This window comes from Mustela nivalis (assembly GCF_964662115.1).
Source record: "Mustela nivalis genome assembly, chromosome: 14".
NCBI classification, from domain to species: domain Eukaryota; kingdom Metazoa; phylum Chordata; class Mammalia; order Carnivora; family Mustelidae; genus Mustela; species Mustela nivalis.
The window spans coordinates 32,283,306-32,570,675 of NC_139033.1; the positions used below are offsets into that span (position 1 = coordinate 32,283,306).

The window sequence follows — 287,370 nt, forward strand, 5'->3', positions numbered from 1 at the left end:
TGGAATCAAATAATTCTAGACTTATTCTAAAGTGATAGCGCATTCACCATACCTCATGAGTTCTTTATGGACAGATAAGTGCTTACAATGTTCAGGCTCTGTCTGAACTTGAACAATTACGAAACTGGGGTAGATGGTTTCTGAGGCTTCTGACATGAGCTGGGTGTTGAAGAACATTTTTTTTCTCAGCCTGGAATGTATATTTGATTATTAATGGGAAGTACCATTCAGACACTTGTCACCGGCATAGCCAAGAAATTGAGGCCCACCTCTGTAATGTTGTAGCCATAGATGTCGCTTGACACTGTCGTAAATGAAGCAAAAGCAAGTGCCCAGCATGGATACTGCCTTTCCCTCACCTTTCTGAGCTCTGGTAGATGTACTTTCATGCCTCCATTCCTTCCTTTACGTCCTTCTGTTACTCCACTACAGTGTCGCGTCTTCTCTGCTAGTCCCAATCCCATTATTTCCCTGAGTACCTAGCTCATGACCTATATTCTCTCTGCCGGGAAGAATTCCTAAACTAATCCCACTCCTACCTTGGGGTTCTAGTAATAAATTAGTACTAAGTTGTTAATTAGTAATAAATTGCTACTACTATCGTAAGATTTTTATCCCAATTTGAAGCCCATTCTTTTACTCTTGTTGAGATCATTTGGACTGTAAGCTCATCAGAGAGCTACATTTTGACTTGCAGCTAGCACCGTGCTACACGCTGTTTATTAGGTACTTAATAAAGACTTGAGAAATAAGGGAGTTAATGTCCTTTTACTGACTTACTGGATTATCTATGAGACTTCTTATAAAATAGGTCATTTGAAGTGGCTTTGTTCTTGCTGGTCTAGTGAAATGGTAAATTTCAGTCTTGGTTACTGGGGATAGAATCGGGTAGCCCAGAGCCGGCTCCTGCTGGCTTACGAGAACCAGTACCCATGTCTTCCTACCTATGAAATCCTTGAGCTCATACTACTGGCAGCTTGAATCGGCTCTGGTGGGAGGATTCACGCTGCAGAAATCAAGTTGCAGTTAACATGGTGTCACATAAAATGGAGTCAGTCTGTAGTTGAAAAATTAATGTTTATTGCATTTATCAAAGTAATGTACAGAAGTTACATTTTTAGAGTCATAAAAAGCATTTGTTAAAATCCAGTACCCAGTTATGATTTTTTTATTTTTTTATTTTTTTAAGAAAAACCCTACAAGCTAGGAATAGAAGGGAGCAAATAAAGGGCATCTACAAAAAGGGGAAAAAAGCAGTACTGTAGGAAGCATCACACTTAATTGTGAATTTTAGAAAACTTTACTCTCCTGCTATCACCACTTCTTTTCAACTTTAGACAGGAATTTCTAAGTTTAGAGATTGAAAAGGAAACAAAATTATTTTCAGATAACATTGTATATGTAGCAAATCCAAATTAATCTTAGAATTTGAATTTAATAAGGTTACAGCATGCAAAGTTAATCAAATCATGGTGTATATCTGAGCAACAATTAGGAATTGAAATTATGAAAACAATACCAATTATAATTGCATCAGATATCTCAAGTCTGAAAGATGTGCAGACCTTCACATAGAAAACTAGGATATATTACAAAGGAAAACCTGAGTAAATAGAGAAATGGGCCTTGTTCATGAGTCAGAAGATGGTTGAAGTATCAGTTCTAACTGAGTTGAATCTAGACTTAATATAATCTCAAATCTGATATGTAGATCTCTGCACATCTACGTGTATGTTCTCTAATCCCCGGACACAAAAAAGATGCTTAAAAAATTGATGATTGAAAAGAAAAAATATTTTAAAGTTTGCATCCATTTTTATAATAGTATGTTTCTCCTAGCTGTATGTTTCTGTTTGTATACATAGAAAGGTAACAAATTTTTTTTCACCTCATGTTCATTTTGTCATTTGTGGTTAGTGAGATTTTGGTTGATTTTTTTTTTTTTTTTAATTTTCTCTCCCCCTTTTATCTTCAGGTATATTTTCAGATGTCACCTTTTCAGTGAGAGATTCCCTGGTCGTCCTATTTAAAATCGCAGTCCCTGGGGCGCCTGGGTGGCTCAGTGGGTTAAGCCGCTGCCTTCGGCTCAGGTCATGATCTCGGGGTCCTGGGATCGAGTCCCGCATCGGGCTCTCTGCTCGGAAGGGAGCCTGCTTCCTCCTCTCTCTCTGTCTGCCTCTCTGCCTACTTGTGATCTCTGTCAAATAAATAAATAAAATCTTTAAAAAAAATAAAAATAAAAAAATAAAATCGCAGTCCCTCCGGACGCTCCTTATACCCATTCCCTGCTTTAGTTTCCTATGCAGCACTTACCATGTAACATGCTGTGTAGTTCCCTGTTTTTCTCACTTGTAGTTTTTTCTGCTAACATGTATGTTCTGTGAGAGCTTGGATTTTCTGGTCTTTCGTTCCTCTCTCTCTGCTGTATCTCAGTATCCAGAACAGTGCCTGGTGCCTGATGGGTGCTCAATAAATATTTATTGAGTGAATGAATCTGTAATTTTTTCTCAGTCTGAATACTTTACAATAAGTATGTATTATTTTTGCCCCCCTCCAACCTGTCCCACACATTTTTACTTTAAATTAGGAATGAAAGCAAATACATCAAGAAATTAACAGTGGCTAAATCTGTGTGGTAGCAGTATGGATGTTTGCTAAGTTTTCCTTTTTTTTTTTTTTTTTTAATAATTTTTTTAAAAATTTTTTTGTAATTTATTATTTATTTGACTGACAGAGATCACAAGCAGGCAGAGAGAGAGGAAGGGAAGCAAGCTCCCTGCGGAGCAGAGAGCCCAATGTGGGGCTCAATCCCAGGACCCTGGGATCATGACCTGAGCTGAAGGCAGAGGCTTAAACCCACTGAGCCACCCAGGCGCCCCAAGTTTTCCTTTGTTTTTATCTTTAAATATTTTAATTTCCCAAAATAAGCAAAAGTTTTTAGGGAAGAATTACAATTGGGCCAAGAGCTGATCACAGGAGTTTGTGCCCCCCTCTGGAGCTCTATAATAATAGGAAAGCTTTTAAGAAGAGAGTAAAAAACAGAACAGCATAGACAAGTCATCAAACAAATGTACTTGGGAAGCATGCTGTTCCCCCAAACTGCCCTTCTGCTTTTGGGAATGCCCCTAGCCTCCCGCTACTGGAACCAAAGTGGGGACATCCTGTTTTTCTCCATCACAAGGCAACCCTCATGGGCACCCGACCAGCCATGGTGCATCAGGTGCTGCCATCCAGGTCCATCTGTCTTGAGCACCACAAAGATGGCAGGACGTTAAAAACAGAATCCGCATCACTAGTATCTGACCCGATGGGAATCTGGTAGCTCATGGTGAGACAGCTAATTACACAATGGTCTGTGGTCCCACGGAATGAAGTGCCCAGTGAGGACAAGACACGGGAACTCCTTCCTAGCTACTATAGAACAAAATGAAGGCAAAGACTGCTGTTTTGAGGTTAGGGCAGGGAGAGAAACCCAGAGATCTATGACTATAAACATTCCTCACATTCACAGTATCAAAAAATTCAAGTGAAACTTAGTATTTGTGCAGTTACCAAGTGATAGTTAAATTCAGATTCAACAAGTTTTGTGGAGTTTATTGGTTTTTTAATGTGAAGGTAAGGAAATTTGGGAGGCAAAGAGCAGGGTGCATAGTACTGGGATGTGTATATTTATAAGGATTTGAAGGATTCTGAGCCTCGGGACATACCTGGAGCACTCTGGGTGGGAATGGAGTATTTTGGTGATCAGTCAAGAAAAGGAGAGCCGAGTTTCAGAAATGATCAAGACTTAATGATACGGGTTCAATCAACAGACTGAATTTAGAATTTCAGTTTGAGCTGCTGGGAGTGGTTTTAATTGCTTCGGTGGTTGAAGAAACAACTCGACAATCGAATCGGAACTCCATTAATACATAATGCAGAAGGAAGAACCCAGTATCTTTAGGAAATAGAAACGCTGGCATGGATTCATCTTTTGAGAACCTTCCCAAGGCTTCACTGTTCCCAGGGGAGATCCATGACCCAGCCCCGTAACCGAGCCTTTGATAGGTGAAAGGCAGGCATTCCCAGTTATTTCACTGGTTCTTTGATTTCGTCAGAGCTGAAAAGATCCTTTGGTTGCAGAAGCCATGTCATGTCAATTAACCATTACAAGCCAAGTGGATTTGTCAGCATATGAGGCAATTAGAACGTGCATGTGTGACAATTAGAATGATCTTCCCCACGGAGTTCATAAGCAATAATTCAGTGATGCTGGGATCCTTGGGACCAGAGTAAATGAAGGTGCTACTTTCTTAGTATGACCAAAAAACCAAGCCTGGCCTCCAAGAGGCCTGACCATCATGGCTTAAAGCACCATTTTCTCTCTTGATTGCTGTGGATCAGGAGCTCACGGGGTCTAGCTGGGAACCATGTGCACAGATGTGGTCACAGAGCGGCTGGGGCTGGCATGGCAGAGCAATGAAACTCCGTGGGCAGTAGGGGCAGCTCCATGAAGCCTCCCCAGGCAATGTCTACGTGGGGCTTCCGCCAGGTGATCAGGACGAAGGCTTCGAGATCCAAGTATTCCAGAGAGGCAGAAAACTTTGGCAGTCTCTGTAGCAGTCTCAGAAGTCACACTGCGTCCCCACTGCTGTACTGTATTGGTTGGAACAGTCACAAAGGCCCTCCAGTTTCTAGGGGAGAGGATATAGATCCCACCTGTCACTGGGAGACAAGGCAACACTGTGAAAAAGGCATTTGAGTTGAAAGATATTGTGGCCATTAAAAAAGAGAGAGAGAGAGACGTACAAGAACCAAACCTAAAAAACCGAAAGTGCTTACTCCTGGTGGAGTTGGGGTTTGCGGGTCAGGAACTGCTGATTTCTATTACCAGCCCACTCTACTGTGGCCAATACTCTTTTCATCAAAAAATGAAATGAAAAAACATCAAAATCACCCAAAGATAAAGCAGTGTCATGGTTAAAAATATCAGATATTATCTAAACCATGTAAGATAATATGCACGAAGAAAAAAAGTAGGAGTATGATAGAAATCTAGGTTCGCGTAGAACTGAGACATACTTGGCTTTGCCCCTAATGTGCCTGCCTTCAAGAAACAGAGTTCAGTTCAACAGACAAATGACTCAGCGGTTAGAGCGCAATGCTTTGAGTTCATGGACAGGTCTGTGTGGAGACCCAGGGGACTGGAGGACAAGCACTGAAGGAAGACTAGAAGTAGAGGGTGGAGAACCCTATTTGCCATCCTTGGGGAGTGACTGACTCTTCACCTTTCTGTTCTGAAAACTAATCATGGGAAAGATGAAGCATTTACCCTCCATCCTCAGGAGGAACAGCCATTTACACCAAGTTGACAGAAAACTGGTGCTTTTTCTCTCCCCCTCTTCTCTCTGCCCCTTCTCTTTCTCTCTCTCTCTCTCTGCTGTAGAGAGAACAGCAAAATTTAAACTCTCCTGTGGCAACCCCAATGAAATAATTGACCCAGGCAAATATTAATGGATGCTAAAACTATCGCATGAAACAGAATATTTATATGGGATTTGTTTCCTATGTTGCCTGAATGACAAACCACTCAAAATCCATGTTGGCCTAAAATACCATTTATTTTTTTGTCATGGCTGCAAGTTAAGCAGAGCTCCATGGACAGGGCTTGCCTCTGACCACGTGGTGTTGGCTGGGATAGCTTGACCTGGGCTGAAGAATTCAAGATGGCTTCACTCCTATCTCTGATGCCTCCAGCTGGACTGGGGGGACCTCTCTCCTCTTCATGCTCTATTACGATTCAGTAGTCCAGCCCGAGTTTCTTTACTGGGCAGCCTGAACCCAAGAGGGCAAAAAGAGAAGCTTTAAGGCATCTTAAGGCCTAGGCCCCAAAATAAGGATATACCACTTCTACCACATTATAATTACTTAAACTGTTACAAGGCCAGTCCAGAATAGGGATGAAAAAGATTTCTACCTCTTGATGGGAGGAGCAGAACATGCTAACAGAAATGGGAGGAATTATTGGTGACAATCTGCCTACATTTCATGGTGTCACTCCCAGGTGACCTGCTGTTTACAGAGGGGAATATGATCTTTACAATGGAGAGAGACACTCGTCACCACCTTACCCAAGAAGTCCAATTAAATTGAGCATCACTTACAGTAGACAAATTGACATGTGCTGCTGGGTAGGAAGAGATACAAAATATGCTTATCCTACCAAAAATGTGGGATCTGAATCTCCTCTTGAAACAAAAATGTTAGCCATACACCTAACAGCTGGGTTTCAGAAAATTCAAGGGAGAGAGACATAACATTGGGAAGAACCAATCAGTCAAATGAGAATATAGGGCATCTACTAGATAACCAGCCTGGTCTCCACGAAGTGGAGACCCTTAAATGAAATAAAAGGTTAAGAGACTCTTCTAGATTAAAAGAAACTAAAGACAAAACCCAATAACCCAATGGCTGTCATGCCAAGACATTTGGATGTAGCCAATCCTTGATATAGGAATAGTTGTGTCTTAGAAAGTTGCCAGACCTCCAAGACTTCTATCTTCTTTTCCCAAAGAAGACTTCTAAATAATTGTCAATAGATTCATAACAGGAGGTAAATGTCCAGTGTACCAAGTAAGTCTGTTACTGGTGTTCTTATTGCTTATGTCCAGAGACGTTCCTTAGCTCTCCTCTTCCACGCCAGGAATACAATAGAAGAATCTTTGCAGAAGGCTGGACACCTCAGTGCCATCCTATCTGAGGATTGGCCACTGGTGTGTGTCCATGGGTCCAACCCTTAGAACTTGTGATGTGAGAGATTCTGTCCCCATTCCTTCTTGGAGCCTACAAATTCTCTTTTCTCCTCTTGCTCTCAAAGGTCTTTCACTTAATCTCTTCAGTGACAAGAGAAATTAGGATTTGTTAGGGGGAGTCAGCCAATATGAAAACATTTTGCGGGCCAAGATGCTTTTGTCTGTGTACACTGTGCAAGTGAAGCCTGATATCCTCACATAACACAGGAAGAGAAAAGCCAGAGAGGAAAAAAACGCATGTCTTAATGATGCTGCCACACGTTGTGAGGTCATCCCAAGATGTTCTATGAAAGGTCTGAAGCCAGCTATCTCTCTGGGTGATAGCACGAGTAATAATTTAAAATTTACTCTTTATTTTCTTATTTGTTTAACTTTATGAGGTGAGCATTTGTCATTTTTACTGTAAAAAATACATGACATAAAATTTACCATATTTTCTATTTTTATATGCCCAATTCAGTGGCATTAAATACATTTACACTGTGTGGAACCATCACCACCACCCATTTCCAGAATTTTCATCAACCTGAGTGGAAACTATTAAATAATAGCTTCCCACCCCATCCCCCCAGTCCCTGGCGACCACTATTCTACCATCTTCCTCTATGAATTTGCCTATTTTACGTACCTCATATAAATGGACTCAAACACCATGTGTCCTTCCGCATGTGGCTTATTTCACTTGGCACAGTCTTTTCAAGGTCCATCCATGCTGTGGCATGTTATTAGAACTTCATTTGTTCAAGCTGAATAATATCCCATTGTATGTACATATAAGCCACATTTTGTTTATTCATTTATCTGCCAGTGAATATTTTTCTTGTTTCCACCTTTGGCTATTGTGATTAATGCCGCTAAAGACATGGGTATTCAAGGATCTGTTTGGGTATATACCCAAGAATTGAGGCCCTTTTGGCTGTATACATAGGAGTGGAACTGCTAGGTATGTAAAATCATCATATGCTGAATCATCACATGGTCATTCCATGTTTAACGTTTTGAGAAACCACTACAGTAATGACACCATTCGGTATCCCCATCACCAATGCATTTTGCCACATCTTCACCAACACTGGTTATTGTTCATTTTTGTTTAGTTTAGTTTTTTTATAATAGTCATCATAATGGATGTGAAGTATATTTGTTATTTTTCAAATCAGAAAAAAATGTCATCAACAATTTATGAGGACCTAGAATGAGGTGCTTTGGGGTGATGACCGCAGGTATGTAACCCCATCACAAACCTCTGCTATTCATTCAGTCAGTCATGTGAAGATGATCTCAATAACAATTTTGATATTTTTAAATCATGGATATTTTTTGCATTAATTTTTTAATATCATCTTAAAATGCCATTTATGTTGATGACTGATTATTTTGCAATCCCACCAAACTTTGTTCCTGAGTCAAGTGCCTCAGTTGCTTCCCCATTCTCTTGTCCTACCATGTTTGTAGACTGTAAGTATGGTTGAAGGTACTAGAAGTAATGTCAAATGCAGTTGACTAGGACTTTTCTTTGCTAAACCTTTTAAGTGAACAGTCACATGTGTTCTGCACTAGCTTTTGAGAAAAGAGCTCCTGCTCAAGCATCATTTATAAAGTACTACATGTAGCAAGTAACAAAGAAAAGCATTTGGAATTTCCTAAATAACTTACACTGAATGTAAGCTTTTTTGTAGTTGGGTCTAAATTCTGACCAGGTTTATTTAACATTTTGGGTAATTCAAATGCTAGAATTTTCTAGCATTTCTAATACCAAAGAAGGGAAGTTGCCAGGTTAAGGGCTGGGTATTATGTGTTGTCACAAGTTGAGTTCTCCAGAAGCCAACAAGAGGAGTTTGGGGGGCAAGATGTTTGCTACAGATGATCCCCTGTGAAGAGAAGGAGGAGGAAGCAAACTAGGCAAAAAAAGAAGTCAAATTCTACAATTTGGGTAGGACTCAGTGTGGATGGTTCATCTCTGCTGGTGAGGTGTCACTCACTCAGAGGGCAAGTTGGTGTTCATGATGCTATGGCAGCCATCTTTGGAAAATAGAGTTTCCTATGAAAATACTTCTCCAGACGAACCACTGTTATACTTTTAACAAAGAACTTAATAGTTTTGTCATTCTTTTTCTCAATATTATTATATTCATTATTTTTAAGTCTCTGGACTCTAACAGCCAATGATTAGAGCTTGCATTTGCATGTGTTTGCTTTGGTTAGGTGTCATCATTCTCCTGACTGGGTTGCCACAGAAAGGAAATAAAAAAGGACACTGGGCATTCAACACAGTTTGAGGAGCATTGCTGAATGCACTGATCTCAGCCACCGATCTCAGCCGAGATGGAGAAGGGCAGTGCTGCCTGCGGGGTGCCAGCCAGCCCTTCATTACACAGAACAACCCGGATGTACCAAGAGCTGTGGTAGCAGAAGACAATGTGATCCCGTCAGTCAGGAGTGTTCATTTCCCTCTTTGTTTCTTCAGGCTGTCATTAGAGAAGTTGATGTTGTCTTATTTGCCTCTATAATGACACCTCATTTGGCCCCATATCCTCTACTTCCTTTGATAACGTCTTAGCCCTTTCCCATAACAGCAATAAAATATGCATCCTTCCCCTTCCTTCCCAACTCACCTGATTTGAGTCAATATTTCTTCATGCTTACCTTCGTGGTGTTAAATGTTCATACTTGTATGACTTGATTTGTCAGCTTGAAACGATTCCTTTGGATTTCAGTTATAAATGACAGCATTCATGAAGTCACTCCCACCTTCCACATCCTCCTTCTCCTCCTAAAATGCATTTCTTTTATTATTTTTCCATTGTTAAGGTATATACCAATTACATAGCATTCTGTTCCCTAGCTCCTACATTTGTTTTAGTTCTTGTTCTACTGTTAAATATATTTCATTTCTGAAATTCTCAAAAAACAGTATCATACTTTTCCGGTTATCTTTCAGCTGGCTACATGCTGAATATTTGTGTCCTCCAAAATTCATATGTGAAATCCCAGTGCCCAACAGGACGGCAAGTGGAGGTGGGCCTTGGAGAGGTGATTTTGGTCCATGAACGGGATTAGTGCTCTTCTAAAAGCCCAGAGAGTTCCCTTCCCCCTTCTGCCACATTAGGTCACAGTGAAAAGACACTGTCTATGAACAAGGAAGTGGGCCCTTACCAAACACCGCACCTGCCAGCGCCTTGATTTTGGACTTCCCAGCTTCCAGAACTGGCAGAAATAAATCTCTGCTGCTGATAAGCCAATGAATCTGTGGTATTGTTTTATAGCAACCCAAAGGGACTAAGAGCTCCATACTTGCCTCAAGAAACACTCATGGGAAAAACATTTCCTTACTTACTGCATGCTCAGTGGGTGAAGTACAGATTAGCTGGGTAAGAAACCTTGGCTCAACATTCTTTCCTAAAGGATCTTATAGATGTATCTTTGTTCTCTTGTGTTGAATGTCACCATGGAGAAATCTAAAACTAGTCTGATCTCTTTTATAAATAAGCGACCCGGATTTTTTTTTTCCCTGACTGAACAAAAATCGCCATTCTTTGAAAATCCAGTGTTTTTTCTAATGGTTTTATAGTTTTACATTTATGTCCATGATTCCTTCTGCATTAGTCAGGGCTCTCCAGAAACAGAACCAATAAAAGATGGACTGATTAACTGACTGATTATACGGAATTGGCTTATGTGATTATGAGGGCTGTGAAGTTCCAAGATCTACAGGTGAGTTGACAAGCTGCAGGCCTGGGAAGAGCCAAGATTTCAACTCAAGTCCAAAGGCAAAAAAAAAAAAAAAAAAAAAAAAGCTGATGTTCTAGTTCAAAGGCCAGCAGGCAGGAATAATTTTCTGTTACTTGGTGGAGGGTAAGCTTCAGGTTCTATGTCAGCCTTCAACAGATTGGATGGGACCCATCTACACTGGGAAGGCCCATCTGCTTTACTCACTCTACTGATTTAAATGCTTATATCACTATATGCACTCTTGGTGAAAAACCCAGAATACTGTTTGACCACATATCTGGACACTCCAGGGTTTAGTCACAGTTACATAAAATTAACTATTGGGCCATCTGAATTAATTTTTGTGGAAGATGGAATGTCCAGGTTGAGGTTTATTTATTTATTTATTTATTTGGTCTATAGGTGCCCAATTGTCCCAGCACCATTTATTAAAAAGGCTACCTTTCCCTCCATTAAAGAGAGGAGAGGTCAGAAGGAGAAGCAGACTCCCCGCTGAGCAGGGAGCCCGATGCAGGAGTGGATCCCTGGGCTCCAGGATCATGACCTGAGCCTCAGGCAGTTGCTTGGCCAACTAAGCCACCCAAGTGCCTATTCTTTTCAAAATAAAGTCTTAGCTATTCTTGTTTCTTCACTTTTACATACAAATTTTAGAATACTCCTGCCTCTATCTACAAAAAATCTAGCTGGGATTTTGATAAAAACATATTAAACAGTATATTCACTTGGAAATGTTGATTGTGATCAAATACACATCACATGAAATCTACAATCTTAATCATTTTTTAAAGTCAACAGCTCCGTAGCATTGAGTATATTCATACTGTTGTGCAAACATCTTGACCTTGGTCTCCAGAATTCTCTTCATCTTGCAAAATGGAACCTCTGTTCCCATTAAACACTTACTCTCCATGCTACCTTCCTCCCAGCCTCTGGAAACTGATATTCTACTTTCATTTTTCCTTCTTACTTCATTCTTTCTCTCTTTCTGTTTCTCTCTCTTTCTTTCTCCCTTCCTTCCTTCCCTCCTTCTTTCCTTCTATAATCTTCTCATTCCCACCAAGCCCGAGCCTCCAGTAACCAGCATTTTCTTCTCTGTTCCTATGTGTTCTGCTTTTTTTTTGTTTTAACGATCTCACATATAAGCAAGATTATGAAATATCTATCTGTATTTCTGTGAAATCTTTCTATAGTCACTTAGCATAATATCCCTAGGTTCCTTCATGTTATCACAAAGGGCAGGATTTCCTTATTTTTAAAGGCCAACTAATATTTCATTGTGTATATATTGTCTTTATTCATTCATCCACTGATGGACATTCCGATAGTTCTCCCTATTGGTGAAGTCCTAACAGGGACTATAGTTGGGCTGGGCGGATACAGAGCTGCAGTGGTTGATGGGATTAGGTGAAAGTCTGGATGAAATGCAGAACCTCTGAACTGCCTCTGTGTGAAGTACCTGTGTCTCCTTTATGTGATTGTACTATGGGAATGGATTTTGTGTCTGATGGGGGAGAATTTCCTCTACCTAGTACTGTAAAACACAAGGCAGGCAAATCTGACCTCCAGGCAAGATTGCCTGACCCTCTTAAATAGGACCTGATAACATTGCCCAAGCCCACATACATTGTTTTTAACAGTATGGGTTACCTGGTAGATAAGAGCTGCAGTAAGACCAGTGTCTAGTTGGCTTCTTTGGATTCTGAAGGGTGCATATTCCACATCTGGAAATACTACTAGATCGTACCTGTAACACCACTAGAAGGAAGTCCTAGAATACTTACTCACACTGAGGCTTATGGCAAAAGGCTGTGAGCATCCCCTATCAATGACTACCGTGACTTCAGACAGAGAATTTCCATCTCAGAGTCAATTACTAGCTTGCCACGGGACATTAACTGAAACTGCCCCGTTGACTGAAGGACATTAAATAATCTGGAAACCTGAAATACATAAAATGTCTCAGGTGATGTCAGAGAAACAGTCTCATGGAAAAAGCAATGTCTAGATGAGTTCCATGATACAGTGGAGCTGGTTTTGCAGGAACATGGTACCAGGGGACGAGGAGGTGCATGTGTGTTCGCAAGCAGGTAGAATCTTTTCCCCTAAGGCTGACTTTGGAACCACCTGAGAAATTGCTAGACCTGTAGGCCCTTGGGCAGTGCCCTACAAACAGCTCTCTATGGACCAAAAAAGAACTGCTTGGTTTACAGAGGTCAGTCTCAAGGTGCATAGATCACACGATGTTTGGAGGCCGCTGCTCTAATAGAAGATGAGAACAGATCAGTCCAATGAGCTGATTTATGTGGTGTGACCCGTATGTTTGGGTTTTGAACCAACTCATGGGCAATGGCTAATGTCTTGGCCATGTGGTTAAGTAAAAGAGCAATGGAAAACTTGCCTCTGTTCAAGGGATGCTGTAGGGGGCACTGCCCCTATGGAAATCACTATGGCCATCAAGGGGAATATCAAAGGAGGGCATGTCACTGTTCATTAGAAGAACCTTCTTTTAGGACTGAGAGGTGATTGGAACCAGCTGGTGAATATCCTGTTGTGCTTACTTGGGTTGGCCACCTGGGTCCATAGCATGAATGGATATGGGAATGGGGTGGGGAGTGGCGCAGCAACACAGAGATGGGATGAATCTAGACATTGTCCTCTTGTACCCTCTGGAGATGCCAATGAGACCCTTTTTGTGGGCCACCCAAACTGACAGAGGCTGCAGATGGCTGCGGAACAGATTCCCTGGGGAAACACAGAGCTGGTACCTGGACAGATGCTGGGAGCCCTGGAAGGTTACAGATGTGGTTTGACAGGAAGAGACACACTCTGGACTGGATTTTGCAGGCCTAGAGTTAGGAGCAAATGATCAAAATATGATAAAAGGACTGGACTAGATGATATCATAACAACTTGGACCACCACTTCCATGTCTTCGGACCAAGGAACGCACTTTTCAGCACACAATGTCCAGTCACGGGCAAAGAGATAACATCAGGCGAAAGAATCATGTTGCATATCATCTTGAGTAAAGGTCTGACAGAGAATTGGAACAGGCAATTGAAATATTTATTGTCTGAAATGGGGGAGGGAGGGGCGCCTGGGTGGCAAAGTTAGTTAATCGTCTGAATCTAGGTTTCTGCTCAGGTCATGATCTCAGAGTCATGAGGTCAAGCCCCGTATTGGGCTCCACACTTAGAGAAAATCTGCTTAAGTTTCTCTCTTCCTCTGTCCCCACCCCCACCCCCATGCGCTCTCCCTCTCTGGAATGAATAAATAAATGTTAAAGAAAAGAGAGGAAAAGGAAAGGAAAGGAAAGAAAAGAAAAAAGAAAAGAAAATGGGGAGGAAGAAATAAAGGCATGAAGGGCTGACGTCTACGTCTTCCTGAACGTGTTGCCCATTCTGGTAGACTTCTCCACTCTTCTGGGGAATCGGGAGACGGTGAGGGAGAATGCTGGTGCAACTGCGCAGTTCTTCCCATGGAGAGAAGATGGTATGACCATACTTTTGGGTTTGTTTTTTTTCTCCACATTGCCTCAACTTTCTTCTTTTTCTCCCCGATACAGTGATCTCAAGGGCTAGGGCTTCAAATTCAGGTGGTAGAATCAAGGATAATCCCCAAGCAAGAAACTCTAACTCTATTTTTAAACCTTTATACTAGACTTCCAAGATATTAATGGGGGTGATGGTTACGCCTTCCCTCCATCTGATGAAATTGGGGTTGATAGCGAATGCAGATGTGTTGTGTGGTGGTTGCCTGAGAAAGCCCACAGGTTGTGCACCTCTGTCACCTTCCCCCATATGAATGGGAATGGATGGCAGGGGAGGCAGTTGCTCAATTAGTAGCAGTGCTAGGAGTCTGGAACAGCCTAGAACTAGGCTGAACCTAGCCTTCCTTCCATTGGGAGAAAGTCTGGGTAAAAATAAGTCACAAATAGACAGAAGGAGAACTAGTAGATGAGGGTAAAAGAACAAATAAATGGGCTATGTGACAAACATAATCCAGTGTTACATCAACACCTTGAAGGAGGCTCACAACAAGAGATGATATTGTCTCCTATGAAAGCTCAATTATACCGGATGTCTTAGGGGATAGAGAGCACCCCTGTTTCTAGAAACTGATAGAGTTGAATGGAAACCTGCAAATCTGGATGGGATGACTTTCGGAGACATGTGACGTGATGATGAGCTGGACCAGTTGTTGATGACTGAGTGACATTCCAGTGACAGGCCACTATCTTTTGGCTCTTATTTTTCAGGTTATGTCTACAGCCCATCTTGTGATACGGTGTAACACCCGCACTGTCTTTAGGATTGAAGGTAGGAAGATTGCACTACTGATATTATTGATCAAATCTATTGGGAAATTGAGTTAAGAGCCTCCTACTCTACCCTACCTCCTCCAAATGTTAGGGCATGTGTTTGTTTTGCTGTAGGAGAGCTTTGGATAAAGGCCAGGGAGTGGCCTGTGTAGTCAAGAATCTGGGCTTGCCGGAAGTTCTAGTCTTTGTCTTTGGCTTCTTGGAGGTAAGCTGTGCCATAGCTAATAGAAGTGCCTTTGTTTAGATGAGGTAGGCCAGTCTGGACTTTGAGGTGGGGGCTGATCATGCCAGAAAAACCAACCATGTGATTTAGGTGGAAGGTCATATCATCAGTTGACCTTCTAAGACTGAGTTCAGCCACATGTGCAATCAGTCAATTGTACTTACACACTGGAAACACCAATAAACACTCTGGACACCAAATGGGCCTCCCTGGTTTGCAGTATTGGGTGCTATTATCACACACCCATGCTGGGAGGGTTACCTGTCCTGACTCCACGGGAAGTGGCAACAGGAAGGCCTCCATACTTTGACCTCCGTACTTCTTCGCTTAGCTGACTTTGTCATGAACCACAACCACGAGAATAACAGCTCTCTGTGCGTTCTGTGAGGCGTTCCAGAGGATTATCAAAAGTGAAGGTGGTTTGGGAACCCCCAAATTTGTTTCTTTAATTTTTACTTTTTTCATTTTGAGGGAAACCCCCAAATTCATAATTGGTGTCAGGAGTCTTGGGGACTATGTCCTCAAGCCTTGTCATTTGCCTAACTCTGCGCAATAAATTAAGAAAGAAGAAAAAATGAGATCAATTTGCCCCTGAGTTCTTGCATGTTTCTAAAAACAACAACAGAAGGCAAAAGCAAGCAGGCAAACAAACAGATGTTCCTCATGCAAATCAAAACCAGAAGGAAACGTCACACCCCCTAGGAAGGCTATAATGAAAAAGACAGATGGTAACAAGTGTTGGTGGGGATGTGGAGAAACCGGAACCCTCATACGCTGTGGGCGAGAATAGAAAGGGCTGGCAGCTCTGGTTAAACACAGTTACCCTAGATCCAGCCATTCTGCTCTTAGGTGTAGATCCAAGAGAAATGAAAGCATAAGTCCACCCGAAATCTTGTACATGAATGTTCACAGCAGTAGAAATCCTAATAGCCCTCAAATGGAAAGAGCCTCTCTCTGTCCATCCGTCAGTGAACATAATATGTGGTATACTCATACCAGGGAATACAAGTTGGTGATAAAAAGAATGAAGGGCCGTTGCATTGTACAACATGGGTGAACCTCGAAAATAATATAAGTGAAATAAGTCTGACAGAAAAGGCCTATATTGCGGAATTCCATTTCTATGAAATACCCAGCTTAGGCAAACCTAGAGACAGAAAGACGGGTGGCAAGTAGCCTAGGACTGGGCAGGGGCTTGGGAGGAACCAGGGAGTGGGGGCTGCTGGATGCAAGGTATTTGGGGGGTGTGTGGGGGGGTGTAACTAAATGTTCTAAAATTGATTGTGGTAGTGGTTACAGGAGTCTGTGACCGTACTAAAAACTGTTTATTGTGCGCTTTAAATCGGTGAATTGTGTGGGATGTGAATTAGATCTCAATAAAGCTGTGCTTTGTTTTATTTTGAACGCAGCCTTGGGGAAGGGGATGGAGTCTTAAGCTCAAGGAAATTCGATCCACGGTAAGGCTTTCCCGGTCCTCTGAAACGCGATCGTGGGCTGTGACCACGGTTCGGAGTACGCCTAGAAGGCCTGACATGGAGCCGGGAGGTCGGCTTGATCTCAGGGTTCCCCGCTGCGACAGGGTCTGCCGGGCCCTGGCCGCGGCTTCGAGCGCCCGGGATCGTGTTCCCCGGCTCCGGCGACCGCCCGGCGCGAGCGCGGAACCGGGGCCCGAGCGGCTCCCACCCCCAGACTCGGCTTGGGGAGGCCTGGAAACCGGCCTCCGCGGTCCTAAGAGGCACCCCGACCCCACCCCTGAGCGTCGCCCGGGCCCTTCGGGAGGCGCTGGCAGGTGGCGCCGCCGTGGGCCCGCCGCCCCCGCGCTCGGGGACACCCCGTCCGCCGGGAGGTCGCGGGCGGGGTCCCGCAGCTCTATCCTAGGCCCCCCAGCCTCGCGGCCCCGGCCCCGGCCCCCGCCTCCGGGAAGCGCCGCCCCGCCGCGGTCGCGCCCTCGGCCGGCTCCGCCTCTTCCCCTCCGGCCGCCGCCCCGCCCCGCGCCGGCCGCGAACCCAAACAGCGGCTCCTGCTGCGCGCGGCCGCGCGTGATCGCCGCGCCGCCGAGCCCCGCGCGCCCGCCCTCCCGGCCCGGCCCGGCCCCGCCGAGCGATGCTGCTGCTGGCCGCCGCCTTCCTCGTGGCGTTCGTGCTGCTGCTCTACATGGTGTCACCGCTCATCAGCCCCAAGCCCCTCGCCCTGCCCGGGGCGCATGTGGTGGTGAGTGGCCTCCTGTTGCTGCGCCGCCGCCGCCGCCGCCGCCGCCCGGCCCGCTCGGCCGCCCCGAGCCCGCCCCCTGGCGCGCCGGCCCGCGACCGAGGCCCAGCCGCCCGCGTCCCTTTCTCCGCCGAGGGCCACCTGCCGCCGCGCGGCCCGGCCCCGTCCCTGCGGGGGACGGCGGGGCCCCGCCCTCCGCCGCAGCTGGCCCTCCCCGGGGCGGGAGAGCGGGGCGCCGGGGGCTCGGGAGCCGCTCGCTAATCCCCGGGGCACCCGTGGGGCGTGGATACTGCTGCGCTCGGTTTTCCCGAGGAGTCCACGGAGGGGCGGAAAGGCTGAGAAACTTTGCCAAGGACACCGCGGTCGGTGGCCGCGCAGGGCGAGGCGCGCGGTCCCGGCCGGGTCGCGGGGAGGCGGGCGGCGGGGAAGGGGTCCCAGCCGCCGGGACCCGCCGAGGCAGCTCGGAACGGGCCGACGGCCTGGGCGAGCGGCAGAAAGAGCAGCTGCCAGAGGAATCCAGGAAGTGACTCACCTTGGGGGGGAAACCGCCCCGAGCCCGGGGGGCTGGCGGTCCCGGCTCGACGGTGTCGGGACGCTTCTGGCCCGTCTACACCGCTGGCCTGTCGGAGCTCAGCCCCCGGGGAGGCCATCGTTCCGGAGTCCGCGGACGAGCTCACCGACCTGCTCGTGCGGGAGGGATGCGGGAGGTGCGGGTGGGTTTGGGTCCTTCCCTACCGGAAGCGAGTGTCTTCAGAGATCCCTTTTCTGCAGGTGTCGGCACCTTCCTTCTCACCTGCGCGCGGCCCTTGGCCACTTGCTGTGGCTTTCGCATGGGTTTTCTTATTCGGATCTCACCAGCCCCAGGCACCCCGAGGTGGGCGGTGATTGAATAAGGAGAGTTAGTTACTGAGCGGGCGGCAGGAATCCTGCCAGAGGGGACGCGTGCGAGCCGGTGCCGGTCGAGACGGAGCCTCCCCACCGAGCTGACCAGGCTGGACTGGTCATTCATTTTAGAGTGCTTTAGAGCTGGACGAACGTTTGTGAATGAGAACACGTATTTTTTTTTTTTTTTTACACGGTCCTTTGTAAAAATATTCGTATATTCCCAGCTCCTGCTGTTGCTGGTGTGCAGCGCGGATGAGGTTAGTGTAAATTCATTTCGAAAGGGAGCGAGAGAAGCCAAACTTTCCACGGAGGCCAAATTCTGAAAGTGTCACATCTCCAAGAGAACTTCTGCCTCAGAAGCATGGCTTTCAAAGTTGAAATCTTGCAGAAGTTATGCTTGCAGAATGTAACTTGGGAAAAAAAAAAATGTAAAGCCAAAAGCAAGAGTGAACATTTCGATTCAATATTTATAAGGGAGTTTCACTTAACCTTGACTCCAGTCCTTCTCGCTTCATTGTGCCGCAGGCCCTGAGTAAGATAATGAGTCTGTTGGGGTAAACTAAGAAGAATTTCTTATTTTCACCATCCCATTTTAATACGCCACTATAAATAATGTGAGGATGACATGAATAATTCACATGATGTCACCATCTGTCTTCTTTTTTAATGTCACAAGACGAGGGAAAGCGCCATTCTTTTTCTTGAGAGTTGTTAGGACCGGACCAGGTGGTGTTAGGAAAGGGAGCTAACATTCCGAATGTCTCCTTATGTGAAAGCATGAACAGACTTAGGTCACAATTACTGCTTTCTATTTAGAACAGTTCGTATATACTAGTGTTATCTCCCTAATGACAGCGGTGATACTGCAGGAGTCTTACAGGGTATGTACTTGTGTATAAAAACCTGTTTAATCGACTTGGGGAGAACTGGAAAATCAGGTCCTTCCTTTTTTGGAGATGGCTGGGAGCAGTTCTTGCTGCAAACCACCCTGTTTCTTGTCCTCAATAAGAGGTGTATGCTGTGATGAAAGAGATAGAAACATTTAAATGATATTTTGCATTGAATCCTAAGAGGATTCAATGGAAAGAAATTAGGAAGAATAAGGAAAGAAATTAGGCTGTTATCTTTCACACCTGGGCCCAGTTTACCAGTTGTCAGGCAACTCCATCCGTGTTTCCCACTTTTCTCAGCCCTTTGGAAAATCTCTTCCATGTTGTTCTGCCATTCAGAATAGCACAGCCTAGACTTGGCTGATGTATACTCTTACGTAGTCTTAGATGCTTAAGCATTAGCTTAATTAGAAGGTTAGTTTTCTCACGAGGTAGGAATGAAATATCGAAGCCATACCCTTGCTCTTAAGGAAAAGACTTAGAAGTGATCAGGTTGAACAGTCTCTCATCTGTGCAGTGCGTGGGCCCAGCCAGCTTACATAGCACGGTCTAGAAAAAGGACAGCAATCACAGCAGTAGCACTTTAGAGAATGTAGGTTTTCTCAATAACCTTATCACTTTAGCTTCCATTAATTTATCGAATAACAGATAGGGAAACTTTACTTCCAATTTTTTTGGCATTTTCTATTTCAGAGAAACAGTACCCTTGCACCACTCTTGGAAATGAATGTTGGCTGAGTGCTCATTTCGCAACGGCTTATGCCAGGTTCTGTGCTCAGAGTACGGGGGGATAGATTGGACTCAGTGCTTGTCCTCAAGGAGCTTACAGTTTGGTCACGGAGCTAAGATGTGTACACAAAGTGGAAAGGGACAGGTAAAGGAGAGGACTGAGTGACTGAGTCAGAAAGGAGTCCTGGAGGACTAGGATAGGGTAGGTAGGATTTGGATAGGTAGGTATGCAGGGGATGTTGGGTGGAGGGACATCGAGGCAGCAGTAACACCATCATACTATGGCCGGGGGCATATTAATTGCTGTGGAATTGGAATGTCTGGTGAAATTTCAAAAGCCAAAGCCACCCGTGAAATATCTCAGCAGCTGGGCGCCTGGGTGGCTCAGTGGTTAAAGCCTCTGCCTTAGGCTCAGGTCCTGATCTCAGGGTCCTGGGATCTACTCCCGCATCAGGCTCTCTGATGTCGGCAGGGAGGCTGCCTCCTCCTCCTCTCTCTCTCTGCCTGCCTCTCTGCCTACTTGTGATATGTCTGTCAAATAAATTTTAAAAAGTCTTTAAAAAAAAAATAAAAAGAAATATCTCAGCAGCAAAGAGCTCCTCAGAGGCAACTGTTGGCTAGGGCAGCAGGTAGATTTTTACAGTAACCTTCTGGAGATAATTGGTTAATTACCTGCCAAGGAGGTCTCTTCAGTGGTGAGGACTTGAGGCCAAAGAGAACTAGGGGACCCTCAGCATCCATGGAGACTGGTACTTTGTATAGAAGTGGCTTTGTGATAATTTTAAAATCATTGAGATGGGGTCAAGGATGTTCATTACAGCATGATTTATATCTAACAGTAAAACATTTGAAATAATCCGAATGTCTGTTAGAGGGAAATCGTCAACTAAGTTTTAGTACCTCTCCTTGATGTAATATAGTGAAGCCTTTTAGTTTTTTGACATAAAACATTTTGATATGTATTTTTTATTCTATTCTATCCTATTCTGTTTATTTTTAAAGATTTTATTTATTTGTCAGAGAGAGAGAGAGAGCACACAAACAGGGGGAGCAGCAGGCAGAGGGAGATTCAAGGTCCCCGCTGAGTGAGGAGCCCAATGTGGGACTTGATTCCAGGTCCCTGGGATCATGACCTGAGCCAAAGGCAGACGCCTAACCAGCTGAGCCACCCAGGTGCCCCGATATATGTATTTTTAAAGTAGGATATGATACCATGTAAGGTCAGATACCTCTCTCATTACTTTCCCACTCCCTTCACCGGACGGACAACCCTGGGCCCCCATTCTCTTCCCCTATAATATATAATTTCAAAGGAAAAATGACTAGAAAGATAATACTGCATTTGTCTTATGAAGTTAAATGTATATCAAGCCCTTCCTATTTGCCAGGCACTGTCCTCTTAAGTGCTAGGGATATAGTGGGAGCAGAAATGGAGATGGTATTTTTCTGGCATTAATGAGGCAGTGATAGGAGAAGTGGCCGTGAATCAAATAATCACACAAATAAATGCACGGCTGTTTGAGTATGTAAGTGCCATAAAGGAAAAAGGATGCAGTGCTAGAAGGTGGGTTGTAGTTAGGGAAGGGGCAGTCAGTCAAGGTTTTCCTGAGGAGGTGATGTTTGAGCTGAGATTTTTTTTTTAAAGATTTATTTTATTTTATTTTATTAAGATTTTATTTATTTATTTGACAGAAATCACAAGTAGACGGAGAGGCAGGCAGAGAGAGAGGAAGGGAAGCAGGCTCCCCGCTGAGCAGAGAGCCCGATGCGGGACTCGATCCCATGACCCCGAGATCATGACCTGAGCCGAAGGCAGTGGCCTAACCCACTGAGCCACCCAGGTGCCCAAAGATTTATTTTTTTGATGGGGTTGGGGGGACATGCAGAGAGAAAGAATCCCAAGCACACTGCCTGCTAAGCACCAAGCCCGGCAAAGCAGGGCTGGATCCCAGGACCCATGAGATCATGGTCTGAGCCAGAACCGTGCTCACCCTACCTAGCCACCCAGGTGCCCCTGCGCTGAGATTTAATGGGTGAATGGGAGCCAGCTGGATGAAAAGAGGGGAGAAGAGCCTTTCTGGCAGGGAAGTAGAATGTGCAAAGGCCCTGTGGTTGGAGGGGGCATGGAACTCAAAGACAGCCAGTAGGGCTGAGCTAGATTGTGAGGAGCAGAATAGTACAAGAAGGAAGATTTTACCTTTTAATATTTCCAAAACCATATTTTTTTTATAATAAGCAATCATGTAAAATATTAGATGATCTGTCCAGGTGGCTCTTCTTTGCATCTCTTTTGAAGATAGTCATAACAGAAGATATGCAGTAAGAAAATAAGATTCGTTTGAATTTGGACCCAGAGGTAGACTAATGTATTTTTTATTAGCTCAGTTTATAAGGCACTCTCCTTCCAGTGAATGCAGAAAAACATAGGTGTGCAGTTAATAGTTTAGTACTGAAAACAGTCAGGAGCAGGACCCGCTAACAGGGACATCTTCCATATTTGCCCTTCTTTCGTGAAGTCTGGGATGAAGAAACTACGATCACTAAAAGTCTGGTTCTCGTAGATTGGGTTTTTGAGCCCATTGTCATTTTAAATGAACTTCCCGGAGAAGGGAAATTTCGAGAGCTAAGAAGATTATTATTTTTGCTTTTAGGTTACAGGGGGCTCCAGTGGTATTGGAAAGTGTATCGCTATCGAGTGCTATAAGCAAGGAGCGTTCATAACTCTGGTGGCACGGAATGAGGTAAGTCTTCTGGGTATGTCGTTACCCACTAAATTATTCGGCTTTAGATTTACGGGAGAGGCGGTGCCCGTGTCCTGGGATTTGGATTTCTGGTTCCAGGTGTGATTTTTGAACCACTGGTTGTTTCTCATATTCGGGGCAAAGACTTCTCAGTTGAAGCCAGGCCAGCTTCACAAATATTTATTTAGTTTCACCGACTGTTAGGCAACATGGGAGGCTCTGCGCTTTTGGGTGGGAGAGGCCTCAGGGAGCCAGGGAGGGCGTCCGCCTGCCGGGAGGAGGCGGCAGGGCCGATCACAGGGCTGATAGCCGCGTCCTGAGGACGGGCAGGTGTCTCTCTGGAATTTGCTTATTATCCAGATGATGTCCATCTCTAATGAAACCCACACTCCACCAGGGACTCTTGTTGCTCCCCAGCACTGCAGCAAAACGTGTGTTTTTCTGTGTCAAGTCAACACAAGGTCTGTTTTTCTTTTCTTTCTTTCTTTCTTTTTTATCCCCCCAGGGTCTGTTATTCTTGCCAAAGTTGTTTCCACAGCCAAAGCAATGACACTGTGTTCACATGAACAGTTGTGGAGTCCTCTCGCTCCGGGGAGGCGGGGGGAGGCGCGGTGGGGGAGGCGACCATGGCTGTGTTGTCAGCCACCTGCCATTGTTCCGTGGCTGGCGCCATGCGTGGCTCCTGGCGGGTGCTCAAAACAGAGCTGTGGGATGGAGACATGCAGGGAGGCTGGTGGAAGGGGTGGGGACGCCTGTGTGGCATCTTTGCCGGGGGACTTCGGATTCTCATATGCCAAAGGAGGGCAACAGTGGGGTGACCGACCACTGAGGTGGGGGTACACAGCTACCTAGGAGCACCTCGGGAAGGGGGGGAATGTTTCAATATTGGCACAGAATTAGGCTTCAATGTTCATAATTTCTTCTTAAAATCAAGAAAGGCAGAATTGCTACTTCCCGTTTGTCCTGATATCTCTAACAGTGAATTTGCTTTGGCATTAAAGCCACTTTATGGGAAGGAAAATATCACTTTATTTTATGTTATTAATGACTTTGTTTATTTACTTTTGAGAGAGAGATTGAGAGAGCACGAGTGAAGAAGAGGGGCAGAGGGAGAAGCAGGCTTCCGGCCAAGCAGGGAGCCTGATGCGGGGCTCGATCCCAGGACCCTGGGATCATGACCTGAGCCCAAGGCAGACGCTTAGCCAATTGAGCCACCAAGGCACCCAGAAAACATAACTTTAATAAAATGGCATTATTTGAGATGTAAACAATGTTGATATTTGATACAAGACCGATGAAAAGGAAGCAGGGGTGGCCCCAAGTTTCAGGTGCTCAAAGGCTCTTTCTGTGGGTCCTTGCATTGCTAGACATGAATGAGCAGATGAGACTTCTGGCTTCCAGAAATTCTTTGTTTTCTAATATAATTGTTTATTCTAATTGTGACAAAGGCAAGTTGTATCTATCTTTATTAATAGAATATTATTTTACTATAGACACATCCATGTTCAGAAGCCCACGTGTCTTTCTGGAGGATTCCCCTCCTCTCTTCTTCTCTAGCTGTCTTGATTTTTTTTTTTTTTAAGATTTTATTTGTTTGTTTGACAGAAGAGAGAAATCATAAGCAGCCCCTGAGCAGAGAGCCCAATGCAGGACTCGATCCCAGAACCCTGAGATCGTGACCTGAGCCGAAAGCAGTGGCTTAACCCACTGAGCCACCCAGGCGCCCCTGATGTTTTTAAATCACAACTTTTAGAACAAATTGTGAACTGCCAACTGATATATCTCTCTTCTTGAAAAATGAGCCAGACAAGCAAAATTGAGACCTTGGAAGAATCTCTCAGTTACAGGATGGCTTTTCTTGTTCAAGATTATTCTCGGAAAGTAGCCAGGATTAGGTTTCCTCAATCTATCTAAAAGAGTGATTTTTTTTAGTATATTTGCTTTTATGGGACAGGAGGAAGATATCGGACACTCTCACAAAAGCACGCTTGACGTGGGATCACAGGATATAGCAGGGCCATGTGGGGGTTCTTGGTTTATGTCACACTCACTGATGTCAGATCCAAACATTTATTAGCATTGAGATGGTGCCCGTCAGCAATTAGTACTGTTAATTGGGATTTTGCAGTTCATTTATTTTTCTGTTATCTTTCAGAAAACCCTTGCTATCACTTAATCATAGCCGAACATAACTTTATAGCTCCTTTCTTTCATACCCTGTGGCCCATAGCTGTACAGTACAGAGGCTGTCTTGAGAGTTTTCTGAACTGCAATAAATACTTACACAAATAATTGCTTTTTCGCCTCATTTAAACAAACAAGCAGACAAATAGACAATCACCAGAACTAATTGTTGTCTGTTGCTTTCAGGACAAGTTGCTGCAGGCAAAGAAAGAAATTGAAAAGCACTCTATTAATGATAAACAGGTATGATCCGTCTTCGGGATACATTTTCTGAACTAGTCAGCGCAGCTGTGTAGAGGGAAGAAAAGTGTTGTTTGAACTGCAAATAGTTCATGTAAAGCACGTAGGATTTTCCTAGTTAAGATACGTATTAGACAGTTTTTTAAAAAGCGAAGTCTTTTGAGTTATCTTCGAGTTCAGGTTGTTACCAAAAACAATAGACTTTGACTTACATGCACCAATGATCAAATAATGTTTTTCTAGAAAGTGATTTTATTTCAGTTATTTATTTAAGGTAACTTTATATAAACACTTAAGGGGAAAGGGGCACTACATTTATTTTTTTGGTTATGGTATTTTTTAATGAATAAAATGGTGTGTATGTATATATATAAAACAGAATAACAGGTTACTGTGGCACTTATCACCCAGCTTAAGAAATGAGATGTACTGGGCCCCGGGAGCGCCCTCTGGGAGCCCATGTCAGCTGCCCATATCCTCTGGTCTCATTTCTGGAGGCAGCCCCTGATTTATATGTTGATGCATCCTTTGCTCTTTTCATAATTTCACTAGAGGGTGCACATAATCCTAAATAAGATACTGTTTATTTCTGCTTCTCTTTGAACTTGATGGCACCATTCTTATTTTTTTTGTCAGACTTTTTGAGGCATACCTCACATACCATTGAGTTCACCGGTTCAAGTGTACGATTCAGCGCCTACCTGCAGAGTTGCACCACCTGCGCCAGAATCGCTTTAGAGCTTTCCTGTCACCCCGTAAAGAAAGTCGGGACCTTGTCACCCCCATTCCTCCCAGCCCCCCAGCCCCAGGCAATTCCTAATCTGCTTTCTGCCTCTGTAGATTTGTAGGATGTCATTCTCTAGGTATTTTTGTGCAACTTGATTTCTTCCCTAGAGACTGCTTTAGAGATATTTCTGCATTGTTGCATAAAGTCTTAGTTTATCCATTTTTTACTGCTATGTAACATTTTCCTGGATATATTTAGAAGACCTGTTGTTCATCAGTTCTACTGTTGGTGGATATTTTGTTTCCAGCTTTTTGGTTAGTTTTACATCTTGCTGTTACTGAAGTTTTTCTCCATGTCTCTGTGCATGTGTGCAAGGATATCTGTGTCTGGAAATGGAATTGTGGAGGTACAGTTACAGCGCACACGCATCTTCCGCTTCAGCGGAGTGGGCGCACGCCCACCCGTAGTGCTCCAGGCCTCCTGTTGCCTCACATCCTTGCCAACACTTGGTATTGGCAGGCTTACTAATTTTTGCCTTTCGGATGGGTTTTAAATGGTATTTCACTGTATTTTTTTGAAAATTTTAAATTATTTTTTAAAAAATACTTAATTAATTTGAGAGAAAGAGTGTGTGAGCTCAGGGGGCGGAGCAGAGGGGGAGGGAGAGGGAAAGACTCTCAAGCAGACTCCACATAGAGTGAATGCAGAGCCCGGTGTAGGGCTCGATCCCACCACCCGACACTCCGAGATCCTGACCTGAGCCGAAAGCAAGGGTCAGACGCCTAACCTACTGAGCCACCCGTGCCCCACACTGTAGTTTTAGTATTCCAAATACCGTATTCCAAAATACGTGAGAGCTCTTTCTACATCAAGAAAAATAAATCAGCCTCGCCTTTTGTAACTGCTGTAGCGGTCTAGGGACCCACTGGTCCGCAGTCGTCCCCCAGGCCGTGCTGCCGCCGTGTCCTCTGCTTTGGCGCCCTGGGCCGCAGGTAGAGGTCATCGTCTTCTCCTCGTGTCCATGTGCGGCGTCTTCCCCAGTACCTTGGCTTCTGTGTCCCCTCCCCTGGAGCCCGAGAGCTTCGGAAAGCTGCCATCTCAGCAAATCTCCCCGTTTTCTTTTATTCCATAGTCATGTGAGTGCTGATCGAGGAAGACGTCTCCTGTCCAAGCGCGGCGCTCGCGTGCTCCTGGCTGAAGGCCAGGCCTGCTGTCCGCAGCCTCGCCCTGCCCTGGCCGCGTTCGCCCCGACTCCCGCCCCCGCCTCAGCCATCAGAAGGCTTGAGGTCATGTGGCAAGTTCCTGGCGCCTCCGTCAGGGAAAGGGAGGACGGGCTGGGCCGGGCCAGAAGGCCTTCGCTGCACAGCTTAGCACAAGCAGAGCCGCGGGGACACGTTTTTCCTGGTGATTTGTGAACCCCCCCCCCTTTTTTTAAATTTTGCTTATCTGTGGGTTAGCTTTTATTTATAGTAAATGATCTAATACTATATAAAAAGCCTCGTATAAAAATCCTGGTTACAGGAATAAAACCCAAGGGCAGCTCCTCTGGAATATTCCAGGTCACATTTGCGAAGGGGGCCGTTTCCGTTCCTTAGGGATTTAGCTCCTGTGGACGGCGCTCCTTCCTGCATCAGATTCGACTTCCTGCCCGCCGCATCAGGTTGTCGGGCAGCCCCCTCGTGTCATGGCTTTAGTCCTTGCGTCGTGTCTTTTCAGAGCTGGAAGGGAGCTTTGTGGTCACTGGCTTCTGACACCCTGGCCAGAGCCGGTGAGGCCGGCGCCGCCTCCTCGGGTCCCGCCCAGCTAGTGGGCGAAGGGGCAGGACTGGAACCCAGGCCTGCCAGGCCTGCGCCTGCGCCAGCCCCTTCTCCCGCCCCGCACGCCCTTCAACTAGCAGCCACGCACGGGCGCGTGAGTGGAAGTGGACGTGTGGACGTGCCCTCCTGTGCACAGTCCTTCTGTCTGTCCCCCAGCTCGGCGGCCAGTCTCCACCCAGAACTCACGGAAAGACTGAGAAGTGGAGAAATGCCTTTCTGCTCCTCTCCGCAACCCCCCCTTGGAGCACAGAACATTCCGATGTCAGAGGCTAAGCTCTGGATTTGAAAACGTTATCCAAAAAGGGAAATTAAAACAATAGCTCATTGTTAGTCCTCATTAGTATTTTGAACTGCTATTCTATCAATTTTTGTCCAAGTAAGCACGGAAATCAGTGCTTTTTTTCCTCCCCCTTCCTTCTTCCCTTCCTTCCCTTCTTCCTTTCCAGAGACTGAACGGAACTGTTTTCCGTGGCCAGCCTGGGCTGGGCTCTTCCTGGCGTCTGTCGGCCCTGGAACCCCTGTGCGTGGCCCCATTCGGACTGGGTGGGCTCTGGGAGTTGATTGGTGACCCCTGGGAGTGGGCGGCTCGTCCAAAATCAGGCACCTCAAGCTCCCACAAGCCCCGAGGGACCCTTGGCCTTGAAAGATAAAAGTCTGGGCTCAGACTCAAACTAAGGTGGCTTTTGCGAGTAGGTGGTGTTTGCTTGTCTCTATTCCCCCTGACAAAGCGGAGCCCCAGCAGGGCCATCAGAGCTTGGGGACTGCTCCAAGGGGAGTATTTTTTTGAGCTTATTTATTAGATTTATTGTTTTTATTTTTAATGACCTTAGATGTTAACAACTTGAGATGCAATTCATATACACTTTATTTATTCTTTATGTAATTTATGTGTTCTTTTTAACGGCCAGAGCTGTAATTGATGTCCAGTAAACCACATCCATGTGAAAAGTACAGTGTGATGGCTTTTGACAGATGTATACATGTGTAAAAGTGGCGCTGAAATCCAGACACGGAACATGTCCCTGCCCGCAGGGTTCCACTTACCTCCTCGTGGCCCAGGCCTCCCTCCACGTCGGGCCGCAGCTGGTCTCAGAGCTGCTGTCAGTCACCACTGCAGATCAGAGGCATGCCCAGAGGAGATTTTTACATTTCTTTTCCTTTCTGTTTCCGGGTGAAACTGATGAAAATTGTATGCACTTAAGGGGCACAGTGTGACGACTTGATGCAGGTTGGCGTCGTGAAATGCTTGCCCCTTGAAGTTGATTCACACACCCGTCACCTCACACGGTTCCTTCGCGTGTGTGTCGAGAGCACCTAAGAGCTGCTCTTCTGGGGATCTCACATACACACTAGAGTCGTTCCTGTTGGTAGCCAGTGTTCTGTACATGAGACCCCCGGAACTTATTTATCTTACACCCGAAAGCATGTACTTTGACCCACATTTCTTAAGACATGTTTTTGAGTTTGCGCAAGAGAGTTTTCTGTGAAAACTGCCAAGAAAATTAGGCTCCACAGTTGCGCTGTCAGCAGATTTCCAACAGTGCAATCTGTGCCTACAGAGTCAGACTTCCCAGCTATTGGAAAGAATTGCCTTTACTTTAAAAAAATTCTTTAAAAATTCCTTTCAGACACCTGCGTGGCTTTGATCATTTTTTTTTTCTCTTCCTAACAGGTGGTGCTTTGTATATCCGTTGACGTTTCTCAAGACTACAGCCAAGTAGAGAACGTCATAAAACAAGTAAGAGGCTGGGCTAGCTGGAACTCATTCACTTGCCTTTCAGTTGGTTCTTCCCATTCTGGTGTGTGGCTGGGAACTGACAAGTCATCTCTGTCACTTTGATAGTTGTTGTCATTGATTTGCTACAAAGTGATTCTTCTCTTGTTTTACTTCTTGCCTGCTCTCATAAATTTTTCCAGGCACAGGAGAAACTGGGCCCAGTAGACATGCTTGTGAACTGTGCAGGAATGTCACTTTCGGGAAAATTTGAAGATCTTGAAGTTAGTACTTTTGAGGTAAGTAGCCATTTGCTTTTTTTTTTTTTTTTTTAAGTTTTCTTTATTTGACAGAAAGAGATCACAAGCAGGCAGAGAGGCAGTCAGAGAGAGAGAGGAGGAAGCAGGCTCCCCACTGAGCAGAGAGCCTGATGCGGGGCTCGATCCCAGGACCCTGAGATCATGACCCGAGCCGAAGGCAGAGGCTTGAATCCACTGAGCCACCCAGGTGGCCCGCCATTTGCTTTTTGCTCATCGAGCAACTCATACGCTCCAAGCAGAGCAGGGCCACAGGGGAAGGCTTTGCAACTGAAACAGATAAAATGCATTCAAATTTTCTAGAAGCTTTAGAAGGCTGGGGGAAGGTTGGACAAGGTTTTGGTCCCAGTGCCATGACCATCCAAACTTAAGAGCTTTGATGTGTCTCTGGACCTTGGTCCGCCCGGCTGTACGACCCCCAGCCTGACATGCATCACGGTGACCATTCACCGCGAGCCTCTCTGCAAGAGACTCTCTGTGAGCCGAGAGATGCTGGATTCTCAGCCATCGGGGTTTGGAACAGCGGTAAGCCAGCAAAGTTTAAGAGCAGACTCTTTGGGGTTGCGAAGTCAAGACGAAAAGATAACCCATCCTATTTTGGTTTGTATTTTTAAACAGATTTGCCAGGGACCGTCTCTTAGTAATCTCTGTCAGCTCTCAGTAAGTGGACAGCAGTTGTGCAGTCCTTCTAGAGTCCAGGACAGTTTTTTAGTGGACATTGCCTCCACTGTCTTTTCCTTAATGACCCGCCCTAGTGGATTTGGATGTTTTACTCCGCGAAGGTCACGTTTGCCGGGAGCTGGGAGCAGAGGGCCGCCTTCTCTGGGGCCCGAGTGTCGGCCGGCCCCTTTATCAACTCGGCATGAAAGGCGGTGGTCGGGGCTGCTCGCCTTGACCGCAGGTTATCGGGGAGAGGTGGGGGCCAGTTCCCGCAGCTGGGTGCAGTCCGCTGGGGAAGACGGCAGAGACTGTGGAGGTGGCCCGCGCAGTCGGGTGTGTGGGAGTGTGTGTGGACGGTGTGAGTGTGAGTGAGTGTGTGTGCATGAAGGAGTGTGTGCTTGTGTGTGTGTATGAGACAGAGAGAGAGAGCAGCTAACGGAGGGGGAATCCGCAGACTCACCCTGACCGAGTGTGGGCGATGAGCTCACCAGGAGGCCAGTATGGGGGGGGGCGCGGAGGCTGAGGAGGTCTGGGGGGTGAGGGGTCAGCTTCTGGAGCATGGTGGGGTGGAGCAGGGGCCAGGAGGCCTGGGCCCTTGAAGGCCACCACAGGGAATTTGGCTTTTAGTCCAAAACCCTTGAAGAGGCCTGAGCCCTGCCAGGCATGGTGTGTTCCGGTGTTGAGAGGCTCTTTGTGCCTGCTGTGGCAGGGCGCTGGGTAGATGGTGTCAGAGGCCGGGCAGGGGGTGGTGACGTGGGGGCATTTGGGGGTAAACTCGGAATGAGGGGGCGGGGGGTGGAGAGGGGCACACGAGGGGCTGTTGGAAGTGGTCCTGCCCCAGCGAGACCCAGACTTTGGTAACCCAAAGCCTGTGGCCTCTGTCCCAGTGACAAGGCCTCTTCCCAACTGCCCTGAACGCAGGCATCAGGCCACTGTACTTGGGGCGTCCCTCTGTCTGGCCCACACCTGCCCCCCCCCTTGCTCTCCCCCTGTATGTCTCGGTCTGCAGCGTTTTGGTCAAGGCTCCTCGTCCAGAAGTCCTGCCGGAACCCACACTGCCAGGTCTGATGCGTTTTCTGGAGACAAGAGTTCCATGTTCATGTAACATGAATTCTCTCTTCTTTTTTTACTTGATTGTGTTGTTTTGGTTGCTTATCTCGTTTGAACTTGACTAAGGCTCACAGGGTCCCCAGCACAAGGGTTCCCTGCACAGGCTGGTTGACTGTGGGGTCACAGCTCACAGCTGGGGGACCTCAGCACGTGCCGCGTGGCTCCCTGGGGAGAGGCCTCTTGGAAACTTGTGCCTGCTTCCTCTGGACTCTGACCCTGGTGCCTCTTGCCCTTGCTGATTGTGCTTCGTGCCCTCTGGCTGCCATAAATCTGAGTCATGGGTACGCCGAGGTGTGGCGTCCGGGAGGCCGCCCTGGGAGTCACTCAAACTGGAGATGGTCTTGGGGAGCACCAGGGCACCTCTCTTAATTTTCCCGTTTAATAGTTTTCTTTGTGGATTCTTAGAGCAATATCCTGTTTTATCTCCCTGTGGTTGTTAGTGATAATTATTTTCACTTTTTGATTGGGATGACATTGCCTCTATGAATCCACGTGGGGAGAGCTGATTCTTAACAATATCAAGCCTTTTAACCTCCGAACGTGGTATATGTCTCCATTTACCTAAATTTTCTTTAATTTCTCTCAGCAGTCTTCTGTGGTTTTCAGAGTATGGGTCTTGCACCTCATTTTTCTATATTTCCCATTTTCTGATGCCATTAGAAATGGTATTTTTTTTTTAAGATTTTATTTATTTATTTGACAGAGAGAGATCACAAGTAGGCAGAGAGGCAGGCAGAGAGAGAGGAGGCAGCAGGCTCCCTGCTGAGCAGAGAGCCCGATGCGGGGCTCGATCCCAGGACCCTGAGATCATGACCTGAGCGGAAGGCAGCGGCTTAACCCACTGAGCCACTCAGGTGCCCCTAGAAATGGTATTTTTGATGTTCGTTTCTGAGTGTTCATTGCTAATGTAGAGAAATTCAATTGATTTTTGTGTGTTGATCTTGCAGACTTGCTAAAGTCCATTATTAATTCTAGTGCTCACATTAATTCTGGTCTAGATTTTCTGCATTTAAGATCGTGTCATGTGCGTTAGTTTTACTTTTTCTGTTCCCATCTGGGCACCCTTGTTGTACCAGCGACAGCGTCCAGCACAGAGTAGAAGTGGTGAGAGCAGACATGCTTGTGGTGTTCCTGATCTTGGGAGAAAACATCTTTTTTGCCATTAAGTATGATGTTTTGTAGTTCTGTTCTCTTTTGTTGTGTTTGGCCCAATGCCCTGTACCAAGTTGAGAAACTTCAATTCCAAGTTTGCTGAGAGCTTTTTGGTTTTTGGTTGTGTTTTTTGTTTGTGTGTTTTTGAGAGAGAACATGCACAAGTCGGGGGTGGGGAGGGGCAGAGAGAGAGGGAGAGGGAGAGAATCTTAAGCACATTCCACACCCAGTGCAGGGCCCAACACGGGGCCGGATCCCAGGACCCTGAGATCATGACCTGAGCCAAAATCAAGAGTTGGATGCTTAACTGACTAAGCCACCCAGGTGCCCCTGCTGAGAGAATTTATATAAGGAACGGAGGTTGAATTTTGTCAGGTCCTTTTTCTATTGGGATGATCACAGAGTTCTTTTTTTAGTTGATATGGTGAATTATACTGATTAATTTCCAATGTTAAACCAGCCTTGCATTCCTGGGCTCGACCCCAGTTGGCTATTAATCCCTTTTATGTTCTTGAGGGATATTAGTTGGAGTTTTCTTTTCTTGTATTGTTATTTTCTGATAATTGTGTAAAGGTAATGCTTGCATCTTGCATAAGTAGGAAAGTAGTCCCTCCTCTTCAGTTTTCTGGAAGGATTTGTATAGAATTGATGCTATCCTTCCTTAAATGTTTGCTAGAATTTACTAGAATTTGCTAGAATTTAGTGAAGCCTTATCTTACCTTATCTCTATGGAAAGTTTTCTAACTGTAATTCAATGTCTTTAATAGATGTAGGGCTACATTTGTATCTTTTTTTTTTTTAAGATTTTAAATACTTATTTGAATGAGAGAGAGAGAGAGAGAAGGAGTGGGAGAAGGGGAAGAGGGAGAGAATATCCAAGAAGACTCCTGCTGAGGGCAGAACCCGATGTGGGGCTGGATCTCATGATCTGAGAGTCAGACTCTTAACAGACTGAGCCACCCAGGTGCCTCTGCAATTTTATCTTCCTTTCTGTTTCTTTCTTGAGTGACCTTTGGTAGCTTGTGGCTTTCAAGGAATTTGTCCATTTCATCCAGGTCATTGAATTGATAGGCACCAAGCTGTTCATCATATTCTCTTCTCATCCCCTTAATATCTAGAGTTTGTAGTGATAGCACTGCTCCCATTTTGGTTTTTTTATTAAGATTTTATTTATTTATTTGAGATACAGAGAGACAATTAGGCAGAGCGTTAGGCAGAGGGAAAGGGAGAAACAGGCTCCCCACCAAGCAGAGGGCCCAATCCCAGGACTCTGGGATCATGACCTGAGCCGAAGGCAGACGCCTAACTGACTGAGCCGCCCAGTTGCCCCACCTCTCTGGTTCTTGATATTGATAGTTTGTGTCTTTTATCTTTCCCAACCAGCAGGACTTGATATTTATTAATTTTATGGATCTTCTCAATAAACAGCTTTTGGTTGTATTAATTTTCTGTTGTCTTTCTCTTTTCTATTTCTTTTATTCCCTCTCTTATTTTTGTGATTTCCTTTTTTCGGCTTACTTTTGTTTTAATTTGCTCTTCTTTTTATAGTTTTTTAGGTGGAAGCTGAGGTCATGCATTTGAGGCCCCTTCCCTCTTCAAATGCAGTGACCCATGCTACAGATTTCCAGCTCAGTGATGCTAAGGCAGCGTCCCACACATTCTCATATGTTGTGTTTTCACGTCAGTTCAGTTACAGATACTTTATCATTTTTCATTTTTGCTTTGACCCTCAGATGGTCTAAAAGTGTGTTATTTAGTTCCTGAATATTTGGGAGATTTTCCAGAAATCACTTCCTTGCTGATTCCTGATTTAATTCCATTGTGGCTAGTGGACATACTTGTGTGACTTGACTCCTTTAAGATTTGTTGAGACTTGCTTTTGGCCCAACATGCAGCCTCTGCTGTGGCCGTGCACGTGGGAAGACCATGTATCTGCTGTTTCTCGGGTGGAGTGTTCTAGCAGTGTCTTTTGGGTCTGGTTGGCTGAAATGTTGTTCAGGCCTTCCATGTCCTCACTGGTTTTGTGTCCCCTTATTCTTACAGTTACTGAAGGAGGGGTATTGAAATCTTGGATTATAATTGTGGATTTGTCTGACTATGTTTTAAATAGACTTTTAGGGGCGTCTGGGTGGCTCAGTTGGTTAAGCATTCCACTCTTGCTATAGGCTCCGGTCACAATCTCAGGGTTTTGAGATCAAGCCCCGGGTCGGGCTCTGAGCTGGGTGTGGAGTCTGCTTGAGAGTCTCTCTTTCTCCCTCTGCCCCTCCCCCACTCCACTCATGTAGGCCCGCATGCTCTCTCTTTCTCTCAGAAGAAAATAATAAAAACAAATAAATAAGTAAACAGATTTTTAGCTGATACACCTGGGTTTTAGCCCCATGCCTCGCCTCCTGCCCCCAGAGGTGCTTCTGGTGCTGCTCAGGCCTGTGGGGCTTCTCTGTGCCGGCCCGCTCTCAGTTCCTCTGTTCCTTGCTTAGCATTCGGCTGTCTGCTACGCGCGTTGTCGCCCACCATTCTCTTTTTTTCAGCTTCCAAAATGTTCCCGCTGTTCTTTCTTTTCCTGTTGTCTATGCTTCTGTGGGTTGTTGGCGTTTAAAAAATTTGTTATCTTTTCACCAAGATTTTAGTGGGGTCTCTGAAGGGAGCGGAGGTTAATGACACTTGGGTTCAGCGTGCCTTCTTTTTTCAGTACTTTTTTAGAGCATTTTTATTATGAGAATAATGTGATGATATCAAAACACATTTTGGGAAAGATGGGAAATCCCAGCATCCTAACACAATCACTTACAAATTTCCTTTATTGATTTATTTATTAGAGAGAGAGAGAGAGAGGAGAGAGAAAGCGTGCACATGAGTTCGGGGAGGGGTAGAGGGAGACTGAAAGAGAGAATCTCCAGCAGACTCCCTACTGAGCCCAGAGTCTGTCTTGAGGCTGAGATCAGGACCCACGAGATCATGACCTGGGCCAAAATCAAGAGTCAGACTCTCAACCGCCTACACCTCCCAGGCACCCCGCAATCACCTACCGTTTTCTGTACTTCCTGTGTTTGGTACCTGTGTGCACGTACTTTTATTTAATATTTGAATTGGCTACAGTCCCAGTGTAAATACAGTATTGTATGCCCTCCGCTTTTGTAAACTTGTGAAATAACTATTTCCCCATCCTCCTGCTGTTTCTGGTCACCATCTCTAAAAGCCACGTAACTTCTGTAGAGTTAACGTTCCGTGCTTGACTCGGAGTTCCACAATATTTGGTTACACAGGCTGATAGATCTAGTATTTTTCCAGGACTTTTAATATAGAGTCATTTTGATGCAAGTACTTTTAGACTTCCAAGTTAAAATGTAAGGTTTTTAAGAGTTCCTAGGACAAAGGAAAATAGACTCTTGGTACCTACGTGTGCTCTTAGCCACGATAGCCTAAGAGCCAGTGCTGGTCACGTGCTCACTGCAGCCCCGGGGCTGTGCTCTCCTTGACTTGTGTTTCCTCATCCAGTTCTCGCAACAGCCCTCTGAGCTAGTACGAGCGTGAGGCCTGGGTTCAGCTGCAGAACTAAGTAGCATGTCTGACTTTCTTCATCACCAAATAGGTAGAAAACGGTCGAGCCAAGGCTTCAAACCCGTCAGTGCTGTTAATCACTCTCCTAGTCTCTTTGTGATCTTTCTGTGATCTTCTAGTAGGATAGGAAACATTCCTAAGACTGTCTTTCAAAAAGTATTACCCTCAAGACATAGTGTACTTTGGATAAGGAGAAAACTACTCCTGACCGGTTTTCAGCAAAGACATCCCTGCGGTCATGGTGAGAATAGCGGACTAGACTGAGACAGGCTTCCGAGGGCAGGTCACGGGCATCCCGGCTCATTTACAGGCTCACGGCTTCCTCCCTTCCCCTCGCACATCCACCGGCTCCCAGTCACTCCGGCTCCGCTGCGGAACTCAGAGCGGGAGAGCGGATAGAATCCCCATGAAGCGCAGCCTTGAGGCTTGGCCCTTGCTCACCTGCTGCGCGGCTCTTTGTTCCTTGCAGCGACTCATGAGCGTCAACTACCTAGGCAGCGTGTACCCCAGCCGCGCCGTGATCACCACCATGAAGGAGCGCCGCGTGGGCAGGATCGTCTTCGTCTCCTCCCAGGCGGGACAGCTGGGGTTATTCGGCTTCACCGCCTACTCGTCCTCCAAGTTTGCCATCAGGGGATTGGCTGAAGCTTTGCAGATGGAGGTAAGCGCTGTGCTCAGTTTCCCGTGTCTGTCTCCCAGCTCAGCGGCGCGTGGTCCCCTTCGGTTTGTAGTCGCTTTACACATGCCGTTGCCTCGACTCAGACATTTGTAGACTTGACGTCAGTGAAGGGCAGTCGGCCCAACCCTTGCATTCTGCAGGTAACGTTTTTCATCACATGAGGATAATGATAGAAGCAAAGTGGGCGTGTGGTGTTTCACTTGCTTCATTTAATACACAAAGTACTACTGTTTACAGAGTATTTTTGGCCTCATTCCGTGTGAATATGCATCAGGTTAACCAGATACTTTATTCTCTGGCGGTGTTTCTGTAACAAAAAGATGTGTCCTTAATGACTGAATAATGAACGTAGCATGTGTTTGAGGGAGAAGCTTAAATCAGCTACAGTCTAGCTCTCAGCATTTAGACAAATCATTTAACTTGGTCTGCTTCCTTTTCTGAAAGACAAGAGAGTTGGAGTAAAAATATCATTTGGCTCTCTCTCTCTTACATCTTACTGTCTTAAAGAAATACTGATGAGAGCGAGTGCTTTTTATTTTCCCAGTTAATAGAGCATGTTGTGAAAGAGGCTTAACATCCAAATAAGTGCTTGTCATCATGTGACAACCTTCACACAACCTCGCTTGTGTGAGACAGACATCTGCATTGTTGTCAAGTGGGGACGCTTGGGGACACATACCCGTCCCAAATTACACGCTGAAAGGCAAGGTAAAATTCTCTTGTGAGATAGGTTAAAATAACGCCACATCGTGTTAAGAGCCCAGAAGAGAATTCATTGTGATCAACCTTCTTGCATTAAGAGTGTGATTTGGGGATTGTGTTTACTGATTTATATTAGGAGTTAGCAAATTTTTTTCTATCAGGGCCAGCTTATAAGTATTTTAGCCTTTGAGGGGTAGATGGTGTCTTTTGCAACCCCTCCAGCCCACTGTGAGAGCAGGAAAGCAGCCATGTGTGATATGTGAATGTACAGTTATGGCTGTGTGCCAATAAAACTTTATTTTTAAAAACAAGTGGAGGGCCAGATTTGTCCCACAGGCCATAGTTTCCTGACACCTGATTTAGAAAATCCCCAGGAGAGTCCTTGATGGTATGTGACAGACCACACTGCCCAGCTGTGGGACAAACGTTGCAGTACAGATGAGCTGTCCAGTCAGTGACACAATCCTGATGTGCCTCTTAGGGACTGATAAACTCTGCCGTGGTCATCAAAGCGGAACCAGCCCCCAATTTCCTTTTTATTAAATGGCTTAATACTCTTAATCAATAATAGGGCATTATAATGTTTAGCTAATGAGGCCTGTGTGGTTGTGAAATTTCAAAACAAGAATATCAGTATTTCTTTTGAAATGTTTACTTTGAAAATCCTTTTGCAAATAACCACTTGATTTCTAGAACGGTTTGTGAGGTATATGGGCAGACGTGGTTACGTCACCTTATAGATACAGGAACGTGGAATCTTCAGTAGTTCATGGAATTGCTCAAAGTGGCATCGTTATTTTGCAATAAAAATAGTAACAAATTCCTTGCCTCCCCGAAGTCCTCTGCCTGTCTGCCATGGTAGCTGATGTGTCTATACTTCAGGTCAGAAGTTGCCGGATTCATCTGGCTAGTAGTCTCAGCCGTTCACTTTGGTCTCAGACACCTGCTAAGGAAATGGCTATTTTAGAAATGAAAAATCTGCTTATTAAGGCATTTTGTTCCTAAGTCTTGTCTTGCAGAGCTTCTCTAGGATTTGCTCATTGAGGGCAAAGTGTGTAATCTAGGTGGCCTGGTTTCACTTCGGGTAGAATGGGATGTTCCTAAAGAAGAGGGAAAGGAAGTGAGTTGCTAGTAGAGTCCCCAAAGCCTCTTTGGGATAAGTGTGATTCACACGCTGCTCGTAGCTAGTTTGAACTTGAAGGCTGCTTGACTTTGGTCCATATTTAGACTCCATGAAAAATGTCCCCGTGTAAACACAAAATTAACATGTACCACGAGGGAAATAAATTCAATAATCAAAATCCAGTTTTATTTATAGCAGACTTGCATCAAAACCATTGTTTCCCTACAAACGTACGGTGCTGGTTTGGGAAACCTGGCTAATTCCATTGACTTTGCCCGGGTGGTTGTGTTTTCTGGGCATGAAACAGACCTTATCTAGAATTGCTCAGGCTCTAAGTACTTTTTGATAATCCTTTCTGGTTTAATTAACTCTTAAGCCTTCCTGTCAACCCCATCCTTTGCCCACAAACTGAAGTAGGACCCTAGAAATGTTTTGTGTACAATGAGTAAGTTTGAAAGAATGCTTTTTTGTATTTTTTGGTCTTTCTTTTTTTTCTTTAACTCAGTCTTTCAGGTATAAATGTAGGATTTAAAGATTCTAAAAGGTAATTTTTTTGGAAAGCAGATTTTTTTTTTAAAGATTTATTTATTTGAGAGAGAGAGAGACAGCACAGAGGTAGAGGGAAAGGCAGGCTCCCCACTGAGCAGGGAGCCTGAGGTGGGACTTGATCCCAGGACCCTGGAATCATGACCTGAGCTGAAGGCAGATGATTAGCAGACTGAGCCACCCAGGTGCCCCTGACTTGGGTCACAGCCAAAGATGTAGTGGCAGAGACCAGGTAAAAGCTTCCCTCCAAGGCCATCTTTCCCACAGTGTGAAAAGGAAGCTGAAGCTGACCTTCTGGAACTTTCCCTCCACAGCTCCGCTCCTCTCTCCAGCACCCCCCGCCCCCCCACCTTCGTTTCGCTGGAATTAGGAACTACACATTGTAGGTGGGATTATTTTGATGATAAATTGGTTCTCGAGCAGAGGGTTGGCCTTCTGGTTGAAATGGAGACCAGGGAGGAGGAAGAAACCGATAAAGGGACAGTAGGGGCGGAGTGGGAGGACAGAGAGCGGTCAGCAGGAGTGAGGACAAACGCACAGTGGTGAGGTAAGCGGGGGAATCAGCCAGTGAGGGCCCAGCCTATTAATTCTTAGAGAAAGTGGTGATCTCTGGGAGTCAGCATTGTCTTAGCAAGAACATGTGAAGCCAAATTAATCGCCTTTCCTTTTCTGCTGGGGTTATGGGGTTAGTTGATTAAAGGAAAGTGATGATATAGTTTGGTGGATTTTGATTTTTACCAATTATTTGACCCAGAGTTTTGGGTCAAATAAGTCAAATAAGTAAGCTCCACGAGGGCGGAGACTCTGTCTGAGTTGCTGACATCGTATCCTCATTCATAAGCCAATACTGGCACACAGTAGGTGCTCCATACGTGTGTGTTGGATGGAGAAATAAAATGATTGGGTGATTAGCCACTGGAGGTATTCAGCCATGGGTGGAGAGAGTCATTGTGCTTCATGATGGTAGGGATGTCAGCAGCTCCCGGAAAGGGGAGGGACTGGTTTCTCCCAGCCCTGACATCTGTGCCCACCCCGGGATGAAGCTGTTCTGGAGGGCCGTGTCAGCCCTTCGGCAGCTCAGCTGTAACCTTGAATCTGAGAAACACGGTTCTGATGAACTGTCTCCTATTAGCTTAGGCCATAGTCCTTATGTGTCGCAGGAGGAAGGGGCACAGAAGCAGCGGAGAAACGACCGTGTCCCAGCAGAGTCGGCCTCAGGCTTCCTAGGGGCTGGTTACCGCCTCTTGGCTTTTGGGGGGTATTTTTGTCTGGTCTGTGCACCACAGAGGGCAAGGCCGTGGGAGACAGATTTTAAAGTCACTGTCTCAAAAACAAGTGGAAGAGAAAACGCTTGCTCATCAACCTCACAGCCTGGCCTGGATCCAGAGCTATTTAGGAGCATAGCTGGGCCTTGAAGCCGCAAGCCCCATCCGTGCTGAGCGAACGAGCTCTCGCACGGCCCCGGTGCGCTGGAGCTCGGCCAGCAGAGACATCACCCTCGGCCTGTGTGCCCATCAGGGTGGCCGGCTGGGATCTGCTGCCTGCATGCTTCTCCCGACCCTTCCAGCAGCTCCCGCAGGCTTAGAACGCCGCCTCACAGAGGAACCCCAGGAGAAAAAGGCCCGTGTGAAAAGATGGGGCCCCGGGATGCTCTGAGAGGCTGTTGTGTGAGGAAGCGGTCTTGTCACTCCTCAGCCCCCGTGAGGTACGTGGGGGCCTCCGCACCACCAGCTGCCTGTCCACTCTTAGCTCCCCTCAGTGTCGTCCTGGGGCCGAACAGTGAGCCAGCAGCGAGTCCACGGGCAGCAGTTGTGATGGTATGAACTGTCGCCCTTCGAGCCGTTAAGAATCAGGGCCAGATGAGAGTGTGGAGCAGGGCCGCTGACGGGCAGGATCTTTGGGAGGGTGTGTCCTGGCTGACTAGTGGGAGAATCTTCTGGAGTCTTCTTGTTCGGGGCGTGTTGATGAGTAGAGAATTTCAGTGGAGGCCTGGTGGTGAGGTAAACAAGCCTAAGAGCCCGCGTTAAGCTGGGGAAGGAGTTTCTGCATCTAAGTAAGGATGAGGTGGCCTTGGGAGAGGTGCTTGGCCTGTCTGGCCCAGGACTCACCAGGGGGAGAATCCTGTTGGCTGGTTCTGCGGTGGAGGGCAGAGTAACTTCTGATGCCCTCGGGGGCGGAGGCTGGTTGCCTGGGGAGTTCTTGATCAGGCCAACGTCTCAGGGATCCATCTGCTTCTCAGCTGGGGTCTGGGGGGCACAAGAAGGGCCTAGGGAGAGGGTTTTGAGTGATCTTCATGTATTTTGTCGATGAAATCAGTAAGAGTTTCAGAGGCAGCCGTTGAGGAAGCCAAATTTGCAGTCTGATGGCGGAGGAGCAGACCCGTCCCACTGGCTGGCATGCAAGGCCCGAGTGCTGTTGGGGTCGGGGAGGGGCACGGATAGACTGCCTTTCAGCCGCCGGCCTTCCTCCTGGTCCTCCTTCCCCCAGGGCCTCACCTGGCCCGTGGGGTGGGCAAAACTTAGAAGGAGGTGAATCTCTGTACCTCGGGGCCAGCCGCCTTCTGAAGCAGAAGTTATTGGGGCGGGCTTTTTGCCTTTCTTCCTAGATGATCTTCGTGGAGCGGAGTTTTCGGATCCCATGAGGGCTGGTTCTCCACCTGCAGAATCACCCTGCTGGTCTTGCCAGCTTCTGAGAGAGTCAGGGAGGTCATCTGTCGCATGTGCCCCCGGCAGTCAGTGCAGGAAGATAAGGGAAGATCTTAGCGAGATCATACTTTGTTTACTGAAGGGACACGTGTCGTTTCTGAAATGCAGGTGAAGCCATACAACGTCTATGTCACAGTTGCCTACCCGCCAGACACAGACACCCCTGGGTTCGCAGAAGAAAACAAAACCAAGGTAAGTGTTTGCCGGTGTCTGTTTTGATGTTGTAAACCCCTTTCCCAATTTTCTGACTTTCCGAGCATCAGCCTGGAGTCATTTTCATCAGTCAGAAAACTGACTGATTTTCAACTAATGTGCTAGGTAGACGTGTCTGGACTTTGTGGACCTTCCATGTGGGGTCTTAGAGAACACAGCCTGTATTTCCCAAGGCCATGACTTTTGCTAATAATCTTCAAGGGCTTACTTAATTAATAAGGTATTTTCTTGGTGAGGTTGAGTATGGCCTGTATTTTTAACTAACGAGATGATGTTCCTTAACAATGATATTCTCTCCTCTGAACTTAAACACCTGATTGCCGATCCTGACTTAGCATTTCAGAAACGGATCTTAGGATTCCCTCATTCTCCCTCATTAACTTCTCAGCTTTTTGCCTGGTGCCCAGCGTCTGCCCAGTGCTCAGGCCAGTAACGGAGAAGCCAGCCTTGGTCCTTCTCCCACACCACTCACCCGCTGGACCACACATCCTCTTGGCTCTCCTCTCCCAACTTATCCTGAATTGGACCTTTTTTAAAAGCAAAGCAAAACAAAACAAAACTGCGATTATCAGGACTAGCCTCACACCGCCTCTTCACACGGGGGCCTGTAATCCTTTTAAAGAGTAAGTCAGGTCTTGTCACTGCCCTGTTCAAACCCCTCTTGTGCAAAAACAAAAACAAAAAGACCCTTCTTGTGCAGCACAGTCTAATAGAATTCTCTAGAATGGAAATGTTCTGTGTCTGCACTCTCCAATATGGTAGTCACATTGTGGCTCTTAAACACTTGAAATGTGGCTAGTGGGACTCCCCATCATAAATCTGAATTTTTTAAAAAGGTTTTATTTATTTTTTTGACAGAGACACAGCGAGAAAGGGAACAGAGCAGGGGGAGTGCGAGAGGGAGAAGCAGGCTTCAGGCTCCCTGCTCAGCATGTGGGTCTTGATCCCAGGACCCCAGGATCATAACCTGAGCCGAAGTGGATGCTTAATGACTGAGCCACCAGGGAGTCCCCCTTGCTTCTTTCTGTCTCTGTACAGACTTCACCCTGAGAGGCCTTCCCTGACCCTCTGTATCTCAAAGGTCACTCCCTTGGAATATTCACCTTCCTGTCCTCTGGCTTTATTTTTCTTTATAATGCTTATTGCCACTGGACATTTACATTATAGCAAGGACAGTCCTGCTGAGCTGAATGCAAACTTCGTGCTTTGTTCAAAGGAGCCTCTTCTTTAGCCTCGATGTGCTGTAGGCACCCTGCCAGCAGAGGACGTGAGTGGAGAAGGGAATGGATCAGAACTTGCTGCCTTGAATGGGCGCGGATTGGTTTTCCTCTCCTTTATACCAGTGCTTAGTAAGTGTGAGGCTCTGCGGCATAAAAATTGGCACTTATGCACCATAGACTGTCTATTTGCAAAGAAATGTCTACGATTTAGAAGTTTTTTTTCCCTTTTCATTTCTCTTTGGCTCTGCCTCTTAAGATTACAACTATTTCAAAGAAGTAAATTTAAGCCAAATGCCCTGTGTTAGAATAAGCAGGGGTCTGCTAAGCAGATTTGCAACATTTGGTAACAGTCTTTTCGTTGGAAGCCAAAGCTGACAAGGAGTGGTGATTTCCCTGTGAAGATTGGATTTTGATGTTAAGTTGGGTTTTTTCCCTCTAGCAATAGTGTTGAGCCTACTTCTTGGGATAAATCAAACCGTGTGTTGGTGTGTAAGCCCTGTAGGGGGCGCCATAGTGCTTTAAAATCTAATGCGTGTGTGGCCGGGTTGTGCCAGACTGGTCTGGAAGAAGGGACAGGCCCTTTCAGAAGAGTTCTTCTTTGAATTGAGGTTCATCAAGACATATTTGACTTTTATGAAGTGCTATGCTTTTCTAATTTAAGAAAATACATCCTGTGCCTTTATTTTAATATTCTCAAGCCTACATGGTAAATAAAAGTTACAGTTTCCTGCCATTTAAGACTTTAGTTTTCAAATGTCTAATTGAAATTCCCTTTTAAAGAATTTCTGAGCACATGTTCATGTCACTGTAAAGAAGATTTTACAAAGAAAAAAAAAAAGAAAAGAAAAGAAAGACCTTGTCCACAAGGAACTTAGGAGGCAAAGTGCAGATACACTTGTAGCTGTAATATCTATTAAGGCAGAAATATGCAGAGATGAGAGGACAACGAATTCAGGTATGAATTCGGGAAAGGCTTTTGAACTAGGTGGCTGCCTTTCACCACCTCGGATTTGGGGTTCTTTTTTTTTTTTTTTTTTTTTAAGATTTTATTTATTTGTCAGAGAGAGGGAGAGAAAGCGAGCACAGGCAGACAGAATGGCAGGCAGAGGTAGAGGGAGAAGCAGGCTCCCTGCCGAGCAAGGAGCCCGATGTGGGACTCGATCCCAGGATGTTGGGATCATGACCTGAGCCGAAGGCAGCTGCTTAACCAACTGAGCCACGCAGGCGTCCCCGGATTTGGGGTTCTGATACAGCCGTCCGATCATGAATCCCCCAGCCATGCCCGAGGGCCCTCGGTGTTTTCTGTCCCATCCCCTTGTTACCTCCTCTGCGGGTCTTTTAAGACACAGCTGTGTTGTTGAGCAGGGGCTGGGCTGGGGCTCGCTCTGCCCAGGGCCTCAGCTCCGTCCACATGTCAGTCCTTTGCTGGCCTGGAATGTGGTTGCAACGGTGATGCTGGTCATAAGGCAGACTTGCTGAGGGTGCGTGGTCCAGGCTCTGTGTGAACACTGGCGCTCAGGTGTCTGCCTGGGAGTTGAGGATGCCCCTGGCCTTGCAGCAGTGACATGGTCTCATGCCAGCTTTGCTGGTCATCGCTGGAGCCGAGACCACACATTGCCCCACGGAGAGTGGCAAGGGCCCCTTGTTTCACTCCAGCCACCGGGGTGAATTTTATGCAGTGACCAGGCAGAAACTGGTAGAATCCAGACGGACCTGCTTTCTGATTTGAGTAGGAATCTGCTCAAAGGTAGAAAGCTGGAATTCTTTATGAAGTAGGGGAGAGACGGTTGTAAGAATGATTTGTTCTTGAATTTAATGGGTGATAATGGGATTGATAAGCCTGTTCTTTTTTCCCCGTTTAGCCTTTGGAGACTCGCCTGATTTCAGAGACCGTATCTGTTTGCAAACCAGAGCAAGTGGCCAAACAAATTGTTAAAGACGCCATAGTAAGTACAATTCTTGTTTTCTTTCTTAATGGTTGTAGCACTAGATTTCTGAAAAGAAATAGTGTGTTTGTCCCAAAGCTTATTTCACAACATAAATTACTGTGTCTTTCTGGTCTGCTTCATATAATGTTGGACTCTGGTCTTCCCTGAGATACTTTATTGATTCCATGTTGATTCGGAGGCTCCTAGAAACTAATTATACATTTAACCTTAGGAACGGATTGATGACTAAGGATGCCGGGGAACTACGGTTCTCTCAGAAGAACACAAGACTTCCTGTGCGTGTAAATGGTGTGTCCTAGATCCTGTCAGGGGCCTGCTGCCTTCTTGTGGTTTTCCCACAGCACTTGACGTTAGAGATTGGTTTTAGGCACTTTATTAAATGCTGGACTTGTTGATGAAGGATTTTTTTCTTTGACCTTCCTGCTTCCCGGGATCATTTTTGCAAATGTTCACTGACAAGGCTGTGTGCCCAGGCCCACTGGGGCACCATCCTGTCCCCCACTTATGAGCATCCAGGCTATGAGTTTATCTGGAGTCAAAAGTGGTATCTGTGGAAACCACGTGCCTGCCATTTTGTGGAACCCACGAACAAGCCCCACAGCCTTCTGATGACATGCTGTGAACCTGCCCCCAGCACAACATGCACTAATGAGGGGTGTCGGTGAGCGTTAGGTCTACACTGCAGGTAGGAAGTTTGAGGACCCTCGGAATGAGGTGTCAGTGAGCCATGCAGCTGCCGTGAGGCCCGCACGTGCTGCTTCGCTCGGGCGAGGACTGAGTGGGATTCAGGAGACCCCGGCTGTGGGGAGATACACACACTCGCTGGAGGCACCGGGCGCCGCCTGTGTTCAGAGGCCTAGAAAGACGGTCCTGGAGGGTGAGGGTTGTGTTTCCTGATTCCCCCAGATCAGAACAAACACACTCAGGGTTTTCAGTGATCCGAAGTCGCTGTTTGTATCTCGGTAGGATTCGTCTAGTCAGGGGTTTTCAAACTTCATTTCTTGACCACTTTACACACGAAACTGGTGACAGGCCCAGAGATGTCTTTCCACGTGTGTGTTTATCCATGGTGGCCATGTGAGAAGTTGAAACTGCATAATCTTTTTTTTTTAAGATTTTATATATATATTTGAGGGAGAGAGAGAGCACAAGGACGGGGAGCAACAGGCAGAGGCAGAGGGAGAAGCAGGCTCCCCAGTGAGCAGGGAGTCCGATGCGGAACTTGATCCCAGGACCCCAGGATCATGACCTGAGCCAAAGGCAGATGCTCAACCAACTGAGCCACGTTGGTGCCCCAAAACTGCATGATCTAAAAAAATATTTACTTATTAATCCATTTAAAATAGCCACAGTACGGGGCGCCTGGGTGGCTCAGTGGGTTAAGCCGCTGCCTTCGGCTCAGGTCATGATCTCAGGGTCCTGGGATCGAGTCCCACATCAGGCTCTCTGCTCAGCAGGGAGCCTGCTTCCTCCTCTCTCTCTGCCTGCCTCTCTGCCTACTTGTGATCTCTCTCTGTCAAATAAATAAATAAAATCTTTTAAAAAAATAAAATAAAATAGCCACAGTAAACGTATTACACTTTAATGGGGTCTTTCTACAATAGTAATTTTCCAAGACAAAACTTCATTGAGAAGAGTGCCTTTGTATTACATTTCACCAGTCTCTTTAATGTTTGTGTTAATTGAAGACAGCTGGATTCCCATTGCTGCTCCCACATTCAGTCGGCTGTCATCTGTTTTTTGGAGTGAAGGATATAAAGAAAATCTGCCCTTAGACAGATAAGTAGTTAGGAAAGGGAGGGATATTTAATGGACTTTTCAGATAACTGTGGACGTTCTTCTTTGATATTAAACCCAAACTGGGTGAATAATAGTTTCTTAAAGGTTAATTACCGTGTGGAATTGGAAACTACATTAATGAACTGTTTTGTTCTCTGTTACATTAAATTCCATTGGTCTTTGCACTCTGCATGTTTTGTACCCATTCATGATTTTGTAACATTATGCATTAGTCATTTGGAAAATATGGGTTCACTGAGTTATCAGAAAAATTGTATCCATTCATATTATTGCTGGTCTGATCATGAAAGTCTACATATTACAAAGCTGACAATCTCACAGTGGCAGATAGGTTTTCACAAGTCTTAATTTTTTCCTTGAAAGCTCAGATTTTTAACACTGACTATAAAGGCTGCCAATTCTCCTTGAAGTGACAGGCTCATTTTATTCATTTTCCACAAAATGTCTTCCAAATACCCAAGTCTGAATAACCGTAGATTAAGTTTCATAACTTAAACAGTGGGAGGAGGGCCTTTCTGCAGGGCAGCTGTCCGCCTTGGGGACGGAGCCCAGTACAAGGCACTGGGTGTGTATTCTCTCTCTGACACCCAGAGTATTAAGAAGACTTGCCCATTAAGAGTGGAGATTTAATAAAATGATTAATTTTATTGCTCTATCAAGAACACTTTAAAGCAAAACTGACCTTTTAAAATCTTTGAAAGATTTTTTAAAAATTCCCTTTACTTATCGCTGCAAGTGTGTGTGGCCATGGTGGGGTGCTGCTCCTGTGATTGGTGCTAATGAGGCAGCCGTTTTGCCCATCAGTGCAAATGTCAGTGCAAAGGCAGTTAAGGTCTTAGTATTATTACGACAGTCATTTTGTCCTCCTGGGTCCCCTGAAAGGGTCTCAGGACCCCCAGCCGTTCTTGGACCTACATTTTGAGAATGCCCTGCGTAGCCATTCTGGCCCATCGGCTGAGGCCACATTCGTTTACAAGCTTTGACATAGCTTGTTACCCTCTCATGCTGCCTAAAGTGGACACGCTTCATTGTTTCTGCTTTTTTAATTTAATTTAATTTAATTTAATTTAATTTAATTAATTTATTTATTTTTTGAGAGAGAGTGTGCAGGTGTGCTCTGATGTGAGCAAGCAGGGGTGAGGCAGAGGGAGAGGGAGAGAGAGAACCTTAAGCGGGTTCGTCTCCCAGTGTGTCGCCCCACGCGGGGCATAAGCTCACGACCCTGAGATCCTGACCTGAGCTCAGATCGGAAGTTGGATGCCCAACTGCCTGAGCCACTCAGGCGCCCCGCACACTTCATGGTCTCTGATGTGCTGATTCCTTTCTTGGTTATGACTGTTGCCTCTTTTCTCCTCCTCCTGTTTCAGCAAGGGAATTTTAACAGCTCCATTGGCTCCGACGGGTACATGCTGTCATCCCTGACCTGTGGAATGGCTCCGGTAACTTCTATTACTGAAGGGCTCCAGCAGGTGAGCTGTGCTTGTAACCAGGCAGACGGACAGACAGACACACAGTGCCTCTCGTTAAAACCCAGTGAGCAAAGGCTAACAGAAGACTTGGCCACTTTATCTGCGGGTGTGCAGTTGATTCTCTTGCTGTGGCCGCGATGAGAAAGTAGGACATAGTGAAGGGCAGCAGCTGAGGGGTTCAGAGAGGGGAGAAGTGTCCTGTGCTCTGGCCCCGCGGAGGTAGAGGGGTACGCCGTCTCTGCTCTCGGGGCGTTCACTCGGGCTCTCTTGTGAGAACCGCAGGTGTTTGCGGTAGAGTGAGGTAGGGGACCGGGCATCAGAGCAGAACCCCCCTTCCAGGGGAGTCAGGTCACAGGCAGCCATGCTCAGGGAGGTACAAGTCAAGGGTTCACCGCAGACCGGCCTCTCACCCACGCTCTGGCTCATCCAGCCACCGAGAAGTGAGCCGCTCGTCGGTGCGCCCGGTGCCGTGTCGGCTGCTGCAGCCTCCGCAGCCTCCGGGCTCACGGTCTAGTGGGAGCGACGGGCAGAGGTGATGCGCATGCAGCGTGACAGGACCGGAGCCGTCCCCGAGGGCTGGCGGAGCGCAGGCGGAGGGCCGGGAGGCTGCCTGGAGGCGCGCTGCCCGCACTGTTGGGCAGTTTATCACCAAGTCCTGAGCTTTGTGTGGTCGGCCGTGTCCAGACTGGACAGCCGGAGGACTTGGGTGTGGGCTTGCTCCACTCTTCTGTTCCATGACTTTGTTGACTCTCTCTTAGAGGTAGACAATGTGTTCCGTGTAAGCTCTCCGAGGGCAGCCCCTTACAGCCCGTGCCTGGCACACAGCGGGGGCCTCAGGTCAGCACGTTCTGTGTGGCCATCTCGTCCCCTCTCCTACTTCCACATGCGTGACGCCCGACAGAAGACTTTAGCCCGTAGCTGTTTCGTCCGCTGCAGTTCTGTATAAATTTCCCTGAGGTGTTTTCCCTGGGCTGCGACCTCCCATCCCCACTTCCACATGCCTGGAATGAAGCTGTGTTCCCCAGCATGCCGCCCCCACCTCCCCATCACCGAGCCTGTGCTGCCTCTGTGATCGGGGTCCATGTTCATGTCCACTCAAGGCTTGACAAGGAAGCGGTGTCATCCTGGACCCCGTCCTGCCCCTCATGTGAGGGGTCAGTTCTGTCTCTCCTCTGACTCCCCAGCTTTCCCAGCCCCGCTGCTGCTCCCCTGGGTCAGGCCTGGGACACTGCGGTCACCTTTCCGCTTGGGTCTCATGCTCTGAGTCAGACGGTCACCTGGGAGCGTATGGGCCCGTCAAATGTTTCGTGTGGTTCATCTGGTATATAAGTGTGCAGGTTGACATGAAATGGTTTTAAAATTAGATGTCCGTGAAAAGTCAGATGTTTCATGGAAAATCAGAAGGCCCGACAGCACACGGTCCGCATTCTCCCCTGACAGTAATCACGGGGACAGGTGGCATCCACTCCTGTTATACGGGACATGGCCCCTCTCCCCGTGGCCTTACAGCACCCTGTCCCAGGTCCGGGTGCATCCGAGAGCCCTCACATTTCCATGCCCCTTTTTCCAAACCGTATAACCCACCCTGCAGGGCAGCCCTTGGCAGCTCCCGAGGCGCACTGACGTAAAGCTTCCGCTCCATCACATGGCACAGCCCTCTGACCTTCGACCTTGCTCACCTTCCTACCCCTCCTCCTCTTCCCATGACTTCATGTCTGCCTCCATCCCCAGCCTTCCTCTGTCTGACCGACTTCTAGTCTTCCTTCAGGTCTCACCTTAAGCGTTGCTTTTCCCAGAAAACTCCAAAACTGTTCAATTCCTTAGACTTAACTATTTTAGCATTTTGGTGTGCTGTGTTCTCATTGCTTTTTCTTGATTTTGTTCCTTTCTTTTTTTCTTTTTTTTTTTAATAATAGACTTTATTTTTCAGGGCAGTTTTATGTTGATAGGAAATTTGAGTTGAAATATGGAGTTCCCATACACCCGCCTCTTCCTGAGCCCACAGACTCCCCCGTTACTAGCACCTTGCATTGGCGTGGCACGTCGGCACAGGTGATGAGCCGGTAGGCAGACGTCATTATTAATGGAAGTCCATGGTTTACATTAGGGTTTACTCTTGGTGTCACATGACCTTCTTGCGGGTTTTGACAAGTGTACACTGCCATGGACGTCTGGTGCCACATGTCACCGTCCCCCTGTATAGCATGTCATTCCCCAGCCCACACATTCACCCGTGCTCCTCCTGGTCATCCTTCCCTCCTCCTCCTGAACCCCTGGCAATCACTGAGCTCGTCACTGTCCCTGTCGTTCTGCCTTTTTCCAGCTTCCCTTTGGTTCTTTCATTTTTCAAAGTTATCCTTACATACCCTTCAGAGGACCGGTGTCTTCAAGGCTCTGTGCGAACAACAGTGGCCCCCCTTTGGCCTTCTCGGACGTAGCCACACTGTTCTGTGGCCTGGGCCTCCACGTGTCCATCTAGAGTGTAAACTTACGTGGCCGCCTCCACGTCTCCCTCCAGAGCATGTCCAGAGTGTAGACTTACGTGGCCGCCTCCACGGATTTCTCAGCTTGGGGTCAGGCATGGGCTTCCACCAAGAAAGAGGAGGATTCAGCTCTTCCTCACGCCCTCTCCCTTCTGTCTACAGCCGCCTCTCCTCCGTTCCCGCCCTCCCTTTTTACTTACATTATGATTCTGGTCAGATCTGTATTTGAGATTATCACTGTTACAGCTACGTCAGTGCTCTTCACAGCTGAACTCCGTATTATACATAATTAATTTTCCTTTCTTGTATAACCTTTTGTTTTCCCTGAAACTGTTATTGGCTTTTTTCTATGTATTAATAATGACAGTCTTCATTTCCTTTCAGAAATATCAGACATTCTATCAGTTTTCCCTTCTGGAAGCAATCCTTCCTGGAGCCTTCTGAGCTACCCGTCAGGACACACTGTCCCATGTCTGGGGTCCCCTCTGCCTGTCATCTGCTTTGGGGGTCCCCTGCCTCCTGTGTCACACGATGTTCCCTTTCTTCATTGACCCCTTAATGTGACTTTTTTAGTCTTCTAGTGCTTTTCTGAAAAAGGGCCCACGGGAGGCAGCATTTGAGAACTAGTGTATTTGAAAATGGTTTTCTTTGTAGTTCTGTGTCTGGAAAAAAATTCCAGTCAGAGGTGTTGCCGTGAGAGTGTGTGGACAAGAATCCTGGTGGTTAATGGACATCCCCTGTCTCCGCCTAATGCAGTCATTGTCCTCCCCCAGTTGGTCGTCTTTCTAATTATCGAAGAAGCTTGTGGAAGGCAGGCCCTGTGTCTTTCTGCTATGGTGGTAGCACTTAGAATAGGGTCTGACTTTTCTGTTCAGAACATAAGTCTTTTTTTTTTTTTTTAAAGATTTTATTTATTTGACAGACAGAGATCGCAAGTAGACAGAGAAGCAGGCAGAGAGAGAGTGGGGGAAACGGGCTCTCTGCTCAGCAGAGATGTGGGGCTCGATCCCAGGACCCTGGGATCATGACCTGAGCCAAAGGCAGAGGCTTTAACCCACTGAGCCACCCAGGTGCCCCTAGGATATAAGTCTTAAACCAGAAAGCCTTGATGACAGTTTGGGTATTGGGGATGCCAGAGTGGATATTCTCTAGCTATTAGAACCCAAGGACTGCTAAGAATACCTAATTTGCTTTTTGTATAATACCTAATTTGCTTTTTGTTTAATTTGAATTGGGCAAACATTCGGCTGTTCTAACTCTGACAGCCACATGCTGTCCAGGGGCGCAAAATGAACAGCTTCTGTCCTCTGTGCTGTCCTGATGCTTACAGAGTTATTTTATTTTATTTTAAAGATTTTATTTATTTGAGAGAAAAAGAAGAGAGAGAGCAGGGAGGAGGGGCCGTGGGAGAGGGAGAAACAGACTCCCGGCTGAGAGGGAGTCCGACTCGGGGGACGTGGGACTCGATCCCAGGACCCTGAGATATGACCTGAGCCAAAGGCAGACATGTAACCCACGGAGCCACCCAGACGCCCCAGTTCGGGAGTTTTCATCATCCTTGGAGCAGATTAGAAGACATGTCTTCGAAACTCTTTATGGGAGAGGACCTTGAAAGCTGCTGAGGTGAGGTGCGGCCCTGTGCTGTGGGACGAGCTCGGGGTCTCTCTGTGTCTCGCAGGTGGTCACCATGGGCCTCTTCCGCACCATCGCGCTGTTTTACCTCGGAAGCTTCGACAGCATCGTGCGTCGCTGCATGATGCAGAGAGCAAAATCGGAAATTGCAGACAAAACTGACTAATCCGTATCCCTGGGGAAAAGACTGTTTCTAAATAACTGAACAGCTTGCTGCTAAAAGGGACCCGGTTTTTGGCCTACAGACACGTATGTATCGCTTTTGAATATGTGAGATGGGACCAGTGCTCTTCCGAAACCTGGCTGCGGGCGAGGGGAGAGGCGTGCGGCGCGGGTGATGTTATTAACACTATGCAAATACGGAGCAGGAGACCTGTGGTTCTCGGGGGCGGGAGGTGATGACCCTGTGGGAACGAACAGCATGTGAGCAGGGTGAAGACCGTGATTCCAGAATGATCATTTACATGTGTCTGTTTATTCTTTTTTTTCCCCCTCTATTGAGATTAAGTCCAGAAATGTACCTTATGATATATAAGATGCAGCCTTGGGCACTTTTTTTAACCTTCCACGATAGGCAATTTATGGGTTTCTGGGGCTACCCCCCCCACCTTTGGTCTTTTTAACATGGTGTATTTTACTCAAGAGGAGTTTTACACATTGCGGGCAAGTCTGAGTGTGTGATGATGTCCCTGACTCAGTCTTCTGGTGGCCGCTCGGGGCTTCTCTCTCTCTTTGATCCCATAACAATACAGGGGGATGAGGGAGGGCAGTGCAGGGGAAGGGCAGGGGAGAGCGATTTTCCTGTAGGAAAAATAGTGATTTCTTGTCTTCTTTAGACTCGAATGCGTAGAGCACTTTTTGTTTTTCATTCACGGGGAAAGGCAGCCTCCTAAAATGTTTTCTGAAGAGAAATAAAATCTTAGAAGCTTAAAAGTTTACAATTTCTTCAACAGCCACGAGGACGCGGAGCTCACCCATCCCATTAGAGTGTCTTGTCATTCTTCCCGTCTCTCCCTCCTGTTTTCCTGATACTGCTATAATATTTTTATATATAAAAAAAAGACTAGTTGAAGTTTTTTGACTTGACTTTTTAAATTAACTCATGAATTAATTAAAACAGGTGAAAAAAATTAAAAAGCGTGACATTCTTCTGGTAGCATATATGTAGCTTTTACAAAAGGCTGATGATCGTATATTTACATTTTCCTCGTTAAGAGAAAGAAGATAGGACAAGGCCAATTTTGAAGATACTCATTTTCGAAAGAAAATGATCACCCATTCTCTCTGTGACTCCCATTTAATCGGAAAACCGTCTCTGCACACCACGTTAAGGAAGCCCAGTCATCACTCCCACAGCATAAGCCCTGGGATCCTCTCGGCCCCGTGAATGTTGTTTTCACATCACAGGCTCTGTTGCTCAGTTAGTGGATTTCCACAATAAGTGCCTCTCATGGGTTTTGGCCAACATTCCCTGCTTCATCCTGTCACTGTGTGTGCTCTCTACTTAGGAACAGTCCCCTTCATCATAATGCTACGCCTCCTCCTTCTGCACACACCGTGTGCATATACTGTGCATACAAAAGATTAAAGGCCTAAAAATTACAGCGAACCTTTTTTTGCTCTTGAGTTTTTGAACCTCTTGACTTTAAGATGACTTAATTTTTTTAAAGTGAGATATTTAATGGCTTTAATCCTTGGCATCCTTTTAATGAGGATCTGAGAATGGCATATTTTAACACTGACAAAGATCGAAGAAATTATTTAATATAGAAGTTGCGTGGAATGACTTCATTGCAGTTTGTGGGGGTGGGTGGATGCCATAAGAGCTTCATGAATCTCCCTGTCTTCTGTAGCCCTCGTTTGCAAACTACATTAGGTCATACCTCGCAGCCTCTTCAGATAGAATAATGGCTCCGTTTCCCTAATTCGCAGAAAACAGTTACACATTAATGCCTGGCTATTTCTCACTTTTATTTTTTCTGGTGAATGTTCCTTGTTGGCACCTCCAACTGCTGGTCCAGATGAAAATCTAGCCCAAGATGGTGTCTCGTTTAGTATGATTATTGGACCACAGTTACTTCCGTAGACGTTGTCCGTGCTTCCTCGTAATCTGTACTGTCACCTCCAGGTAATCTGCTCCCTGAACAAATTTAAGAGCCCCCATTCTGTGGTGGGAGATCCTTTCCTCAAACCTGTTGTAGCTCGGGCATGCGAGCAGATTTTGTTCAAGGAATGGGCTTTTTTGTCAGATGAGTTAAAGGGCCAAAGCTCCGTATCCAAAAAACTTTGAAAACTAAGTTGTTGGGGTTTTTTCCCCCTCTTTTCCTAAATTGGTGCCATTCTTCATTTGATAGTAAAACCTGACTTGAACTGATGTGTTAGAGTTTTGATTTATCCATTTTATGGACTCTTCATTAATTTTTCCCAAAGAAACAATGAGTTTGATTCTAGGTATTGCCCTAGATTCTACAGACACGTTTTGTAATATCCGGCATATGCCCCATATCACCTTTTTACAAATCTAAAAAATTAAGAATTCTGAAATGAGTCTGGCCCGAACAGTTTGGATAAAGGATTATAGGCATTTAGCGTCACACAAAGATCTGACTTCATCCAAAACATGAAAATATTACAAAGGAAAATTCTATTTTTAATCTTTTTTGGCTCAGTTTTTGTACATTTTTTATACTGACTTGTCTTTTTTTTTTTTTTTTTTTGCTTGCTCAGGGGAATTAAAAACAACAACAATAACAACGCACATACACACAAAACCCCCTGAAGTCAGATTGTTCAGGAAACTGTTGCCATTTCTTTTTTTTTTTTTAAAGGGGTCATTGATTCAATACTTTGTACTGTACCCAGAAGTGGGTGTGTCCTACCTGTGGCAGGAGTTTGATTACAATTCTGTTGAAGTGTTGGCTTTCTATTTGTGACCAACTACTGTTTATTGTGTGTGTTGGTTCCGAAGTGGTTGCCTCTGCTGGGCTTGGTTTTACTGTTTTATTATAGTGTATTTGTGAGTATATTTATTTATAAAACATATTGAATGTCGTTCATCCATAGAAATTCCAAAATATGTTCAAGGACCCTCTATAATTAAAAAGATATAAGATATAACCCCCATTTCTTTTTACAAAAACAAAGTCCAGGAAATTGTTCTTTTCTGTTATTTTTTAAAATTTAATTTTCACAACTGAAAAGAGAAAAAATGAAAAATACTGTCAATAATGGCTTCTTTGCATTAATACTTACATGTGTTCAGTTAGAAATCTGCTGGTTAAACCATATATCACTGATTCTTAGAAGCGAACTTTGGGAGTGCATTTCTAATATTTAGATGATAAAAGCATTTTGGAAATAGTAGCTTCAATTCGAAGAATTGTATGTCTTTGTCTTTCTGGAAGAAGGCAATACCATGATAATTTTTTTTTTTACTGAGTTTTATCATCAACAGATATAATTTTATTACCTCATGTTCTAATTTAAACATGTCTCACTCACATGAGGACACTTTTAAATATTCATAGTTTTTGACATACGATGCTTTGTATCTTTCTCATGTCCTTAGTTCTTAGTAACTCAGCTTTAAAAAGTACACTAACCATAACCTTCCATACTCTGGACTCAATCTTGTTTAGTTCAGCGCAGTGACGGCAGATTTGATATTTTGAAGAGGAGATAATAGCTATTATATTTTACACTTGCTTGATGGGACAACTCTAAAGACATTTTTAAACTGTAAGAATGCATTTGGCTATTTTGATATATATTAGAACTTGTGTTTGCTACTTTAGATGCTTTTGTGGCAAAATTGTAACCTAATTTTCATATCTTGTATTTCTGAATCACAACAAAAAATAAATGGGGAACAAGCTTTACAGATTTGAAAATGTATTTTTTTTTGAAATTTGTGTTTAAGAGTCATTTAAGCAAAACACAAATCTCTTTCATAATATTATTCTAACCTTGCCTCCTAAACATTGACAGGGTTTGATTTTGATCATTTTTTAGGAACTAATATTTTCAGAGTAAGTTACTTGGCATTCAGAGCGCCTATTCCAAATATGTTCTGTGTTTGTGTGACTCAGATATTGAGTAAAACATGAGTAAAAGGTGGTAGAAAAGAAAAGTGGTAGTAATATTTCTTAATTTAATACATTTCATATAAAAACAAATAGATTTCCCACACTTTAAACCTGCATATACTAACAATGCAATATTTCTTAGGTTCTGAAGAACACAGAAGACTGATATATAAAATAACACACCTTAATAGCCCTGTCTTTAAATGGGAAAATTTGGTTTCCATCGTGGAGAGATTCCTTGGACATCTTGGTTTACAAACTTGAGCATTCTCTAAATTTGAGCATTGTATATACCATAAGCAGCATATGATATCCCTTCTATAATTTTGTATTTGGATGTTTAAAAAGGAGAAAAATATATATTATGTTCCACTCCTGATTTTACGCCCTCGATTTCCCTCATTCAACATATACTTACTGAGCACGGCAGCCGGGCCCCTGGGGAACCTGCTCTGCGTAAATAGTCGGTCCCTCCCAGGTGGTGAGTACGTTGCTTCTTTCTTCCCTCCCCACTTTCATCTCTCTGAAGGCCCTTACAAGTCTTCCTGGACTTCTTTCTTCAGCTTGGAACCTCTGGATTTTATGCCACAAATGTTTGAGTGTCGGACAGTATTCTAGGCTGGGAAAGATACAGTCCCTGTCCTCCAACAAAACTAGCCCATGGCGGTCACTGTCGTGAGCGCATCACATTGAATTCATTTCAATCATGTGCTGCCCCTCCAGCGGTACGCTTCATAGCCGCCTTACGCGGAGGCACAGGCACAGAGAGGTTAAGTTACTAGTCCACGGTAGCAACTACTAAGCTATGGAGCCCTTATTCAGTTTTCTGCCTATACCCTGTCCTAACCCTCTTCCAGTGGCACGAGGGGGCTCTGAGGACTGAGCAGGGAGGTCAGGCATGGTCTCATGGGTGGGTGGGGGGGTTGTCTGAAGATGAAACTGGAGGAATGAGGATGAATTCCTTCTGAGAAGGTTCGGTGTGTTTCAGGTAGAAGAGCAGATGTGCAAAGGCAAAAGGCACGAGAGATCTTGGTGTATTCCAGAAAGCACAGAGTTAATATGGCTGCAAGAAGGGAACGCATAAGGAAAGGGGGGGTACCCGGGGGTAGATTTGCACCAGATCAAGCCATGTAGAGGAGTTGCAATGTTAGCCTCCGAAGAACTTTGGGCAGAAATATAAAATGGCCAGATTTGAGTTTTAAAAAGATTATGGTGCCCCTTGAAATTCAGGGGTTGCTGAACCCTGAGCCTTGAGTAAAACCATTGTCGTTAGTTTGGAAGATCCCATATTAGACACATATTATTACGGGGTGAGTTGTGCACCCTCAAAAGATGTCATCAGTGTCTTAACCCCCAGTGCCCGTAAATGTGATCTTACTTGGAAATAGGGTCTTTACCAATATAACTGAGTTAAGATGAGGTTATTCGGTTCCTAACCCAATATGGTTGGCAACCTTACAAGAAGAGAACCCAGAGAGACATGGAAAAGGCCAAGTGACAACAGAGGCAGATCAGAGTCAGGCAGGTACATGCCCAGGCCCCCCAAGGACTGCCAGACACCACCAGAAGCTAGGAAGGGCGAGGAAAGATCTCCCCCTAGAGCCTTCACAGGGAGCCTGGCCCAGCTGCACCTTGATTTTAGACTTCACACTTCCTGAACTGTGGGAAAATAAATTTGTTTCAAGCCACCTGGCTTGTGGTACTTTGTTATGGAAGCTCTAGGAGATAAAAACAGTCACCTCCGTTTCTCTAAACATGTTCATCAATAAGTAATAACCGGGAGACACTGCTCTGTGCCAAATCACGTACGAAAATAAAAGTCATTGCATAGAAGAATGCCTATTTCCCCTAACACAATGGTGTTATCCCGTTGTTTGGGTCTGTGTCTGCATTTTGACCCAGTGAGGGCAGTAGCCGTTTGAAAAATGTAACTCCCTGTGCTTATTTCATTTCACTTATAATGCCAAGTCATGGATTTGAAGGGAAAAGTATTGCCAGGAGTATATTTCCTGCCCTTGCCTTTGTGAACCAGAAGGAAACAGGACTTGCCTGCTATCAAATTCACACAGCAGAATGATTCACCTGCAGTTTTGGCTTGGCTGCAAAGGTTGTTGCTTAATTGTTTCAAATATTTTTTGAGGTTTAGGGCCCACCCTACATGAGTTAAGTAGGTTTGTCAGTTAAACCAAAGCCTCTTGGTTTAGATTTGGTGAAAGTGTTTCCTTGTGATGACAAGGATGGTTTGAGAGCACATAGTGGACAAATCGTTTGCAATCAGTCCTATAGCAGAAGACAGGCTCTGGGGCATTAATGCACTGAGAACAGTGTTACTGTTAGTACCGAATGCTAATTGGGAATTAGGATTATAATATTATCCTATAATAATGACCAACAACAGATGCAACCCATCTGAACGCACATGACACTGTTTAGTGTCAAGAGTTCATAATATCTGAGCTGTGTGGATTATATCGCAATAAAGCTGAAAATGATAATTTAGAAGACATTTGAAACTGGAAATTAGTATTTTGCATTGCTTGTCTGGGAGATGTTTTTTAAGCAGTTCCTTTTTATGCAGCTATGTGACCTCTTTGTTCTTACCCTCTCTGGTCAGTTCATTTCTTTTATGGATGCATTCCACTTTAGTTTGTCTAAATGGCTTGGGGTCGTGTTTTATATTTTTAACTCACCTTATCTATTAGTCATCAGTTCCCTCTCAGTTAATGAATGGGGTTTTTGTATCCCCATTTTAAATAAAAAGTTTAATAGTAAGACTTACTACATGCCTATATATAAAACATGTATGCCCAGATGGGAATAATGTTCTTTTTGAATTTCATAACCCTTGGAAGTGTTTCTATTCGTGATGGACGAAGAGAACTTTCTGAAAGATACTGTTAAACATCAACCAGTAGGTGGCGAAAATTGGCAATAAAAAGCTTTTTGTTTGGCAGACGGGAGAAGAAAGGAAAACACGGGCCTTTCAGGCTCTTGATACAATCTCCCTTCCTTGCATCTTGTTCTTTTCTCTCCCTGGTGCTACCCTACTCCGAGAATCCAGCCAGGCAAAGCTGCCAGTGGGGTAGTCCATTGGCTCTGAAAGGTAGAAGTTGTCTTGCCAAGTGAAAAGTCTGTAATAGTGCCTCCAGGTGGGAGGGTGTTGGAAGGTCTCTGGCAAGGATCTGGGATTCAAACCCAGGACTCCTGGCTGTGGTCAGGTCTCCCTCTACTCCCTCCCCAATACCCAGAGACAGTTACTCCACACACTTCCTACAATACCTGCCCTCACACTTGAGGGTGTAAGCTAATAACCCAATCTGAATGGAGGAATGGTTTCACTCTTTCGATATGAAGAGAATTCAGAACATTCCTGGGGAATATATGATCTTAGTCCAGAACTACAACGCAGCCCTGTCCTGAGAACGGCTGGGGATGGCCAAGATGCCCATCCCTGAAGGGGTAAGTCTGAGAAAATCTGTCAAGTGAGGCTCTCTGGGAGCAAAGGAGAGGAAAAAAAAATAAGGAGGCTTTTCTTTCTCTGGGGATGGGGAATCCCGTTTCCTTCTGGGGACCCCTTTGCAGAAGTACAATCTCTTTTCCAGCTCTGTCCTCTCGTTTCCTCACTCCCATGCTGGCTCACAGAAGCACGAAGGTTTTCAATTCCTCTAAGTAATTTTGGAGGCCCAAGACAAGCTTCTGAGAAGATTCTTAAACTTCATGCTGAGGCATTAGTATGGGTCTCTACTCTTTCTGTGAGGACATACACCCCAGGTCAGTCTATACTCAATGTTCATCTCCAGGCCAGACCCTGCATCACCACCGCCCACCCCAGCCCCACCATCACCCAGTGCCATGTCTCATGAAAAAGCAGGAAGGAGCATCTTCCTTCGTTCCTTCTTGGTGGGATAAGTTTATACGAGGCACCCATTCCTACTTGCAAGAGGTTGGCATGTTGTTTGGTTGCCTATGATAAATGGGATGGAAATAATTTATGCTTATTTTGCTCAAGAGCACATGCTTTGATTTGAGGCTAGGAACGAGACAAAATAAATGGTGTTGGAACACGTTTGTACATGTTGCCACGCTCATTTGTCACGTTTCTGTGAGCGCTCTAGCCCAGCATCCCTCTCTATCTGTATTTGAGCCCTATCAGGTAAGCTGCTGGGCTTTTAGTATACATTTGTTTTCTTGGCGCTTTATTTGCCAAAGACTTTCTGAGATGATTAAGAAAAAAAGTTAAACAAGCACAACTTGTTTGCCCTCTTGTGCTTTTCTCCTAGGGGCTGTGCAGGCTGGTGAATGAAAAGTCTGTGGGCTTGCGTGTGTAATATATTTATGTGTGTGATAGTGTGTGTGTGTACACGCGCGTTCAGATAACTTAAGCTGCAGCCATCTGGCACTGGCTGCTAGGTGACCCCACAGGCCTTGGGAAACCCACCCACCCGGTGTTGGGACCTTTTTCAGGGCCTGAGAGTTACCGGGTAGCCCTCCCGCAGCGCCCAGCCCCAACCTAGTGCCAGTCCTGTCAGGGGCGGAGGCAAAACGTTTACTTAGCCATCTTCCAGCCCTTGACGTCCTCGACTCGCCCCTCACTGGCCCGGTGAGGGCTGTCTGGCCTTGGTCACGGATCGTGTCCCCAGGGTGTGTGTTCCGCCCGCACACCTAGGAAGCACGCTCGAGGCTTCCCTTGCCTCTCTCTCTGCGGGAGGGCCACGCAGAGGTCCCACTGCTCGGGGTCAGCGTGGGCCTGGTCTCCTCCCTGGCAGCTGCCAGGAGCCGGCAACACGGTGTGTACACGTACACACACGCGCGCGCGCGCGCACACGCGTGCACACTCGGTTAAAGGGGTCGAAGCGGATCTCCCCGTGCGCGCGCGCGCGTACTCACACACACACACATACACACTCGGTTACAAGGGTGGAAGCGATTCCCGGCGGTTGCGCCCTTGGCGCACCCACCCGGCTGCCGGCCTGCCGGCCGCGTGCAGACCCCGGGCGCCCCCGGCCCCTCGCGGGCCCCTGAGAGCGCGCCGGGCCCGCTGCAGGCCCGAGGAGGCCCCTCGCACACCCACTGCGCCGCGGCCGCGCGGGAGGCCTTGCGCCGCCCGCGCCACCCACCGGCCGAGCCCGGCGGGCGGGCGGGCGGGCGGAGCGGAGCGGGCCGGGCGGGCGGGGGCGTCCCGGGCGCGCCCTCCCCGGCCGCGGGCCCTGCGCGCCATGTGTCCTCCGCGGGGCGCGCCGCTCCGAGCCCGGCCGCGGCTCCTTTAACCCGGGAAGGGGAGCGGGGCGGAGGGGCGGCGGGGCGGCTCCGAGGAGGGCTCTTTCTTTCTTCTTTTTTTGAATGAACCGTGTGACGTACGCACAGGAAACCAGTCGGTTAGAGAGAATGAAGTAAGAGGCCAGCCCCCACCCCCCCCCGCCCCGCGCCCGCCCCCTTCCTCCCCGCCCCCTCCCCCGCCCGCCGCGCTCCCGCCCGCCGCTCTCGGTTTCCCCGCCGAGCCGCCGCCGCCGCCGCCGCCGCCGCCGCCGCTGCCAGCGAAGGTGCCGGGCGCCGGGCCCTCCCCGCCGGCGCGGCCGTCATCGCCCGGAGCGGGTGCGCGGCGGGAGCGCGGAGGGGGCGGCCGCCGCCAGCGCCGCCGCGCAGGAGCAGGAGGAGGAGAAAGGGTGCGCAGCCCGGAGGCGGGGTGCGCCGGTGGGGTGCAGCGGAAGAGGGGGTCCAGGGGGGAGAACTTCGTAGCAGTCATCCTTTTTAGGAAAAGAGGGAAAAAATAAAACCCTCCCCCACCACCTCCTTCTCCCCACCCCTCGCCGCACCACACACAGCGCGGGCTTCTCGCGCTCGGCACCGGCGGGCCGGGCGCGTCCTGCCTTCGTTTATCAAGCAGCTTTTCGGAAAATGCATTTGCCGTTCGGAGTTTAATCAGAAGAGGATTCCTGCCCCCGTGCCCGGCTCGTCCGGCGGCCCCCGGTCCCTGTCTGTCTCCCGTGGAGGAGTGAAGCGGTCCCGCGGATAGAGATCCATGTCTGTGCCCGCGCGTGTGTGTGCGTGTGTAAATTGCCGAGAGGGGGAAAATCACAGGACTTCTGCAAATACGGGACTGAAAATTGTAATTCATCTGCCGCCGCCGCTGCCTTTTTTTCCTCGTGCTCTTGAGATCTCCGGTTGGGATTCCTACGGATTGACATTTCTGTGACGGAGAAGTCTGGGAATCAAACTGGAAATTCTCCTAATTTTTTACCCTCCCTCCCCCAACTCCTGATTCATTTGGAAGTTTCAAAGCAGCTATAACTGGAGAGTTCTGAAGATTGATGGAATCTTTGCCTTATGCATTTGTTTTGTTTTCACAAAAAAGGAAACTTGACAGAGGATCATGCTGTCCTTAAAAAATACAAGTAAGTTCTTTGCACAGGAAATTGGTTTAATGTAACTTTCAATGGAAACAATTGAGATTTTAACTTTAAGTGCATTCGAGTAAGTTTAATTTCCAGGCAGTTTAATACATTCTTTTAAGCTGTGTTTCTTGTAGTGTGTATGCCCTGCGTTCTTTCACCCAGTGTATAAAGGAAAATGCACCTGATTTTGACTTAGTTTTCTTTTTGACCTTTCAGCATCGCAGAGGAAGTAGACTGATATTAACAATAATTAATAATAATGTGCCTCATGAAATAAAGATCCGAAAGGAATTTCAGTAAAAATTTCCTGCATCTCATGCCAAGAGGGAAACACCAGAATCAAGTGTTCCGCGTGACTGAAGACACCCCCTCATCCAAGAATGCGAAGCACATCCAATAAAATAGCTGGATTATAACTATTCTTTCTTTCGGGGCCGTGGGGCGGGAGCAGGGGCGAGAGGTGCTGCTGGTACCCGGCTGCTTTTCCTCGGGGGAAGGATGGCGCACGCTGGGAGAACAGGGTATGATAACCGGGAGATAGTGATGAAGTACATCCACTATAAGCTGTCGCAGAGGGGCTACGAGTGGGATGCCGGCGACGCGGGCGCCGCGCCCCCGGGGGCCGCCCCCGCGCCGGGCATCTTCTCCTCCCAGCCCGGGCGCACCCCCGCGCCCGCCAGGACCTCGCCGCCCCCGCCCCCCGCCGCCCTCGCCGCCGCTGCCGCCGCGGGCCCTGCGCTCAGCCCCGTGCCACCTGTGGTCCACCTGACCCTGCGCCAGGCCGGCGACGACTTCTCCCGTCGCTACCGCCGCGACTTCGCGGAGATGTCCAGCCAGCTGCACCTGACGCCCTTCACCGCGAGGGGACGCTTTGCCACGGTGGTGGAGGAGCTCTTCAGGGATGGGGTGAACTGGGGGAGGATTGTGGCCTTCTTTGAGTTCGGTGGGGTCATGTGTGTGGAGAGCGTCAACCGGGAGATGTCGCCCCTGGTGGACAACATCGCCCTATGGATGACTGAGTACCTGAACCGGCACTTGCACACCTGGATCCAGGACAACGGAGGCTGGGTAGGTGCACGTCTGCTTGAGTGTGCGTCTGGGCTGGCCGTTTCCGGTCGGGGGCTGAGCATCCGTGGTTGGAGTGTGGGTGGGCTCCTGGGCCAAGGGCAGGCTGATGAGCCAGGGAAATAAAATCAGGGTGCCTGCTTCCCTCACCCTGCCCCCGCCCCCCATGAAGGTCCAGCTGCCAGACCTATTGTTGATGATTCCTACTGGCCAAAAGTGTTTTCCTTGCTTGCCAGCCGTGGAGGGTTAAAGATCCAGCATTTGCTATCCAGTGGGATCTCGGGATTAATGGTATACTCTCTGGGTTTCTTAGACTGGGGGGTCCAGAAATCCTCCTCCCACCCCCAACCGCGGGACAGCTCATTAGCTAGACTCCAGGTTGGGTTGGCATTCCGCGTGTTAGACAAGTTCCCCTGGGAATTTATTTGCACTACAATTTGGGAACTACCCAGTTAGAAGAACAGACTCCATCAGAGGACCAAGGGCATGCCTTTTCTGACTCACTTGGTAAGATCTACTCTAAGAGGAAATCCAGTGTTGCTCGCTTTCCCTGGATAACCTAGATGTGTTTGTAAAGAGCTAAGTTGGCTTTTGGAAAGTGCACAAACTCCATCCTGTGGCGTGTGCCACATGGTTCCCAGTGGGCATGACTGAGTGTCTTGAAGAACATTGGGCCATGGATACTTTATCTCATCAGTGACATAATTTGTTCTGGTTGCATACTTTGCATTCTATTTCTGTACTAGGTGTATGACTTTAATGTTTACTGTAATTTTAGTATCTTTTACTTTTTGCCACCTAGAGTCCACATCATTTGGTGGTCTCTGCAGGAAAAACTTGCATCTACAGTATCCGTAGAATGCGTAGACACATTAATTCTCAACTGTGGATGCTGTCATGCTTTGAGGTTAGTTGTACTGATCGATGCCTGTAGCTTTGAAGAACGTCTGTGCGGTGATTTTTTTTTTTTTTCTGGTGCTAGATAGAGCTTCCATCACGTTCTTATAAAGGTATCGTTTTGTACGATTCTTTGGGGGAGGGGGTCCAGATCCTAAGACTGAAGAATTGTAATTGAGATCTGCATCTTATATGTAAAATTACCAATTTATGGAAAAGTCAAAGAGAAATCTTGTCTGAAGTTTTTTCAGACTTTTTGTTTTAAGGTGAAGAATTCTTTCTGAAAAAGGATGCAATGCAGTCCTTCCTTGTATTGTCTCTAGGGAGAATTACTGATGTTCTTATTTTATAGGACCTAACAGGACCACAAAGCCTAAAAATGATTACAAATGGATTCAATTTCAAGAAGCACATTACATATTTAACTACAGTTTACAAGCGTGCTAGTATTAAGGCCAAGAAAAAAGAGAAAAAGCCAAGAAAGTAGATGGCTGACATGAAAATCTGATCCTATTTGATCAAAGTTGACAAAATTCTGATGCCACTTTCAGTGGTTGAAAAGGAAAATATCCCCATTTAAATTTCTGACAATTAAAATGCTCCTTGTGAATTGTCTTTTCAAGATCCTATATTGTCAGATCTTTAGTAATTCTGGAAGAATTTACTAAAGAGTAAAAGGATATTTTTGTTAAAAGTTTGGTTAAGTAGGTGGTTTTATTTTTAACCACCGTAACCAAAAAGGTAGAGAGTTCCAGACTCCCAAAAGAATCTTTTTAAAACCAACATAAAACTTAAGTTGACAGTTCATATTTTTATGAAAAAAAATTTCAAAATTTTCTTTCTAGTTGAAAGAAATCCAAGGTGGTAACTCTCATCTGTTAAGAAATTTAATGAAATCGAGGCAACAGACATGCTTCTGATAGAAATTAAGATAGAACCGTGGCCTTTGTTTTGTTGCATTTTACTATGTTAACATCTCATGCAGTTGAGTTTACCTTTTAAGTAAAGGCTCACTTTTAACTCCTTTCGAAATAGAGTCTTCATAGTAGAGCCTGTCTCTCTGGTCAACAGGTATTTGAGATTGATAAACGTCGAGGCTGTATTTTATGATGCCAAACCACAATGACATACCGTAGAACATGATTTTAAAAAAGTTTTTTTGACAAAACCTTTCAGAGTAAACATAAATCATACAGAGGCACAAATAGCTGATGGTAAAATGTGTCGTTTTCAGAACAACATGTTGATGGATGACTGTATAGGAAAACAAAGGAATTTGGCCAAAAAAAGCAGGTATCAGGAAATGTAATCATAAGTGGATACTTTAGAATCAGAGTGGTAGTATTTGAGAGTTACAAATGATTTACCTATCCTTTCAAATGGGCATGACTAATTAAATGTCTGGTTTAGGCATATGGCAAACAGACAGATTCTCCACACCCCCCCGAAATTTGCACCAATCAGAGTTGCGCCCTTAATACTGTATTGTGTCTTACAGTGTTACGTACTCAGAATACCCATTGTCAAATGTCAGAAGAGAGCTAGTACATTCTTCCAACTTTTGACAATGACTTGTGTGGCTTCTAGGACTCAGTGGATCAGACTGCACGTAGAATAATGGGCATTTCGGATCTGAAGTCACTTTTTGTCTTTGCTGCTGTTGATGCAAAATCAGCCTTCTGAGGTTAAGGAAAACTGTTTGTATTCTGCGTTCCATAGCTTGGAGAAAGTGTCTTGGGAGGAGAGGCATCTGAGACATAGCCCCAGAAGCTTACAAATTAAATAAAGACTAAAGAAGAAATTGGGTTAAAACAGAGTGTAGCTTTATTCCTAAGTTTGAATAAGACATTGTGCGAGAAGCAGGACAGAGGGAGTGCAAGGCACCATTAGTTCTAGGAAATGTCTGAGACCCCGCTACTCCAAGTGGGGTTCACAGACCATCACCTGGGAGCTTCTTAGAGATGTAGCTTCTCAGGTTCCACCCCATAGCCAATGAGTCTGAACCTGTGGTTCTTGCGAGATCCGCGTTGTCAAATGCACATAAAAATTAGAGATGTTGACTATTATCTACCATTGGTTCCTGGGGCCATCTTTTAGGAAGAATGACAGTGTGGGATGGGTCTTCCACTGTCCCATTCCAGCAGCCTCCCGGGTTTCTAGTATTACCTAGAACACTGAGTATTCCCAGATGTCCACTAGTGTGATCTGATCCTTGGATGAGATACCCTGGAATGAAAGAAAGGAGATTAATTATCGTAAGCTCCCATCTTCTCAAGACTGTTTTTCATGGTAGCTATACGGTTTGCATTGGCATTACTGATCCCAATAAAATAAGTGACAATAAGTAAAGTAAAATACAATAAGTAAAAATAAGTAAGCCCTTCTATTCCAATTAAAGGCAGGGGATTTCTCTCTTTTGATAGCTCCATTAGTTATTATTTTAACCCTAGTAACATGGTTTGAGTTCTGTGGATGCGTTGACTAAGATTGCTTCAAGCCGAAGGGGCTCTTGGAGGGGAAGTGTCGAGATAAGGGCACTTTGACCATGAGTGAGGTTGATAGCTCCCTCCAGGCCGAGGACATTCAGCTTCATGTCTCATAAGAGAGTGAGGTGTGGGCTACTAAAAGAAAGAGAAGGCTTAAATGGGAGATTAGCTTCATTCTGTTGATGAGATGGTGGCGTGACTTTTCTTTTTCCTTTTTTTTTTTTTTTTTTGGTCTTTTAGTCTTGGTGGTTTAGGAAGACAGGAACTTACTTCTCCACATCCAGTAGAGGTTAGCTTCCTTTTTATTAGTTGGTCGGCAAGCAGTTTCTATCTTCTGTTGGCAGTCCAGATCCACCAAAACACTTAACTAGAAAGCAATGCCATTCTCATGCCAGTGTAGGAAATAAGTGAAAAAGCATTATTTTCCTGGCAGCCAAGTATCAGCTGCTTATGGCCAATTTTGGCAGCGAAATGTTAGGGATTAAAAATAGTCTGAAGATGGTCCAGTCTTAAGATATTTAATGATGAACTTTCCTTGGGAAAGTGCATCTTTCTCCCTGCTAAGGACCACGTGACTCCCTGCAATAATTTATTCTGTAGGAAAAAAACTACATGGTCGCCCCTGGAGTTTGCAAGTCACGTGCTGTTGAGTGATTGTATTTGTGGACCTTTGTAAAATTTTATAGTTCCCTTAGTTCCCTTTTCTGTCGTAGGGGTAGGGCTTTCCTTGCCGTTCAATGTCTGTTGCAAACATGGCTTTCTTTTGTGCGTCCTGTTACTTTCAGCTGTGCTTTCTAGTGAGAACTGATTGATCTTTTTAACAGTCCTTAATTGACCTGGTACATTTCAGGTTGTTTAAATGCACAGAATGCCAGGTAACAAAAGCCACAGTTGTTGTTTTTAAAAGCAAACTCTCAGAGTTTTTCCTGAACCTTGTTTCTAGTCCTAGTTGGTTTTTTGGAGGAAGAGTAAACTCACTCAGAAAGCAGGTGTGTGGGTGCTGTGTATATGACTAGTGGTCCTGCTCAGCTGTCCCCATGCCCATTTTTGAGGTCGCTCATCGTGTCTTAGCAATAGTCAAGCAAACCAGTATCTCAGCTCAAGTGCAATTGTGCTAGAAAAACAACACTGTCTTTGTCATGTACAAGTAGAAAGGTACCCCCCCCACGCCCCGCCCTGAGATAGATTGTATTTGAGGTTCAAAGGTTCTGTTAAGCCTTTTTAAGGTAATCTAATATCATCACCTTATTCAGTCATAGCTGTAACCTTACAAGCTGGCCACCCCTTCCCCCAGCTACATACATGAGACCACTCCATGAATTTATTTCACTAGGAAGCTTCTCTTTTTCATTCTTCTTGGTTTGATTCAAACAGTGTTAGTGCTTGACATAGAAAGAGAATTAACGATGAAAATCATCCAAGGACTGAGACAACTTTTCGACAGATGTGATTGCCAGTCTTCATGTACCTGGCCCTGGGTTAGGTTGGGGACACAGGAAAGACAGCTTTTACCCCTGCGTTGGGTGACCTCATGGGCTAGTGTCATAGGTGTCTAAGTGAACTCATAGTTACACGCAACCCTATTAGCATGATCCTAGAGGCTCAGATGTAGAGAGAAAAAGAAAAAAAAAACCCAAGTATGTATTATTTTGCATACACTTCTTCTATCTTTGTCTAAAAAAGTTACTTCTAACCATATGGCTGTTCATGTGTGCATTAGGTCTGATTTAAATAGGAGGAGAAATGTAGGTAATTTAAAAAACACTGTACGATGCAAACACACACTTAAGAGAACTGAAAGGCCAGGGGAGTTCCCTTGTTAAATATTTACCCATTAAACACCCTTAATACACATTAAGAAGACTTAATAAACACCTGTCTTCAATTTTTAAGGTATTTCAGTAATTCTTTGTATTTAAAAGACAATCAAGGCTTTGAATAGGGTGATTAGACTAACTTAATTTGAAGAACTGCCTCTCTTAAATCATCCTTGTATGCAGAAAAATACAAGTTGATTTTGAACAGAACATGGCTCTTCCTTTGGCAGAGATTTAAAAAAAAAAAAGCTTTTGTTTTCTTTTGTTTTAGGTTATAGTACTGTTCCCTTTATTAAGAGGCTTCTCTTCCAAAATCTGTTTATAGAAATTTCTAGTCCATTGTAGCATTTGTGGTCCCGAAAGGCAGGTCTTGTACTGTCTAACTGCTTGCACTCGTGGTCCTCCTTTAAGTGGAAGATTGTAAAACTTTTGAAATTACAACCAAGCCTTTTTCCTTCACCAATTTGTTCTGATATATGCTCCACTCCATAGTGCTGACATTGTTTCTCTGCTTTTTACTTGCCAGACAACAGAAGGACAGACAGCTGTCCTTCAGTAAGAATAATGATTGCATGACTGTTTCTAGCTCTTTCTCATGGGAACCCTGCCCCAGGACTGTCCCCTAGCTGCCCATCATCCCACCCCTGGGAAACCTCCAGGATGTAGCTCCTGTGCCTTCCTGGCACACACAGGGTAGGAGTCACCTGAAGCAAAGAATGTTCTGCCTGCATTCCAGCAAGAGGGATCTGAAGAGGGCTGTGGCCGGAGCTGGAGTATAACCTCGACTTCAGTCTTGCTGCCGGGAGCAGGGCAAGGCACAATTCTGTCCACAGAAGGTGACACTTTTTCCTCAAAGATGTTGAATTCCAGCCACTCTGGGGAGTGGGGGGGGGGGGGGAGATAGAATCCTCCAGCAGAACTTTTGCTTGCTCCGGTCTCTGCAGTGTGAGATTAGAGGGGTTATTCCCTGGCCATAGAGAAGTTTTGACTAACTTAATTAAAATAGCTTCTACTCAAGACCACTTCCCCACCCGCCCCTTAAACGTGTTTGGAAAGGAACGTCCCTGCCATGCTGGGGTGACTCTTTGTAGCGATGTACTGAGAGCTACTTGGGTGATTTTTCTTGGGGGATTGACCGGATTCTGTGAGAAACTTCTCGACAGAATGGGGACCTCTCTTCTCCGTGACACACGGAACACGCACTTCCCTGGGAAACTGTTTGGAAAATCTGTGTTTTCATCCTGCTCCTTGTTTTGCCTTCAGAATGTCAGGGATAGAGCCATATTCCATTTTTAGTTAATAATCAGCTCATCGGCTCTCTGGGGCTTCAACATAATGAGTCAGAAGCTTATGACTGACCCCAGTCTCCTCTTTTCCTCTGCCTCCTGAAAACAACCCGAGGACCCACGACGTCAAGTGAAGCTTTAATATTTCAAGGGAGATTTTTCCATCGAGGCCAGTACAGCTTTCTCGTGACAGTTCCAATTATTGTATTTCTCTCTTTTTAACTATCTTTTCTTAAGCTGCGGAAGTATCGGGAGTTTGCGACTTTTAATGCTTGGAGCACCGAACAAAGGATCAGTGGTGCAGGCTGTCTCTTCTGGACTATCTCCACCGCTTCTGGGCAGAGGACGAAGATGGCTTTAGCAGGCAGCACCGTGAATGTTGTATCTGTGTAGTGACCCTGAAATTGAACTGCAGCCTGCTAGGCCACTCAGGTGCATCTGAATTTTCCAGGAGAATCTGGGACAGATACTTAGTCCTCTTCATTCACTCCCTATTTGCTGTATGTATTACCCTCTCGCAATTAGAATAGGAATAAAATTAACTGCAAATTATATGCTCAGCTTCAGAGATTGATATTTCATTCTACTAAAGGAAAAAAAAAAAAGGCAAGCCCATAAATGATGCCCTTTTGCACTTCTGAGTCTAAAATTTCAGGGCTTCCCCCTAGTCATTTCCCTTGTGAATTCCTGCTAGCATCTCTCTGCCTCTGTCTCTCTTTCATTTTAACACTGAATGCTTTTAGAGGTGGTTTTGAGTTTTTGTAATAACAAAATTGTAAGTATAGTGAGGCAGAGCCACTTATTAAATATTAAAGTAACAGTATAAGAAGAAAAGAGTATGAAGAAGTCTTATCAGAACAAATGAGCAGTCGTTCACAGAATTTAACTCACGAAAGGCAGGGATGGAAATGAAAAGAGTAATGAAGCTCTTGTGATTTTGCATGATCATACACATTAATATTTTTTTTTTCATTGAAAACCCGTTAACTGAGGGTCTGCTATGTGCAAGGCTCTATGCCAGGTGTTTTAGTTGAGTAAAAAAGTGTGTAAGATCAACTTTGTCTTCAAGGAGCTTGCCTAAAAAGATGTAAGTTGCTGTAATCTTTGCCACTCTTTCATGGATGGAGAGATCGGGTCCAGCAGGCAGGGGACCTGGAGGAGTTTCATGCAGGAGGTGGTCAATAGAGGTACGGGGAGGAGGCATTTTAGATAACTGGACGGGAGAAGTCCGAGCAGACAGGAATGGATGAAGCCTAGTGGGACAATATTGCAAACAGTAAAGAGTCTGACTTGGTTGGGACGCAGAGCTCCCTCATGAGATATGACTGGGTCCTAAGTTGAGACGTTTAAATAAATTTGGTGAAGTGTAAATAAACATGGTAGACATTAAAATGAGGATCAAAAGGGTTCTGAGGCAAGGCGGCGTGTGTGGGCTTGCTGAACATTGCTGGACAGTGAGAGACCGGGTAAGGGGTTTGAACCACGGTGGCAGAGTGGGGCACGGACCCGACGGCGCAGATGTGGGCGGCAGTGCTGAAGGGGAGGCAAAGGACTCACAACAGGTGGAAGAAGCAGAAGACTCAAGTCTGAAACCCGGCTCATTCAAAAAGTGTTATTGTCCTCAAGAGAAAGAGGAAAGATAAGAACAGTTGCTGTTTTGTGGGGGTAAATGTGATGAAGTTAATTTTGCACATTTTCAGCTTGAGTTTCCAGTAGGATATCCAAGTGGAGATGCCCATTAGCAGTTAGCCTTGAGGATCTGGGGCTCAAGAGAGAATCTGGGGAAGGCTACGATATGCTATTTTCCCCCCAAGCCAGGTAGATTTCCCACTTCCTTCCTGCATTTCCAGAAGTGGTCCTAACTGCCCCTGCTGATTCTATACTGCTTTTCCCCAAAAGTCCTCTACAGACTTCTGTGGATTAGATGGAGGTGATTAATGTGGGCTTGGCTTTCCACTACCAGTTTACGTACTTAAACAGTAATTCAACTTGACTCAAATTAATGTTGTCCCAATATCCTAATAATAATCCCCATTTGTGCAGATCTTATACAATCAAAGTGTTCTCCTTCATTGGGTACTTCATTATTTAGAAAAATATTTCTCCTATCCTATTTAACTGGCACCTAGCAGAGTAGATCATAAGTATGTACAGTAGTTGTTTATTGAATGAATGAATAAAAGATTATGGAAGAGGCCCTTTGAGCATCTAACTCATCCCAACCAACTAATGTTCTCCTACTTTCCTTAACTGTGGAATGTGTCTGTGTTCCAAGTGTCCCCACGTCACAGATTTAATAGAAATGAGAAAAAGGAAAACACCTGTGGAGTATTTTGATTTCATCACTTATCACTGAATTGAAAAAGTCTGTCATTCATACTTGAAGAGAAGTCTCGATTTACATTAAATGTATTTTAAAATTTAAATAGAAAATAATCTACATTAAACATTCAACTTCAATCGAAGTCTTTAACGCTAATATTAGACACTAGGCTGTGGGTTGTCACCTTAGATCTGTTTATACAAAGAGGGCACACAGCCTCTACATATGTGCTTAGCTACTCTCAGTCCCGTGGTTCCAATCTCAAGCCCAGGAGAAGCCTTAATGGCTGAGATTTTCATCTCCTTATCATTGAAGAAATCAGGGCTCGTCCAGGGTTCTCACAGTGGGTACAAGGTGGTTTCCTCCCTCCCCTAATTAGTGTCGTAGCTCCAATATAAAAGAACTACAGCATAGAAGTCACGGCGATAAATGAGCCCTTAGTTCTTCTCCCACACGAAAACAAGCCGCCCGTCGAAGGTGGCAGTCAGTCGAGCTCAGTGTTCCCAGAGGTGAGAGAGCCTAAGATTTTACCTCTCCAGACACAGACCAGCAAGAAGACCACCAGGGGCGTCCTGGATAAAAACCACTGGCCTGGCAGCTTTAAACTCAATGCTCTGTATTGCTTGAAGCCGGAATCACTGCCTCTCTGTGGTTTTAAGAACTGGAGGAATTTTGCATTTTAAGAACCCTCATCTCTTGGCACGAAGCAAACTCAAAGTGTTACTGCTCATCCTTTGTCATCTGTTTGAGAAAGATCGTATGATTTGTTTACTTGTAATGAAGCTTGACCATACTTCTCCAGGGGCTTTTTAAAAAGAAGGATGTGTCAGCTTGCACATTTGTCCCCATGAATGAAACCACAAGCAAATTCTCTCTCCCTCCCCTCCCCCCTCTCGTTTCTTTAGTGACCATCTGTGCATTACGTTACCATTGCCAGACCCTCTTCAAGTGGCTTATCTATGAGTGAATTCAGAAACTTCAAATTATAAAGGACACCCAGATAATTGGCCTGTTCTCCCAAGGATCGGTCCCCCGTGCTGCTGCCAGATTCCTTCTTAATGAACACATCGAGTGACAGTGGGATTCTTGAGCTTGTCCGCATCCGTGAGAAAATGAGCTTCCCTGCTTTGTAACAGCTTGTGGCTCGGGGAAAAAAAATGACAGCCATTGCACAAGTCTCCTTTGAAAGTCGTCTTCTTTCCCATAAATGATACTTTGAGAACACACTTAAGGGGTTATTAGTTTTCTATTTCATGCTTGGCCTGTGTGTGAGAATAACACCAGCTGTCACTGCAAATCAGTAGCTAAACACGCTTTGTCTGGTTAATGTGAACATTTAATATTTGGCTCAATTAAAAATTAACTGATGAAAGTACATGTCAAACGGAAACTGAAAATACCTTTGGAAGGAATATTGAAAGGGCATGGCCAATGAGGAAATTAGTGCTTTTAAAACGTGGGGACTTGGGGCAAACTTAATATGAGTCGAGACCCTTGCCTCTTCCTCCGGACCTCGCTACCTGTTTGACTCAGCACGGTACTGGAAAGGATGTCCTCATTCTTACGATGTAGGACCCAGCGGCATTTCTGTATTTTCTAGAGAATAACTAGGGTGTTTTGTTTTGTTCCGTTTTATGCTGAATGATACAATGAAAGCAAACGGAACAAGGGATCATTTATTCATTTGTTCCACTTTTTTTTTTTTTTTTAATGGAGCACGTGGTTAGGCCAGGCCCTGGGAAAGTGGGGGTGCTCCCAGTTTGTGGGGTGGAGATCATCACCCCGATGATGTGGAGCCTCGAGAGAGCCAGGAGAGAAGATGGACAACCACAGCAGGGGCACTTTAAGTAGAGTCCAGGAAGTCTTCCCAGGAGAGGGGGCTGGAGCCTGAAGGAGGAGCCGGAGCTAACCTAGAGGCGTGGGAAGGAGGAGCGAAGTGCGGCCAGTGGCGGGCCGGCGGGCGGGCTGCTGGCCCGGCGGGAGTCCAGCTGGGCTGGAGCGGGGGAGGCCAGCAAGGGGGCAGATCAGAGCCGGCAATGCGGGAGTGGCACCGGGGAAGGGTTTATTCTAGAAAGATCCTGCCTTGGGACGCCTGGGTGGCTCAGTTGGTTGAGCAGCTGCCTTCGGCTCAGGTCATGATCCCAGCGTCCTGGGATCGAGTCCCACATCGGGCTCCTTGCTCAGCAGGGAGCCTGCTTCTCCCTCTGCCTCTGCCTGCCACTCTGTCTGCCTGCGCTCGCTCTCTCCCCCTCTCTCTCTGATAAATAAAGTCTTAAAAAGAAAGGTCCTGCCTTGAATGAGACAGGGAGAAGCTGGCTCAGCAAATGAGCTGAAGACCTGTACCTGACCTGGACGAACGGTAGTAGGGACAGCAAGAAGCGGGTAGCTTTAAGCAATGATTAGGACTAGAACGGACTGATTTTTATTTAGGAAGATAGAGTGATGGACTGAATGCTTCAGAACATGGCCCATTTCTCCTTCAATTACAGTGCTCTTTTTCCATAATCATTTTGAAAAGAATATGGTCCTCGTCGTAGTAGATACATGAAAATATATGTTTTTCTTATTTCCCATTTGTTTCAGTTAACCCTGCCTGACTGGAAATTTTATTTTGTTAGGAGTCTCCTTGTAATAAATCGTCATTAATAACCAGTTAACAAAACTATATTTGAAGAAAGAAAGAATTCAGTTTTGAGAGGCAGTTTTCATAGAATCTTCCTCCGCATGAAAAAAATCTCAAGAGTGGCATCTCACCTTGACGGAGGATTTTAAAGATTTTATTTATTTATTTGACTGAGATCACAAGTAGGCAGAGAGGCAGGCAGAGAAAGAGGGGAAGCAGGCTCCCCGCTGAGCAGAGAGCCTGATGCTTGGGCTCAATCCCAGGACCCTGAGATCATGACCTGAGCTGAAAGCAGCAGAGGCTTAACCCACTGAGCCACCCAGGTGCCCCTCGACCGAGGATTTTAAAGTTTCTAAGGGAATTTTGTGTCTGTTGGCCCCTTTGGTCTTCATGGCGACCCTAGACCAGGCAGGTGTTATAGTCCCACTTTCTCCGCCCACACCCTTTTTGTCCTCTCTTTGTTCCCAGGCAAAGAGAAAGTTCTGGGGAGTTGCTGGGGAGCCAGAAAGGCCAGAGGAGCTGGTACTCGTTCCCAGACTCAGAGTCCAGTGGTTTTGTCCTTAACACTGTGCTGCTTCTCAGGGTCTGTTTTCACAAGGACACCAGATTCCTCAACAGAAACTTAATCCAGTATATCTAATTTTGAAAAGTAGTATCCTCTGCTGCCTTTTACCTCAAAAAAAATGTCAAGGAAATTAAAATGTAGTCTTTTGTTTCAGGTTTCTCTCCCCCCTCCCCCTTTCGATTTGGCTTTTTGAAGGGGGCTTCATGTTTATGGGATGGGCAGAGGGACACCTGACCTCTTGCCTTGTGAGGCCCACACGTCCGCTCACGATGCTGCGGCTGTGCTTGGCGGCTGGGCAGGACTGAGCAGGCAACGCCTCCAAGGGGACAGTGGTGTGAGGGACAGAAGAGTTCTCGAAACTCAGCATGAGGGTTCTGGGACACAGCAGGGCAGGTAGAATTATATGAATGTAGACAATCACTTTGCTTGTTTGGCATCTAACCAGCAATCTGCGTTTTTGTTAACTCCTAAGATTGGCCTCTTTAGGTAAGCAACATAAACTTGGTGATGAAAGCGGTTTCTGGATTTAAAAAGCGGTGGAGCCTTCATCAGCAAGCTCCCAGAGCGTCTAAAGGGCACGTGGCTATGTTAGTTCAACCTCATTTATTCAGCAAATACTGAGAAGAGCGCTGGAGTTGTAGCAGAAGACGTGGCGGTCAAGAGCTGTCCCTCGACCCTCTCGTGAATCCGTTGTGGAAGTTAGCACAGTAAGCAGGCAAATCATTCACCATATAAGGGACTACAGTATAGCAGAAAGGGGACAGGCTGATAAGAGAGTGTCGATGGGCCTCATTAACTCTTGCGGGAGTCCTGGGGTTCCTCCAGTGGTACCGCAGATTACCCAGAGAGGGTCAATGGCAGAAAACACAATGTTCTACTTTAGTATAACAGCCCGAGTGTCAGTTCAAGTGTGGGGTGGGGGTTGCATGCACAATAGAGACTTAGAGAAGACTTTCGTTTTTGGCCAAAATGTTTGGAACATTTTTCCCCCTTACCCCTACTGGTCTTTTCGTTTCCCACATTTCTATGTATCACAACGTTGTTCAATGGCTCTGGCCCCAAAAGCCAGGAGGAAGGAAGGAACTGATTTCACCCCACCACATGCCAGACTCTGTGCTTAGTGCTACGGTGGATAGGAGATAATTCAACCCCCATAACCTCTTCTGAGGGTAGGAAGTGGAATTACAGATTGAGGAAGCAGAGGTTTGCAAAATCAAGGAATTTTCCCCAGTAAGAGGCAAAACCAGATCCTTTTTTAGGCAATCCAAGCGGTCATGGAACCTCTAAAACTTAAGGAATTTTTTTTTTTAATGTAAAATAGAAACCTATTAAAAAGTAACACTTGACTGCATGTGACTTTTTGGTTTCTTTTGTGTTTCCTTAGGAAGCCAATTAGTCATCTTTATTTTAGTAAGGAGGAGGTGAAATCTTTCATAACACGAACTTTTAAAAGTTCTTTCATAGTTGAAAAAAAAAAAGAGAAACATTTTGTTTCTGTCTTTCTCCTCTTTGGCTCCAACAGTCCGTGTAAATAGCTTTTGAAAAATAAGTAGTAATCACCGCTTCATACTGGAGACCAGACACCTGATTCTGAAACTGCCCCAGGGGTCAGCGTGTGTGTGTTGGAATAACAAATGTGCAGTGCGTTCCTGGTTCAAGAGAAATGACCTCACTGTCCAATTGTAACCTACCTGATGCCTTAATCAGGAGGTGGGAAAAGTCTGTGGTTTTACCTCTTGGGTCATCCTCAGCCCTCTGCTGTCTTATTTTAGGCATGACCTTAGTGTTTTTTTCCAGAGTCCAGAGGTGGAATGACATGTTACTCAAGCTTACAAGATGATGATGTATCCCTTTTTTTATATTTAGCTGTAAATTTTATTCTACTCATAAACAAACCCACTTTCAGCCACCACGGTGTATCAAGGGAGAGTTGTTTCCATCTCCCTTGGTTTAATTTGGATACATTTGACCTAGAACAGCACAGTGTTTCCACAATAACATTTGAACAGGATGCTGCTGGGCTAGTCTGCAGGGTTCAGGGAGTTTTGGAGTGGGCCAGGAAACGACTTTCTTAAAAGAAACCTAAACACTAAGACCTGACAAGATAGGAAACTCTTACTAGGCTCCTTATTAAACGTATCTCTGTTTTTCCTTGCTTTCTCATTAATTTCTGTATCTCTTCGTGTTATTAAACAGTATCGGTTGACTAGTTAAGTTCATGTGCTAAATGAGTAACTCAAATTCAGAAGGCATAAAATAAAAACAAAATTGTTTGAAGGGGTCTGTTTAAGAAAGCATATGTAAATAAAAAATTAAATTAAACGTGTCTCCCAGGCACAACACGTTTTAATTTTTAGAGTAGAACTTCATGGTATTTCATAAGGAAGCAAAAAAGGAAGGGAAATTATTATTCAGGCAGAGAGACAAAAGTAACCTTTTATTTATTGAGACAGAGTTCAAAACCAGGCTCCCCAAACCCTGGGATCTGTGTTTGCTGAACTGAACACCCCACTAGCTATTTCCGCTCTCTTCTGGGGACTAGCCTGCTTTAAAAATGTGGGTCCAATATAATTAAAGCATTTAATTTATAAGCTATAACCCAACATGATAATGTTTAAAAGCCTGCTTTATGTATTTTTACAAATTCTTAAAATCTCAAGGACTTGAGATAATTAGGACCTTTGTTTTTTAAGGGCTTTCTGTGTGACCTCTTAGTGGTAGCAATTGATCTTGGGACAAGAGAGGGGTACATTTGGATTCTGTGCCCAGGACGGGCTCCCTCCTGTCTAGCATGAAGAGGAGAAACCTCTTTCCTTTCTCTGCCTCAGTTGTACCTGCGATGATTTATAATGTTGACGTGGAAACGAAGAGCACTCATTTGTCACCAGGATTGTAATTGGTGGATGAAAAGTCTTTATGACCGCAAAGTCCATTAACACTCTGTTTAGTAATTATGATGATTCTAAACACAACTAAGAACTAGGAAGTAATTTCAGCCCCTGCTATGAACAAGGGTAACACAAAGGTTACACGCCAAAGGTCATACCCATTAGTCATAAGAGCTGGGCCATCATTCTAAACAGAGTTGGGGTGTGTGTGCTGTGTGTGTGTGTGTGCGCGCGCATGTGTGCCCGCAAGTGTGGGCTTGGAGAGAAAGAGACAGAAATAGACATACCTGATAGTTACTATTTTAACCATTTTTTAAGTGCATAGCTCAGTGGCATTCCATAAATTCTCAGTGTCGTCCCACCGCCCTCCCCATCCGTTCCAGAACGTTCCCACCACCCCGAACTGAAACTGACTCCATTAAACACAAACTCCTCATTCCTTCCTCCACTTGGCCCCCTATAACTACTTTTTTCCCGTCCCTGTGAATCTGACCATTCTAGGCACCTCATACAAGTGAATCACACAGTATCTGTCCTTTCATGTCTGGCTTATCTCACTAACAATATGTTTTCGGGGTTCATCCATGTTGTAGTCTCTGTCAGAATGTCATTCCCTTTTTTGAATTAAAAAAATTTTTTTCTTTATTAACATATAATGTATTATTTGCCCCAAGGGTACAGGTCTGTGAATCATCAGGCTTACACATTTCACAGCACTCACCAGAGCACATGCCCTCCCCAGTGTCCATCACCCAGCCACCCCATCCCTCCCTCCAACCCCCCAGCAACCCTCAGTTTATTTCCTGAGATTAAGAGTCTCTAATGGTTTGTCTCCCTCCTAATCCCATCTTCTTTCATTTTTCCTCCCTTCCCCCCATGATCCCGGGCTCTGCCTCTCAATTTCCTCATATCAGGGAGATCATATGATAATTGTCTTCCTCTGATTGACTTATTTCGCTAAGCATGATACGCTCTAGTTCCATCCATGTTGTTGCAAATGGCAAGATTTAATTTCTCTTGATACCTGCATAGTATTCCATTGTGTATATATACCACATCTTCTTTATCCATTCATCTGCTGATGGACATCTGGGCTCTTTCCACAGTGGAACATCGCTGCTATAGACATTCGGGTGCATGTGCCCCTTCAGATCCCTACATTTGTATCTTTAGCTTAAATAATTTTCCACTCAGAGTTTTTTTGGTTTTGTTTTCATTTATAATACATCTTCTCACAAGGTCAGTTACCATTTTTTTCTGGTTTGTAGAAATGGCACAGACAGTCCATTAGTCCTGAGTGAGAAGCAGAAGCAGAGCCTGCAAATTATTAGAAAAATTACGTGGAGAGTCTGACTATAAGGAAGAGGGTAACAAGGCCACGAAGCCCCGCCCAGGAATGCCAGACCCGGCCGTGTGAGGCTCCTGTGGGGCGGATGGTGACGAAGGTCATAGCAGTCCTCCAGGTTGTCCCCGGGTCGTGGCTCAGGCCAGGCTTGCGATGATGCTGGGTCAGCAGGACGGGTCCCTTTCCATAAGGGCGAGTTGAAGAGTTCAAGGAAAGCGGGTAGTGTGTTTCTGAAATGTTTCCTTTCCAGATGGTTAAGATTTTTTAAAAGTTTTGGGTTCAGTCATCTGAAAAATGGGCTTATGGGCCACGATTCATTCCAGAACACAGGGCGAGGGAGGAGGCAAGGCAGTGGCAGCGTGAAAAAGAAGCAGCAGACGAGGCACCCTCACACGTGGGCTCACCTGCACCTTCCTTTTCTTCGACCTCACTTTCTAGGGCCGAGCCTGGAAGGGATCCGGACTATGGGGCATGTGGGTGTTGGTGTCTCTGGGGGGTTTCTGCTGGAGTGCTGTGGCTAAGTTATCCTCGCTCTGCCAGAGGGACATTGTTGGCATATTTGGAACAATCAGGCGCCCTGCCAGTGCCCCGGAAGGGCTCGTGTGCCCTGACTCAGAGCATTTGCCCCTGGACTTCGTTTCCACTACAGGACAGTGACATGTGGTCACTCCCTTGTTCACCAGGCTCAATGCCTGCGAGGTTTCTCTGTGTAGTCTCTGGCCTTGTGGAGGGCAGCCGCCTGGGGAGGCAGCCCCTCCATTGGAAATCTCGCAATCCAGTGAGTTCTTCCTGAGGAAGTTAAGGATGGCTTCCTGGAGGTGGCACCTTGCAGGCTGGGCCTTGAAGGCTTCATAAGAGCTTGCCCTGTGGGGGATGGGAGAGGGTCCTGTGTGCAAGTACAGAGAGTCATGGGAAGGTTGTGACGAGTTGGGGATGGTGCAGAAGCCAGCATGACCAGAGGATAGGTGTTGTGGGGTGGAATACAAGGAGATGAAGCTGGGGGTGGGGGGCGGGGTTAGTCAAGGCTGATGCACCAAGGCCCTGAGGGTCTCCCCGAGAACTTGGATTTGGTCTTTGGTCTTTCATGCGGTAGAGGGCCGGTGACAGTTTCTAGCAGGATAGTAATTTTTGTTGGAGGGGGCAGAGGGAGTCCAGGTGGGAAGAAGGGGCAGGGGTCCCTCTCGGGACGGGGCTGAGCACCTGCGCCTGGACACCTGCCTCTTCTTCCCATCGGGATGGGACAACTGTGAAAGACATTTCAAAGGTAGAATCTGTGAGGTTGTGCATAGGACTTGAGGAATATGGATGCAACTTGACCATCACTGACCTCTCGGTGCTCAGCGTAGGGCAAGCCCACAGCGGTGCCCAGTAGACACTGACCGACCGACCGACTGACTGACTAGACAGTCTGCGTGGATGGTAAGAGCAGCACTGGCCACGTCAGAGGGACAGCCCAGCCGTATCACGGTAGAAGAGCTGTTGGTGCTGTGTGCGTGCGCCCTGCCGGAAGCTTTCCAAACAGCCCATCTCCATGAACGCATTTCTTTCCTAGGAAAGTCCCAGGAGCTTGGTGTGCTTTTGTCCTTGTAGATGAGGACACGGGGGCTTGGAGAGGTGACTCACGCCACTGCTTCAGGGACTGAGCTGGGATTTGAACTCAGGCATCCACAGGGTACTCGGTGCCCTTCTCCATAGCACTATGGCCTCTCCCCTTCTGGAGTTTCCTGGAAGCTGCTTGTGTCAAGGCCCCAGGAGTGATGAGCAGGCCAACAGAACCAGCGGCCGGAGGCACAGAAGCCTGCCTAGGAAACCGTTTATCTCACGTAGACATACCATCTGAGATGACCTTAGTAGAAATAACAATGGCAGTAATAACAGCGCTGCAGTCCTTTCCCTGGCATCCGAAACCAGCTTTGTAATGAAAATGGAATTTCTCTGGGAAAGAGTCCTAGAAAGAGATGGGCCTTTGAGATAAAATAACAAATTGTAAACTAGCATCAAATTGTTTTCTGTGTGTTTTCCCTTGCAGGCTTGCCTTCTCTGTTGTGTCATTTACTTTGTCCACTTGGCGCCTACAGATCCGTCTCCCAACCCCACCCAGCCCTGCCCCCTCCCCCACCCCGTGACCCAAAGGAAGAGGAAGGAGCATGCGCATCTAGGGGCAGTGGCACCCTACCTTGAGTTGACCCTCAAGGAACCTGGGGGGAAGGGGAAGGGGTCCTCTAGGGGAAACATTGCTTTTTGGAATGGAAGCCTGTGGCTTTCTGGAATGAAGGGTGGTGAGTTTGGTTTCCCAGGTGGCCCACAGGCTGGAACGTGAGCTCCACGGCTCAGGTGAGCGCGCCGTCCTGGATCGTTACAGCCCCGACCCAGGCTGTGTTGTCATGCCATAGGTCAGAGTCACATAAAATAAACTCTTGTCATAACAAAAGGACGTGGCAGCCAGATTACATCTCAGAGCTCCTCCACTCCTTTACCCCAGAGGACAGGATTTTTGATCATCGTGGCAGTGTAGGGAAGGGCTTCTATTTTCATGCTGATTCCAACCAGGGGTCTGCCTGGCTCTCCCACCCTTGTAAGTGGTGATAAATAGTGGTGGCCATAGCAGCATGGAGAGAGTGTGGCCTGGAAAGCCAGCCAGACTCTCTTGGCTCCCATTTTATGCAAATTCGCCAAACAGAATGCAAATGATTTCACAGTAATGTGGAAGGTGGGGGGGACAAGTGCTCATCTGTTTTCAGCGGTCTCCCTGGGCTTCTGGCAGTGGCCCCTGTAGAGGCACCGGGGTAAAAGGTAGCTGGGAGGGAGGGGCTCCCACTGTCAGGAGAGACCTCACCTGGGATTTCACCAGGAGCAGCAACTTTCCCTTTGGCAGCCTGCAAGCCAGGACTTCTGGGTTTCAAGAATAGGAAAAGGTCAACACGGACTAATGCCTTTTCAAGTCCTTTCTGCCTCTTCTTATCCCATGATGTTCCATGATCACAGGAGACATCCAAATACTTACCATGCTCACACGTATCGACAGGGCATTTAAAACAGTGTGCTAGGCATCGAAAAAAGACTCACAAGCTTCAAAGCGTGAAACCGTGACGAAGTGTGTCCCAGATCCCCTCCAGTGTTGGGCAGTGCCGTAGCCACCGGGCACGTGGTGTGTGGCTAGCCTGGCTGGAGATGTGACTGGAGTATAGAGTACCCACCAGATTTCAAAGACTTTGTGTGAAAAGATGAATGCAAAAATGCTTTATTAGTATTTTTAGGTTAATTTTTATGTTAATTGTATGTTGCAGTGATAGTGTTTTGGATATATTGGTTTAAATAAGACTATATTAAACGTGGCCACTCAAAAATTTAAAATTACTCGTGTGGCTCCTGTTATATTTCTATTGGACAGTACTGGTCTGGACTGCTAACTGTTTATTACACAGTATGGTCACCTTTTTACCCCATCTTTGGATCTTATTATATGGGAGGGTAGAAAGAGCTTCCTTTTTGCCCAGACGAGGTATAGTTTAGACAGCTTTGTGGCACACTGTGTGACTCTTTCCCAAGTGTACTCGCATCCAGGTTCTCATTGAGCCACGCGTGGTGCATGCAGGGAGGGCCTGGCCACACTTTTAAAGGTGAGTATCTTGAAGTCAAAGAGGAGGCTTGCCCACCTGCCTCAAGAGTTGGGGTTGGGAGTACAACATCAGACTTTCCACCGCTAGTCTGATGTCTGCTAGAAAGAAACTAAAAACTAGGAATATTTATTTCAAGGCAATGGGACAGGATCCCATTTAGAAGTAAATATGTCTGTGTTTGTGAATGTAGCATGTCCTGCCACGGACTGATGTGACACATTCATCCAGGGACGGAGCCAGTACTCAGTGGAAAGGTGGGACTCACGTCTTGGGAACCATCAGGTCAAAGTTAGGGAAGGGTTTGTGCGTGTTGTCCTGATAAGGGGATGCTTTTTTCTGTTGGAAGTCAGCTGGGGTCCTGTCCTGTGCCTGGCGGTGTGCAGCAAGGCCAGCAGATCTCACCTGCCAGAAAGTTCTGAGACTGAGTTGGATTGTCCACAAGATGGAAGGACAAAGCAGCTACCCTGGACAAAAGAGGCAGGAGATCAGATGCCAGGAGTCCCTTGTGAGTTACTGGACTCCCAGCCCTTCTAACAGCAGATGTGGAAGGGAGTTCCTCGCCCCAGGAACCGGTTCTCTGAATCTCTGGACATCAGCTAGGCGTCCTACCATTTAATTCAGTTTTGACATTGACTACCTGGAGTTGGCATCAGATCCCAAAGCCTGCCCCTGCTTTAGATACCAGTGTCTGAGCCACCCACACTTCTGACCCACCAGTTATAAACCAGAGGTTTTTACTACCCCTTCCTCACATTTGATAATTTATTGAAATGGTTATCATTGGAGTGGTTATGACTCAGGAATATTCCTGGCTTACTACGACTGGTTTGTAATGAAGGATACTACTCAGGAACACCTGAATGGAAGAAGTGCATAGGGCAAGGAATGGGGGAAGTGCTGGGAGCTTTCACAACCTCTTGGACCGTTCATCAACCGGGAAGCTCTCAGAACCCTGACAGTTCAGGGGTTTGAATGAAGCTTCTATTATGTAGTAGGTATGACTGATGAAATTATTGGCTGTAGTGATTAACTCATTCTGTAGCCCCTCTCTCCAGAAAAGGTTCTGGGGATTGGAGCTGAAAGGCCCATCTCCTTGTCATCAGGTCTTGAACTTTCTGGTGACAGGCCTCCCCTCCATCCTGAGGTGATACAAGACCACTGGCCACTAATCATCTAATTAGCATACAAAAGACACTCATCAGTAGAGATTCCAAGGGTCTTAGAAGCTCTTGTGTCCTGAACTGGGGACTGAGGCTGCGTATAATATAACAAAAGATACCGCTATCACTGCTGTCATTCAGGAAATTCCAAGAGTTTTAGGAGCTTTGTGCCAGGAACCGGAGGTGAAGACCAAATGTATATTTCTTATTATATCACAATATCACACACTCAATCCAGACACAGGATGGGGGAGGTACACTTGTAGCGAAGAAGAAGCTATCAAGGTCAGGAGTCTGTGGCTGGTCTGGCGGGTGAGATTAGCCCAGCACTGAGGGCCGGGGGCCAAGAGCCCTGGGTCGTGTCCCAGCCTTCTGAGCCGTTTGCTGTTTGGGTGCGTTGCATGCTCCTCTGAACTTCCGTTTCTTCATCTGTAAATGAGAGAGTTGGATTAGAGAGCCTCCCACTAGATTTTGTGATTCTCTAAGTTTCAAAGGCTAGGGATCAAGTAGGGTGGTATTAATATCCAATCAGTGAGAGCATTGGGGTTTGGTTTTACTGCTTTTTCTTTTGTCTAATATACTCGGGGGCCCCTGGGATCCGTGGTAAATATCATCACTGGCTTGGACCAGTTATTTGGCCCTGAATGAGTCAGGGGTTGGGTCTAGGATTCCCTTAGAGCTTTGGCCTGTGCACGGGTGTTGTAGCATAATATCTACAAACATGTATACGTATTTCTCTTTCCTGGCTCTCTTCTCTTCACCCCTGTCCTTTCTGTGAGTCATAATTATTTCTTATCTGATCTCTTGGAAGTCTACCTGTTGTGCAGGTAGTAACTCTCCCCCACGTCGATCAGATGCCGTAGAAAATCACTGCTCATTCTCTGTCTGCAGCTGTGTTTCCTGCTTTGCACCACCTATGAACTGAAATCTCCTGGGCTACCCATGAAGACTTAAGAATCTCACTCCTTTCCTTTGTAAAGACTAGGTTTTAATTGCTTTGGGGAGGTGTGCAGAGACAAAAGCGCTTGGATCTCGAGGTAGCTCTGTACTTCGTAGAACATCACCCCAGGACCACATTCCCCCACTGAGGGTTCCAGCCACCTCTTCCGCCTCATTATACTTTGCCGAGCGCTGAGAAGCCTGGCATCGTTTCTGTTGGAATGAAAAGATTGGCAGAGCTGCCCGAGACAGCAGTAGCACAAAACACTGTGGCAGAAGGTTTGGTCTATACCAAGGCAGCCAGAGTATTAATTGCATTCTCTGTGATCACAAAAAAAAAAAAAAAAAAAAGCGCTGAATTATTCTCTTCGTGTTTTAAGAATGACAGGCTTTCGCTCCGCCAGCTCTAAGTGTCGTGGTATCACATGGCAAGGAGATGCTAGATTTGAAAAAAGAAGTGTCGAAGTGAAGATCTCTGGTAGGCAGCTAGTTCTTAAAAAAAGATCTAAAGATGAGCTCTTTCACAGTGGGTACCTGTAGAAGATAGGAAATGGGGGGGGGAATTTCTCTCCATAAATGTATGCGGTCTCTTATATGTTCCCATTTCGAGATCTGGTTTTAAATTTTGAAATGAGACATTGGAAGTTTCTAGCTACAGTTTGTTTTTGTGGGTGGGTTAGTGAAAGCGCGGTCAGGAGGATTTTGAGATGTGCTTATCTTCCCCCAGACCCCGTACCAACAGGCTGGGGAATAACCAAATGTCCGCGCCAGGCACTCACCCGCTTGTGGGGAGCACACCCCGTTCACACCCCCATGCTGACATGTATGTCCCCCAGCACACGCCCGGTCCTCGCCCAGTCACCGCCACCCCCAGACCCGCAGAGGATATTTTGTCGAGACTGTTTGTGATGGTTTAACTGGGTTGGGAGGGGGAGAATAGATAAAGCAGGTGTCAGCCTGTGTATTGGGGATTTTCCTCTGATGAAAATTGTTGTTCTGTGCCGCACCCCACCCTCCCTTCACAACCCCGAAAAAGAGAAGTATGTGCGTTGCTGATGTTCAGGGTTTGAGGGTGTTTTGGTTTAAAGTGCTCAGGGGATCAGAGAGCATTTCGTTCTGGGTAGTGCGGTCTGGAGAAGTGTTTTGGTTTCATGTGATGAGACCTGTCTCACCAGTCCTGCTGCTTGGGTGTTCTCTCTCTCTCTCTCTCTCTCTCTCTCTCTCTCGGGCGGCGGGAGGTGCAGGGGGAGAGCGTGCAGGGGAAGCAGCCGCTGAGAGCCTGGCTGGCTGCTGGTAGGAGGAGGCTGGGTCCCACCGGCTGCACCGGAGGCTTCGAGCCCAGCTCCACTCTTCTGAACTTGCCCTGCCAAATCGAGGCTCCTCCGGCAAACACCGGCTTGCGGTGGGAGAGCCATTGTTGACATGACTGGTCATCCGCCACGGGAAGATGCCAGATCGTGAAGACCTTCCGTCTTCCGGCTTCTGAGCCCACTCCGCTCAGTAGACGAGCTCGTTTTCTTTCCTGGTGCATGGTGTGGGAGAGCGCTTCACTCCTTGGAAACTTCTGCAGCAGAAGCCTTTTCTGACAGCCCCCCTCCCCCCCCCACACACCCGTTTCACCCACAGAGTCAGGGAGAACCATTAAGCCAGTCCTCAGTGCCCTGTCTCTGGCCAAAGGACCATTCATTGAAGATGTGGGAGAGAATGGCTCTGCCGTTCTCACCTGCTCAGTGCCACGCACGAGCCCCTCTTCTCCGGGGGAGCCCTGCTCTGTGATCAGAGTGCAAGGCCCTGCCTGGAACTGTGGATGTAAGGCGATATGTAAAGCCTGCATCATTTCTAATCCATATTCCTTAGTTCAGAAGAATAAAACCTTTCTAAAATATTGCATTTGTTTCAGTGTCCGCCTTAATCTGTCAGATTCCTGTCCATTCATATCTCTGACCATAAAGGTTACTGTCCAAGCTGGGACCTTACAAGGGTGAAAGGAGGTGTTACTAATTACTACACTGGGACATCGGGAGAAACTGGGATGGTCCCGGCATGGACAGCTGTAGGCATAACCCTGGAGATATTCACCTTCTTAAGGATCTGGCATTACTTTTTTTAAAAAAGGTTTGTGCTGAATCCTTTCTGCATTTTTCTGAAAACCAAATGGACTGTTTCGTAGGTTTCCATGTTGGAACAAACCACCCTCCATACATCTCCCTGAGAACCACTCTAGCTGACCTGTGACGTCTTTCCCTGGGTCTTGTCTGGACTCCGGGTTTCCACGCCAAAGAGACAGCCCCACGGAGCTCTCCAGTTCTGTCTCACTCCCGTGAGCTCAGCACGGCTCCCAGGCTTCTTGGGCTCTAACCCAGCTTCCTTCCCGTGGTATTCCTCTGCTTCGCAAATACACCCCCTTGTTTAGGAGTCTAAGATTAGGAAAAAGAGACATAAAATAGGCTCCACATCTCTTCAGTATGGGTCCCCTTGCACTTTTCCTCCATGGGAAGGGAGAGGATCTAAAATCATTCCTGTTCTGGTCTGTTTTAATGAGGAAGAAAAAAAAATACTTAGGAGTAGTCCAGGACCTCAGTGGATAGTGTGACAGAGAAGGTTCCAGATGAACGAGGTAGTTCTAGGCCGTTTGCTCTTCTTCGTGCTGTTGAATGGGCTCTCGGGTGCTATACTTTTGCACGTTGGGAGAGGACACCTTGGTTTAACTACAAACCCCAAGAGGGTGTTTTCTCTGTTTATTCCGCCTTCTGTGAGTGAGGCCAGGCGCAGCAGGCTTGCGGAGCCCTGGACACCTGACGAGTATCGGTTTCCAGAGCTGATGAGGGCCTGTTGAAGGGCGCTAGGCCGCGTGTGCCGGTAGCTGTCCAGCTAGGTAATGCTCCCATCAACACGGTCCTGTGAGTCCTTGATAAGAAAAGTGATGACTTTTTGAAAAACACAGAATATTTTTCTCACAGCCATGAACTTCCATCTCCTCGGTCAAAATGATAATACACTTTGGGAACAATTTAGAGATTATTTCAACAAATGAAGAATGTAAACCCAGCACATGCGCCTCAAGAATTTGACATTGGAAGAAAATCTGCTTCATCCCACTAAAGTAACTCTTGTGAAAACCTCATCCTTTTTTTTTTTTTGCTTTTTTTGCACTTTTCAATGTGCAGCTAAATTAGGCCACAGGAAAAGGATATCGTACCTTCAAAGAGCCAGGGGGGTTGGCTGGGTTCTTTCTATTCGTGGAAAACAGCTGTGGGTGCCGGGGGTAGAAGTCAGGCTTTTTGTTCCACGCTGAGGTGGGAAGGTTCGGTGGTGAGACGCAGGGCTCCGTTGTGGAGGAGGGAGCAGATGCCGAGCGGCTTTATCAACATCTTCTCCGCGTTTGAAATGTGTTGATAATGACCTGGGACAGAGAGACGGGTGGGACGCGGGTGGGAGTAGGAAAGAACATTCCTCCTACACAGCGTGCACATCTCCTCTTGTTTTTCTGTCTGTGGTGGCTGCAGATGAGGTGAATCAGGTTATTCGTTTCCCTGGCCTTCTACCCGGCACGAGGGTTTCTTGAAGCCCGTCGGGGCTGTTGGCCTGCCGGGCGAAGCTCGAAGGAAGCCCGTGGGAGGAGGGCCGGCTTGAGCAGCGGGCGACGTGCTCCTGCTTCCATCGCGCTCCCTCTCTCAGGTCCAAGGCCACCAGTGGGATTCAGCTTGGGTTTTGTTGAAAAGGATTGCTGCTCTGGCCCTTGTTATGGGTGAGATGTGGCAGAGTTTTCTTTGTTCCAAGTTAAAAACCAAGGTTAGGAATTCTCTTTTGCTTTGAAAACCAGGTTCTGGGGTGCCTGGGTGGCTCAGTGGGTTAGGCCGCTGCCTTCGGCTCAGGTCATGATCTCAGGGTCCTGGGATCGAGCCCCGCATCGGGCTCTCTGCTCGGCAGGGAGCCTGCTTCCTCCTCTCTCTCTCTGCCTGCCTCTCTGCCTACTTGTAATCTCTCTCTGTCAAATAAATAAATAAATAAATAAATAAAATCTTAAAAAAAAAAAAAGAAAACCAGGTTCTGAGGGGGGCATGCTGAGTAGATGGCTTGGAAGGCCTTTAAATACTGTTTCTCTCTCTTGTTTCCTGACTTTCTTTCCAGGGACATTCTCTACTCCCACAGTTTCAGTCGTGTGTATGGGCAGCTGATTCCTGAATGCCTGTCTCTGCAGAGTCCAGTTCTGCCCGTGTGTCCTGTGTCCTGATGAACCTTTCCTCCCAGGTCTCCTGTGGGCAGCACAAACGTAACATATCATCACAAATACTTAATGCAGGAATAAACTCATTATCCTTCCAGAACCTTCTTCGGTCTCCACCGTTGGGCTCCACGTGGGCATCCCCATCACCCAGAGGCAGGACTTAGGATGCCTTTCTTGTGCTTCTGCTCAGCCCGTGCAGGGAGCTCCAGGCCCTGCCATCCTCGGTGACTTCCTAGGCTGGCTGCCACTGTCCTTAGTAACTCTTGCCTCAGAGATCCCATTAACCTGCTCCAGTGTCTGCTTCTTCCAGTTTATGCCTTATAACAGACTTGATGAAAATTCTTCCCTGATTAAAAAACAAAGAGGCTCCTCTTCTCCTAGAAGGAAAAGGAGCTTGCTGCTAAGTTCCTCCCTTGCTGGAACGCTCGTCCTTCAGCGGCCCCAGCTGCTCCGTAGCAAGGTTGGCCAGGCCTCAGACCCATCCTGTCTTCTCTGCTCTGGGCATTTTTGTTCCTGCTGCTTTTTTTTTTAGATTTTATTTATTTCTTTGACAGACAGAGATCACAAGCAGGCAGAGAGGCAGGCAGAGAGAGCGGGGGGGAAGCAGGCTTCCTGCGGAGCAGAGAGCCTGTTGCAGGACTCGATCCCAGGACCCTGAGATCATGACCTGAGCCGAAGGCAGCGGCTTAACCCACTGAGCCACCCAGGCGCCCCTGTTCCTGCTGCTTTTAATGCTCATAGTGCTCTGCTTCCATCCATGTTTTCCAAAATTCTGCATCTACTTAGTTCCCCTGGAGGAAGGAAGGTGGCCCTATCGAAAGCGACTCCACTGACCTCTACATCTCTACCATGCTTCCAGCCTTCCCTGGGCCTCCCTTCCAAGCTCTGATTCTGCTCTGAGGCACAGATGTTTGCTTTCCTTGTCTTTCTTCCTCTCCTAGGCAAGAAGTATGTGGAGGCCCAGCCTTACCTCTTCTGCATTTGTCTGTTCCCCCCTGTGCCTGGTGGTCTTGTACTAATGGGTGCTCAATGACATCTGCCAAAGAAATGAATCAGTGAATGAAGTATAGTGGTCTTGCCGTCCCTTACTTTAAGATTTGTTCACTTCCCTCCTGGCTTCATTCATTCGTTCAGCCATTATTTAGCGAGTGCCTGCCTCAATGCGAGGCATCTGGCTCCAGCAGCAGCAAAGCCAAGGTCTCTACCAGAAGGTGCTTCCATTCTACCTTCTTGCCAAGACTCCCCAACTTTGCAGTCACCCTACTCAGCTCTTGAAGAAACAGAACTGCAGTTATTTTCAATATTATTAACTTTATATTTTGTTATTCTGTGAATAAACCTTGCTGCCAAGAAGTTCTGCCTTCTTGGTGCTTTGCAACTTTGAGGATCTTGTTCTTAAAATTGGCGACGTATCCCCGTGGCTGGGAGGGGGTTGGAAACACTACTTCTTTTCGCTGCCTGACAACCAAATCAAGGCATTTTGCAAATTGCTCTGAAAGAGTGACAAAAGTCTCCTTGATTTTGAGGTGTTTTTTTTGTTTGTTTGTTTGTTTGTTTTTTTAATCTGCAGCATTGAAACTTTTGCTAGACTGCTGCCCCAGGAGTAGGAGCAAGTAAGTGCTCATCTTCCTTGGTTAATTGCTACATATTATAAAACAAAAGCAAAAACAAAACAGCAGTGAATTACATCTGGGCATCAGTAAGAATGGAAAACAACTGTTTTTCAAAGTTCGATCTGTATGTTACCAATAAGGAAGAAATTTATCTTTTGTAGTATAGGTATATGAAAATAGGGTAGTGTTAGTGGGAAACAGATTTATGGAGAAAGTGCCTAAAATTTTTATTGGATCCATATCGTTCTCTATTTGTGATTTTGAGTGACTGTTGGTCACAACACACAGACTCGGAATAATGTGCTGTCTTCACGTAGGACGCTCTAGCCACAAGTTCTTTTTTATCGTAGCTGCAGTGAAACGGTATTTGTGGAAAGATATTGCTTTCAATGCCAAAACCCAACAATTTTGTTTTCAAATTCCTGAAAAACTAAAAAAAGAAATCTTGGTGACATAAATGTTCCAAATTCAAAATGTCCAAAAGTGAACTCATCAACTTCCTCCTTGAGCTGCTGTTCTCTGTCTGTTCTGTCTGGGTAATGATATCACCATCTACCCAGACAAAGCCCATACTTTTAGATCATTTTCAACTCTGTTTTCTCATCTGTGAGGTAGAACTTTCCTGGATGATGTCTGGAGCTCCTTCCCAGCTCTAAAAATCTATAGTCTACAGTTCCGTGGTTCCTTCTTGACACGAATTCCCTACACATCTGAAGCCCACCTTTGAAGGGTCTCACGGGGAGAGTTCTGAATTGGCCTCACTCTCTTTGAGCACCTGATCCCAGCCCTGTTCATTCTCTTTGCCAAAATATCTTCCTAAAACACCTGTTCTAGACCTTGAGAAATCCTCATTTTCTCAGAGCTTCTGTTTCCTTGTTAGTTCGTGGCTGGTCAAGAATATAAAACTATTAGCTTCAAAAATTCTTCTAAGAAAGTTGGTTCCTGGAGAGCCCCTTTGTCTTCCCAATTCAGGTGACTGGTGGGAAGAGCCGAAAAGCAGTCAGTTGCTCTGAGCAAGAAATCGTGCCGCGCAGCTGCTGGGGTAGGAGAGAAAGAATGTAGAGACAAGAGGATAGCTACAGAGGATAAGAGGTTGTGGGGAGAGGTGTGTGCAGAGGTGGTTCAGGGTGAGCGCTGCCGTGAAATGTGCTGGTTATCTCCTTGGTGTCCTGCATTGGAGACCTGAGTTCCTTCAAGGCCCTCAGAGCTGTGTGGGCCACCTTTAGGATGGGTCTTCATATTGTCGCGGGAGTCAGGAGACCCAGATCCACAACGGGGGTAGTAACCTCTGCCCCTGGGGCACCGAGTTTTCATGAGGTTTGGATCCTAAGGAAATGTTGACCTCCTTCCCATGATTCGGTGCCACCTCCAACCTCTCATGTCACCTTCCACCCCTCACCCCGAAACTGCGCCCAAATCCTAACTCTATAGCTTCTTATGCAGGGGCTTTCTGGGCTGGAACTGGTCGTCATTCCCACTTACCTCTCCCCTTCTGTCTCCTCTCTCCTTCCTGCTCTCCCCTCCACCCCCAGCCGCCCCAATCTCTTCGTGGAGTCTCTCCTTCAATGAGAATTAACCTTCCCTTTGTCTGGGTTCTCTCGGTGTTTATATAAGGCACAGTAGCATTGGATTGTAATCATTCATGTATGTCCCCGCGTGTCCTCCCCCACCAACCGTGTAAGAGGTTCTCAGTTCATATCTGATGAACTGAAATTCTTTCCTGGACAATCGCAGCAACTTTAAGGATCGTAAAAGGAACAGTGAGGCCGTTCTTTTACATGGTGCTCCCGTTTTGTGTACGGGGAGCTCGCCTGATTGGGGGCAGATTTTATCTGACCCATGTCCCGAAGCTGTGACTACCTCACGTGTCTGTGGTCTGTTTTCAAACAGCTGTCATAGGGTCAGAGCCCCCCAGGAGACCCTTTTAGGATGCAGTCCAGATACACCCAGTGCAGGACGGGCATCCTGGCCCTGATGGAGCCTGGCAGGCTGCTCCTGTGGAAAGTGGGTGCAGAAGCCCCCCCTTATGGCCGCTGGGAACCGATTTGGCTACCTCCCACCTCCCCACACCCTCCTCCAGTAGTCTGTCTGTCGTCGGGTGTAAGTGGCCACCAGAAGGCAGGGAATACAGAGACGTGCTTGGTGAGTGAAATCGGGTGGGTGCACTTCCAGCCTCCTCCAAGTACGCCCCCATTCATTCTCTCCGCTGCCAGCACCCCCTTGCTCTCACCGTCCCTCCCTTCTGCAGTGAGCCCCTTTGGTGAAAGCCTGGCTCAGCGTTCCATTCCCGTGTCCGATCCGCAGCACATGGCTCGCATATGTTCGGTGTGTGGCCCACACAGGCCTCTAGAACACGTCTCCCGTCAGGCACCTCCCCAGCCATAACCCATGTTGTATTTGCATATGTTCCCCTTTCCCAAGATCGCGGGAGGGGGGCGCTCTCTTACCCACATACGGCCCCAGTTACGCCGTGCAGCTTTGGGGAGACGTCTGGAGCATCGCAGGGGCCCCTTCCACCGCCTGGGGCTCCGTTCTTGAGGTCAGCCAGAGACAGAACCCAGCAAGGACAGAGCCTCCACCGACATTTTTCTTCCCACCCAGCCCATCTCCAGGGCAATGGTCTTCAGCAGAGAACAACAAGCCCTCATGCCTTGCCAGGGGAGTTGAGTACACAAGGCTCTTGGACGAGTGAGAAGTTCCCCTCAATGACCTTTGTTTTTCCATTTAAAGCGAATCCTTGTTCCAGCCCCCTTTCCTCCAGCTGCTGCTTATAGACCCTTCTGGGTCCCTTGGGTGGCGCAGCCGCAGGTGAGCGTGCCGGGGCCGGCCCTGACCACAGGGCGGAGGTGGGGAGCCTGGTCTCGCGAGAGCTCTGGGCCTCCGCGACGCGCTGCCAGCAGCTCCTTTCCCTTTTCCCTGGCGTCTACACTCGCTGGAGTGGAGCCTGAGAGGACCTACTGTGACCTTCCGGGTTCTCCCAGTCTGGATCCAGAGCTGCGTAAGCCTGTCTTGGGTCTGGGGGAGGAAAACCCCACACTTCTCGCCTGCGTCACCTGGACTACGCTGCAACCAGAAATGTGGGCAGGAGGCCCCATGGCCTTTTCGGATGAGCTGTTCGAACCTTTAGGGGCAGTACGGGGCTCGGCTCTGGAATTTTAGGTCCTTGAGGCATGGGTTTGAAGGTAACTTTTTTGGATCTAAAGTTTCAAAGCAACCAGCTGGTTTTCAGGTCCCCATAGAGGGGAGAAGCCCCGCCACCAAGGGCCTGCGGAGGCCGCACACGTGGTGTAGGGAGAGATTCGGAGCCTCACGCTCAGGCCGGGGTGGGGGAGGCAGGGCACAGCCGTGCTCGGCCACCTTGTTGGGAATGACCCCAGTGGGGAGTCTGAACGCCTTTGGTTCGACTCAGTTCCTGGGAGTATCTCCTTCTGGGGCCCCCAGAGAAGGGAGACTGTAATCAGGACCACATTTGGGTCCTTGCACGAGAGCCCTGCAGAATTATGTGTGATCTTCCCCCTACCCCCCACGGTCCCCCGCCCTTGTTTGGGGAACTCTTAGGCTTCTGAGTGGGGAGAAGGCGATGGCTGATCTGGTCCTGGGGCTCCTGCGAGCAGCGCCACCCTCAGCTCAACCCTGACGTCGTTTACCTCAGAGCACTTGGGTGGGCTCCGCGCCCAAGCCCCCCCCCCCCCCAGGCCTTAGCTTGGCATGGGGGATCTCCACCGGAATTTGGTTGCTACAGACTATATATCTGTGTCCCTTCCCAAAATTCATAGCCTTCGGGAGATGAGTAGGTCATAAGGTGGGTCCCTCATGAATCTGATTAGGGCCCTTATAAAAGAGACCCAGAGAGCTCCCCAGAACCGTTAGAAGTAAGTTGCCGTTGTTCATAGATCACTGGGTGGATGCTCTTCTCCAGTAGCAGCCTGGGCTGACTGACACTTGGGGGTCTCAACCTTGGCGGCGCATTGAAATCGCCAAGGCAACATTTAAAAATCCCAGGCCACGCCTCAGACCAATTTAATCAGGATATATGGGGGTGGAGGGTGGGACCCGGGAATCCATGCCCCCCAGGCGAAGATTGCCAACACCACGCTTCCAAGCCTCCCGTGGCACACAGGTACCCCTTTCGGTGACCGGCTACAGTTAGGGTGACAAAGGCTGGATCCCGGTTGCACAGGAAAGAAAAGCTTCTTTTGTGTCACTGAAGGGTCTGAAGTCAGATTTTCCACTGGACTGAGACACAAACGCCAAGTTTATTTTAAAAGTGCTCTTGATCTCCCTCAAACTAGGAAGTCTAGAGAATCCTGTGGGAGCCATTTTTTCGCACATTCGAGTGCGCCTTTCGCTTCCCCTGCCCCGAGCCTGATGGTTTTCTCCATCACCAGAGGGGCCTTGGGGCTTACTAGGAATATGATTGAACTGAAAATTCTGGGGTTGTGTACTTGGGTGACTGGGTAAGTGACTGAAATGGTTTTTCACCACCCAGTGAAGAGTGATTTGGAGGGAATGGGCGTCTCTTTAAATTGCCTGCTTTTCTGTCACGTTTCTAGTTTGGGACGTGGGTCTCACAAGCAGAGGGGTCATTCCTGGCTGAATCTGTCCAGTGACGATTTGTCTAAAACTTTAAAAGGAGAAGAGCAGCACGGTACATTTGCATTCAGTTAACCATGCAAACCTTTTTAAGCTAACAAAATAAACAACTAAATTGGTGGTTTGTTTTATTACCAAAATGGTCGAGTGGCGGAGGCAGGAAAGAGTCTACCTCCCAGGCTGTAAAAGGTTAAGTGTTCATGTCAAGGAGGACCAAAAACCTGAAAAGCTTTACTATTTGGCCGAATTTCACTGAAATCAGAAAGTGATCCGTTTGATAGCTAGCAAACAAAAAGACCTTTAGCGGTGACACAGAATGTTTTTAATTCTGAGGATGGGCTTTGCAGAACTCTGCAAATGACATTTGTTTTGGCTTTTGGTGTTTTTGTTGCCATGTTTATTGCCTTTAGTTCCAAGTGGGAGTAGTTTTCTGCTCCTAATTACCCAAAAGGCAAGAAAAAAATAACTAGAATTAAAAAGGGGTGGGGAGGGGAAATATGTCCTGAGAGTTTCATTAATTGCAAAATGAAGTTAAATGGTGCGTTCGATAAAAGTACTTCTCAGAACTGAAGGAAGATTTCTCAGAAAGAGCCCATTAAAGCTGGATCCTCTAAGGCAGTGGAAATCCCAGGAACAAAAGCCAAATGCCTGGGAATTGAGTTTCAGAAGAATTTTTTTGAATTGGTGCAGCTTGGTAATTTACAAAATGGGATGGAATCGCACACTGTTCTAAAATCTGTTCAGCTAAAATGGGATAATACATTTAGCTTACACGGACCACGCACGCTCGGCTCTTGCTATTATTATATTATTTACTGCCATTTATCAAGCATTTTCCTGTGGGCCAGAGCCAGTGTTTTGACAGTGGTGATTTCACTTTTGATGATTACAGAGATTCAGTGCCTTTCACAGAAGTCATTAGTAGATCATACAAGGGTCATAATGCCAACTCTTTGGTGCTTCGAGTAAAACCTGTGACGGCGTTTCAAGTATTATTTAGGTAGATGTTAAAGCTGAGCTTGAAAATAAGATTTCATTTCACTGACATGCTTTATAAATTGGATCTCTCTGTTCAGGAGGAGAAAAGGAAAATAAACGAAGTCAACTTTCTTTATTGTTTAAACCAAGGTTTAAAGTGGATATGGGGGCGGCTCATTTTCAAGGCCACGATTAGGCTCTTGCAGGCCAATCTGGGTTTTGAAGATTCGAAGCAGTTCTGATAAACTTCCAGGGTAAATTCTGATCTTTTGGCCGATGAGAGAAATAAGTACTAGTTGCGTCTCATGGATTGAAATTGCTATTTAAAGATAATCAGAGTTGCAGTTAATTATCATTATAGGGTGACCTGTTGCTTAACTTTCTTAATTACATATGCTGAGAACTTGGGGGTAACGGTGCTAACTGAACTGAATTATTAGGTCGAGAAATATTAAAGCCCTTTTAATCAACGAGAATCTTTAATTTAGCCATCGGCATTAAGTTTACCTTAGCTGATGACGGCTATGGGCTACAGTTACACTACAAACAGAGTATTTGGTAAAGCTGATAATACTGGTTACCGCTGTGGACTCCTTTTAGTTCACTCCTTACCATTAGAAATCCCTGTCGGTATTTATGTTGAAACATGGAATAACTTAGGGAAATTGTTCACTGATCTTGGATGGAATCGTAAAAAAACAGCAACTACGAACAGCCAGACGGATAAACCATGAGCCTCTACGGGTGTCTTCTCTCAGTCATGCATGTGTTAAAGTTACCTTATCTGGCTTGTGGAAGTTCCTTACAATTACTGTTGCTACCATTTCTGTTTTCGAATTTTAAAGTAGTTTAAAAAATTGTGGCAAAATATATATAAGATGAAATTTACTACTTTACTTTGGAGCGGTTCGGTAGTGGCGTTTGTGCCGCCGTCACCATCATCTGCCTCTAGAACTTCCCGCATTTTCTCAGACAGGAGCTCTGGACTCATTAAACACTCACTTGCCATTCTCCTCTCTCCCTTGGCCCCTGGCAACCACCATTCTCTTTCTGTCTCTTAGGAATTTGATGACTCGAGGTCCCTCGTAGAATCATATTTGTGTCACTTAGCATATGTCTTCAAGGTTCATCCACATTGTAGTGTGTGTCAAAATTTCCTTCCTTTTTTTTTTTTTTAAAGATTTTATTTATTTATTTGACAGGGAGAGATCACAAGCAGGCAGAGAAGCAGGCAGAGAGAGAGGAGGAAGCAGGCTCCCCGCTGAGCAAAGAGCCCGATGTGGGGCTCGATCCCAGGACCCCGAGATCACGACCTGAGCCGAAGGTAGTGGCTTAACCCACTGAGCCACCCAGGCACCCCAATTTCCTTCCTTTTTAAGGCTGAATAATCTTCTGTTGTGTGTGTAGACGACATTTTTGTTGGGTGCGTATGGAGTGGGGCCGTCCTGGAGGCCACGCCAGCCAGTTTCCCAGAATGGTTGGATCAGTTTACACTCACACCCGCTGTGTTTGAGAGTTCCCCATAGTTACACTGCAAACTTAGAATTGTCAGTCTTTTTATTTTGGCTATTCTAGTGTGTTCGTAGTGGCATCACACTGTGGGGTTTTTTTTTTTTTTCATTTCTCTGATAACCAGTTATTGATTACTAATTGTTTTTCATGTTTATTGATCATCTGCTTTTGTGACATGCCTGTTCAAGTCTCTTGCCCATTTTTCATCTGTGTCTGGAGTAAAATGACTGTTTCAGTGTGTCTGGGTGAGACAGCTACCCCAGACGTCATCATGGTGTGGTCACATGTTCGGGATCCCTGAGTAGGATCCCCGGAAATGTGGCACCCTCAAGGCAGGTGCTGCAGATGTGTTATATGGGCAACTTAGTGACAATCAGTGTGGCCTTTAGTGATGTGAGATTTCTGAAGTGGTGAACAGTTCTGAGGGAAGTTCTAAATGACACAAAGTAGATTGCTCCCTATTGTGTTCCCGGATTGTGCGCTTATGCAGATCTCAGAGAAGACACTTTGTGTTAACATATGAGATGCAGTCAGTCTCTCCCTGGAAGGGACATCCAGGGCATGGTGGAAAGTCCTAGGGGATGTGCGACATTTCTTGATCAGGCTGGGCCATCCCACGCATTTAGGTTGTGATCCTCTAAACAGCATCGGCGGAGAGCCTACCAGGACAGTGCCCGTGGATTTCCTAAACGCCCCCGGTGTGGTCTGCTCTCCTCAAGAAACATTGTAGATGCCGGCACACTCTCGGAAGGATTTCGGGTTTTGTTTTGTGTGGGATGGGAAACCAATAGATGGTTCTGAGGAGAGAAGTGAGGCGATCTGACTTAGGTTCTGGAGGAATCTCCTGACGATCAGTAGAATGGAGAGTGGGGTTCAGCGTCTCTCAGTGAGAGCTTGTTCCCTGAGAGAGAGCTGCAAAGGGGCGAGCTAACCTCAGTCTTTCCCCAATGAAAGCCTGTCTGTCAGCCCCTGAGCTTCCCAAATCCCCCATCACAGGGCTTCTGTAAGCAGCTCAGCCAAATTGGCTGTCCACCTCAATGTACGGGCCCCATGGTGTCCCCATGGTGTCACTTGTGCCCCAGACCCTTTCCAAGCACGGGTGCTGGCCGTCCCCTCAGGTAGCTTCCACCGTCACACCCCTCATCAGGTTTTACTCCCCTTCCTGCAGGAAGTGACAGATCTATACAAAGCAGTTATAAGTACTTGAACTTCACACTTGACTTCTTTTGCTGGGGCGGCCTCCCCCTCCAGAGCATACACACCCCTCTTGGATATGCTGCCCTGTGCTCAGGGCTTTGCTTTGGGCCAGCAGTCGCAGGAGCATTTCCTGTAACCGGAATCCCCCATGCCAGGCCTGCCAGACAATAGATAGATAATTGGATAAATCCTAAACTGGAAACTGCAAACAATAAAAGAGAACACTGCACGTAATGTAGTGCGCGCTCCTCCTCGCTCGGCTGTTTACATATGAAACTACTTAAGCAAGTCCTTTATTTTTCAACAACAATGAAACTCATTTAGTCATGAAATTCAGGGGCCCTCTCAAAGCGTGTTTAAGAAAAGAGTCAGGGCTGTATCGTGTTTAGCACCAGAGTGAAAAGGCACGTTCCGAGTTCCCTTCCAGCCTGTGGGCCTGTGGGCGTGGGGATGTCAGCGAGGACGGTGAGGGGACGGCTGCTCGACGCTCACCCTGTGTGGGTGCAGGGGTGCTGGGAGAGGAGCGTGGGGTCATTGCTGTGTGTGCGTGCGTGTGCGTGCGTGTGTGCGGGTGCGTGGGTGCTAGTGAATCTCACATGATTTAACCCCCCGGCCTCAGTAACTCAGTGGTCTTTAGGTCACCCGCACTTTGGCCATCAAAAATTATTTCCAGATTTTTTTGTTGGTCATGGAGTCACGGATATTGGAGCAAAAGAATGAATGTATAGACCATAGTGGCTGAATAAATACTTCCTCAGGGACCACACACACACTTAGGAAGGCAGAATCTCTTTCTGTTTTTCTGGGTGTCCATGAACAAATGTCTGGGTTCCTGAGGGTGAGAAGATAATAATAGCAGGACTGTACCCGTCACAGCTTGAGCATTGCTGGACTTGGAATTTTCTATCTAAAAAATTATGCTTTTATGTAGATTTACCAGCTAGATGGACGAATGCCTGGATTCAGCCACGTTCCTGAAAGTTTCTTCCTCTGGAGGGAGGGGAGCTCCGGGTGGAAATCGCCACAGGCCGCCCCCCGCACAGTGCCTTCGCTCACATGTGGCAGGTGGAAGAAAACTTTATTGCTTCAAATTAAGAGTGGGAAGAATTCAAATATTGACCTTTGTGGGTATCCAGTGTGGGAAAAGTGTTATTTAAAATACCTTTAGAAAAGGTCAGCTCCCGTGGTAGATGGGCCTAATCAGAGTTTAGCAGGAAGTTCAGGTATCAGTGTATGAAATGATAGGAATGATCCAAATTTGGCCAAATCAGAAGAGAGAGAGAAAAAATACCTTTCCCTCCTTTTTGATCTGGAGTGAGATTGGAAATAAGAAGAATCAGGGCCTCGAGAATGAGGACGGAGAACATAGACTATGAACATGGCTTCCTAGAGCCTTTCTTGAAAAAAAAGTTCAGAGTTTCCCCAAAGTGCCTTTTTCCCTCTTCACAAACGTGTTTTTCTTCCTTATTGAGAAATAGCATCTCAGTAATCTTGGTTCATCCTTTTATCCTCTCCTTTCTATTCCTTTGATCTGAGATGCTTAGCACCCAAGAAGCAGAGAGCATCCTGATTAGGAAGGTCTGAGAAAGATCTCGGCTTTGTCTGCTACTATCGCCTCCCAAGTCCAGAGTTAGGGGGGAGCCACACAGCCTTTGATCATGAACCATGGACGGTTAGAACTGGAAGGAACCTCAGAGTCACCTTGTTAACTCCCTCATTTCATAGATAAGAAAAATAAAGAGTTAAAGAGACTGTCAGGACCTGAAGAGCTAATTGGTGGCTAAGCTAGCCATCTAAGGGTAGATTTTTGATGAGGAACTTTCTGAAGTTCTTCAGATAAGCTCATATAACTGACACAGAAAGTAGGAAGGACTCGGAAGTTCTTTTTTTTTAAACCAGAGGCTGTTTTAATTCTTTATGTGTCAGTTCACTTTGGTTTGCCTTTGACCTTCACCGCCCCCTCTGAACGCGTAAATTGTGGTTGTTAATTTGCTCTCTTTGACATGTTTGTGAAGGACTCTCTTTTTAAGGAATCAGTAGGGTCGAGAAGGCAGAGTGTTGTGCATTGCATAGCTCTACTTTGCAACCGAAACCAGGGTGACCTTGGAAGTTCTTAGTAGGCTGACACAATGGAAAACCCGGATGGTAGTGCTCTGTGAAAGGTTGTCGGGTGCGATCTCCGCATGCACTGGCTGATTAGTTTTGCAGGAAAATCTGACCACGAGAACACATTCCGCCCCAGCATTGGCTTTATTCTTCATGTGTCCAATTTATACTCTCTCTGTTTTCTCTTTAAAATTCGCCACTTAGAACTACCCTTTCGTAGAAAATGGACTTTATTTTTTTAAAATATATATAGAGTTATGGAAATGTTGCTGCATTACCAAACCCTCCTAAAAGGTTGGGAGGCTTATTTTTATTGGGTCCCTGTCTTTCCTGTGATTTGATACTGTGTTATAAAGAAGATGTAATGCTAAAGGTCTACCAAGAGATGTACAGCAGAAGCAGCCTCAGAAACAGAAATTGAATTTATAGGCAGTGAGATAGGATAATTAGTTTTTATATTTAAAAATATCCTCAAAGTGGAAGAGTCTGTTGTCTAAGATAGGGAACAGAATTGAGTTTGAGTCCCAGTATCTCAATAATAGTTCGATGGAAATTGTCTGCTTTGGATAAAATAAACCTGTGGTGTATATGTGTATATACAGATGTGATGGGTATATTCCTCTCAAACACATGAATTAAAGTGTCCGATTAAAAACATTCAGACTGCACAAACTGTACTTATAGTTCTTAGCCTTAAATGTTGTTGATACAGCTAAAGATGATTGGATTAGCCCACTGTCTGCCTTTTTTTTCTTGAGTAGTTTATTTGGAGTTCAAAATCAGCCAGAGATCTTTTCTGCTTTTCGCATGGAGGGCAAGCGCTGTATCTGATGTTTACTCAGTTTTATGTTTTGCCTCCAGCTGTGGATCACTGCAGAATGTACATTTAAAATGCTCTCCGTAGATAAAATGATGGAAGACAGGAGTATGACGTGTCCGCTGGTGTTAGATATGCATAAATTCAGCATACCTTCTGTTATGATACTGTTTTCGCCACTGGTCTCTGTTGTTCACAATTGGCAGAAACCAGATCCTGGTTTGGGATCTTGTGCGGACTTTTTTATTTCCTGGGTTGCATCGTGGCTCTGGGAGGGCATCCCCTCTGCAATGTGCCGTCTCCCCAGGCGTGGTCAGCGGTGGGGAGACACCTAGCATCTGCTGGCTGGACTGGGGCTCCCACACGTGGGGTCCGTCCCAGGTTCTCTGCTGAGGGTTCAGCTAGCGAAACCGCACTGTGTGGGGCACCCTCGTTCCTTGGAGAGGTCTAAGCCCGAGATGAACTTGGAAGCCAGAGGAAGCCAGGTCTTCCTCCTCAAGGGTTCTCCCGCCTCTGCCTCTGCACAAAGAGAAGTCAGAGGCCCGTACCCCTGGGTACCTGCTGTCTGGATCGCAGAAGGATTCAGCAACCCTGCAAGCCTTCTCTCTTTCTCTCTCTCTACCTCCTGTCCTCAATCTCTGTTTCCAAGGAAGAAAAGGAGATGGTGTATCAAGCCTAAACCTCCGGGTCCACCCTTGTTATGTCAAACTGTCAAACTCCAAGATGACGTCCGAAAACTCTTGCCGAACTGAAATGCTAGATCAGGTGCTGGCGCGGCTCGTGGCCTGGGGCTGGGAAATCTTTCTGTTGTGGAAAGGTGGAAAGGCAGCCTGCTGGTTGGGGTGTGGGTGTGGGTGCGGATGTAGAAAGTGGAGCGGGCTTTGGAACATCATTTGTTTTACGGATTGTCTCAGAGGAGACTGAATGCAGAGAAAGGCAAAGCCCAATGCACCTAAACACTAAAGACGGTCAGCGGGAGAGGCCGTCTTGTTCCAGAGCGGTTTTGGTTCAGGTGCTGCTCCTTGTGGTTGCTTGAAGTTTCCAGTGTCAGATCAGATCAAGTTTTCTTTCTCGAGGAACCCACACCTCGCATGCTTGTCCGCCATCTGTTCCTTTCCATTGCAAACTGCTCTTTACACAGTGTTGCTCGGTGTTAATTAGAACATGTGTCTCTTTGTCACTCATCCGGGGAAGGGGTTAATGATGATTTATGTCCCTCTAATTGGTTTTCCTCCAAATGGTTATATGTCATTTATTATTTTATAAGAACCCTAAGAGAATGGGAAGAGGATGAACATCTAATTTTTATTTCCCATATTCTTTGTTTAAGAGATGTGGTCCTCCAAGTTCTTTCTTTCTTTCTTTCCTTCTTTTTTTAATTTGAGACAGAGAAAAAGAGACCGAGTGGGGGGAGGCGGGAGGCGCAAAAGGAGAAGCCGAGCCCCATGGAGCAGGGAGCCCGACGCCAACTCGATCCTAGGCCCCTGGGATCACGACCTGTGCCAGGGACAGATGATTAACCAACTGAGCCACCCAGGCACCCACCCAGGCACCCCCAAATGTACACTACTTACCAAGTAGTAATGCACATTTACAGCTTATCAATTTATTATTATTCATGTTTGTTGACATATGTGAATTTATTTTTAAATAGGTAACATGGTCACATGATTCAAAATTCAGAAGATTCCCAAATCCCAAAAGGTGTGCAAGGGAGAATCTTCTTCCTGCTGCTATCCCCAGATAACAGGTTTCCTTTTCCAGAATCTATGTTATCAGGGTATTTGTGTGTCTGTGTGTGTGTGTACTTATGTAACTCACGTGTGTGTGTATATATGTGGGTACATGCAGATGTACATGTTTGAGTTATGTATATATGTATATACTTATTTCCCCCCCTTTCTTATACAGAGCATGGCAGACACACATGCTCTTTTGCATATGTGCCTTTCACTTAAACGTATTTTGGGATTCAGTGTGTATCAGGAAGTTGGGGCAAGCATCCTCTTTGTTAAAGCTACATTGTATTAATGTACTATTTACGAGTCCCTTACTGACAGACATTTAGGCTGTCTCCAGTTTTTCCTGGGGCAATGATGTTGTGAATCGCCTTATATCACATGATTGTGTGTATCTACAGGAAAGAAATCCCCAAAATGGAACTGCTGCAGCCCCAAGTTGAGTGCATTTGTCATTTTGCTTGATGCTGTCACATTGCCCCTCCTAGAAGCGAGCACTTTCCTGCTCCGACAGCTACAAACAGCCTCGTGTACGTTTGTGGCAGTGACCGGTGAAGTAGCTCTCTCAGTTCATGGTCTCCTTTATCTCATGTTGAGTGATGCTGGCTAGAGTGAGCCATTCACAGTTACAGGAAAATACCTGTACCTGGCTGTATGTACATCCGTTTCAAAGATGGAAACCTCTTTGTGCTTTTATCCTCTATCCCCTCAAACACCAGTAAACTCTGGTTTCTAATAAATTACATAGCAGCTTTATACATTGCTATGTGATCGACAGCCTACGTGCCGCAAACGCTGGAAGATACCTAATCCTGTCCTTTATAGGATTACCCAAAGCATATTGCTGAAATCAGATTTCAACCGAAATTATTTTTCAAAATAATGCATTTCTAACTAATCCAATTAGACTTAGATTTGTAGGGATATCTTATCTGATATCTTTTAAGATACAATATTTTAGTCAATTAAACTCCATATATATTGGTTTTTGTGAAAAGTACATGGATTCTAGAGAAAACACATTTTGACAGATAACGATAGGAAAAATGTCATTTTAGATGAAAAATGGCCACCCTGTCCTAGATATTTTTCTTTGTATTGAGCTTTAGATGGCAGTCCCTCGTGGCTATTTGTAATGTTGTCTTGCTATGCTAACTGCATCCGTCTAGATGATCCCATGACCCCTAATGGAGAGAGAAATCAGGAAGTCGGTTATTTGGGTTAAGTCTCCTGGCCCATGTTCCTTACTTGCTCTCAAAGGTTACAAAAATCTGGGGCGCCTGGGTGACTCAGATGGTCATGCATCTGCCTTCAGCTCAGGTCATGATCCGTGGGTTCCTGGGATCCAGTTCCGTGTCAGGCTCCCTGCTCAGCGAGGAGCCTGCTTCTCCCTCTGCTTGTGCATGCATGCTCTCTCTCCCTCTGACAAATACATAAAAATCCTAAAAAAAAAGAAATTACAGGGGCATCTGGGTGGCTCAGTGGGTTAAGCCTCTGCCTTCAGCTTGGGTCGTGATCTCAGAGTCCTGGAATTGAGCCCCACATCAGGCTCTTTGCTCAGCAGGGAGCCTGCTTCCCCCACCACGCACCCGCCGTCTACCTCTCGGCCTACTTGTGATCTCTCTCTGTCAAATAAAATCTTAAAAAAAAAAAGTTACAAAAATCTCTACCAATTGGAAAATACATTGTTCATTTCTTGATAGACTGAACTTTCTATCTTACATTGTTTAAATGTAAGCTAATAATTTGCACAGTTAGAGATGGGTACTGTCCATGGCATGGATGCGGTCTTCTTTCCCCTGGAAGTCCCTGCCTCCAGTTTCTTCTGGCCATGAAAAGACATGGCTTCTTATGATGAATACAAAATTTGAAAACTGAGCACCTGCTGCATGAGAAATAATAGGGTTTTCCCTTTGGGATAAATATACTTGCCACAAACTTGCAAATACTGAAACAAACATTGTGAATGGTAAAATAGGAATATTTCTACTGCCCAACCAGGAAATCAACCAGTCTCTAAGAATGAAGTCACTTGAATGTTTAATGACAATTTTGAATTGTTGAAGTAATCCATGCTGCCCTGAAACCAATTTTAGTCCTCCCTCATATCTAGACTCATAAATTTTTAGAGCTAGAAGGAGACATGGAGATGGTCTCAGTTGTGTCGGAGAGAAAACTGAAGCTGAGAGAAGTTTAGCATCATTTTGGTGAGAGAGGATCAAAGCTGGCATTCTTGAATCCTGGCCCCAGACCTCACCTGGTGGATTGTTCCAGAAGTTTTGCTTAAACATGATTTTTTTTTTAAACCAGAAAAAATGTTTTAAAAAATTAAAAAATAGAACTAGAAAATGTACACTCTTGATAAATCAGTTCTAAGTTCTCTTAGTAAAACGTTTTGGTAGGTAGACTTAAAGTAGGGTTGATTTTGCCAAAGACCCTCCTCGGGAGAAAACCACAGAATGCCCATTCTAAGAAACATCTTGACAGTGACCTGTTGAGACAGGCTTATGGGGAAACACAGTCTTCAAGAATGCCCCCCATGTTGTGGAAAATACCCCTGCGGTACAATGAGAACTTTCTAGTGACCTCAGCTGTGCATGAAGAGAGAAGCAGGAGGATGGGGATGTGAGAAAAAATGAAGGTATCACCATTGGGTAGCTGGGATTGGTTAGAAATGCACTGTTTTGTGCAAAGCTTTTGGGAAACCTCTTGTGAAGACTTCAGTTCTATTTTTAGGAAAGAAGGAAGACAGAAGAAAGACAAAAAGAGAAAAGGAAGAAAGGAGAAAGGGGCAGAGGGAGGAAGCATGGGTCTTACCGCATCACACACAGGCAACATATCTTCTCAAACGTCTCTTCTTGGACCAAAGGGACCGTAGCTGTTTGATGGCAGCGGCCCTAACCATTGTCTAGAACTTTTAAGTATTAAAAATTTGTCCTGTACCTTCCAGAGCTGTGTTAGCTTCCCAAGCCCTTCATCCAAGGTTTAGACACCAGTAGCTAAATATGGATTACCCGTGTGGCCTTGGAACCTCGACAGGTCTGGGGCTTAACCTACCATCTTCCCTTCTCCTCATACCGGTCCGTATATGATCTTTTCACTGAGTTGCATCGGAGTCCTCTAAATAAGCCAGGTCAGAACTCTGGGATTGTCCTCAGTTCTACCTGCAACCCCTCTCCCACCCCGCCCATCCTTCCTCCTGTCCTGTCCTCTGCCACAGTCTCAATTCACAACCTCATCATTTCTTGAGTGCTGCAGCAATCTCCAGGAGGCCTCTGCCACCCAGGTTTTGTCTCTTTCCAACTTGTCTTCTAGATTGTTGCCAGAGAACGCTTTCTAGGAAAGCCTGTCCAATCGTGGAATTCCCCTGCCTGAAATACTCCATTTGTTTTCCATCCCCCATGGAGAAACTGGCCTGATTGACCCACACTCAGTCCTTTACGCATGCCTCTTGCTGTTCTGCATCTTCTCAGGCCACACACCGTGTAACCCCCCCTTCCATTCTCCTGTCCTGCCCCATGCCCGCTCGCAGGTGCACCACTGCGTTCTCCTACCCCCTGACCTTTGCACATGCTGTTCCTTCTGAGCAGCACCTTCTGCTTCCCCCCTGCTTCCCTCTTTCTTGTCTGATTCTTACTGATATTTCTGATCTCAGCTTAGACGGCTCTTGATTAACAGACCCTTGCGCACATTTACCATGTGCTAGGAGTTTTATGGGTTTTACGTATATTTATTCATTTACCCCTCAAAACCTCAGGAGAAACAAAGGATTATTATCCCTATTTTATGGATGAGGAAACTGAGACTTTCTCTGAGTGATTAAAGTATCTTCTCTCATTAGTCTGCTGGTTACAAGGCTGGGCCAGAAGCCATCTTTCGCCACTGTTTAGCCCTTTATTTTGCTTTGTATGTAGCGTGTTATCTATACGTATATGCATGTGTGTATCCATACATATGGGTATATGTGCATTTGTATTATTCTTTGAGTTGGTAATATAAACACATTATTAAATTTAAAAGATACAAAACATACAGTGACAAGGAGGCCTCCACCCTAACCTTGTATCCTTCCCCCTTCTCCCTCCCAAACAGCTGTTGCTATGAGTCTCTTTTTTATGGCTTAATAATAGGCCATGATAGGTCTATATATAAGTTATTTAATCGGTCTGCTCTTGTGGGATCTTTAGATTGTTCTCAAACTTTTGCTAGGACAGACATAGCTGCAAAGATTGGCTTTTTACAGGTACCATTTTGCACACATATGAGTTTTATCTGCGGGATAAAATCCTGGAATTGGAGTTTGGGGTTACAGGGTAAGTGCACTGATAATTTTGATTGATAGTACCAGATTGTCTTCGTAGCGGATGTATGTACTTATCCTTTGGGTAATAATTTATGAGAGTACCTCTTCCTACCCTCGTCTGTGTACGTGATGAAACGTTCTGATGTTCCCCACGCCTGAAACTTTTACTCTGCATTTCTCTTATTATGAGTAAAGTTTCGTATCTTTTAATGTGTCTGTGAACTGTTTGATTTTCTTTTATATTAGCTGACTATTCATTTGGCTTGGTTGGGTCTTTTCTTATTTATATATAGGCTTTCCTTATATATTGATGAAATTAGCCTTTTGTGTCAGATTTATGTTTCAAATAGTTCTCTGGTTTGTCATTTGTCTTTTGTCTTTGTTTATGGTGCCCCCATCCCCCCACCCCCCCAGGTCAGAAAATTATTGTGTTCGTGTAACCAGGTTTATCAGAGGTTTGAGTCACAGGGAGACTGCCCTGTGCCATGCCTCCTTGGTAAAGTTCTCTTCCATGTGCGTGCACGTGTGCATGAAGTTGTGTCAGAGAGAATCGGTGAAGTATACAAGCTTAGAGAACAGATCCTGGAGTCCTGCTGACCTAACTCTTACCTCTGGCTTCATCTCTAACTAGTTCCACAAACCTGGAAGAAATGTTTAGATCGGTTATTGGTGCCTCCGCCCCGGGGTTACCGTGAACATCAGCTGGGACAATAGGAACGTGTCTTGCGTTTAATTACTGAGAGCGGCCTTTACTCTGTTATTATTTCTTTTCCAAATGCAATCATCGTTGCAGGAGGACAGACGGCCTTTCTTCTCTTGCTCTGCATTCCTCCTGCCATCCCCGGGGCGCTCCCAGCCCCACTCCCAGCCTCAGCCCGTGCTCTGCTGGAAGCGCATGAGCGCTCATTTTGATTGCTTCGTGTTTATTTTGATCTGAGAGGGCGAGGGCTGGAGTTCTTGCCGGAGCCACCTGGAGTGCCACAGGTGCTTCTCCAGACTCCTCACTTGCCAGGGGTGTGTCTTTCCAGGCCCTCGAGGACCCTGGCGCCTTACCAGACCGTGAAGTTTTGTTTCTTTCCCGGGGTCATCGTGAGCATGCGCTACAGCCCCCCACCGCACCCCCCGCCCTTGTGTCTGTGCCTTCCGCCTCTGGACATTCTTTCTCTGGCTGTGTCAGCAGTCGCCTCACCTCCTATCCCCGCACCTCTGCGGGCCCCTGCCCTCCTTGTTCCAGTCCCGCTCGGAGCAGACTTGCGCCTGTGTGCTCCAGGTGGTAGGTGCTCCGAGCTCTGAGCGAAGGAGCAGAGGAGTGAGCCGTTGGGTGCAGGGACTGATGGCAAGAGCCGTGCGCCGCAGGCTGGGTCTCCACTCCCATAGAGCCGGTGGGGCGCTGTCACCCAAGGTAGTAAGGTGGCTCGTGGATGATCCCCCTAAAAATTTATGTGCTGCCCCGGTCTGTTCATGCTTCTTACAATTTTGGTTAGTTGCTGTCAGACTTAACTCCTTTAAAATATTTAATATGATTAAATAATTACTACGATATTTAATGTGCAGGCTGTTCAAAGACACCAGTAATTTGGAGGCAGAGCCAAAAGTTAGGCCTTCGTTTCTTGATTTTCATCTCTGTTGGTTCCTTTAATTCTCCTTTGCCTCTTTCAGTATTTCCTTTGTGTGCTTAATTTTAATAGTGGCCCCTTGCCTTTCCAGTGGTAGGAAATGTAGTGGAGCAGTAAATAAAGTCATCTCGTGTTTAATTTTGCCACGATCCTCGCCACCAGTACAATCATGCTTGGAGCACAAGCGGTGGGCTTTATGGTAGGGTCTGTTGGTTGTGGGTCATGACTAATCCAAAGCTTGCCAGGGTGGGGTCAGGGAGTGAGCCTAAAGGCAAAGGCAAAGGACAAATTGGAAAGAAAAACGCGACCCAGAACTAGGACATCAAGTTGATTTAATTTTCTGGGCGCCTCCAGTGCCATCGGCCATCCAAAAATGAGTAAGTCACAGATCCCAACATCAAAGGCAGGACCTCCTGGGTGCTGAGCGCCATCCTTACATTTTTATACTTGAGATTTGCAAAGAATCCTAAAAGGTGGGAAACTTTATTCCAAGTTTTATGGATAAGGGCATTGAGTTGATAGGGAGTTGAGTAACTTGTGATCCCAGAGTGATCTCAGAGCCATGATTATACTGAGTGAACCTGGTTTTAAAGCCCAGAGTGTCCGGGTGCGTTGCATTGCCTTCCAGGAACGCAAGGTCCAGAAAAGGGTAGTGGGTCCTAACAGTGATGTGACTTGTTTTGGGTGGAAAAGTAAAAATAATGATGCGAACATGACAGAAAGGTACGGTTGCCCTTGGGCTTTCTTTCTGGTTGGAGCTTTTGGCTCTGTAGTGCTGTTCAATATGGTGAGCGTTCAGGAGAGAAAGGTCACCCATCAGCCGTCCTGCTCCCCCAGCCCCCACCTTGATCAAAGAAGTCTGCTTACCACCTGACTCACCTGCAGGTAACAAAACAGGTTTTTAAAATATGTAATAAAGGAGCACGGCCTGTTCCTCTGGAAGCGGTCCCAGTGGATGTAAAACTATACTCCACTGCCTGGAACCCTGGGCCCAATGGGTTCTTTGAAAAAAGAAAAATGCTCAAGGTTCCAGACTTCCATTGGGATGTTACTAGAATGTTCTGGAGCTTGCCCTCACAGCCCTCACTTCCCACCACTGGCACCTCTGCTGCATATTTGGGGGCAAGTCATTTCACTGTCCACATCAGGTGCCCCTAAATGTTAGCATTCTCTCTGAGTGGGGAATTTTCTTGGGAGGATTTCAGCCCGTCTGTGAGAGATGTCAGTTATCTCCTCTGTTCCTTCTAGAAGTAGCTTCTTTACCCCAGCTTGCAATCTTGTTGTATTCCTACGTGTTTTGGAAACAAAGTGTGCAGTAGGAGAATTCCTGCTTTGTGAATATTGGATCACTTTGTTCCCTGGCACAACAATCTCTCCTTTGTATTAAACATCTGAGAACAGAAGTTCTAAATAACATTTTTATATTCCCTGTTGATACGGGTTCTTTATTTGGGGACAACAGTTTGGTGTTTGTGCCTCTTAGATTCTGATGTACTTTCCCTTTCTCCAGTGACGACGTCCCATACCCACAGCCTGGAATTGCACGAGTGTAGTGGTGATGAGTGGTTGCCTACCCTCTGGGGACTTTCTTCTTCTGTCCCTCTTGCCTCCAGTGAGTGACCCATGGCATCATGGGATGACCAACTGGTCAGAGCACAGGCCGCTAACCCGCTGGCCCGACCGTGAGCCGAGTGGCTGAGCCAACCAGCTACCAAGAGACCAGATGGGCAGACGGACCAAAATAGTCACTTATCCACCTCCTTCCTGGAAATGCAGAAGGGCTGCCCCAGAGGTCCAAGAAGGCCTAATTTGGTCAAAAAACCTTCCTTACTCGGAACCGGAGGCTGAGCTGTGACCCTGGTATGAGTTCCCTACCTCCGGTGTTTGATTTTCCCCAAACCCATTTGTCCGTCCACAGGTTGGTCAGCCTGGTCAGCAACAACTAACTGAGAACAAATGCCTTAAGGTTAAAAAACTTCTGATTATTTTCCTTTTTGTACTTGTACAGAGTGCTTGGACTTTTACTCCAAAGAAAATAAAGAAATATATGTGTCTTCTTCTGTAGGCAAACCCCAATATTATCAAAATTCAGTTTTTTAAGACAAAGTAGGACAGTTTTTCCCCCACGGAAAATTTATCACCACATCCCATAAATGGCATAGACAGCATAATAAAAATATTATTTATTGCCCCCAAATGTTTATACTTCTGGGTAAGGTTCAAAGCGTGCTGGCTCCTTGTGTTTTATCATTTGGGGTCAGAGAAGAGTTTCTTGCTCCTCATTTCTTTAGGGAATATTTGTCTTACGCTTCTTGGGGGCCAAGGATCGTGCTGGTCCTCTCCGGGTCTGCTTCGTTCCTGGTGGGAGCAGGTGGACGACGTGGGTGCTTTTCTCAGGAGGTTGGCTCTCACGCACGAGCCAGAAGCTTGTCCTGGGACAGCCGGGATTTCTCCGGGGAAGCGGCACCGGCGGGAGGCCCCTTGAGCCTGAGGCACTGGCATGGATTGGATTGTTTTCTAAGTGGAAGAACATTCTTCTCCTCCTGTTCAACCTTTCCTTGCTGTCTAAAATGGGGAAATCACTCCAAACAGACAAGCTCAAGGGAGAATAAATAATACCGTCTTCTAGAGAGCCTGATAGTGCCTGCACTAGTCAGTGTTTGGATAAGGACAAGCCCCTTGAGGGGGAATGGAACCCTTCTCCAGACCTTAACTGATCTTTGTGCTCGTTCTGCTGCTTCTAATTCTTGGTGGGAAAGTGATTTGTAGCGCAAAGTGGCTTCTCGTGTGGTAGGTGCTGTGTTATGTAAGACCGTTCTTATCAAAAGATCATTTCTGCTAGTTTTGATTTTTTAAATTTCTGATCCAGCCCATGTTTATTGTTCTTTTTTCTTTTTATTTCTTCTTGTTTATACAGTCACTGTTCCTCTTAGTTCTGTCGCTTTACCAGCCCCATCATCTGCCAGGCATATGGGAGGAGATGGGGGCACTTGGTTTCTTTTTTTAATTGTCAAAACCAATTGGCTGGACATCTTCAGAAATGGTCCCTTCTTCCCTAGTGAGTTTGTTACATAATACGGAGCTTCATTAGTTATAAGTCTGACCCCTAAGGAGTTGTGTTGCATTCATTCCTAAGGATTAAGGCCTTCCTAGTCTGATTATCCCTTTGGGATCTGTGCCATTGTGTGTGTGCCCAATGACCAGGGCGAGCCTGGCTCAGGAACAGGGCAACTCCTTCCAGAGGTACCCAGTCCTGTAAGAAAGTTCTACAGAAGAGTGGTGATGAAGATCTCTTTTGGTAAAATGAGATTGTGAAGCCCTCAATCATGTGCCTGTTGAACAATTTATATAATAAATCCAGAACTTGGAGATCCAAAGGGTATTGGCATGTTTTTAGTTATGTTGCTAGGGAACTCTGCCTGTGTCCTCACATGATACATGGCTCTGTGAGTGCGTCCGTGTGCATGCATGTGTGTGTATGTATGGAATGGGGAAGACGAGACTGCCCATTGTTAGGTACTTTATAAGGAAGGACTCGCTAGACTTCTACCATAACTAATAGGACCGAATTTGTTTACAGCAGTGGTAATGTGACCAAGAACAAAGCAGACGAGGAGTAGCCAGGCACGATCAAAGCACAACTAATATATCAGGTTTCTGGAACATCTGAGTCTGAGCGTTTGGTTTTCATCACGATATGTTGAGAGGTGATGCTTTCAAAGCAAGAAAGGAGAAAAGGCCAGCTACGGGGAATGGTAACTGAGACACCCAGAAAGCAGATGCGCGCACCTGAATGCAGTCGGCCACATTTCCAGGACCCACACTCTGTCCTGTCTTGGGGGCCGGAGGGAGAGTTCTGTGAAAGGTCACGTAATAAAAATCGAGCCCCTCTATGCTTTGCGTTCAACATAGATCCACACATTTGGTGGCTTTGTGGATTGTGACTTGCTTTCTTGGGAGCACAGTTCGCACCTGTCTTGGGAAGTCCATTCTGGGTGACCTTGCTGCCTGCAACGCGGCAGGGAAAACACTTGCTGAGTCTGGATGTTTGACATCCAGGTGGGGCGGGAAGGGGACCCCCTGGGTGGCTCTGCAGTGTTACCCACGGAAACTGAAGGCTGGGATGAAAATAAAAGCAAACTGTTTCCCCTTGGGCAATGGATCGACTGCAATCAGGATTCTCCTCCTGATAAAATGCTGCCCCTTTGTTCTGCTCCCTGCGTGTTTATCCCTGTGCTGGCTGTGAGACCGTTCATTCAGTTTTCATCCACCTGGCACGGCTTCAGCGCCAAGTGCAAGGTGCTCCCCAGCTGCCGCGGGGAACTGCATGCAAACAGTGGAGCAAAGGCCCTCGGTGTACACACACACACACACACACACACACACCGCGTTTGTCTGCTGCGTTCTGCTTCTCTGTCCTGGGGCATGCCGGGAACATGATCACACTGTCTTGCTCGTTCTGTGGCGGGGGCTGGTGCCCTTGAACTGGATTCCCCACAGTCATCAATAGGCCTGTTCATGTGGGAGGTGACAACACATTTTGCTGTGGCATTACAGGCTGCTGGGCTCAATGTGAACATTCTTCTTGGAGGGAGCAGAGGGCACGGGCCTTCCTCTGGCCGGGAAACTCACAGCCTGCGCCACACAGCAAAGATACTCGATCCAGGCCACGGGGGAGCACTTAGCTTTCCTTTTTTGTGGGCTAAATAAAATTTGATGAGCCAGTGATTGTGATTAAGCCCTATTGTGAGGTTTTCAGATAATGCATCACCTAATCGCTGAAATCTTTGTCAGACACTGTTAATCTACGAAAGAAGCCAGTGACAAGCCTGTGACATCCTCTGTTTTCATTATACTCGATTCTTAATCCTCTGAATCGATAGGAAGAATTACCATCATCGATCATACAAACCCAGGAAAAGTCCAAAAATACTTTGTGTTTGATTCCGGGCGGCGGGCTCTAGACATGTGAGCGCAGACACCCGACCGCCGAGCCACCCCAGCTCACTCCCTCCAGGCCGAGCTCCAGCTTTCCCTGAGAAGGGGACAGGGTCCTGGAGGTGGGGGTGTCCCCTGGAGTGGAGGAGGCGGGGCTGTGGGGCCCAGTGGAGAAGGTGGTCATCAGTCCACAGGCTGTAGCATCGGCTCTGGAGAAAGCTGACCAGGCTGCTCTGGTGACATCACACGGGTATTTTTTTAAGACTTTTTTTAAAGGTCAAAGTTGCATATGTGTATGGCGAAAAGCCAAATAGTCCGGAAGGCGTTTAATGAAAAATTGTGGCCCTTGCGTTGCTCCTCTTCCCCCTCTGGCCCACTTCCCAGAGGCAGCATCCAACCCTCCCGCCCTTTTCCAAAGTCCTCTTGGTGATCACCTTTGTATCTTTAAGTAATACATGTGGACTAGTCTCTTGGGGTTGAGGTAACCAAGTACCACAGGCTGGGTGCTTCCAAGCAATAGAAACATCTTCTCTCACAGAGAGGGCTCTGAAGGCGCTGGGGAGGACTTAGCTGGCCTCTCCCAGACTCTGGCGGCGGCTGCCCATCTCTGGCATTCCTTGGCCTGTAACTCATCACGCCCGTCCTTACCTCTGTCGCCCCGTGCCGCTCCGCCAGGGAGTCCTCGTCTTCACGCGGCGTTTCCCTCTTCTTTGGAGGCAGCAGCCATATGGGGTGACAGCCCGCCAGTGACCTCATCTCAACTTGGTGACTGCAAAGACCCTGATTCCCACAAAGGTCCCATTCACTGGAACATCTCTTTTCGGGGAACACGATTCAACCCGTACCACCACTATTTCCAGCTTCTGAACACTTGGCTTTGCTGATCTTGTTCTAGGACCGAGGAAGTTTCTCTGCCTTCTTCAGTCCCATCTTCGCCTTGAGCTTCTGGCCTGTACTTACGTTGGTCTTCTCAGTCCCTGCCCTTAAAGGACTCTGCAGAAATATCAAACAAATTCTGGACACTTCATTTCTTATTCTGTTAACCGTAGAGCACATCGCTTAATTATCCATTAAAAACCAGAACATCAGTGCTCCTGACTCCTCTTTTCTTCCACCCCCCAGTGTCTGTCACCTGCTTCAGGGCTGCCAGCACCCGAGTTCTTCCCGGCTAACTGAGTGGTTAGATCCTCTGTCATCTATCCTCAGGTGCAGAATCGATATTGGCGTGTAGTTCTGTAGAGAGGATCTATGAGTGGAAAACCGGTAAACAGGGTTTTCATTCGTTGTCATTATGCCGATGTCTGCTGGGTTGTATTGCCTTGTATGCCCTCTGGGTTTTCATTAAAATGCTTTCTGCCATTTGAAGAATGACAGTATAATGTATGTTTGTAGAGTACTTTAGGATCTATGTTGTATTTAATTTTAGACGGCAGCATACTTCTGTGTTACTGTTTGGAAACTCAGTTTATTAGTACAGCTTGAAATCCATTTGTATTACATATTGGAATAAAGCTCTTTGTCTCTTATTAGGAAAGGTTCAATCACATGAAACAATACTGATGTGGGTCTCTACTCTATAAGTTTTTAACAGCAGGTAATTCCTTCTAAAGCAGTGCTAGTCCAACTTCTGGATTTCAAAACTTTTGTTTTCTTTCTTCCCCCTCTCCCCCTTCTCTTTCTTTCTTCTCGTTCTCTCCTTTAAACTCTAAGGATCAACACGTAGATGCTAACTTTTTACTTTGCCAAGTTGGGATATTAAGAAATTAGCTACTGTTTGCTCTCACTGGTAAGTAAAGAAAGTTTAACATCAAAAAGACAGGGGAAACATCATCTCAGAGTAAATGACACTATTTTAAAATGGAATGAATTTAATTATTAAAAAAAAAAAAACCCACTCCCTCCCCTAATTTTGGGTTTCCTGGGTCAGTCTTGTTTGATAGCGAGGTATTTGGTTTTAATGGATATTGAGCATAAATCTTCACTACTTGACTTACTCTGTGGCTGGTTAAGCCTGTTACGGATACTTGAGGCCTATGGACAGGCTCCATGTGGGATGGGAAGGTTGGTCACCGTATTTTGTGACCTTTAGCTGTAAATGGACCCCTGTCCCCCAACTTCATACCCCTCATCCAGGCCAACTGAGCCAGCTCACGAATGTGGGGTACTGGGCATGGAGGAAAAAGGTGAGTGGAATTTGCGATCCGTCACTTTCGTAGACATGGCTCGTGAGTAAGTCACCAATTGACTCATTAATTTCTTGGTTTCTTAAGTGGTCAGAAGGCAGGGTCATTCCATGGCTGACGTGTCACAGCTGGCAAGCCTCAGCGTTCAGCAGATGCATGAACACAACATCTTCAGAGTATTTTCACACTCAACTAAATCTCAGACAGAATGAGGTTTCTGGTGACCTTTGTCCCATCAAATACATTTGGTTCGTTAACCACTGCTTCAGTTTTTCCTCTCCTTAAAGGACTTGTAGTTTGGGACATCACCATCACTCTCCTTCAGGGGGTTACCCTGCTGTTGAATTTAGTTTTCAGAATGTTGATGTTTTTAATGTTTTGTGAAATCCCCCAAATAAGAACAGAGCTCCTTTCGGGGCACCTGTGTGGCTCAGTGGGTTAAGTGTCTGACTCTTGATTTCAGCTCAAGTTATGATCTCAGCATCCTGGGGTTGAGCCCCGCATGGGGCTCTGTGCTCAGCAGGGATTCCGCTTCCAATTAGAAGCACAGAGAGTCTTGTCCCTTGAGGGCTCTTGTTCTCCTGGGGTCCAGTCCTGTTCTGGTAGGGTAGGGAAAGGGGCTATGCACCCTGAGCATGTCTGAGTTTGGTCATTTATTGGAAGCAGTGGTCTGGATACAGCGGTCTACACTGTCACTCTATTTCATTTGTGACCAGTAACGTACTCTCCAGAAGAGAGTCACCTAGAATTTGTGGAGCAGGAAGAGGTGACCAGTGCTGGCCTGCACTGCTCTGTGTCCCTAGGCTCTTGGATGTTCGCTGAATCGCCAGTAGAGCGGGGGAAATGATACTAACTTCCCGAGGCAGGGATTGGAGGAGACCTTCCTGCTGCACGTCTCTTGATTCTTCCAAATGCCTGTAAGAGGAATTAAACTTGTAACCACATGCTCTCCGGGGCTCCACACCCCGCAGGAGGGTCCCCAGCCGGATCCAGGTACCGGCGGGGCCCAGGTTCACAGCGATGCATTCTGCCCCTCTCCCTTTCACCTGCACTCGTGTGACCTTCGGAAGCCCTCATGGTCATGGTGTGTTTGTTCCCGTCTGATGGTTTTTGCTGATGTCCAGGGAATGCAGTACGGGTGCCATCAGGACAGTGCCCCTGGTCACCAGCTTGAAGAGGTGATCTTTGCTTACTGAACCCTAACCCTCAGTGTGAAGGACGAGGATAGTCCAATGCCAAGGTTTGGACTGCTACAAATGGCATCTCGTCCGTAACCCATATTTGGAATATATGTATTAATTTAGGATATAAACATTTGGAAGTTTTCAGCAACACCAGACTATAAAAAAAACTGGCATCGACGATCGTGATCCCACTACTTGCCAAGGGAAGGTGGAATTCAGTTTGAGCACATTTTAGTTTTTGTCTGATCATGTTGTACATGGTAATTGTTATAAAGCAGAAAAACCACCAGGCATCCCTTTATCTCCCAAGCAAACATTCTAAATAGTCAGGAGTTTGCTGTACATAAAAGGAAGCTTTCTCTTACACTGAAGCTTGCCAAGCAAATTGTGACTCCTAAAAGTAAAGCCCGGAGAAAGAATGACTTAAACAAGCTTTCTGTGGGTGGAAAATAAACACTAACTTTATATGTATTTCAAAAAACCTAAAAGACACAGGTGGGAAATGAAGCCTCGATAAGAAAGAAATGCTTAGTTGGGTGGAAAAAAAAAAAAAAACATTCAGCAGTTTTTGGAACTGTGCAAGTCCAGACAGTTTCTTTCTTTCTTTCTTTCTTTTTTTTTTCTCTTCTGGTTAGCTGCTCATAGCCACAAATATGTGTATTATTTCCTTCTTGCCCACAATTATACTAAGAATCATCTTTCTAATATACTGGGGAATCCCAAATAAAAATCTCATTTTCCTAAAAACAGACAAACCTTTAACTCCAGCAATTAAATTATTCAGTTTTCCTACCTGGAACGTCAAGGAGGTCATTCAGTTGTCGTTACAGAAGTCTCTTCCGACCACTCAGATACTTCCCTTCCCAAAGTTATGCTGTAAACAGCTGACGTCCTTCAGGAGGGGTTTGCCCATCACTGAGGTTCTGAACGAGCCTCAGAAACCTCCTTCAGGAGGCCTATCCGGTGAGGCAGCTGCCCCAGTTATGTCATAGAGAAGTAGGACCACAGATAATTTTAACCCTTTTCAGAGTATCAAAAGATATCTATATCTATCTCTATCTATGTATACACACACACACACACACACACACACACAATGGAATACTATGCAGACATTAAGAAACTACCAAACCTTGCTATTTGCAATGATATGGTTGGAACTAGAGGGTATTATGCTAAGCAAAATAAGTCAATCAGAGAAAGACAATTATCATATGATCTCACTGATATGAGGAATTTGAGAAACCAGGCTGGGATCATAGGGGAAGGGAAGGAAACATGAAAGAAGATGAAACCAGAGAGGGAGATAAACCATAAGAGACTCTTAATCTCAGGAAACAAACTGAGGATTGCTGGAGGGGTGGGGGGTTGGAGGGATGAGGTGGTTGGGTGATGGACATTGGGGAGGGTATGTGCTGTGGTGAGTGCTGTGAATTGTATAAGACTGATGAATCACAGACCTGCACCCCTGGGGCAAATAATACATTGTATGTTAATTAAAAAAATGAAGATATTCTTATATGGGAAGCGACTGTTAACTACTTTGAATATATTCTTATATGGGAAGTGATTATTGACTACATGAAATTTGTGTCTTATCCAAGCATGTCACAATAGTACACCCTGCTAACTTCATAATTGATCATAAGGTGTCCGGTCGTAGCGTGTGGGGTCCCATGGCCTGCCCAGATTCTGATCTCAGCTCTTTGGTGCCTGGTTTCTGATGCTCCCTCCTCCTTATCTGCAGAGCGCCCACTCTAACAGTACCTGCCTTCCAAGTGCTCTTGTGCGCTAATATGAAGCAAGTGCTTAGATCCGTGCCCAGCACGCCCCAAACGCCACGGAAATGGCAGCCCCTCTTTTTTCTTTTTGTCACGGTGAGGGAAACGAGGAACAAATCCAAACCGTACTCAACCCAGGAATTATTATATTTATTACTAAAATATGTTTTTTGTCTATAGAATTGGTATCTGCTCTCTGCGTATTCACTTAAAAAAATTCGGATCTGAAACAGCAGGTGCTAGGAAGTTGTTTATTTTGCCTTTCCTGCTTCCTTCTTAATTTGTGCCTGCTCCCTGTTCTAGTCTGGGTCTCGATCTGATAGATTGCTTCGTGCAGGATTTCTCTATATAGAACCTCTGTAGAACTGACCCTATCCCATTTACTTGGATATGGGACGATGGGGAGTCGTAGCCGATCAGTAGTAGCCAATCAGAGCTCTCCCACGAGCACATGAGGACATAGGTGGAACCTGGATCCATAAAGGGAGGTTGGAATGTTCATGAAGCAGATGATAAAGTCAAGCAGGTGTTGTCAATTCCCTTGAAAGTAACTTTTGCTGTCCATAATCTATGACAGGAATGGTCAAGATTTTACAATTCTGTTTCCTTGTAAATTTCTGCTTCCTCATCGTATCTCAAAATCTCAGTGAATGACAGTCTTGTTGCTGTCTTTTTTGAGGTATGAGGAAAATTTGCATCACTCATATTTGAGGAATAAGAGATTGGTGGAGAGATAAGTTGTTGTTGCCTTGCTTTTGTTTTTAATTTCCAGATAAGCCTAATGCTAAAATTTACCACCAGTACCGACTGAAAAATTTGTCTCGGCATTCAAATACAAAATATTTTTCTTAGTCACTTTTTTTCTTAAGGTTACATAGTCATGCTTGACTTAAAAACTGAAATTAAAATTTTCTTCTTCTATGAATATTGAAACTCTGTGCTATCCATAAGATGAGTTGCACAATAATTATTATAAAGAACAACATAAATCCTCCCAGGCCAGTGTTTTGTTTAACCTGATTACTTATGGATTTGTGACCATAGTTTATTGCCATCTTTTTATTTTTATTTATTTATTTTTAAAAGATTTTATTTATTTATTTGACAAACAGAGATCACAAGTAGGCAGAGAGGCAGGCAGAGAGAGAGGAAGAAGCCGCGTCCCCGCTGCACAGAGAGCCCGATGGGGGGCTCGATCCCAGGACCCTGAGACCATGACCGGAGCCGAAGGCAGAGGCTTTAACCCACTAAGCCACCCAGATGCTCCGAAGATTTAGAGAGACAGAAGAGAGTACAAGTGGGAGGGGCAGAGGGAGAGAGAATCTCAAGCAGATTCCGTTCTGAGCATAGAGCCGGACACAGGCTCCATCCCATGACCCTGAGATCATGACCTGCCGAAACAAGAGTCAGACGCTTAACCGACTGAGCCACCCAGGCGCTCCTGCTGTCATAACAACCATGTGTTGCTTTAGAAATTCTCCAAAAGACAGTACTTATACTAGTAAGTGGAAAAAACTGCTTACTAGTATTCAAAGTACCTAAAACAAATGCAAATAAAGAAGTTTGAATTTTTAAATTTGGATTACTGACAGATAGAGATGAAAAAGAAGACTCTCATAGTTTATCAGTTGATCGCATGTGCTGGGAGTCTCCTTTTCCCCATTAGCACTAAAATAGTTTTGAGTAGTCGATATCTTGGTATGTAAAATGAAAATATATTGCTGCCACCGCCATCGTCATCATATTAACTGGACTTGTGCCCACCAAGGATTCCAAGAGGCATAACCAAAGCAAGTCAGCACTTGTTAGGAGAAGCCGGTCAGCTCTAACGTTGAGTGGTCGTGCAAAACTTTGCAAATACATTATTTGTGATGTGCATTAATACCAGAATTTAGTTCTCATCATGTGACTGACTCGATTCCATTTTCTCCCATTAAAGCTTTTCATTTCATTAATAGTTAGTTCAAAAACTTATGCTCTTCTTCACATTCACAAATGATGGAATATTTTGATGGAAAGCAAAGGTTAACTTTGTGTTCTTCCTTGTAGTAGTGACGATAGTCCCTGCCCCTAACTTCAGATATGAAGATTCCTGGTTTGATGTGTGATTCAACATGCCCTTACTGAGGGCCTCTTTGTGAAGGGACTAGAACGCACTGGTTGGAGTATGTGTTTTGGAGTCAGACTGTTCTTGGCTCAGATTCCGGGACAGCGACCTCCTTGCTGTGTGGTCTTGAGCTTCCTTGTCATGTAAATACCTGACCTACAGAGCTGGTCAGGAGCTCAGAGAGAGGACCACGGTGAATGCATATGGCCTTCCATGGCTTCCGTTGGCAACCCCACCCCTTTCCACTGGGCCCTCCTGTTGTAATTCCTGTCCACAGTGTGGATGGGAGAATGGAGCAGAAGCGCTTGACACCACCCTTGCTTTTACGGAGCTAAACATATTGTATGATGACATCTTAAGCCATTGTCTTCACTGCAGAGGCCTTGGTTAACAACTCTGTTAAATTCGGGTGTTGACCTTCACTTTATGATTATTTCTAAGAGCACATCCAGACCTGACCTTCTGTGAGTCTGTGATACTATAGAGCTACAGATTAAAGAATAAGAAACTAACAGTAGGGTATTAAATGGGTGGTATCGACCCCAATAATACATCCTAAAGGAAGAATCAATCAGACTTAATGATAGACTAGAAAAGATTAGCCGTTCATCAGAAATTACTCTAAGGTAGCATTCCCCAACACATCCTCTACAAAATACTAGTTCCTCAGGACGGTAACCGACACTAATTAGGAAAAAGTTTCTGAAAATCATTTGAGGAATGCTGAACCGGACAGGTTTCTTTTCTGTCGGACTTCTCGGCAGCTTTCCTACATCCATGTACATTATGATTTGGAAGTGAGGGGAATGTAAGTAATTGTAGAAGCATTTCCAAAATGTACTCAGTCTGGAAACAGAATTATTTGGCATCCAAGTAACATCTTGTCCAACTAGGATTTTATGGGATGTATTTTGTAAAATGCTGCTTTATGGATTTAAACCAGGAATGGTGTAGAATATGGATACTGTTGACCTCACCGACTGAATGTGCTCAACACGTTCAGGGGTCCCATGGAAGCCAGAGATGAATGAGATCCGGTCTTTGCCATATGTCTGGTGACAAGGCTTCACGTATGGTGTTGTGTTGTTCACAAGGCTAAGAGTAGGGATGCCCTAACCAGAAGACAGTTACCCCAGCAGATTATTGACACAGAATCAATGGAGGCAATATCCTGAGGGCAATGGCTCTTGGCTTCTGTCTTGAATGTATCTCTTTCTCTCTCTCTCGAGTTCTTATAATGGTATTTGCATCCTGTTCACCTCAGAGAAATTCTGAAGATAACATGAATGTATAGCGTCACAGCTTAGGTGGTTGGAGTGAAACCAGTCCAAAGTTTCATTCAGGAGGGGATTTAACCAAATTTAGTCTGAGTTTTGCTTTCGAGTAAAAGCGTAGTGGTTTGACCACCATTTCAACACTTGGCTCCCAAGTCAAAATGTAATCTAGGAAGAGAAACCTGAAAAAAAAATGAACTACACACAGAGGCAACCTGCTTCTTTATGAGGGGACGCGGAATTGAAATGTTGGCTGCACCCTGATGGCATCATCTCTTCATGTATTCTTCATTTCTCATGGATGGGACATGGGCCTTGGGGCAGAGTTTACTGGGATGAACCTTTTCTTCTCACCAGTCGGGTCTGTGGACTCGCTCACCACTGGCTTTTTCTGCCTCTTAGGCCTGAGGAAACAATTTTGGCAGTTTGCACCGTTATTTTGCTCATGTTGTGAGCAGCATTTCTCTGACCTTTTGTTATTTACTGAAACAGTCCGGCCTGTTTTCTTTTAAGAGAAGCGTGAAATGAAGGGGAGTCAGTCAGCACAGGCTGACTTTGGTATCAGAAGCCTAACATCAGGCTCCTCAGCTTCAGGTATATTTTTAAAGTTAGGGGGTTGTTGGCCTCCTTGCTTCTTATGTCCATGATTTTAAGGGGTCTTTGAGGGGACCATTTTTTCCCCCTCACTAAAGCACATCATTTACTTAAAACCCATCACCACATCTAAAAACACAACCCGCTAGGAATTTTCTTCTGACATCTTGAGCATGGTGGGTTGTCCAAAGCCTTTCCTGCTTTGAACAGTGATGTGACTTATTCCAGGGGAAGACAGCTCCAGACTGATGATTTGGGGACAGGGAAGCCTTCACTCCTGAGCTCTCATGACCCTTAGGAGTCCATGCAGTGGAGGTGGTGACATCATCCAGGAAACTCTCAGTGTCTCACAGGGGCTCCTTCTGTGTTCTTTCTACCTCCCTGTGCCACCATCCCTGCCATCCCTATCTCCCTGGTGCTTTTCTGTCCCCTGCCAGAGACTCCCCGTTCATTGCAGGCTGACCTAGAAGGGTGGAAGAAGCATCAAGATCCCATTAAATCTTTGGAAATGAGAGCGCGCACACACGCGTGAGTGTGTGTGTGTGTGTGTGTGTGTGTATTCAGATAGTTGTTCCTGTCTCCTCCCCATCTATCTCCTCACCCACTACTGGTCTGTTTCTACCTCAAACAGAAGATTCAGCAGGAATCATGTCTTTCCATTGGGATTCCCATAGTTCTCGAACTCCGCTGTTAGCATTAAAAACCACCACTCAAATTTTTGTCGTGTTTACTCCCTTAGCCAAGTGTGAAATGACCTTGGTATATGTAACCAGCCCGAGGGATTGTTAATGAAGGCTCTTTGTCATTTAGTAATGATCTGTTTGAGAATTGCTGTGGTCTAATGGCCATTGTTTTAGAGATGTGTTCTTCTTCATTTTCTCGCTCATTTAGGCAGTAAATAGTTACTGCCCTGTCCTCAGTGTTGGGGATATGCTGGCGAACAGAGGGGACGGGCTGCTCCTGGAGCACATATGTGAGTGCAGAGGTAGAGCTGATAAATGAGTAAAGCGAAAGGTAAGGTGATGGCACACAACGGGAGAATAAAGCCCGCTCGCTGGGGCAGGGGGAAGGCACATCCGGATTAGAGTGTCACAGGGTCTTGCTTTGGCTCCAGACCTGTAAGGTGAAGCAGAGCCACAAGAAGTCCTAGGAGAAGCTTTTGAAGACAGAAAAAAAGGACAGAAAAAAAAAGACAGAAAAAAAGGAGCCGGGTCTTGGCCTGACCTAGACTCCTCTCTCCAACCTGTGCCTTCGCTAATGGCCTCATCTCTGTTTGCCTCGTAGAACGAGGGCCTGATTGCAGTTTAAATCTCTGTGTCATTAGAAATCCCCACAAACCAGCTGAAAGATGCTGTCTTCTCAGAGCGCTGGTTGTGATGCCCGATGCTGGTGAGCCGGGTGTGAGCCATTCAGAACCCGTGACCCCTCCCCAGCCCCTCTCCACCGTCTTCCTATTCAGAGAGGCCACGATGTACAGATGAGAAGATAGGTTGATTTTGTTTCTTAGAGAAAGGTCATAGGAAATACTTCAAAATACTATGAATAGAAAAAAGCAGCAGCCTTGATCTTCAAATACAATTAAGCTAAGGTGGGCGAGCTACTGCCAGAGAAGTGCTAACTTTGTATTGCCACTTTTTAAACTTTTTGTTTTGCAGTAAATATAGACTCCACAGGAAGTTGCAAAAATAGCACAGAGAGGTCCCATGTACTCTTCATCTGGCTTCCCCCAGTGGTAGCATATTTTTTTTGAAGATTTTATTTATTTATTTGAGAGAAAGAGAGAGAGAGCATGAGAAGGCAGAGGGTCAGAGGGAGAAGCAGACTCCCTGCCAAGCAGGGAGCCCAATGCGGAACTCAATCCTAGGATTCTAGGATCATGACCTGAGCCTAAGGTGGTCGCTCAGCCAACTGAGCCACCCAGCCCTCCGACCCCCACCCCACCCCAGTGGTAGCATCTTGGCTAACTTGAGCTTCGAGTCTAATGTATGTAAAGGACACACCTTACCAATGCTGGGAAGTTGACATGAGTGAAATCTCCAGACCTCCTTCAGATCGCACATGCCCTCATTGGGGTGTGGACCCCTGTGTGCACTTCACCCCAGGTCCAGGTTCCTGTAACCACCCCTTCTGTCAGGATACAGAACGATTCCATCACCACCAAGAAACTCCTTGTTTCGTGGCACTTTTGTGTATGAGGAATAGCCTTGGACACCATCCCGCGTCTCCAGCGGGTCATATTCTGGAGGAATCTTTAGTGAGCTTGGATGAGTCTGTGCAATCTATCACTTGGTTTGCCTCTGTGGTACTTGTAATTGACTGACAGGTGGAAATCCTTGGTCTGACTTGTATAAAGAGCATTTGCAAGCCCAGAACAAAAAAAAACAAAAACACCAGTTTGGATAAATAACTCTTGACTTCCATCCTGGGAGCCCATCAGTGACACCCGACTGATTTAAGAGGCTCATACCCATCGTGGGACCTCAGTCATTTATTTCTTCTTCTTTTTTTTTTTTTTTTAAGATTATTTATTTATTTATTTGACAGATGGAGATCACAAGTAGGCACAGACGCAGGCAGAGAGAGAGGAAGAGAAGCAGGCTCCCTGCTGAGCAGAGAGCCCAATGCGGGCCTCGATCCCAGGACCGTGGGACCATGACCTGAGCCGAAGGCAGAGGCTTTAACCCACTGAGCCACCCAGGCGCCCTCAGTCATTTACTTCTAAGAAGAGCACGACCCCTTCATGCCACACAACTTTGGGGCCATAACCTCTGTACGGGGACTTTTCCTACAGTATTTCTTAAAGGTGGCTGAGGGACACACTGGAAACGGGTTAACAGTTTACCTGGTGAGAAGGTGCGTTCCTCCTTCTACAAGAGAGAGCAAATTACTGAAAAGTGCCTCTTCGTGTGTGGCGGGAAGAAGCCTCTAGGACGTGCATTTAGTGAGGTCTGGAGGTGCAGGCTGACAGGGAGGCGGCTATAAACAGATTGAGGGAGAGACAGCGGACTTAAGGGAAAACATCTGCCCACCGCCTCTGACATCCAAAAGCTACATCTGTGGCCTCGCGTCAGGCTTGTGATGCTTAGAGAAGGAATGCAGAGGGGCCCGGCGCGGGCTCTGAGAGTTTCTTTTTTTTTCCTCGAGCTTTTCAGTTTGCTTTGCCCAGAATGCTGCCAGGGGCTGATGGAAGAAACTCACATGGGCCCGTTTCCTGAAACCTAAGTAGCATTCCTTAGCAGCCACCTTTCAAATGATTGATTTAAAAGACATTTTTACCTGTATTGTTCTAGGCACACTAATCAGAGGAACCCACTTAGTTGGCTTAAATGAACCCTCTGGAAATCTCGACATGGACTCTTCAAAGATCTTGCATTTCAAGAAGTTGTTTTTGGTACTAAAAAAGGTGGAACCCAGAAGAGAGAAGCAAGTCATGTTCTCATGGAGCCTCAGGGCAGATCAAGAGCATCTCTCTCTCTCTCAATGCTAGATTGCACATCACACTTGTCAAATATGTCCCGTGATTTATGCATTATTTTTTTTTCTCTTCGATCCTTTGTTTGTGTCCTGTGGGCATGGCCCAAAAGGCTGATTCAAAGGAAATAAAGATCAGAGATCCTGCAACCTTATGCCAGGTTCTCGGGGTGGAAGCAGAAGAGGGTCCTAGGTGATGAGTTCTGCTCTTTGCTCCTGGGCCGTGACTCTGCTGCTCACACGACCTTCCTGGCCAGTGGCTGGTTCACGTACAGTTCATGGTCAGTGACCTTTCCCATGCAGAATGTCACTAGGACCGTTGTAATGGAGACGGACCGAGCTGTCCTAAGTATTGTCAGCAGCCTTGTTGGACATGTCATGGCTCTATAATTCCCTCTCGGTGTTTACTCCACACAGATCCCCCCTCTGAACTCCTGTCTTGAATCTTACACATCTAACCCCCAACCAAGATGGCGAGAAGACTCCTGTGTCCCGTGGCCACACGGGACATAAGCAGTTGGCAATTTTAGGAAATATGAATGAAGTCTGTGTAAATCATATCACTCCAGCTACATGACGCTCTTGGCTGGAGCTCTGGTCTGCAAAACAGGGAGGAGAACGGCCTCCGTATTTTATAGCGGGGAGGGGGCTGTTGCAGGGAGGAGGGATGTGTAAGAAGGCAAGACTAGAAGGATAGGAAATTAAGTAAACAGAAGAGAGGAATTGGGGATGGTTTTTGGGCTGGTGTTGTGGAAGAAGCAGTAAAGGATGGTCCCTTGCTTTGTGTGCTCAGAATCTGTGGCATATTCGTTTTCTACTCTGACATGGGCACGTGATAGATTCTCAGCATTTGGTGAAATAAATCAGGCCATACACTGGTATGTTCTCCATTTTGCACATTTCGTCACCTTTTATATATATATATATATATATATATATATAAAATTAAGACATATGTGTATATATATCTTAACCCTGTGTTTAAAAAGGACAAGCTACATTGAAGTCAGATTTGCCTCAATTCACGTAGATTCAGTGTGGTAGATTTGAACTCAGGTCTTTTGACCTGAGTACCTTCTATTTGCAGTCAGTGTTTCCTATTCCTTTTGCAAGTCAGTCGTTCCTCATTTTCTTGAGGCACAGAATCCTTCTGATTTTTTGAACCTGGTCCCGGTGCTGAGGAGAGGCTTGGAAAGACTCAAACTTTCCTTTTCTTTTTTTCCTTTCTTACGAGAAGCCTCTAGAACTGTTTCATGATACCCTGGGGATGCCGGACAGTTTCAAGATCCACACCTCAGAGGAGCGCGTCTCAAAAAATGTCTGTGGGTGCCCATGTGTATGTTGTTTGCTGTGTATTTTCTCTTACGAAAACAACTGGCTGAATTTTTCCAAACCAAGCAGTTGACCTTCACCTTTTTATCTTTGAGCTCCCGTCACCATTCCGATGCAGCTGCTGCTTAAAGGCTTGTATTGTGTGCAAAGGTAGCTGGATGGTGAGAGGACGAAGAAGGGTGGGTGGGGCGCGCGCAAACCAGGTCAGGGCGATCAGCCTGGGACATCTTGTTTTCATCAAATTCTCGTAGCTGCCCTTTACTTCTCTGTGTGTTTGCTGGGCTTTTGAAATTCTGTTGTGCTCTGTGTAGCTGGATGTTTTCCAGAGGGTCATCAAGAGAAAGGAGGATGTATCTTCTGCATTAATAACCTTTGGCAGGAAAATCAGACCAAATGATCTGGTAGAGCGCGGGTACGAGGGGGTGCATTTATTCCCCCTTTCCCGGAAAGTGTCCAGTTCACCATGCCCCAGCACCAGACTCTGTACCCAGTAACTCTGAGATCTTATATCAGGTTTACTCAGTAAGGATGAGGTCAATGGCAAAACTACTACCCCATTTTTGAGGGATAAGAATTTTTCCTTTTTTAAAGGCATATGATAAACAAAATAAGGCACCATGAAATATACTTGAAGTAGCAGCTAATTTCTGTATGTACTTTCCTGGTTGGTGGTGGTGGTGGTTGTTTTTTTAAGTAAGTAGATTCATTAATACGGAGTTCCAAAACAACTCAAATATTTACATTTTCTGCACTTTATCCAATTATTGATAATCATAGGGAACATATGAAAATTTAGAGAATATAGTAAGGTTTATGGCAGAGATAATCACCATAGATCAGGGGTTCAAAAACCATGCCCTGTGGACCAAATCTGGCTTACTCCTTATTTTTGTAGATAAAGTTTTATTGGAACACAGCCATGCCTGTTTTGTTTATGGATTGTCTGTGGCTGTTTTCCTATAATAGCAGCAGAGTTGAGTAGTTATGATAAAGATCATAAATCTTAAAATATTTACTATCTGGCCCTTTACTGAAAAAGTTTTCCAAGCCCTGCCATAGACATCTCCATGATATTTACTTACTCATTGATTCTTTGAACACTACGTGATAGACACTCTGGGGAAATATAAAGATGAATAAAACAGTCCCTAATGTTCATGAATTTAGAGTGTAACAGAGACTTGTACTTTGAGAGCCATCCGACCAGGTAGACTGCGGCACCTACTATGGGTGAGAAATAATCAAATCGCTGTGTGGTTCAGAGGATGAAGGCCCCTGGCAAAGGGAAGGAATTGGGACCAGCGAGAGGATATCGCTTCTGTAACTGTGGGTCACAGCGACTTCCCAGTGGGAACTTCACGAGAAGTAAGAGTCATTTCCTTCATGGAATTTTATAAATTGGAGTATCCAAAAGGTGGAAGTGATTTAGGATGTTACTTAGCGTCCAAATTTCTTTATCTGGAAGCATGTTTCCCCTGTAGTTAAGGGGAAATCATATTTCTAGAAAATGTTTAAAGGTTTGAAGGAAGGCTTTCTTCTTTAGGTGGGAAGACAGACGAAATTCTTTTTGCTTTTTTACTAACTGTTCACTGACCCAAGGAATCTGAGATGGTGGGGGCCTTAAGGAAGGGATCTTCATGTCAGATGAATTTAAAACGAGGTAGAATTTCAGAATGCCACTGTGAATACGCATGACTCTGTGACCGTTCTCTCTCTTTTCTCTCCACTGTGCCGCCGTGTGCACATGGACATGGAGCTTTTGGTAAAGGTCCAGGTCAAATGCTACCACACCCTGGGAAGTTTGCATGCAAGAAGCTTCCTGAACCCTTCCACGATCAATGTCTGCCTCTTCATTCCTGACCTGTGCGAGGGCGGGGTTCATGCCTTTTTGATTTTCATATCACCACTAGTGCCTACCCCGTTATTTGTGTTTTCTAAATATCTATTGGTTTAACATGAATTGAATGCAGACCTACATGGTGCATTCAAAGGCGAAGTGGCTGATTTTGGTAAAAGAGCTGAGAAGCTCAGGTTAGTCTAAAAAAAAAATGAAACAAGTGAGACTTTTTCCATCTTGCTTCCATTAGAGGAGCAGAATTGTTGGCGAAATTCTGGCCATCCATTCTCTCTATATCATAACGATGAAGGTGCTGGAGAGAATGCGGCTTCATTGGGTTTGGGAGTACGACCCTGTGACGTTTTCCCCACGGGAAGCATAGTGTTTTGACTGATGGACCCTGGTTGGTGCGAAAGTGACTCAAAAATAATATTGGACCCCTACCAGGTCATTTGAATCTTAGGAAGCACCAAGGCCAAATGTTCCATATTGCTTCCCTCTAAGTAGGAGAACCCCCGGTGCTGGCCCCAGGAAAGTCTCTGGGGGCCTTGGCCTCCCCTTTCCACGAAGCCCAAACCATCCTGTCTCTGAATGGTTCCCATTGCTGGCTCTCACCATAGCCTGCAGGCCAGTCTCCAAGAGTGTGCCCTGGCTAGAGACGGCAAGAGGGAGACGGGCCCCAGAGGCCACCTGGCTTGTCCCCTTCCCGTCCATGAGCCTGGAGGGGGCTGTCCAGCCTCGGACAAACCTATACACACCGCGTGCACACTCAAGGGCCGCATTCTGTCCAAACTGTCTACAGCAAGAGAGCCGCCGTCCTCTCTGAGTCCCACAGTATACGTATGAATGGGATTGCTTCATCGTCCTCATCTTCTCATGTCAGTAGCTGGGAAGTCAGAAAGCATTACCTCTAAAACGGGGGCAAAAAGCCCCTGTGGATGCCTGTCTTTCCAGCCAGCTGTGCCGTAACCAGCAAACAGAATTACTTCACCCGCCGTCATGGGCCCCCTCCCTGGGGGATCCTTCCCCAGTTCTGATTTAGAACGCTCATTTTTGAAGGCCTAGAAATGCATAGGTGAGATGAAATTACTGATTATCCCGGAGCCCTGTTTTCACTGGAGCCTTTCTGGACGGCCGCTGATTCTGTCCCGTTGCAAAAGCGTTCGGTGGCATGAATCCACTCGGTTTCTGCCCACATCACTGCATTCCTGGGATGCCTTCACAGGCCTTCGCAAGATCATCTGACAGCCGCCTGTGGGGTCAATGAACTTTATACATAATTAAACATTCGCTGCTGGGAGAATTAATTTTTTTTTTTTCCCTCCCCGAGAAGCAGGGAAGCGTACACGCTCTCTGGCCCTCCATGTACTCAGTAGAAGTTCTGGGGCGCGATCAGGCTAGTTTCACATGATTTAATGCTGAACCGAGGAAGAAAGTGATTGCATCCTCTACCGGGCCTCACAGAACGGTCACCACCCACACTGTTTATTCAGACTCGGATCTTGGCCATTTGGGGTTTAAGCCAGAAGAAAGGGGAAGAAAAAAAAAAATCCAGCCCTGGAATGAACGCTTTTGAAACTCTGTATTCTTCATGAAATAGGGCCAACGATTCTTTTAAAAATCTATTTAAAATCAATTACTGGGCTCCTATTTTCATTTATCACGGATTGTTAGCAACAGCTAATTTTCTCCCTTTCCATCCAGCTTTGGGGTTGAGACTGGAATTGGAATCATCGCTCTGTTTTGCCTGGGTATCTGATGCTACCACCAAACTATGTGTGGGTAATTGGGCAACTCTGACCTTTGCCCAGCTTTCTGTAAAATAACAAGGAGAGGCGTGAGGAGGCAAGGGATGGCACGAAAACAAGCCCGTGGGCTGCCAGTGCAGTGTAAGAAGATCTACAGGATATATTTTGTATGTGTATGTATATGTGTATGTATATCATAGGTAATGTAAATAGCATATATATTAGCATAGCATATATAATAACGAGAAGAGTGGGGGAAGGCAAGAGGCCGGAGCCAGTGCCTGGGAACGAGGGCCGATCAGACACAGGGTCCTTCTGCCTCCAGGCAGGATTGCAGAAAGTCGTCTCCGATATGTGAAGTTGTATCGGGTTTCTAACCATCTCTAGAGGAGATCCTGGAACCTCCCTTGGTTACCCACCCTACGATTTGGCAGTTCCTACAACCAGGAAATTCTTTCTTATTCCCAGCCTAAAATGTGCGTGTAATGCTGCTTCAGGGGCTGAGTTGTTGGTCGGGAACCCCGGCCCCCTGCTCCCCAACCTTCCCTTGGCGTGTGTGATTATAGGGACGGAACAGGGCTTACTGCTTGCTGCTCAGTTAAAGGTACAGTCCTGTGACCTCCATACCTAACAGTTCCCAGACTCCCAAGAGTGGGGATGGTGCTAGGGAGCAGGGGGGAGGAGGAATGTTTACTGGGCATTTGGTGTATGTCACCAGGGGGAAAGAACATAGCTGGGACATGGCCAGGACTGAGCCTCAAAACCCTGTGCAAATACTAAATGCAGAAGCTCTGTTTCAGATTTTAAGAGAAACGGGAAAACAAATCCTGAAAAACAGGGGAGGTAGATTCTAGAATTTCACTGGCCTCGAGATGGCAGTCCACCTTCTCAGTCTGAAAGAGCTGAAAGGCAGAGCATGGAAGGGAGCGATCCCGGCCCAGACCTGAAGCTCGCGTCCTGACGGCAGCACCCTGTTTGCCCGGGGTGCTGGGCTCCAAGGCGAAGCGGCCAGAACCGAGGTCACTCTTCTCACTTCCTCCTCCTCAGCAGGTGCACAGTGAAGGGTCAGCCTCTCCACGAAAGAATTACGGATTCATTGAAAAGCTGTCAGATGACAGGGCCAGCCTGTCTTCTTCCCTTTTTGTCAAGTTATGTCATGGCCCTTCCCCAGGCTGCGGTTTGTTCCAGAAGGGAAGAGGCCGTCTTCTCCTTCAGCCCCCGACCCTACCCTAAATTGCGCCATGTCCCAGTTCCCTGTGTTACATAAATGACTGCAGGAGTGGAGTGAGCGTCGCGCTGCGATGCCCGGGGCCTCCGAACCCCCGGGCGGTAAACCGTGTCCTTCGTCGTGGTCCCTGAGAGTACCGCTTGCCCCGGCTGCCTTAGAGGGCTCCCAGGGAAAAGGATGATGTCTCTTGGTATCTTTAAAATGTGCAGAACACAATATTTTTTTTTATTACGAACAATTTCAGGCAAACAGGAAATATGGAGAATAAGATAGCAAATGCGTGTGTGTTATCACGTTGTCGTACCTTTATGCCGGATATGCTTTACACCTTCCCAGCCACCTGTCAGAGAGAGAGAGAGAGCACTTCCCCGTCCCATTCCCCTTCGCCCTTCCCAGCGTCAGTTCCAGTTGGATGTTCATTATTACCGTGAGCGACTGCACATTTTCCACGCATGTATCCATAGGCGGACTGTATATTTTTAAATGTTTTTAAGCTTTCAGTGATCTCATTGGGTTTGTGTTCTGCCTTATACTTGTAAGATTAATCTGTTGAGAAAGATGGCCCCACTACCTCATCCGTGTTCCATGCTGTGTACTATTCAATCAGAGGAAGGACATTAGAGTTGTCTCTAACTTTTTAAAATGCTCTTTTGAAGAATATTATACTCGTTTCTAACTTCGTGACATTGTAGACAATGCTACAACATGCACACGTGCTTTGGACGCTGGTGGAAGGGTTTCTCTTGGATGTGTGTGTGTGTGTGTACTACATTTTTTGAAGGTTTTGTTATAGGTGTCCTGGGCTGGCTCAGTTGGTAGAGTATGTGACTCTTGATCTCGCGGTTGTGAATTGGCACCCCATGTTGAGTGTAGAGATTACTTAAAATAAAATCTCTTTTCGGGGCATCTGGGTGGCTCTGTGGGTTGAACCTCTGCCTTCAGTGCGGGTCATAATCCCAGGGTCCTGGGATCGAGCCCCACATCGGGCTCTCTACTCAGCGGGGAGCCTGCTTCCCTTCCTTTCTCTGCCTGCTTCTCCGCCTACCTGTGATCTCTGTCGGTCAAATAAATAAATAAAACCTTTAAAAAAATCTTTTTTTAAAAGATTTCATTTATTTGAGAGAGAGAAAATTTATTTATTTATCTCAGATTTCTTTATTTGAGAGAGGGGAGGAGGGGTGGGGGAAGAGGGAGCAGCAGGCTCCCTGCTCAGCCATGAGCCTTGATCCCAGGACCCAGAGACCGTGACCTGAGCCAAAGGCAGATGTTTGAGCTACCCAGGCGCCCCCAAAATAAAATCTTAAAGGTTTTTTTTTTTTAAAAAAAAGATTTCATTTATTTATTTGACAGACAGAGATCACAAGTAGGCAGAGAGGTCGGCAGAAAGAGAGAGAGGAGGACGCAGGCTCTCCGCGGAGCGGACAGCCCGATGTGGGGCTCGATCCCAGGACCCTGGGATCATGACCTGAGCCAAAGGCAGAGGCTTTAACCCACTGAGCCACCCAGGCGCCCCATTAAAGGTTTTATTTATTTATTTTTTTAATAGCAAATGTTACAGTTAGTCTCTTCCTACCTCACCCTGATCTCATCTCTTCTCAAAGGTGTAGAGGCAGACGTGCAGTTTCTGGGTCTGAGGGCAGAAACGTCATCAACCTCGGTGGACGTTACCAGGTTGCTCTCCCCGCAGTGTGGGGGGAGGGAGTCTCCTTGCTCCGTGTCTTCTCCAGCTTGGCTTCATCAGGCCTTTATGTGCTGCTTATTCGGTGGACTGTAAAGGTATCTTACTCTGGTATTGATTTATATTTCTCTAATTCCTGGTGAGGTTCTGCTTTTCTTCCTCGTGAACGTTGGTGGTAGGGATTTCTTTTTCTACATATTACCTCTTTGTAAACTTTGATCTTTTTTTTTTTTTTTTGTAGTGGATTGTTTTTATCTTTATAGATTTAAAAAGTTCTGGATTTTTAAAAAATGCCAGTACCATTCCCATACAGTGTTATATTAGTTTCAAGTGTGTAGTGTAGTGATTCAACACTTCTCTACGTTACTCAGTGCTCGCCGTCTGAAGTGTACTCTTCACTCCGCTTCACCTGTTTCCCCGCCCCACTCACCTCTCCTCCCCTCAGGCTGTTCTCTGTGGTCAGGAGTCTCTTTTTTGGTTTGTCTCTTTTTCTCTTTGTTCATTTGTTTTGTTTCTTGGATTCCACACATGAGTGAAACCACATGGTATTTGCCTTCCTCTGACTGACTTACTTCACTTAGCAGTATTCTCTCTAGACCCGTCCATGTTGCTGCAAATGGCAAGATTCCATTCTTTTTTATGGCTGAGTGATCTTCCACGCTGTGGAACATATTATGTACGGACACACACCCCGCATCTAATTTATCCATTCATCTATCGATTGGCATGTAGGATGCTTCCATAATTTGGCTATTGTTAATAACGTTGCACTAAACATAAGGGTGCGGATATCTTCTCGAATTAGTGTTTTCATACTCTCTGGATAGATATCCAGTAGAGGAATGACTGGATTATATGGTAATTCTCTTTTTTAATTTTTTGAGGAATCTCCATACTCTTTTCCATAGTGATTATACCAATTCGCAGGCCCCCCGACAGTACATGAGGGTTCCTTTTTTCCCCACATCCGTGTCAACACTTGTTTCTTGTGTTTTTGATTTTAGCCATCCTGACAGAGGTGAGGGGGAGAGCCTTTTGTGGTTCTGATTGGCATTTCTCTGACAGTGAGTGATGTTGAGCTTCTTTTCATGTGTCTGTTGGCCATCTGGATGTCTTCCTTGGAGAAATGTCTGTTCATGTCTTCGGCCCATTTTTAAATTGCATTGTTTGTGGGGTTTTTGGTATTGTGGAAGTTCTTTATATATTTTGGATACTAACCTTTTATTGAATATGTTATTTGTGGATCTTCTCCCATTCTGTAGGTTATCTTTTAGTTTTTTTGATGGTTTTCTTTGCTCTACAGAAGCCTTTTATTTTGATGTCCCAATTGGCTTTTTTTTTTTTTTTTTAAATCTTATATCTCTCAGTCTATTTCTTGGAGTTAAGCTTTGTCTTTTTGGTGTCTTTTGTCACTGGAGTTTTAAAATCAAATTTATTACCACTTTTTTCCTTTTTTTTCCCCATTGTATCATTCCCTAGCCCAAGATTATAAAAATAGTGACTGTATTTTTTCCTAACATTTTAAAGTTAACTATAATTCTCTCAGAACTCATTTGTGCATATAGGGTGGATTTGAGTCTATTTTTTTCACATATGAATAACCAGTTGTCCCAAACCATCTATTAAATAGTTCAACTTTTTCCCACAGTTTTATGATGCTACCTCTGTCTCATCTCAAGTTCTGATACATGGAGGGGGTCTCTCTATTACATTGGTGTAGTTATCTATGTCTGCCCCAATCCTAATGTTTCTGAATTACAAGGCTTAAATTAATGTCTTAATATTTAGCAGGACAGTGCCCACTTTACACTTTTTCACTATTGTCTTGGGGGCACCTGGGTGGCTCAGTGGGTTAAACCTCTGCCTTCAGCTCAGGTCATGATCCCAGGGTCCTGGGATTGAGCCCCATGTTGGGCTCTCTGCTCAGCAGGGAGCCTGCTTCCTCCTCTCTCTCTGCCTACCTCTCCACCAACTTGTGATCTCTGTCTGTCAAATAAATAAAATCTTTAAAAAATATATATTGTCTTGGGTGTTTTTTGACCTTAATTCATCTATGTGATTTTTTTTTCTTCTATGTGAATTTTTAAACCAGCTAAAAATGTCCATGAAAAGGTTTTCTGGGATTTTAATATGAATTACATTAAATTTATATATTAACTTAAAAGGAATTAATATTGATGTTGAATCTTCAACTCTCTGAGTGTGATATATATCTGTTTATTTAGGTCTTATGACTTTCAGTGAAGTTTAATAATTTGCTTTAGATTTATTCCTAGGTTTGTCATAGTTTATTGCTATAGCTAATGGAATCTTTTAAAAACTACATTTTCTAATTGATTGTTGCTGATAAGAATGTCATGAGTGTTTGTATATTAATCTTGTCTCCAGTGTTCTTGCCAAACTCTCTTATTACTTATAATTGTTTGTAGTTTCTTTTGGATTCTCTTATGTAGACAGTCTTATCATCTGCAAATAATGCTGCTTTTGTTTCTCTGTTTCTAATCCTTATTTCTCTTACTCCTTATTCTTGCTTTATTGCATCAGCTCTGTATCTCACACAATGATGAATGGAGGGGTGCTGAAGAAAGCGTATTTGTCTACTTTCTGACTTTAAAGGAAATGTGTTCCTGAAGTTAACTGTAGGTTCTTCATAGAAATTACTTTTTAGTTAAAACTTCCTTCTGTTCTTGGTTGGCTAGGTATTTCATTGCATTTTAAAATTGTGAAGTGGTGTTAAATTTCGTTAAATACTTTTTCCTACATCTATTGACATGATTATTTAATTTTTCCTTTTTAATCTGTAAGTGTGCTGAATGACATTAGCTAATGTTAAATTTTTCTTGAGGTTCCAGAATAAACCCTACTAAGTCATCACAAATACACACACACACACACTATCACACATTAATCACGTGATAAATGTGGTATATATGATACATTATATATGTCAGTTTAAAAATCATATATTTTTAAAGAAATAGTATAGACTTATACACACACCACACTCCTGAATCTGCTCGCTGATATTTTATTTAGGATTTTTGCATTGATATTTTGAACTGAGATTGACTTACTGCTTTCCTTTTTTGAACTGTCAGTCTATTTCTAAAATCCAACTCTAGACTGAACTTATAAAAATACATTCAGAAGCATTTGCTGTTTCTCTATTTTTTGTGTGTCAATTTTGGTAACATATTTTTCTAGGAGATTTTTTATTTCATCTGTTTTTAGATTTATTGCTTTAAAGCAGAGAACAGAATTCTCGTACTTAAAAGAATAATTACTGTATTTAGAGTTATGGGTTTTTTTTTTAATGCCTAATGGTGTTTGTTTCTGCCTTCCTTTATTTCTCTAATTCATTCTTGTTGAATATCTACCCATTTTATTAGTCTTTTTAAAAAAATCAACCTTTGTTTTCTTCCTACTCTATATTGTTTCTTTGTTTTTACTTTATTGATTTGTTGTTGTTATTACTATTGCCTTCCTACTACTTTGTTCATTTGTAGGAAAAGCATTTTCTTCCATTGTCTTTATTTTATTGCTCTTTATCTTCATAATTTTAAGTTTTTCTTGTTTTTTGATACTGCATTTAATGCTAAGCATTCCTTCTACTGAGTCTAGGGTTTCAACTATTGTTCAGTTCTAAATGTTTTGATACTTTCATTTCTACTTCATATTAATAACTTAGTGTGTTTTTGAAATTTCAAATGTACTTGGGCTTGGTGGCTGTGGTTTTCTTATTGATTTCAACTTTTATTTTATTTGGTTGATGGTTGTGGTCTGATGTTAGCAGTTCTTTGAAATTTGTTGGGACTTACTCTGTGGCCTAGAACTTGGTCAATTTTGTAAACATTTTGTGTATATTCTTTATTGGGTGGAGGGTTCTCTTTCCATATCCATTAGATCAAGTTTTTAAGATACATTTTATAATCTTCTGTGTCTTTTTCTTTTTTATTGGCTTGGTCTATTGATTTCATGAGATGTGTGCTAAAATCTCTTACTATAATTTTGAATTGTAACATTCATAGAATTAACTCAGCTTTTGCCATATATATACTTGACACTGTAGTGATAGGTATACAGCAGGCTTCCTGGTAAATATGCTTTTATTGTTAAGCAATGACCCTCATTATTCCCCAGCAAATGCTCTTGCCTCTGAAGTGTATTTGATTGGACTCATTTATTTATTCAATTAAAAGAAATATTTATTGAATATTTATTATTTGTAGGGACACTTATTATTTGAATACATTATTTTATGTGCAGTGCTGCTGTGACATTATGTTTTAGGCTTCTCTCTTGTAAACAACTAGAGTTTTACAAAATTCAGTCTGAAGATTTCTGCCTTTTAATGGATTAGTTTAAGCCATTTACATTTATTTAATAAGTCATATATTTGGAATTCACTAGGAACCCAAATGTTTTCTATATGCCATGCTCCTTCTCTACTTACTTTTTCTTCCTATTCTTTTATTATATGGCTTGAATTTCCCTGTTGATTTTGCTTTCCTTTCCCTGTGTCTATGCCTTGCTCCTTCTGCAGTGCTAGGCCCCCTGGCCATGGCTGCCACACTCAGGGTCTAGCCTGAATCTAGAAGTAGATCTGTGAAGACAGAGGATCTACTCAGGAGTTATTTCCCCAAGACTTCTGAGCTGGCAACATTTGTCAAGGATCCAGCTCTCAGTGAAGCTAACCTGAGCAACATGAAGGCCCCTTTGGATATTCTGGTCCTGATCCTGTGAAGGGGGAAGAGAAGGAAGAGCAGCAGAAACTACAGGAGAAGGAAGAAATGGATTAAAAGATGAAAGTGTGAGCTGAAGGCCGAGGTTTTCCCAGTAGCCCAGTTAATGGCAAGAAGGTCATGATCCTCTTGTAGCACCTGACACCTGGGACTGAGGATGTCCCTGAGCAGTCTGCCTGGTCCTGACCTGGGGACACCTTAGATTGAAGAGAGGGTCAGTTTTGCAGTGGCTGTCCAGCAGGAGGTGTGTGAGCTGATAGCACCCTTCACCCGGAGCTGGAAGCCTCCCACACTCCAGTCTCCAAGGAGTCCTCTGAATGGGGCAGTGTAGGCAGGCAGTCCCATGGGTGTGGTGATCCAGAGCTGGTGTGTGAGCTGGATGAGGCAGAGTCACGGGACTTGGGTGGGTGGTTACGGAGATTCCACCACGTTCAGGAAGCTCAAGAAGCCCAGGGGAGAAACAAAGGGAGTGATGGATTCAAAGCCCTCCCTTTCATTATGTGATGAGCCCAGCAGATACATTTGTGCCTCTCACCAGAGCTCCAGACTTTCCCCACCTTCCTCCTCTTGAGGTTTCTCCCTCACCTTATGTTCCAGGCACAATAAATACGGTTATACCACTAAAAAAAGGATTGCTGTTTTCCTCTTGAGTTGTAATGTAGGTGATTTGTTCCATTATTTTAGTTGCTACCCTTAAACCTAAAAATTGTATTTGAGTAAACAGAGTCTAAAATTAAAGTTTATCTCTATCTCTGTTTGCTTCCAAAGCAATATAACAGCCTCCTTAGAACATTTTAATGAAGGTTTTCTCTCTCATGTGTTCTGATAGGACACCATTGGATATTTTATTGTCTTTCATTTTGTTTCTTTTTTTAAAAAAAGATTTTATTTATTTATTTGACAGAGAGAGATCACAAGTAGGCAGAGAGGCAAGCAGAGAAAGAGAGGAGGAAGCAGGCTCCCTGCTGAGCAGAGAGCCCGATGTGGGACTGGATCCCAGGACCCTGAGATCATGACCTGAGCCGAAGGCAGCAGCTTAACCCATGGAGCCACCCAGGCGCCCCTTTCATTTTGTTTCTTTTTGTCCCCCACCACTTTTTTCTTTTAACAAATCTACTTTTTAAAATTTATTAAAATATATGCCATTTTATTTACACTGCAGTTAAGAGCATGAGATCTAAAAGCAAACTGCGTGAATTTGAATCCCAGTTCTATTGTAAATTACTTAGAATGGTACCTGGTATGCAGTAAAGTACAGAGTAAGCCCTCAGTAAATGTCAGATGATGCTTCTGTTCATCCTTTCTCAGTTCAAATACTTCTAACTGAAGTACATTGTGGGGTGGTTATTTCATCATGGATTTGAGAATATTAAACTATGTTTCTCAATCTCTATCTGAAAATATCTTTAATTTATCCTCCATGAATAATAATTTTCTAGGTATAGAATTCTGTGTAGCTACATTTCCTTGGCATTTGAAATGATTACTTCATTGCCTCCCAGCACCTATCATTCATCAATGATAGGTAGAGTTTTGACTCGTCTGTCGTTTGCTTAGATGTGTCTATTTTTTCTCTTCAAATGCTCTATAGATTTTTCTTCTTTTTGTCCTTGTCTTTGATGATCAGCAGTTTCACCACAATCCTTTCTGGGTTTCAATATGCTTCTTAAATATAAGGATTCCTAATATTCATCAATTCTGAAAAATTCTCGATCCTACTCTCTGATTATTGTCTCTCCCCAGCTGTCTTTGTTACAGCTTCTTAGCCCGCTGTTACATGTATGTTAGACTTTGGGATTCTCTTCCTTATGTCTCCTAACCATTTTTTAATATTTCTCATATCTCTATTTTCCTGTGGTTGATTTTTTTTCTTAATCTTCCCCTACGCTTTCCCTTCTTGTCCTCCTAAGGTAAGCAACATAAACATCTGGCATGCATCCTTCCACACATTTCTTGAAGCTCATATAAACTAATGGCACATATATATCCATATAAATTAAATAACAGTATTTTAGTTTTGTTTGCAAAAAAATCCAAACATACCATATGCATTACTTCACAACCTGCCTTGTTCTTTTAGTAACATATTCATGATATCCTTCCAGATAAATAGATAGAAATTTAACCAGTTTTTACAAATAACTAAGTAAATTCTAAGGTACAGCTATTCTATGATTTATTGAGCTGTTCCACACTATGGGTGAACACTTAACGTTATTTGTTTTATGTCTCCATAAACATCATAGAGAAAAACATCCTTGTGCATATTTACTTACGGGCTGTTTCCTTCATTTCTGTGGGAACAAATTCTTCCCTACCCTGCCTTGCCCAGTCCCCCTCCCAAAGAACATCACTTTCTATATTTTAGCTTTTTCTTCAGCAGATATAAATTTATATATATATATATATATATATATATATATCTCACCATATGCCTAAGTAATATGTATACAATTTTTAAATTTTTATCAATTTTCTTCATGATGCCGTAACTTTATTCTAGTAAATAAAGACCTAGCTTTTTTACATAACTGTATCCACTGCTTACCCTCTGCTTTCTCCCAGTATAATTATATTGCAGTGTTTAATTAAATCAACCATTAGTGTTTTCCCTATTTTGCCTATGTAAATAGCATTATCAGTGGAACTTTTTATTTTCATGAAGTTAATATCTGTCTTGTTTTCTCATTTCCTTAGTGTTCTTCATACCTGTTGCAGATTTCTCCTCTATCTTGCATAGCCTCACAAGTACATTTTGCCACAAGGCTAATTCCATCAGTAATCTGTTGGTTCCACTTATTTTCTTGGCGACATCCTTTCTACAGACTTCCATTTTCCTTTTAACCGAACTTTTCTCTAGGCCAGCTGTACACCTGTCATGCTGGGACATCTCTTGTTATTCTAGAACTTTCCATTGCCTTTCTTGTGATTTGGACCCCCTTTCCTGATTTATTCCACTGCTTAAGGGATCATGCCCTCCAGCAGGTCATCAGAATTAAAACCCAGTGCAGTGTGGTGGCCTTCAGAATGTCTTTCTCTTGATCCACCTGGCCCAGTCTGGATGGATTGCTGTCTGTGCCTGGAGCCCAACTATCTGCTCCCTTCACCACTTCATCCCTCTACACCTCAGTCTTAAGTGGAGTTGCATAAAATTCCATCTTCTTTCCACTCACTCATTTTTGTGGCTCCCAGCCTGTATAGCCTATCAAAATGGACCCACGAGAGATATATATCGACATTTTGAATGTCTCTAAAGGTCTTTATTCTTTCTTCTCACTTGATGTCTGTCTTGCACAAGGAAATCTAAGTCAAAAATACATTTTCTTCTGAAGTTTGAAGATGTTGTTCTTATGTATGCTAACTCCCGTGTTGCAGTTGGAAGACTAAACTGATTCTCATTCTTTATGCTTTGTACCTGATTTTTTTTTCTTTTTCCCTAGAACTCATAGGATCTTGCCTTTTTCTCAGGATTCTACATTTCACATAATTTTCCTCTTCATGAATCTGTTTTCACTTATTGTACTGAGCACTCAGTGTGTTCTTCCAATCTGCTGATACTTGCTTCTCTTTATTAGCCCCAGTTTTTTTCCAGAACTCCTATTATTTGGGTGTTGTACTTTCTAGGCCAGTTGTCTGATTTTCTCACATTTTGCTTCCTATGTTCTGTCTCTTTATCATTTTGCTCTTTGGGTTGTTGGGGGGCATTTCTTAAACTTCAATTTCCAACATGTCTGTTGGGTTTTATTTTTTTTGTTATTGTTTTAAATCTCCTCTTTTCATCTATAAATAGCTGGTTTTTTGGTGTTTTTTTTTTAAGCATTCTGTTTTCATGTGTGTGACATTCTCTTAGCTTTCTGAGGGGAAAAAAATATATTCTCTTTTGAAATTTTTTCCTCCCTTCATGATCTCTGTTTCCTCCCTGTTACCTTTTCTTCTTTGTCTGTTTTGAACTCTGTTTTTCATGTAGATGGTCTCCTTGCATGTCTGGTAACCCTTGACTATCTGCCTTTATTCAAGAATGAAGAATTAATAAGCTTATTAGAAGCCCTGAGGATGTGTGAGGGGCTGGCTAACTTAGAACATCACTGTGGAATAATATGTTTATGCCATTTGTTGGGGAACCCTAAAGTCAAACCCTAAAAAGGGGGAATATCAGAGATGGCCAGAATCTCCAGAGAACACTCTTCCAAACTTTCACATGGAGGGTAAAGAATTTCCTGTGAGAGCTGAGAGCTTCAGGGAGGAATAAGACTGGAGGGGTCAGTATTCAGAATACAACTTTCTATTTTGTTTGATGGATGACATCTCATAATCCAGGAATCTTCCCTCCAGAGACCAAACCTCCATTTTACCCATTGGGATAGAAGCTGCTGTCCAGTAGGATGGAATTGAAGAGGGGACCTGAGATCTGGAAATATAACTGGTTCTTAAAAATCTTTCACTCCATTCTCATTTTAGTCACCTCTCTTCTCTTCTCCCTCCCCCATTGCAGACATAACTAGTGCTGTCTGTTCCTGGACCTTTAGAACATCTGCTGATTGGTTCCTAATGTTCCCTGTTCCTAGTTTGGAATTCAGCTTCCTTTTATGTGCTAGTTCTATTGCTGTTTGTCCATCTGTTTCCCATCTTCCAAAATCTTGTTACTACTATCTCTTCACCTGTTCTTATCCTCATGGGCTTATGTCTTTTAAATAGTTGTTTTCCCTAGTTTTAGTGAGGATTCATGTGAGACCAACAATAGACATGTGTGTTCAATTCTCTGTTTTTATTTTGAAGTCCTTTGTTACATTTTAGTTGATTTCTTCAAATCTGTTTTTCTAGTTCATTAGTTCTATTTTTGTGTTATTCTACTATCTAACTTTTCCAGAGTTATTTTTAAGAGTTTTATTTTTTAATTGTATTTTATTTTTTTCAAATCTGCCTATTTTTTCATTTCCTCCTATTATTTCATTATGATTTTTAGTCTTTCTTATACCACTTTAATAATTTTACACAGTCTTATTTTGTAGTCCAGTTCAGATTCTAGTATTTTTCCAGTTTTTAGATTTTAGTTTTTCAAAATTTCCCTTTACATCTACCATGGTAATTTATTTCCCTCTGTGTGTGTGTGTGTGTGTGTGTGTGTGTGTGTGTGTGTGTGTGTTTTGGCAAGTTCATCTCACCCAGATTTCTTTTCTGTGGGAATCGTGAGTCCTGAATTGTGACATTGTTTCTACATGATGGCCACAAACTTGTTTTTTTCTGGCAATCTAAGGAATTTTAGTGGTTCTAGAATTGTGTTTATGATGATTTCTCATAATGAAAGAAACTAGGTTTAGGACTATACCTAGATGTATAGATAGTGTAAATTCTGATTCTGCAACTGAATATGGTTCATGTTTAGGGTTTTGATTTTGTAAAGGTGTCCTAAGCTCTGGATATAAGGCAGTTTTCTGCCCTTCACCTTTGGCCTAGTGGACAGAGGGCTTTTAATTTCTTTTTCATGAATAAGGTCTTGTTAAGGCTTTGAGATTTATGAATGGGGCTCAGTTCTGGACCCCCTGCCTCATACAGGACCAATATCATGTCCCTTCACGAGCATTAGAATCTAATCACAATCCTCAGATCTCTAGGGACATTTGTGTAAGTCTGAAACTCTCTATGGATACAGTGGAGTCAACTTTTCATTAAAGCTCTGGTTTCATTTTTTTTTTTTTAAGATTTTATTTATTTAAGATAGGTAGAGGAGCAGAGGGAGAGGGACAAGCAGACTTTGCACTCAACATGGAGCCAAACACAGGGCTGGATCCCACAGCCCTGACTGAGATCATGACCTGAGCCAAAATCAAGAGTTGGATGCCCAACTGATTGAGCCACCCAGGCGCCCCTATGTTTTCAATTTTTTTTTTTAAAGATTTTTTTATTAATTTATTTGACAGAGAGAAAGATCACAAGTAGGCGGAGAGTCAGGCAGAGAGAGAGGAGGAAGCAGGCTCCCGCTGAGCAAAGAGCCCGATGCGGGGCTCGATCCCAGGACACTGAGATCATGACCTGAGCCGAAGGCAGTGGCTTAATCCACTGAGCCACCCAGGCGCCTCCCTATGTTTTCAATTTTTATCTTCATTCCTGTCTCCTGTGCTTCTTTCTTTTCCTTCCTTTTTTCCTAGCTCTGCTCTGTGATGTTTTCTTGAGAATTTCATGTCTTTGTAATGGGAAGAGACCCACAGAGTCAGCCCAGTGTTAGCCATTTGTTGGAAATTGATGCTCACACCCACTATTGACAATGCTACACCTAGAACATTCTAAACGAAAGCTGGAGTCAAATGTAGAAGGTCATGGATTGCCCCAGATCGAAAGGTTCTTAGAGACTACTTCATCCAACCCTAGCATTTTATTTAAGGAAACTTAGGCTCAAAACTGATGAAACCACTTGCCCACAGACACTTGGCCAGTTAGTGAAAAGGCTGGGGATAGATCTCAGAGGGTGGCCACTTTTTTGCTCACCACATCACAGAGAGGAGCACTGTCATCTTACAGCTAGCACTTGTCTGGTTGCAAGACACCTCGATAAGATGATTGTGACTTAAATCACTATAAGATTTTGGGAAAGCCACATAGACCATTGTGTTTCTCTTGTCTTGTTTAATTACTAGATATGTATGTACTTACCCCAACTAAATTGTAATGACTAGTTTGTAGAAATCCTATTTATGCATCTTTACCATTCCCCAAAGTGGTTTTCTTGATTAATTCATGAGGAAACAACTTAGAGGAAATATGTTCTCTGAGATAGAGCCTGGGTTTGGTGTCAGGAAGCCTGGATTCTGCCCCTTTTCTCAGCATCAACTCCCTGTATTTGAGCAACCTAACCTTGTATAGACAGGCCACTGAAGTCCGACAGTACACTCGTAATAGAGTGGTCATGCAATTTGTCATTCAAACTGTGACAGTTATGAGAGTAAGGGGGCACTATTAATAATTTTGCGGGGACAACAGGTGTAAAGCAGGATCCTCCCTGACAAGCTGAGACATATGGCCACCTTATGTCATAGATCACCTTGGGCTCTTCAGAAAAATTTGCACAGCTGCTATCAAAATACCAGTCTTCAAGCCCAAAATTATCATTCCTTACACACATTTTCATCAACTAGCACAACTTCACAGGTAATAACATTTTTAGTTTTCCCAGAACTTCATGTTTTCTCAGCTACTTTCAAGGCTTTAAATGCTCACTGTAACTGAAGTTGACATAAATTATGGGGTCTGAGACTCAGTACTGCTGAGAGACGGATGCCTTTATTTTCCACATCAACCCACTCTCTGTCCTGGAAGAAAAGAACACCCCTGATTTCTAGAGTCGTGAACCTTCTCTTCTTTGGGTGCTTTTTGAAGCATAGGATCTTCCCTCTGCTCTACCTAGTGATAGAGGGAAGTGCTGAGAATGGTTGCTGATCCACAGGGGTGGGTGTGTCTTCAAATAATGGTGGATTTGGTGGCTTAGCATAGTGAGGTGAGTAGATCTTTAATGAGATGTTTTATAACAGCACCATGCCTCACTAGCTGGCTTGCTTCTACAGCTCCTGCCATAATGCTCTGTACATAGTAGGGGCTCCGTAAGGGTTAGCTTGAAATTCTAAGAAACACTTGGAAGAAAGTGCTGGCTAAGTAAACTCACTTACCAGTGCTAGTAACTTCATTTCTGCCTATGTTTAGGAAGTCCTGCCATGGTTGGGCCGCGGTGTTGGAATGCAAAGAAAAACAGATACTATCTCTTCCCTCCAGTATCTTATGATCTAGAGGCAGCTTCAGAGCATAAACAACTAAGTTTAAGAAAGTTCAGGAGAAAGAACGATCAGTTTTGATCTGGGGGAGTTATGGGGCTTTGAAAAGTAGGATTTTTCTTCTAGGCCAGAGAGGGGAGAAGGCCATTTCATACAGTGGGAAGAGCATGAACAAAAACCAGTCAGAGGACAATTGCTTGGTATGTTTGGGGAATCCCCCAAAACCCTACATGTTTGGAAGACAAGCTTTAATGGGTGATGGGATACGAAAGGCCTTAGTCCCTTGATGTCAAACTTGAGAACTCAGGTTATATTATGTAGACAACCGGAATCATGTAGTTGTGTGCAGTGCAGGGCTATCAACTGACCCATGTGTAGACTGATAACCTGGTGGCAGGGAGACCAGTCATGAAAAGGCTGCTGTGTCTAGGAGAGATATAGAGAAAGGAGGATAAAAAGAAAGAGCCACATACAAAATACAGGGCTGGCAGTTGGTTGGATGGTGGGCTGAGGAGGAGGGAAGAACCAAGCACAGCACCAGGGAGCTCAGTAAGTGATGACTCCATGAAAAGACCCTAGAAAACCAGAGGGGAGCAGAGTTGGACTGGTAGATATTTCTGGAAAGGTTTGTGAGGAGATGAAGTGAGATAGTGCATGAAAAAAGCCTTGAACAGTGCTTTGCATAAAGTAGGTGTTTAATAAACACTACATTAAAAGAAGGGAAGGAAAGAGAGAAAGGAAGGAGGGAACTTCTGTCTCCACATTGTACCCTGACAGGGAAGACATTTAGGAGATCCAGCAGGAATCGTTCATTAGGGCTGTTCCTGTCAACGCACTTGCTAATTATTTCATGTCAGTTGGATATACAGACCAGGAGAGAGCTCAGAAAAAAGCTAAAGACCAGAATTTGCTGGGGCCAGACAGAGGGGAGCTTCAAGCCAAACTTGGAAGCAGAGAGAAATGGTGTGATGAAGAGGGTCTGTGGAGATAGAGGGAAGCAAGAAGGCAGACTCGAACACACCATTGGTCCAGGGAGCAATAAGGGTGCTGGTTGACATGGGGGGAGTGTCCACATGTGGAGAAATGCCATTGGGTGAGCCATGGGGGAGTCGTTTGGAGGAGGACGTTGCTTACTTTCTGATGAGCCTCTCCTGAAATTTGGTCAGGAGAACCCTGTTCCCTGTAATAACCAGCCCTGTTCCTCCTACATTCTTCCTGACCGTTTGGATGACAGGCAAGAAACAAAGAAATCAAGTCACACTGACTTTTTCTGGGTAGTTGTTTCAGGATAACCCAATAAATCCTTTTGTTGGAAGTACCGGCCAGTACTTCGTTTCACAAAAAGAAGGGAAACAAATCACGTTTTACTTCATTTGGCTTCTTGGCCTCAGTCTTTGGTTATGGCATAAATATTTTAGTTTGATAATTACATTGTTTTTAGAGGGTAATGCATGGAGTGGGTTGCTACAATTGTTTGCCTTCAGTTCTATCACATCTGCTTCAAGAATGCTAGAAAACAGAAAAACAGCTTAGTCAGTTGCTCAGTTAGAGCATTGGAGAGAGGGAAGGTGTAAAATCTGGCAGTTGGCATGGTGTCTCATCTTGAATGAGAAGGTCTTGAAGCGGGAAGTTCTTTGGATGCCTTCTCCTGCCACCTTCTTCAACCTGGTGCCACCATCCCCCTCCTGAATGCTTCTCCTGAAGGGAGTTTCCAGAATGTGCCAACTTTTTAGGAAAAGGCAAACCACAGCTGAATAAAAACTTTTCAAGTTAACCTCTCCTGACACTGGTTCCACACCTGTGATGTTTGGCCACTGAAATGAGTGCAATCCTGAAGTTACCTAGGAATGTTTTTATTTGATCTACAGAATCCCAGAGTCTGAGACAGTGCTTCTAGATGACGTATTTCTTTTTTGTGTGGAGAAAGCCCTGTAAGGTCATCTTCTCATGTAATTTTTCTTCATCTTCATCACCATGACTTATTTTGCCTTTTCCTTCAGGTGTCATGCATTGTCTTGATATGGGTTCCAAGAAGTGTCTACATTCTGAGATTTGTTACTAAAAATGGGCCAGTCTCAAAAGCAATGACAGTTCTGTATAATTTTTTGATCACATCACCTGACTTTGACCTGTGGCTGGGTGGCCTCAGGCATTCATAGACAACTTTACGAAGTGCCACTGAAACCTAGTTGTTCTTCCCCGGCAGGCAGCATTTCACTCATCCATCCCTTTACTTAGAAAACATCAGAGGCCTGCTCTTTCCACCATGTCCTCTGTATTTGGGGCCTTTAACAACCCCCACTGACACGCCTGCTTCGTAAATGGGTTTTAATCTTTGCCTCCGGGGCCCGCTGCCTAATATCCGAAAACCTCCCTTGGATGACTACGCCATCTTACTTGAAAGCCTTCATGGCATAATTCTTTTAAATAGTATATTATTTCGATTATGAAAGCAAGATATGGTGTGTTTTTTGCAGAAAATTGGGGAATTAAAGAAGCAAAAAGAAGGAAAACAAATCACTCATAATCCACCATGCCACAAAACCCCCAATCTATTGTTAATCTGTTGGTACACTTCCTACAAGTTGTTCTCCTCTTTGCCTGGCACTGAAAAGCTTCCGAGTGTGGTCCCAGCTCGACGTTCCAACCTTCCCTTTCTGCTTGCTTTTGCTCTGGGGACCTATACTGCCTTGTGGGGGACGTTTTCATATGTTCCCTTCAATGATTTTTTTTTTTTTGATTCTATAAATAATAAATGTGGTTGTAAATTTTTTTTTAAATACATATAAGGAATAAATAAGACTTATCTCCTGAAACAGCTCAACCTCCTGCAATAAAAAACATTGATATTTTGCAGATCACCCCATCATCCTCAGTTCACCTCCGTGTGCCTGAGTGCACACACATGATTTCCTATAAATGAGATCATAGCATCCATGTGGTTTTGATGGTTGACATCTTTCATTTTCATTTACTACTGCCCTCCCACTTCCTTTCTTCCCTCCACCCTAATCCCTCTCCCCTGTGTTGCCATTGTTATCGACCTTGCATATATCCTTCTGAGCTTTACTCCACACTCTCGTCATTATATCAGACGTGAGATAGATGTTCACACATACTTGCTGTGATTCTTGTCATTGATTTATAAAATCAGATTATAGCATTTGTCTTCTCTGTTTCTTGCTTTTTCCTCACTTAAAAATGATATGTTGTTTAAATTCCTCCATTCTTTCTTTTTCTTTACTTCTTTTTTTTTAGACAGAGGGAGGGGCAGAGGAAGAGAAAGAGAGAAATTCTTAATCAGGCTTCACACCCAGTGCAAAGCCCAGTGCAGGTCTCAATCTCATGACCTTGAGATCCTGAGCTGAGCTGAAATCAGGAGTCAAACGCTCAGCTGACTGAGCCACCCAGGTGCCCCACATTCTTCTTTTTCATGACTGTATATTACTCCTTGGTTGTCTGTAGCATGGCTTAGTAAATGATTCTATAATAAACAACACTGTAGTGAACATCCCTTTGTTCATGTAGGCATGATACAGCTTGACCAATGGCAGTATTTTTAAACTTGGGTAGGTATTTTCAGATTGCTTTCTAAATGGCACAGAAGTATCTGTTGCTACCCACAGTGTGTGAAAGTACTTTTTTTGTATCTTTCCATGTGGCTATGGCATTGTCACCACCAAGGGACAGTGCCTTTAAATTGCAGAAAGGATGGCGGTGCAGCATCCCTTTGAAATTTCAAACTTAGATACAAATATGGGGCCATAATAAAATCATCACAGTGATATATATAGAAGAAAATTCATTAGGAGGAGATCATGGTTTACTAGAGTTGGGTTTGGGGGAACTAATATTTGTAGAAATGAAGTGTTATTTTATTTTTAGGATTTTTTTTTTTTAACTTAGCATTGCAGCTAGAAATTTCCCTCCTGGCTTTAATTTGCTTCTTTACAGTCTTTGTCAGAACTGAAGAGGTAAAAACATCACACATAACTTTTGAACTTTGAGTCCACCTTGAAAATATGCAGATGGATGTATGTCAGGGTGAGATCTGGTGAAAGTTTCCATGAACATGGCTTATATTTTAAATGCTTTTAAATAACTGTCGATGTGGTATTAGAAGCAGGTGGAAGGGCTGCGTCTCACAGACTATCTCCTGAGCTGTGCAGGGATGTTTACCTCCCCTCTTCTCCAAATGGCAGCACAGTTCCATTCTCTCCCCACTCACGGCCTCTCTGCCTCTATGTCATGGACTGTCTGGTGCTTTCTTTTCTCATTCTGGCTGCAAGATCTGCCACTACTTCTCTTATCCTTCTTTATTCTTTTTTTTTTTTTTAAGATTTTATTGATTTGTCAGAGAGAGAGAGGGAGAGAGAGCAAGCACAGGCAGACAGAATGGCAGGCAGAGGCAGAGGGAGAAGCAGGCTCCCTGACGAGCAAGGAGCCCAATATGGGACTCGATCCCAGGACGCTGGGATCATGACCCGAGCCGAAGGCAGCTGCTTAACCAACTGAGCCACCCAGGCGTCCCAATCCTTCTTTATTCTTTCTGCCCCTCTTCCTTCCATTTCTCCCATATTTCTCTGCTTTCCCAAAAAGAGGCTTGACTTTTGCAGCTGTTGCCAACCATTGAGATTGCATTTTTGGACCAGCAAGCCCGCCCTCCCACATCATTTTGGGTGCAGCCTCAAGGTCATCGGCCTCTCTTAGCTGCTTTCATTCCTAATTTTTCTGTTGACAGACCCTCTGCCTGACACAGATGCTTCTCCCATAGCCCCTTAATTTTGTTTTATCTGCCATCATTTAGGAACCTTGAGTCCCTGCAGGCCTGAGGCTTCCCTGTTCTTCGAGGTAGAAATAGATCTTATCTCTGAGCGAGCTCTGACCAGCCCGTTCTGTTGGCTGCTGCTGTCCTACCAAGTAAAGAACCTTTGGGTTATTATGGATTGTTAGAACTGTGTGGAGAACAAATGAGGTAATCTAGAATATTATTTCATTGTTCCTCAATGACTGTTCTCAGTGTCAGGGACAGTCATGAGTAGGATTCTGGTCCCAACGCCTTAATGCCGAGTCTGCTCACATTTGTAGGTTAGACAAAGCCTAAACATTATTCTGATATTGTGTGTGTGTGTGCATGCACGTGTGTGTGCGTGTGTGTGGTTGAATATGTACAACTTGTCTGAACACAAGTAGCTCTGTGGTTTATCTTTTTACTGAGAACTGCTTTTTTTTTCCTTTTCTAAGAAAATGCCAGTTTTCTAAACTGAAGTCCTTCTTGTGAGCTCATCAGCAGTGAGGGGTGTTGTGTGAGGACGTGTTTATAATAATAAGACCAAACAGTTGCCCGATTTAGGTGACTTTAACACCAATCACGTTGACTAAAATAGTATTATGTGATGCTGGCATGTGACATTTGAATATTTGCCAAAGAAAGCACTCAGGTCACTGTGACTGGCTGCAAGAGTGAGAGATTTTCCTGTTCTTTTTTATATATTTTTGTTTGTGAATCTGAAACCAAACTTTATAGTTTGGGGAGGGAAAGTGACACGGACAGTCAGCATGAATCTGTTTACCTGCTTTTCTCTTTCATGGCTCATAAGAATTCAGGTCCCTTAGTCCTAATCAACTAAGTGTATAAATTAGGGGACATGTACCTTAACAACTTTGACATTTCCAGATAGTCTTTCTCTTTCATACCTCCTTCCCCAAGTCCTTCCCATAATTTTTCATCCTTTATGTAAAAATAGCGATCTATGTTTGAAACAGCTTAGAATTCACACCTAAGATACCTGGGTCCCACTTGTGCCTTGTGGCCACGTATTGCTGTGACAGTCCCTCTAGCCTTGGTTTTCTAATCTCTAAAATAGGACACCTTACCCTACCTACCTCATGTGGCTGTTAAAAGCACCATAACTTCCTGCCTTCCCTTCTTTCTTTTAGAGAAACTCAGAATTTTCAAAACTATCAAATGCAGTATTTTGGGGGTCATTTAGAAGTTGCCCCTAACAAGAGAAGACAACTGTGGAAATGCCATATTCTAATATCATATTTGTTAAAATCTGCCCCCTCCATGGAGCAAAGCAGTGACATTTCTGATAAAACCTGATTACATCCTGATAAAGCCTGTGCAAGGAACAGGACAACCGTACACATGTCCCTGGCCTCCCAGGATCTCAGACCTTCACTCTGGTGCCTCTGGAGAAGGACCTTTTGCACAGGGCGGCTGTGCCGTATTGGCAAACGCGTCCTTAGCTGTGGGCAGATAGAGATCGCAGCCGAGTTAGAGTAATGCCAAATGCCATGATATATTCTGTTTGGAAGAAAAAGAGCCACCTGTCAGCACCATTTATTGCCGAGTCCCTGTTTCGCTGCACATGTCTGAAGGACTGAAAATAAGGCCAGACTCCCTAAAACAAAATGTAAAAACTCAGGGGCTTCCAAAACTACCGAGCTCTGCCTCCGGGAATTCGCTAAGTATTACCAATGACCACTTGTGGGCTCTTGTGGACTCAGAGACTCTCGTGGGCTCAGAAATCCGGAACATGGAGGTTCGAGTCAAGAGAACCATTTAGAAAACTGCCCTCAAGAGACAGTTTTCGGAAGGCTCTGGAAAGACGGGAAGAAACAAGAGGCCATGAATGATGAGCGGCCACGGCAAGGACAGAGCAGCCGTGAGGTGAGGACTTGACCTTCGGAGTGAGCTGTACTGGAGTCAGCCAGAAGGACAGGAGATCTGGAACCGAGTCAGGACAGTCGGGTCCCGAGTGGGGATCCAGAGTACGAGTGACAGGGTCCAGCAGGAGGGCCCGGGTCTCCAGGGTCGGGCTGAGAGAGAAACCACTGGGTTTCCATAGCAGAGTTGTGCAGGAGGGGTCGGCAAGAAAGTAGCAAAGCCACAGCGCTGGGCTGGCTGGGGGGGGGGGGGGTGTGCAGGCGGGGCTGAACAGCCAGGAAGGCCGGAGAGCCTCGTGGGCAAGATAAGCACGTTCTGACCACGACTGAACTGAAACCAGAGAAAATATTCCCTCAATCTGGTGTCTTTCATTCGTTACAAGTTCAGTGTCTTTGTAGTTCATTCACAACAGAGCCAAAGGCATTTAAATGTATATCCTCGCTCCCAGAATTGTGGTTAGTGCTGACGGGAATGTTAGGAATGAAGGGAGTTGGACCCGGAGAACATGGGAACAGGGCAGCGCCCCTTGAAGCCCTCAGTGAGGTAATAAAGACACGGCACCAACCTTACATTCGCTATTTTGTGAAGAATAAAGGCTCCTTCTGTCTGGCCTGAAGTCCGTGCTACCCCTGCCCCAGGCCTCCCCCACGAAGGCCTCCAGGAATTGCTACCCGGGCACTCCACCCTCCGTCTACCTCCGCCCTCCCTTTGAGTGACCAGTCCGGTCCTTGCCAGGGGTTTCCATGCTTCCCTCACCTTCCAGAACCTTCCCCATCTCCCCTTTACTGCCTCTGCATGTGTTCCGGGCTCCGCGTCCCGGAAACAATCATCTTCCATCCCGCAGCATCGCGGCCCTGCTGCCGGCTTCCTGTGGGGTTTTGAGCTCCTGCAAAGCTGCGTGGTCTCTGAGTCCCCTTCCTCACTCACTGTTGTCCTCCCAGCCCTCCAGCGAGCGGGGCTTGTGTTTCTGTCGCTCTCACAAAACAGCCATCTCCCTAGTGGGTCACGTACCCGTTTCTGATGACATCCAGAGCCACGAAGTTTTCCTTTTCTGTGGCAGTCGGAACCTGGGGAAGTGTCTCCCTTGAAACACCCACCTTCTTGCTTCTGTTACACAAGCCTGGTTGTTCCTCGACTTTCCCTGACCAGGGCCTCTGGTGCAGCACCACCCACCTGGTGATTGCAGACGTCAGCCCCAGGGCAGGATGGGCTGCTTCTCTCCGGTTTCTCCCTCCTGGAGATCTCATGGACTCCCTCTAAGCCTTTCAACTTGGATGCAAGGTGTTCCCACACCCCCACCTCCAGACCTGACAGACAGGTCTCCCGCTTTCACGCCAGACTCCCAGCTCCCTGCTGGTCCCAGCAGCATGGATGACCTGCTGCTGTTGAGAACCTCTCTCTGCCTCTTCCTCTCCCAAGCCAGTCTCCGGTAACGGGGGCACCACATCCTGGTCCCCGCATCTCACTCATGTTTGGTTCCATCTTTCTTTCTCCTGTGTCTGTACTCTCACTGATCTGTCATGTCCTCCATTTCAGACTCTATCCTCATGGTGTTCTAGAAGTGAAAACGGATGGGGATGGTTAGTCTATTACATCCTTATTTGATCTATATAAGCACAAGAGGTCTAGGTCAAGGGAACGTAAGTCTAACTGGAGTCATAAAAACAGAGAGTCATGGCTCCTCCGTCAACTCCCAGTCTTGAGCCACTTTGCAGACCCAGAACCCTTAACTGGGGGCGGCTAGGTCCCCCATTCCACGGCCAAAATGTATATTGTTAATCTTTCTCCCAGTCTTCCCCTGGGGAAAAGAAAATAATCAGACCTTTTGAGGATTTTTGGACACTCGCTCTGAACGGACATTAATCCCAGAAAACCCAAAGTGTTGCTGGGGGTCGCCCGTCCAAGGTGAGGTGATCCCGGCAGCTTGAACTTCGTTGGGCTGGTCCCCACAGCACTTTGTGCAGGTGGAGGGGGCTGGCCATCCTCCCCGTTTTCGGCACTGCCAAAGCATGTCTCCACCGTTTTATTCCTGGGCTCCAGACTTCACGGGTGCCTGGTTCTGGGAAAGAGCCAGTCTTCTTAGCCTGATCGTTAAAACTGTCCACTGAGAATTCTTCCCCTCTCTGCAGCCTCCTTGGCCACAAGTCCTCAACCCAGACCACTGCCCTGCGCCCTCCGCATCCCAGCGTACAGGCTCCCAAACAGGGCATGCTTTCTTTCCTCTCGCTTTTGCCTTTACTCACGCCGTTCCCTCCATCTGGTATTTCTTCTTGGCTCCCTTCTCTGGATTTGTGTGGTGCCTGTTTTTAGCACAAATATGCTATGTCCCCTTGTAAAACCTTTTTCTGCATTTTGGTCTGTAACAGCCAGGGAAGTGAGCAAGAAAGCATGGATTGATTAATTCACCAGTCTTAGGGGAATAGTAGTGGTCCTTTGAGGTGTGGGTCGTTCCCAATCTTCGTCAACAAAAGATTGCCTTGTTTATACCTGTCCTTCATAGTCAGCATTTTCTGAAATCTGCTTAGGGTGAAAGTGAGTTCTTTGTGTTTTAAAAAATCATATGGGAAGCTCAGAAATAAGAAATGTTCATTTTGTTTAATGGCGGGCGTAAATTCCACGACAGGTGGCCTCTCAACTTGCCCAAATGAAACAGACTTGGTTGGCTGACACCTAGCCACAGAGCAGGAGCAATAATGGCCAGGTGGTGGGACCAGGAGCAGATGGGAAATATTTACTTAGATCTTCAGTTCTTCTTGTTAAGGGTCCCTCTAATCAAGTACCTCCCCTCGGCTGTGAAATAAACTTTCAGTACGTTTGCATAGTCTTTTCTTTGAAAAAGTAATCTCTGTGCCAGTTTCTCCTTTTTTCCAAAGTCGGCGTTAGAATAACCAGACATGTCAGTGGAGTCTGTCAGGCCTGACCACTCCCAAGTTTTATTAAAAGTTTCCAGATCTCAGAGTCAAAATCAAAACAAAAGTTAAGTTGAAAATGTGATAAATCTGGAGATTTTTTTTGTGGGGGGGGTAGCGGGGGGATCAAATAAGGCCCCGTCCCACCCCTGGGGCACTGTGCAGGCTCTGCACAGAAGACAGAACGTCCTCATGCCTGGTCAGTCACCCCAGCCCTCTGGTAGACCCAGGCCGTCTAGTACCCCAGGTGTTAGATCCCCTGGAGCTACCTTTGGTCTTCAGGAAACATAATTCTCCATACATTGTTAGCCATTAAACAACTTTGAATTATTCTTCTTTGACTTGGGCAGCATGGCTCTGTTGCTGGTTTTCTTCCCATTTTTCCGACTCCCGCACTTCTATCTCCTCCTACAGTATTTCCGAAGCATTTCTGTAGCACCTGCTGGGGGGGCCGGGGCAGAGCCATGCTTAGGTGCATGGATCCGTACAGAGACGAATGGGACAAGTCCGTGCTCTTGAGGGGCTCCCCCACCGCCCCTCCTCTCCTCTCCTTCCTCCATCTGGAACTCTGAGCACTCGTGGTGCTCCCCAAGACCTTTCCCTCCTTCTCCTCTCCCCCGTGCTCTTGCCCCTTCAGAAAGGCTTTTTTTCCCTCATGGTTTCAATCATAAAACTAGATTCCCAGTTTTATTTTCTAGTCTGTAGTCCTGAATTTTCTCCTGCTTTCCCCCAGAATCAGTGTGTCCCCAGGCCAGCCAGCTCCTCACAAGTGCTCCCCTCCTCTGTCAGGATCGGGCCAGGTTTCCTTTTTTCCCCCAAACCCCCAAATCTGGAAACCATCATAGGTCACACACTCCTCTTTTGTCTGTGCCCAGAAATCAGTGTTCAGGTTTCCTCTGACCTACCCATTGATTCTTTTTTTCTTTACCTTTTGCACTGCATCCGTTCCGCCTGGTGCTGGTGGGCACACAGTGGCCTCAGCCCTCCCAGTGAACCCTGTACATCCAAGCCAACATCCCCTTCTTTAAATCCCACCTAATGGATGTCCCTCTCCTTACGTGGCAGAGAAGGTGTCTTACTTTTTAGATCTCTGAGATCATCTGACCCAGCTCCTTGCACATAGTAGGCACATAACCAGTGCTGCTTGATCTGTTGTGGTAAAGGCATACCTGGATTTTAGATTGTCAGCCTCAGCTTTCTTGTTATCTTTACCTTGCAAAACCTCCAAATGGTAATCCCTGCCATGACAGCCCCTAGTGTTGTAGCACTGGGACCAGTGCAGCATGGCGGCAAACAGTGAAACAGATAAAAAAAAGCTTGGGAAATGAGCTCCACAAGGGAAATTAAGGAAATGGAACTATTGATATGGGAGAACCCAAGACAGTGAGAGTTCATAGTGGGGTACTGCGTAGATGGCCTGCCTCTCCTGAGACAGTTGTCTGCACGCCCTTCATTTTCACTGTTACTTATGCACATCCTTTAATACTTAGTACCTTACTGTCTACCTCATTATTGGCCTTGGCTCTTATCCTGTGTCGCATTCATGGTGGGCAGACATAGCCAAGGCCCCGTGGTGCTGGTGGACGGTGCAGTCCAGGACACACCAGGTTTGGGATGTCTCTTCATGCCGACCCACCAAGTGCATCCTAGAAGCGGAGATGTGGCCCCAGCTGTGGAGGTGACCCAGACTTCCTCCTCCAAGAGGTCAAGTTTTCAAAGGGGTCACACCTGGAGGCAGCAAACTGTATTAGAAGAGGAAGAGGGTAAGGTACAGTAGGAAAGGTACAGATTCAAAGTAAGGGAAGGTTTCTAGTGAGAATAGTCAAACCCCGAAATGGGTTACAGAGAAAGCTTGTTGGCACCCTCTTTCCTAGAAATGCTGAAGTCGTAACAGACAAACCGTCCACTGGGGCCTGAGCACAGACTTCTCCAGAAGCTGGAGGATAGGAAAGAGGGCCACCGGTGTTCTGTTCCCACAGCCCACTTAGCTGGATCGCTTCGTTTGCTTGGCAGGGAGTTGGCTGCAAGCTGCTGCTTACTCAACCACAGAAGTGAAATTTGTTACTTATGAGAAATAATAAAAGATCTTTCTTTTTCTAGACTTCCTCTAGTCAAATGGGTCTGTTTTCTTTCTAAATGGAGGAGTTTGTTTTGCTTTTTTTTTTTTCCCTTTCGTGGCATTCAAATTACCTTTTGTATATACTCTGCCCAGTAGTTCAGAGTATGTTTACAAGAGAAGCAAAGCTCCAAATCATAATGAATGCTCACCATTTTCCTCGAAGATGGTGTGCGGAGTATGTGCACAGATGGAAGAAGGTAGGCTGTTGAGGGTTTGATGGAACTCACCAGCCTTAACAGTGGACATTTTTAGCATCGTCAGAATGTTCTTCTGTATTTCTTTGGCTCAACAACTATTCACTGAGCAGTCGCTCTGTGCCCTGCCCTGTGCTTGCTGGTTGCGGAGGAAACAAAATGTGTAAGACATGGTCTCTGCTTTCAAGTCACTTATAGTCTAGAGGGAAGATAGAATGTATTACAAAAAAAGGATTATCCTAGTTCAAAGGAAGGCCATCGTGGAGAATCATGGGAAAATTTGTAATAACCACTTTGAAATTCTACTTTTTCAAGCTTTGTCATTTCCGTCCTATATTAGCCTGGTTTTTCACTTAAAAATTATTTCTGATCATCCCTTCACATGGTTTATAACTGAAACAATTCAGAAAGGTCTTTATTGATACATTTCACTGCCACCTCTGTCCCTAGCTACCCAAGCAGCTAGTCTCCTATTCCACTGAAACAGGTATGTGAATGTCCAGTGTCTCCTCATACAAAATAATTACATTTGTATTCAGATTTTCCCTCCTTCTTAAGGCAGAATCCTATTTGCCTTACTCTTCACTTGGCCTGTGAATGCAACAGTTCACCTCAGAGGCCTTAGCATGTCAGTCCGCAGAGTGGATCTCCCTCTTTGTCGGTAGGACGACACCGTCACAGCATCCCACTGTTTCGGAGATGCCTTAGTAGATGGGTTTTCTGTTGCCACATAATAAACTGCCCCAGGACTTTGCGGTTTACAACAACAATTTTATTTATTCACAACTTTGTGGATGAGCTGTGTGGGGTCAGCTGGGTGGTTTTTTCCTCTGGTTTTGCCTGGATTTACTCAAATGGTGGAGGTTATCTGGCAACCTGACTGGGGCTAGACGCCCAAGATGGCTTCACTCCATGTCGGTGATAGAGTGGGACCACGAGCTGGACTAGCTTGACTAGTCCGGGTCTACTTCCTGTGGTGCCTGGATCCCAAAGGCAGAGAAGAATCAAGCCCCCAGTGCAAGAGGGCTTATTAAGCCTCTGCTCGTATCTCACACGCTAATGTTCCATTACCAGGTCGTGGGGCCTAGCCCAAAACCTCTGTGGGAAGGACCTTCACAAGGGAGGGAACACCTTCAGGGAGGGGTTCATCGGACGTCCCTGTGCTACTGTCTCCCACACCTGTCTCATAACTACCCTATGGATGGACACCTGGTTATTTCCAGTCTTTCAGCGTTACAAATAATGCTCCAGTCGACTGCCTTGTCCATTATTCAACTCATACGTGAGTAGGATAAATTTCCAGAAGTGTGTTGCTGGGGCAAAGGGTAAATGCCTTTTAAATTATCTATCTATTCTATTTCTGTGGTGCTGTTTCTCTGGTTATTTTAAGCTTGTGTCCTTCTGTCACTTGTGCAGGAGCTTTGAAAATGTGAAAAAAGTTTGGATAGGAAATGCATATAAACTGAATTAATTAGAAACTCATTCCTAAAATGGAAAAAAAAAAAGCTATACTAGAAACCAAATAATGTTGAATAAAGTAACATGCAGTTGAATAAATAGGCCTATTATTATAATGGTTTACATTACTATTGGGTTTACAGTATAAAAACAGTTTGCTTGTGATAACTTACATAATTCTTTCTCACAATAATTTTGTGAGTTAAGGGTATAATTGGCCCCTATAATATATCTGTAGATTGGCATATATATACATATCTATATGTATATATATAATGTGTGTTTATTTTTTAAGACTTAGAGAAGTTACATGACTTGCCCCCAACCAGTGGGTTATAGCCAGGAGATAGATAGATAGATAGATAGATAGATCCCCAACCCTATAACAATAACCTTGACCTTTTCCCATTCTCATTTGTAGGGATTTGTGTCTCGTGTCTTAGCTTAGCTTCCGTTGGCATTAATTCGCTCTACTTGCTGACTTGCCATGCTAATATATCACAACCACAAAGGAAGCTCTCTTTTAAAAATGACAAATAGTTTGTTTCTAATTTCCAAACCCTTGGGAAGCATCCCTAAGGTTTTCTCTTGTTTTGCTGGTGGTATCGTTGTCCACATTGAGAGCTCCCTTGCTGATCTTAGTCACTAGCAAATCTTGAAAGAGGAATTCTCTTTAAGCCCATATGTTAGCTTTCAGCCTTTAGGAAAGAGGAGTTATTTTTAAATAAAACCTTGTCTTGGCCCTCCTGCAGCGGGCATGGAAAGTAGACTGTTTTCTTTTTTTCATTCACACTCAGACATTTTCATAGGGGCTTGGTCACGGCAAAGTGGGCCCCACATACAAACCACCCACTTCCCTGAAGCATGATTGATTAGCAAAGCTGTTCTGCCCAAGGGCAGCCTGTTTGCCTGAGCCGGGATGTTGACAGGTTCGACATGCCCAGATTTTAAAACAGGTCTGTCATCCCCAGGCTGCAGGCTGTGGGCCAGGATGCTTGTTCTTGAGGGAGAAGAGAAGAGAAAGGATAGACTTTGGGGAGCCGAGCAGGCTGCATGGATCAGGAACCACCTCACTTTCTAGAATTCCTGAAACATGGCAGCTCGGGCCAAGGTTTGTACTTGCTGAGAGAGCTCCTAAGGGTGCCGGGTCGTGAATACCATATTGCAGAAGAAATGCCAAGTGCAGGCGAATGGCAGGCTGCTTTGGCCAAGCCTGTGGGGATGAGAATGGACCCCATTTGATGAATCTCTCGACTTCAGAGGGAGGCATTCATTTTCAAGGAAGACAGAACTTTGATGCCCAGTCAACGTCAGGTATGCCGGAAGCTTGGGAATACAGCCAAGCAGTGACCCTCCCAACCCGATGGGGTCTTTCATGTCTGTCTCCTTTGGGGCCTCCATCAAGGTGAATTGTATAGAGCAGAATCCACATAGATGTGTGCTCTCCAAATTCTAAGGCTTAAGGTGGGCTTAAAAACCATCTTGTCGGGATGCCTGGGTGGTTGGGTCAGGTGAGCGTCTGACTTGATTCAGCGCAGGTCATGATCTGCTGGTTGTGGAATCCGGTCCCGTGGCGGACTCCACACTGGGCTCTGTCTGCTTGGCATTCTCTCTCTCCATCTCCTTCCGCCCCTTCCCTCCCTGCCCGCACCCCCCCTCCACTCTTGCACACGCACATTCTCTTTAAGTTAATTAATTTTAAAAAGAGAAACCATCTTGTCCGGGCCTCACCATTTTAGAGATGGGTAAACTGAGACACAGGATGGTTGGCTCCATGGTCTCATAGTGTGCTGTGGCAGGGCCAGGTCTTCTGATTCCTCATGATGTCAGTAGTCATAGAGACGTGCTGCCAATCTTCTAACGAAGGTTCAGTGAATGAAGGAATATGTTAATTTCCTTTTTAAAGAAACTTCTTCAAAAACCACTCATTCAGGAAGGCTGCATAGGGTCATCTACTTCATTTACTTACATACTAGCCTTTGGTCACCCCAGGGACATTCCATCAGGGTGATAGGAAAGGGGGGATAGTTTATAAGGACAAATCGATTAGGGTCCTCAGAGAGACTTTCAGGAATCTGGGTTTCGAGGCATTTTGGCCATTGTACAGAAAGTCTTCAACATCAGCGTTGGTTGAAAACATGGACTTTCTTACCGTGATGTGTTACCTACTCAAGGTGCAGATGGCCTGATAGGGAAACTTCAGCCTGATGCTAAGATACAAGTCATCACAACATTTTGACACCTGCCAAAAGAGTGTCTCGACTCTTACTTTCCTCTCCAAGGCGTAAAGGATGAGTCATATCTCCCTTTTTGGGTATAGGTCCATCAGTGTCTTGCCAGCCATGGAGAATGGCTTAGAAACCCATTTATCAGAATCTGCAATGTGTTTCACATTTGGTTTCCTGTGTGTTGTGGAGGAAAAACCTGCAAAGAACAACAAGGAGGGATTCCAGTGAAATGCGGGCTCTGCTTTGCTCTAGCTGGTGTGAGAGGCTGTGTAACTCTAAGAATACCGGTAGTGGTATCTATCTACATTCTAAGAATTTAGGGAGGCGAGGTTTGTACAGAATTAAATCACCCTGTCATATCTGTGAGGCTTCCCGCAGAACGAAGGCAAAAATAAACCTAAACAAACAAAACAGGAACATGTCTGAATGCACGCTTCTCAAACAGTAAAGGTTTTGAGTTGGCCCTTGAATATTTCACTGGAGACCTACTTGCTTAAAAAGATGCTTTTTTCTCTCTCTCTCTTTGGTAGTGTTCTTTTGTTAATTGTTTTGCTTTTGGTTCTCACTATCATTTTTAACCCATGTGTAGTTGGAAATGTCAGGGTTTTCTTGATAGAAAGTGGAGGGAGGATAAGATTCGGTCTCCCACACCACGGAAGATTCCTGATGGGCCTAGCTGGAACGTGCATGTGTGTTTCTACATGTGTATGTGTTTGTGTGTCTGTGTGTGTCTGTATTGTATCTCCATATCTCTGTGTGTGTCTCAGTACATCTGTGTGTGTGTTTCTGTGTCTGTGTGTGTCTCTACATGTGTGTATGTATATGCTTGTGTCTGTGTGTGTGTCTATGAGTGTGTCTGTGTGTCTCAGTGTGTGTGTGTGTGTGTGTGTGTGTGTACGCAGGTACGCAGCATTGTCAGGCTAAACCTTCCTTCAGCGTCATGCTTCCCTTTTCCTCATCCCGAAACCACTTTGCTTTGTTATTAAAGCAAAGAGAACCACTTTCTCACAAACTCAAGACCAGGTAACCTGAAGAGCTCAAATAAAATCTACCTCATGACCCAATATTAAAAAACAGAAATTTTCCATGGAAAAAGCCCCGCACCAGACCGAGGAAGGCAGACAAGATTTGAGTCTTTTGCTTGCTGGCACTTCTTTTTTACCCCCTGCAAAGAGGCCCGGCTTACAGACTCCACATTTTGGTTCTCCGTATCTGCCCGATAGTGGTTTTTCATTTGAATTTAAAATAGTCAGTGATCCTTGGAGAAGGATGAAGAAGCTAGGTTGACTATTACGTTATCTTATGAAAGCTCGCCTCCCCCTCCCCCCCTTCCCCCTCCTCCTGCCGCTTCCCTCCCTCCTCTCCATGACTCGGCCTGTTGTTTGCTCTGATTTACCAGATGTGAGCCAGCACAAGGCCCACTCTGGAGGGGACAGCCACCTCCCAGGCACTGTTCCTCCCTCCCAGGCAGCCGCCCCTGAGGAACTTTGTGGAAAATGAAGGAGTAGTTCAGCATTCAGTGGCATCTTGCCCATTTGGAGCAGGACAGACTATAGCAGCACATGCTGATGGGGACAGCCCCCAGAGAGGGGTTCTCCCCATGTGACAGACCCCGGGCTAAATGCTTACCTGACCCCTCTGAGCCCTAAAAACCCGCTGGCAGGTATGAGAATTGTTCGTCATTTTCGGACAAGGAAACCGAAGCTCCGAAAAGTGAATGATCTGTCAATAGGGATACAGTTCGGAAGGGACGGGTTGGGCCTTGGGCCAGACTGGCCTCCGAAGGCCACACTGTTGGCCCCTGCAGCCACCCCAGAAGAAGCCAAACCGTTTCATACCCTGTAGACTCGATTTCACCTATGAATTTGGTCGCCGCGTGTCACCAAACCAAAACGTTCTTCCCTGTCTGGGGAAAAAAAAGTTACTTTCCCTCACTGGGTGTTGATCATCGTCCAATTTTCTATTCTAAGAAAGAGCAACCTGTGAAGGAGATCGATTCAAAAAAGGATTGGGTTTTATCATGAAGTACAGCCCAGGAGATAGGGTTGAGATGCTCAAGTTTTGGGATTTGTATACATGATTATGTTTATTTTAATGATGAAGAGGAAAAGGAGATTAAAATGTGAATTCAGAAATCTGAGAAATGTAACTTTTGAGCCAAAAAAAGGAGCCCATAGCTGTGATGCATCCAGGGGTGGGAACACCAGGCTCCTGTCTGCCCAGCCTTCTGGAAGCGGTTCACATTCTGTCCTGTGTGGTAAAGGCCCCGCGCGCTTCTTGCTGCCCGGCTTGACTAAGCGTGTTTACTGCGTGTGATGCTCAGCTTCTCCTTAATTTTCCACGGGCTCGCTTGGCTTTGATCTTTTCATTTCAAGGCCCAAAAAGACCATATGGAGGGAGAAAGCTTCACGTTGTATCTTCTGCAATGTGTGTCGTTTGACCCCAATGATGCCTTTTAATCAGAGAAAAGGTTTTAGTAACCAAGTGACTAAATTAGACCACTACCCTTCCCCCGCCTCCTTTACCGAAACTTAATTAGTATTGACTCTTGGCTAAATCCCATTTCCAAACCTGCAGAAACGAACTTTTTCTGTAGCTGAACCTTTTAAAGTTACGTATTTGAAATATTTTGAAGCCTAAGAGAATAGTGTTTAAACAAGTTACGCATTGATTTCCTCTTACCCTGAATTATTTCTCGCCTGATTTTCCTGAGGTTGTTCCTGAAACATTCTTTGTGGTTCACTGAACACAAAAAACAAACCATGTACCAGGTTGGGTGAGTCTGGAGGGATAAGGGAAACATGGCAATTGTTCCCAAGGAACGTACGTCTCGTCAAGGAAATGAGACACTTCAACAAATCGCCATCAGGTAAAATCGAAAACTGTCAAGTGCTATAATTTTAATGTTGATTACTACCTACCTAAAAGCTGGTTGAATTACAGTTTTATTGAATGCTAACGAATTATTACTCCCCTCCTGCACAGAATTTTTAAAACCCTTTGCTTTCCCAAGCTTATAATTATGGTGACCACATTTTCCGTACCCAAAATTAAGACACATGGTCTGACAAAGGATTCTTGTGCCCCTCCTGGGTGTGAGACCACCCATAGCTGCATTTTTTTTTTTAAGCAGCTTTCATAGGCAGGCTCTATAAAAATAGAAGTTTGTTAAATAGGCATGATTCTAGACTTTTCATTAAAAGCGACCATACAAACAGTTATTTTATTTTGTATCTGAATCCACATGTTATATCCTAAAGCACTATTTTATAGCTGAAGGGTATGTGTTAGCCTATTCATAAGAACACACTGCTGGATCGAGTAATAATACCAGCCATTATCCAGGTGTAATAAAAAGGTCCCCAGCGGTCTGCTCCAGGTCTTTAATTTCCCTTTGGAAGGTAGAACTCCTTATTTTGCTTTCAAGGTTCCCCGTTTTTGAAACTTGCAAAGGATTCTCATCGAGGCATGCCAGAGGTGAGCAATTGGGAGCAATGCTTCTTGAAACGAGGCTAGAGGAGTGGATTGTTTGTCCTGGTGTTCGCCCGCTGTTCTCATCGGCGGTTTCGATACACGTAATTTTGCAGAGCAGCGAGGCCGTGTGGGTGGGTACCAGCCCGGGCCGCCATCGTCCCAGGCACGGCGAGTTTTGAACTTCAAGAGATAAATTAGGTCAGTGTAGGTCATTGAAACTTGGTGAAACCGAAGTGTGTTTGAGCAAGTATTAAATGACTTTCCCAAAAAGCCACACAACCTGTCAGTGGCCCGGCCAACTCCCGATCCCCAGGTTTCTGACCAGCCGTGGGTTCCTGCTTCGCTGGGGATCATTGCTGATCCATGAGTCTTTGGGACCGGACTTTTCCCAAAAATTCTCTGAGGCTGAAGGATATAGTTGAAGCCACTGCTCTCTTTAATAGATGATTTGAGCCTTTATTCAGTAAGATGGCTGCATGTCTAAGTTGATTATCTGAATGCATGTCCGAATACATCTCTTCTCTCAAAAATACGGGCAAGTCAGTGATGAAGATGATTTCTCGTTCACGTTCAACCTCATGTCACTATAACCTCCCATTCATTTATTCAGTGCCTCTTGATTGAGCCTGTGCTCTCATGCGGGCACCTGTGTGGGTCCTGTAGCTACAGCTTTGAACAGACAGACATTCTAGTCCTTTTGTGGCATATATGGCACTGGATGATGGGCATAAATGTATCCAAAAGATTAAAACACTTTGCTTGCTCTAAGTTGGGATGACCCTGGGCGCAGAAAGCCAAAGCAAAAGTGAACTGACATTTTTTGGATGTCTGCAGCTTTGTCGTGTGCTGGGCTGGATGCCTGTGAAAGATGAATATGATTATCACTGCTCTTTACAGATGAGGAACCAAGGCTTGGGAATGTAATCAGTCTTGTTCAAGGTCACGCTAGCAAGGAAATAAATCTACTCTGGTGTCTTCAGGACCGTTCTAGATGTGGTCATATGCATTTAGAACTGTGTATTTGCTGTATGGCCACATCTTGGAAAAATAAGTTGACACACATTTTTGCCCATGTTAATAATCGAGATCAAGAAATGTCATGTCAGGGGGTGCCTGGGTGGCTCAGTTGGTTAAACGTCTGCCTTTGGCTCAGGTCATGATCCTGGGTGCCAGGATCGAGGCCCGAGTCAGGCTTCCTGCTCTGCGGGGAGACTGCTTTTCCCTCTTCCTCTGCCCCACCACCCCACCACTCATGTGTTTGCTGTCACTCACTCACTCACTCACTCAATAAGTCAATCTTTTTTTTTTTTTTTTAAAGATTTTATTTATTAATTTGACAGAGAGAAATCACACAAGTAGACGGAGAGGCAGCCAGAGAGAGAGAGAGGGAAGCAGGCTCTCTGCCGAGCAGAGAGCCCGATGCGGGACTCGATCCCAGGACTCTGAGACCATGACCTGAGCCGAAGGCAGCGGCTTAACCCACTGAGCCACCCAGGCGCCCCTCAATAAGTCAATCTTAAAAAGAGAGAAAGATCATGTCACTGGACTCACTTGAAATGTCACTTGAGACTAAGCTGTAAGTCCAAGTTCCCTTCACCATTTATATCAGTTGGTTGACGTTTCTGAACCACCGTATGCACTCTAGTACGCATTCACTCTAGTACTCTCAACTTTCATAACAAGTATCTTCCACAGACACCTCCCCCCAGATCAGCCATTTGATGACCACAATAACATGTGCTTCTCGGATAACACATGACCTTTCATTTGGCTCAGAGCTTAGTGGTTGACTTTGCTAAAAATAGGTCTTTAATGGTTGAGTGTGACATTCATCATGGGGCACCGGTACTCGGGAGTTTCTCTCTTTGTATCATGAAACGGGCCCATGATAGCTGCCAAATTACTGAGCCTCATTTCTTGGATGAGACACGTTAAGCGTGTCAAGGATAGTTCCCTGCATTTTGGTCCCCAGAAGTAGTGAACAGGGAAGTGTGGCAGCTGCCAGTGTTTGGGGACCCTATCCCTTTGGTGTATCTGAACACAGAAGCTAGACCGGGGTGGGATTTCAGGGTCAAGGAGCGAGAGGCTGAATTAGGTCTGGAAGCTGGGACTTGGTTGAGGGGTGAAGGGAGAGGTCTTTTGTTGACTTGGATCTTGACCGAACGAGGGTTGATGTAATGGCACGTGCTGTGGTTGTGGTGTCGTGCTGACGTCATTGCAAGAACCCAGCGGCCATCAGGGCTCCCCAGAGCCTCGCTGCTGGTTCGGGGGGTGTCGGCTGCTTCGGGTCCTCTCCTCCCCACAGACTTTGGTCACCTCTCTAGTTTGGGGACTTTGTGGAAGGGGTGTATGTCGGTTTATCTATCACCCAAAATACTTCCCATCATCCTTGGGCCACCATCCAACTTACAGCTCTTGAACTCATCTGTGCACACCTGTCCTTGGCTCACCGGCCACACGGGCTGAATCCCTGATCCTGTGGCCCAGCCAGCTCACCCCTCTCTCAGGTCCTTCCACTACCTGTGACCTCTCCCTGGATCGCACTCCTCCTGATGGTCACAGCGCCCCTCTTTCTGGCCTTTCAAATGTTGAAATGTCACTTCCTCGCAGAAGCTCCCCCTGATTCACCCAGGCCTTCCCTCTCTTGTCACCCCACTTCCGTTCACCGAGTATTTTCATATTACGCAGTCAGTGTTTTACGTGTATGTTTTTGAGCTCCAAGAAAGCAGGGGCCATGCCTGTCTTATTTGCCACAACATCCCCAGCCCCTAGAGCACAGAGCATGTAGTAGTTGAATGGACAGCTGTCAAGTGAAGGAAGGAGGCACCCAGATTGCAGGTGACTTAAATGTCACAACTATACTTTCAGGTGGTTTTTCAACATTGCAAAAGAAAAACTAGTTCTTCTTCTTCTTCTTCTTCTTCTTTTTTTTTTTTCATTTCCCATTTCACCTCGATATTTAGCAATTTCTGATTGGTCAGTGATTAGTTAATTACACGGGAACAGCCTGTCCTCAGGGGACCCAAGCCCACTGCTGTTTTAACCTTCGCACACGAACTGTCCTAAAACCTTACTCTCTGGCACCGATTTCAGAATCTCTACTTAATGCATCAGAAACCTGCAGGGCTTCTCCCAAATTCCAAGGCTGACTTCATTTCTTCAGAAAGCAGCCGCTGTGCACGGGTACCCGCAGCAAGTGATTTCACAGAAACCTGCTTCAGATGCTTACAGAGAGTTTGATGTATTTCACACACACGAAAAGCACTTTTTCATTTGAGTAAGTTAGTGACGCTCTTGAATACAAATGACCTGTTTCTGAATATACCGGAATCTCACTAAAATTTTTCTGGCTAGAAAGTCGAATTCAGTGGAAGAGTGGCCTGTCACAGACAGATCAAGGGGATTTATGGTTACTAAAATAAAGATTCTCAAAGTGGTTTCATTTTCTGGGGGCAGCCCCATCGTTTCTCGAGCTCAGACGCCGTTGCCAGGGACTTGACCTTCAGAAGGAGAGACGGGAGAATCCTGCCCAAGGGGTTGGTGGTCATGGTCCTGCTGTCTGAAAGTGGGAAGTGGGCTTCACTCAGGCCCTTAAGAATGTTGGTGTTTGGCTTCAGATACTTTATGGAACATGTTTGTACTTAGGTGGGGGGAGTCTTGTTAATTTGGGGAGAAAATGTAGATTGAGTTTCAAAAACCTGATATTTGGAAAACTTTCTGAAAAAATGTCTTTTCATATATTCGGGTGTCTCGGCATTAGCGAATCAAAGAGAATACACTGCGGCATAGCGTCTTGCCGGCAAGCTCTGCATTCCAAACCAATTACTTTTTTGGTCTAACCTCAGTGATGCAGCTGTTAAGCGGGACATCGTTCTTCAGGGCGTGTATGACAGAGCTGGGTTGGACTCTGAGTAGGGTAATAGTCTTGTTCACATTTTTTATCTTGGGAGGGGAGCATCTCTTCTTGTGCTCAGTTTGAGAGCAGGAGTGACGTCAAGACTTAAGTACGGTCAGTTCTCTAGTTAGCCAAAAGAAGAGAGAGGTGTCCTGCTTAATTCAACTTTCTGTTCCACCCGGAGGTATCCCAAAGACCACTTCTCTATGGCCAGTGTTTATTGAATTCAAATAGGTCAAACTATATGTGACACCAAAACCATACCAAACACCTGTTCATCTCTTTCAATGGCCAGAAGATATTTCTGGATCTCACCAAGCCTCGGGTTATCAAGGGAAACAGCAGTTATTAGGATTTGGGGGCCAATAGAAGCCTGGCCTGTTACTGCTGGCTGAAAGGGGCACTTGTGTTGCCCTTGGGGAGAGTTGGGGTGGGGGCTGGGAGAGTGGGAAATGGCGGGGAGAGGCTTTGCTATCTTCATCACCGTCACCAGAGGTGAAGGACGGCCATTTTTCCACGTCTCCTCAGGTAATCTGTGAGGCTTTTATTGGGTTTATAAATACTTACAAATAGACCCTAAAGTGATATAATGTCTGTGAAGTACCCAGTGCTGAGACTAACACATGGAGAAACCTTGAGAAGTGCAAGGTAACTTAGATGCGTTTGCCTGTGATTTGGTTTGATTTATTGTAGCTTTTTTCTTTTGGGGGCCGGAGAGCTCTTCCTGGCCTCCTTCTTGGCTGGAGAGACGTAGATACCTAAGCTAGGAGGAGAACCTTCTTGACCTCCAGCGTTGTTTACATTTCCAAAGGAAGCATCTACAGATGAGAAAAGTAATAGACTATCATGAAGTAAGGGTAAATATAAAAGGGTAAATATTTAAATCAGTTAAGATTATGACCTCAGGTTGTACCTTCTTCTCTGGGGCACGTCTAGAAAGAGAGAGAATTAGGAGAAGCAAGTGTAAAACAGAGTTTGGGGGGTTCCCCCCCCCCCACACACACCATTAAAGGAAGGTATAATCTCATGAATTTTTGGAGGGCAATTTTGACCTCAGTTTTGAAAATACTCAGCAATTTTACTTCCAGTGATTTTTTCCCTATATATATGAAAGACATCCATCATAGCATTGTTTTACCCTGTTTTTGCGGCAGAAGCATAAAACAAACTAACTGGGGAAGAAAAAGAAATATGTGTGTAGAAGGCTGGCTAAATGATGGTCAATTGATATTATGAAATTAAATACGGCTATCAAAAAACATGATAGATGTTCATAAAGTCAGGTAGAAAGATGTCTGAGATCACGGTAGAGTAAAAAAGTTGAAGTCTGCATGGAGAGTACGATTTCACAGATGAGAAAAAAAATTAGATGGATATATATACATGCACATACATAGATTTTTCTGCAAAAATATAAAAATACTGTTCTAGTAATATAATATAATTGGATAATTATGGAGTATTATAAATTAAGATTAATAATTATGACCTAAAGTAATACAAAAGAAGATCATTGACATACCCATATTGTTTATAGTAAAATGGGTATTATTAAAATGCTTAAAAGTTGTCAGTCTTAAGTATGTTAGCTACTTTCTGGTTTGCATTATAATTTATTTCTTCAGCCCTTATGCATATCACATAAACAATTAAACTTTAGTCCAGCTTAGAGTCATTCATAATTTCCAAATTAAAGTTTTTATTGTTCAACCAATGGTGTCAAAGACAATGGTGATCACACTGGTCAGTATTACTGAACTAGGTGCTAAGCACTTATATTTTCTCTAAACCTCATGATATCCTGAGAGATGGTGAAGAGGTGGAGACTATACCCACTGACTTAAGTAACTTGCCAACGGTGTATAGCCAGGAAGTATGGGAGCTAGCTCTCATCGACGGCCTACCGCCAAAGACCATGCTACTTCCATATGCTGTTCTGAGGTATGGCACTGGTGAGTTAATTTCTCAAAGTCTGTTTTGTTGTTGAAACAGATAAATTTGAAAAAATATGTAACAGAACACATGCTTTGTTTGCTATTTTCTTGCTTTCTAGCACATTCCATTCACCATTGTTATTACTTATTCTGTGTTTCACATTTGTCTGAACTCTGAACATATAACTATGAAGCTAATGGAAACTTCCCAAGCCCGTTTGATTCTGCTGATATTTCCATAGTGGAAATGCCAGCCCTGCGTTAGCGGGGCCAAGTGGAGCCCTCCATCTGAACGCTGCTCCTGCCTTCAGGGTTGGACCTGATTCAGATTTGAACGCCATACCGTGGTTTCTTTTCTTGAGATAAAGAACAAAGAAAAATTTTGAAAAAGCAAAAGCTGCTTTTGAAACACTCAAGTAATGTAATTTTTCTTAGCTGAACTAATTTTAGGCTTGGCCTGGTTTTGATTTACGAGATTGCCGCAGTTCCGTCGGGAACACGCAGGGTGGCTGCAGACACGTCACAGACAAAGTCAGAGGAAGGCTTTCCCGGGGTGCCTGGTGGCTCTTGGTTTCGTGGCTCAGGTCATGATCTCAGGGTCATAATATCAAGCCCTACGTTGGGCTCCGTGCTCAGCAGGTGGTCTGCTTGGGATTCCCTCTCTCTCCCCCCGCCAAGTAAAAATAAATAAAATCTTTAAAAGAGGGACCAAAAAAGCCCCTTCGAAGCCTCCATCTCCCTTCCTTGCTTTTCTGCCCCCCTTATCCATTCTTCCATTCAACCCTTCCCTGAGACCTGGTCTTCAGGTGATCCTGCAACGTTCTAAGGTCAGTGGGGGTGGGCAGAGCTATGGGACTGTGCCTGCCAAATAGGGAATCCAGTCCAGTCTTAGGAAAATGTTTTTTAAACTCAGTCCTACAGGAAAAATAATCAAATTTCCCAGTTACCTGTAAAGAGAGAACAGAATGTGCAGAAGCCCGGAGGTAAAAGAGAATGCAGCATCTGTGAAGCTGCGAGTCTCCAAGGGCCTGACCTTGTCTTTTGAATGAGGATATTGACTACAGATTAGTTCCTTGACCTGGTTCAAGGCCCATAATATCAGGGTACAGAACCTCCTAGAATAAGTGGTTTTGTTTCTAAACATCCTTCCAACACCGCTGCTTCTGAGGCTGTTTAGGACTCCTGTCTCTCGTGGCTGGTCCTACCTGTGTCATCTTCCTAAATTCATCCTGGCAGATGACACAGCTGGGCAAGGGCAAAACCTTAGGGGACGCCTGTGGAAGGGAAGAACTGCTGGTTCCTGGACAGGAACAGTCAGCATAACATCCTTCTCCTTATCTTTTTTGAAGATTTATTTATTTATTTGAGAGAGAGAGAGAACACAGGTGCACATGCGTGTGAGTGGATGGAAGGGGCAGAGTGAGAATATCTCCAGCAGACTCTCACTGAGCTAGGAGCCCGTGGGGCTCAATCTCACGACTCTGAGCTCATGACCTGAACGGAAACCAAGAGTCAGACCCTCAACCGACTGAGTCACCCAGGCGCCCCATATGTCCTGTTTTTTAAAACAAGGAAATGCTTAAGGCTGACGTTTCTGTTTTCAATGATGAAGATGGGTATTCACATGAGGGCACGACAAAAGGAAACAGAATACCCCAGCCTTAGAGGCTAAGCATTTGGGCTATTTTTATGTGTCACCAACAGAAACATCAAATGACAACTTGTTTCATTTCTCTTTATGCATTGGACACTAAGGCCTGCTTCTAAATCTTAAGTTCTGTTAACCCCTCACAATGCACAAACCTAGTTTTGCAGTTTGTACACACCAGAATTTGGGGCTCTTGTCTGTCCTCCAGCCAGTTAAGGAAGCCTTTCTCCACATTCTTTTCCTTACTCTGCCTTATCATCTAAATTTATTTTTTGCCCATGAATATGAAAACTGAAAAGATGAAGACCACATTTGAACATGCATGTGTGCCAATGTGCTCATCAACCTGAAAAAACAAGAATCATATGTATATTGAACTTCAGAAAGTCCACTGAGTGAAAAAGGCAATTGTACTTGAGGTTTTAAAATGACAGATCTATTCCAGTTCAAAGTCAGTTATACATTGAATGGTAAAGGATAAGAAATAACACATGTTGGGGGGGCCTGGGTGACTCAGTGGGTTAAGCCTCTGCCTTCGTCTTGGGTCATGATCCCAGGGTCCTGGGATCGAGCCCCACATTGGGCTCTTTGCTCAACAGGAGAGCCTGCTTCCTCCTCTCTCTCTGTCTGCTGCTCTGCTTACTTGTGATCTGTCAAAATAAAATAAATTTTAAAAATCTTAAAAAAAAAAAAAGAAATAATACATGTTTACTATTCAGGGACAAGAGTGGTCATATCATGTACAAAATGAATTTAGTTAAAAAAAGAACCAGCAAAATGTGATTCTTCTAATTGTCAGCAGATTTCCACTAATTATAAGTTAAATGTAGTCAGTAAATCCCTTAGATAAAAAAGCTAGTTGAAAACAGAATCCTGTAGTAAATATGAAGTCTTTTTGGATATATTAGTCACATGTATGTAATAAAGACAATAAATCGACATAAGCAAAGTTATGATGAAATGTGTATAAAGCACTTTGAACTTCACAGAAGTAAGCAAAGTATAAATAGATAGCGTGCTCAGGCGGAGAGAAAATCAAATGCTATTTTAGCACTTGGTCTAGTGGTGATTTATTATTCAGGCTCGGCAGCTGAGTCAATGTTTATATGGTGTTTTATATTAACTGAGACAAAAAGGGTCTGTACACATCAGCGTCTCGGATAGATCACTGAGTGAGCAACAGAAATGGCACCCAATGGCCACTCCCTGACGAGCCAGGGATATATGACGTTTTCAGTATTCACCCTAAAAATTGAAGATGTTCTGACGATTTTGTCTGATAACAAATAGGACTTGAAGAGAGGCAGTGGAGCAAATGTAACAGAAGAAGCCAGGGACATGGTCAATATTCCAAAGCAGGACCCAGACTGCCTGGATCCAGATCCCCGCTGTGTTGACCTTGGGCAAGTCACTTCTCTGGGCCTTCCTTGTTTCTTCATCAGTAAGTGGGATCAGTAGTGGCCCCCACCTCCTGCGCTCGTGGCGGCAGTGAAATGAGCGTTAGCGGTGAGACAGTGAGCATCGCGTGCGATGCAGAACGAGCAGAAGCTGTTCTTTCTCCGGCTGCGCGCACGTTTCACGACCATCTCTCGAGCACCTCCCTTGTTCCCACCCTGCTCAGCCTCGTCCGTACCTTATGAAGTTACAAAGGACGGCTAAGTCTATCTGACTTCAAGACCCCACCTTTTCTCGCAACAGACAGAGCAGCTTTTTCTTAGAACACGTCTCACAGAAAGCCTTCTGAGATTCCTTCCGCCCAGTTCTGGCTCACTCCTTTATCGGCGTGGGCTGCGTCTTTATTTGTGCCACTGACGGTGTTTGGTTTATTTCTTGCGTATACCTCCCCACTAGATCCTGTGTTCTTTGAGAGCAGGCATCTCTCAGACTCCTTCTGGGCAACCCTTCTGACTGAAACTCAGTCTGATCCTAGTAGAATCAGGGATGGCTGAAGGAATAAACACCAGAATTTACGGCTGCTGTGAAATTTCCCACCGAGCTAAGAGGTAGAACGGATGCTCGCTTCTCCTTGCCCGTGGAAATTATGCACAGCCTCCAAGCCCTGTGAAACTCTGGTCGTTTCTGAATCTAGTCTTCGCTCCAGAAAAGTATCTAAATTCAAGAAGTAGCCATGAAAGGTCTTCTACAGTGTGTTGGGCTACCTGCATGGGAAGACTGAGAGTGGGACTCCAAGAGACTTGTGAAGTGTGACTTTTGGGACTCACCACGTACAGGGTCTGAACCTCATCTTGGTTTTTCAAAGATTGGGTGGGTCCACTCCCTAAAGACAGATCCGTCTCTCAGGGCCTGACTCCCATTAGTGCCCCCCACCCCCACCCAGCCAGGTGTTCACACCCCAGTGCCAGCATATTGATTTGTAAGCAGACACGTGTGCTTACCTGCCCCAGCCCCTGGTTTCTCTGTGGGTAGATTTTCTTGGGAAGTCAGGTGACCTGAGGTCACGTGTTGAGCCCAGAGTCTGAACAAAGGAAGCTAGGAGACTGCATTGGTGGTCGAGGGAATGGCACCAAGATGATGTCACACACTTATTCCTAAGAGAAGGAGAAAGGTTGGCGGGAACACTGCCAATGGTGGCCTTTCCAGCTGACGGAACAGCAGCTGACAAGCCTCTGTTCTGATCGGTGTCGTCATCGCTGAATGCATCATTGGGATGTAGTCACACCTTTCAGGATCCTGTCCATTCTGTTTCTTTAAGGTGCCTTTCTCTTTCCTGCGTCGGCGGCCCCATGTCTGTGCCAGCGTAAACCTGGAACGGTGCCTATGAGAGGGGCAGGGCCCTGCGGCCCATGCTTCACGGTGCACCCCGTTCAAAAGAAGCTCCAAGTCAGTCGATAACCGAGGAGCAGAGTTGTTCTTGCTAAAACAAGTCGCACTGCTTCAGGTACACAAGAGACGGGAAAGAGAAGAGAGCAGGGAGCCTCTCCAGCGCATGCTTACTGTTCCCACTGCGGGACTGCAGCTCTCCGTGCCGAGATCTCAGGCACGCTCCTCCTGGGGCCCCCCACCCACGCAGAGGGCGACCAGGGTATCCTCCCCCTCTGAAGTCCTGCCGCGCACGTGGCCACCCGCACGCCACCCCTTGTCCTCCGTCACCTTTCCCGAGTTGGTTTAACTCTTGACGCCTTTGGAAACCCTCTCATTGAGAAGCTGCCCCAAATCTCCGAGGTACCCACAGGCACAGCTGAGCGGGTGGCCAAGCGCGGGGCCCCGTCTGCAGCTGTCTCTCAGGAGGAACAGCTGTGCTAAGCCAAGTGAGTGACGCCTCTGTCCCTTGCCATCTCCGTGCACCCACCTCCACGCAGCACAGGCGCAGCCCACAGGGAGCCTTCTGGGATCTGGGACGGGTCCCCGGACACGAGCTCCGCCCGAGGCCCACTTTCCTCACCTGGGGAGCCGGGGGAGCAGACACACCAGCTCTGCTCTGCTCTTCCTCATTCCTGGCCCAGAGCCAAGCACAGGGGCGTCCCAAGGGGTCTTTTCAGGCTCTCTCTGGTGGCTTGCACTCAGGGGGTGCCCTTGCCCCGTCTGCACCCTGATCTGCCGGCTGGGTGTGCTCCCCGTAGAAAGTTCTGCGTGTTAACCTTTCTCAGAGTTTCCTTGTCTGTGGCTAGTAGTGGGTTTAAACTCCACCTTCAGTATGACACGCATTTGCTCCTTCAGTGGTGACCTCCATGCACCAGGCTTGGTGCCAAGAGCTGGGGATACAGTGTGTGCTTTCCACAGCCGTCCCCTGACTTCTGTGGGGTGCGGAAGCCTCAGCTGTTTGTGTCATGCTCCGTCTCCAGCCAGCTCGTCGCCGGTGGGCCACAGTCCATGTTATGCGCACTGTGCTTTGCAGTGAGTTGCTCTTGTCCTCAGGCGAATGCCCAAGGTAGGAGCATGGGGTTTGGTAACAGTCTGAAAGACCGCCTTAAGGAGAGTGGTGCAAAGCAGGGCTTGGTGTAAAAGTTTCCATCCTCTGCCACGTGTGTGTGTGTGTGTGTGTGTGTGTGTGTGTGTGTGTGTGATGAAACCAGGGAGCTGGTTTGCAGAATGGGCCAGTAAGGCTAGTTTTAATAAAGGTCTCCTTTCTGGTATGGGGCTCCCCAGGAGAGCAGGATGGGCGCAGGCACCCCTTGTTTCAAGGGGGCTAAGATGCAGGCGGCTGTGGTTGCTGCTCTCTTTCTCTGTGCCCAACTTGTGGCCGTCACCTGGTCCCCAGCGGAGACCAGCCAGGCCGCACTTTGCCCGTTGAGATGTCAGACTCCTCACTCCCTGTGCTCCGTGTGCCTCCGGGATATCCGGGTGTCATGTCAGCTAATATGAGGGTCACTGGAGGCTGCCTCGTGTTTCTTCACAGCGCCTTTCTTTATGACAGCGGGCGTGTGGTCAACCACCTTCTCGGCCCGGGCGTGTCCAGGTGACATTCCTGGTTCTGCGGGCTGCATCCGGCGGGCCTCAAGGAAGTAGGTCTCCGCGATCCTAGCTGCTCGCGAGCATCACGCAGGAGAGTTTGTCTGCTTATTTATTTATTAAAGATTTATTTCTTTACCTGAGAGAGAAAAAGAGCGCACGGAGAGGGAGAGAAGCAGACTCCCTGATGAGCCGCTGAGCGAGGAGCCCGGCATGGGTCTGGATCCCACGACCCTGAGATCACACCCTGAGCTGAAATCAAGAGTCGGATGCTTCTCCAGCCGGGCAACCCCGGCACCCCTCTCGGATGGCCCGGAGTGTTTAAAAATCCTGATGTCCAGGCCACATCCCAAACCAGGTCCACCAGCCGCTCAGCAGGTAACACTCAGAACCTTCTGAGTGACGTCGCCACGTAGACTGAGACTGAGCATAGCTTCTCTGAAGAAAGGAGAAACGGTGACGGCAAAGCAAGACAAGGGAGAAGGACGGAATCAGGAGGAAGGGGAGCGACTAAGGCTGCCGGGGTGTGGTGGGGCGGGTGGTAGAGCCAGCAAGTCCCGCCTCCCTCCAGCTCCCCTGCAGGACAGCCACGTGCCCGCCCAGCCCCTGGGGGGTGAACGTGCAAAACGGAGGCAGCTCTGGGATTCAGTCGTGCGAGAACACTTCTGGGTTTTCCCGCTTCCTGACCGTGCATCCCTGGACACAGTTCACGTGACCCTCTCTGAGCTGCTGAGTCCTTATTAGTGGGACAGGGATGCTGGGTCCCACCAAGGGGGCTGTGTTGTGGGTTTGCTGGAATGACGTGAAGTTGGGCGCATGCCAGGCTGTCGGCAATAATAGCTTGATAAGGCAATTAGAAGAAATTTACATTTCTGTTTTGATAAAAGTTCACCAGCTCTTCTCATCAGTGACTTCTCTCCGCTCTCCTAAAAGGCAAGGGTTCTGCAGTTCTTGGTTTAGGAGGGCTGACGATAAGTACAGAGGCCTGGGCTCATGCAGGAGCCAGTCTGTATTTTTACCAGGTCCCTGGGTGATTCTGATACAGCCCACGCCAAGGGCCTTTCTGTAAGGGAAAGCCAAGTCCTCGCCTTCTCTACAAGGGAGGCCCAGGACATGCTCTGTACCTGAGCCTCACCGTCTCCCACCTCCTAGTTTCCCAAAACTTCTAGTGATGTCTGTGAACTTCTGCCGCACCCCAACACGGAAAACGGGTTGCGAGGCATGTTGGGGCCCGCAGCCTCACAGCAGGGTAATTCCACCTTTATTTACCAGTCAAACTGAGATGAACTCTAAAACTGGCAGCCTCCAAATTAGTAACCTCCAGCCAAAGGAGGCAAAAATCTCTTCATTTCTGACTAGGAGGCAAAAATGAGTGTGTCTCTCCCTTTTGATACTGAGCCTTCAGTCATCAGCTATGAGAGTGCAAAACGAAACCAAGCACCCCCCGGCATTAATATTTATCTTTAAGGGCACGAGAAGCCTCTTGGACCAGTGACTCGAAGAATCTGTGCATTGACAAGTTTCCATGGGCATCATGAGAGGGCCGATCCGCGGAGCCCACCAGGACCCTCGGTGGCTTTCCTGCTCGTTGCTTTGTTGTAACTGTAATAGGAAAAGAGGTGTCTCCCCATGGGAGCAGCTTCTCTAGGGGCCCTGCTCCGAAGACCCGGCCCTCTCGGAAGGGCTGGAGAGGCAGGGAGCACTGGCGATGGGGCCCCAGCGCAGGAAGGGGGTCTGCTGAGTATTCGTGGGAGCTCCTTGTGCACCTCATGGCAACATCAATCCCTGTGGCTTCTTGGAGGTGGAGTTCTCACCAGATCCGCCTAGCCATTTACTTAGCTGGTGGAGAGCGATCATTCACAGGGCTCTGGCTGGCCTGGGAAAGCGGAAAACACTGAGGAGACTGAGCCCGGATGGGGCAGGCAGGCAGCCCTTTCCCACCTCCTCCCTCCAGGGGAATGAACGCCACTGCCCACCGGAGGAGCCCTGTAAGCACAAGGCCGCTGGCCCGAGCTCTCACTTCCATTCCACAAAGGGAAAGAGGCGATTCCCGCTGCAGTTTTTGCTTGAGGACGAGAATTCCAAGCAACACCCAGGGCTTCTGTCTGGGGGAGGAATTTCAGTCGCCCTCTGTCCCCTGCTCTTCGCAGTTGGGCGAGCGACTTTATACGTGACGTTCATCTTCATGCTGCTGAAAGTCATGTTCCATAACCTGTCAGGGGCTGGAGAAATACCTGCTGGGGCTCTTCAGGGGATTTGGAAGGGAGAGGAAAGGAGAAAAGGGAAATGAAGGCAGGAGAGTTGCAGCAAAGGAAGGGTTTTTTAAATTGTGACAACATAGACAGCCCGCCATAGGCTTCTTTAACCGGGGACCCTGGAGTTCTTCCATGAATGAAGGGGGACATTAAACATTCATCAGAATACCTTTGTGATATGTGTCAAAAGTTCATTGAGTGCCAGGTTCCATTCAAAACACCACACACGTGAGCTGATGTCATCTTCATAAGAACCCGAAGCTGTGACACAGGCACTTAGTGCTCTCAGAAAGGAGGACGAGCCCAGAATGACCATCTCATGACTTGAATCAAAAGATTTCTTTCTTTAAGCAAGGAGTATTTCTTCGATGTCAGCATCCATCTGAAGAGCAGTGGGAATATTCAGGCCTGGAAATGGCCGAGGATCTTGGCTGAGATGCACGCCCTAAGGGAGGGCCCCTTAGGTGGAGCGGGAGCCTCTGTCCTGCACCCCAACGGGTAGCTCTCTGGGACAAGCCCATGGGATGAGAACTTCTTCGGTGCGGCCCATCATTCCTTGTTTTACAAATGGAGCAGGAGAGGAAGCGGGGAGGGAACCCCATAGATGTAGCCGGCTCGGCCGCTTCTAAAGATTTGGAACCAGATGAGAGTGTCAGTGTCTCTGGGGGTATTCAGAGCTGTCTTCCTGAAGGCGGGGTGTCCTGTGTAGTCTGAGAATCTGGCAAGGGTGCCAAGCCAGGGAGCTTTCTGGCAGCCTCTCTCAGACTCTCTGGTCTTTCCTGCCCATGCCTTGAGAGCTCACATTCTTTTTCTTCGCCTCACCAACGCCAGCAACTTTGCTGAGCACCTCCCTGGCCCTCGGGAAATGTTCAGCCGTGGGTGGACCATTCGTCTTCACTCTCCACTGCAGAATCTTTGTGTGTCGGGGGCAGAAAAGTAGGTAAAAAAAAAAGGCTGCTTCCTTGGCACCCACGCCGCGCCTTGGGAGACCTGCTCCAGGATTCCCACGCAGGCTCAAGAGTGAAAGCAGAGAACGAGCCAGAAGATCCTTGCCGCTTTATTTTACTCTTATTTTTAAGTTGCGAACTGGTACTTTTCCATTCATTTTAATTGAGTCAAGGCCCGTGACTTTTGCGATCCCCAAATCCTCCGTAAATTCACGGCAACTGGCTTTTCCCACCCCCCACTCAAACCCCACTCCCTTGCCTGCCTGGGAACCTGCCCTTTAAATTTGACATGGCTAGGATTTTAATCTCTCCTCAAAGGCACAGTGACAATTTCACAACAAAGCAGAGAGGTTGGGTGGTGGGTGTGTAGGGGGGGTTGTTTTCTGCTCCCATTAAGAGAGCAACTGTTCTGTCTTTGTCTCGTGGGGCCAGCTTTTGGCACCAGACCGGGGAGACCTCAAACTTGGTGTTGCAACATCCATCAGACCCAAGTGTGTCTGGGATCCTTGAAGGTGAACTGCAGCTGTTTGGATAAAATTCTAAAATCTTGTTTGTGAGATTCTCGGGCCTTGTTTTACAATCGTTCTTCTTGGCAGAGAGACCAGGAAGTTTTACTTTCCCAGGATCCCAGGCAGGTAATTGTTTTCCCAAACTGCATTTTAATCTCAGATGGAAATGGACATTTTTCATTCTGAGAACCTTCACCCACATCTCTAAACTGTTTTCATTCGCCCTGTGTGTTGGGAGAAGCCAGACAAATCCGAGACTCAATTACAGAATGTTCCCCACCCCTAAAGTGCCTCTAGATGCATTTCCATCTCTGGTTATAATTTAGGGACATTTACATTTCCTTTTTAAAGATTTATTTATTTGAGAGAAAGAGAGAGCACGAGCAGGAGGGGTGGACGGAGAGGGAGAGAGAATCTGGAGCGGGCTCCCTGCTGAGCACAGAGCCTGGCAAGGGGCTTGAACCCAGGACCCTGAGATCAGGACCTGAGCCAGGCACCCCAGGGCCATTTATATTTCTGAACAACAGTTAGGAGCCTTTTAGTCTCTTGGAACCTTGGAGTGCTTTCCTATTAGTTGGCTGCCCGTGTCCAGCAGGCCGGTGATCTCCTAAGGATGAGAATTGGCAAACTCGGTTACTCAGGGCCATTTTTAAGCAAAGCTACTAACTAGCTGGTAGTTTAGGCCATAGCCGGGTACCTTCGTGGCCCCCAGTCTCCCCCTGATTTACCCTGAGGCCCCTTGCATAGAGGACCTAGGCCAGAACCAGAGCCCCAGAGCCCCCAGTTCTCTTCCCACCCCGCCAGCACATGGGACTGTCCGCTCAGAGACGTGGCTAATGATGTCGAGCGTGCACATGCCCGTGACGCTGGCTCAGTGGTGCTGTTCTTTGGAGAAGGACGGGTGAGTTAATTTTCCACTCTTGTCTCTTCCTGGAGGTAGGGGGAGCGTGTGACGGGTGCCCACCAGCCCCTCCATGGTCAGCTGTCCGTCTGCGCACACACAGGTCGGCTTGGGAGCTGGACTCCTTGGACACGTCCTACACCCCACTTCTCCAGCCCCCCACCCCCCGCCACCGTGAGCCACTGCCATGTCGTACCAGGGCTCTGTTTTGTGAGGGTCATTAAAAACCTAAAAGCCAAAACCCTTCATGGGGAACAAGCTGAACTTGCCATAGTGTCTTTGTTGCTCATCCCCAGAGAGCCACCCGTCAAGCCTGGTGCTAGGTTCTCTGACACTGGAGAGGTCGAAATCCAGTTTGAAATGTGAGCAAAGATTCCAGGCCAAGGCTGCCTTCAGCGGGCGGCAGGGGCGGTGGATGACAGAGGTGTTGTGAGGAAGGCTTGCGGGGCCGCGTGGAACCTGTCCGTGCTCTCCTAGGTGGGCTACTGAGGAAAGCAGGGAGGAGGCAGACAGAGCTTTCTAGGCTGGGGGGACAGCATGAAGGTGGAGGGCCCAGGGTGGGTGCTCAGAGGATGGCAAGGGGACCTTCTGCCATACTGCCGTGGAGGGGCCGCTCTGCCTGGGTCGCTCTGCCTGCTGTCACATGCCCCAGGTTAGCTGTTTGGGATTTTTTTGGTCAAGTGTTCATTGCTAGTCTTCATTTTTGGAGAGGCAGGCTGGTAGAGGAGAATTAGATGGGCTAGACAAAGGAACAGCTGAATACTTAGCACTACTCCTGCCCTTAGGAAAGGCGTCTTTGGTACCTTCTCTCTGAGGGATCCCAGCAATCGACCCAAGTCTGAGTGTTCCTGTCCTTGGACATACCTATCACTCACTCATTCCCTTATAACTCATCCATTCTTTATTTCACATATTCATTCACTCATCCAGTCAATCAACAAACATTTCCTGAGCAAGTGCTTCCTCACGCTGGGCACTGCGAGGCAGACAAATTCCTGTTATGAGTCAACAGCAGGAAGGTTCTAGAAACCTGGTCCCCAGGGGCCTGAGCCCCACCATGGGTCCCCTAAACCTCCCTCACATACTCAGTGTGGGTCTCTGGTGTCCAGAAGGTGTGAAGAAAGGGTGAGAGACAGAGCCACTTTTCTCAGGCTGAGTCTCATCATTATGCAAAACTCTGGTTAGCCTGCAAGCGATTGTATCGCCAGCTTCTCTCAACACTCTATTTCGTTCCCGCCAGTGCCCCCCACCCTCAGAAAGGAATATCCCGTCAACGGACCATGCAGAATGCTGACAGGAGCGCCCTGAATGGCTCGTCTGGGAAGGTTCACAACCAAACGGCTGTGTCCATAGTTGGAGCCGAGATCATTTTTTAGCTTTACCTTTGCCTGAAGGTACCATCCCCAACTGTCACCTCCCTTCCCATCATCCTAAGTCACATCTCTGGTATGAGTGCTTCCCATGTCTCAGGCTCTGAGGATCCTGGCGAAGCTGGTGCCACTGACAGCCTCGGGTCGCTCTGCTCTTAGAGGTGCGAGACCCACAGAAAGGTGGAGAGCAGGGCTCACCTGTCCTGTGGGCTCTGAAGGTGTGTGTACGTCAGTAGACTGCGGACTGTCCCAGTAGCTTCGTTGTCCCCTGTGGCCTGGGCTCCAGGCAAGCTAGCCTCCCCCGCCCCCACCTGCAGAGTGGGAGGAGGGAGAGCAAGGGTTCTAGGATCTGCTTGGAATCTCATCTCTAGTGTTCTGTTGACCAGCCGGTTCCGGCCGCCTCTCAGCCTCCCCGGGCGCAGCTTCCTCACCTTCGGGCTGTTTCTTGAACTCATTGGCAACACAGGTTTCTTGAACCCATTGGCAACACAGGTTTAGCACCGTTAGGGACATCAGAGAAACGAACCAGGGCTGGAATTCACCTAGGATGGCTCTGCACCTCTGTGTGCGTTGTTTACAGCCAGCCCGAGTCGGCTCTCATTGGCCCGGTGCACCCCGTGCTGGCTCTTAAATACTTCGAATGTGACTCCTGGAAGTAATTTGTGTGAAAGAGTTTGCAGACAGAATGGCACACCGTTAGCTCATTTCACCGTGGCGTTCGAGTAGCTGCCTTTCCCAAGTCAGACTTAGAATACATTCCCTCTGTACAGTTTTTCATCAGCTGACAAATGAAGAATCTTCAAATTAGCTTATATCCTTCGCAGCTCAACGAAGGAGAATAACTGCGACGTTGAAGCTTGGACCTTCTCACCCAGCATTTTCTGGGAGTGCTGATGACTTGGCTTCCTGAGGTTCTGGGGAAGGAAATGTACTTGAGCCTTGGAAAGTGTCCGAAGGACCGCTCATGGTGGCCTTTTGATTTGAGGAAGGTGACTTCAGACATAATATGGCAGAATTCTATAGAATGTCAAGGTCTCCCTTAACTTGGATCTGTGGCTCAGTGTGACCTCTTCTGTGAAATGGCAGGCAATAAGCATTTTTAAAAGGGGGTATGCTCTGTGGTTCTTAACAGAATTCCACAATATAAAATGTGTGTGTGTATATAATTAATATTCATATCTATATCTTTGAGAATTAAAGCTATGTGCCTTCTCCCCAGAAAAATTCATAGACACAGGAAATTTAGCCTGGAAATTTAAGGAAAAAATGGATTCCCCAAAGCTGAAATTTCCTAGTAAAGGATTTCTGTTATCCATGGGAGAAAACCCTGGTCTAATGTCCTTTTCTTTGCTAAGATTCTTACTATGCTTTTATTCACTCAAAAAGAAACTGCAAATCAAATTTTATCATAGTCAATATTCTACAATAAATATTTCTTTATAAGCACCACTCTCTGAAATTTTCCTGCTCCTTTTGTCAAGACTGTACCCAGTGAAAAAAGATCTGGTACAAAAAAGCAGTTTCATTTAATTATTATAGTTCATAGTAACAGGGCTTGATATATAAAAGGGGAAATTATTATATGGATGTGTATTAATTTATTTCAAAGCTTAACTCCAAAACAAGTAAATGTTTTTTCACTCCTCACTTGTACAGGGTGGAGATGGACTTTTTTCTTTCAATTTGTTTTTCCATGTCTATTTAGAGCAACCAAAATAGGAAAACTACTACACAGGTCCTAACATTCACTTCCTCCACCCTCTTTCTGTACTCTGTCCCAGGTCTGATGAATATAACTTTTTAAACATGTCATTTATTTTTATTTTTATTTTAGTCTAAATGTCCCTTCAGAAACACCACGGGAAAATATTTTTAGCTTCACTAAGAAAACAAACATGTTTAAACAAATAACACCCAAAATGTCCAGGTGGAATTAGTGTTTTCGGAGTTCGCGGGTTTTAACGGGGAGCCCCGTAAGATACAGGCTGCGACAGAATTTTTCTCGATCCTAGGTGTGCCCTTTCTTTCAGGAGTAAAAACGAAGGGAAGAACTAATCACAGTTTTTACACCGGAACCAATCTTTTTGTTGGTGGAGGATTCCCTCCAGCGTGGGGCTGGGGACTGGGCCTTTTCTCCCTGGAAGAACAGAGAGGCAGAGAGGAAGCAAAATGTAATGTGCCTCCCTAGAGCTCTGCAAGGGTAAGTGAAGGTCATAAACAACAATTCAAAAGAAAAGTAGGACCCAGGTGCCCAAGGTATGAATCGCCAACATCAAGCACATACTGTCCCAGGCGCCATGCCTGCCCTTTTCTGTAGTACTGTGCCCCTTTTAAAACCCAGCTTCCTAGAAGATGCCTCGTCTGCTTGGTTTTGATCGGCTCTGTGATTTATTCCTTCTTGATGGTAATGCTAATAGCTAACAGAGTACTTAACGTGTTCCGCGTACTACTTTAAACATGTTACATGTAATGACTCACTTAACCCTCATAAGGACTGAATGAAGTATGTCCTGTCCTTATCCCCACTTTCTAGATGAAGAAACTGAGTCACAGTGGCACATTTAGCACCTTGCCCAAGATGACAGACCTACTTTGTGCCTGAGCCAGGATCAGCCCCGTGTTCATGCTCTCAGCCACCATGCCAGGCTTCCCCTCTAGAGACTATTATCATAATACGGCCATTGATTATATGGGTTTACATTGAAAAAGGTGAAAGAATATAAAAGAGATAATCTCTGTTCCCTGCAAAGATAAAATTTAAAAGAGGATTGAAATTACCTCAGTGGTGTCCACTGGTGTCTATCCTGAAAAGAAAACGCAGCTCCTGTCTGCGTTAAATTTGGAAAACAAGGGCTAGTTGCTGCTGACAGCTCCAGAGAAGCCCGCCACGGAATCAGCTAGGGAGTAAATGTCACTAGACTTTATTGGGTGCCTGCCTAGGCCTGTAGACCCGTGAAGCCCTTGTCAGACTTTAAGAATCCAAGAAGGCAAACCAGAACCTCAGAATCGGGCCTCTTGACTCTGCTCGTTGGCCAATAAGCAGCTCTAATCAAAGACAGTTAAGCCTGCTCAGTGTGTATGAAATGGTGTTTACGTCCTGCTGTTTGGCCTGGGTTCTAGTAGAGAAAGCGCAGTGACCATTGGTCGGCAGAGTTTCCAGATAACATCCTCGGATTTACCTTTCCTCTTCCCACCGATGTGCAGAGCTCCCCCGGCCCCCTCCGGAAAGCCTTGTCCTTCCATGGGGACTTTTCACTCAACAGAACATGAGGGAACTTTTGGAAATTTATGCTACAGAGGCCAAATTCACCAGTGAGAGGAGCTGTTTACATTTCCCTCCAATTGGAAACAGATCAGAAGCTTTAGGGCATTAGAAAATGCAAGCTACATAACAAAATTCTGAGTTCAAGCATTTCATGGATTTTTGGCTCTTGATGTCAGTTATGGATGATTATAACCCTGGTGTGATTCTCAGTGCGGAGCTGGCAGTCTTTTTCAGAACGGCAGCCAGCTGCAACAATGACCTCTAAGACCATGGAAATGTACCCTTCGGGGCCGCCATTCCTCACCTCAGCTTCTGGCCTGGGCAGCCAGGCCCAGCACTGGAAGGGTAACAGCTGCTCAGGGTCCAAAGAGACTCACGGGTTCTTGGCAACAAGGGAAACAAGGAGGTCCAGGAGCCCTTGAAAAGGCCTCTGGTTGGCTTTGCTGCCTTTAGGCAAGACCACCCAACCACCCCAGCCAGATGAGAACAGTCCTGTTTTAGGACCTGCAGAGAGGGAACTGCAAACTCCCTTCGTCAACTTTTACTTAGGCAGAATGATCTTTGCTAGCTTGGCGCTCCCGGCAGCAAGAAGAGGAACCTGTCTTAGAAAGTTGTGTGATCTAAAATGTTCCACAGATAGATGGACAGATGGACAGAGAGAGGGAGGCCATAGACAAATAGATGGTGGGTGAAGAAAGGAAATGAAGGAGAGAAAGAGGGAGACAGACAGACAGAGAGAAGGTAACTGTGACAGAGAGTCAAACCCAGAGCAGTGGGACCAGGAGAAGCATTTAGGACAGAATCAAGTGGCAGAGGAGCCCACTACAACCCATGTGAAACAGACCCGCCTTCGCGCTCCTGGGGCGTCTTCCACGGTCCTCGACCACGCCTGACTGGATCGCAGCGTGGGAATTCGTTAGCTGTTGGTCTCCCTGGCTGGAGTGAGAGCTTCGTGAGGCAAGGACCGTGTCGTATTCTCGTGTGTCCTCTTAGCGTCTAGCTCGGTGTCTCGCTCCGTGGAAGCGGGGGGTGGGGGTGGGGACGGAGTTAAGTAGGTCAAGCAATATCAATCCAGATCCTTTAAGGAGGGCCTCATTCCTATCGCTTCAGTCCTTAACAATTTCCCACCCATACTTAACCTGACGTCACATTTTCCCTCCATAAATTGTTACACTCAAAGTCGAAATGATTTGTAACCTGCCCAGGACTGGATTTGTTAATACTTACCTCCGTTTGACACTTCCTAAGAACACCAACTCCTTGTAATGTTATTTGGCTCTGAAATTATTTTCCCCCAAATATATTTCATTTGAATTTGTTGTTTATATATGTACCTACCTATTCCATGATCTAGGTACTATGACATAGTCTTGGCCTGTGTGAGCTGGTGTGACACACTGCAGGGTGCAGGGTATCTTCTGGGTCAGTGACTATTACTGTACCGTAGGCCAATGTTCCCAGCCAGTGTGTCCTCTCCGTGTGTTACAGCACCGTGTGTGTTCTGTCTTGTCTCTCTTTCTACTGTTGACGTCCAGTGGCTGACAAGAGGTGTGGGATTGAAAGCACCAGCTTCCTGTGCCATCAGGGGAGGTTAAGGGAAGTGGGCAAAGGCCAGCTGTCAATTTAGCTCGCCAGGAAGTCCTGGGACCCGGAAAAAGGTGTCACCGGTGTCCTAGCCTGAAGGGTCACTGTGAAGGGAATGGGAAGGAATGAGAGCAACAGGCATGGCATGACTTTGTGGGGATTTTAGGGTAACAGGAGGTGACAAGAGTATGATGCTGGGGACATCACTCTCCAGGGACCTTGAGTGTCCAGGATTGCGTCCCTGAGCCAGGCAAGATATGCAGTCCTTAGCCCTCCCCCTCCGGAGCTCCTGGCAGCAAATCTGTCTGGTGTGACCCCCCTCCCTTCCCAGATCCAGATCCTCTCATCTTTCAAGGCCCAATCCAAGGTTTGGCCAAGCTTCTCCTCCTATAAAGAATATTCTTCCCCTTCCCTTGGAGCTGTCTCTCTTCTCCTTAGCACCTCCTGGTGTCCCTCTTTTCCTGCTAGCTCGCTCTCTCTCTGGGGCATTGTACTGGGCTGTGTATAAAGCCTGGCACACCACACCACAGATCCTTTCTGCAGAGGGTGAGCAGCTCCTCCCACCAAGGGCCAGGCATTGTGTCCTGTGGGCCTCCAAGCACATCCATAAGCCATGTTGAATCAGTTAAGGTCCCTGGTTTAACAGAAAAGGGACGGCCTTTGTCACAGGTAGACAGGATGGCCGGTCAGATGATCTGACACAAGGACACTGCTCATTTGGGGCATTGCTTTTCGATGATCACTGTCGGGACCAATTAGACCCTTCCTGGGAATCGTTGCCATTTTTAACAATGTCACATAGTTTATTTGTGCTTTCCCTTGGGCTGAGGTCTTTCTTATTCCTTGACTACATCAGAAAGTCCTAGGGGACAGAGGCTTACCGGATCGCTCTTTCCTCGCCCGCTGTACCTAGGCTCTTGGGGCTCTTGGAGTGGGTGACTGTGATGCACGTCGCCCTGATGGCTTCACTCAAGGAGTAGACTCCTCTCATGGCTTCCCGTCAGGTTCTGCAGCCAACTCTGCGAGAGAGACGGGGATCAGAAGGGGCTCTCGGTGTCACCGAGTGGTGTGAATTGGGCCACCGAGCTGGTGAGTGGAGGCAGTAGCTGCAGGCAGCCAAGAATGTGGTTGGAGGGATAAACACAGAAGATGCCTGCGGGCTGCCTAGGCCAGAGAGGTCTGAGGCTTGGGGTCTGGGAGATGGAGACCAAAGAGTCCTAGAACAATGAAAACAGGGCCAGAGACATGAAGAGTGACAGCAGTAAGACTACAGAGAGGGTCAGACACACAGAGATACCAAAGGATGTTCATCCATACTGGAACGTGTCTGTCAGTGCAGACTCCTGCTTCCTTCCTCGGGTGGTGACCTCCTCGGAGCTGGGGTTAGATTTTGTTCCCCTTGCTGCACTCGGGGGCGGGGTGGCACCTGTAGGATGTGCCCAGGGCCAGGCCCACAGTCGGCGTCATGGTTTTTAACCTGGGCTGAACTGATAGGAGGATTTCACAGCCTGTCTTGACAGTTTACCCAGAGGGCTACCAAGGGTTCGATCGCCTTGAACATTATGAAGTTCTCTCCCTTAAATCCAACTGTGCTATCTTGACACAACTTAAGACCATTTCCTCTCCAATGGCTTAAAACGCAGGGGATGGTTTTTCAGCCATCCAGGAGGAAGGAATGCTGTGTATCAAGCCTGGATTCAATAAAGCCAGATTTTTTTTTTCTTTTTTTTAAACAGCTCTTAGCATTTTCTACTACAGACACTGGTCTGGGCAGGGCTTTTTACTTTATTGAATCCAGCTGAATGGCTTGACTACATTAATAATGGGGCTGCATTTCCAACCACCGCCTCCTGGTCTTTTCCCCTAAAAGCCTGACGGTGCTTAAGCAACTGCTAATACGTGAATAATTGCCGGTGGCATCATTTCCTGCCACGATCTGACCACCAGGATGAGGTTTTTCTTCTTGCACCGAATCTGGAGTTCTCGAGCCTGCCATGTGCGGACTTGCTTGAGAATCATATTTAAAACACCGTCAGCAAATCCAAGTGCAGCTGTGAGTGGGGCTGTGTTGAGTTTCTGTGTGTTGAACATTAGGGATTTGGGAAGACGCTGTGGAGTGTACAGTAAAATATTGGCCTGAAGTGGACCTTCACCTCAAGGTTGTCTGGAGCTTTGAACCTGTCAGCTCCACGGAGCATGGACAGTGCCACTTTGCAGGTCCCCCCGGGAGGGACTGGGAGAGTCGCATCCCTGCACGTGGAGAAGACACTGTTGACTTGGCTGCCCTGCCGCCATGTTTCTTTTTGGAGTTTCTGGGGCAGATGACGTCTCATCATTAGTTTTCTTTACGTGGGGCTTGAGCAGTGGTGGGTTTTAGTACAGGTTAGTGCACCCAGGCATCGGTGGGGAGGACAGGCCAAAGCACACAGCTGGCACACAAATACAGCAGAGCCCCCAGGAGCACAGAGGACCCACGTGGTCTGGGTTTGAATCCAGCTCGGCCACTGTCTATCAATTATCTACTCTGCCTTGGTCACCTCACTTCAATAACACTACTTGCTTCCTTGGGTCGATAAGAAGTTCAGTTGATATTTGTTGGATACTTAAGTCGATGCTTGTTCGTGGTCCCATGTAAGTGCCTCAGCTGGCCTGTATTTGTCCTTTTGTGGAAGGGTCCACGCGTGTGCTCCTTTCCCCATAGCCTCCGACGAGGACGAGCAGGAATGTCTGCCTTTCCACTGGCAAGCAGGCCCAGTCCACAGAGGGCTAAAAATGAGGCAAACCTCGCCTATTATGCTTTTTTGGCAAAAATAAAAGAATTATTTCTTTTGATCTGGAAGCTTAATGTGCCCATTTCTGTGGGCTGGGTGCTGGGGGTGAAATTCCTCCGTCCCCACCTCTGAGAACTTGCATCAAACTGGAGCGACGTGACTATTTCATAATCAGTAGCAAACTAAAACCGGGGGCAGACATCATGAAGGGTGGCAGGAGCGGAGGAGGCGTCCATGGGAAGATAGCCGGCAAAGGAGTTCTTAGATTTGGTTTAATAGAAAAAAAGGAAGTGAGAAGGAGGTAGGAAACACTATCTAGGGTGCTTGGCAGCTGTGTCACCCGACGTCCTTCCTGCAACAGGCATGTCGCTACGCTGGGCCTTGCACCTTCTCCAGTGACAGAGGAATAAAGACAAGCTGGAGAAATAAAAACATGTTACTATGTGTGAGTTACCAAGTCAGACCGCAGCAGATCCCAGGGATATTTTTCTGCTTTAGAAATGCAGATACAGTGGGTCGTGAGCGTGTGTGTGAGAGGGAGAGCGAGAGCGCGCTGTACTTTAAGTCTAAAATCTACAAGGACGGAAAGAAACAGAACTGAAGGAGTTGTTGTTTATGTGGCTCTTCATCGTATTAGATTTTTATGGGTTTTTCTCAGAGCTTCTTGATGGTCTACTAATACAAAATAAGTTTATTAGGTCGTTCGCCTGCCTCTTTTCCTCCTCGGGACCTTTTATTTTCTCTTGCTGGATGCTGAGCTGTGTTTCCTCTGCGGGGGCCCATCCCAGGCCCGAGGAGGCAGCCAGCAGTCCCCAACAGCTCATCTGTGTCCTATCGCTCAGCCCCTGCGAAGTGAAGAGAAATAAACAGCACGTGGGAGGGGGAAATCTGTGTTCTAAGAACTGCTTTGGTCTATACATCTATAGATACACTTAACCAGCACGGTGGGTCACATGTACCGGCTGGTGAAACTGAGCATGACTCACTTTTAAACAACTCATAGAACAAGAAATATGTTTCTCAAAACCAGCACCGTTGGCTTACACACGGAGCCGGGGGAGGGAGCAGGCAGCCTCAGAAAGCACCCGTGCACCGTGCATCTGGTGGGAAGAAAGGGTGCCCAGGCCCAGAGAGCTCTTTGCCATACATTGTATTTGGAGAATCTCCCTCGTTGAAGACCCCCAAATTTTGGGATAAATTTTCAAGTTAGTCCATCTTTCTTTTACGGGCTGGCTTTGTGATTGGCACTAGAACTCTTCGATAAGTCGGTCTAGTGATGGAGACCACACCAAGGGAGCCTGAGGTATGGAAAAGTATGTTCCTTCGACCCAAGGTCAGGTAGGGAGAGGCCGAGGAGGGAAAGGTCTGAGAGCATCGTGGAGGGCAGGGTCTTCATTAGAGCCTCGAACGGCTTCGTTTGCTGGGAAGGAGAAACAATTCTCAAGCAAGATGGAAGAACCATCTGAGCATAAAGAAAGTAGAAGTGACAGAGGTCACACTCGCAGTTTTTGTTTTTGTTTTTGTTTTTTTTGGTGGGCGGGGGTCCACTTTTTTTTTTTTTTTTTTTTTGGGACATAAAAAATAGAGATACAAGACAAGAGAGTCACCAAGGGAGCCCAAGGCACCACTTACTAAATTGGTCCAAAAGAGGGATTTCACCAAATGCAAATGAACAAAGAACAATACATGTGACTCAAAATATCCGTTATGCTCTTATGCGACAGGGTGTGAGGCAGGGAGGTGACCTTTGAAAGGTTTTAAACTTGTAAACTTTTGCAACCACATTGTTTTGATTGCTGGGGGATTTAAGAAAGGATTACCTCGGGGTACCATTTTGGAAAAGTGATTTAAAAAAAAAAAAGTACTTCCTGCACAATATTTTAGGATTTTTTTTTCATTCTGTGTTTGCTTTGAAGACCTACCATCCAAAGGTCCATGCTCAGCCTTGGACGAAAAATGAACTCCCAGAAGGGTAGAGGGGCCTGGCTGCTGCTCTGCCTGTCCTTCGACTCCTGGTTCCTCTGCCAGTTCGGGTCACAGGAGCAAGGATAACCCCCACCCCAGATGAAAGACGTGGGGCCTTGGTTTTGCTCCCAGCCCAGTCCCTCCCCCCTTGGACAGGCCAGCAGGGCACCACCATGTCAAAGCATTGTCCCTTACTCTGGGCCAGACATTCCCTGCTGGTCTCTGAAATTTGGGAAACAGGAAATGTTAAGAAAATGTCTAATTTGCCTGATCATGTGAACTCCCTCTGATGATGTTGCAACAGAATTTTGGAAAGCAGTGCCGTGCTCCGAGCCCGGCTCACTTGCACCCTCCTGACCGGAGAGCATTTGCTCCTCTGAGACTAGGGTAGATTTGACTACCCAGGCCCAACTTCCCTCTTTCTAAACATGTAAACCCCGATGCCTAAAGAACCAAACCAGAAAAACCCATGCAGACTGTCACATGATCAAACACCAGTGGGGTTGCCCAGAGGGGCCTGCGTGCCTGTCCCTGAAAAGCCCCTTGGCATTTAATGAAAGCACCCAACCCCAGGCCAACATGCCTGAGCAGGCTCCCGCAATGTCTTTAGAACCTTCACTACCTGTGTTTGTTGGAGATGATGGATGATTAGCCTTTCTTCCCACACATTTGGCTTTGATAGTCTCCACGCGAAAACATTCAGATGCAAATGATTTAAAAACAAAGTGGCTTCAAGGGATCTTTCTGGGGGGATGGAAATGCTCTGTATCTTGATGGGGCAATGCGTTCCAGGGGGTGTATGCTTTTGTCAAAATTCATCAAAGGGTACACAGAAAACGTGGTCATTTTGCTCTATGTAAATTATACCTTGATGGGAATTTTTAAAATAATAAAGCAGCTCGGGTTCAGAAAAAAAACAAGTGGGTGTGATGTAATGACCCCATTTCAAGAGATCTAGAGACAGAAGGTCCGCCAGCAGAAACTAAAAAATGCGTGTATGTGGGCAGTCCCCACTGTGCGGGAAATCTTTGCAAGGTGAGCAGATCAGGCCCAGCTCACAGATAGCACAGCTGGCTACGTGCATGCGTCTATGTTTTCATGTTTTGGTTTCTTAAAATCTTTATGTCCATTTTTTGTTTGGCTTATTTCCCTGTTCAATTGGATTTTGTCTTCTATTTCCTGACTATGACTCCCCCATAGTACCTAACATCGCAGGCCGGCAAGAAGCAAATGCCCAATAAATGTCCACTCACCCCCGAGATGCAGTGCTTTCCCTCCCTCTGGAACGTTATACTGAAATGAGCCAGCGTGTGCTGGCCTTAAATGCCGATGTAAGACTGCAAAGCGAAAGGAGAAAGAAACGTCCATACTTGTGCTAGTTTTGAGAAAATTCCCAGCGCTCTCTGCTCCTAAAAACATCTACTTCGGAACTTAACTTTGGAAAAACTACTTTTGCCCCACAAGGAAAAGAAAACCTGTACTCCCTGAGTCGTGATGGTTCTTTTAAAGCAAGAAAACGGAGTTCATGATTATGTCTGAATGTGGGCGAGTGAGGGCAAAGGTAGCCTTGCTTTTCCTCCTCTTCGTGACGAACGGGAGCAGGTGTGGAAATTCCCACCAGTTACGCTGTGTCCATTTATACGTGTGTATACAGAGTTTTATGGTTGTTGTTTTTTGTTTTTTTTCTGAAAGTCTTTGTTTTGTCATCATCTCATTTTGAAACTAGAGAGGAAGGGAATGGGAGGGCAAATTGCTAATATCAGAGCCTTCTGGAAATTCCCCTTTTATGGTACATGAGTCTTTCTTAAGAACAGTTCTCTTTCAGTTGTGTTTTTGTGAGTTTAGTTAAAATCACTCTGCCCAGCCCTGCCTCTGGTTTCCTTAAGCAATCATCCCTGCTCTCTAGAACATGGGGCTGCCTGGACACAGCCAAGGGGTGAAAACTTGATTTGCGCTGCTTGGGCAGGAAGGGTCTCATATAGGTACTTGGTTTTAAAGTAGATACACGGAGCAAAATCCATATTCACACAATTTAAAGTAATGAATTATCCCGTATCTTTTATACACTGATGGATCTCCCGTGAACCATGCATGAGGGGCAGACAGGGAGCTGTGTGAACGTCTCCTGGGAGTCTCTGTCCAGGTACATGGTCAGTCCCAGTCACAGCCTGGCTTTATCGAAGCCGCCTGATCAAGTCAGAGCAGAGCCAATTTATTTTAAAGCAAAATGCTTTTTTCCCTCCACATAGCTTCAGAAAGATGCCTTCTGAAGGTTGGGAGCCTTGGATTCTGGTGCTGGGACAGGCTGGCGTCCAATGTGCCCCCAGGTGGACGGGGCCAGTGTGGGGCCCGCAGGTGGAAGGGAGCCTCCCCGACGCAGGAAGGGAGGTCTTGCCGCTCCTGGGACCCGTTGGCAGGCTGCCTGGGGGGCCTCGGAGGGCCCAGCCCAGACTGATGCTTGGAATGTGGAGAGCGTGTGACAGCCAATCCCAAGGCTGGGCTTTGAAGGACTATGCTAATTAGCAGAGCCAGTGCTCGGGTCAGGTCACTGGGCGGCCAGGTAAAGAGTATCAGGTTATTTCTGCCCTGGCAGACAGACTGAGGGGGTGGGCTGAGGCCTTCACTGCAGAGTTGTTCTTGGCAGTTACTTATTAATTACACCTCAAGGCACCGCTAGGTAAGACCAGAAAAATACTCCTCCAGCAACTCTGACTTCCTCTCCCTGCCCCCCAACATCCTCACAATCCACTCCTCCAGCGTGGGAAACTGGGGAGACCTCCTGCCTGGGGACAGCTGGCCTCCCAGGCCGCTGGGACACACCGCCTGTTCGCTCCTCAAAGGAACCCTAGATTCTAGGCCAGGTGAGTTTAGATGTGGTCAGAGCTCTTCTTATGAAAGGTCTTGATTTTTGAGGGTTTTTTTTTTCCTGCTACACTGAGCCCTCTATATGTTTGTTTTCTTTCTAATTTTGGCTTTAAAAATAAAAGAATGTTTGGGTACAGGGTAAAAGTTTTGTCATCTCCAGATTGGAAACTCCCTAGTCACCCTGAAACCGGACAGGTGCCTATTTGTTTCTCTGTCGATAAACAGTGTGTGCTTCGCCCAGAAGTAAACTGCTGCTAGCCACAGAGGACACGGGCCTGTGGCGGTGTTCGAGAAGGACCCAGTGGCCCTAACTTAGGAGCAAAGCCTGCCTCTCCCCTTCTTTTTTGATCTTCTGATAGAGACCACATAGTGTTCTCTTCACGGTATTTTGATGGCACATGGCGTATAAACACAGGTGTGACCTTTACACCATGCACAGAACTACAATATAATAAGTGAGAGAAGATCAAACCAGCTGGAGTTGAAGGTTCAAGTAGAAAAAAGCTAATACGGGTTGTCACTGAAAACATTCTGTCCCAGAGCCGGTCCTGGGCCCCCTCTAAGGGACTCTGACCAGTAGCCCCTTGCATGGTTTTGCAGACCAGCTCTAGGCAAAGGGTTTCCATGAAATAAGCCATCTCTTGAGGTGTAGAAATACATGCAGACGCTCACTCTGAGGATGCCATCGGGGACAGCCCCCCGGTGCCTGCGTCCCCCCTGCCCCGCTGGAGGAGGGGAGTGTTGGAGCTTTGTGTTAAATAAGGCAAGCTGATGTGTCTGTCCCGGCTTCTCTGTGGGCTGGCATTTCCCATCTTTGGGACTCCCGTTTCCTCACTTAAAAAATAAAGGGACTTGGAACCCATTCCTTCAGCTTCTTGCCTTCTGGGTTTTTTTCTGGCTGGAGGCACAGCCTGAAATGAAAGCCTAACGCCATTTGGGTACTTAATTCCTGAGAGGGGGGAATACAATTAACTTAATTGTTTATTTGTGCAAAGGCTTTCTTATTTAACTCCAGAACTTGCCATCTAAATTTGAAGGAGGGTGGCCCCGGGTTCCTGTTCGGAGAAGTCGCTGCTGTTTCTTGTTCTTGCTGAGCAGGCAGCTCCGGGGAGAGGAGCCAGAGAAGCTGGACAGCAAGTCTCGAACATTCGCACCTCCACCCCAGAGCAGCGTCTGGGCAAACCCTTTCACCTGAATCTCTGGTTGGCCAGGAAGTCAGGCCTCTGGGCGCGGGGCCCCGTGAGGTTTATGAAACCCCCTGGTTTGCTGTTACTGAGCAGAGCAAGAAAGGGGCCCTCAGCCCGGGACATGGGCCTCTGTTTCTGTTCCTGTGAGTGTCACATGGCCGGGCAGGTGGACCCACGGCGTTCTTGCGGTGCTCAGGTGAGGGGCGGGGGGCGGGGGAAGGAGAGCTCTGGGCATTTGGGGCGGGCCTGCCATCCTCTGAGGCTGGGCTGCTCGCCGGGGCTGAGGGCACCTTCCCGCAGCGGACGGTCGGTCGGCAAGGCCCAGAGACGGGCCTGGTGGCTCCAGCCCGGCACGGGGTCTTTCTGAATTTAGTGGGTAGAGGCCACAGATGCTGCTGAACGTCCTAGGATGCCCTCCCCCATGAGGGAATTACGTAGCCCGAAATGTCAACTGATCTAAGTCCTAGAGCTGGTCGTATTTGCTAAGTTGAACGCACAGGGCTGGGGCGAATGGGAAAAGTTATTTGCAGTTTTATCCCCCCAAGGGACAGGCCACTGTTGCTCTGTGGCGGGATACGACTGTGTTAACTAGAGCTTCCCGCACGACTCTGCCCTTCCCTCAGAATTTTTTATTTCTTCTTTTTCTTGTTTCTTCTCCACAAACTTCGTGAATATTTACTGGGCATTCAGGGATAAAATGGTTTCTGGCCTTGAGAAATGTCCTCAGGCAAGACAGTGAGAACGGAAGTCCCAGGAATGCTCAGTGCACCTCACCTTGGTCACACCGTGGTCATGTACTGGCGTCCTGGGGGACAGAGGATGAGCCTCTGACCCCAAAAGAGAACATGAGGGGGCAGAGGAGAGGGGGTGTGACCAGCGCTCCAGGGAATGAAAGGAGGAGAAGGTTGCAGGTGACGCCGTGGGCCCAGCCCGCTGTCTTCCCCCACCTCCTCCACAGGCCCCCAGCTGCCGCATTTCTAACCCCCACCGCCTCACCTGCCTGCCCCTCCCTCTCCATCCCAGCCCCTGTCCTACTCTTCCCTCTACACACCAACAGGGGGCAGCAGAGAGCAGCTGACAACCCCAAGCCGCAACACCCACCCTGGGAACCAGCCCATCCCCTAGACTGCAGAGTGCCCTTTGGCTTCTGTCCCAGCAAGCTGGTGCTCTGAGACCCTCCTCCTCCACCAGCCTCCCTCCACACCCTGGGACCTCGGGAGAGCGCCCCCCCTGCCCCCGCAGCCCTACCCAGCGCACCGCACACCCTGCGCCCTCCCAGCCACGGCTCAGGTTCCGGCAGGTCACTCATGCGATGTTACTGACTTGCTGTGTCTTTCTCAACCTTGCAGATGAGGCTTTTTTTTGCCTCGTCCAGCTCCTGGCCATCCCCGGAGGCTGGAGTTCGGCTCTGACCCCTGCTGATTCCCCCAGGCCCTGGACCAGCGCTGTTCCCAGAGTCTGTGTTCAGGCTGGTGGTCTGATGGAGAAGGCACGGCTGTGTCCCCTCAGACGCACCCTTGCCCCTGCCTCGCCGACAGTGCCATCACCCCCTCATCGTCATGGGTAAATAAGAGGCACAAAGGCATTAGACATCTTGGCCGAGATTTTAAAGCTAAGGAATAATAGATCTGGAAATCCAAGTCGACATTCTAGACTCTACCACAACCCCCATGGCCGGTCCAGTCCCACGCGGCCCTGCGACTCCCTTATAAGGTGTGGTAGGTCCGCCTTCCTTGGGCCCAGCGCAGTCTCTGTGGATTGTGCTGTTGAACTCATTTGAATTTTGCTTCCTTTATTTACTCACTCCCCAAACACAGGCACCGTGAGAGCCCCCACAAGACAGGGATGAAGGGTGGGCCCTTCCCGTGGGCCCTGGAGGGGAAGGAGGTGGCCGTAGCAGCAAGCCTGGTAGTGAGCAGAGATGGGTATGGTAGGGAGGTGGGTAGTGAGCAGAGATGGGTATGGTAGGAAGGTGGGTAGTGAGCAGAGATGGGTATGGTAGGGAGGTGGGTAGTGAGCAGAGATGGGTATGGTAGAGAGGTGATGGGGCTTAGTCAAGAAGGGCTTCACCGAGGAGGCGATGTGTGAGCAGAGTGCCGAGAGGCACGAGGATGTGGTGGGAGCTGGGGTCAGCTGGTGGTGTGCGGTTTGGGCCGATGCTGCCTGTAGGTCTGTGGAGCTTAAGGCATGAGCTGGGTGGGGCTCGAGGGCCAGTTCACCCCCTGGGTAATGGGGAGTCTCTCGGGGCATGTGACTGAGAGAGAAGGACTTGCTCGTTTGTGGTTTAAGAAGAACCCCTAGCAGCAGTGCTAAGGACAGGCTGGAGGGACATGGGGGACAGTGTAGACACATGAGGAGCGATGTGGGATGAAGGGATGTGGCATCAGAGGACTGGAAAGAGGATCCGTCCATGTAGCAGAGAAGGCAGTGACAGGTGTGAGAGGGGAAAAGAGGAGACATTGGGAGTCCCTTCTGGGCTTTCCACTAGGTGGTGGGCTGCCGGGGCCTGACTGGGGTCTAGAGACAGATTTTGGGAAGGCTTAAGGTGTGCCTTAGGTCTGAGGTACCTGATGTATATGTGGTTCTAGATTAAGGTTTGATGGCTCATTGGGCAGCCATGGGCATAAAGGGCCCTTAGCAAAGTTGTAGCTGAAATCAAGAAAGAGAATGAGGTCTCTACCGCTTGGGGCGGCTGGTTCCCTAAGTCCATCCCTCTGCACAGAACAGTCTTTACTGCCTTATCTGTGTCCCTAAGCTTCCTACTCAGGTTGATGGGAGTGATCCACAGTTGGAAGGTTCAGGGAGGCGATGAATAAATAATTTCCTTCCTTTCTGCACCGTTAAGAGTTCAAGAATGTCCCCAACTTCCGCAGTCAGACGGCCCCTTTCCAGGGCCACATCTCATTCGTAAACTTTATTGTCCTGTGGGAGGCTCCTCTCCTCTTGACGATGCCAGCGGTCCATCTGCCTCTGGATCTGGCTTTGGCTTTTTGAAGTATCTAGCTCTGCGTGGAGCATTCCAGGTGGGGCCCTGATGGCTTAGTACAGTTAGATGTCCTTTCTGTTGCCTTATGAAGACCAGGCTGGTCTTTCTGCACTGAGATCTGGAGGCAGTACCTTCTGCTGACTCAGAACTCTTCTCCTGGGCTTATAGCTGACCCAAAGGCATAGGCTCTAGTTTGAATTTTTTTTTTTTTTTTTTTAAGAAATCACCTTGACTAATGATGTCAGGCAATAGGATTCTAAGATCAAAAAATAGCAAGCAAGCCCTGCAAAGAGAACTCTACCAGCTTCAGACTTTGCACATTGCTACTTTCACGTGTGCATTTCCTACCAGCTCCTTATAAAGAAAGTCCCTGGGAGAAGGACATCGAGATCTCAGACAGTTAAAGACGAGAGAAGAATGGAAGGGAATTGCAGTTACTGGATGCTGGCCCCTGTACTGAGTGCTTCACAGAGGTCCCACAGAGATGACTCTAGAACTAGGGTCTTAAGTTTCCACGTTTTATGAATTAAATGGAGGCTGAGGGACATTGAAGACCTCGTCTCACATGAGCTAGATGGAAGCATTCCTGGGAAAGAAAGGAGAACAGGCAACTCGTCCAACTCACTGAGGCAGCAGGTAACGTGCAGAGTCCACATGCCCGGATCTGCCTTATTCGAGCATTCATGCTCCTTCTCCTCCATCAGGCTTCGTCCTACGGTGGTAGGAGGAGGAGGCACAGGATCGGAGACTGAGGGGAGGTTGTTTGTCGGGTGAGGGAGAGCTGCAGTGGTGTGGGTATGCTAGCCTCTCACATTTTCTGCCAAAGGAGCCACTGTCCACTAGGTAGAATGTACCAGAATTGAAGACACGAGGCGACCTTATCACCTGACCAGTCCACCATCTTGCACTAATGGGTATTCCCAAACCCAAGTAATCACTTCTTCAGGTAAGAAAGGGACCTCTAGTAGATGCTGAGGACAGGCCCATGAGTTCTTATTCTTTTGTCTCCTGAGAATGCTTTTCACTTTATTATTCAGGAGTAGGAACATTTCAGGGCAACACTCTGCAGATAGATGGGTTGGCTAGTTTGACAAAAAGCCCTGTGCACAAATGCTAGAAAAATCAAAGAATAGATTTCATCATCACTACTCCTTCTGACCTCACTTAACAGCAAACATCTCAGGGATGTGGATGAATTTGGGGGAAGGTTTTTGCCAATGACTGGGGAGAAGAAAAACCCTTTAATTTTAGAATCTCTTGGAAGAGATCTGTTTTTAAAATTTCAAGTATCTAGAATTGGGCACACACGGAGTGTTGTTGCCAAGCGGAGGCCCCGCGTAGAGAGTAATGACCACATCAAAACACCGGGCTCGGTATGGTGTGCTCCATTTCTGGTCCCCTAACAGTTGCATCAGTTTGGTGTCAAATACATGTTTCTGAAGAAGCCGAACGTTGTTTTCTCTGAGTTAGATAAACAAACTCCTTGAGGTCTATTTATAACTATTTGTTAGTGAGTCTCTTGTGAGCTGTACAAGGCGGTTGGAACCCAAAGGAGATGTTTTTGCAGGTTGGCTGTTGAGTAGAGACTGTTTTGACCAGGGTCTCAGTAGCTCCTACCCAAGCCCCTACTTGCCGCTCCGAATTAGTACTTTCCAGAATGTCCTCCAAAGCTGTCCCACCAGCTGCTGCTGATTAGATACGAGGAGAGCTGCTACAAGCTTTGCTCCTTCCTGGGAAGGGGCCTGGCCTTGAGAATTAGCCACAGGGCCCATTTAACTCTGCTTCCTAGCTCAGCGATCCAAGGGCTCAGTGCACCACAGAAAACCTTCCTACAACAGAGAGCCAGTGTTCGGGGGGCATTTGGTTCCAACTTGCTTGTGTTTGAACATTTATATTTATAATAGTGCTAATCTCTAAGGGACTCAAATCACATTAAGAGCTTTATCTAAGGCTGCCAAGGAAATTAGCATGTATCCACATGACTGGGAATGATGAGAAATGGGGTTGGGCCTACAGAAATTGAATAAGCGCCGACTTTCATTTCCATTATCTTCTTCATGAGATTTTGCTTTTAAACCCACGCAGTCAGGCCTGGGTAGACACTTCCCCCTCTGCGTCCAGCTCGTGCCATCCCCTCACTCTCCCCACTGTGGCCACTTTGCCTGGGTGAGCTGGCCGGCTTCGCCTCATCCTTCTCTGAACCCCCCCCAAGGCCCATGTCTCCAGGCCACTTAGGTCATTCCTTTCTTGTATGGCTCTCTCCTGGCTTCTCACAGACACGTCTCCGACTAGAGGGAGAAGAATGTTTGTGGTTCTCTCTCAAGTTCACCTCAGAGTTTAGGTCATGCTAGTCACATAACTGTACCCAGTCGGTAATGTGGGCTGAACGGTTAGGCAGGGGGTGCACTGGTGTGGTGGGAGGTACGTGGGCCAGAGGGGAAAATAGCTTAGGGTCACCACAGATACTGTCAGTGTGGGGAAGGGAATTTTGGGGGAAAATCTAAACAGATTAATTTGATCAACCAGGCTAATTTGTAGAAAAAGCACAAGAAGGGGAAAGTTCCCTTTGAGCAATGAGAGAGATGAGAGAAGCAGGGAAGGCCGCTGACTGCATTACAGAAGGGGAAACCAGGATGACTTACCGAGTAATTTGTTGAAGCTAAAATGAGAGCTCGGTGTAGCCGGGGTGAAGAGAGGCCGGCCCATTGGCCTGCTCAGTGGAGACATGGCTTGGTACTCTTTGAAGACAGTTGCCTGTCAAACTAGGCTATGACTGGAGTCACCCAGGGGAGGTTGGAGAGTCGACCCCCACTCTCCCAACCAGAGAACTCCTGTGCAAGCATCAGAGTTCAAGTTGCAGCCCGACCTTCCTAGAACTGTTACTGCCACAGCCCTGCACAGTGACTTAGCTAAGCTTTCTCGGTTTTTGAGGCATCCCTGTGTGAATTTACGTCTGTTCCTCCATGGAGACTGCTCGGTTATCAGACTGAAACAGCTCACCGAAAGCCAAGCGGAGTCTGGTTTTAGCATTTGTTCAGGGCTCTTGGGTGCAGAGAAGGCTTAGTAATGGCAGTTTCACAGCCGAGGGGGAATGTAACTTGAGAGGAGAATGATAGGCGCAAAGACCAATGTGAAGAGAAAGGGTGATACCAAATTAATAGGGATAAGGGAGGGAGAAAGAAAGAGTAGATATACATAGCAATAAGAGAAGAAAAATCATTACAATGCCCAGTGGGCCCCCCAAAAGTGGTTTTTCTGGATTTTTCTGCTGTTGTTGTCTTGTATTTTGTTTTGCTTTTCTCGTTTGGGCCCTCCTGGATCCACCACTGTTGCTAGAAGATGAGAGCAGGTGCTTTTTTGGTGGAACCCATTCCTGAAGCAGCATTGCTGAAGGGAGAGGAGAGACACCACAGCAATCTTCCTACCAGATCTCTGTTTTGTTTTTGGTTTTTGTTTCATTTTCAGGCTGATTTAAGCAAAGTGGGGGAAAATTGTATCTGGACAAAGGAAACTTCTCTCCCTAAATCTAAAAGCCTATGTCAAGAGAACCCCTTCTGGAGGGAGCGTATAGTTAAGCATTGTGCTGGATTCCAAACAAAAACTAGATAAAGGGTTAGAAATCAATATTATTAATGGCATCTCCTTTCTTCCTCGCTGCTAAAGCCCCTGCCAGGCCATTGTAATAACAGTGGGAAGGAAAATTGGAGATTCCATCAAGAAAAGGCTTTTAAAGGAAGGCTGTGTTATTGCATTACTGTTTGGACTCTCTGAACACATGAACGCTTCCAGGTTTTTTTAAAAATATGGGTTGAGGGTGGCAGACTGAAATCTCCCTGGGCTAGAATAGTGACTTGGGCAGAAATAAGTCAAAACCCTTTATTATCAACCAACATTTTATGATAGAAATTAGCTTGATTTTTTTTTCCTCATAATTTAATTTTTTCCAAAGAGACAGAGATGTTATATGTGAGCAAGTCCCTGCCACATTCAAGCTTGTGACAAGTTGGCTCTGGGCAAAGCCATTTTGCTGGGTGTCGTTACTCTGTTTAGGGAGGCTGTGTGACAGAGTGGAGAGGCAAGGTACTTTAGGTCAGAATTATGGGTTTGAGTCCTGGATCCACTATCGATTAAGTGTGTGTCCTGGGACAAGTGACATATTCTCGAGCATCTGTAAAATGGGGGTGGCAACAGTCATAACTTACCTGTGGGTTGTTGTGAGGCTCCCACTCGTTGGTACATAAGGGGAGCACTTGATCAACTATAGTGCGCCAGGGGAATACTTGTTTTCATTCACAACAAGTACCTTTATAATGTTGGGAAAGAGAAGGCTATCATTTCATTTTCAGTGTATGTTCACTTTTTACCTAATAATGCTTTTTGTGTCCCACCATGTTCCAGCCAGCAAACCCGAGGCCGGGAGGACCTGTTGTCACTTCCTACTATGACACTGCATTAGCATGACGTTTAGTCCTTATCCAGCACCTGATAACTTTTGGCCTTTAAAAATAAGGATAAAAGCCCCAGGGCCAGAAAGATTAAGGATTAAGTTAAGTTTTAAAATAACACATCTTTTCATATATTCTCTTCTCAGTTTTATGGTACTGGTAATTTTTAAAATTAGATTTTCCTCAGGGCATTTCGTACTAAAAAATGATGAAGCTCCTTGTCCCTTGTAATTGCATTTCTTTTGATTTTCTTTTATTATGACTTGCATATCACTGACACTTTTTTCCTGGAATGTTAAAAGTAGTCATCATCCAACTAAAAGGAAAAAAATACTGTCCTAATGAAAATGGAAAAGAGAGAGTGGATATTCCTCTCTTTTGGTTCCAAACAAGGCTAAGTCCTCATTCCTCATACTTTGTACATGCCAAGGTTGATGTCATGGATCCAAACCAGTTTTGAGTTATCTGAAATGAAAAAAAGAAAGAAAAAGAAAAAGGCACTTCAACAATCTTCTGAAGCTTGAAAAACAAATTTTCCACAGTCTGATAACCCAAAAATGACTGAATGGATTTTCTCTGTAATTAACAGTGGGTGGGAGCCTGGAGGGATATGGGGGGGAAGGTTTAAAAATGGAAAGTTTCAGTTCAGAGGGGGTGCTCTAGGAGATCCAAGAAATGCTGGAGGGGTTGGAAAGGAATAACACGCTTATCCTGGGTAACATGATCCTTTTGTCTGAGGAACAGGACTGAAAACCCAAAAGTTCATTTTGGTTGATGCGTTAACTTACCGCTAATGAATATTGTTGAAGAGTGATAAGTAGGACACATCCAGGGCAAGTGTTTGTTAATTCTTCATAAAGTCATCTCTCATTACTGAGATACGGCTCTCATCCCGTTTGAACCATGATCTTACAGAGCTGTTGGAATAGATGGGTTGAGACTTCAGGAACCATCCCTGGAATTCTCATTTCTGGTGCCTGATGCCGTTGGGGCAATTGTTTCAAATCATGTCTAGAATATCAAGCACTTTGCTAACTTCTCTCTCTGTGAGGGCAGTTCCTCCCAGGTTTCCTCTCCTGAAACCGGCTCTAGGATTCAGGCTTCCCTCTGCACCTGGAATAGACAGAATGGCAACTCTGGGACTTCGAGTGAGATCCGGAAAGGTCCTATAGTGGCTGCGTGGCTGCCAGTGGCCCAGTTACATAACCCTTTCCATCCCCCGCTTCTGACACGCAGACACAAAACAGAGTTCCCAAATCTACGAGTTGTGTAAACTTAGATCCCCAGAGAGCCTGCAGAGGCCATGTGGGGCCTTCTTTTCCTGTCACTAATGAGGCTCTCGAAACCTGGAAAGGTGACTCCCTTGACAGCAAAAAGCGAGGCTGAGCCCATTGTGGACACACGGACCCCACCGCTTGCCCCCTGTGTGGATTATGGGCAATGTGTGATGAGCTTCTGAGCCAGCGCGCGGCTGTGCTCAGGCTTGTGCCTTTGGAAGAGTGTCTTCCATCGTCAAACATTAAAACTTGGAATGCTTACTCTTTTATCCGAAGATCCCATAGACTTGATGGCAGTACATTCATTATTCTTTTATTGAGATATAATTGACATATTACATCAGTTTCAGGTGTAAACAATGATTCAATATTTATTTATGTTGTGAAAGGATCACCACAATAAATCTGTGAACATCCCTCATCCCACATAGTAATTGCAATGTTTTCCCTGTGACGAGAACTTTTAAAATCTACTGCCTTAGCAACTTTCAAATATGCAATATGGTGTTACTGACTGTAGTCACCGCTGTGCGCTATATCCGTAGGACTTACGTATTTTATGTCTGGAAGTTTGAGCAGAATGTCTTGTGGCCATGCAAATGAAATTATAATTTTTTAATATCTAAGATTACCATTAATAAAATGATCTTTTCCAAGTGATGTACCGAGTTAGTATAACTTACTTATTTGAAACTGTAACCCATCCACCATAAGCTTATGTCCAGAGGAAAACCTCTCTCAAAACCCTCTAGGTGTGTGTGAAATAACTCGAATATTTTGTTCGCAGTTTTTCAAGATGTTTTAGTAGGTTAGGATTACCTCAAAAGGCATTTAGCTATTTTTTTTTTTAAGATTTGTTTATTTTAGAGAGAGGGAGAGCGCGCGCACGCTTGTTAGTGCACGTGGAAGGAGGGTAGGAAGACATCTCAAGCAGACTCCCCAAGCGACTCCGTCCAGCCGGACGTGGGACGCGATCCCATGACCGTGAGCTCATGAGCCAAGCCAACATCTGGTGTCGCATGTTCAACCAGCTGTGCCAACCGGGCACCTGTACCTCAAAAAGCATTTCAGTTTCAGGTTTAAACAGAAACAAAAAGTATTTAAGTTGTAAGGTTGAGAACGTCAAGAATTAGGCAGAGGTTAAAAATTCAGAAAAAGCGACATTTGGACATTTTTGTTCTGCTCTTTAATCCACCACATGTCCCCCTCCAGTTGTCCCATCACTACTCAGTCAGCATTTAAACCCACAAAGGTTAACAGAGGTTGTGCAGCAAGCACCTGGCCCGGACTCCGGCCGGGGTCACAGGCCTGGCATCCGGTCCAAGCGCCACGGTCAGAGGCAGCCAGGACACGGCTGCCCATGAACCCGTACCTTCTCCTGCAGGTTTCAGTCTGGCCCAGATGCTCCCGTCGCGCCCATGACCAGGGTCCCTCCACCACGGTGAGGGCTGGCAGGGCCCCACGCAGCTATGGGCAAACCCTTCCCGGGGCTTGTGGAGGTCTTGTGTTGGCCAGTTGGCCAGTAACTAGTCCTCTTCCCGTCTGAGAGGGTGGGGAATTACCGTCTTCCAGAAAATGCAGAGCAGGCAAAGGGAAACCAGGGACAAAAGAATCAGAGCTGAGGAATGAACTTCAGCAAGACGAGGAGGGAGCAGGACAGCAAAGCAGCAAAGGCCACAGAGAACAACAGGGATTTTGGGGGGTAGGGGAAGGGGCCTGGGGTGTGAGACGAGCCACCTGCACCTGCATATGTTCCAATGAGGTCTGGAGCTCGGTGGTGGGGTTTCGGAGGACAGGCTCGGGCCCAGCCTTCTCTGCCCATCATTGGGGAGTAAACCCACCCGGCAGGATGGAAGGTGTCCGTGTGGAGGAGGGAGCTGAGGGCAGAGCCCCTCACACAAAAGGGACCCAGGGATTCGCATTTTGCACCTCCGTCAGGCATTTGGAGTAATGGAGCCACTGCCGCTGAACATATTTCTTGTCTTACAACTCCTGACATTGTAAAGAAAGCGTTTCTGGCTTGCTGGGCCCGACTGCCACAATCGCAAACTTGCCCCACAGACTCGCCTTCCAGAAACAAACCGAACCAAACATTAAAGGATTAAACACCCAGCGAGCAGATGGGTTCTTGTAAAATGCTCTGTGGGCAGGTTCCTAGGAATTTAAAGGTCTCTGGCTTTGTTAAGTTATGAAAATTTTCCAAATTTAAGTCAGCAGAGCGAGCTGTTAGAGTCATGAGAAGAGTTGCTGGTGTCTGGGACGGCGGGGCTGGCTGGGGGCCTGCTGGGGGCCGCGGTGGTGCTCGGGGGGCGGGGGCCGTGCCTCCCTCACCCCCCTCTCTGCCTGTGGTGGGGGAGCTGCTCCTGTTCCTGCCTGCTGGGGACTCAGTCGCTTTTAACTCAGCAGACACCCTCGGAGGGACCGAAACCTGGTTATGGCTCTGGAGGCTCTCGGGCCACCGATGGGCTTCGGGCTGATTTGTGTTTGTGACTCCGGGAAATCTTGCCTCCTTCACGTTCCAGAATCCCCCGTGAAGCCGCCCTGGTAAACAGGAGGGCTCTTCCTGAATGCTGCGGGAGGAATTTCTCCTTCGGGATTCATGCCTCTGTCTTCACGGCATTTTTCAATACCCCGGAGGTGGCGCGTGAGGAGTCGGCCACCGCGGCCAAACCGCAGGCTGAGGACACACAGAGGCCCCACACGTTCCCGTGGGATCCAGCTCCGCAGAGCGCCCCGGGCTGGTGCTGAGGGGCTGGTCCCTGAGGCTTGTGCTTTCTTCGGAATCACGGGGCTGCTTTCTGCCCCTGTAGCCCTGCTCGCTCCAGCCTGCCTCCCCACCCCTGGGCTGCACACACAGGCTCCCCTTAGGACCTGCCGTGGCCTGGCTATGAACTCCCACCTCGCTTCCATGTCCTAAGATGCCGTCGCTCCTTCCCTTCTCCCATGCACCCTCCTCCAGGCTCAGCCCCTGTCCGCTGCAGCCCGTCCCCAGGACCCCTGCGGCACTCCCTCAGGCTTTTTGTTGAACCTCGCATTGTCTCCGCAACAACTCGGTCTCTCTTCTCTGTCTCCCCCAAGAGAAGCACAGTGTGGTGAAAAAGCAAGTGCCTGGGAGTTGCTGAGGCCCTGATGCAAACTGCAACTGTACCACAATAAGCTGTGTGACCTTGGGCACATTGTATAACCTCTCTGGCCCCGGTCTCTTCTGTATAATGTCATTGATAAGAGCCACCTCTTGGGGCTTGGCGGCACAGTGAGCTCTCTCTCCTCATCCCAGGAAGAGACACTAAACAAACCCTTCCCTGAGTGCTATTGATGAAGTTCTAGAACCTAGGTGAGGTTTGGTGGGCTGAGGTCCAGAGCCGATGACCAAGAAAGAATTCTTGAGACATCTTTGGTGCAAAATGGTGGTTTATTAAAGCACGGGGACAGGACCCGTGGGCAGGAAGAGCTGCTGCCCCGGGTTGTGAGGGATGGCAGGTTATGTACCCTGCTGTTGGGGGAAGGGGAGGGGAAGGGAGGTTTCAGTGGAGTTTTCATATGTTAAAGAGGGCCTACAAGGTGCCAGGATGTTCCGGGCCTGCCGGAGGCCTTGCCCTTGCTGCTGGATCAATGTTGTCTTTAGACCAGTCATTAACATTAAGATAGTTGGGAGACTTTTTGGTGGGGTGTCACAATCCTGCTATCAATCGTCTTTGTTAGTGAGATTTAGAACATTTGTAAGCCAAGGGAGACTCCTGTCTAGCAGGATTGTGAGCTCTGCAAGTTAACTATTTGCTTATTGTTCCTGGCAGTCAGGGCTGCCTAAGGGATGCTACACATATGGAGGGGAGCGGATGAAGGGGGGGGTGGGTGCAAGGCGCCAGCTTTTGCTTTGTCCTCAGCCAGCTCCTGCTCCCTCATCATTCCCCCCTGAACAATTTTGACCCTTAAATCTTTAAGGTGGTTGAAGGTGGAAGGTCTCATCTTCTGTAACTTCTTCCTGCTGAATAGGGGCGTAGAGCTGGTCCCTACCTACTGGGGTCAATATTGATCAGTGGAGGAATGTATAGGGCTGCAGAGGCAGCCGAATCCAGCGCTGACAGTGAAGGAGTGTCTTTGCGCGTGGTAAGGATCATCTGTCGTGGTGAAGTCATTGCAGCAATGGAGTCTCGGCACCAAGTAGAGAAACATGGAACAAAGCAACATATTAAGGTTAATAAGGCGATAAGAATGAGAAGCCCGAAAAGGAGATTTGGCCATAGTCCTCCTTCAAACCAGGAACTTAACCATTCACTGAGAGAGAAGGATCTTGTAGGGCCTTAATCTGGGTATTCATGTCTTTTATTAGTCCTGTGACATTTTTGTGATAGTCTGGAATGTACACACAACATTCTGTCTTGATAATTGCACATGTGCCACCCTGTGCTGCTGTCAGGACATCTAAGGCCATCCTTAGTATAGCAATAAGGAGGGTTTTGGAACTTAGGCCCATATTTGATTGGGGAGTTATGGATTGACAGCAATCCCCTTTCCTTCCAAATAGCTCCATGGGCATGTAGTACCAGGAAAGCACATTTGGAGTCAGTGTTAATGTTTTTAGGCTTTGGCAATTGAAAAGTGCTAGTGAGCACTTTGGCACACCTAGCTTATCTTATTTTCTCTATGAAAACTATTGTCATCAGAAAACCAACTGTCATTCGCATTTTTAACAGGGGCATCTTAAATCTGGACAAATAGAGTAAGCAAGATCAATAACCTCTGAACATTTTTGCTCTATAGAGAAAGGAGTACAGGTCAGGTTCAGGCATACAGGTAACTAGGTTTAAAGTTTGACAAGTTTTATTTCTGGCATATCTGTTAATGTAGCCCAGTATTTAATAAGTTGGCCTCCATCATCCATTGGTGGCCTTTGGCTTCTAAGACAAATCTGGACCTGATGTGACATCATTACAGTCAAGGACTGTCCCATAGTGAGCTTTGAGGCTCCTTTTATGAGGGAGGCTGTTCTAGTTTTTGCTAAAGCATCTATTTGCAATTGCATCTCAACAGAGGTGGCCTCTAGGATAAATATGACAAAGGGGTGAAACCAATAAGACGACCTTTGAGTGGTCTAGCCTCAACAATATCCTGATTACAGAGGATCATTGCCAAGTGGGAGAAAACTTGTCGAGAGATAAGGGGAGTCCCCCATGCATCATTCAATCCAATCATAAAGAAAGTGGGGTCATCCATTATCTCCACAAGTCCATAGTTAATCCTATGGAGTGTGGTATGGTGGCTTTTAAACAATTTCATTATTCCAGTTGTTTCATCATGTGCCGTGGGGTCTGCTAATATCCCCACAAAATAATAAGATCAACTAAAGAAGCTATTGTGCAACTTTTCTGAAGTTTACCTCAAATTGTTTAGCATAGGTAAACAACATTTAAAGACAAACAAATCTAGAATTTAACATCCATAAAGGTGTGTTACTAAAACATAATTTTTCTCTCTAAAATAACCCTCATTTCCAGAGATAGCCAAATCAGGACTAATTCACTTGTGAAACAAGTCCAGTGTTAACAAACTTGGCCTAATTATTTACATAAGCTCAGCAAGAACAGTGAGTGTGATCAATAGATCTTTTAGAATCTGCTTTGCTGGGACTTTGTATAAGGAATCTCTAGGTTGAACTTTTAGTAGCCTCTCCGGGCCAGAAGCCAAGCCCTGTACTTGCCATCAGGCTTGCCTGCAATACCTTTGGGTGAATTCCTCTTCCTGAGATTGCACCTACCAAGGAGTGACATTCTTTACTCACCTGGTGAGGCTGCTGGGAACTCTGTAAGCAAGGTATCAGGCCAACAGTCCCAAGGGGCTTTATGGCTCCAGGTTTCATAAAGTTAACCTTAGTTCCTTAAAGCTGTCTGGTCATATCTGAGTCTTTTCAAATATGACATCCCAGTCAAAGCCTTGGTAAAATAACCCGTGTTTCCAATTCTTTCCTGTTACAAGGAGAACAGATTCTTATTGAACTTATGCAAATGACTGATTGCCACGGAAGAAAGAATACTTACTAAGACCTTTTGGTTTCAGAGGGTTCAGATAGAGAAAAAAATTTGAATGCTTTGATTTGTTCGCAAATCAATACTTTTACATCTCTGTAAGTTACAGATAACTAGGAGGGAGTATCCCTAGTCTGTAAGAGCAAACAGTAGAGAGAACCAGCAATGTTTAATCTTTTAGTTCATTTAGTCCCATGTTACTAATTCTGGTGAATGCGGCTTTAGTCAGTTTTGGAAATTCTTACCCATTTCAGTTTTAGGATTTTCAAGTATATCAAATATCTGTATTTGTCCTGAAAGTCCTTTACAGGAATCTCCTTGAAGATAATTTTACAAGAGAATTAAAACAATTATAAATGACAAAAATTCAGAATGGATATGGTTAGAGTTGATGAGGAGAGTTTATACAATTTAGCTGCAAGGAAATCAGGTTACAATTTCTGTGATAGATAACATTTCCATAATTACAGTATCAAGCGATGATCTCTCAAAATGTTAATAAAACTTTAGGAAGTGCGTAGAATCTCTAGAATAGTTATAGCATTTTTCCAAATGTAACCCAAGGTTTATCATTGGTTCAGTAGTACTTCATGAGCAACTTCACATACCAAGGAAAAGCCTGAGTTAAAGAGATTTACAATTTAAATCTTGTCAACATTTGCTAAAATCTCAAAAAGTGTTGAAGCACATGCCTAAATATAATTAGGGATGTTAAACACCTGATAAAACTGAACATAGAAACTCGTTTTTCTGGGCAGGCAAAGAGAAAACCATTTACATTTTCTTAACAGCAGATCAATTGATCTAAGAAAACATTGTCCTTTTGAACAGAGAATTTCAGTCTTGTACCAATGTACCTTTAAAACCCATTCATTTCAATCTTAATCCATTCTTGACCATCGCTGAAATTCCTTTTCTGAAGATTTCCCTTCACAAACCATCTACAACTTTCCTTTGCATTCAGGTTTTGTCCCAAGTCATTTCCTTCCAAACAACCATCTCATTTAGGACAAAATTACCTTCCCTTACCTTCCATTCCTTAAGTCTTCCTTACATATCTCCTACTTTCCTACATACAGAGTTTCCCTTTATTTCCATCAGTCTTAGTTACACTAAGCAGAACTTTGTATTCTTAGAAACACCTTTAGTTATTAACCAATTGTGAACTGCTACAACAATTCTTTAGATGACAAATTTATAAAACCGTGCAAATTTATGAAAAGTGCAAAACACGTTTACCAACAGATTTAAATACCCTTTCGTTTCTTTGCAGTTAAGTCAAAAGCACAAACCTACATCCAGTAATTAACGACTTAGCATTTTATCCTGTTTGGTTAAGATACTGATGTCCACAATTTAATTCCATTTGTCATCCAAGCAAAACTTTAAAACTTTCAGGTTACCAAAGACTTTGAAAGCTACTTCAGCAATTACCCATTAGACAGACAATTAACCATCAGTTTAGTCATTTCTTTGCTAACAAATTTTAACAAGTAACATAAGCTTATTTAACCTTCAGTAAACCTCGATAGAATAAAGCTTCACATTTACTGCTGTTAACTTCAAAGATGCATCTATCTTAATTAAACCAACAAACTTAACTTAGTTTCAATAGCGATTTACGTTCCACCTGGGCCCACTCCGCTTTGAATGTTTACCTGAGACACAAGTGGGAAGATCTGGAGTGGGGGTGTTCTTCTTGCTCCTTGACAGTGAAGAGAGAAGGAGCCGTGGTGCATGATCTAGAGGCTAGTCATGCAGGCTGCACGCACCTTGGTGCAGAAACAGAAGGGGAAAACAGGAAACAAAGTGCTGCCACGAGGCAGAGAAGGGATTCCCGGTTTCAGAGCTCATAAGCCCCAACAGAGGAGCAGATGCCATGCTTTCCCATCAGCAAGGGGGGGAGGGGTTAGGCAGTCTAAGTCAGGCCAGAGAACACAGGGAAACTTCCCCGAAACAAAGAGAGTTTCGGCAGCTGCTTGGGAATATTCCTTATAGTCTCTGTCTCGAGTTAGACCAACCCCAGTTGGCTCCAGTTATAGCCATTAACACGGGAAGTGAGTGAGGAAGAAGCCCCCACATCTATTAGGAGAAACAGAAAGAAATAAAGCCAGAGTCCCCTTTGCTAGGGATGGCCCAGCAACCTGGGTTTACTAGAAGAAGGCTTATTTACGTAATTACCATCCAATATGTCAGGAGAAAGTTTACTAGCTGACTCATTTGGGCAAACACATTTTGCAAAAGCCCCTTAGTCTGGGGTCCTGGTGCAGAGCAATAAAGGCCTAGGTATGAGCAGTGAAGGTATCCTAGGTCCATTTGCCCTGTTTCCTGCAGAGATCTAACTGATAGATCCCACTGAGGCCATGCAGTGTTACAGGAGCTCAGTCCTTTCCTAAGTTTTGCAATCCAAATTATTTCCAGTGGGTTAAAAGGCACCCCAAGGTAGAGTCCTTGGGAACTGAAGAAGCCTACTGAGGCCATGCTTCCAGAAAAGTAAAGAAGGTCCATTACCAAATCCCCCCTGACTCCTGGGTAGCGTCCCACGCAGGATATGTCAGAGGTTCCTGTGTCAAAAGCGACCGGAGGCGTCCCTCAACAAAAATCGCTATTGATCACCGTTTTGCCTTCCCTGGGAAGGCATTCCTGCCGTTAAAGGCCCTGGAAGGGGTGCCGGCGTCCCTCCACTTCCCCATCGCATCCTAGGCTGCTGATGGGTGCCTGGTGAATGGACTAAAACGCTTGTGCCATGCTATCGTATGTCCTGAAGACTGCATACTGTTTTGCCATATTAACCCATGGAAATACTAGAAAAGTTTGGCAAGGGGAAATTACTCAATTTCATAGCTTTAGGCGGTTTGCAGAAGACACTGACGAGAAACAGTAAAGATTGAAATCCATCATGGTCTATGCGACATTCCAACACATGTGGTCCTTACAGCCCACTTCCCTAGGAAACGGTCCCCGGTTGCATTTTAATTCAATCGGGTACTGGTTTCGACCGGCTCCCAGTGGAGGTCCCGCGGCCAGAAGTGGCTAGACCGGGCATGTGGAGGGGATCACATTAGATCAATCAGGAGGAAACCTCACACGGGAGTCTTAAGATTGGCAGCCGTCCTGGTGACTTAATTGGCTGTCCCGTGCCCAAGAGAGACAACTTTCTATAAGAACAGGAATAGAGTGAGGCCATCAAGTTTCTGGGTCTTATTGCCATTCCGGCCAGGGTACTAGCTTACAGCCAAAAGGCAGACGCTCTCCTCCCCATAGAGTAGCCACGGGCTAGAGGATTACAGCCTGAGCAATTGACATGCAAGTCTTCCAATAAGACCATACTCCTTGAAAAGCCCCTGAAATCAGAGTAAATGGAAAGAAAGTACTCACCAATTTTGCACCGAAGCTCAGAGTCCAAATGTAAAGACTCACAGCCCCACGTTGGGCGCCATGTGATGAAGTTCTAGAACCTAGGTGAGGTTTGGTGGGCTGAGGTCCAGAGCCGATGACCAAGAAAGAATTCTTGAGACATCTTTGGTGCAAAATGGTGGTTTATTAAAGCACGGGGACAGGACCCGTGGGCAGGAAGAGCTGCTGCCCCGGGTTGTGAGGGATGGCAGGTTATGTACCCTGCTGTTGGGGGAAGGGGAGGGGAAGGGAGGTTTCAGTGGAGTTTTCATATGTTAAAGAGGGCCTACAAGGTGCCAGGATGTTCCGGGCCTGCCGGAGGCCTTGCCCTTGCTGCTGGATCAATGTTGTCTTTAGACCAGTCATTAACATTAAGATAGTTGGGAGACTTTTTGGTGGGGTGTCACAATCCTGCTATCAATCGTCTTTGTTAGTGAGATTTAGAACATTTGTAAGCCAAGGGAGACTCCTGTCTAGCAGGATTGTGAGCTCTGCAAGTTAACTATTTGCTTATTGTTCCTGGCAGTCAGGGCTGCCTAAGGGATGCTACACATATGGAGGGGAGCGGATGAAGGGGGGGGTGGGTGCAAGGCGCCAGCTTTTGCTTTGTCCTCAGCCAGCTCCTGCTCCCTCATCACTATGGCCATGGCTGATTCCTTGATGCCCACACGTCCGAAGGAGAGATCGAAGCCAGAACACTCAGGGCTACACTGACAAGAGAGGACCCAGGCGGGCCGGCCGAGCCCTCCAGAGTTGGCACTCACTTGGTTAGGAAAAGCGTGTCACACGTGGATCCAAGCTTCATTCACTTGGCCAAGGGCTTCCCTTGGCAATAACAATCAGCTGGACCCAAAGTCCTGTCTGAAGGCTCCACCAGCCCAGGCTTGGACTGCTTCTCATGACCTTAGGGGTGAACTGTATTTCCAGAGACACTATTGTCTCTGATCGTCCCACTGGAAGAGTGTAGAGCTTTGGATTTGGGTCAGGCACCGAATCCGGTTTAAGGAGTTTGTGGCTGTACACACAGGCCCCTACCCCTGCCACTCGCTGCCTCCACCTCCACCCCCAGCCCCAGCACCAAGTGCCGGGCTGTGCACCGAGCAGGTGCCCCGTGCCTGTGGGCCTCGTGAAATTCCCCTGGAGCTGACCAGCTCTTCAGGCTGTCAGCGACAGCAGGAGCCAGCGGGGCCGTGCGGGGGGGTGTGGTTCGGCTCCGGTCCTGGGTCCCGCCAGCAGCTCTGTGAGCAACTTCGGCGGCCGCCTCCCGCGGGCTTCCTGCCGCCAGCCAAGGCTGCGTCCCAGCACACGATGGGCACGATGCTTGCCTGGGAGGTCAGGCTCCCCGGGGCACAGCTGCTCTCTTTCTAAGTGTCCAGCCACACGGACAGGCCTTTCTCGGCGAGCACGTGTCATGCTCTGACCCCGTGGATGTCCACAGCGGCACAGGCAGCGGGCGGCTCTCCCCCTGGAAGCTGTACTGATGGGAGATTTCAGCCCCAGCTACCGGCAGCTCCTCGGTGATGGCTTTTAGGCTCCGCGTGCGTGCGGATGTGTGTCCCTCTCTTTGAGTCTCTGTATGCGTGCGTCTCTCTGTCTCGATCTCTCTCTGCACACATGGGCTCTGTACTGTTCTGGCAACAGGGATCCTCTGCTGTCAGAAGTCCTCCATGGTAAACCTCTACTGACGGAAGCCATGGCAGCCTCTCTGCCGCCCTGCGTGCGTGAGCCTGAATCCACATCCACCGCAATGACCTTCCGTCCTGGACAGAGACTTTGCGTTTTCCTTGTGACAGAGAGGTCCACTGTCCTCCCTGGACACAGGAAGACGGTCTGATGCGGAAGGAAGAGAATTGTCAAAGAGCCAGGCAGTGCGCCTTGAAATGCATCTGTTTTTATTCACGTTGAGTCTTTCCAGGTGAGCTGCACTAAATCATAGGCTACAAAATGAAAGCAGATTTTTTGTAGCACGTCCATAGGGAACCCACGAAGTGGGCTCACCACCGTGCTCCTGCCTCTTCCCCAGAGCAGGGAGGGCATACCTGCTTGTCCTCTACAGAGGCCGGACCCACAGTGTAGGGGACAGGCTTCTCCCATGGGCTGTATGGGGATCGCCTCACTTGTTTTGGCCGTCGCACAGTGACTACCGGGGCTGCAGAATTGGGGAAGGGGGAACAGGGTAAGGCTTAGTACATCTCAGGATACTTTGGAACAGGATCCTTTTCTGCATCTGCGAGCCTTAAGCAGAGCTTGCAACTTCCTTGCTGCAGACTGAGAACACTGCACCGGCACCGTCAGGGGCAGATCTGGCCTGAGACAGATGTTTGAGCCTGTCGGCCAGGCACGGACCCTGGAGCCAGTGCACCATGGAGCTTCCAGAATAGACGTCCATGCTGATTTCTTAACCAGCCCTGCAAGTAAGGGTCAGGCAGGCCCGGCTGGAGGCTGGTGGTGCCCTGCTGAGCCTGGCACCCCTGGAAGACCTATTCTGCTTTGCTCTTCTCCCTCTGAGCTGTCCCCTCCAGGTCTGAGGCCACTTTCAGCAAGTTCCTATTAGGAAATGTGGGTTCTTTGTACTTCCCAGCGCCACTAACCTCAGTCAACACTTGCTGATTTAAACAAGTGAGCATCAGACGTTCGGTCCCCAACTCTGGCCTTCCACGTTTAATAAATGAAGGACCCCCTTCCCCCACTGCCCCCCAGCGGTGGTGTCTTGATGACAGCAATTAGGTCACACTGCAGAACTCAAAAAGCATCTGCTTTCAGTTCTCATTTTTGGCATATTTTCATGAATTAACTCTTACAGTGGCAGTGAGAGGGGTAGGGACCTTGGCCGTGTCTTGCATTTGCAGGCCGAGGGGTGGGCGTTGTGGAACACTGAGTGCTTGGCCCCAACAGTGACCTGCAGGGAGCACACTCACCTGCCATGTGGCACACGGTGATGACGTTCACGCTCATGTGTACCAAGGCAGGTCCAGACTGTGTGGAGGGAGCCCTGCTGGTGGCCCCAGATCCCAAGGAAGAATGGTTGGTGGCTGTCTTCCAAATACTAGTTTGCCCAAGGTATCTCCTGCCCACATCAGGCCGTGGAGGGTCTCATCTTCTACATAGGAGAAACAAAGCTTCCCCTCCTCCTCCCCACTCTGACATTGCCAGTTCTAATTATAACTGGCGTGAGAGGCAGAGAGGTCTGTGTGACAAATGCCCGGATTGTGACCAGTAAATGTTCAGATCAGGGAAACCTAGTGCCCAGATGATCAAGTGAGTTGCTCACCCAGATCGGCACCAGCCATCCTGACTTCTCATCTGGGACAGTCTTCACCCATCACACCATCTCCCACATTTGTAAAAATTCATGAAAAAGAAGACAGCAGTGGTACAAAGTTTCAAACCAAAGGAGCCCCCCTCCCACATACCCATGAAGCAAGGGTTACAGAACAATGAGTGTTTCTGTCCAATTCCAAGCTGTGTAAAAAGAGTTGAATCCCCTTCATGTAGCGTGAGAAATGTAATTAAGGTTTGTTTGTTTGTTTTTATAATTGACATTTCATAAAATCCAACTTAAAGTGATTGGCCCATTGGCTTTCGGTATATTCACAGAGTTGTGCAATCCTCACCATTGTGTAATTCCAGAATGTTTTTTATCACTCCAGGAAAAAAGAAAATCCCTATACCTATGAGCAACCACACTTCATTCTCTTCTCTCCCCAGCCTCTGGCAAACACTGATGTACTTCTCTCCCCATGGATTTGCCTGTTTGGCACATTTCATATAAATGGCATCACACAGACCATTTGTGCCTGGGTTCTCTCACTGAGCATCATGTTTTCAAGGTTCCTCCGGTGTTGTAGCTTGGATCAATGCTCCGTTCTTTTTTGTGCCTGAATAATATTCTTTTGTATGGAGGGACCTCCTTTGGCTTCCCTGTTCACCAGTGGATAGACACTTATGTTGTTCTTAACTTTGGGCTATTCTGAATAATGCCAATGTGAATATTTATGCAGAAGTGTTGGTGTGGACATTTCTTGTTAATTACCTTGGGGTCTCTATCTAGGAGCGGAATTGCTGGTTCACATGGTAGCTGTTCACCTTTTGGAGGAACCAGCCCTGGTTTTCACAGTGGCCCCACCACTTTTGTTCCCATCAGCCATGTGTGAGGTCTCCAGTTTCTCTTCCTCCCTGCCAACACTTGTTATTGTCTTTTATATTTTTTTGTTTACATTTACATTTTTTACATTATAGCCATGCTCTGTGGGTGTGAAGTGACATCTCCTTGTGGTTTTGATTTGCATTTCCCTGATGATTAATGATATTGAGCCACCTTTTTGTGACTTTCTTGGGCATTTCTGTGTCTTCTTTAGTGAAATGTCTCTTCAGGTCTTAAATGGTTTCTTAAAGGGTCTGTCTTTTTACTGTTGAGTCATTATAATCACACTTCCATGTGCAACACAGTAGCATCATTTGCCCACACAGTGAAAAATAGCATGGGCCTGAAGCAAGAAGGGACCAAGTGCCAGAAAATGCAGGGCACACAGAGGCTTCTAGCCAAAAGAAGGTAGTGGACTGAGGAAGGTAAGGAAGAAAAATGAGGGAACTTTATTTTAAAGCCAAAACATGACAAGGCAGATTGATGCGTATCTGTGCGGGTAAGGGCACACTGCTTAGGGCTTGGATGGCGTGGGTAGGCCATGAGGTCAACAGCACGTGTCTCTTCTCTGTTCCCCAGAGCACTGCGGAATCGATGCACCTACATACACGAAGTACTTTGAATGTAAAATGTAAAATGAAAGTGCTCATGTGTGTTAAGGTACTGTAAATGCTTGTGTGTGTATACACACACACACACACTTGACTGAGCCTTAAAGGGCGGGGCTTGTGTCTTATTTAGCTTTAAGACTCCTCAGCATCTTACAAAAATGTTTTGCGAATAAATATGCAACTTGAAGATGAGATTTCAAGGTCTAGCATACACGTGGCCTTTAATCTCCACCGTTTGGGTTTATTGTATGAACACAGTGAACCAAACAGCACAGCTGTTAGCATCTTTTCAGCACACACTGCCCATTTCCACCTACAATCTTCTGTAGCCCTGAATTGTTCACACCTCCTGGCAGGAGATACCGAGGCGAGGCGGGCAGGTGGCCTGTGCCCGCCCCCCTGCAGTATTTGCATAGCTGGCGAGCGGTGGGGAAAGGGGTGGATTTGTCTATGCAGCTCACTCCTGATGGTCCCGCCTACCCACCCCAGCCCAGATGGCAGTTAGCCTAACAGAACCTGGGACAGCCCAGGAACGGCCAGCTCAGGTCTCCTCCAGTAGGTGGACCTGGCCTGGAACCTAGCTCCATGGCCTCAGGATCCCCAGAACAGACCCCCTTGATAGTATTTTCATACTGTGCCCAGCTCAGAAACCTTTGGGCTTCTCATTTTCTGCCCTCCCTGGCTCCTGCAGGGGGACCCCAGCCTGATTTGCATCCTCCACTCAGTTTGCATCAGAAAATACACCCAACCATCCCTGGACCAACTTGGGGAGGCGGGCAAGTTTTGTTTTGTGTTTTGTTTGTGTTTTTCATCTCCTGCCATTTCCCTAGCAGGTTTCTAGTTACATTCAGATGACGCGTAGCTTAGGTTTCACTTTATGTCCTTGGCCCGGGATGCAGCGAGCCGTCCTCCCGGACTCGGGGTCTCCCCAGGGTGAAGTCCGGCTCACTACAGATGGCTTTGGTTGGGGGGGCGGTGCAGGTCTGCAAGTCTGGTAGAAGAGAGTCACTGTGGCTCTCACGTTGGGTTTCTTTTCGCCAGACAGCTGTGTGTCCTTCAGTTATGTGCTCCCCGGCCGTTGTTTTTTTTTTTTTTTTCCCTTTCCTTTTCCCCCAAACCCGGAATCAGTATTTTGGGAGTAAAGGGGGGAGGCAAGGGAGGAAGAGCCGCAGGGGACGAAGCTGGCAACTGCCAAAGCAGCTCTGACATGCACACGGAACCCTCAAGACTCATTCAGCACAAAGTGGCTGCAGAGGAAATCCTGCCGAGCCCACGATAAGGGGGAAATGGAGTCACTTCCTCACCAGCTGCTGTATTCAGGTAGAAAAAGTCCTCACTTCCTCGCGTGTGCTCTGCTGGCCACGACTCACAGAACCCCAGGCAGCTTGCTTCCCCTTTTGATCTCAGCCCAAGTTGTCATCCAGAGAATCGCTGTCTCCTGGGGCTTCAGGGAGAGCGCTCGTCTCTTTGGGGGGTGCCCGCCTCCCTCCCTCTCACATTTGCGCCCTTCCTTTGTCCCAGCATCTTCACTCTTGCTTAGGCTGTGTGCGCGGGGGCCATCATAAAGACAGTATCTGGAACAAGGCCCACACCCCTTCGTGGAAAGCCTGCTTGTTACCACGGGAGGGTGGGGTGGTCTTTATGTCCCCATAGATGTCCACACACAGCATGGGACCTCTGAGCCCCTCCTCCTGTCCTATACAAGGGGCACCAACGTTGCCTGTCTTCCCAGCATCCAGGATTATTGCTTTGTTACCTCCAGGCAGCATTTCTAAAGTGTAAGACATAACACAGCAGGAAGTTCCCTGACAAGAATAAATGGTCAAAGGATTTTGGAAAATGCACATCTTATCCCTCTCTTGGAGACTCAAGGCACATAGGTAGGGATAATATTCAAAATATTGAAGAACTGGTATGGAACAGACACTGACAAGTCCGATCCGATGCTGACTTCCAATCTGGCTGAACATTAGCCCCTCATAGGAAGATACCAGAGACGGATGCCCCCGCCCCCCGCAAAAGAACTAAATTTTGTTTTAGCTCATCGTTTACTAGTCCTTTGAATACTCTCATTTTAAAAAGATCATCTTTTAAGATATGTTTGGGAAAACTTGCTGTATAATGAAAGGAACCCATTATTTCAGTTCCAGAAACATTTGCTGAGTGCCTAATATGTGACAGACACTGGCTCCGGGGATCCAAAGAGAAGATGTATTTCCTGCACCTCCAGGTGCTAAGAGTTGATCAGGAGAAGACAGACACGTAAACAGATCATCTTCAGATTATACAGTGAACAAGGAATAGCTGAAGATTACTTAGCTCAACCTAGGGGCTTAGAGAAAATAATTGCATTGAATCCTTGAATGAACCAAAGGGCGTTTACAAGTGACCAAGGCTGAGCAGGAGAGCTAGTTTGGGGTCAGAATATTAAGTCTCGGGTGCCTTGTTAAGGAATTGAGACTTAACACTTGGAAGGGACAGAGGTGATTCTGAATATAGCACTCTGGCTGCAAAATGGAGAGGAGACGGAAGGTCAGGGCACCAGACGGGGGGCTGAGAGATCAAGTGGGAAGTGATCGCCGCAGTCCTGGGGAGAGAAGGTAATGGGGATGGAGCAATATGTAGGTGGTCACATCGGTGGTACTTGTATTGCCCTGTCTGATTCCCTTTGGTCCTCGCTGGCTTGGCCTCTAGCGACAAGATACAGCCTCTCTTTCAAGATCTGCCTCTCTTTCCCTGAGGGCTTTCTATAGCCTCTAGGACCCACTTGTCTATGTACACACCTGGACTAAAGTGCTGGGGCATTAATGCCTCCATAGGAGCAATCCTCAGCCAGTGAGTGGAAGGTGATGGTGTATAAATACCCCAGCTCCCCAGCCTACCAGTGGGATGACAAAAGGTACCTGATCTGCAGGCCCCCAGTTTTCCCAGAAGGATTAAGCTCCAGGTGCCAACGGCAGTGACCTGCTTGATAAGATAATTTCATGGCTCCTTCCCCACTCCCCTGGTAGTTTCCTGGGATCGTCTCCCAGATAAACTGCTTACATTCAAATCTTCATCTTGGGGTCTGGCTCTGGGAGAACCCAGCCTCAGACTGTGGGCTTTGCCAATGAATGGGGGAGGGGGTGAGGAAGAGGAAAGCCTCTAGGGGACTCTGAGAGTGTGGGTTAACTTGACAGCACGGGCATGGGGAAGGTAGGAAAAGAGGCAGGCTTGCTTGAGGGGACGGTGAGAATTCCAGTTGGGGACAGGCTAGGCTGCCTTGTCACTTCTGGTGCGACACCAGAGAAAGCAACTGGAATGGAATCTAGCAGTCAGAGGAGCAGGTGGGGCTCGATATGAAGGTTTCAGAGTCATCATCAGAGGGATGGTGTATGTAAGACCATGAGAGGGAAGGAGACTGGTCAAAGAGAGAAGATGGTCCCGACGGAAGCCCAGGGAGCACTGAGTACCTATCAGGGTAGACAGAGGAGAAGGTACCCATGAAGGAGGCAGGGAAAACATTCTTCAGGATGCAAAGATTTTCGGTGGGTTCTGCGTCCAGGTGCCAAAGCATTCAGTAGATGCAACCTGAGACTCATCTAGTGTATGTAAGCCATGAGGATGGTGCTGGTGGTCTCTGGAGGGTGTTTTCAGAGGTACAATGGGGGAAGCAGCTGGGCTCAGTGAATTAAAATGTGGGTGAGAAGACAGCAAGTGAGGGTGTGTTTAGCAGCTTGTCCAGGAGGACCAGGAGAGAGACAATAGTTAAAGTGCAACAGCATCAGCCTGGACATTTTGAGGAAATATGAATGTTTATATACCAAGGAAAAAGAGACGGAAGAAACAATGGGGTTGAAATTGTAGTTGAGAGCATGAACAATAGATGGAAGAAGGTTCTAGAAGCAATGGGAAACAGTGGAATAAGGATGCAAGGTGGAGAGGAGCAGAGAAGGACAGATAGTGTTGTAATCAGTGGGTGTGCCAGGACAGGAAGCTGTGGTGATTCTGGCCCAGTGTCCCCGATTTTCTCAGAGAAGAAGGGGCTAACCTCAGGTGACAACATGGAGGAAAATGGTAGCTATTCAGAATGGTCATGGAAGGGAGCAGAGAAAAGATCTGACCCAGGGTAGAGAAAAGGAACATTTCCAGAACTCACTGAGTCTAGAGACCATGAATTTAGAGGAGTGCTGGGCTGCATGGTTGGTTGACTACTTCAGCAACCCTTGGAAGGCCAGATGAGGCTGCTGTGGGATGGGGTCAGGGCTGGAGGCAGAGGAAGGTAGGGATGGGAGGAAGCAAGCTGAGGGAGGCAGGGGGAGGTGCCCCAGGAGATAGAAGAACCAACTGCTGGCCAGTGTTCTGACCTATTAAGCGTAGGAGACAAACCCAGTTTCTACTCTCCTCCTCCACCTCGCATCTGCTAATCAGTGCATACTGGAAGTTAAATTCACTGTGCCTGTCTAGGTTTCATTTGTCTCAAACTACTACAAAAAGGGCTGATGTCTTTACTGGACATTGTTATATCGATGCAGGTCTGGACTTACTTGGAGGTTCCTTCCAGCTAAAGCTTTTGCCATTATTAGGGTTCACCTTCTTTTCTTTTCCTTCCCTAACCTTGAGGTTGTCAAGAAGAAGGTCACCCATGGAGACATTATAAAGCCATGAAAAATAGAAAATATCAAAGACATTCTATAGCGGTGTTCGATTTCCTGTTGGCACTATCTGATTTTCTTTTTACTTTCCTCTTACTGCTGACAGAATCTTCTGCTCTGTGCATGATACAAAATGGCAGCATGAATTGGTTTCATTTAATTCAAATGTCCCTTAGAGACATCATCTCTCACTGGATTGTATGCTTAGTGAGGGCAGACTGGTTTTCCCCTTGGGATCTCCCATGACTGTATAACGTACATATCCACAGTCAACTCAGAGACTGTGGAATGTAGCTGAATTTCTAGTTTGTTTATATCCAACAGGGCCATATTTATTTTTCCCAGTGTTTAAGGAGATTTTGATCCACCACGAGTCAGGGGCCTGACCTGGCTGACACTGGTTTAGCTGTTACGTGTTGCGCTCAGAACTATGTTAGGAACGTCTTTCCTAGCCAGTAAATATAGGGTACAATTTTTATTGGCTGAACACCATTCCACTGTATTGAAGTGCCATGGGTTTACCTAACCAATCATATTTTCAGACATTTCAGTCCTCTTCGGGCTTTATCTCCTATAACCAACCTGTGCATTTTGTTATTTTTTCCTGCTAAATAACTGGGAGTGGAATTCCTAACAAAAGGATAATATTTTTAAAGCTTCTGATATGCCTTGCCAAATGCAAATACAATTTATCTTTACCTGGGAGTCCACCCATTTTGTTAGAATATCTGGGCCTCCCACCCCTAATTCCCACCCCATCCTTTTTGGCGAAACTCGGTATTCTTTTCAGTTTTTGCCAATCTGATCCATTTGGTGTTTAATCTTATTTTATCTGGAATCAGGTTTAAGTGAAACTTCTTGAAGGATACTGGAGGGAAAAGGAAAATTTTGGAGAGCAGCTGCCTCAAGGGAGAGGTATCCATGTGTGTGTGTTTTTGAGAGAGAGAGAGAGAGAGAGAATCAGGTGGGAGAGGTCCCATGAGCAAAGTTGAGGAAGCCTGAGGACACTTTTGCTGTCCTCCCTGCTTGGGAGTCCTGAGTGTGATCTGCTCCTGTCCACACCTCCCTGGCTTACTTCCAACTCTGTAGCGAGGGTCTGGGGTCAGGGAGTCCAGCCATCTGCCCTGGTGGGCCAGCTCTTGGTGGGACTCAGACTCAGACAATCTGTGGCCTCTGAATTTGAAGTCCATGGAGAAGCCATCTGCGAAGGAGCACCCAGAGCTGGGGCCCAGCCCACCTCCTCCATGGGGAAGTGGTGGGGGGGTCAGCTAAAGGTGAAAGGCCGGTCATCTGGGAACCCTCCATGCGTTTCCGGGACTCAGGCAGCGCTCCTGCCCATGTAGACGTGAGCCTGGGTTGTGGTGCCCTCCAAGTGCACAGACTGGGATTTTATCCGAATCATATGATGATGGCTCAGGTTTTCTTTTTCCCTCTTTGTTGCTTTTAATACATAAAATGAGCATGTGTTTATTTAAAACAGCTTTCAAACTTAAACAAATAATGACAGACTGTTCAAACAGACTTCGGAAATCGCCCTAATCAGGATGTTTGAAAAAGCAAGAAGACACTCCATAAAAGTAGCTTTTAGGACCTCCAGTCCTGAAACCACAGCGTCTGCTTTGCACTTTGCAGTCGTGGATGGGCAAAGCTGGGGGGGCCAGAATCAGTCTGGGGGTGGGGGGTCAAATGATGCCCCTCATCCCTACCACCTGGCTTCGTGATTTCTGAGGAAGTAGAGATGGGCAGTGCGTTACCACCTCCCATCTTTGACCAAAACATGTCACATGTGTATTTATACATTTTAACTCATAACTTCTATAGCAATGACCAGGCATCTTCAAAAGCAGACTCCTTTCGGGGCTGGGGCTGCAGGGAGCTAGTAAATTGCTCCTGTGAAAGAGGGGACTCGGCAGACCCTCTGGAGGGCAGGCCAGGAGTAGGAGGGATGGAGCAGGTTTGCAAGAGGGCGGACCAGCGAACAAGTTAATACGTCCACTAGTTCACATTCGAGGCCACGTTTACGAGGGGCTCTGAGTCACCTATGTTAATCTTCATTGCAGCCAATTTGGTGGATGAAATAAATAAGGCTCGGGGTTGGATAATTCACTCAAGGTCAGAAGCAATAAAATGTCAAAACTGGGATTTCACCCAGACCTCCTTCCCCAAGTTGAGAGCCATCCCCTGACCCTTGGGGCTGCGTCAGCAACTCTGTGTTCATTCTTTGAGTCAGGAGATGCTATTTTAGCTCATCTCACTCCAGAAATGATGTTTTTTTCTTTCTAATGCACACCAGAAATGGCCCATCGGGTCCATTAGGAGCACAGTTATTTACGTGAGGGGATGGTGGTTGGGAGAGGAAATCGCTCAGCCACAGGGAGGTAGGGGTATTTGGAGAGGCATTTCTTGTGCCCCCAGTATCTGTGTCGTGTCCCAGGTGAACAGGGAGAAAATGCCAGCCCTAGTTTGTCCCCGCTTCCCCCACTTTCTCAGAATGGCTCCATGGCCAGAAAGCTCAGATGGCAAGGGGCTTAGTCTCTTTCCCGTTCTGCCAAAGAAAACCCCACTGGTAATTAAAGAAAGGCAGGACACAACCATCAACCTTCTCTGCGCTGAGCCACTGTGCCTACAGCCTGGGTCCTGAAGGATTCCGGGCATCAGCTGCTGTAGGAGGTTCCAGCGAGAGAGCAGCCTGGAAGGGTGGGCTGTGAGCTGTTTGCAGCATTTGTCTGTGGGATCCTGGGACGCACTTTTACAAGAAGCAGAGTTTCTCCTGCTCGTAAATCTGTCCTGACCCATTCCTGCCCCATTTGTCCCTGATTATATATAGGGAAGGTATGTTCCTTGACTAGCAATCAGGGTTGTTCCCTCAGCTTTGTGCTGAGAGCACTACACACATATCTCATTTATGTGTATTGCCTTGCTTTCCTAAGGCTCAAATTTAGAAAATGTCAACAATGGATTAAAAAAGAAGAAACCCCTTGCGCCCTCTCCTGGCAAAAGTTAACATAGTGCGTCTGCAAGCCCAGGGCACCCACTTCCTGGGGAGCAGTGCTTGTCTGGGCTAACTAACTCATCTTGCGTTAATCTGACCAAAGCCGTTGACACACAAGATGGACGAGTAGGGTTTCTGTGGTTTGTGATCAGAGTTTCTCCTACACCTTTCTTCACATGGTTTCTCAGCTTCAAGTCTGTTGGCAGTTTGGCTGGGGACTGTCCTGTGCATTGTGGGATATTGAACGGCGTCTCTGGCCAACTACCCATTAGACGCCAATAACACCCCTACCAAAAATGTTTCCAGACATTGCCAAATGTCCCCTAGGGCCAAGATGACCCCCAGTGAGAACCACTGTCCTAAACCCTTGTCTGCCTTTTGTACAGGGTTTCCTTGGTCAAGGGCAACCAGAGAGAGAATGAGAATATCTCATCAGAAACATTTTGTGACCGTCAGGATTAGCAGTTTTGATGACCGATCATTTGGGTTCATTTCTAGGAATTTGTCCCCAAAAAGCAAACTTAGCAAATGGGAAGGAATTCATGTACAAAAATGTATCATAATATTATTTATGACCATGAAAGTTCCAAAAAGATAAAGATTCGGTTAAACTGAGAACAGAATATATAACATGGAATTCTAGACAGTCCTGAAAATGACTGTGTGGATCTATATTTAATAACATGAGAAGTTACCCCAATTATGCCCTAAACGCTCACCTTCAAGACCACTCCCAAGATTCCCAGAGGTTACATATAGAAGGAATCCTTTCAAACAGGCAGAATAAACATCTGGTGAAGTATTAGGCCAAAGACAGAATTCAAACCAATGACTGACTTCAGAAAACATTAAGTGTCAATTGAATTGATACTTATTAAGTGCCTCCATGTGCCAAAACCAGGAACAGCTCTGGAGAGACAAAGCTGATCCCTGCTCCCTCGTGCAGCACTTGCTTTAAACAGACAAAAACACTGAGCATTATCAGAACTACCTCCACACAGCAACGCTACAGGTTGCTTCCTTCCTCAGGTGGGTGTGTTACTGTCTTGTGTGCTCTGATGCCACGTTGTTGGGAGTAACTGGTTCTCTTCATGCCTGAATAAATCATACCAAGCAAAAAGAATTTTAATTACTGGTTTATATATGCAGATCTACTTAGAGAGTTGTCCAACTCATTGGATCCAATAAATGTCCCCCAACAAATCTAAGAAATGAGCATTCAATCCAGTCTCAAACAATCCAGATAACTTGGCCATGACTCCCATTGCAGCCCTACAGACCTGACTTCCAGGCAGCAATAAGAAAGGATGAGAGGAGCTATCTTCCTTCCTCGGGTCCGTGTGTGTTCACTGACACCTAACTGACCATAAGTGACCACATGCTTTGCGAAGTTCACAACTTGAGTTAAATGCAAGGTTGTGGTCACCCAGCCTGGCCACTGCCAGAGAAAACCCTGAGACAGCTTTTTTACCCAGGAGAAGCCATTGTTGACTTCAGGGTCTAGGTATGCCACCAGGGGAGGCCACCCTGCTTGTGTGCACCATGCCAGCGTCCTGGACAAATGTCCCTAGGGGACATTTGGCACCTCTCACAGAGGAGCCATGAGCCGTGGGAGGGCTGGAGCGACTCAAGAGCACTGGTTTGGATCTGGGTTCGAATCCCGGTACCGCCACTTATTAGACAAATCCCTTAATGTCTGTTTTTTCCACACAGGTTTTATTTTCCTCTACACAAGAGAAGCAAATAAAATGACTCCATAATATTGGTATAAAGAATAAATAATAATTTGAGGCATTTATTACAAGGGCCTGGCCTATAGCAAGTGTACCATAAAGGAGCATACTTGTACCTACTGTTTCTTATTATTTTTAGGGATGGCCATGCTAGCTAAAATTGCTAGCCTCCAGTATTTTCTAACTGCATTTGCTGTTTTATTTTTCTCCTTAGCACCTAGCACTCTCTCGCACACTCTCTGATACATTTATCTTGTTTGCTGTCTATGGCCTGCAACCAGATAAAAGCCTGGCGAAGTAGGAACTTTCAGCTGGCTTCCCTCACTGCTATGTCTGTGGTGCCCGGCTCATCAACGGGATTTCAATGAATACTTCTTGAATGAGAGTTTGAAAAGTGGGTCCGAATCACCGCCCCAGAAGAGCGTTTCACTTTTCCTCATGCCCTGAGGAAGGTGCCCGGCTCCTGGGGCTGGATGCTATCCTCCCCATAGGCCGACATCCTGTGCTCTCTCTCTCTCTCTCTAATTCTCTTTATCTCCCCCTCTCTCCCCCTGCAGGATGCCTTTGTGGAGCTGTACGGCCCCAGCGTGCAGCCTCTGTTTGACTTCTCCTGGCTGTCCCTGAAGGCCCTGCTCAGTCTGGCCCTGGTGGGAGCTTGCATCACCCTGGGTGCCTACCTGGGCCACAAGTGAAGTCAGTAGGCCTGCCACAAACAAATATGCAAAAGGTTCACTAAAGCAGTAGAAATATATGCATTGCCAGTGCCGTACCATGAAACGAAGCTGTGGTCTCTTAAAAACAAAACACAAAACAAAACAAAAACAGCTTTCAGGCTCAGAGTCGAATCAGCTATTTACTGCCAAAGGGAAATACCGTTTATTTTTTACATTATCAAGAAAAAAAAAAAGATTTATTTATTTAAGACCGTCCCATCGAACCTCCTGTCTTTGGAAACCCTGCCACTAATTGGCAAGCCCCACCTGTGCAGCTCCACCTGGATCTCCTGTGCCTATAAACACGGATTTGTTTTCCATGTTGTTGGCTGGACTGACTCACCATCTGAAGAGCAAACGAACTGACTGACAGAGGACTTGACGGTTCCAGAAGCCGGGTGTCTGGCTGCTGGAGGTTAGGAAGAAGGTGTTCATTTTCCTTGCTCTTTTTTTTATTTTTATTTTTTTTCTTTTTGCCCCGGGGGCTGCTAGATGAAGAGAGGGAAGGCGGTCGATGGGAAGTCCATTCTTCCCTGGCCTGAAGAACAGACACTTAGCATTTGGCTCACATGGTACAGATCCGGTTGGAAGAAAAAAAAAAAAATAAACAAACAACAACAACAACAAAATCTGGGGAACTTCAGATGGAATTGGCGTCCACCAAGATTTCCACACCGAAGGACAGTGATGGGGAAAATGCCGTGAAACCATAGGAAAGTATTTTTTTAAGCTACCAATTGTGCCGAGAAGCATTCTAGCAATTTATCCGATAGCATCCAGTACCTTAAAGCCCTGATGTGTATATTCAGACATTGTGGCTACTCTCCCCCAGATACTGGCTCTGTCTGTGTATGAAACAGAATCCTCCAGGAGGCGAGGAAGTGAACGTTCTGGTGACTTATCCAGCAGCATCAGGCCGCCACAAGTGCCTGCGTTTCCCTAAGAGGCCACGGCCTGCAGTCCCGCCTTGCCCCGGCTCGGAGGCCTCGCCCTGGAACGGAGCCGGGGCGCTCGCTGGCCGGCTCGAAGCTTTTACACAGAGCAGGGCGGTCTCCGAGCGCCTGGAGCCGACAGAGCTCAGAATCCCGCTGTCGAGAAAGAACAGTCGTGGCCCTGGGCCTGTTCCCCCGGGTCCCCTAGTTGGGCCCTTTTCCTCGTGGAGCGGGGAACCTGGGAGCCAAGGCTCTTAAGACGTTTATCACTGTGGAGGGAAGGAAACAGGCACTGAGCCTTTCCCTGCGGAGGGAGGTGGCCTCGCCGCCACCGGCAGGAAACCCGGAAGGAGACAAGTGCATCCGGGGCGCCGCATGGCCACGGCGCATGCGTGCTGGCCGCGCGGCCGCCCGCCTTCGCGCACAGTTGAGAGCAAGGCTTTTAGTGACCTTGAGGAAAGTCGTAAATGCTAAAGGAAGCGTTGGAATGAGGTGTCATGGATTAATCAACCCATGTCTCTGGAGTTACGATGTAAAACATTACCTTGTCATTGTAGTTTTGTTTTGTTTTGTTTTGTTTTGTTTGGAAAACAGAGGAGGAGGGGAAAAAAGTTCCAGGTGTGGAATGTGGAAATTGTCTGTACATCCTGGGGCATTAAAAAAGAAAAGAAAAAAAAAATGGTGGAAACTCTAGAGAAGTAGCAATGAAGTGAAATCTACAACAAACAAACTAGAAAATGTTCTTTTTTTCAAGTTTAGAATCAGCTTTGAGACGTTCATGGAATAACTGTGGCATTATTGCATTATATACCATTTATCTGTATTAACTTTGGAATGTACTATGTTCAATGTTTAATGCTGTGGTTAATATTTTGAAAGCTGCTTTAAAAAAAGAAAGATACATGCATCTCAGCATTTTTTTTTAATTGTACTTAGTTATGGCCTCCACACTTCGTTAGCAAAAATTATCATTTTTCTATTTGAGATTTTTGTCTCAGTTGTTTTAAAAGCATTTCTGAGAAGGTGAGAGAAGCCCCGGGTCTCAGCTGCTGAAAACCCCGGAGCACGTTGGCCACTGTGGAGCTTCGCTTCAACCTAGTTATGTGCATTTCCACGTCAACAGAATTGTTTATTGTGAAGGATATATCTGTTGTCCCTTTGACCTTGTTCCTTGAAGGTTTCCTAGTCCCTGGGCAAATCAGAATCTAACACATTATTTAGAATGACATACATGTTTGGTTAAACCCATGAGATTCATTCAGTTGAAAATCCAGACAGGAAATGACCAGGGGATTAAATTCTGGCCATGACGGTTTGACCTTCAGAGGGTTGCTTTATGTGGTCTGCTTTGACAGAGACCCGTCTAGAGCACTCCTGCCCTCCTTCCACAGGCCCTTTTCAGTGGCTGTCCTTCGGATTCTTCCTGAAATACAGTGGCGCCTGTGCCCCGCTCTGAGAAAGCAGGAAACCCATGGTATGAAGCCAGACCTCCCTGGCAGGCCTCAGGGAACAGAATGATCAGACCCTTTGAATGATTCTAATTTTTAAGCAAAATACTATTTTCTGAAAGGTTTACATTGTCAAAAGCGATGAGTAGGGAATATCAAATCCTGTGCTGCTATCCTTCCAAGATCATGGTAGTGGAGTCAATTTGCAGTACACTCCAAGTGGCAAAATCCTCCAAGCTGCTTTAGAAGTAACCATGAAGAACACAGACATTTTTAATATAAAGCCTGTTTTGTCTTTTGTTGTTGTTATTGTTTGTATTGTTCAAAGGCAGAGTATTCTAAAAATGTATATATATTAAAAAAAAAGTCATGGGGGCTAATTTCTAGCCGGTTTTGTTTTGCCACGGGCTGTTGTTCTCTGGTTTTAATGGTAAATGTTCCTGGCTGCCGAACCCCCAAACTGTACAGTATTGTGGCTCCACTCACTCTAATAAGAGTAGTTGATGTTGCATTTTTCTTGTTCTAAAAAACATGTTAGAAGCAATGAACGTATATAAAAGCCTCAACTAGTCCTCTTTTTCCCTCCTTTCTTTCAATGTGTCCATTAATTTGCGGTCAAACAACAGAGAAGTATTCCTACCAATTTTGTGTTGAGAAGGGATTCATACCTGCGTTACTCTCAACGTGGTGTGTATATGGGCCAAGGTCAGGGTTAAATAGAAGACGTACATTTTCCAAATTGAGGTCAAGGGCTTTAAGCATAGCCACAAGGAGCAAAGCACCCAGGAGCCACCTTGGCCCTCCCAAGCCATCACGGCAGGTCAAATGACAAATGACATGCTCCAGAGCACACTGTTCATCTCCGACTTTGCAGAGGCTGAAAACTCTCATTAAGTGTAAGATTTAAAGTAAAGTCACATTTCAAATTAAGGAAGCACCTTGCTATAGTTCAAGCAAAAACAAAAAACAAAACCACCACCAACATCCTCTGCCCCACTCTACTTAACCTCTGCATATTCAGGTATGACCTTCCATTCAGATGTGACTTGTGTTTCATTAGTAACTGTTTATTGTTTCTCATCTGAGGACCCAGGCCTGGTCCATTATGGGAAATTAGGAAGCAATTATAAATCAAGAGGAGTTATAATCATCAAGAGGAGGATTAAACGTAAATAAGTAGTCTACAGTTAAACTTAGGCTAAAATGACATTTATAAATGTGAACTTCAGTGCTAATTTCAATTGTACTTTTAGGGAAGAGGCTGTTTTTATACTTTCTTATCACTTATAGTTAGTAATGGACACCTACTCTATCAGAAAAAAACAGGAAGGGCTTGAAATATAAGCCGTTCTAAGGAAATTAGGGAGTCAGTTGAAATTCTATTCTGATCTTATTCTGTGGTGTCTTTTGCAGCCCAGACAAATGTGGTTACACACTTTTTAAGAAATACAATTCTACATTGTCAGGCTTATGAAGGTTCCAATCAGATCTTTATTGTTATTCAATTTGGATCTTTCAGGGAATTTTTTTTTTTTTAATTATTATGGGACAAAGGACATTTGTTGTCGGGATGTGAGGGAAGAATTTTCGGAGGAGCAAAACATTCCCAAGACTGGATTAGGAGGTTTTCAGAATAGCCAGGCTTGTGGGGTATGAAATGGAAGCAAGCGGGACCTTTACAAGGGTCTATGTGATACCTCTGCAAAGGACCTTCTGCAATAAATATTTTTAATATTTTAATTTTAATATTAATTTGATTTAACTTTAATATTAATTTTATTATTTTTAAGAAATATTTTTAAACTCTGCAATATGTGTAGATTCTAAAGACATCAGAATGTCGACGTCTAGCTCTTTTTTTTTTCAAAGATTTTATTTATTTATTTGACAGACAGAGATCACAAGTAGGCAGAGAAGCAGACAGAGAGAGAGGAGGAAGCATGCTCCCTGCTGAGCAGAGAGCCCAATGTGGGGCTCCATCCTAAGACCCTAGGATCATGACCCAAGTCTAAGGCAGAGGCTTTAACCCACTGAGCCACCCAGGTGCCCCTAGCTCTCTCTTTTAAAGCTGTTTTATTTTATTTTAAGAGCGGGGGAGAGAGAGGGAATCTTATACATGCTCAACACCCAGCGTGGAGCCCAATAAGGGGCTCGATCTCAGGACCCTGAGATCATGACCTGAGCCGAAATCAAGAGTCAGATGCTTAATCAACTGAGCCACCCAGGCGCCCCCAACTCTCTTTTAAACACTTACCATCAATGGTGTATATTTTAAGTCTGGATATGTCTAATGGCTATTTAAACAACAAATTTTGTTTTAACCAACAGGAGACTTAATGAAAACTTCTGGTTGGTAGGGACATCTGTTTCTAAATACTTATTGTGCAGAATACAGAAAAAAAAAAAAAGTATGAAACTGAATTAGGTAAGTGGTATACAAGTCCCTTATCCTTACCCAAAGAATCACTCTGTTCATGACTCTGCTCATAGGCCAGACTTTGGACAACTGTAAAATATGCATCTCACTGGCCATGAAGAAAACCAATGGAGCATGAGTGATATTGTACCAATTCATAAGGACAACTCCAGAAAAATAAAGTCAATATCTTATTGATGACAAGGTTGTTCGCTATACCACATGTTTTTAGGTGAACAACACTGTTCACACTTACATCCATAAGAACAAAAAGCAAGAATAGACTCAATGGTGACTCGAGCTCCTTCTAGTAATAGGTAATTTCTATTTATCTTGGCAGGGGGAAAGTGGAAGGGAATAATCCAGCCCCATTCATACCAGTAAGAGGCGTCTTTCCATTAAAATTATTTTTTATATTTAATAATTATCAAAATTTGTAACATATTTGTACATCTTAATAATTGGATAATAAGGGTGCCTGAGTGGCTCAGTCAGTTAAGTGTCTGCCTTCGGGTCAGGTCATGATCCCAGGATCCTGGGATCAAGCCTCGCATCAGGTTACCTGCTCAATCAGGAGTCTGCTTCTCCCTCTCCCTCTTCCTCCACCCCCTGCTTGTGCACATGCACTCTCTCTCTCAAATAAATAAAGTCTTTTTTTTTTTTTTTAATGGACTTCAAATCCGGAGTTCTCTCTCGGAAAAGACCTTTAAAGCAAGAAAGGTGCCATTAACCAAAAAACGGCCAATATTTGATTGACCTGTCTTAAGATAGCAGAGTGGGGAACCCTAACTTCTCAGGATTTCTTAATCCCATAAAGTCTATCTGGAAATTACTCAAGCATTTTATCAAGAATCATAATGACTTCACAGAAGGGGTTGTAAATTACATCATGCAAAAATGTTCTGCCATAGCCTGTTTGGGGACAGTTTTCTTTCTCATACTATTAACAACGCATTGGAAATTAAATCCTTTGCAACTGTTTACATTTAAATTTTAAGAATTAGATGTCAAGTTAAACATGTACGAGGGCGGAACTTGTCTTTAAAAAACTTCTTTCAGTGGCACACCAGCAACTCGTCAGAAGACACCTCAGCATGTCCTCCAGACTCTACTGAGAGCTCCCTAGAGGAAAGGGGGTGTGGGGGGAAGCAGAAGGTACACTCCCTCCCTCCAGGACCCGGCAGGGGCTCTGGTATTGAAGCAAATCATTCTGTCAGCACCAAGGAAGTAGGTAAATGGATAATAATAATTGCAATCAGTACTCATCCAGGAAAAAAAGTAAGAACAATAAAGCCTTAAGGTCACAAAAAACTCATTTAAAGGCGGGGGTTTACTTTTCAATGGTTTGAGTAAACTGGTTTACTCATTTAAATGCACTGGTAAAAAATAGAAGAAGCTAATCTATTTTAAATATATTCTTTTGGTTGCAGATTTATGTTAAAATTCCTTTTCTGGGGTGGGGGGAGTTTGTTTTGCGTTTAAAAACCCTGCAGCCTCATTGCCCCCTGTACCCTACTTAATTCTCTGTCTGTGTGGTCTTGGTTGCACGCTCTCTACCATCCTTAATTTCTGCTGCTGAAAGGTCGGAGCCCACATCCAGAATGAAAGGCATGCCCCAAAGCAATCAGGCCTGGCTCTTTTTCTCTCTCTTTTCTTACCCCAAGAGAAGAACTTTCTGTGTTGCCTTCAATTCCAGCCCTCTGTAGTTCTATAGATACAGTCTCCTATAGTTCCTCCTTGGAGCCAGAGTGGGAATCTCAGAGAGGGTGTCAAAAACTGTGAAAAGCCTGAGATTTCCACACCCCCCCCCCACTTGAAAGCCAGCAAGTCTGCCTGCCACCATTTAATGGATGCTCGTTGAAAACATGAGGTTCCTGAGTCAGAGACAAAGGACAGATTATTACTCACAGCCCTTGCAGTAGCCAAACTATCAGTATTTTTTGAGCCCGGTCCCCAAATACCAATTCCCACAAGACTCCGTGAAAAGGACCAGAAGACATCTGCACACATAGTGGATTGGGATACAGGAAAGGAACAGAGTTTAGGAATTTAGGCAACTCAAATCATTTATAATGAACAGTAAGCACGTCTGGCCTTTGCTCCGGAAGAAGGCCTGGTGTCCATCCTTGCTGTAAAGACAGCCTTGGGAAGTCTGGAAGAAAGAGCAATCAGTGCCTTGCTTGCAACATGAGCAGAAACATGGGGAAACCACGGTGGATCGTCTCCAGCAGTAGCACAGAAGAAGTCTACCCTTGCTGCAGGTCAGGCCCCTGAATGCCAAGTCAGCAAAATACATGTGTGTGTAGATAGATATATATGTCCTGCATGGACACGCCTCATGTATCATTTCATCTCTTTAGTAAGATTACACCAAATACAATTATAGTTCCTTAGCTAGGAGTTGATGTGATGCTGCTGATTATCAAGATAGCCTTGAATCTCTTTTCAGCTCCTTGCTGTCCACGGGCAACTGGATATTTACCATCCCCTCAACACATCGACCAAATCTAATGTACAATCTGGTCCCAAGATGAGGTCTTTCCCTAGCTTCTCCTTTGCTGTCAGTGGCATTATCCTTTCCCAGTTTTCCATGCTAAGCACCTTGGCACATCATTCCCACTCAGTGCTCTTAGGGCCGGTTGATTTTTTTTTTTTTAAGATTTTATTTGTTTATTTGACAAACAGAGATTACAAGTAGGCAGAGAGGCAGACAGAGAGAGAGGGAAGCAGGCTCCCCGCTGAGCAGAGAGCCTGATGCAGGGCTCGATCCCAGGACCCTGAGATCATGACCTGAGCTGAAGGCAGAGGCTTTAACCCACTGAGCCACCCAGGTGCCCCTGGACTGGTTGATTAATGGATCCGGGCATCCAACAAACATTTGGGGGCGCTCCACTCCAAGCACAGGTGTGGGGCCAGGCTCTAGGCTTTAGGAATGATTAAGATCCAGTCTTTAGCCTCCGGGAATCTCATTCTCATTCTCGTGTTTTGCCTATTTGCTTTTTCTTTTCTTTTCTTTTCTTTTTAATATTTATCAACTCCCATTTAATAGGCTCATTGTTTTCTGGATGCAACTTTAGCATCAGTCAGGATTGACTTGCTGTTTACAGGACTACATGTTGTCTTTCAAAATGGGTTGTTAGGGGCAGGTTCCCACAGACAATAAGCATTTCTCTCTTGCTAACCAAGCCTTGAATCTTTCTCAGAAACAACTGGCTTCCATGCTTATGTAGCTATGGATTTTTCTCTGCATTCCTTCTGTGTTTTTCCAAAGTTTGGGGACCATTTCATCTCAGGCAGGCGGGCAAAGACTACGTCAAACTCAGTGGAAAGTAGACCCAGACTGGCTTTGATCTTCCCTCCCAAGGGGAACATCACCTCCTATATCCATGTGGAACTCCTCAGCTGGCGAGCAAAAGAAAGAAAAGGAGGAATAAAATATTTATAGGAAAATTATTTCTCACAAGCAAGCATTTGTTCTAAAAGCTTTTAGAAATGTAATTATTTTTCTTTTTCTTCGGCTTTTCTGTTTTTAATATGAAACACTTTCAAGTCCCCTGGTTCCATTTCCAGGAAGCAATAATCCATTTTGCCTTGGGCGGAGTTTAGGAAAGAACTAGGTTGCAGAAATGAAAATGTTTCCTTTGAAATTGTCACATGGAACTCTTGCTGCTTCTTTAATGTCTTGCATAAGAAGGGGCCTGTTCCCAAGGGCACGGTGGACCAGCTGTCCTTTGGCCCTTTGCTGCAAGTCTCTGTCCTGTTTTACTCACAGCTGGACTCCTGGCCCCACTTAGCCTCACCTACGAAGTGATATCTTATCCAAAGGGGAAACTTCTGGACCAGCGCTGTACAATAGGAATCAAATGCCAGCCACAGATGTGATTTTTCATTTTTAGTAGTGACATTCAAAATTAAAATAATATACGAAATTAATTTTAATAATGTATTCTATTTAATGCAATATATCATGTCAACCTCTGATCCATACAAAAACTATTGAGGTCATTTCCATTCTTTTTTTTATACGCAGTCTCTGAAATCCAAATTTACCTAAAAGAGTTCTTGGTTTTGAAACATTTGCTGTCAGTTGAAAGCAAACTAGATTGTACTGTGTTCGATGGAAGTGTTTCAAGCTCTATTGGCAGGCTTCGAATGCTTGGTGTCTGGGCCCCGAATTCTGGCTTACTAAAAACATAAGCTTGGTTAAAGCATTCTGCTTCTTTGAGTCTTAAGTTTTTCCTCCATTCAACAGGATGTATCCTTTGTTCCACCGTGTCCTACCAGCCTCCTAAGGGCAGTGGGGGAGGAAGATCAAGATGGCGATGCAAGGGGTCATGATGGCATGTGAAGTGGAAAATAACTATTTATTATTCCAAACCATTAAAAGCTGTGCAATCACAGAAAACACGAAACCACGATAGCTACAAAGACGGGGTAGTCACTTAAATTAAGAAACCAAAAAAAAAAATTGTAAGAAACTGAATGAAAGAAGAAATTCTTGTAATTAACCACAATTACAACAATTTTTTTAATCATTACCAAACCCTGGTCAACAATTTTTTTAATCATTACCAAACCCTGACTTTTCATTTTTATTTACACACACACACACACACACACACACAGGAGGATAAATGACCCCCAGGATAATAATCAACTGTGGTCCTAGGAGCCAAGTACACATCATGAGAATTCATCTTAATGATGCCCAGCTATAAACTTAGTAATAATCTTGACAATGACACTGCAGAGAACATTGCACATGGACCTTATTTTCAAAGACCAACAATTTGAGATGTCTATAGAGACTTCCTGCAATATCTCTATCCCATAACCACCTGGATATTTCCTTGCCCTGATAGCTTTTAGATTAGTAACATTAGCTTCTAACATTCCCTATGACACCACTTAAAACCTACCTTCTCATTGTTTTCTTTAAAATGAGAGCTGTGTGCAGGGGACTAGGGGAATATGTTGTCTTCCTTCCTAAATTGTTCTCTCCCAAGTGTTCTTTTAAAATAAAATTCCAATTTTGGACTTTTCCCATTTGCCTCCACTAATTACTTCTTTTTTGTTCCACCCAATGGTACCATAACTAATTCAGGTTCCAACAGAACTTAGTCACTATTTCATCACACCCCTGTCCTACTCCAGGGGAAGCCATGTATAGTCTACAAAGATAGAAACTGAGAGGGGTCTCGGGCCTCACGAGGCCACAGTTGTCATGCTGAGCCAACCACATGTGACCAGTTTGCCCTTGTCCAGGAGCATAGAGTATGTTTTCACCCCCAAATCCACACTTGCCAGTCGTATGACATGTGGAGACAGAGACCAACCAAATGAGAACAAGCAAAGGCTATTTATTCAGAGCCCACTATATATAGCGAGGAAGTCAGCCACCATCACTTGCATTTGGCAGAGGCTCAACGGCAGACAGAGGGAAAGCTTTACAGTGAAAGAAGGGAAGGCTTTGGGTACGCCCCCATTGGAGGCTGTTGGCGCGGGGAAGCCATAGGAGGGCCAACAAGAAGTCAGCATCCTACGTGATCACTTGGGAAGCCTATGCAGCTTTCTCTGGCTAGTCCTAAGTTGGAGGTGAGGCCATCGATAAAGGAGCTGATGGTTATTAATCAGGTCCTGGTCATCTGGGACCCATTGTTTCGGAGGTTATTGTTTCCTGGATTGTTGCTAGAGATAGAAGTCTGACTTCCTACAGTGTGATTCATAGAGAACAGGCCAACTTTCTGGCCTGGTTATTGTTTGGGCTGATTTCCTGGGCTGGTTGCTGTAGATTGGAGGTCAGAGTTCAATGTTTCTATGTGGTCTGGCCATTGTCCATCTAGATATTCAGTCTCTTGATGCAAAACAAAGCCAGGGAAGATGGCAGAAATCTATAAGGGGATCAACACGAGTGATCAGGAAATCGGATAAGGTCACTGGAGTCATGCAACGCCCTGGTGGCAGCCCAGCCATTCGTTAATGACATCCTCTGAGTCCTTACCCACATCACAGCCACACAGCATGGTGACGTTTTCCAGTCTCCCCTGCCACCTCATGGAAAGAGGGCCTCCAGTGCACTTGTGGTCCCACCCACACCACCGAGGGCATGGCTGTGCGGGGCTGGAATGCAGGACTTTGGTCAGATGTCTGTGACAGCTTACCCAGAGGGGACTCTGGGGTTCCAGAATTTCCTGAGGTAAAGGACTTAGAAGTATCTCCTTGGGCTCAGCAATTCTAAAATGTTTTGCCATGGTTTCTTTGGAGGAGCTGTGCCTACTTCCAACTGCCCCAAGTTGTCTTCAGGGCAGTGTAGTGGGTGGGGTTGAAGACAGACTTGGTGGGTGGCTGTGTGGCTCAGTCAAGGGTCTGCGTTCTGCTCAGGTCATGATCACTGGAATAGAACCCCGCCTCTAGCTTCCTGCTTAGTGGGGAGTCTGCTTCTCCCTCCCCCACTCCCCCGTTTGTGCTCTCTTGCTTGCTGTGTCTCTCTCTGTCAAATGAATAAATACAATTAAAAAAAAAATGAGCAAGCCACCCAACATTTATAGGGCGGATACTTTTTTGCTAAGTCCTTTAGATCCACTGCATCATTTCACCTGTCCCAGACATCCTATGAGGCAGGTTCCCTTCATGTTGAATGTTATAGGTCCCACTGGGCAAAATCAAGGTATCATCAGAGCCGCACTACTTCTGGAAGGCTCTGGGGGAGACTCTGTTTCCTTGCCTTTCCTAGCTTCTAGAGGCGCCTGCATCCCTGAGCTCATGGCCCCTCCCTCACATTGTTCCAGCCTCTGCTTCGGTCAGCAACTCTCCCTCGCCTTGGCGCTCCTGGGTCCCTCTCACAGAACCCCATGTGGCACCGAGCCCACCTGGACATCCGGGAAAGCCTCTTCATCTCAAGGTCATGAACTAAATGACATCGGCAAGGCCCACTCTACTGTGTGAGATGGTAGGTCACAGGTTCTGGCAATTAGGACAGGCACATCTTTGGGGTGGGGGGGGCACTGTTCAGCTTTCCTCAGTAGAGAAACTGAGATCAGAGAGGTTAATTCATCTTGACGAAGCCTCACAGCTCATGGTAGCGGAGCTGAGGTTTGTGTTTTCCACCTACATCAGACTTCCCTTTCTGAGTTCACCGGCAATGACCTAGGGGCCGAACTCAGCACATTGTAACATGTGCAGACCATGACCTTCTCCCCTGCATGTGCCCAGGCCTGTCGGTCCCATCGACACCAGCCAGCACAGTCAGCTTTCTGGCCAAGTGCACCTCTTGGTCCAGAAGCTCTAGCGTCCGGGAAGACCATCGTCTGTGGGGACAAGGTCTGGTGGCTACAGGGGCCCCTCTTGAACGCTCAGCCTCTGTTGCCACAGCCACAGCCCAGCAGTTGGGCTTTCGGTTCCTCTTGCTTCCTGTTCCTCCTCCGTGCACCACCTCGCTTCCACTCGGACCTTGAGGTTCTTCCGTGGTGCTGTCATCCGAGCACGCGGGAGCACCCAGTGATGATGATGAGCGCCCAGAAGATGATGCCTTCTTCTCTCTGTTTCCTCTGGATGATAGGTCAGGGGTCAGGAAGGATATCTGCTTTCACCAATCATTGGATAGTCAGGGCTCTGTGACCTATTCTGGGAACCAGCCCGGCCCATCTCCAGCCTGAGTCCATGCAAGTTGGGGGGAGGGCAGTCGCAGTCGCCTGGGAAAGAGGAAGGTACTCTTGGCACTGCCACAAAGGCCTGACCTTCTGTCCCTCCTTAACGCTTCCTCTGGACTATAAGGAAACTCAGGAAGCCCGTGCTCAGCCAAACAGGGCAGAATGACAAAGGATAGCAGAATACCACTGTTGCCTATACTTATTCTCTGACCTTCTGGGTTCTGGTCCTTACTTGCCAGACCTGTAGTATTGGATGGACACTCCATGCCCCATGTGGTCTTCCTGCCACTGTGCGAAGATCGAGGCTCTGCTGCTTTGTGCTGTATTTCTTTACTGCACATGGATGGACGAGGGCTCGGAACAATGGAAGGAGAGGTATTCATTGTAAAGAGGAAATTAATAAAGACCATGGTGAGCCCAGATTCTTTTATCTTCTCTCCACACCATGGTTCATTTGACTTTTAGAATAATTGCAGATCAATTTCATTTAATTAATAATGTTTTTATTATTTTTTTAAAAAATTTTTAAAAAGATTTTATTTATTTATTTGACAGAGAGAGATCACAAGTAGGCAGAGAGGCAGGCAGAGAGAGAGAGAGAGGGAAGCAGGCTCCTTGCTGAGCAGAGAGCCCGATGAGGGACTTGATCCCAGGACCCTGAGATCGTGACCTGAGCCAAAGGCAGCGGCTTAACCCACTGAGCCACCCAGGCACCCCTCACTTAATTAATAACTTAAAACTATTGCCCAGAATTCCCTTTGATCTCCACTTGGGCCAAGTGTATACAGGGAAGCCTAGTGGAAAAGCTGGCTCGCACAGAAAGTTTCTGGTCCTCTCCTTTGGGGGATCTTTTTCAAGAGTCCCTGAGTCCTGAATTCCCCGTCTTTAATGCTCTATGACTCTTCGTAGTTGTTTTCTGCAGCTGAGCAAGGCCTAAGCCTTCCCACCCACGGTGAATTCTGGCCCCCAGTGATTTCTTGCATGAAGTACTGTATAAATTGTGGATGCGGTCGAGTGAGGGAGACATTTATTGTCGCGCAGTGCCTAAGTGTTTTCGTGGAGACATGTGCCGTAAGCCTGTACCACTGTCCTCCCAGCCGGAGTCCGGCCAATGATATAATTCTAGGTCCTGTGACTTCAGGGCTCAGCTCACCTGGTGGCCTTCTCATGTGACTGATTCCAGTTTCCCAAGTGTCTTTAGGAGCATAACAATTATTATCAACACAATCCAGGGTAAGGAATAAGTGTAGCCATGTTTCTCCGAAAATTATTCCAGTCTTGCTCTCTCGTTTGAAATTCACAGGTCACTAGAAATTGATGAATAATTTAAACATCATGGACTATACCATGTCGGGCATCCCCCAAAAGAATCAGTGTTTTTATATTTCAAGACCATTGTTATGTTAGCTTATTTCCCTTGCAAAAATCAAATATACATTCAATACAGAAAATTTCTTTCAAAAATAAAGTTTAAGATAAAGGACATCCCACAGGATTCCAAGACAGCCAAGAAATGTTTTCATAATATGTCCCCAGAGATCCTTGGAAATGTCATTTACCTTTATGGGTATTATTTTCTTAAAATTCAACAAAAGTGAAGATCTTGGCTGGGTACACTCCAAGACAGTGCAGTTCAACAGAACTTTTCGCAATGATGGAAATGTTCTATATGAATGCCTCCTGATCTAGTCGCCACCGTGAGCATTTGAGACATGGCTAGCATGGCTAGTGTGGGAGAAGAACTTAATCTTTAATTTAATTTTATTTAAACTTAAGTTGTCCCATGTGGCAAGTGGCTCTGTATAGGACAGGGCAGCTGTAAGGAAAATTAAAAGGGAAGTCGAAGCTGATATTCTAGGCCTTGGATCTACACTTAGCCTGCTCCAGCTACAGAGACCCACTCCTCTGCTACGAGCATGCTCTCAGACAATGGTAGCTGGCGGAAGAAGTGAAGAGTGTAGGATCCATGAAAGCCCGTGCCTGCCTTGTGATCAACAAGACTGATTCAAATCCAAAGGAAAGAGGGTCTGGGTGACACTTTCAGGTCCAACCCACTAGCGGCAAGGCATCTGAGGAGAAAGAACAGCACAATGTCTTCTAGGATTCCTTTGGCCTTTCCTGAATGTCTTGGGTTTTTGGAGAGAAAGTGAGAACTTTGTCTAGTTAGGTAAGAGAGCTGGCTCCCTGCCGCCAATCAATCAGAAAGCTTTTAAGATGGGAGTCTATGAAAAATGTATTAAATACACACCCCCAAAATAAATCAAATGCAGTGAAGTTTTGAACTTAGAAGCACTCCTGAGGGCCAGAGGCTAAGTTCTCACAACCTAAAACCTTCATGAAGACCTCATTCCATGCTGAGCTCAAATCCACCTCTCCTAAGGGATCAGTGAGGTCCATCAAGGTTGTCCCCTTTTTTGGGGGTGGGGGTAGGATCTGAAATGTGGTACTTTTCTACCCTCCCCCAGAGCTCATTTACTCCCTGAAAGAAACAGAAGCAAGGGACGCACTCATTCGTGCCATTGTGTTTGGTACAATCGCTGGCCTTTAAATGACCACATGAAAAACTCTTTGCAGGGCTCCATGGAGCTAGGCGATTATGTTTAATATAACCTTCTGGGTTTTGGTTTCGCGCAGACCAACAAAGAATATGGAAACATGTAATTCCATACTGCCCAGAGTACTTCTGCAGCCTTGAGTCTCAATTAAAATGTTTGTTTACTTATCTACTAATCTCATTATTTTTTCTAACTCCGCACTCAGTGAGCGAAAGTTCAGAATCTGAAGTTCAACCATTTCTGAAATATGACCAAATTGGAAACCTGGAGAGGGTTCTATTCAGCTGGGGAGAGAAATACATAAACCCCCACATGAATGACTTGGAGTGTCCTTTCACTTTCCCCGAACAGAAAGCCATTTGCTATGGAGAAGGTATGTGCACAAAGGAGTAACTTTTTAGAAATTTACCAGTGATTTTATCGTGGTAAATTGAGCCACGATCCCAACGAGAATACTTGCTATTATTGCTAGAAACGCATAGAGCCTGTATTTATTTTCAGAGGGGTTTGGTATCATTTTATTAGTTGCTCTTCACAAAAAGCAAAACAGAAACCACCCAAACCTCTGAGAGGTAGATCAGATTTTATCTCTCTCTCTCTCTCTCTCTCTCCCTCTCTCTTTTTCTTTCCGAATGAGGAAACCACACAAAGTGTTTTGCCCTGGGGTCAGCTAGCCCACCGGTGGCTGGGCTGGGTTAGATGTCCAGGTCTCTAGACTCCCAAGTGGCTGATTCGTCCCTGGAGCTGATCCTCCCGTCTCCAGTGGGGACATGCCTCGAGGCGCTGTGCAAGCCAGTAGCTATGTCGACAGACAGGTCCTCTCCCTAAATATTCCCCATTTCACCACCTCCAATCCCCAAGGGCTACAGACTGCCTCACCAGGGAGACCTTCTCAAGTGGTTCTTTCGCTTCCTTTGTAACTAACACCACCTGGACGGCGTCCAAGATCCTTCCTATTCTGAATTCTCTTCTGTAGCAAATAAGTCACATTATTATTTTTGCTATGATCTGGCTGTAACCCCCAGGCTGTTCTAAGGTCCCTGTTGGTTGTCTTTCCCCCAGGCCGAATGTTATTCTGACAGAGCACGACTCTCCCCAGGTATGGTGGAGGATGGGGGCCGGGGGGTGGGCCTCCCAGGCTGGACACCAGAGGGATGAGCAGGGCAAGGTCATCCCCGTCCTCAGGAAGGCTCGAGGATGGTCATTGTCCAGGGGAGCCCACTTCTGCCCGCAGGCCAGACACGGGGCCAGTGAACGCGTTGTCCCAAGGCTCCCCTCAGCAGCAGACTTGGAGGAAGCGATCCTGGCTTCTAGAAGAGGACAAAGCAAGATTCAGGTAAACTGCACAGATTCGTGAAACAAGAGCCTCGGCTCTGCATCCACATTTCCAAGTTAGCGGGTTACTCGTTTCCCATGGTTGACCACTATAGTGTTTCCCAAAGAGCATGCTGTGGAACACCAGCTCCAGGAGGCACTTTGTAGAAATGGAGTCTCATTGTCAATAGGTTGCAGAAATCCCACATGTTACATTCCCCTCTTATAGAGTCACATTGGCATATCAGTCACATGGGCATATCAAAAGTTATGAGAAGTGCCACAACAGGAACCCTTATTTTGCTCCAGAAATTCAAGGTAGGGCAGAGTGTCCTTTGAGTGGAACCAGGCGCTGCCCCTCCTGAGAGTTTCGTTTCTGCTCCTGGTGTTACCTCTCCAGCCACCCCCTCTGCCCTACGCCCCTCGCACGCACTTCTGTCTCGTGCTGAGATGCCCTTTCACTCATCCTGTCGCCCCTCTTGCCCCCCCTCCACCTTAGTCAGGTCCACGATGCCCACCCCAAAGCATTCTCCCTGCTCTCTAGCATCTTCCAGTCAACCCTCATGTGTTCTGTTCAGAACCGCTTTCTCCACATCCCACAATGCTCAAGACCAGCCAAGTCTCCCTATGGCTTCCTGCAGTAACGCTAGAATCTTCTGAGAGCTCCAACACTGACACTCAATCGCCCTCCCGTCCACCCACCGGTCCCCCCTCAACTCTTCTCTACCAACCTCCGCCAGGTGGGCCCCACGAGAAGTGTGACTAAGAACAAGAGTTTGAACCCAAGAAATAGACTCTTCACTAGAGAGAATAAAATCAGGGGTACCAGAAGGCTTGGTGGGTGGGGGGAGGGGAAATAGGTGATGGGGATTAGGGAGGGCACTTGTCAAGAGGGACATCAGGTGACGCATGGCCGTGCTGAACCACTGCACTGGATACCTGAAACTGATATAGTGCTGTGTGTTAACGATACTGGAGTATAAGTAACATTTAGAAACTATATTGGAATTAAATTTTTAAAAAATTAAAAATCAAAATCAAATCTTCAAAAGCAAAGACACAAAGGAACAAGGGTTTGGAGATATTTGTGAGTTCAAGTTCTAGTTCTTTCCCCCATGGACCCTGTGGCCTACATCAGTTTTCTCTTCTGCAAAATGAGCAGAATAATAAAGCTTCAGGGCTGTTGTAAGGGCGGGGGAAGATCACACATGCAGATGTATGGCCTGGAACATGGGAAGCCCCCAGATTGTTGACCATTCTTCCGAGCCATATGTGTATCCCCTGCTAACCTACTTCCAGTCTTGGGTTTCTTCTGACAGACACACACACACTTGCACACACACATACATACCCCTTCTAGAAACCCTTCCCTCCCTTCTCCATTATCTGGACCATATCCATCCTTCTGGGCCCAACTCATTCTCACCTCTTGCTTGAATCCTGTCTTGAAGACACATGTGCAGAATCCCCACTCCCACATGCCTGGCCCGAGTTGTCCTCTAATGCTTCCAGACACAGTCACCCGGTCCCCCAGGAAGACAGCAAACTCTTGAGAGCAGGGGCCTGTGTCGACCCACAGACCCCTGCCCTACACGGATGGGGAGCTGATCCGGTTCCATACTCAGTGGGGTGAACCTAGTACATACTCCTCCTGACTCTTAGAAAGCTCGGTTAGTTTTCATTTTACTATAACTCTTGAAACCTGACCTCGATGGCCTATTATAGGGAAAAAGGAAAAAAAAAAACAAAAAACAAAAAAAAAACCTCCCAGACCTGCTATTTTTTTATATTCCAAATACCAGAAGCTTTTGTGGTTTCTTCTTCTCCGCCCTCTATTCCGGCTCAACAGAACCATGTCTGCTCTCCTCCTGATCACTAACCAAGGTCTTTGGAGTGATGTCCTCCAGCCTTCTCCAGCAATCTCAACTGCTCCCTTCTCCTTCTTCCTGAAATATTCACACTTGCGTGCAACTGCTGCCATGCACAGAAGTGTGTCCCCACACCCTCCCACGTGTGCATGTACACACCTACAGGCACGCGCAGGGGTGCATACACACGTGCGTGCACACACCAAGTCCCCATCCCCATCTGCGACCCCATCCTCCCGCCAACCTTCATCCCAGGTGCAGACAGCTCCGCGCAGCATCGACCGGAGCGCTCAACCGGAGAAAGCAGGGGTTGCCGTATGTCTGTCCGCGCCTCTTCGTTACCGCGGAGCGAATCTGAAATGCGGAGATTCTCGGCCCCCACCCGCCGGACCCCAGGAGGATCCTTTCGCACCGCAGACGTCCTTCTACTCGCCCACAGCGCGGTGGCAAGAAGCCGGGGCTTCCCAGGTGCGCGCAGGTGAGAAAGCTCCCGTCGTGCTCTGGGAGCGGCGGGAGCAGTGCCCGGAAGTGGAGAAGCAGAGGCGGCATCACGCCCAGAGGGGCCAGAACCAACTAAGCAGAAAAAGGTGTCATGATGATTCTGAAGGCCACTGGGAACAGTGGAGAAGTCTGTTCTTCTTGAGCATCCCGGGGCGGAGGGTGGTTTCCAGGAATCCCTTTATAGGCTGCCTGTGAACTCCAGCGTCCTTATCAACACTCTCTCCCGTGACCGCCCCCCACCCCCCGCCGCCCACAGACCGTGTCAAACTCTTGGTGAGCAACCGGTGGTCGCGCAGGGGGGGGGGGGGGAGATGGCGGCCGCGAGTGATGGATGGTGGGGGGTCGGGGATTACATATGCAGAGCAGAGCCAGGGAGGGCAGGCTGCGGCCGCAGGCCCGGACCACAGCTGTTCAATTCAGCCGCGGGAAAACATCAGCACCCGGCAAGGCTGAGCGCTCCTGGGGGGCCGGGGCCGGCACAGAACAGGAATCGGAGGGGATTCGTGGAGACAGGCAATCGCCAGTGTGAGGTCCAAGCAGCCGGATCCAGGCAGGCAGAGAGGGTGGCTAGCTCACCTGCCCCCCCCCCCCCCCAGCTCACCTGGGCGCCCAGGTGAGACCTGGGAGCAGTGGGCGGGCAGTGTGCGTCTGCACCTGCATACCCCGCGGGGGGTGGGGGGACTGGTAGTAAAGCATTGAGTGGTCCTGGCAGCCTTTACTCCGGGGGGAGCCTCAACATCCTTGACCGTTCCTCGGAATCCTCAAAGACCTTTTGTTAAGGGACTTGGAGCTTCATCGAGCCTCCTCCCCTCCGATGTCTTCGAGAGAGCGGAGGTGACCTGACCACCGCCGGGCCTCCCAGCCGGCCATTGCCCTCCACGCCGGCAGGGGGCGACGCCGGCGCGCTCTCCCACACAGGCCCGGAGCAGGGGGACTCAGAGGGCCACCCCCACCCCCACGCGGGCTGTCCTCATGCTGGCTCTCCTGGGCTCAGGCTTGGGTCGCTTCGCCCCGGGGCCACCGACTCAGGTAGAGCGAGCCCACGAGCAGGGCAGCACCTGTTCCAAGGCGGGTGGGGAGGCGGCTGCTTCCCCTTCTCTGTTGTTGGTGCGTTTGTTGCCGCTCTTACTCTTGTTTCTTTTTTCTTGGGCCTGAGGTCCTGACCCCGTGCTCCCAGCCGTGGCTTATCCCCGCTTGGGATTTAACAAGAACCTGCCCGGGATGGTCGCGCCGCTGCCCCGGGACACGGAGCTTCCTCTGTGTGACACAGAAGCACGGCGAGGCTCCCAGGGCGCCCACTATCGCCTGGCGGGATCGGCTTATCATCAGGTAAAAACGCGCGTTTTCTGTCTTTGGTGCTTCCGTGAGGTCTTGCACGTGGTGCCACGCAGATGCCCAAGATGGAGATGAACTCGATGAACAGCCGTTGCCCAGGAGGGGGTGAGGGGGTGAGCAGGTGGGGTTCATCCGAGGGGAAAGCTGATCGCTTTTCTGTGGGGAGACCTTCATGGCGGGTGAAGAGTTGAGGAGTACAAGCCTGGGTACAATAAGAGTTGAGGGGTACAAGCCTGGGAACACAGCTGTCAGAGAGAATATGCCTTCTGTAGTGAGCGAAAGGCTTCATGAACGCACTGAACATGCCCCAACCCTGACTTCACTGTTTGCCCCGTGGCTGGGGTCATCATCCCCACAGGGCACCTGTGTCCCCACCTGTTTCCTGGGACCTGGAGGTGACCGATGCTGGCCAAGGGTGACCAGTAGCCCCCAGCATGCAGCATGTCTTGAGTCAGGAAAGGAAGCCAGAAGAATCATCCACCATCCTATACACACACACACACACACACAACCAACTTGAGATAAAAATAGGGGATATACAGGAGAGGGTGGAGAGGACAGCCATAAAGGAAATTCGTTTTTGACCATAGGGGTAGGAAAAGGCTCGTCTCCTCCCTCGGTTGGCACTGTGGTTGATGGTGCAAGCGGAGCCCGGCCCAGCCTCTCGTTTGGGCTGTCAGTTAAACCGCTGCAGGGGAAGGAACCCGACCACGGGGCTGCGCTCAGCTCCTGCTCTGAGCTGGGATGGGCCGGGGATGGACCCTTCCAGGTGCTGGCTGTTTGCTCAGAAGCCCTGCAACACCCCCCCCCCCCCCATGCGCCTTCTGCATCCAGGCACTGGGCTCCCTGCCGACAGGAGAACTGTGAGGCTGTGAGCTAGAAGCCCACGGCCTGGAGTTGAGGGCCACCCAGAGCTGCCCCTGGCACCCACCCTATTCAGGCCTTGGCTTCCCACTGAAAACCGAAACTGAGTTAATAAGTCAACCATTTACAAGCCGCCTTCTAGCCTTGAAAGATAAGGGGTGCGCTCGACCTGGCCATAAACACTGTCCAAGGTCAGAAGTTTCTGGGGGAGATGTCTTTGAAAATTTGCTCTTTCCTACAGTCAGGGCTGTGTCGGCCTTCCCAGGGCCTCCCAGAAGAGGCACAGAGACAGGTCACATGCACCCACTGGACCTCTTGGGGCTGTGGGGTGCACATTCGGATCCCTTGCCCCTCAGGCTGGCCCCGAATCCTGGACTCCAGCAGCCCCGGTCTGATTCCTTCTACAGCCCAGCTTTCGGCCGTGGCTGTCCCATCCACCCCTCTCCCTCGCCTCCTGTGAACAATGGGAAGAGTGTGGTGTCTACGATCGTGCACTTTAAGAATAAAGATTCCATCGGTTTACAAATTCTCAAGTTACGGTTTTCTAATAACGATTACTTGATAATAATGCCTCGGGTTCTCGTCCCCCTGCTCCTTTTCCTCTTCTTCAAGTGTCACAGTCTTTCAAAACATTTATTTCATTTGCTGTCCCTGCTTGCCTGGTGGCTTCCCAGGGTGCTTCGGCCGCTTGGTGCTGGTCCTGTCCTCGGTCTCGCACGACTTGCCGCTGTGAGATGTGACCCGGCCCGAGCCCATCAGAAGGTCCCATTCGCCAACTCCAGTAATCCTTAAGTTGCAGGAATGGGTACAGCTGGTCTGTTTAAAATACGCTCAAGCCGGGGTCTGCAAGACCGAGGTACCTGTCCAAGCTCTGCCTCTAAAAGCCTCTGTCTCCTCGGACAAAGCACTGAGCCTCCCGGGACTCAGTTTCCTCAGTGGTACAGTGAGGACGTGTCCTGGTCTATAAACTGGTTAACAGCTCGGTGAGGTTCCTTCCACCTACTGCGGTCTTTGCCTCAGCCCTCGGCTCTGGACAGCGTGCAGCCCTCTCTTTGTGGGCCCTGTGTCGCCTGCCTCCTGCTTGCTTTCATCCAGAAAGCTATCAGGGTCAGGATAGTGAGAGAAGACTGAACAGCAATTCACTCTCCAAATCAGGGATTTGGATCAAGTCGGAGGTGGGGGGTAGACTCCATGCCCAGACCTGACACGTTAACCACTGGATGAGTTATTTTCACTTCTGTGAAAAGGCTTCTGCTATCTCTTCACCAAGAAGCCTGCCGCATCTTAGAACCACCAGTGTCACGAGCTGTCTCCTGGAAGGTGGAAATGGGCAGGATGTGGTTTGAACGGACAAAAAAAATGAAGCAGCCCGTTCCTCCTCAGGGAGTTGGAAGTGATTGCAAGGCATGAGGCGAGACTCTGTCTCCCTGACTTGGAGCCAAATGGCCAGCCGGGGCCGGAACCAGCCACTCCAGTCCCTTCGAACCAAGATGGTGAAGAACAACAGCCAAATACACACACGATCGCAATCACCGCCGACAAGTGAAAGCAGACGGATCAACACCAGTTCTTGTCTTCCCAGAGCAAAACCTTGTATCAATCTGGCAGCTTTCACACCGTCGAAAACACTCACCTACATTGGGGCTTGCAGTAACCTTGAGAGAAAGGCAGAGCTCTGTTGGTGTTCGCAGTGTCCAGAGAAGAACCCGGAGTAGGGTATGGTTGTGAGGATGGCACGATGCAGAGCGGGCCCAGGAATCCGCAAGTCCTGATGTCTGATTCAGATCTAGCGTCTGCTGCTTCTGAATTCTGTAAACAGAGCCCCATTTTGGAGGAACCAAAGGATTCCCAAGGCAGAAGCCCCCAGAGCCATCATCACAGGGGCCAGATGGCACAGCCGTGGCCTGGCGCTGTCTCACCACTTGACCCTCTGCCCCCTGCCTGGCACCTTCCTGGCCCGTGGGGACACTCAGTGAGAGTCCGCCGACTCAACCATCAACCATAAATAATGAAAACACCCAGAGGCCAACCTCTGAAGATTCAGAGCCAGAATTGTCCATGCCACCGTGGGGTCTTGTGGTAGAAAGGTTTTTGCCCTGCCCTCCTAAGCCAGCCGACAGATGAAAGGCTCTTGCCTTCTTAGCTTTCTTGGAAAGGAGAAGAGTTGCTGTGAAAAGGCAGGAGTGAAATGAGTACCTGGAAGTGAGCGGCGGTCTGCTTTTCTCAGAAGAGAGACTTCGCCTGGCTTGATCACTTTCTAGACTCACAGCTACGTGATAGCGCTTTCCCCAGGTCCCATCTGTGGGGACCTTCCTCAGCCTGCCTGTGGACACTTGTCTGTGCTGAGAGGAAGCGTTTTAAGGAAAGGAATGCTCCCATCACCTTTGTGGGTGGGCTGGCTGAGCCCCATTTTAGGCCATTGCGCTCCCAGAGGGTTCTGGGGAAAGTGACAGGACATCTCTGGGCTTGGTGCATCCTCTCTAAAATCAGGGTGATGGTCACAGCAGCCATGTGGTGGGTGGTCATGAGGATGGACTGATGTCTTCCCAGTGAGTGCGAGAACAGTGCCCGGTGTGGAATGAAGGCTCAGTGCGTGGCACTCCTACTTTTCAAGGGTTCTCGAAGCAGTATAAATCATAAAACCTCAGCCTGCTCGTTTTCTTCATAGACATTATCCAGAACAGCAGACCTTGTTTAATGTTCCCCTGGCTTCCTTCCCTCTGTTTTCGGTCTCTGAGGAGGAAGGGGGTAGGGCTGAGGGGAAAGGAAGGACATCCACATGTTGCAAACCCCACCCCTGTAAGTCGCACTGATGCACTCACGGCACTCAACTGAAATTACTTTTTATTTTTAGCACACATAAGCATTTAATATATGATGAAGGTTACACTACACACCAGTGGGGGAAAAAAGGACCACTCCATAAATATGAGACTGGAACAATGTGACCAGTTATTTTGGAAAATGTGAGTCTGTTTGTATCATTAACCACCCACCACAAATTCTACAGATGGATCGGAAATTGATGGCCTCCTAAATCCAAAATCAAATAGGTGATTTTCAGAATGAGGCATGCCTTTCAAAGCATAACGGGGATAGACATATAGATTTAAGCACATAAAATACAAGCCTGTGAAAATTGCAGAATAATGTAATCAAAGAATAAATGTCATGGCAGATTAAAATATCTGTAACATGTGAAAGCCCATGACTGAGTTAACTTATCTTTTTATTCAATTGTGAGAGCTCTTTGTATATTAAGGAAATTAGCACTTTGTGTCTCCTTGTGTCATTTGTCATCATCCACTTGCTTTTGGTATCCTCTGTCTTGCAGAAGCTTTTAACCCCGTGCAGTTAAACTTGTAAATCTAACAGAAATTAATTATAAGCTGACTTAATCGTGTATATATCTCTGTAGTCACCTTTAATGTCACCTGAGATCTGAGCCTTGCCAAGAATGTTGTAAACTGTGCCAAAGAACCATCTGTTTTTAAGAGTTTTAGTTGAGAAGGGTTATGTAGAACTTTTGATCTCAACTCTCCTGTTGCCTTAATAAAGGGGGAGGGGAGGGCGAGCCTGAAAACTATTTTTGTTGGAATTTTGACCTGCAGCTGCCATTCTTAAAGCTTTAGAGCCCTGTCTGTTTTAATCCATGCCCTCATTTCTTTGTCTGAAATACCAGCGAAGTCACCAGCTTTTACCGCATGTTTTCAGAGGCAGAAGCCAGAAAACTTACCACATCCGTGAGTGGCTGGCTCCAGGCTGAGTGGCGGGCATCAGACATCCCATGATGTCACTCTTCCTACCTTCCAAGGTCTCCTGCGTCCATGGAGGCCGGATAGTGATTCACTCAATTCCTTCACTCGTGTCCATCCGGTTTTTCAAAGTTAGGGATGGAATTTCCAAATATAGACTAGAACAGGTAGGCAGAGAATCAAATGCTCCTGATTTCATTAAGTGTCTCTAAATCTCCATGAAGTTTTTATTAGTTCTGGTAAGCAAGCGAGCAAGCAAGCAAGCGAGCAAGAAAGGAAAAACCCCCAGCAAGTCATTTGTTAAAGTCATAAAGCTGAACTAAATGGATAAGGTCCTCTAACTGACCTCGAGGAAGCTCAGGGACACTGTAGATCAGCTGCTAAATGACTTGTGATGTCTCGATTTAGAGAAGACGTCTGGCTCCCTAGCAGATTTGTCTGCCCATAAATTTCTTGATTAGGCTAAAGGCCTCTGCCCACGGAGCCAGATCTGCAACTCGGCATGTCCACTTGAACCAGTATCAACACAGAAAGCGCGTTCGATGTGGGCGACACAATATTTAAATTTAAACTCGTGTTCATAGTTCATTTCCAGGAGATCAGTGCCTTAGTCTAGGTGGGAGATGGGAATCGCCAAGGTTGTAGCTCTGAGGCTCCTGGAGATTTATGAATTGAACCTGCAGGCTGGAGGGGGCACTCCTCCTGCCTTCATTCTGCCCACGAGGAGCCTCCTTTCAGTACATCAGTGCCCCTTGTGGAAAGAGACTGTTAAACATTTATTTTTGATGGTTCCGTTCAGGCTCCGCAGAACTTCACTGACATGCCCAAAGTCAGTTCTTAGGATAAATCCCTGGCATCAAAGATAAGCAAAGAGCTTCTCACTGTACCTCCGCTGTCTGTTCAGAGGACAAGAGGTTAGAGTAGCCGCGTGAATTTGGAGGCTCATGTGCCAACATCTCCTCTCTTCAGCTATTGGAAGTGAGAATATGGATAAAATACTCCCTTTTCTTTCATTCATTTTTTATCTATTTTTTTAAAGATTATTTATTTATTTGACAGACAGAGATCACAAGTAGGCAGAGAAGCAGGCAGAGAGAGAGGAGGAAGCAGGCCCCCCGTTGAGCAGAGAGCCCAATCCCAGGACCCTGGGATCACAACCCGAGCCAAAGGCAGAGGCCCCAACCCACTGAACCACCCAGGCACCCCTCTTTCATTTTTTAAATGTAGCCTTTGTGCCTAATGTGGGGCTCTGACTCATGACCTCAAGATCCAAAGTCACGTGTTTCACTGACTGAGCCAGCCAGGTGCCCCCGAATACTCCCTTTTAAATGACTGTTTGCCTCTTTTCTTTTTTCTTTTTTTTATTCCTAATATTCTTTCCATCAAGAAAAACAAGCTTATCATAGAAGAAGTATGAAAATCCTGCTTATGCTTTAATACAATGCAAAGAAACAAACCTCAAAGGTTTTTATTTTCGGGAACTTTCTTTTCCCAAGCAACTAACCTATTTTCTCCTGGGCAGGAATTTCCTGCTAGCAGCTATAACCTAAAGAGCTCTCTCAACCAGGAAGAGGCAGTACAAAAAAAAAAAAAAAAAAAATCAATAGCTGAAACCACAGATCCTGCCAAAACAGAATAGCTCTGGGATGAAATTACTTCTGCCAGTGATTCCTTAACAATGGTCGTCAAAGGCATTGACATTGGATCACATATCCCAAGCATCTTAAATGAACCGAACATTAAAGAAATGAGACCAGGCTACTTGATTTCTACTTCTGTTTCTAAACATGAAATGGAATATTCAGGCTGTCTATTCCAACCCCTCCTGGAACCAAGTCACTCGTAGGGCAAGTGCTTGGGAGAGCCGAGAGCCTGTAATCGGGCGGTGTACTGGTATTTTCACCTTCCTATCATCTTCCGAATTTCCTTCCTAGTCTTGCCCTCCCACCAGCTTTACAATTCCCTAAATACCAGAGACAATAGAAAGCCTTGCCCCTCTTGTAGCCAGCTCACAGAGGACCTAGAATCTCATTCTGAGAGGCAGACACCCCCTTTTTCTGCATAGGAAGTGCCAGGATTGTCCCCCAGGCATAAATAGGGAAAAGCTTTTTTTTTTTTTTTTTTTTTTTAATTCCCCAGAGGTATAGAGATTGTTAGTGCTGTATGGTATGTGTGAATCTCATTCTACAAACTCAGATGTGAAAGAAATAGCACATATCTTTACCCAAATAAATGAGACTAAACCTCCCTTCTACTGGCCTTGGCAGAAAAATTAATCTCATTCTTGACTGGCAGGGGAGTTTGGGAGCCCCAGGGTCCAAGACTGAGCCTCATCAGGTACCCCCCAAAACCAGGTAGTGCCAGGGAGCAAAGACTGGCTCACTTCCTTCTCAGGGGAGGCACCATACTGCACACATATGGTCCCCACACACGGATACATTATGCCTTCTTCCCATCCCCCACCTGTCTCTTTACAATGAAGAACTTCCCTGCCCTCCCCCAAATATTCTGTCTTTTCAGCATCTCTGCAGTCATGTCCAGTTGGAGACACCTGATGGTGAAGTAATGCTACTTACCTATGTCCCCAAAAGGACGTGCCCTCACACCCTGCACCTGGTCCTCAACTTAAGCTCCTGGAGAAAGTCAGACTTATCTGAACACAATGGGGCTGTCCGCAGCCAACGTCCATTTTCCCATTGCAATCAATACCTCCTAGACAAGGCTGAGTCATGGTTTATGGTCTATTGTTTATTATAATTTAACCTGCATTTATTTATTTAAACACATGGAACCCACCAGTTTCATCATTGGTCTCTAATCATTCTAACACCTGCCATCCTTGTGACTTTTTCTGTGGCTGCTGGTTCTGTCGTCTCTCACGTATGGTGACTTGATTCCTCCCATGTTTGCTGATCTCTGTTGTGAACTCATGTCCCCTGGAACTATACCTGTGGTGAGCCTGGATCTGAAGTGTGTTCCTTCAGGAGAGGTTTCGTGTTTGCGTCTGCCTGCCACATGGGATACTGTGAGCCTGGAATCCTCTTAAAATTTTGGGATTAAGATTTGGGGGAGCCTTGAAAACTATGAAGTGTGGCCACAGACGATATGAGTGTAGGCTTGTGGTTAGGAGCTTTCTTGGGAGACATTTTTGGGAGTCTTGTCGAGGGAGACTTTTGGTTTCGTGTCTTCCTTTACTGGGAGCCAAGATTTAGACAAGCAAGCATCCTTATTGTTCTTCTGTCTGGTGGTTTTTTCCTAGTTCAGGAGTGGCACTCGTCAGAGGTCCCGGCTTTGGGTGGATTTCTCTGATCTGACATTTCAGCGTGTGTGGTCCTCGGCTCTACCCTGCTACCAGAGCTGTAGCCTCTTAAAACCCAAGGTCTAGAACACTGTGGATAGAAAATGCCTATGAGGTGAATGGCAGCTTTGGTTTTCTCTGACATCATTTCAAGGCCTTAACAGTCTCCCTTTCTTTACCTTTCCCTTAACCATACATTTGTAAAGTTAGGTAAGGGAGGTTTCTTCAGAGCCCTAGGCCGCCATATTGCCCACATGACTTCCTACCATAGTCTCTCTTTTTTGGTTCCTATTGTCGTCTCTCTCTCTCTCACTCATTCACACTCTCTCTTCCTTAGTCCTTCTGACGCTTTGATAACCTAATGCCTGTATTAAATCTTCTCTGGAATACTGACAGCAGTTTCTGTTTTCCTGACTGGGCCTCTGATGCAGACACGATTCCTAAGCCTGACTCACCTCCTCAGCCCTGACCGCCATCTTCCTTCTCACCTCCCCACTGCAGGGACCAGTAACTGGAGCTCCAAAGCGGGTTGTGGGTAAGAAAATACAAAGCTAGAATAAACTGGAGCATCTCTCACGCATCAATTAATGCCATTGCATAAATCAGCGTACGGGAAAGAAAAAGAATTTGGGAGTTGGTGCTGGTTCAGATTTTCTGTGAACTTGCTGGCAGTGTTACCCGAGGCAAGATACTGTGCATATGTGCTGTGGGATGAAATATGTTCTGCAAAAAAGATACGTCGAAAATTCACCCCCCACCCCAGTACCTCAGGATGTGATCTTACTTGTAAATAGAGTCACGCAGGTGTAATTAGTCGGGGCAAGGTCTTATGGGAGGAGGGTGGGTGCTTATTCCAATGTGAGCCGGTTCTTACAAGAGGAGACCCAGACGCCAGGACACACAGGAGGAGAGGGCCTTCGGGGAGCCGCAGACAGAGCGGAGGGATGTAGCTGCAAGGCAAGCACCCCAGGGGGCCACAGCCACCACCTCGAGGAGCAGGAAGAGACAAGGGAGGATTCCGTCCAGAATCTCGAGGGAGCCTGGCGTTGTGGCTCCCTCGACTTCAGACTTCCAGGCCCTAGCGTGAGGGGTAACATTGTTGAGGGAAGCCACGCGGTGTGTGAAGGCAGCCCGAGCCAGTGACAGAGGAATCCATTATTTCCTCATCTATCAAATGGGAATGTGGCACTTACCGAGTTGTTGGAGAGCTTCAGTTGAGACAACGTGTGCATGGCATCTGGCCCCGAGAAGGCAGACAGGAAGTAGGAGCCGCCGTCCTTCCTCTGCAGTATCGAGCGAGCGGGCTGTCCACGCGGCTCCCTGCCCGTCCGCAGTGCCAGCCTCCTTGCACGCCCATCCCCGCCCACGCGTGCACGCTCACGCTCTTCTCTGTGTACCCCTGTGCTATGTTGTAGCAAAGCCCGATGTGCTTCCCCAACTCCCAAACTTGCAGAATGTTCGTTTTCCGCCAGGCCTGACCTGGGTGAAAGGTTTGGCCCAACGGGAAGGGCTCCGGATCCCGAGGTGGCCCAGGAGGTAGGACAGCTGGCGAACATGATGTTCTCAAAGTGGCTGTGGCCTCTGCTCCCTGTGGCTTTAACATCTGTGGCCTGAACTTATAACCACAGGGGTGCCAGTTGTCAAAGTTGACTAGAAAGTGCAATTGTTTTCTCTTTGCCAAGGTGTTTGCCCAGTCGGTACCAGTGGCCTAACTTCTTCTCTTCACGTGCCCTTATTACAACAACAACAACAACTTTTGTTGTGATACCCCAAATTCAGACAGAGGGCGACAGCGTGGGTTTGTTTTGGGTGAGTCTGAGTCTGCGTGGGGATCCCAGGGAGCACGGGGATCTCTGAGCACGTGGTCCCGCCCCGGGTCCCCCAGGCCGCTGCTTGTCCTTCTTCCTACCATTTAGGAACACGCAAAAAATCGCTTTGCAAAGGAAGTGGGTGACTTTCCAAACTGTCCACAGTGGGAAAGAGAAAGAGAGAGGCTGCAGCCTCACACACACGCGAGGAGAGCCCAGCGGTAGCGAGAACGCGCAGTGCCCACCTCTGGCACCCTGTCCCCTCATTTCTGGCCCCCCGCTGCTCGGAGCTGAGATCCGAGCGGCCACAGACCAAAGCCACCGCCTGCACATCTGTGCTTACGGCTCCTCCACCGCGTGGGCACCGCTCGCTCCCTCTCTTCCAGGGGCCAAATGAATCAGGATTCCGCTCCCCATCTGAGTCATCTTACCTTCGAGCCGCAGATGGATGGAGGTGGAAAGCAGAGCCATTAATAGCCCACCTCTCCGAGCAGCGCGGGGCCGCCTGGGGAGAGACAGTCCCTGGGAACTCTAAACAGCAATTAGGCAAAATCCTAAATTACAGAGTTCTCACTCCGCAGAAAAATGCAAATTATAATTTTGCCTCCTCCAGAAGCCCGCAGCCTGATTTTGCCCTCCATCTCCAAAACGCTTCCCTCCTCCCGAGCAGCTCTCCCGAGAGATGCTTCCCTGGCAAGCCAAGAAAGGGGACGCAGCGTGGGTCGTGCCAGCCTGCGCGCTCTTCCCGCTGGGACCCCGGACGCGGGAGACAGACACACAAAGGCAGAGTCTCTTCTGCAGTGGGTTTATCAGCGCAGATAGGTGTGGGGCCCTGACTCTGTGCTGTGCCCTGTTGGGGATAAAACAAAGTAGGACACCTAATCCTTATGCCCAAGTAGTTTCCAGTCAAAAAAAATCCAAATGTAGCAGTTTCTTCAAGCACTTGATTTTATGCCACAGGTGCTTATGGCTGCAGAAATTCAGGAGAGGGGGAGGCTTTCCCCCCGGCTGGAAGCCAGAGGAGGAAATGCTGCTCAGAGAAGGAACGTGGGGTGGACGCCACGGACAAGTGGAATGAACCGAAGAGATGGAGGGAATGGCCCAGAGGAAGGAAGGCAGCGGGGCATGGCCACATGTGGAAGGAGCCACGCTCACCCTTGACCGACCGCAAGTGGCCCTCCACCCTCCCCGCTGCCTCCAGGGCCCCGGGCCAGCCTGAGGCCTCAGTTCCAGCACCTCGCCGGGCGGAGGGGCCGGGGTTCCCTCTGTCCCCTCCCCGCACCTTGTTCTCCAGCCATCAGACCCGTGTCCCCCAGGCGCCTGGCAGTCCCGGGGGACAGGGCCTGTCCTTCCCTTCGCTGCCAGCCCAGAGCTCAGTGCCTGGGACACAGCTCATGGCTGACTTGTTGAACGAAGGGCAAATGCAGGAGAACACGTGAGCTGAGCACGAGCGTGAGGGGCCACCTGCTTGCCCACCCGACGGGGACTTTACCTCCCCTCCCTCTCCCTGGGCTCAGCAGTGGTCAGTGGGCTCTCGGTGTGTGGGGGCACGCCAAGAAGGAGTCAGAGGAGTGTTCTGGGAGGTCGACCCCTCCCCCATTTCTCCCAGGCACCACGGGCTCCCCTTTATTGGGTTCTTAGTAATATCTTCGGAGCTGCCTCTTCCAGCTCCAGCCCCCTTGTTCCCACAAGCGTGGCTCCAGAACCAGTGAGCTCCCTACCCCGCAGGACACGGGGTGTCCTCCTCTCCTTGGTGGGGTTTGGAGATAACTCCGCCGTGTGACCCCTGCTCCGCAGAGCCCCAGGGGTAAGGGCGGAGGCCGGCCCGGGCTGTGGGCAGCAGAGCCGAGCTGGGCCTGGGGAGCAAGAGGGTGAGGCAAGGGGTACCAGGAGCCCCCCGGAATGTGCAAGAATCAGGGCCTGCCGGGGGAGCCGTGGGAAGGGGTCAACTCCCCAAGGACCTTGAGGACCTGACAGGGAGAATTTAGCTGGTGGCCCAGGAGAGCCATTAGCGTGTTTTCGGCAGAGGAGTTGTGGTTCAGTCTGGTTGGAGAAAGATGCGCCCAGCTTTGATATTGTCAGCGGTGAAGGGTTGTGTGGGTTTAATGAGTCACTCTTTGTAGGCCTTGTCTCGTGGGCACGCACCCATCAATACCACTCTCTGATTCATTATCCAGACACGCAGGGTGTTCGGATTTATGGGGATGTGGGCGGTAGTCGAGCGGGGGGCGAGTTCTGGTCTGGGAGCCTTTGAGGCCCCTCTGACCTGAGGTGCTCCATCGCAAGCCCCAGGGCAAAATCTATTTTCTCCACAAGTTCTTTGGGTTTTGTCCATCCCCCAGTTGCACACCGTATCAGAACTCGGTTTGCTGTGTGCTTGCTCCAACCGTAGAGGGTGTGTGTAAGCATCTGATTAAGTTATGGCTGGGTAGGTCAGGAGCACGTGTGCGGGCAATGTGCAGCACTAATGATAATCCCTGGGCTTGTGCAACGTCACAGAGCCCAGAAGCTTCTACCAGTTGTCACCTCACTTTGAGCCCATAACCAACGGGGCATGGGCTCTCAGGTCAGACTGCCTGGATGGACCCCAGCCTTGCCATTTACATGCTGTGCAACCTTGGGCAAGATACTTTACCTCTCCGTGCTTCAGTTGCTTCATTTATAAGGTAGAAACCATGACAGCATCTACCTCTGGAGGGTGTCATAAGGACTGAATGAACCAGCACAAGCCAAGTGCTTGGAAGGGCGGCTGGCTCACGGGAAGAGGTTCTAATACATTGTTATTTTTTTCTCCTTCTTCTGGCTACTGAGACATGGCCAGAATTGGGCTTCTGCTTGTCCCTCTCCTATGGACTTGCCACTGATTCTTGGTCTCTCCATGTGCAAGGAAGGAGCCCGTGGTTGTGTTCCAACATCTGTGAAGTTCTCATCTGTACTTTTTTCCGGCTTTATTCTGGAATGCTTCTGGGCCTACTTGTTTCCTTGGATCTGTCAGTCCCCATCTATTAGTAATTAACATATTCACAGGTACTTAGGATTGGGTGCCTGGCAGTGAATTACTCTAAGCAGTTGTTGTGAATTAAACCAGGGGCATTTGTGTTTCAAGTTTCTAGAATATACTAGGCACTCAGTGGAGTTTGGTGAATGAGTAAGCAGTGTGAAGGGCAGCAACAGAAAATACCATTTGGGCAAGTGTTGATTCATTATCCGTCACGGACATCACACATTGAGTCAGTACTTATAAAATGATCTCATTTAATTTACTAAGTGTGGAACTTAAATCATACTGTAAAGTGGAACTCAGTTATGAAATCACATCAGTGAATTCTGGTCAACTGACCAGATACATTGTACTTTAATAAACTCGAAGATGCAGTGTCTCTTGATTTAGATTAACCATGACTTAAGAAAGCTAAATTTACAAACTTACAAAATGGGCAAATGAGAAGTTATTTGTCTTACAAACGCATTCTTCAATTTTCTAGAAGTATCCCATCGGAAGTATCTGTACATTTCAAACTCCCCATGGTGTTACACATATAATCCAGTTGAATGAAATTCCTTTTCTTTTTTTCTGGGAATACGTTCACTCTACAAAGAAATCCAGCTGTGGGGTATTGCAGCTTGAGTAGGAATGGTCCAAGGACAAATGTAGGTACTGGTGAGTTCATAGAACTCGTCAAAGATTAAAATATGCAGCAAAGACGCAAGAGGGGAGACAGAATGAAAATGACTAGAAAGGAACGGAGGGAGAGGGAGAATGCCAGGAAGGCGAGAGCCCCCGAGGAATCAAGGCCCATGGGATACCCCAAAAACAACAAAAGGAGTTTGTGTTGTCGGCCCTAGTTTAGAAGAACAAAGATAGCTAGATCCCAATGGGGCAGGCAGCAGGGTATTAGCAGCGGGTGGAGAGAAAGAAGTTTTTTAGGATTTTGACTTAAAACCCAGCTGTCTCTACTCTTGACTACACCAAACTGTCCCAACCTCTATGCTTGGGTTCTTTTTCTGGATTGAAGTTCGTTGATTGGCTCAACCTTTGATTCAACCTTTGTTTCTCATTCTTCAACATAATATTTTGACCATTTCAAGATCCAGGATCTTGGGGCGCCTGGGGGGCTCAGTGGGTTAAGCCTCTGCCTTCGGCTCAGGTCATGATCTCAGGGTCCTGGGATGGAGCCCCGCACTGGGCTCTTTGCACAGCCGGGAGCCTGCTTCCTCCTCTCTCTCTGCCTGTCTCTCTGCCTACTTGTGACCTCTCTCTCTCTCTGTCGAATAAGTAAATAAAATCTTAAAAAAAAAAAAAACTGGGGGGAGGGGGTTTGGGAGAAGGGGGTGGGATTATGGACATTGGGGAGGGTATGTGCTTTGGTGAGTGCTGTGAAGTGTGTAAACCTGGTGATTCACAGACCTGTACCCCTGGGGATAAAAATATATGTTTATAAAAAATAAAAAAAATAAAAAAAAAAAACCTGGGATCTCGTGTGGTTGAAATCCCACAGCCAGCCTACACCTTTAACATACATCCTTCAGTCCTTTGTCTCAGTTCTTAAGTCTCTTTCCTCCCTTCCTCCTTTGATAGAGCTCAGAGATTGGAAGCACAGAAGCTGTGGACCCGAGTATACACTGATGAGAGCAGAGGGCTTGATAAAGCTGCTCATTTAAATCTCAGTGGAACAGACTGGCAGCTTGCACGCTGTAGGATGATAGAATTGGGTCAGCACTGTTTCCCCACCGTGTGTTATGGGATTCCACAAGATGATATCCGTACACACAGACACACATAATAAGCATTCCATGTTCTTAACAGTTCACTGGGCACAATTATACTCTGAGACTTTGGGGTGTTTTAGATTTTTTATTTATTGTCATGTTTAATTTTTTCTAAAGATTCATTTATTTGAGAGAGAGAGGGGATGGGGTGGGGAGGGGCAATGGGAAAGGGAGAGCGAGAATCTGGAGCAGACTCCCCACTGTGCATGGAACCCCACTGGGGCTCAATGCCACGACCCGAGATCATGACCTGAGCCGAAATCAAGAGTCACGCGCTTACCCGACTGAGCCTCTCAGGCACTGGAAAATTTTGTTTTGTTTTATTCTTTTAAGTCAATCTTAATATTTAGAGAAACAGTTCCTTCATCAGACACATTCTGAAAAACCCTGCATTTGGGCACTACGCCAAGAATACTCCTCAGTGCTAATTGGTGGAGACGTTTCTAGTCCAGATCAAAAGGCTTGTACTTGTTCCTGCTCAGCTCGACTTTTTTTTTTTTTTTTTAACCCATGACTTAGAGTAAGAGTTAGAATCCATGCCTATCAATTGGTGGTGGGAAGACAGTTACTATAACAGAAGGCAGGATGACACGTAAAAATAATAACTTAAACAATAACTCCTCAGTGTTCCTTTTCGACCTGTACTGTCTGCACTATGGGAAGAGTTAATTGCACAAAAGTCTATGAGGGGGAACCGATTTAGCAACAGTTCACACATGGCCCACAAGCATAGTGTGAGTCAACAAGATAATGTTAATACAGTCCAAAGCCGCATTAATAGCAGTTTATTGTCCAGACCATGTCTGGAGTATATATTCTATCCTAGATGCTGCATTTGAAGAGGACCTCTTTAGACTAAATGATGGGTAGAAGAGGTTGGACAGGACGAAAAAATCCGTTGTATGAAGACTGTCTGAAGCCATTAAACATGCGTAGCCAGAATAAGAGAAAACCCTGAGAGGAGAGAATTTGGATTTGTCTTCACATGTTAAAGATTATCATGTATACATTGCACAAGAATTGATCTGTTTGCTCAGTCTAGATAGTGAACCAGAGGGTAAATTCAAATTTTACCCAAATTTCAAAATTTCAAATTTCAAAGTTTACCCACATTTCACTTCAATATGAGAACTTTTTATGTTTCAGGGCACCTGGGTGGCTCAGTAGCTTAAGCGTCTCTCTTCAGCTCAGGTCATGGTCCCAGGGTCCTGGGATCAATCCCTGTGTCGAGCTCCCTGCTCAGTGGGGAGTCTGCCTCTCCTGCTCCCTCTTCCCCTCTCCTCATTCTTTCTCACCCCACTCCCCATCTCAAATAAATAAATAAATAAATAAATAAATAAAATCTTTTAAAAAAAGACCTTTTCATGTTTCATATGGTCCAATGATGGACTAGGTCATCCTTTAAGTAGGAAGTGTTCCATCGTGGGAGGTTTTCAAACAAATGTTGGGTGTCCAGGTGTATGAGCTAAAGAAGTGGTGACATCAAAGGACGCTTTGGGATTGGATTCCAAGAGTTTTTCTGGTCATTTAAATACTTAACTACCTGGGGCGCCTGGGCGGCTCAGTGGGTTAAAGCCTCTGCTTTCGGCTCAGGTCATGATCCCAGGGTCCTGGGATCGAGCCCCGCATCGTGCTCTCTGCTCAGCAGGGAGCCTGCTTCCTCCTCTCTCTCTGCCTGCCTCTCCGCCTACTTGTGATCTCTGTCTGTCGAATAAGTAAATAAAAAATACTTTTAAAAAAATAAAATAAATACTTAACTACTTCATTTAGGGGGATGAGAGCCAGGGTTACCTAACCTGTCCTTTTGACGTTTTTGGAATCTTGGCTCACATCTAATCCTCTGCAAAATTTCTGCTTGTAATTCTCTGTTTGGTCTAAAAATGAGAAATGCTAGGAGCTGCCCTCCTGCTCCTGCCCTTCCTAAAGGTCATGTATAGCTCATTCTTCACCGCTCTGAGATATCCCCCATATCTTTACGACAAAGCCCTCTTTTAGTACGTACTTGGCATGCCGTGGTTTCTATTCCTGACAAATTAAAGAACTTTAGTTATGCCCCCGTCTAGTGCCTTTTATAATATGATCTCACCAGAAGAGAGTTCAAGTGAATCTGATTGGAGCCTCATAGTCATTCATCCTCAAGACTATATGGTATTGGTAAGAACCCAAAGAAGGCTGCTGTGAACAGATTTATTTACATTTTAATTTTTAAAAAATATGTGCCCTGCAATGCACATTTTATTTGGAAGGCAACCTTCCATTATGCAAATGCTAATTTCTCTCAGAAATGTCTCACTAATGGTGTAAGTTTTATACCTATTGTTTCTGGCCTGGAACCAAGAAAATGGCATAGCCACTAAAAGTTCACTTGTTACACAGCTGGTCTGACAGTTAATTAATGGGCTTTATTAGGCTGGAGGGCGGGAGGCCTCCCTGAGCCAAGTTTAGGACCCAGTTGGCTCTCAAAGGTCAGGTGCTCTGATGGAGCTCAACGTCATGCTGTTAACTCCCTGAACTCTTGGCAAAGCACAGCTTTCTGTTTTGAAAGTACTGGCCTCATGTCTCTCGTGAACAGGTCCCGTTAGAGATCAAAGCAATCTTTCATAACCTTGTTTTGATGAGTTAAGGGAAAATGAACCAGAAACATGGGGATTAAATGTCCGTTAAAACTCCCCTTGGGATGTAAGTACCGAGAAGAATGTGTTGGGCCAGACCATGTATGGGTTTTATCAGACCCCAAACGTGTGGGGGAAACAGAGCAAGGCTTCTGACAAATTGAAATATGTCTGGGTTTTCCCCCACCTAATTGGTCTGTATTATGGTCCTGAAGTGGGGGGGCTTGTTATGGAAAGGGCCCCTGTGCTTCCTGGGGGTCTGCTCCCACTCCCAGAGCTTCAGCTCTTCAAATGGCGTGATGGTGCCCCTCTAACATTTAGGTTGTTACTTTAGCTTCAAGTCCCTTTTCACATGAAGTGGTTCTGCATGGTTACAGGTGTCTCATAGGGCTGCAGGCATAGGAGAAATGAGAATTTTTTTAAAAGATTTTATTTTATTTATTTATTTATTTGCCAGAGAGAGCGCAGGAGAATGAGCACAAGCAGGCAGAGAGGCAGGCAGAGGCAGAGAGAGAAGCAGGCTCCCTGCCAAGCAAGGATCCCAATGTGGGCCTCCATCCCAGGACCCTGGGATCATGACCTGAGCCCAAGGCAGCGGCTTAACCAACTGAGCCACCCAGGCATCCTGAGAAATGATAATTTTATGATGAACAAAAGTGGTTTTATCTAGAGTCACTAAGAGCACAGTCCTCTCAAAGGCGTGTCTGGATGTCTGTGATGCCAGAGAGGCTTGCTGACTCTATCTCTGTTTTTCTGTTTTCAGGTATTTTTGCATCTGATCTAAAACATTTATCCTGAAATTATGAGCAGCTCCAAAACTACATTTAATCCACAAAAGATAGAAAGGGGGACTGGGAGAGAAGTGGCCATCTAGGAGAGGAAATACAGTTTGGGAATAATCTGTCTCTTCAGTGTGCAGTGACTATAGGACCAAAGAGGGCTTTGTTTGTTTGCTTTGGTTGAGGTGAAATCACATAACCTAAAATTCACCTTTTGAAAGCGAGTAGGTCCGTGGCAGTCAGTACCTTCCCCGTGGTGTGCAGCCACCACTTCTGTCTGCAGAACATTTTCCTTACCCCAGAGGGAAACCCCTTCCCCAGTCCGTGGTGCTTCTTCCACCCTCCCTGTCGCAGCCCCCGGCCAGCACCCGCCTGCTGTCTCTTTCTGCAGACTTAGCTCTTCCGGAGACGTCCTGCCAGGGGAATCAGGCAGTAAGTGCTGAGCGCGTGCGGCTTCTTTCACTTGGCGTGAGAGTAACGTGTATGGACTCTTCATCCCTTTTGGGGGGCTAATAGTCCACCATCTGTACGTTTGTTTGTCCGTTCACTCACTGGTGGACACTGGGGTTGTTTCCACCTTTGGGCGATTGTGATTTGTGCTGCTACAAATGTGCGTACCCATGCGTGTACATGTATTTATTTGAAGACCTGTTTCCAATTCTTGGGGAATATCCATAAGAAAAATAGGAGTGGGATGGTGAGAAGACCGTTTGATGCCTCAAAGAGCTGGAGCTCTACTCCGCACATCCAGTTTCCCTCAGCGCCCTAACACGTGCAGGTGACAGTCCCCACAGCTGTAGATTCTCTTGATCTTCTGTAAGTGGACGCATCGCTAGCTCTGCTGGATTGGAACTAAAATGACCCCTTGGCATGTCAGTGTCCGGAAGCCATGAAGGGGTAAGAAAAGGGGTGATTGCTGGAGGGCTGGGGCTAAACCTGTTGAGGGCAGCTAGGAGAGCTACTGCACACAGGGGCGAGCACAGTGTTCGTGGAAGCTGGGGGTGTATTCCATAGGGCGTCTGTACATACTGCCTGCCCCATGCTCGAGGGTAGCATAGGACTACATCATCCCCATATGGGTGGAGTCGCCAAGGAGTCACACTCCTCAAGACTGGGGTTTGAGTCACCTGGGCAAGCAAAGAATCTCAGCCAGCTGAAGTGCTGGCAAAAGGCAGGGACAGTGTGGAGAGAGGGGCTATGCAGCCAACCTCATTCCTGTGATCAGTTGCGGAAAAGCAGGCCGACATCTTCATCAGTATTTTCTGCGCGCCGCTAGTCTGTAACGGGTTCCCTTTTTCTCCATAGCATTTGCTCACTTCCTGTCTCTGTGTTGCATTTTGGCAATTTTTTTCAATATTTCAAACATTTACATTATTATATCTGGTATGGTGATCTGTGATGCGTGATTACAACTTGACGAAAAGCTCAGAGGGTCGTTAGCATATTTTAGTCATAAAGTATTTTTTTTAATAACAGTATGTGCTTTTTCTGACATTATGCTATTTGACACTTAATAACTGCAATATAGTATAAACATAACTTTTATATGCACTGGGAGACCAAAAAATTCACTTGGGTCACTTTATTGTGATATTTGCTTTATTGTGGTGGTCTGGAACCACATCCGCAGCGTCTCTGAGGTATGTAAGCCTGTAGAAGAGAAAGAAACCTGTAGAGTAATACCCCTTATAAATGGAGACTGAAAGTCTTAAACAAATGTTAGCAAATTAAATCCAACCTGTGTATTTTTTTAAAATGACCATTACTAGTTTGGGTTTATCACAAGATTGTAAGAACATCAGAAATAACCACCAGTGAAAGTTTAAACAGAAATAATATAACATGTCTTACTCTATAAATTTAATACCTGCTCTTATTTAAAAGAGAAATTCTTTGGAAAAACTAGAAATAGAAAGGAACTTCCTTAATCTGATAAAACTGAGAGCAGTAACATTCCAGTTCGGGAATATTCCCATTAAGAGCAAGAACAAGGCAAGAACAGCATTTATTGCCGCCACAGCTCAACACTATGCAGGAAATACTAGCAAATGCACTCAGAAGAAAGGAAGAAAGAAGGAAAAAGAAAGGAAAAAATGTGTGACGTTCAGAAAGGAAATGAAAAACTGCTTTCAGGCATAGAAAAATGCATAGACATCAGGAGATAAACTATTGGAAGTGAAAAAAAGAATACAGCAAGGTCGCTCATTACAAGAGCAACATATAAAATTCAATGTTTCTTTGCCTATATTTCGGCAACAACAAATTAAAAAATAAAATTGAAAAAAAAATCAGCCAACTCACAACAGCAGCAAAAATTGTTCAGAACTCAAGGAACACATATCACATAAAATGTTTAAAAGCTTTATGGAAAAATTATAAAACTTTATTAAGGATATAAAAGAAGATCTGAGTAATGGATAAAAAGACTCAAAAGCATTAAAATGTCAGTTCTGTCTAAATGCAACTAAATTCCAAACAAAACCTGAAGAATTCTTTGAGTTTCCAAATGGATTATGAAATTCGTGTAGAAATCGAAACTAGGAAAAGAAATATCATTTTGAAAAAGAAGAACAGTGAGGTGGGCAGACAAGTTGCCCTGCAGATAGCAAACCAAGTTACAGAAGTGAAAATACAGAGGGCTGGGGTGGAGGGAGCAGGTGCTGGAACAGAATAGAACGCCCTCCCCAAACCCATGTACATACAGAAAAATGGCGTATGACAGCAGTGAAGGTAGAGATGAGTGAGGAAAGGATGAAAGCTCTTCATTAGATTCCTATGCCAGGGACGCCTGGGTGGCGCAGTTGGTTAGGCAGCTGCCTTTGGCTCAGCTCATGATCCCAGCAAACTGGAATCGAGTCCCACGTCAGACTCCTTGCTCAGCAGGGAGCCTGCTTCTCCCTCTGCCTCTGCCTGCCATTCTGTCTGCCTGTGCTCGCTCTCTCCCCCCCTCTCTCTCTGATAAATAAATAAAAAAAATCTTAAAAAAAAAAAAAAAGATTCCTATGCCAGTTATGCAAAAAACAAATTCTGGAGGAACTGAAGACCTCTACATGAAGACCTGCAACACAGAAACTACTGGAACGTGTAGGAGATTATCTTTACAACCTAGAGTGAATATACCATTCCTGAATGCACCAAGATCTTCTGGCTACCCTGGCCACCGTGTGCTAAGAAGCAGTGTTTACCCAGACTGCTTCCCACCAGGGTGGAGCATGTGACCCAGGCCGGCCAATCAGACACCACAGAAGGCCTCAGGTGGAAGTGAGGAAGCAGGCTGACTGGGGACCTCGGGGGACCTCAGGGAACCCCGGGAGACTTCCACTGTTTCACTGGAGCTTGGAGAGGCTGAGGTGGTGTGGCTCTGGGACTGGTGGCAGATTCCTGAAAGAGCTAGTTGTTTCTGGGAATGATCCTTTCATTGAAGTGAAGGCCTCTTTGCCCATCACTCCCAGATATTGTGTGAGCACTTGTCTTGCATAAATTTCTCCTCTGCTTAAACTAGTCAGACCAGAGTCCATTGTTTACAACTAAGAACAGTAACGGACATACAACCCCTTCCGACCTGAAAGCATTTTTATAACAAAATATACCATAATCAAAATAAGAGATAATGATAACAACAACAACAACAAAAAATCCTCGGAGAAGTGATTTTGCAGAATCCATAACAAAAGAATTGATAAATATTTATTTATTTTATCAGGGAACTTCTATGTAATGGGGAAGGAACCTAAAGAAGAGAATGGAAACACCCCAATGGGGAGTGGGGGAAAATGAGAACAGGTAATTTTCAAAAGTGGAAATCCAAATACCTTTATTTATATATATATTTTTTAATTTAAAAGACTACATAAATAGAATCCTTTTCATAGAGCCCAAGAAGACTTGAACTGGACCCCAATGAAATCAAGACCTGAGCTGATATGACGAGTCTGATGCTTAGTTGGCCACCCATGCGCCCTTGTTATTCCTAGTCTATACATTTTTTCACTCAAGGAGGACACTTATGAGAGTTCAATTGCATCTTGAGTGCAAAAATGTATAGAGTATGAACTCTATGTACATAAAATTTTAAATAAAATAAAGCAACACAGGTTATTTATGAAGATGTTAAAAATGCAAGAACCAAACAGGTGAGAAGCTGGAAGCTTTTATAGGAAACTACGACAGAGATGTTTGGAGGTAGAGAGAAAGGCCACTGAGGCTGTCAGTCAAAGAACACCAAAGATTTACTTGCATTTTGTTTCTGGGGGAAAAAAGTTGGCAGTTGTTAGTGGTTCGTGTGGATTTTCTACACCATTTCCCACACTTGACATAGGAATTATCATTTGTTAAATGTGCCCCCTCTTTTTCTGTTACAAATGGGAGAAACACAAACTCGCCTTTCACTCTCTATATTATAGGATGTGGTGATAACATCATGTGAGAAATACTGGCATACTTTCTGTATAAAATTACAGAGGGAAAGCCCTTGTTGGATAGCCCCCAAAAATAAGCTTTTAAAAAAATTTTAAGGGGCACCTGGGTGGCTCAGTGGGTTAAAGCCTCTGCCTTCAGCTCAGGTTATGATCTCAGGGTCCGGCGATCGAGCCTCGCGTCAGGCTCTCTGCCCAGTGGGGAACCTGCTCCCCCCGGCCCCGCCTGCCTCTCTGTCTACTTGTGATCTCTGTCTGTCAAATAAATAAAATCTTTTAAAAAATTTTTAAAATAAATTCCTGTAGCTTTATTTTCAACTCAGTTTTAAATTATGCATGCACTTCGGCCTTCTGAAATAAAGATAAAAGCCCACAAAGATTCATTTGTAATGACTTTAGGTCTTTAAAAATAACGAATGGTTGTTTTTGCCATTGGTACAGCCATGTTCTTTGCACCAATTCCGTACCTCGGTGTAGCCACAAATCCAGGTCTCCCAAGGCCACAGCTGTGACACACACTTGTCATTCACAAGCCAAACCACAGGATGCCACTGTTGCATTTTTGCTATAATAGACTTCTACTTAAGTTGAGATGAATAAAGAAAGGGGGAAAAAAGGAAATCTCCTCTGTTATAAACAGACACATGACGACTATTTGAGGCTTAAGATTCAAATTTTATCTTTCAAGTTCTAATTTTTTAAATCTCTTTAATTTGGATTTTAAATACCACATATTGAAGTCACCTGAGTCTTTTAGGAATTACATTCCAGAGTCAAACAAAAGCAAATTATTTTGGAACTGTGAAAAAAAATGTGAGGACCCACAAATTCATAGAACAAAGTCCTCCGGGAGTTAAATTCGTGAGAGTGCCAGCTACGTGGAATCAGTGGCTGTATTTATACTTGTGAGATTTCTTTGATATGTTATTTGCTGAAACTGACAAGTAATGTATTCGCTAGTATTAAAGCTATCTCAAATTGTTTTTTAGTTGTGGTGATGTATTTTTGAAATCAAAGTGTTGGGTATATCAAATAATTGGGTATATCAAATAATTCCTTACTCAAAGATATTTGTTCACATTTCTGATCGAACCACAATCGATAATTATACTTGGAACTTTAGAATTTCTTTCTGACCCCATCCCAGACTCTAGCAAGTAACTAAAGGTTTATAAATTGACAATTACTGGTCCCAGAGAAACTGGTATTTAAAGAGAATTGTTCCTTTTGTCCTGAGTCAAGAAATTGTACAGAAAGGCATTCCCCCACATAGAATACATCCCATTAAGAAGTTACAAATACCGGGCGCCTGAGTGGCTCAGTGGGTTAAGCCGCTGCCTTCGGCTCAGGTCATGATCTCGGGGTCCCGGGATCGAGTCCCGCATCGGGCTCTCTGCTCAGCAGGGAGCCTGCTTCCTCCTCTCTCTCTGCCTGCCTCTCTGCCTACTTGTGATCTCTCTCTGTCAAATAAATAAATAAAATCTTTAAAAAAAAAAAAAAAAAGAAGTTACAAATACCTGGTCGTTGCATATAGGAAATGAATTATGGTCCCTCAAAGAGACTGTGTTCTAATTAGGGACATACGACACATCCATGTAAAAAAGGAAACAATGCCACTAAGGATATGAAGTGCCAAAATGTTTTAAAGTTCCCATTTACAAAGAGAAGAGTCCCCAGGGACTGGAATGGCCAGGAAGGGCTTTGGAGGATGCAGAACTTGTGGGCAGTCTGCCAGGCTCAGTGTCACTTCCTTGCAGAGAGTCCCCTGTCCTCTACTTGGCCCAGCTTTTCCTCTGCCAACTCAGTCCCTGCCTTCTGAAGATTTTCCGAGCTCTCTGAGCGAATGTTTAGTTATCACTTGCAAAAAAATTGCTCAGGTCGAAGAATACGACCATCTTGGTCCCAGTCCCTGGGCTTCTGGTCTCTTCAGTGCATTGCAGTGATGTGCTCCCTGGGCACTTGTCCCCTCTTCCATGGGACTGTGAGCTACCCAGTGTCCCCAGCATGGAGGACAGAGCAGAATGGGCATGAAGGCTGGTTACTTGAATGGTGTGCCAGCATGGTTAGAGGCAGGAAGATCAGAACTTTACACAGTTGTCCAGCCAAGGGGTGCTGGGAGAAAAGGGACAGTTCAATAAAGAAGGTGAAAGAAGCGGAAGAACTTGGTGTGTCCCACCAGCAGCAAGGGAGAGCATGAAGACCACCTCCCCAGTTAGCATTACGCAGTGGGTTTGTCTGCTAATTTCTTCATGGACCCAGGGCACTGGCACCCCTGTTCTGTGACAGAGGTAACTGTGTGCTCTCCTGGTTATTGTGGAATCAGTATGCCTAATCTGCAGTAAGCTGTGACCCTGCAGTAAAGGACAGGACCCTGCAGTAAAGATCTCCCCTGAGAGGCCCTCTGTCTGCTCTGTCCGCTCTGTCCTGTGAGCTCAGCACGGAGGTGACAGGCCGCTCCGGGTACGTGAGTCAGGATGCACCCGGCCAAGTTCTTCACGGGCCCCGCCCCCGGGGCCTCAGTTAATTTAGAGTTCAAGGCAGTTCTTAGGGGGTCAGCGTGACTCATAGGAGTAGGACATGAGCAAAGCGATGGGCTGAGCGGTTGTAAGGTCATAAATTTTTAAACTTAACTAAAATAGCCTGAGTCTGAAGTCAGAATATTAGTTGCCTGAGCAACAGAGAGGTTAAAGTGGCAATAAATTAGGGCTGGTCTTACCCAATAGAGCCGTTACGGCTTTACAGCAGGGAGCGGGCACCCACTGAGATTGCCAAACACAGTTCGGTGTGAAGGAATTATCAGCGGGTTCGTATCAAAGGAGAACGGAAGACCATGACCCCACTCCAAGGCCCGTGCGGGCCAATGTCTTATTCTCGGCCAGTGTAGAGAACAGAAGGCCTGGGTCCTTATCTCTGCCCTTCCCAGTCGTATGACCTATGGGCTGCTCACCAGGCCTCCCTGACCCTCGTCCTGCCCTCTTGAACGGAAGGCTCCGGTGAACCGATACTAATGAAAATACTCTCAAAACAGGAGAATATGCTGCAGAGAAGAAGGCGTACTGTCTCTGAAAGATGAAAAACAAAATTAGGGGCGCCTGGGTGGCTCAGTCATTAAGTATCTGCCTTCCTCTCAGGCCATGATCCCGGGGTGGTGGGATCCAGCCCTGCATCGGGTGGGGCTCCCTGCCCAGCGGGGGGCTGCTTCTCCTTCTTCTCCCTCTGCCCTCCCTTGCCCCCGCCCCCGCACTTGTGCTCTGTGGCTCTCTCTGTCCAATAAATAAAATAAAATCTTAAAAAAAAAAAAGAAAGAAAAAGAAAAAAAACTTAGTTGAGGAAGAGCAACAATAAAGCTATAACGTATTACTAAAAACTTCCTGTCAGCCAGCAGTCTAGATGAGTAAGATTATCTGAACAAAAGAACCCACATCTCTAACAACTGTAAAAACTCATTTTATGTTAACACTCGCACTTGACCTTCCGAGAACCGCTGTTGTGCACAAGTCAGACATTTTTGGCAAGGTCCCAGGTCGAGACTCACGGCAGTGTGGTCCTTGCCTTCCGCCTTACTCCAATGTTTGACTAGTTTTGCCAGCACCGCCGTCGGTCCAGATGTCTGTCACTCATGTGAGACCTTGCTCACCTCTCCACCTTGGGCTCTCCCCACCCCGGACCCCTTTTGCCTCTCAGCCCACACATAAGTTCTTCTTCCAGACAAACTGATTTCCTCTCCTTCATACATTGCTCATTGTCCTTCTGTCCTTGAAGACCAGGTCAGAACATCAGCCACCCAGTGACATCTATCCCATATAAGCTACCTTTGCTGAATGGTTGTTGTTATCTTGCTGTCCCTCAGTAGACAGCAAGCTCTTGGAGGAAGGCCCAGGAGCGACCTTGTTAACTGCTGTAGACACATTCCCTGGGAGTCCACCTTGCACAGGTTAGAACTCACTGTCCGAAGAGGGGGAGGGCTACGAGCTCTTAGACCTTTGATTGAGCTGCAGGAGGAATGTGTGCCGAACAAATGGCTGATTTCATGCTTCTTCCTGTCCCAGATGTAACGAGGATTCAAAGACCAACACCTCTGAGCTCCACCGGCCAGCCACATCTGGAAGGCTCTGAGACAGAAGGAAGTGTGACCTCTTGTCCTTGAATTTTGCCTTCATGGTCATTAGTGTATCTTCTTTTGTGTCATGTCTATTTTGGTCTTGCTCATTTAAAAACTGGATCATTTGTCTCTTTGCCGTTGATTTATAAGCTCTGGGATTTGTGCTGCAAATATTTTGCCCAGCCCGTGCAAGCTCATCTGTTCATTTTCTTCACAGTGTCTTTTGATGAGCAGAAATTTCTAATTTCGATAATGTCTAAGTTATCAGCTTTGCTCTTTGATGATGATTGGTTTCTGGGTTTTTTCTGAGAAATCTTTGCCATTTTCTTCCATTAGCCTACAGTCTGGATTTTATATTCAGGTCTGTAATTCAGCACAAATTAATTTTTATTTATGGAGCAAGGTGGAGGTTGGGGTACATTTTTCCCCCCATCGTGTCTGCTTTTCAGCAACATTAGTTAAAAAGACCTTTCACCAGTGAACCGACTTGGCACCTTGGTTAAAACCAGTCGACTGTATATGCGTGGGTCTGTTTCTGAAGCCATTAACATGTAATTTTTGAGCAACACAGTTACCTAGAGAGTGGGCCTTTCAAGATTTCCTCACCCTTGGGCTTTATTTAAAAGGGACTAAGAAGGAATGCTTGGTTTTGAGAAAATAAAGCACATGCTTGTTGAATTATAGTTCTTTGGGGGAAAATATTTTCAAACACCATAAGTAAGCAGCATGGCAAGCATAAATCTTCCTCCACAAATAAAATGAAGGACATGCTTGTTTTATTTTCTTGAATGAAAATTCAATTTGCCTTTGAGGCCTCATACCTCCTTTTTACCATGCTGGTGAGAAGACCATTCCAAGTCTTTCCTGAGATTTTTCCCTCCCTGTGGTTATAAAATAATCTTTTTTTTTTTTTCCAGGAGGTTGAAAAATTATGGGAGGAGGGAAGGACAAGGTGGGAAGTGGGACTTTTACTTTCCTGTCTATTAAGGAGATTGATAATATCCTTAGGATCAAGTCTGAGCAGTCCCTTAAAGATGAGTTGGAGTGAGAGAGAGGTTAGGGTTCATTTTTTTCCATATGGGTATCCAGTTGGTCTAGGCTCTGTGCCAGAGGGAAAACGGGGATCTCCGCGTAGGTTGGGAGTGTCTGAGCCCCCATAGGCTACCACCTGCTGCTATTCTCCTCCAAGGCTTTGTCAACTCCTTGGGTGGTGTTAGTTTGTACCTAATATGGCCGTGGATCTCTGATAGTTTTGTCTGCCTGATAGATTTCTCCTTCTTCCAGCAATAACACTTCAGTTTCTCTTTGGGAAACCATCCCTCCCGACCCTGGAATGGATGAGGTTAATAAGTGATTGACTGAGCTCCTGACCCAAGATTTCAGCCAGTCCTAAGCATGGGAATTCAGCCCCTGGGATTCCTCTATGGGAATTTCTGTCTGCTGGGCTTTAGCGTGGTGCACTGTAGACTTTTCCTTAGTGGATTCTCCTCCATGGAGGGAATCTGCCCAAGACTGAAGCCAGCTCCATGAGCAGATGAGCCATAAGAGAGATCCAAAGACACCAAGTCCTTCTGAGCACCAGAGTTCAGCCATGCCTGAAGCTGGATCCACAATTTCGTGAGCCATTAAATTCTCAACTGTCAGCCTATTTAAATCAGAGTCTGTAATTGCAGTGGAAAGAGTTCTGATAGAGCACAACTTGGGCAGCTCAGCAGCCGCTGCCCTTCCTAATCTAGGGCTCTCTCTCTTTCTCCTTTTCCACACAGATACCCACTTCCAGTACAGGCTCCTCAAGATGAGCAGTAGCCAAGAAGGGGCTGTCTTGAAGGAGTTCTCACTTTCTTACCTGCTGTGACTACCTGCTGAGAATAAGGGTAAGGAAAATCAAAGTGAGGAGAAACATAAGTTACTGTCTCAAGATGTCCTTCTGCCACAAAGATCTCTTCCTCTGTGCCGCTTGCTTATCCCGGATACATTGTCTTGCCTTCTTTCCCTATCCATTTGCTCTTCGTCCTCTAGGGGCTTATTTTGAAGCCAATTCAAGACATAAATCACTTACTTTGTGTCCAGTACTGTTTGGAATCACAAAACATAGCCTCAGCCCTTGGAAGGCTCAGGTGTAATGAAAGAGAATTTGGAGCCAGGACAGAGTAAGTGAGGGGGCCTGGGGTCCAGAGGACACGGGGCAGGAAGTCAACACTTCGAAGTTGAAGCAGGTGAGGATGCCATTGAATGAGTCCTTCGGGATGGGGAGGGGCTGGCTTGGATAATGGGGAGACAGGTGATAGACCTCTATGCTCTTGATTCTGAAGGAAGAGATTTGAGGATCCACTAAATTATAGAACCTCTTTGTTAAAGCTGGAGTGATGATCTAATCTGACACACCTAGATCCTTTTATTTCTTTTGAGCAAAATTCTATCCAACCCTAAACCTCAGTTTCACAGTTTAATAAACGAGGGAATGAAGCCAGTAGTTCCCACAAGAGGCAGGGATCAGGGGTGCACCCCCCCCCCCCCACCGAGGTCCCTCAGAGTCCGCTGACCATGGGAACTCGGCTCTTACCTCTTCCATTAATTCTGCCTACTGATTAATATTTGTGAAAGCAAATATCGAAATAAAATTGAAAACCCAAGGATTAGTTCACTTCCTAGGCAGTGCTAACATAATTTCTGCCTTCTTTTAAGCCCCTTCTGCCCCCCAAATCCCCACCCCCACCCCAAGACTTGGCTTTAATTAAGTTCTGTCTTCCGATTCCCTACCTGTCATTGTTCACCAAGACTCAGAACCCAGATCTTGCCCCCCCCATCCACTTTGCTGCTTTTGGGACATCACCTTTCATTTCTGGGCCAGAGACACCCAGACCTATCAGTTCAGCCTGGCCTGTGTTCCATGCTTCAGCCCAGCAACTCCTGCTGCCTTAGGACCTTTCTGCCTGGAAGCTCCGCCCCCCAACTCTGCCCCCAATTTCTCCGCCGGGAAGGAACAGAGAAGGAATTTGAGTGACCCCACTCAGTAGCAGAAAATCAGCCTTTTGGAAACATAACAATAGTGGCTACCACAGGAGGGCTAGAAATACTTTTTGCTTGACAGTACCTCTTTTAATGTGTTGAATGTTAGCTGATTTTATAAAAATAACAATAATTTGAAACCAAATACGGTTAAATAGAAAAAAACCAAAAAACCCTATCTGGAACTTTTCAGGATTTAAATGCTGGTTTGTTGTTGTTGTTTTCTAATTTATTTTTAACCTGCTTTGCTTATCCAGGAATGTGTTCATGAAATTTTAGAATTGGGGAGAATGGAGTATTACAAGTTACCAGTTCGCATTTTAAAAATTTTTGTGCATAATATGAAACACCTTTTCTAATTTATTTAAGCAGTCTGCTATTGTTAGATTTTGAGTTGCTTCCAACTAGACACATATTGTTGGACATTTTGGTTGCTTCCAACTTGGCCCTCACAGACCAACACAAAGCCAGAATAACTGGATGAAAATAAATTAGGATAAAGGAGAGGGGGAGAAGGAGGAAAACAACTGGAAAAATTCTGGAAAAAAACGGACCAAACTGCTTAAAGAAATAAAAGTTTTAAAGATGCCCTTTTATTTGGAAAAATCGCCAATATTTGTAAAAAGAAGAAGCACAAAACCAACAGTGATTAGAGATTATTCATTTTCAACCAAATTGTTATCATTTTTAGGAATCAGCTCAGCTAAGTTGTCTTAAACAAAAGCATGTGCGTGTCTCCTTCTGGACCAATGCTTCTATAGCCTCTTAGGGGGTCGCGTGACCATCCAGGGTTATAAACTGAAAGAGTGTTTATTTTAATGTTTGCACAATTGCCCACTACAACCCAGTGCCTTTTTCCCCAATCTCAGATCTGGTGGTGGCCCTGAGTTGCTGCTGGCTGGTGCCCCGACCGCGCGACATCTCACCGCGTCTCGCTCTCAGCCTTCTCCTCTGGGTTGACCAGCAGTCCCACGGTGGCCTGTGCAGAAGGGGTCGGAAGGGTTGTTGGGCTCCAGCATCCAAAACGTGCCTGGGACATGTTAGAAACAGAAAGCCACTCTGAAAAGAAGTGGTTTCCTCTTGTTCCCAGTCCAGCTTCAAAAGAGTAAGAGGATGCTTCATATTTTTCAAATGGAAATGATCATGGCAACCAGAGGCCATGGTCCTAGCATCCACCACGTTGGTCTTGACTCTGACAAGCCTTACCAGTCTTCCTCCAGTCTTCTGAAACAGGACCGATTCTCCGTTCAGACTGAGAAATTAAAACAAGACTCAGCCAACTATAGTCAATAAAGCTACTAGTAGAGTCCCATTTCTGAGAGAGAGAGATTCACTCCTAGCACCTAAATTTGCATATGTGGTTCCCTAGAGCTGCAATTTTAAATCCATTCCCAGGTATGAATTAAATCATCAAGTATTCTTTGTATCTGCTGCCAGGAGCAAAGGTGAAAACCAGCTCAGGTGTGTTCCTCAGAATATACTCGATCCTTCAAGAAAACTACAGCCTGGCTTACCTCTTCCATAGACAGCATATGACTCTTTCTTTTATATACATATGCGTTGGCAGAACCATTTGAAAGTTTCGGACATCATGACGCTCACCTCTGGATACTTCAGCAACCATTTACCACAAAGGATATTCTCCGGTATGACGACACTGTTATCACACTGAGGAAAACTAACATTAATTTAATAATATCTGATGTCCAGTCATAGTCCACTACCACAAGAGTTTCTTATAAAATGCATTTCAGGGGTGTCTGGGTGGCTCAGTCAGTGGAGCAGCTGACTCTTGGTTTCGGCTTAGGTCATGATCTCTGGATGATGAGATCGAGCCCTGCATCATGCCCCATATTGCATTGGGCTCCCCGCTCAGAGCAGAGTCTGCTTCTCTCCCTCTGCCCCTCCCCCTGCTTGCACTGCCTCTTTCTAATATAAATAAATCTTTAAATATATATATATTTATATATATAATATATATATTTTTTATATATAAATACATATGTATAAAACGTCTTTTATTGCTTTAAGAAATTTCATCATATAGCCATGGTTTGTACATTGCCTTTGGTTGTCATGTCTCTTATAGTCTCAAAAAATTTTGACTTAGAATAGTCTCTCTAGCTTTTCATTTTATCATCTTTGTCTATTTTACATTACTTGACTTTTTTTTTTTTAAATTCATACAGTTGTCTTGTAGAATCTCCCACATCCTTGATGTGTCTGACCATTCCCTGATGACTAGACTCAGGTTAAACATTTCGGGCCAGAAGTGTGTAGAGGTGATAGACGTGTGTGCTTACTGCATTGTGTCAGAGGGCAGGTAATGTTTGGCTATCCCAGTGCTAAGTTTGATCACTCTGTAGCCAACTTCTTTTTAAAACATAAACCACACGGTGTACAAATCTGTATTTTCTAACTGCCTCTCTGTGCGATGAAAGCCCAGCGTACCTTTCAAAACAGATTTCATGAACAGCAGCTCTTGTGATTTTTTTTTTTAAAAACAGCCATAAGAAATAAGGCTTCTCTAGTACTGTGAAGGGGGTGAACTAACATTGCTTATCTTTCCCAGAATCTGGAATCTCTTCTCCCAAGACCAAAACCAAACCCAACCCAACCAGGTGGCTCTTTGCCAACAGGAAAACCTGATCTTCCTAGGAATTTGGAAGCCAGATTCCAAACTGAGACAGATTGCTAAGGAACTGGAGGCAGTGGGATTGCACATATGGCTTCTGTCCTTGGTCCAGGGGTCATGGGCCACCTTGCCCAGGCTCCCCCTGCTCAGATGATGGGAGTCCTGTATCTGCTGCCATTCGTGCCCAGCCGAGGGCTGAGCTGCTGCTTGTACTTTGGAAATCAGTTCAATAGACTTCCCTCCTGCTGGCTGAGAAAGAAGGCAGCCTCTAGCCCCAAAGCAGGCTGTGGGCTTGTACTGAGTTATATTGGGAAGAACTGGAGGGTAGGGAAGGAAAAGGTTTTTTTGAATGCGCCTCTGAAATGGCTAGAGTTCTTATTGACATTTTAGACTTAAAGACCCACTTTCAGGAAGAGACGTAATTTGTCTGAAGAAGTCTGCGTGAGTGTGTCTTACGATTTTGAGTTTGATCAGCGCTTTTTATGATCAGCTTTACAGAGGAGATGTTTCCCTTTTGGGCAGCCATGTCCAGACTTTTCACATCTTTCCTAAATGCAGGCCTAGTTCTGTCAAACCTGATGGACGTCCCAGTCCACACAGTTTCTTATCACCACTTTTCATTTTGGGGAGATACTCTGCTGATAAGAAAATGGGCTGAATGTTTAATCGATAATAGTGACATAAATATTCTCTCATTGTATAAATAAAACTGCTTTTATGGGAACCATATTTTCTGCTTCTGGCAGCAGCAACTTTAGCAAATACCCTTTTGGGAAACACCCACGATAAATATTAAATTGGTAAAGAGTTTTGTGAGCTGAAGTCTCACTCCATGAAGTCGCAGAAGACAGATCTTACTTAAAATCAGTTTTGAGCGCCGTTTCTGGTTGCAAGGTAATGAATTGCCTTACTAATTGAACTTGAGATTCACCTTTCCATTATGAATAGAATTGCAGAACCAAAGGACGGGTGGGGGAAAGCGAGATGGTGGGCTTTCATGTCGAAACGAAGACATCCTTTGTTCTGTCCTCGGTGGGCACGAGAGCCTCACGTCCTTTGTCCTTTGTAAATCGCCCCGGGAGTGTCTCAGAGCATGGCCACCTCGGAGCCTCTCAGCGTTGTGCCTAGGGAAGGAGAGAAAAGACGAGAGGGAGAGAGGTTCTTCTTTGGCTGGATTTCCCTTTATTATATTACATGAGAAATCAGTCTTCCTGTGACACTATAAATTCCAGAAGCTTGTGTTGAGGGGAGCTGAGGGGAGTAATGATGAATACCACAGCATGGAGATCGCCTCGCTTTGTATCACCTTAGAAGGCGCTTGTTTGTTCGGTAGACGTTTCACATAGATTGAGACAGATGATACTCCTGGGTGTAAATCACTTTGTAATAGTAAATCGGGCAGTTTCCATAATTCCCTTAGGCCCCTGGGGTGCAGTTTAATACACTAGGCCAGAATTTACTGTTCAGGGGGACTCTTGGGGTGACTTTTTCCTGGGGAAATCATCTTCTCTTTGGGAGGCCACGACAGAGAACCTTTCCCACCTTCTCGCGAAAAGGGGAACGGTTCAGCTCCAGGTTTGGAGGGCAGGAAGTCAGGTCTTGTGTTTCTGGTGTGAGGAGATGTTCTTGATTCTCTGGAACACAGAGGAGACACCACAGGAAGGACGACGTGTCTCTCCGCCCCGGATCCAGCAGGATTTGCCCCCCTTGCGTCAGCTGGGCTGTATTTGACAGTTGGAAGAAAGGCCAGCCCAGGACCCTGGCGCTCAAGTTCCTTGGGAAATTTTGAATATCAAATACCGTTTCTGTAAGATATTCCTCCAAGACTGTTTTTCTGAGAACTTTAATTTGCATTTCTGTTTGATTGAGGATGTGACCACATTTTTGATGGGCTTAAGTCGTATTTCTGATTTACAAAAATAATAACCAAATGGCTGCCCCATCCTCAACTGTTAAAATGAAGGAGTAGAATTGGGGGTGGGGATACTATTCGTTCAGTATTTATAAAATTATGAAATGGAGTCTTGAAGTTAAGAAGATGCATTTAAGAACAGGTGGCTTGAGTTTATTTCAAATGTCGTTACCTTTGGCCTTTGTGATTTTGTTCCTCTTTCACAAAGACAAGAATTCCACAAACAAGGCCCGTCAGTGGAACCTGATATGCAACAGAGGCCTGGGGTGATTCCAGGTGACTGTGAATCGCATAAGCCGTCCCTGACCTTCTTTCTCGAGGTCGTAGTTTCTGGTTCTTTCTGCCGCGGTGATGCAACTCTGCTCCGTCTGGAGCCGTGGTCTGTTTGCCGCTCTCATGACCAATCCCCTAATAGCTCTGTAATCCTCCTCACACACCTACGTTTTTCCATCTCACTCTTAGGTCAACAGGATTTAGACCGCCTTTCTCCGGAGCCTCTTTTTTCATTCTCACGGCTCTACAGTTTTACTTTCAAATTTAATTTCTTCTTTCTAGCTGTCGTTCCTTGTGTATTTCAGAGGCGAAGGGGGAGGAGGACCCTGGGGATGGCGCACTCACATCCCCCATGAGATCAAGGGTCACAGTTTTATTGAAAAGTCCTAAGGAACACTTTGTTGAGCAACAGAAAGAGGGGGTAAGTTTGCAAGAGTTGTGAGTTGTCACGAGTTGTTCTAGAAAATTGGTCTTGATTGTAACGGGGATGTTCAAGAAGTAGCAAAGGGTCTGGAAAATGAGGCTGCAAAGGTCCAGCCTCCAGCTCTGATTTGTGAATGTGTCAGAATCTGCCCTATGCCCAGCGGTGCCCTGGAAAGCCTGCCCCATCCTGTCCCCTTTCAGGAGCTGTGCGTGCCTGGGGCGGCCTGTGGACCAAACAACCTGACGGGGGCTCTCCTTTTCCCGTGGTTAGTGTCCTCTGTTCGATTCCCACAGAAGGGGTGAGAGACCCAGCCAGGGAAGCAAGAAGATGCCAACTCCTTAAGAACATTCTCTGGAAAGACACATTAGAGACCCGGAATGGCATCAGCCGCTCATCACCCAAACGTGAAGAAATCCAGGAAACCAACACACCCTCAGTGGTGGTGATTTAGAAACAGTGCTTCCAGGTTTATGGGGAGGAGTGGGGTGCACATATGTATTGAATTTGTATATATATCTGGATAAAAATATATGTTTATGTGTACACACATGTACACATGTCTACTCTAACTTTGGCAGTAAAGACTTCAAACCTGAGCGTAGGACTCTGGC

General features: G+C 46.3%; 2 protein-coding genes and 4 long non-coding RNA genes across 8 annotated transcripts; 4 read left to right on the top strand and 2 right to left on the bottom strand.

The window, feature by feature from the left end:
• Window positions 1–3,567: 3,567 nt before the first annotated feature.
• Window positions 3,568–18,051, bottom strand: LOC309848113. The gene is made up of 3 exons (XR_014302823.1): window positions 17,808–18,051; window positions 9,438–9,564; window positions 3,568–4,704 (listed from the first exon to the last, which is right to left on the bottom strand). It is a non-coding gene; the product is annotated as an uncharacterized lncRNA (long non-coding RNA).
• Window positions 17,035–56,398, top strand: KDSR (3-ketodihydrosphingosine reductase). Its single transcript, XM_082699290.1, has 10 exons — window positions 17,035–17,278; window positions 22,431–22,520; window positions 24,891–24,947; window positions 29,161–29,226; window positions 29,406–29,501; window positions 36,469–36,660; window positions 41,863–41,946; window positions 45,050–45,133; window positions 48,304–48,405; window positions 52,567–56,398. The coding sequence occupies exons 1-10, from the start codon at window positions 17,171–17,173 to the stop codon at window positions 52,684–52,686; spliced, it is 999 nt and encodes a 332-aa protein (XP_082555416.1). The 5' UTR covers window positions 17,035–17,170; the 3' UTR covers window positions 52,687–56,398.
• A 5,395-nt stretch (window positions 56,399–61,793) lies between these two features.
• Window positions 61,794–235,036, top strand: BCL2 (BCL2 apoptosis regulator). 3 transcript variants are annotated; one of them, XM_082699291.1, is made up of 3 exons: window positions 61,794–62,997; window positions 63,214–64,065; window positions 70,786–71,228. In XM_082699291.1, exons 2-3 carry the CDS (start codon window positions 63,496–63,498, stop codon window positions 70,939–70,941), a joined length of 726 nt encoding a protein of 241 aa, XP_082555417.1. In that variant the 5' UTR covers window positions 61,794–62,997; window positions 63,214–63,495; the 3' UTR covers window positions 70,942–71,228. The 3 variants fall into 3 exon arrangements, with proteins under 3 accessions (XP_082555417.1, XP_082555419.1, XP_082555418.1); XM_082699293.1 differs by lacking the exon at window positions 70,786–71,228 and adding an exon at window positions 73,777–74,536 and having other exon boundaries at window positions 61,799–62,997; XM_082699292.1 differs by lacking the exon at window positions 70,786–71,228 and adding an exon at window positions 231,930–235,036 and having other exon boundaries at window positions 61,805–62,997.
• Window positions 89,139–92,295, top strand: LOC309848265. The gene is made up of 2 exons (XR_014302930.1): window positions 89,139–89,834; window positions 90,059–92,295. It is a non-coding gene; the product is annotated as an uncharacterized lncRNA (long non-coding RNA).
• LOC309848115 lies at window positions 172,179–178,983 on the bottom strand. The gene is made up of 3 exons (XR_014302824.1): window positions 178,506–178,983; window positions 177,499–177,651; window positions 172,179–172,338 (listed from the first exon to the last, which is right to left on the bottom strand). It is a non-coding gene; the product is annotated as an uncharacterized lncRNA (long non-coding RNA).
• On the top strand, window positions 198,700–205,333 carry LOC309848116. Its single transcript, XR_014302825.1, has 3 exons — window positions 198,700–199,327; window positions 200,481–201,069; window positions 201,172–205,333. It is a non-coding gene; the product is annotated as an uncharacterized lncRNA (long non-coding RNA).
• Window positions 235,037–287,370: the final 52,334 nt, after the last annotated feature.

What these genes read in the sequence shown, in the direction of transcription:
- KDSR (XM_082699290.1), top strand. Translation starts at nt 17,171, where the DNA reads ATGCTGCTGCTGGCCGCCGCCTTCCTCGTGGCGTTCGTGCTGCTGCTC. An exon ending in CTCTGGTGGCACGGAATGAG is followed by an intron (nt 22,521 to 24,890) that starts GTAAGTCTTCTG and finishes TGTTGCTTTCAG; the next exon opens with GACAAGTTGCTGCAGGCAAA. An exon ending in TTGAAGTTAGTACTTTTGAG is followed by an intron (nt 29,502 to 36,468) that starts GTAAGTAGCCAT and finishes TGTTCCTTGCAG; the next exon opens with CGACTCATGAGCGTCAACTA.
- BCL2 (XM_082699291.1), top strand. Translation starts at nt 63,496, where the DNA reads ATGGCGCACGCTGGGAGAACAGGGTATGATAACCGGGAGATAGTGATG. An exon ending in TCCAGGACAACGGAGGCTGG is followed by an intron (nt 64,066 to 70,785) that starts GTAGGTGCACGT and finishes TCTTTTCTTAAG; the next exon opens with CTGCGGAAGTATCGGGAGTT.